Consider the following 288,358-nt stretch of genomic DNA (forward strand, 5'->3'; position numbering starts at 1 on the left):
AATGCTTCTCTGTGATATAAATAAAGACCAAAACAAAGGAGACTTTAGCTATAATGTTGGTTTTGTAAACAGATAATGCGTGTCAGTTATTTAGTGTTTATGAAAAATTTCTGTTTTTATTTTAGCAAACAAAAATGATTCACAATTCTAGTTTTCCTTTTTTTGGTTAGTGTTAGTCCACTATAATAACCTTGAGCCAGTCACCCTACTGTTAAGACGTATTCAGCCAAAAGCTTGTATTCTCATGAATAAAAACAAGTAGACAATTCTCAAGAATATTTGTATTGCCTCAGCTTGTAGAGAATTCCAGGTCACCAGGACAAATCACAAGTGATATTAAAAACCTGTACAACGGTATTCATTTTTAAAATTATAAACATCTTATAAAGTGCTCCAAGCGGAGCCTGTGCTCTAACATTATTTTCCCACAAGCTACAACAGTTACTTGCTACACACTGTCAATAACAGTTAGGTACTGGCACAGATGCACCGATGCGCATCAGGGATTGGGATTTGTCTTGATTTTAAAATCCCAGTTACAGTTAAAAGCATTACAGAGTACAGATTTCCCTCTTGTTAATCAGCAAAGAGACTAGTTAAACACACCAGCACGACACATGTGAGGACAGCGAGGTTGGGTGTGTGCAGCAGTGTCACAAACTATCAGCAAAAGACGTCAAATGTCGTAGGTCAGTAGTAGAATGTCACTCGTCGTGAAAGCAGCTCCTCAATCTGAGCAGAAAACAATATACACTCGCACAAAGTGGTGAAAGAAATGAAATGATATGGATTTTTAAACTGAAGAACGATGATGGTTCATGTTTGATAATCCTTCTGGCTCCACAAGGAACAGCAAAATGGGGGAGTCATATGGAGGACCACCCTTTCATGAGACGCCCAAAAAAAAGGACAATAACAGCGAACACAACAGTGATATTGCTCATCATTTTGTCACACTATTAGAAAAATCGGGTGAGAGATTGGACTAAATATTCCAGCCCCCCTCAATATCTGACTTTCCACACATTAGTTCCCTACTAGTCCAAGCTGGGGGGTGAACTCTGTCACAAGTCTGTCACTTTATTCTCAACGGATGCAGCAATTTGCTGCAGCCTGTAGCCAAGCTGCATCTTCTGGGCTGTGGAGTCTTCCTCAAGCGCTGTAATGATCTAGAGAAGAGGAACAGGGTGAAGATTAGACCGACGCTAGAAACAAGAAGATAACAAGAAGGAACCATACAAAATAACTCTAAGACACCAACTGCAATGGGTAGTCTTTGATTGAGCATATACATTCAAACAGCCAGGCCCAGAGTCGGACCACGTGGGGGCCTCAAAAGAACACACGCACACACAGCATGGTCACCTGACCCTTATAAAGCAGTCAATAACTAATGTTTTGAACAAGTTCTTGATGTGTGGCCCTATGTCTTCTCTGACTACATGGAATGGCTTGTGATTCCAATCTGTGAAGGAGAAATATCACAGTGATACAATTGTGCATTTATGGTACAATCTTTGAAACATCTGAGCCACTGCTGTTAATAGTTTTTCCATTTCTTCTTTCTGCTATACATAATGTATACATTCAACTTATAGTTGACCAAGTTGACCCCTAAGAGGTGGCAAATTAACTCTAAAGAACTGGCCTATTCAGATGTTCTTCAACTGGACTTGACTGACTGAAGTGTCTTTCACAGGGAGGAAAGTTTACAATGCTCCTTTGTGGATTTTATTTAAGCTTGTTTGGAAGAGGTGATGTTTGTTAGTTGGAGGTTTGCAGGAGCTAATTCTCCCCTCTCTGAACTTCCTTAAATTAAGCCGCTTTAGCTACAGCATCACTGAAAACTAACATAGACTCGTCCTGCAGCACAGTAGAATGCAGAGCCACGGTTGGGAAATAGCACAAGACGGTTGTTGACTGCAGATCCACGCACCTGGTCGTAGTATTTGTTAATGTACTTGTAGAGCTCGTGCAGTGCAACTAGGTAGTTCAGCTCTCCAGAGTAGTTCTGAAACAGAAAGGAAGTCAAAGTGCAGTTCTCTGACAGACACTGGAACTTTAGGTCACACAAACCCGTGACAGTTCAGCCAGAGCAGAGTTCATTTCCTGGTCACTGGCTGAGATGGTTTGTCGGATGTCAGCATAGTAACTGCAACAGATAGAGATGGAGTGAAATAGTTGGTCTCTGGGAACTTGCAGAAGTAGCAAGTAAACAAGTCTCCAAAGCCTTGCTATGACTCACCTCTCCACCATCTGCCGGTAACGTGGAATATCTCTTGCATACAACAACTTATTGATCGGTGAATCCTGCAGAGAAGGATTAGTCATGGAATACGTTGCTGAGGATGAACAAAACATACTCTCAGCAACAATGGTGTTCAATACTGGAGAAATGGAGGGCAAGAGAGAGCACTCTCGTGTCTCGCAGGTCTACACACGCACATTCAGTGACCATTTCGTCATTGCATATTTAGGATTATTAGTTGTGAAGCTGAGAATCTGTCTGCAGCGCTGTGAGAGTGTCTCGAGTCAGATGACCCTGTCTGCTTGATGCTTGATCAAATAAAACCATCTCTGACACTCAGACTCATGTCAAGATTTAGAGTTTCGTGTATTTAAATTAGGATGGCACTTTAATTACAGACAAAAATAACTAATCAAATTACAGATTCATGTCTTTACAATGAGAACATTTTTCATTGCACCAATTGCAGGTGGCCCTCATTACATCACATTAATGATGAAGGAGTCGAAATTGTGCTGATAGATGGAACATCTTAGTAGAGCTCGCTCGGAGGAGCGGTCAAAAAGGAAACGGTAGTTGAGTTTAAAGGCCTTCTTGAGGGAGCCTCGATGCAGTGATGCACGTCGCCACTATGGGGCGCCAAACATCCTTGTCCTGCTACTCATCTGCTCCTCTTCACCGGACAAAAAATACATCAGCATCTCCATTTAATGAACATGTTATACTGGGAGCAGCCCAGAAGAGGATAAGTAATCTGTATTACTGTGGTCCGGTGCTCGTGACCTATTTTTTCACTCGGTGGGATTAGGTGGTGAGCCTTGGAGCTGATTCATGTAGAAGGTAAATAAGACACCAGGGCTTGCTTCATCCAAATCGACAAAGTGAAAACCCGCTGGCTCTTGCAGCATGACTGAATAAAGACTTATTTGAATGGCAAGTCTTTTAAAATAAATGAAAAGTGCAGAGAGTGTCAGTGAATGACCGATTTAATGATTTAAAGTTAAGTGATGTCAGAGGACAAGTTGAAAAGTTCAATGTAGCTGATATTTTTGACGGAAAAGCTTTGTTCAATGAGACGCACCACTGTAAGGAAATCCATTCCATATTTGGTAGTCAACAAGCAGAGCAACTGCTTAAACTGAACTTAAACTGAAAACTACTGTAAGGCAGTAGTAATGAATCAATAAAATTAATAAAAAACACTTACTAAAAAACTAAAAAATTGTTCTCTGTGCACGATTCCCCATTTGTATTTTGTACTACTCTATGAATGCAGTTTTACTGTCAACAAGTTACATGTGGTTTAAGTCTGACAACACTCCCTAAAGCCATGATAACTCAAGGGATGAAGCTCAGGATCCAGATCCAATTTGATCAGCCGGAGATGAGTGTCCATGCACCTTCCTCTTACCCTCCCCAGCTTGTGCTCAGCAATGGTGCAGGAATCCATGAAGGTCTGGGCGATGACAGACAGCACAGCATCGACATGGTCTAACATCTGGACGTCAAATATGAACTGAGGGTTCTTCACCACGTTGATCCAAAAGCGCAAAGGAAGGCTGTCAAGACACATGTTCTTTACACAGTGCACAGTGAGATTCCAGACTGGAACCACGGTGCCATACAAACCTATTGGTTTTCCAAATGTGTATCGTCTCAGGGTCAGAGATGCCATGGTGAACTGCCTGCTCATCCAGTAAGTCAAAAAAGTACTTGACTGCTAGAGGCACAGGGCGACTGGTGCTGAGAATCACTGTAAATAGATCATCCACAAAGTTCTGCAGGGTTCCCTGAAAGCAATGAACGAGACAGAGACCAAGTCAAAACATTTTCTCAGAAACTGACAAATAATACTAACAATAATATAATAACATCCATGAAATCACGATGGAGAGGGTGTCTGATCCCTGCGTGCAGGAGTGCAGCATCACAAGGCCTGGAAATTCTGATGCTACCCTAAAATCTTGTGAATGGCCCGGTGAGATATCTTCACTTGGGACTAGGCCTGTCATGATAACAATTTTTGCTGGTCAATTAATTGCCCCAAAAATGATTGGCGATACACAATGTTATTGTCAACAATATTATGACACTAAAGTAATGTATCAATGATAACACAAGCACACTCTTTAAATGTAAGACTTGCATGCATTCTTTGCTGTTCACCAATATATCCACCAGAGGGAGCAGCCCACAGTCAAAAACTGGCAAACCAACATGGCGACTGTGGGAGATGCATTGATCATGTGCCTCTTGCACAAGAGACGAAACTGAGGCAGTGTTGTAAGAGGCAGCAGTCAGTGAGACCGTTAAATATATGGCAACTCAAGGACAAGTTGCTGCCACTGTTGTGTCGTCTTTGTGTCTCATGGTAGTAAAAGTAACCCATTATATTTTTAGCCCTTAGTCTCTGACCAACTGGAACAGTACCTTCACAGAGAGCAGACGGGTCAAGTAAATCTCAGGTATGGCCTTGGCCCGCTCTCTCTCCCTCAGGCTTCCTCGGCGATGCTTCGGCAGCTCAGGCTCTTCACTGGCCTTCACTAGATGCCAAAGCCTCACTCCACCTTCATCTGCATCCTCCAACATCGGTGTTTCTGTTGAGGAACATTAATATGATTCTGTTGACCTCAAACAGAACTTCACTGAAAGTCCTCTGTAGTTTCAATACCTTAACCTTTTCAACGCTGCAACCAGTGAAGATTCACAAAAATCCCCACTGTCGACTACTGTCAGAAAATGGCCTTTATTCTGGTTTGGTTGCTGCACTGACCTTTTTACTCTGACACGTTGGCCATGGCCTTGGAAGGGGTATAGAATTCTACACAAAGCTAGGAAAGTATGTTCCCAAAAGGTGTTCGAGGTGTGCGAGTACAAGAGCGCGTGAAGTGCTGGGATATATTACACCAAATCATGGTGCAATATATCAGATGCCCATGGCAACACAATGTCACTTGAGGACGGGAAACTCTTCTGTGGTTTTCTACAGTACACTGGCTAGCACACTTGTTTTTTGTCTAGGTGAGTTGTATCTGATCTTTTATTTATTATTTGAATGTACTTCACATGCTGATGGCTGCTGATGAGATTAGTGTATAAATTAATTCATTTAAGAACATGGAGTCTCTTTTGGTGTCATGAAAAAAGTTACCATGGAGATATATATATATATATATATATGTAAACTGATAAAACAAACTGATGAATCATAATTTGTCAGAAGAAAGATAGGAAAAACAGGTTAACCATGTTTCTGTGGCAAATTGTGAATGAATCAAAGACGAGATGAACTCACTTTCTCCTGCAGCGTAGTCATGGCTGTCATGGTGAATGTGCTTCGAGTGACGGGGGACCAAGGCCACTGTGGCCCCGTCTGGCACCTAAGCAACAGTAGAGAACTTAGATTTATTGAATTCAAATGGGGAGGAAAAACTTACCTTGTAGTGTTGCAGAGTGTTAAGGCGTTTCCAGTTGCCCTGGACTACTGACGTTAGGTCTTCATCTGACAGAACAAGATGTCCCGCCACACCGGATCTCCACTCTGGACATCACAAACCACAGAAAACTCAATTGAAGGGTGTCTCAGGGGTTGATTGGCGAGCCTTCATCTTCAAATGCTTTGGTCTTTGCACTGGGCCAGTTCATTGTACATGGCACAATGAACAGTTACGCTTCCTCACTCAAAGTGGAAATAATCCTTGTTTAATTTATAGCACACGTACATTGAAAGGAGCGGTGCCATTTAAAAATGTTAGCTTTTTAAAGCATAATTGAGTGAATGGATTAAGGTTTCATTTTTGCAGTATATTGGTTGGTATGACGAAACACCACAGTTTTCAGCTGAGAATAAAAGAGAATACAAAAAAACTGCTGCCTGTCATGTCAGTTATTTGTGCAATATTTCTCCTGCACCTCTTATGCTCTTATTTTGTCGATTTAAGCGATTTCAGACATTATATTGGAACCCTAGGGCACTGTTTTTCAAAATTTTAGAAAACCCCTTTTAATTCATATGTAAATTATATAGCACATATAATTTTAATTGAACATACATGTATAGTTTCCAGAATGTGACCTTGTCAACACATTCTATCATTCACAATCTAATGTTGTCACATCACATGCCACACTCATATCTCCAGACACATTTGGTGGAATTGGATCATTTCCCGTAGCACACCTGACACGGTCTCTCACGCCACACTTGTGTGCCCCATGGAACACTTCAGTAGTTTGTTTTTCATCAAAACTCTCAATCTCTCCGATAAGTTGGAAAGGCAGGAATAGTCCCCTTAACAATTACAAATTCAAATATCAAAATGTATAAAATTATTTACAATATTACACATGCTACTTTGGTTGACAGCGTGAAAACATTTCCAAAGAAAACTTTTTTAACAACTATCCTCTCACCAAGGTCCAGTGAGTCGGCGTGTGGTCTATGAGAGAAGGAGATGCTTTTGTACACCTGGTCCAGTAGCTTCTCTTTCACTTGGGTGATAGTGTCACAGTCCAGAACCTTAGCAGGCAGCGGATGAGACTCATTCAGAGGTCCTCCCTGGACCAGTACATTCAGATTCTACAGAGGAAAACATAAACAATGCTCAGAAAGCACAGTGTAGTGTCCATTTTTATTTTCTAAAGGCAAGTGAGCTCACCAGAGTCTTGTAGTCCACATCCTCTCTCAGCAGTCGGTTATCATTAAGAGTGTACTTAGCCTTTCCTGTCACAGCATCCACAGGTCCTTTATCCACTTGATGCTTAATGGCCCTGAACAGCATGTAGAGAGACTCGCCTGCAGAGTCCTACATACAGAAGTTGAGAGTTTAGAAATGGCATAGTTTACATCTATTTGTAAGCACTGATTCCAATTATTGTAACAAACGCATGTAATAGGCCCCATTTATGTGCAGAAAACTAAAATTATGGGATTTCGTATTTATGTAGTGCATATTGAAGACTGCGTTTATGAGGAGCAGAAGCTGACCTTGCACTGGAAGCTCAAGACAAACTTGCTTTTTTAGCGTTATTTGGATCCCACTTCAGTTCATTTTTATTGCCCTTTCCTGTCTTGTCTTGTTTTTGTATTTCACACACCAATATAACTTCTCACTATTGAATGAAAGACAATGATTCACTGCAATCTCTTCAGTGAGGAGGACAAGTATGATACACAAATATAAAAGCCATGCTGCAGTGTGTGATCTCTGTAATTGCAAACAAATGTTTCTGTGCAAAATATTAAGTTGAAATAAAACTTCATCATTTATAAGAGATAGAATGGGATTTTCTGGAGTTTTGTTTCCATCACTTACAGTTGAAGACCACCTTGGAGAAACATTACAGACCTCTGCATGCTTTGTAAGTGGGCAAACCTCAAAAACCAGCAGTGTGCCGCACTGTATACGGCAAACTGTGAAGAACGGGGTAGGAGCTAATGAGATGATAATCGTGACATTAAAATCTTATTCAATGGAGAAGAGACTGATATTAAACTTGCTCATCGACACTTGAGGGCCATCACACTTATTTCAATTTTATTTTTTAAACATTTTCAGAAACTATCAATCTAAAACAGAGTATTTAGAACAGCTGACCCTGAGGAAAGCATAAAGGCAAATGGACATCCAGTTGGTCAGCAGCTTCTCCACAACTGTCTCTGTTCTGAAGCACAAAAGCACACAGAGAAATATAAAGGTTAAACCTTTACAAAAACAAAAAAAAAAACGCACAATCCAGCTGTCTCTTACCGGCGTAGCATTAGTTTGGGGTTTTTGGCCACGTATTGCTCCACCAGATCACTTAAGAGAGTTTTTAGGATGTCCGTGAAATACTCTAATTTTCCGTGCAGAGCCACAGTCAGCAGGGAAGCCACATATGCTCTGTCTCTTGGAGAAAAGGTCCGCTGGCTTTCCAGAGTGTGAATGAACTATAAGAGAAAAACAAGATCCAAGTCATTACTGCACCACTCATTGCTGTTGCACCAACCTACCTTTATGAGGAAGAGCTTACTGTTGAGCAGGTTGGACAGCTGTATCAGCCCCTGCTCAACCGTTTGCCTGCGACACTCCTGAACCTCCAGGCCGCGTCTTAGTGGTGACACCCGATGGCCGGGGAAAAAAATGCGCTCCGCATACATGCGGTAATCCAGGAAGGGTATTCCGGAACCAACAAGATCGCTTGACATGTCCATCATCTCCGTCATAAGATCTGATTGAGAGGATAAGAATCCAAATAGAATGTAAGTAATCACTGGTTACATTTCAAAATTCTTATACAGTATGTTATTATCTGTCTAACAGGACAAAAGAACCAACTCATCGATAGCAGCATGCTGTTAAGTCAGTCATACACCGATCACGGAGAGAAGGCTGACAAGCATGACCATTTAGTTATTCAGAACAAATCTATTAATGCTATCCTAAGGGACTGTGTCAGTGCTGTAACAAGTCAAATAGACTAGTGTTCATTGCAAAATCTGACTGTGAGCACTGCAGCAGCTGGAAAACCTCCGGCCAAGTTGTGACATCTCCGGCTCACCCACGGGTTGGCAACCCTCAGCTCTACAGCCACGGTTCACTAGCACCCCCTTAGTGGCTCCTGTACTGAAGCTTTTTGAAATATGGACGAAATTAGAAAAATATGGGGAATTGTACATTTAGTTTTAATATGCTTTCTATAGGAGGACAAACATGACACAATCATTTTTAACATACAAAGAATGTGGCTGTTGTAAACAAACCGGCAAGTGTGTCATGGACCATGGATCGCAAAGGGGAAAAGAGATAGCTCGTGAATGAGAACAGAATCATTTTGGTACCCCGAAGGACGCTCTCAGGTCTCACCCATTCTGTGTGCGACATGCTTTTTCATGATTTTACACAAGACGAGGGAGTTCTCATGAAAATACCGCTCACTGAGTGATACTGCAGCATAAATGCAGCGGATCTGTAATTGAGTCTCTGGAGCCATTTCCTGTCTTTTTAGCTCTTTGTATTCCCTGTCAGAAGTCACATGCGGTTGGTCGAAATGCGCATCTACACTAAGCATTGTAAAAAGGGAGTGATGGGGTGACCGACACACGCGAGGAGGAAGAAACGTACTGCTGATGGGATGAGACTACACTGGTCAATATATTTGCTATAAATTATTGCACTTGACTGTCAGCAGTTATGTGAAATGCGACCCATGGCAGTGATTTCTGAGTTCTCTGAGCAGAACCAAAGAGGCTCCCTTAAGGTTGCCCTTAGCCATTCGCGCCCTGAATGAGCGTTGAGGTCAGCAGGGTGGATGACTGAGTAGTAATTTAGAAAAACCAGTTTGTGCAAGCTGCAATTTGAATGTCAAAATCCTACCACCTCTTTCAAATAGCCCTCCAAGCCCTGCCTCTAGTGCTGCAAGTCATGGATTCTCAAAGGTCATGTTTTCCAACCTTTTTAAACCCACATCACTTTTTGCTGTCGAAAAAAACCCCACTAAGGCACACCTAACCAAGGCAGAGTATATTATGAATTACTCTTTATAAATACATTACATTAAATAAAGACCTGTTCTTTATAAACTCAGTTTATCTCATTGTGCCTCAACCAGAACTACAATTATTCACTACAATATTTAAAACAATCCGTCAAAATTTACCTGTGAACTCTTTCTTGCAACGATCACGGACACTGGTTTCCAAGTTTTCAAGCTGAATCTGTACCTTCTTGTAGTCCCTCAGCGCCCGTTTGCTCTTCCTCCTATTGGACATGTGTACAGTGACAAGTTATACAAGGTTTACTTAAACTCATAGCAATAGTGTGGAGAGACGCGACTGACGCTATGACAAATATTGAGCGTGTTCTTATGTACTTAACCACAGCAAAATAATCATTGGTTTTCGAAACATCCCCAACAAGCAACTATATAAACTATAGTTTAGTATATAAGCTCTGCCACTGTTGCTGAGCAAACTCTGTGGGTACTGGAGCCCTAAAGCACGTTTGGAAAGAATATTGTTACCAATATTTAGTTTAATACATTTGCATCACCTTGTTTTAAAACATTACCCGCAGCAACGAATGGTTCTGTTAGTGGCATTTTTGCTCAGCAGCTGCACATCCTGCTTCTGCAGGCCCAGGTACCAAATGCAGAGCCAGTTGCCACAAGCAGAACTTCTGATAGTTTGGAATTGCATATACACTTCACTGACTGACCTGTAGATAAGCACAATGATGAGAACGATCAGGGCAACGATCGAAGCTCCAACCACAAGTCCAATTTGGGCTTCAATGGGGAATGTAGACAAACTTATGTTGTCATATTGGACTTTGCCAAGGGAGAAGTTCAGGTTACCCATTTGGACCTAGGTAGAAAAAAAAAACCATGAATATGATGATGTGTGCTTCAGTGGGCATCCCTCATGGGGAGTGTGCAAGTTTAGAAACTCACAGTGAACTCGGGCAGGTTGTCCAGACCTTCACGCTTCTTGCCATTAGTTTCTGCTGCTGGCTGTACTCGTGGGGGCTCGCAGTACAGATGGTTTCTTGTCAGTGTCTTCACAGCGCACACTCCCTTGCCCACAAGTACAACCACCTCTTCCTTAGTGATGGCAAGATCCAAGTTTTCTCCCTGAAGGCAGATTACACCCCTAATGATTACCGTACTAGACCAATCTTTCAATTTTAGGAAACAAAAATTCTGACCTCCAATTGAATGAAGCTGCCAGGGTTGTAGCGATACGGCTTCAGCAGATTCTGCTGGTTAAGGGGGCGCAACACAGGGTTGGGCTCATAACTGAAAGTATGGGCATTCACTGAGTTGAAATCAAAGCGAAGATTATCAAGAAGAAATTCCACTGTGACCGTAGATCCCCAAACAGAAGAGTCAACCACAGGTGAGCGGCATAAGATCAAGGAGGAGGATTTCACCTCACATTCTTCCATAAACTGTTGAGGTAGAAACAAAGATTGGGTGGTTTATTGAATGAACTGTAGCAAACCAGTTTGCATGCTGACATTTGCTTACACAAAGAAAGACCCACCATTTTCAGAGAGCAGCTTGGGTCACCAGGACACATAGACTCCAAAGGACTTTTTGTAAGCTTCAGTTCCGCACTTCTCTTCGTTCTATATCGGCGGACTGTCACAGTCATTTGTGGCTTTTGTACCACGTCCAGGTTGTTGCCTGAAACATAAATTAATCGGCCCCCACTGGGGGGACAAACATTTTCAAACTTGTCAATTCAAAACGGAATAATGATGACATCCAAGATGCGGTCTTACTCAAGGAAGCTCCGGTGGGGCTGGGCGTGGGTTATGTTCGGATTCTGAGTATAGTGGTAACTTGAAACATGGAGGTGGCGTTGGGTGCCTCCGTAGTGGAGTGTGACTTTGTGATTTCCTGTCTTATTGCTGCTCGTTGTCAAACACTGAACACTGGCACTCAGCACGTCCGACACACTAAGCAGAAAAATAATACAATAGTTAACAGAAATAAGGCACATAACTGAGCATACGTAAATACATGGTTCTTTCTTTCGAGCTCAATGAATTGTTCGGTTACAGGAAATCTAGAGGAAAACATCTTGCTTTTCTTAAAGCATTTCGCTGGTTGCTTCAGTCTCATCTACTTTCACCTGTTGTGCATTTTTTTTAAATGTAAAATAAAATAAAATAAGACAAAATAAAATAAAATAAAGCAATCATTATTGTTGATAGAGAAATTGGATATTTCATTGAAAAGACTCGAGGGCCTATAGGCTTAAAGTCTCTCCATTTTTAGAGCCAGAAGGCAGAGCTTTTTGGTTTTAAATAATGTGCTTTGACATAACAGTACAATGAGAGATCACTACTGGAGGTAGAATGATGCTAAGAAAAAGCGGGGGAAAAAAAAAAAAAAAAAAAAAAAAAAAAAAAATCACATTTAATGTGTCTTACATGGTGCACGGCAAACCTCCCACAGTGATGCGGAGGTCAGATGGATGTCCAGTTAGCAGGTTCCGTCCACTTATGGTAAGAAATGTACCTCCCGCTTTTGGACCCCTTTCAGGTGACAGTCCCACAACAAATGGGTCCTGTATAAGAGTAAGCAACTCATTAGTAAATGAATCACAAACCTTACACAAGCAAGTCGTTCGTCTGTTGAATTCCCACACTTGAGCATTTCAAAGAAAAAAGTGTAAAGCTAAATTCATGTTCAGTGCAGTGTTGCAGAGTAAACTCTACAGTAGATGCAGCTAAACAAGTTCTTCAGCTTCAGTGTCAGACAGGAGAACCGTGGAGGGGTGGCTAGTGTCGGATGGTGCCAATGTGAAAGATTCATGTTCATCTATTTGAGTCATTTATTTCTAAAAATAAGTCTGCACAATACATTACTCCCACGTGATCCGTTTGGAAAATCTTTTGAACCGCTGCAAATATATTGTTCTTGTGAATGTAAATCATAGTTCTGTAAGACACTAAGGTTAATTGATCATAGATTGTCAAAATCACTGTCACGCTAAGAGGAAGGTCATAAAAACCTCCACGCCTTGTAGGTGAAAAATCCAACAAAAAACAAATAAATGTTTGATGTCTCATGACTCCTTTAATCCTTTGTAGATAGTGGGTGAGATCAAAGGTTTCCTTTCCCAGGTCTAATCCTCATCGCTAGACCATCAGGGAGCATGAGGATCATGAAAGTGTGTGTGTGTGTGTTCTAAATGCCTGAATTGATGGCTAGATCATTCCGGATCACTGCCAAACTTGAATAATGTGTCATTCGTCCCATTTCACACACTTCCATCATTTTTGTTGAAAAAATAACCTCCTTGAGGAATTGAAATAGGAAAGAACTAGTCTCTGTGCAGTACTGAATGATTTTGACTCATTCTTGTTATTACCTGGTAGCTGAAGGTCTGAGCCGACAAACCATACTCTCCACTGCTGACTTTAACAGAGACTCGACCAACCTTCTCCTCCCTACTGGCTCTGGTCCTGCAAACAATTCTGAAAAACATGACACACACTTAAAAGCAGACAGTATTTCGGTGGGAAAAAAAAAAACACATAAAAATTTGGGAATTGTATATTTCAGTTGCTAGCCATTTTGTAGGTAAATGCAGGGGTCAACAACCCTAGAGGGATCCATAGTTACCAATAAAAAAATCCTCATATCCAGATGTTCCAAGTTTTGATCTCATCTCAGAGTGTAACATTTGGCTACAATGTGCAATTGGCTTGAACAAACAGGAAGATGCATGGTGCATGTACTTGTTTAATCTTGGAACAGGAAAATGGAAAGGTATAACAGAGCAGCTCTAAGTGAAATGAAATACATTGATGAGTAAATTCAATTCTATTTTTCAATCTATAAACTAACAAGGATCCCAATTGTGTTTTCTGTTTCATGTGTACATAATCGAACCAGATCTAGATTTAAACACCAATAAAGTTTTTGTAGAAGAATAAAACTGTGAACCTCTTGGTGTCTCTCACTAAAAACAGCAACATTTCCAAAAAGGACAAAGGCCCAAAGGTCAAGCTTGAGACTCTTGAGACTACGACTGATTTCCATATCAAGTTAGAGGAGCAGGGTGCTGTCAGGCTACACCACCTGGATGATGCGCGACATGAAGACAGTCTAATAATGTTATATAGCTGTGTGTGTGACTTGACGATGCAGTGGTCCTTGGTCTTTGTCAATGTCTGTGGTGAATGCATAACAAACCTGACATGTGCTGTGTTGTAAAAGAGGCTGATCTGAAGATGTGTAGATATGTATCTTAGCCAGGACCCTTATCCAAGCCAATTATAATGACCTGGTTATTTTGAAGTTTTAACCCTCAAATTTAGCCTTAACCTTCTTAGGACTGGCACTGTTACACACAACCACTGTTCGGAAAAGGAGGGATAGGAAGGAAAAAATAATGTCACCAAGGGATACGAATGTCATGTTATTTATCATGTAAGGACTGTACAATGTATTAGAGGAGATTGAACTAAACATTGATTCAATTTTCATTGCATATGTAGTGGTGTAATTTGGTGGATGTTTTTATATGTGAGAAATGCCCTTTCTGGGGCGTGAGCATGTGCAATGATTAAAAGTAAAGTTTCACACTATGAATGTGTGAGAATTGAGAGCAACATCTTAGATAGTCATTACCTTGAGGAGACTTCATAAAGACCGCTGATGACGGCACATGGCACACCAGCCACTGACACAGAGTTGAAGATGTCCTCAACCCTCTGACCCAAGTTGGACCCCAATATAGTTACCATAGTTCCACCCTCAAGCAGACCAGAGAGGGGCTCAATCTGAGAGATTAATGAGGAGTGAATATTGTCAGAGCATTATTAAATGAAAACGTTCATTCATTTTGGTGAACACAACAATTTAGAGCCAACTTCTATAGTGCATATTCTATATAACTGTACCAGTGTGTCAGACCAGAGTCAGACAAAATGTCTATTGTATAAAGGCCCTGTCCACAGAGAGATGAAGTCAAATCCGCACAAGTTCTGTCTTGGATCAGCGTTACAATCAATGCTTTCAGTCGCTGGAGCCCATACTTTTAGAAACCGGGCCCCAGAGTCAATGGATTTTAAAACACTGGATCTGTGTCTCCGTCATCACCTTTCTGAAAACAATGATGTCACTTGTCTGTCTCTTCTGTCTCTTGGAAAGTCATCACACAATAAAACAGCTGTTGAGCTGATTGGAAATATTTACCACAAAATATAGTGTTTCATTATGGCACCATCAAGCCTGGAATATGCACTACATTGTTTAAGATCATTTCCATTTGAGTCATGAAGATGACTGAAACGTCTTAATTTTTATGACTCACTGGAAACCAGACTAGAAAAAGATCAGAAAAGAAAATATGTGACTCCATGTGGAAACAGCGTAAATCTGAGTGTGAAAAAAAAGAATTTGGCCCAAAGCTGTGTTAAATGAGAACTTACAAAATGGATGACTGGAGGTGGACATGTCTCTTGCACTGGTTCATTGCAGGAGTCGGAAAACAAGCAGCTGGCCTTCACTCCACCGCACCACACGCAGCTGTATTTGGGGTCTGCAGTGTAGCAGCGACTGCAGTCTGAGCGACTCACTGAACAGTTGTAGAGGGTCACTAAGGGCAGAGGGAGAACACCAACATCACAACATAGGTTCTGATGAGCCAAAAAAATGTATTAATTCAAGACTCAATGTTATTGTCACCATAAAGATCAGCAGCACTGTCGACATGAAAGGTGTCTCTTCTTTTCACATACACCGTGGCAGGATATTCCTCCACTGGAGTCGAGTAAGTGTACTGTAGAAACATCAGACAGTATCATTCAGTAACTAGGTGAACATACATAAAGATACAGGTGCATACACTGTAGACAACAACATAAAAGTATGCAGTATTGGAGTTTGTGTAGACATGTGTACAGCTGTAGACATGCAGGTGTTAGGGCTCCCAGCAGATCTCTAACAACAAAAATATGCTTCCTTGTACATGACCAAATCAGATCAAGAGCACACAGATGGTATCTTGAGATGGGAAACAAATCAATTAGTAGCTCAGTGTCGGAAATCACACGCACATTATCATTGTGCAAAGTTGCTAAAGTAGGGTTTCCTGTCCCTCTTGCACAGCTGAATTACAGTTTTTCTTTTGTTTTGTATTATTTCATTTTATTTTATTTTTAAATAATAGCCAGCTCTGACTATGGGTCTACTCATCTCCAGATAGAAGAATAATCGACAGCATCATACCTTATGTAGTTGGCATGTGATATAAAAGCTAGAGTTGAGGTCAGCTTTCTCCACATAAGCATCTACAACCACGGTCTGATCTTCTATGACCAGGACACACACATAGTCCATTTCTTCATCCTGGAAAACAGAATAAATGGGTCCAAGAATCAAATAATTAGCCAAATCTTCTTACGCAGACTCACAGATGTTTTTTTTTTTTGCTGCATGTGTTGTTTGTACTGGATTTTGAGTGTGAAAGAGGGTACCTGGTACAGGTGTAAGTTGCGTGCCTGCAAAGTGATCTTCCTCTCTGCTCTCACTGGGATTAGTGAAGACCCCAGGACCTTTTCAACACATGGACAAGCAGAGGATCCCCAGATCACAAAGGACCCCTCGTCCCCCTGTGGTGGATATTCAAAATATTATTCCTCACACGTATAGACTTGTACTATATTCTGACAGGTTCTGTGATTGGTTTCTGCCAAAAGGGACCTTGCTGTGCTTTGACATCGACGTCCAGGTGTGTAACACAGCCTCTACATCCAACATATTCAGCAGTATTATTTTTCCAGTGTCTTCTGGTAAATATTGTGATTCACTCAGGAGCAGACAATAATGATATGGACGCCACTTCTGCCAACTCTCTTTCTCTTCCACCAGGCTGGCTTGGATCCCTGTGCATTCTCTGTACAATTGACACCTGCTCTCTTCCTGACGTCACTCATTGTACCTTTCCTCTGACTCACCGTTTCAGGTAACCATACAAATGTGACTCCTTTTGAAATATCTCCAGTCCTTGACTTCATTTTCTCCTCTCGTCTTTGGTCTCCATCGACTTTTGGTCCACAATCCCCAGATTTACATAACTCACATAATGGTCTCCTATTGAAGCATTTACTGTCATGCTGATTGTCTCAGATCTGGGATCCCAACAAGACAGGTGGACAGTCTGGTGGCTTTCCTAGGGTGACCGTCTGCTTTTGATCTGGTCACTTTGTTTAGGTATTACATACTTGGTGTGCTTTTTGACCCCTATGACCACTCAACCACCAGGTCTCACTGTCCTCATTCCTTTCTCTGATTATACACCAATCACTTTCTTTGCAGTTTCCCTTACCACTGTTGCTATACTTCCCCGGTGGATCTCAGTCCCATTTAGCATTAAATCCAGGGTGCACAAAAGTGTGCACACACAGCCCCTTCCTCAACCTCCTCAACGCTCCACTTCACTTGAGTTTTGGGGGTGAACATTGAAGAGACGTTCCTCGCTTTCTGATTGGACACGTAAACTGTCTCCTCTGTTCATCTCAGAGCAAATCCGAGGCAGAGAAGGGTGGATCACCAAAGCCGGCTGTCATGACACCATCCACTACAAACTACTACAATAATTCGGTGAATGACCTGGTCGACCCTGCCTTGCCTTGAGATTAGTAGACAGTTACAGTGACCAATCAGAAAGTGGGTGGGCCTCTTAAATCCCCTTCAGTAAAAAAACCCCTAAAATTTTAAGCAAAGTCGACTGGACAGGATGTTCAGGAAGTGGCGAAAACACAGTGCCAGAACTTCATAACATTGAGAGTGTAGAAGGCTCAGGATTTGACGCAATTCAACTGGTAGTTCGTCCTGACCACCAATACCACCAACTTTTCCCTGAACAACATTCTTCCAACCTTAACTTCCAGCACTTAATCTTGGGCTCTGCCTTCACTGTCTTCCTCTTCTTTGTCACAAGCATCATTCTACAAATCACTGGCCTATGCTGCCTAGTAACACACTGCCTGGGGCCCACCTTACACTCAACTAGATATTTCAGAATGTTGTAAAGGAATCCATCTCCACTGCCCATAGCCTTGCTTCCTTCCCACATAGTTTCCTGCGTACATGTCTACCTTTCTTTCGTATTCTCCTATTTTGTCCTGGTTAGAATGGTTATATTAGTATCATGAATTGTTGTTTACATGAACACAAAGAAAAAAACATAAAAACGAAGTTTACATATGAGAGTACATATGAGAACAGTTGGGAAATTAAGACACAAGGAAAAAGTGAGGAAGCTGCAGTCTTACATTTAGGAAAGTTTGGAATTTAAGGAAAAGGAATGGAATTAGTGCCTTTCAGAGAAAGAAGTGCTAGGAGTATGTGGAACAGCAGGAGTGCACAAGCGGCTGAACTCACCGAGACAAACATATCAGCTGGATCATATTGGTAGTCAAGCTCAGAGTCACTGTTCCGGAGTAGTGGATAATCATTTTGAGCATTTTTAACCTGGCCATCACCTGAAAGCACGACAGGCTCTAAAGAAGAGGCCACGTCACTTAATGGAGGATTAACGTCGGTAGGATTGTCTTCTTCCTGCTTCGACATTAGAACCGTAGACTCGTCTGTCCAGTGCTTTAATGACTCTGTCTGGGGAACTTGTTGGGGTAATGAGGGTAGGCCCAGCTGCTCACTCACTGAAGGTGATGGAAGGGAAAGGTATGAAGACGTTGGATTAAAGGGATCTGACACCACAATAGTTCCCTTGGTTTCATGGGTTTGGGGGGATGTTTTTTCCACTATAAACTCTTGTACGTAAAACCCTGAGTCAGCGGTTGAGATCATAACCGGAACATCAGCAGTATTCAACAGTGACTTTGTGGTTTCAGTGGGCGACATTGTCGGAGGCTTTGTTTCACTTTCCCTTTCATCAACTGCATCTTCTACACTGAGCTCTTTATTGGGCACATCTTGTAGTTGAAATGTGACGGGCACCATGGTGCTGGCCGTTGCAGTCACCCGAGAAGTTGGTGCTGCTGATTGAGTAGTTGCTGAAAATGAAGGTGTTGGCTCCTTGCTAGTCAATGGGACCAGTGGTACTGTAGTTTTTATCATTGGGGCAACTGTTGTTGGAATTGGAAGGGTTGTCCAGTGTGCAGACGAAGGCGAGGAAGTGACAGCAGACGAAAATGAATGAACTTTGGGTTTTGCTGTAGGATCTGCAGACGGGAATTTAAACTGTGGGGACATGTGGAGAAAATAAGATGGATAAAAATGAATGCACAAAGTTGTCAGGTTACATTGCACAAAAGTGAAAGCAAACTACAATTGATGAAACCATTTACACACGTGTATATTGTTTTGCTGGGACTTACATGCTGGTTGAAGATGATCACACCATCATCACATGTGGGCTTGTGGGTACATGAGTGCTGGTGCACACACCAGTTACAACCCCAGCGACTTGAAACGCATGCGCTGCATCTGCAGTCAGATAAATGGATAAAGAAAAGACAAAGGAAAAAAAATGTCAGGAAGCAGCAATGGTCACCCAACTAATGCACCCAGTATTGACACAAATGGAGCAGAGGTGAGTCGACACAAAGCAACAAAAAAGATCAACTATTTTGTCAACTGTCTCACACTATGCACTGTAAGGTAACCAACAAAACCGGCTTTCAAATAGGGGGCTTGCCTTGATCTTCCTCATTGCCACTTGCCTTTGTAGATCCTGTGCTAAGTCAAGTAAACTAATCCTTTGGCAGCATGACCTCAACCAAATGTTTCCTGCAGTTGCACACCAGACTGGAGCAACGGTTCAGAGGAAATTCTGGACCATACCTCTACACAAAAACTGTGTCAGTACAGCAATATTTTTGGTGAATCAGCCCCAAACCATGATGCCCATATTACGTAGTTAGGATGAGGTTTTGATGTCCTGTGCCTTTCTCCACACATAGCGTTGTGTGTTCCTTCCCAACAATTTGGTTTCATCTGTCCACAGAATACGTTGCCAGTAGTGCTGTGGAACATCCAGGTGCTCTTTTGCAAATGTGCAGCAATGTTTTTTTGGCAATGGCTTGATCCATGGTGTTCTGCCATGGACTCATTCTTGTTTAATGTTTTACTTTTATCTTGCTTAATGTTTTACTTTTATATAATGTTTGGTTAGCATGTACCAGAGATTTCTTTGAGTCTTTTTCAGACACACTGAGGCATGGTTCACATCAAGCAATGCCTCTTGAGAACAGCATCTCCAAACTGGTGTGTGATTTTTACAGCAGGGCAGCTCTTGGCAAAGTCATTAGCCTAGAACAGGGGTCACCAACACGGTGCACACGGGCACCAGGCAGGGACTAGCCCATGGGCCGCAGAAAAAAAAAATTAATGTAATGATTTGCTTCATTGTTTCTTTGTAGAATCCCTTCTCGATTTGCTACACTACACGACAATCGGTCATTGTTGTTCAAGAAGAAGCAACATTGGGACAAATACAGCGGTTTATTATATGACTGTTGGTATGCGTGTGGCACTCTTTACCCACTTTAAGAAGAAGGATGCCAAACCCCTAGTGGGAGGCCACAATGTCAATCATCACAGGAGGGAAAGGGCAAAGCAAGACTATTTCGGCGAAGACAACAGGACAAATTTGAACCAAATGAATCAATAAAGACCATGATTTCGTAGATGATAGGAAGCTTTACATGTAATTGATCATGAGCTTAGATGCTGATGAAGGCCATTTATATTACGCAGTGGGAATGCACGTACCTTGAATTGTCTACTTTGCTTCAAAGAAAGTTACATAAGTGTATCACGACTCCGTCCTCAGCACTCAAATGCACAATGTTTTTGTACAGCTCTCACTCAGTATTCAATAGAAAGAGGTTTGTGGTTAGGGGGAACCCTTAGATCTGCCTTGTTTGATCTTTGCACTGAACCATTTCAGTGCAGATTGCCAGGGATGATAGACAGAGTTGTGGTCATAGACAGAGAGCTCAACATATGTTTCTATTCTCCAGTGTTCTGTTGCTTGTTTGAACATCAAATACTACCATTGCCGTATGTCCTTACTCAAAATATTTACATCATATACAAGATATATAAAGATATCAGGAAAACAAAAATTTCTGAGCCAACCCCAGAAGAGAATTGCTCAAAGACAACAGTAGCTTAAGACATAATAGACAGTAAGTAAAATGTTTAACTTACGGCATGCTCCCAGACAACTGCTTCACAGCAGTACAGTCGTACAGGGTGAAATCCTTTGCTGTCACCAAGACATCTCCGAATCGTAGAGACAAGGTAACTGTGACAAAATCTGTTTGAATAAATAACAGTTAGGCATCCAGTACATTATTTCATGTGCGTACAAGGACATCAGAGGCGTGATACTGCAGATAGATCTTACTATAAGTTGTAGTTTAACCAGAAAAAACAGCACTAACACCAGCACTGAACACTCATGCATTTCCAACTTTCCTAACCTAGTCATATGTTTCAAAAGTTTATGTCTTCATCTACATCCAGAATTTGCAACTGTAGTGAAAGAGAAGGCCACAAAATATTTCAGCCCCAACGATTTTCACAAAATAATTTGTGAAATCCACAAGTTTAGTTATACAAGAACACACACACACAAAGCACCAAATTTGTAACGATAGTAGGCGCCATTGCCTGTTAATACTCCATCTCTGGGTTTCCCCAGACCCAAAATGAGTGACAAAATGGTTTCCAAGTGTCCATTAACGTCTCCCTCATGACTAAATATTTCCCATTAATCGGCTCATTGCAACCACAATGTTCCATGAGAAGAGCTAATGTCCACGTATGATGATCAAGCTCAACATGCAGTCAACCTTGTTCAATGTCACTTCCCGAGACACAGTAGATATAATGCACAGCTCTTAAATGGTCCTCATAAGCAGAGGACATAACTCAATAATTTGATTCACTTTACGCTGTATGTATATTGAAACACAGGCAGCAGTTAGACCAAGGATCTTTACTGAGCTTTTGCCTTTGACTGCTCTGTGTGAAAGTCCACCTGTGACCACTGATAGAGTGAGTGCAGGAGACTTATGTTAGCAGTTATAAAAGTGCAATGTTGGAATGTGTCCGTTATTCCAACTGGACAGTTTCTAACACTAACTCACACTAGGGCTCAAGTGTTTTCTAAATATAAATAAGGTTAGTCAAGTAGTTATATGACTCAGGTATAGTTGGACAAAATGAAACCTGGCGATTTTCTACGAGGATAAATTATAATGTACAGCGGAATTAGAGACGCAAGCGCAGTAATACCATCACTAGCCCTCCTTGTGCCCCATTCCACTCAGTGAGGTCATTGTTGTTTCTCACTGGTGCAGCACACTGGACTGGAGCGGGATCTAGAGCAAGGTGACACGCCGGCATGTTTTCACCTGACTGCCCATTGAACGGCCTAAAAGCTGGAAGCGGCACACACAGTCTATATCAATCGCATCCCTGGGTGTCAGAGATTGTGTTGGATGTAGCCTGAATGAATGACATAGCAGCTCGTCTTAGGGCTGCAGGCCTGGCTCTGCAAATTCCTAAACCAATCTGTGCTATGCTGGTGACACTAGTGTCAGAGCTGAGCAGTGATGAGTAAATTCAAACAATGTGAAAGGAGTCAATCGAGGCTCAGGACAGCAGGCTTCATTGTGAAGCCGTGATGAACCTGACGCACCTGCCTAGTTGAGACGCACAAACTAATGGGCGCAAGCATCTCTAATGCTGTGTTTACATGATATTGAAAAAAATGGACACCGTATACCAGAAAAGGTCAGTTTTGCACAATATGGTAACTATTTTTTCTCACCTTGTCCAGTAGGTACCATTGGGAGTTGACTGGTATCAGGAGATTGGCATGTGACCCCATAGGCTGTGACTGTGGCAGGACTGTGAGTGTTGTGGAAATAACAGGAATAGGAATCGCCCGTTTTTATTTCTGGGAGACCTGGCACAGTCAAAGAGATCTGTGTGGAGGGAAAAAAAAAAGTCATCCAAGTTACTTGGACAATAGCTTATCAACAGCTTAGCATTCCGAATGTCACGCTCAGACCGGCAAGTGTTGCTAAATGTCAGCTGAGCTAACAGCCTGATGCTGAGGAACCAGCGGTCTCACTTTCATGAGCCCAGAAAACTCTCCGCGCTCCGTAAAGTGCTGGCGCTTTAAATGGTATATTTAATTTTAACGCCCTTCCCTGCACGACATTTTCCCGTGCATGTGCTGCAGGATGCAAACTTTAAATGACAGATTGAAAGAATCTTCACAGCAGATAGTTCAATGACAGATCGGCATTCACTGGTCACGCTGAAATTGGCTGATCACGATCAGAGACCGATTGATCGGAGCATCCGATCACTACACAACACTATTAGGATAGTGTTGTAGACTTTAATATTAAACAAACAATCAAATAAATAAATCAGGAAGCCTTCCTCACCACGCACTGTTAAGTTTTAATTTTTCTCATGGCATTTTAACAACTGTCATACGGCATGACTGGGATGGTTTCTCTGGTTAAGAACCATCATGCACTCCTTTAAACATCTGTTAGGTGATATGAATCAATCACTGCAGACAGATATCTTGGTGTGTGCTGCATACTCACGGTTTTGCGTTCTGCTCTGCTGATATTGGATGGACTGAGGTTGTGTACGGTTGGACACTGCTGCTCCATGTCAAAGCTCCATAGCCACTGGCGATGCTGGTCACCACGAGAGCAAGCAGACTGGGAAACACACCTGTAGTTACAATATAAAAAAAAACCACATTAAATTATACAATCAATTAAATCCCGTGAATTAAATTTAAGCACCAAAAAGGCAACAACAATCAGTCTTTAACTGAAGCATGTGCTTTATAAGTGTTGTCTACCAAATAAAGCCCAGGTTGCTGTCAATGATAGGTAACTGTAGGTTCATTATATAAGTAATAGATGAAAGAATAAGATTCATGTGACTTATAATTCATTCATTTATTTATCTAATCTTGTCAACAATGATGTTGTATTGTAGATTTCTCATTAGTCTTCATGAGCAGAATCAATTTCTTTGGTAAAAATTGATCAGCCAGTTATGTCAGTGTGCTGCTCACCTTCCCTCGAGGACACACCACCCACAGTAAGGGTCATGATCCAGCAGACATGAGTGACAGTCTTGGTGCTGCTTGCATTCAGCAACTGGTATTTTCTGTAACTACAACCACAAAAACAACAATGACAACTCAGAAACAGCACAGTCTGGTCCTTAGTAGGGCTGCCGGATTAATTAAAATGTAATCTTAATCACAATTTCAAGTTGTGCGATTACAAAACACAACAGCTGAGCACCCCTCAGCTTCACCCAGTTCACAAAGTGTATGGGCCATAAAGTTGAAACGTTACGGTCCCACAGAAATTTCTACTGGCCAACCGGCTCCCCTCTGTGAGGACGTGCCGCTTTGCAACTTCTCAGTCAACTGAGAACATTTTTCAGCGTGTGTTGGCGGCTTCGCTGTCAAGTCACACTCAACTGCACAATCCACATTTCATGCAACTGTTCCACCCCACCACGTGGCACTGAGGATCATTCAGACACAAAATCAGGTGAAAAATCATGAAAAGTGGCATGACTCTTGAAAAATGTCAATATAAAACAACATGTGTTGATGTTATTTGCATTTTATGGTAAAAGTGCAACTGGATCATTACAACCCGGACTGCAGCCTGGCTCTGTGTGAAACCCGACACCGGGAGACCCTTAATTGTATTTTTGACACAAGAAAGCGAATAGTTCAACCTGTTGCTTGGATTAGATCCATAGTACTGATGTGCTTGTTTACCACAGTGGGAGTCATAATAAAGAGATGCTCCTCCTCCTTGTCAAGGATCAGGTCAGAACTAATCGGTCCGTTGCGTTGAATGGGTATGACAGCATACTCCTCCACTTCACCATTTGGACCGAGAAACACCTGGGGATTCCAACAAACATACATGTAGGCACACACACTTAAGCAAGGTTTACCAGAAGCCATATGAAATGCAGTCTTTTTTATAGTTGCAATGAAAACAGTCACATAACTAGTAACAGCAAGTATTACTTTTTTTTAAAACCATTTTCCTACACTGTGTATATCAATTGTTTATCATTACTTATCAACTTATCTACAGTAAGAGATAGCATTTTACCTTGTGCAAGTGTCCCTTGGAATCGCCCAAAAAAGCGATGGCGTGCTGTGCTCTCATGCTGACAGCCACAGCCGTTAGGCCGGCAGATGGACTATCTAGTAAGGTTTCTGCTTCAACAGGAATTCGACTGGCGATGGGGCTGGGTGTGTGGTCAGAGCCACAAGGGTAAGCATCAAGAGTGTTCTACGGGGTAAGGAAACAAAATGAATCCAGTGCAAGAAAGAAAAATGCAAATTTGTTCCATGTCCCTGTATGTTAAAGCAACATCATTTCTATCTTCCGACACAAGTCATCTGTCATTTTATAGTAGTGAAATTGAGGCTGGTCTCCATTGGATTTGGTGTATGTACAGTAAATACATGGTCATTTTACATGCATGTTAATAGTTGATAGAACTACAAAGCAGAGCTTTGATAGATCTGACATATCCATCAATGCGGGAGCGGATGAAGCATCTTTCATTGGTCAAGTCCATGACATAGCTCCTGTTCTCACCATGGCCCTCAAAAATAAAATAAGATGGCTTACAGCACCAGACCTCAGTAGGGATGTCCCAATACCACTTTTATGGTGACCAAGACTAACATTTGAGTATTGATACAAGTAACCACAGCCATTTTAAATTGTCATTTTGTTTTTTCAGCACGTTCCCTGAACATTCATGGCAACACTACTGTATAAACAATCCAAGTTTAACCTGGCCAATCTTTGGATTTGCTTGTATATAATCTCTAAGATCGTGGTGCCGCCTATTGCCTTGCAAATGCAGTGTTATCGTAAGTTATGTTCCGGCACCACACGCTAAATAAATAAATAAAAATCGTCGCACGATAAAGGAAACAAAAGCAAACAAATCATTTCAGACTTACCTCTGGAAGGTTAGCACAGTTGGATTTGACTTCATATTCGATGTAAGCTGCCTCCATTCTTGAATCTCTACCCATTTGTGTGTAGCACTGGTCCCTTGTGGAGTTAATCCTTTGGTCCACATCATTTAGGTAAAACATGCAAAGAGCAGAGTCCTCACTCGGTCGACTTGATGACGTCAATTGGGTGGAAAAAACTCCAAGAATAATTTCAGAGCCTTGACTGAAAACTCTTTCCTTAGAAATCCCAAGGTGGACGGCTTGAAGGAGATTGTAGCTTTTACCTCCCTTAGAATGGCAAGTCAAGGGCACTTCCACATAGGAATAGTAAGCTTGGTCATCCACACAAACTCTTGAGATATAGGACCGGTACTCACGGGACTGTGACTTGAGGTCCCGTCTATAAAAGAGGAAGTACACATGCTGTCGGTGGGAAAACGAGGAGATAAAATGGTGGTCATACTCAGAAAGACGGCCAGCCACAGCCAATTTAGCAGACTCCTCATAAGAAAAGATGGGTTCCTGAGCAAGGTTGCGTGTGGTTATGGGCGGATGACTGCTGGTATAGCCCCGGCCAACAAAGAGCACTGGGTGCCTTTCAGGAAGAGACTGAACCACTAGTCCAACAGTACTAACGTTTGGATGATTAGCAGCAACATATTGGGTGTCAACAGGCTTTTCTGCCGAAAACAGAACTTCAGCCAAAGAATCTAAACTGCGCTTTTGGCAAGTACCTTGATTTACACTCCCACAGGTAATAAGTTCCTTAGAGTACGGATCTACCACCAAAAGTTTATTGTGGTTGCTGGTAATCCGAGCCTGGGGGCAGTTGGCATCAGTGACAGGAGGTAGACACTCCCAACTGTCTTTAACAGGTCCAACCACCTCCTGGACTTCAAGCTGGAGGAACTGATCCAGCTGAAACAAATGATCTTGGGCACCAACATAGACCCGGCCAACAGCTGGGTCAGGGTGCAAGGCCAAGTGCTCAAATACAGTGATATTTTGCATAAAGGTGGGATAACGAAAAGGGGGGGAGAGGTCTTTGCCTTGGACGACTTGGTTGGACAGCAGGGTGAGAGCTACACTGGATGCCAGAAGCAGGACAGAAAGCATGGACTGGACCATCAACAATGGAATATGACACACCACCCCCTGACACATGGCAGCGGAGCTGAAAAAGAATGCAAATATCCTTCATGAAAAAAACGGGACAGTAATTACATCTTCACCATTTGTTTTTCTACTTCTACTTCAACACATTAAAAATGGCGCAACTCATGCAAGCAAGATTTCATACATCACGATAGTCACCAATATCACAATAATTGACCTCACAGTTACCATTGATATTTTACATGGGTAGCACATTTTTGGGCCAATTTAGAGATGTACAAGATGGAAATGCAACATTTTCCGAGCATATACAACATATGTACAATAACTTGTCATTTAATTGCAACATTCTGTAAAGAAAACACTTTCTCACCATTTATTTCTTGTAGAATATTGTCAAGTGCCCTGTAGCCATCCACGGGAAAAGCATCTTTGAAGAGCAGAAACACAAAAAGCACAAATCAGGTATCTCAATAACATTGAAAAACAAAAAAAACAAAACAAAAAAAACTCAGTACTTAAAAACATCACAAATGCCCAGAGTAACTCTGTTCTATTTAAACGTTTTAAACTTAAGTAACTTTATTGTGTTCGGATTTTAATTACTATTACACACTCTATGAGAAATGTCAAGACATAAAATGCCTAAATGTAAATATCTATAATACAAAAAATAACATGTTTGAAAAATCTCTCTCTCGCTCTCTCACACTCACATACACGTTCATATTGCTATCCCTCTGGGGACATTGTGAAGTTTCTCATTGCCATAACCCTTTCCCCAGCCTCTGCCCCTAAACCTAACCATTCAAAACACATGGCTAACCTTAACCAGGACGCTGAACCAAACTTAGACCTAATTATAATGACCCAGTTACTTTGAAGTGTTCAACCTCAAATTGAGGTTTGGACCTGTGGGGACTGGCTAAAGGTCCCCACGAAGACATAAGGTCCTCATGAGGACAGTGTCAGGAATTGGTCCCCACAAGGCAGTATAAACAACTCACACGGAGTCTGTGTTTTTATGTTTTGTGGGGACATTTCATTGACTTACATGCTTTCCCCAGCCTCTCACCCTTAACTTAACCATCCACAATCCACATCTTGATGAATGAATACTGAAAAAGGAAACAATCTGAATGTTGGTTAAAAAAAAAAGAAGTAAATATTGAAATATTATATGATCGTATGGGTTTTCTTCATCCTCCTGTTTAGTATGGCGCTTCTTCTGGCACAGAAGTTGTTTTCTCAAACAGCAGCCCTGGGCAATGAATCTCAAGTACTAGTAACTTTGCGTGTAATTATTAGTAAAAATGTACATGAAAAGTACAATGTGCGGGGAAACTTTAGGCATAATTCTTCAGTGATGGATAGTGGAGATGTTATTATTGTGGAGATACAACTAAGACGCAACCTTGCAGCAGCCGAGATGTGCACTGCATGTATTCCCATGCTCTGTATCTTCACAGGGATTTGTGGCAACATGTTGAAAAATGTCTGTCGAGGCCAGGGGAAGTCAGTGAACTGTCAGGCAGAACTAGGGTTTTGTCTTTGGCCACAATGTCTGGATCAACCATGTGGCAAAATATATCCAGCGGTGTTTGGAAGCTTTGAACAGCCATGAAAGATTACTCTCCAGATTATTGTCCAGATGGCCCAGTCATTTGTCAACCAGCACAGGCAGGATCCCACCAAAGATGACAACATTCGCCAGAGGACTTCAATAGCACACTCTGAAGAAGCCACAGAACACGCTAATTTTAATTTGGTCATCCAAGATGTCAAAATAGTTTCTGGGTTTGACCAAGAGACATTTAAAACTCCAAGCAAACCTGTGACCTTCTCCATTGCGGGAATTGATGGTTGAGGATAATCCCCAAATTCAGGCTACCCAGACCTTCAAAACACTATGCACCAAGAAAATGGCATGAACTTGTTTCACTCTCTCGCATTTATAACCTTGAATGAGGCGTGTTTCAACAAACCATCCACCCTGCCCTTCACTGAGGATGTTCAGAAACTTCACAGACACTTTCAAATGAGTGAAGATGTGGCTTCTCACAGAGTACTGTGATCTTTGCAGAGCGACTCCGGCCAAAGTCATTCTGTTTAGAGAGATTGCTTATTTCAGATGACACCTGATTGGTTAATGTGCTTGCTGGGTTGCACGCACACAGAGAGACACCTGTGGGTGAAAACATCATCATCAGAATGTGCGCATGTGCGGTAGTGACATTGCAGGGTAGTGCCATACCTTCCTGCTTTTTTTCCTCCTCAAAAGGAAATCAACGTCAGAAATCTGGAAGTATTTTGGAACTTTATTTAATCAGCTAGGTGACCCGTGTGCCGACCGAATGTCAGTTTTTTTCAATGTCATGCAGCCAATAACTCAACAGATGGCGTGGAGATGAAGTTGCAAAAATGTGACTGAAGGGCTTCCTAAACTAGAACGGGACAGAACATCTTTACGCAAGGATGCTGCCTGTGGCCTTGATAAGGCTATCAAGTTCAACAGCTGTGCAGCCACTTCAGTTGTTATTTCACAGTGCACAGTTTAGAATTTTGTTGTAGAAGCGACTGAATTTCAACCTTTTCTACACATTGTTGATAAATAAGATCCCTGGACTTTAGAATCTAACTTGCTCTTCTCTGCTTTGCTTACCTATTAGGACAGATTATGTGTGACAAGCTAGAGTTTGACTGAAGAGCTTTGTATATTGTCCTTCTGTCTTAAGAGGCAGGCATCCGCATTGATTTCGACTGTCGTGTTAGAACTGTTCCACTGAGCAGCCTTAAAGAGATTACACACAATCAATTAGAATTCACTGAACATATTAACCAAATGAAATCATAGAAATTGTAAATGTGTGTCACAAATTCTAGTTGTATACTGTTGGAAATCTGTTCAATGGCATGTGAACGCACACAGTTAAGTGTTTATTGGTTCAGCAATGTCACTTTAAAACCAGTAACATCCTCCTTCAAAGCTATCACAAAAGAATGCAATATGTCAATGAAACGAAAGAGAGTCAATACGCAGCATTAGTATCTGAAGGCGTGCCAACTTTTAACAATCCGACCACAGAGCTCAGTAGGTGGTGCTCCTGGTTTAAAAACTATGCAATGTTTGATAGAAATAGTCTTCAGAGCCTTAGGTTATATAGCAGAAAGTGTGATATAATATAATACCATACATAATAGTTTTTTTGTTGTTTCTGATTTTAGTTTTGTTTATCTCATTTTCAGTTTCGGTCTGGAACTTTCATTTTGCTGCATATCTACTGTTCAGGCAATGAGCGGACCCCACACAGATGGTGTAGCAAACCTGTGTGTGCCTGGAGCTTTTTAAGACTTTAAACTGACATTATTATTTTTAGAAGCTAAGGTCCATATTTCCCATTATGTTGTTCAACAACTGTAAATGAACAAATTCATTTCACCGCAATTTATTTATTTTAGATCTTCCTAAAAAAAAGATGAGACAGTTTTATTTTAAACCATTATCATGACGGGTTTCCCACAGTTAGTGACCACTGAGGGATAGGGCAGAAATGAGCCCAAGTGAGCCCAATATGATTTTTTAGGGCCTACACCGATATCAATATCTGGGGGCTTAGATAAGCCAATAACTACAATATTATATATTATATATCATTATCAGTTTCAGCTAAGGTATTAAGAAAATAACATTGTGGAGACATTCATTTGTTACCAGGTGGAAAAAAAACATTGTATACATATACAGTATGGCTTTAAAATTAACAGAAAATTAACAGAATTGATCTGTTGGCCTATTCGACAGATTACGGGAGAAAAGTTGAAATTCATTCATCACTGATGAAAACATGAATAAACATAAACATAAAAAGTAGTAGATTTGATTTGCACTTTGCCAAAGGCACAAATAAGCAGCAGGCTTCATTCAAGAGGAAGCAAATGGACAGTTATATTGGATCAATATATTCAGGCAGATAGCAAAGATCAAATATATTGGTCGACCTCTAATTTACTTTATTAATACTAGAGGTGTAAGAATCATATTGATACACTCGAGTATTTTCAAGTATTGCAATACTGAATCGATATTGAATAAATAAATCTTTACACGTCTGCGTTTTTGTACTCCCGACCACTAGTTTGCAGCGAGCATTCAACTATGTGACATCCCACTTCAGCTTGTGTGCTCCACTTTCACAGTGTAGCTCAGTTGAATTAATCTGATTTTGTTGAAGCACTTTGGACGCGGTCGAACAGCTGGACTAATCAAAGCATGCATCATTGGCTCGGCACACTGTCAGAGGGGAACATCATCATTGATTCCCCCGGCGACTGCTAATGCATATTTCAGGCATAACAGAACACAATGTCTACTGACCTGGTTACATATTATTCAAATTTTTTGTGATGTGGTTAGCACCGGTCAGCTTGGCTGGCGGCCATTCTACAAATGATATTCTTTAAATGTGACTGTTACCACACCAAACAGCTTGAACAGACATCACATCTGTAACTATGTCATGACTAACCGCAGGAGTCTCACTGCACTTTTCGATGTTTTAAGAGTTGCCTACAACTTTGCAAATGAAACTTTAACATTCAGTGGAGAGTGAGAGACTGATGATCCCTTTCTAAGCAATTTAGTTTTAAACTATGGTACCTACATCGCCTCCCCTTCCTCGCAGGATAGACAGACAGGCTGGCGGGAGCACCCTTATGGCTGCAGCCCTAATCCCAATATCTGCAATCCTTGAGTTCTCTTGTTGTGTCTTCGATGTTGCTCATGCGCTGAGGCGTTTTTTTTTGTGTTTTTATTTAATCCAAGAGAATGAAACACAAAAACCCAGAATGAAGCAACCTTTCTGTCAAAAGGACAAACAAAATACTAACAAAATTCAATGTGAGACAACATAGTACAAATTAGGCCTGCAGGATAAATCGTAAAAAAAAAAAAAGCGATTTCAATTCACCCTTCTGTCTGATTTAATTTTCAATTAAATTTGATTTGCATTTAATTTACAAACTGGCCGGATTTGCATCACAAACGCTACATTACTTAGGGAGTTTCACGCTCCTAAGAACTTGTCTGGAAAAAACGGACGGAGCACGGAGAGTTTTCAGGGCTCATGAAAGTGAGGCCGCTAGTTCCTCAACAGCTGCTTAGTGACATCCGCTGGTCCGAGCGTGACGTTCAGAGTGCTAAGCTAATTGCTCAAGAAATAATCATTCATTTCATGGAGCTAGATGAGCAGCCTTTCTCAGGTGTCGTTCATTTTGTGCAATGTTCATCAGCATCCTGTATCAGAAATTTTTTAAAACGGCCGGAGTGGAAACATTGATAAATGCAGAGCCCTGTCTCGGAGTCCCACTACAAGCGGCCAGTATGTAAATATTTCACAGACAAAGCAAAATCTCAACAGGCTCACCAAACTGCGACATCTCACATCGCTGTCCTTTTGACAGAGAAGTTGCCGCGTTCTACAAGTTTTTGTTTTTTTTTTTGCCTTCATGAAGAGGTATATTAAAACGTGTCTTAATAAAAATGATTTAATGGTTCATGTTTTCACATCATGTACACAGACGGTCTCTTCATTACAAATTCATTGTCAATCCATGTGATCGGTCTCAGTGGACCCTGATCAGAGCATCCCTACCACAGTTCTTTATCAGCACTTCAAACATCATATGCTTGGTGCTACAACTTTGTTTTGTCATGGCTGGTGCAATAAACTTCATATTTCATGAGAGAAAAAACGAATCGTGATATCAATCATGATTCATATTTTTCCCTGAATCATGCTGGTGGGTACAAGTGTACCTACTTGTGCCATGTATGGCTTGGCTTAAGCAGCTGTCTACCACCACTGCGTATACACAAAGTTCCCACTATGGACTCCATTTTCAAAAGCTCGCAACGTAAGATAGCAAGCGAACAGGCAAACTATGATACCTTTTTGAATACAGATTTTAAATGCGAACAACTAAAAAATGCTGAGTAATCCACAATGAATGTTGCTTGTTGCTTGTTAGAGATATTCCGAAAACTAATGATTATTTGGATGAGTATAAGTGCATCACAATAGCTCACGTGCAAGTTAAAATGCGGTGGATATACCAAACGTTCCTGGTGTCACTGAACACTCAACTGCAGTAAGAGCGCTGCAGTAGAGAGCTTTCATCATCCAACATGATTTTAAAACAAGCCTATGTGTCAGGTAAACTGTGTAACAGTAGATATCATAGAGTAACTAGTGTGACAGCTTTTAAAACTCAAGTTACTTACAATAGGCACGAGGGCCGCAAGATAATCGCAAAACACATCAGCATCGTGATGTGCACATGTGCCACAGTGACATCACAGGACAGTGTGATATGTCTTCGTTTTTTTATTTTATAGTATAATCCGATTTTATATCAGATTTGTTATGTTGCAATTCTGACCAACGAATTAGTCCCAAAAAGGAAATATACTTTAAAAATATGGAAATATTTCAGATTTTAAAAAAGATTATGTCGACCAAAAGACGTCGACTGTGCCTCGCCGTCATCGCCACAACCTGGGGTAACACAACAAACCTGTTCATCTGAATCATCACTACACACAATATGAGTGCAAGATAAACACTATAGTGAAAATTGTTGGAGATTGGACAATCGACGGAAATCCGCCCCAGTATTGGTGGTGTTGTCCTTGGTCCACTGATCATGGACAAAGTCTCTCGGGCAGCACTAATGCTACAACCCAGTCAGTTAGGGACCATCAACAAATTCTGATTTGGTCAATGTATTAGTGAAATCTTCAATTGTGCCAATGAAAAACAACCATTTTAGGAGAAAGAATTGTGAAAATATTTTAATTATACAAAACAATGTACAAACTGTTTGTATAATGATTTGGAGGATAATACTAAATGATAATTTATTCACATTATTTCTAATATTTCTTCAACCATGTCCCCCCCAATCGCATGTGTTGTTCTGGGTTGGAGCAACAACCTTCAGAACTGAGACACTGAAGAAGAAGGTATAGACAGATAGATTGAGACACTGAAGAAGAACAGACAGACAGACAGACAGACAGACAGATATTAACAGCGCAAAAATAAGTAACAAAATGTTCCATTCTCTGTTGAAACAGGTAAGTAAAAAAATATTATGTGCACGAGAGCAACCAAAACAAGAAGTTAGTCCGGAGCACTGAGTAGCATTTTGAATTGGTGCTTGTTGCCAAGTAGCAAGTGTTAAAAAAGTGTGAAGAACAATTGGCTCTCAGTTACCCCAGAAACGGCCTTTTCCCTGGACTGCTCTCACTAAATCCTTACCCCCTCCCCCTCTTAATCCCATTCAAACACATTGGGGGAGGGGGCATTGTGATCCTGGGAAAAGTTGGTTGTCTATGAAGCATTAAAGACCAATGTTCAGCACACATCTCAAAAGTTCAGGCTTTAAGATAGTATACGAAATGAAACTTTGCACCAAAAAACTGGTAAAAGGTAAAGTGGCTTACATTCATGTTGTGTTCCAGCAATGTGAACTTTTATATCTCAGTATTTAGGCCACAGTATCTAAAAACAACAAATATTTTCAACATCCTAACAACAGCAATAACTGTTTTGTAGTTTGAATATTGTAACTACTGTAACAAAATTCATGGAAGACTTTTATTGTGCACATCAGTATATGTTTTATGCGACAGCAAAATTACTGGGATAGGTAGGTCAATCTGATAATTTTGTGTATTAAGATTTAGGTTGCGCCAGGCAACATAGTCTTAAACTCATCTTAAATTCATTTACATAGCAAACACAAGAGTATGTTGTATCACAACCTATTCTACTAGGACACAATCATAATCTTACCTGAAAGAAAGAGGAGCAGTTGGAATAAATTCAAACATATCACAGAACTTGTCCACACATCATTCCTGTTGTATGTTTTCCTATTGTAGAGTTGTGTGAAAAATACCAGCCAGTTTGATGCAAAGTGTACTTGCCTCCAGTTTAACAGTGCCATGGGCCACGGTGACCTCAATGGAGTGATACAAGTTGCCAGTAACAGCCACTGTCAGCAGACAAAGCATCCTGTCACCAACATTCCAACATTCAATCGACACCAACTAATCACAAACACCTTTGTATAATATTGGGACCAGCACAGAAGATGACAAATGATCTGTATTACTGAGTCCAGGCTCTCATCTGACGGTGGCTTTCACTTGGTCAGGCCTGAGAGTGCATACTGCCAGATTGTGGTTCAGTGGTCTCTAGAAGAACTCAGATTGTTTAGCGCAGACTGCTGATGGCTACCCATTCTGTAGCACCTCCTTCGCCAGCCCTGGGAACCATTTGGACCTTGGTTTCTTGCTCAACTAGCCTTCTCCAGCATCACTGACGCAACACTCATCAGTGAATGGTCTTGTAACTAGTTTTGGAGTCAGGTGTGGCGTTCGTCAGCCACCAGAAGCTGTTGAAAACATCTGAAGTGGAAACTTTCATCAATGCAGTGCTCTCTGTCTCTGAGTCTCGCTACAGTATGTCAATATATCACGGATAGAGCGCAGTCCCTAGAGATTCACCTGTGACGTCTCACATCAAATTACATGTTTTTCAGTTGTGTCCTTTTGATATAACAGTTGCTGCATACCACAAGATTTATTTTTGGCTTCTAGGTGTAATAAAACCGAGGTATAATAAAACCTTAAAATGATTTAATGGTTCATATTCTCACATCTTCGACACTGAAGGTCTCAGCATTTTGATTACAAATTCATTGTCAATCCATGTGATCAGTATCCTGATCGGTAGCAAAAACGCTGATCGGAGCATCCCGACCACAAATCTTTATCAGCCCCTCAAACATCATGCGCCTAGTGATGCAACTTTGTTTTGTCATGGTTTATGTGTGCAATAAACTGCGGATATCATGAGAAAAAAAAAATTGTGACAGAGAATCGTGATATCAATTCTTAGCTAAAAAAATCGTGATTCATATTTTCCCCTGAATCGTGCAGGCCCACTTGTAACCAGGCTTTTAGCTAGATGGCGTCTTGGGAGTCGGGCAGGCGCCCTAAACTGCAAAATATGAGAAAAAACGCCTTCCAGCACTGAATACCGGACGCCCTGTTTCCTCAGCAGGACGCCCTAAATGTATTATTAGTGCCTGTATAATGCCCAACTCAAGTGTCATCTCACTGGTTTACATTAAATTGTGTTTCCACCCGGTCATTTTGCTGAATATGATCCAAATTTGCCGATTGGCTTCCCTTTCATAACCGTATTTTGGCCATCGCGGTGGCCATATTTGTTTACCGCTGTAATCTCGCACATCTTGCAGCATGGAAGCACGCTACTATTGATGGGATGTCTGACGCTGACGACAGGAGGAAACCGCAGATATGTCCCAAACTTTGAACAATCATTCACAAAATTAACTCATTGCTGTCTAATCTGAGGAATATTTGGCGCTCACATGTGTTCATCCCATCCTCAATACATAAGGTGCACTGTATACAGCAGGGGTCACCAACCTTTTAGCAACTACTCGCTACTCCAGGGGCACAGTGTGACCCAAAGGGATATAAGTTCAGCACACACTAATACGGTGAAGCTAGAAGATGGTCAGGGACCATAAAATTGATAAATAACCTCCATAAGGCGATGTCAGCAGCATCAGGTGAAAATGACTGGATGTGGGAATCATCACACTTAGTGAAACCTCATTTACACCACAACTGTGCCACTAATTGCCTTGGGCAGAATTGGGTGATGCCGTTGTTGTAACTACGCCTGGTTGCTGAGCGCATCCTGATGACTGGGGCCTATGATTTCCACAGTCACAGAATCACAGCCGGAATCACAGAATTGGCATAACTGTTTAACACAGAATATCGTGAAGTTTAACATAATGTGGTTGATAAACTGTGTGTGTAAGAGGGACGTGTGTTTAGCAGATTTGCACGGGGAGTGGCAACACTGGAAGGCACAGGGATCTCGATACCCAGAGGGGCTGCCATCAGTGAGAGGGCTCAACAGTCTGATTATTATCCTCCATTTAGTGCTGACACGGTCGAAAACAATACGCGAGTATGTTCAATATGACTTACATACTTGCAGCCACAAGAATATAAGTCACATGTGTTGTCTGCAAATGTTTTAGGGATTCTTTCTTCAAAACATGTCGGGAAGGTGTGACTTATCGGATGGTGATTCTTGAATAGCCAAGGGCCAGCTGAATAGAAACTAGAATGAGATCAAAGCTCAGCGTTAGAATCAAAGCTGAGCGTGCTACAGTTCAAGAGTGTAGCTTGGTACTTGTAAGATAAGAAGTACACACTGTTGATTTGATGAGATCCCCCCGTGCATCAGCCCCAATGAGATTATGGACACATCGTCTTTGAGCAACTGACTTACTCCAGCTCCTGCGAGAGAAACGGCTCAGATAGTGGAGGATTAATTTTCATGATCATAGTTTAAACTTAACTCAAGAAAACTCAATAATGACATCAGGGGTTACAGAGACTGTGATTTTTGTGTTTTTGTATGCTTGTGGAGGGGGGATCTAGCGATTGGTAAATGCTATGGTGACCACTCTAGTAGTTTATAAACAATGATGTCAATTTAGCATTTCATAATTCACATTGAGGAATAGAAAATGTGTGAAATTAAATAAAAGGCTTTTAATTATCTGAACTGTTCAGATTTCTTCAGTAAATGTTTAATGTATGATAATAATACATTGCACTCAAAAAATATGTTGAGAATCTTGCATAAGCTGACTCATTTTGATAGAGACAGACACAGTTGAAGACGCTGGACATCAAAGTACCTGAGGAAACTTTTACAACTATATCCATGCTATTGATTCTTTCTGAAACTGACTGACGGACCTCATAAATCAGTCTATGGCGAGACTTACATTTCGTCCACTTGAGGCCACCGTAACGCTTCCTGCCTGTGCTGCTGAGGCTAAAATGAAAGATGAATTTGTTTCTTTCTCAAACTACACTGTTAATTCTTTCACAATTTCTTCACTTGACCAGCGTGTAGTCTCTGAATCCAGTACCACCAGGGTCTGTCTCTCTCATTTCTCACTTTCTCCTGCGTACGCACATCTCCACCGCGTATATGTGTCATGCCTCCAACCCTTATTTTCTCAGTGTTTAGCACATTTTCCCATCAAATGTCCCATCGCTTATATAGCGGTGTCACTCTGTGGATGGCGATGTTGATGACATGGAGTAGTTAAAACGTGTATGTCACACGGTGAATGCGACAGGAAAGAGAAATGAAATTATGTGTAAATCGGAAATAAATGTGAATGTTTTTGAGCTGATTTAATAAAAGAACAAGTTAAAGAGCTACTCTCAGGAAAGGTAACTTTCTGCGAGGTCTGGTCAATTCATTGAATTTTAATCTGGATTAATTGTGATAATCGTCATGAAATGATTATTTAGCCCAACACCTGTTTCCCCAGCTGCCCTCGTGCTGTCCCGATGTACCTTGTCCCTGTAACGCTGCACCACGCCTTGTCCCTGTGAAAGCTGCCCGGTGGGAAGCTCCTCTGGGAGGCACAGTGAGCCCACTATACAGAGTGAGCCCCTCAGTATGAAGCTCTTCCTGTCAGCCAGAGAGCTCGAGCCTCTGTGTACATGACGTGGGGGTCGCTAATATTAGCCACCGCTTGGTCCAGAGTCAAGAGTCTGTACAACGGCAGCATGCTTTTCAGCATCAGAACCTCAGACGCTCATCCAGCTTTCTGAGGCACAACAGCAGTGATAGCTGCTTGTTGGAGATGTTACTAAAACCAATGGCTCACGTTCAACCTGAGACAAGTGATAGAACCAAGCGCTCCTTGTCATTTTTATAGTCAAAGGAGTGGCTCCTTCCCTCGTCATCTCATGAAAAATGACAAAATGAAACCACATCTTACAACATCAGAACTAGAGAAACATCTTTGCATCCCAGCCAAGTGACTGCTCAGCTCGAAATATTGTCTCCACGGTTCTCCAAAGCCAGACCATACAGATTGGTGTTTCAAGGAAGAAACATTTAACCTCCATGAAGTTTAACTAGGTTTGCATATTCGTGAGTATGATATGAATCAAAATACAGTGGTACCTCGGTTTTCGAACATCCTGGAATTCGAACAAGAGTTCGAACAAAAATTTCGAGATTTTTTTGCTTTAGATTTAGAAAATCCAGAACTCGAACGCCCCTGGACCGATCAGTGACCCACGACGCGCTTTGTTATTGTGTATAACGCAGCCTCTGTATGCAGACGTGTCCCGTTAGCTCCATTTACTGACTGTTTTTTCTTCATATTGAGGTGTAAAACCTCTCCTGTCTCCGCACTGGACCGTGGTAGAGTGTCACAGGGGAGGTGCTCGCTCTCCACACCTCCGAGGCTGGAGCGCTCACTCCAGGGTTTGATGTCCTGTTGTGGGCTGGAGCTGGGACTGGGATGAGGCGAGTCTGGGACAGAGCGTGACTTGGTTTATGACTTTGTCACAGCCAAACTGCACAGAAGCGCACATTCAGAGCTGGACACGCACCGGGCACCTCTTCACTTCTGGAGAGACGTCACTCACTCGGCAACCCCTCCCACATGCAGCGGCCACACACATAGAGGAACAGCGCACCTGCAGCAGACACTCTACATTCACTCCTACAAAAGACTATTTTAAGGCTTGGAACGCATTATTTCTTTTTCCATTCATTGTAATGGGAAAAATCGATTCAGATTTCAAACAGATCGCTTCTCGAACGGCCATCTGTAACGGATTGTGGTCGAGAACCGAGGTACCACTGTAATTGCGATTATCATTTTTGCCATAATCGTCCAGCCCTACTTTCTACTATGCCAGGGTTATGTGGTGCAATGTTTAAAATGAAAATGATGCGGCGATCCGGGGACCTGTGAAGCGCATATATATATATATATATATATATATATATATATATATATATATATATATATATATATATATATTGTCCAGGCTAAACTTCAAATGCTTAAATTGAAGTCTGTAGCAGTGGTGTCATGACTGTTCAGGGAACATGTGGTAAATTGGTATAGAGTAATGTTAATTACTCGTCAATACTGAGCATGTCAGTACTTGCAAAGAAGTGGTATCGGTGTTCAGCAAGTTCATGTCACTAAGAGAATCTGAATTAAACTATTTAGAATGGAATCACTGTCTCAGAATTACAGTGGGAACCAAATGAGGAGGCTGAAGACTCACTGCCCAACAGCACAAAACCCCAGTCACAGCTCTGCCTAACAACTTGACACTGGCCTCTCCACTGGGAGTTCTGTCGTGGCAATGCGTGTGTGTGTTTACTGCTGTGAGGACCAATTCTGGGAGGAACGCGTCCTTATGAGGACGCCTGGCTTGGTTAGGAATGTTTGGTCGTTTCACTTCAAAAGAAGTGGGTCATTATAATCGGGTGCAAGTTTGGTTCAGAGTCCTGGTTCAGCTTCGCCATTTGTTTTGGCTGGTTCAGTGTGAGAGTGAGACGCAGGGGAACGTCAACGAGAAACCGCACAGCGTTCTGACAAGGATAGAAATACCAACCTGCGCTGGTAACAACTACTTGTAAACTAAGGGAACTTAGCTTAGAACGCAAGAGAGAAACGTTATGTTTCAGCTGCGTGACTATCGCTTGCTAAGCAAAAGTCTTCAAGTCAAACGTGTTGAGCAGAACTCACCTCGCTCTCACCTTCAATCTCGACACTTTCACTCGGAGAAGACCAATCCACGTCGCGTTTTTGGCATCGTTCCTGGGGAGATATTCCTCTGAGCGAGTAGCAAAGCGCGGCTCCTGCCAAGACTTGCCAGACTCCTGCCTCAACATTTAACTTTCTCACCGAACTCAGCCGAAATAAAGCCAGTCCGCACAGACAATCTTCCTCGGCTCGTTCAAATCCATGGAGTACGCGACCGGGAAGACAGTGGGGATTGAGGGGGAGTCCTCTGCGATGCCTTCACAGGCGGCTCGTTTTTTTTCCGAAGCTGCGTGCACAGCTCAATTCCGCTGAAGTTCATTTGAATCCATGTTCTCGGGATTTTGTGAGAAATCGGTTCCTCATTCAGATGTTTCTTTCACTCGACAAAAGGGCTGTTTTTTCGCTCTGACGTCGGAATGTCTCAGAGCGGGAGAGGTATGGTTTGAGAGTAGCGGTTGGTAAGTTTCAGGTTAGGTTCTATGAAGTACAATAATCATAAAATGAAGTGTATAAGTGAATAAAAAGTATAATATCTGTCCTGACAAACGGAGTACGTTGAGAAGGTCCATTCGTTAAGTTAAGATGTTAGCACCCGTTAAATGAAAGCTCAACAATGTATAAGTCAGTGAAGGCAACACGGCCCAGGACCGTACCTCGCCACCTCACTGTGACTGTGAGATGGCGCCCCCTTCTGTATATGTGACCAAACTGTCATGGGAACCTGGTATTATTAGACATGGGGGGTTGAGAATTTTTGAAATACTTTTTCAGAAAACCGTATTTATTTGACCCGAAACAAAAATGTCTTTCAATAATACCAGTAATAAGCTCTGAAGTTGCAATGTTTTTGTTTTTTCTAGAGATGTAGTGTACAGAGAGAAGAAGCCTGGCCGCCAGTAAACAACACCTCGTCCCCAAAACAGGACAAAACACGCCCCACAAAAATGAAAACAAGAACATCTTTAAGCGCTGATTCCTATCAAGAAATCAACCCTCATCCAGTTCAGACTCATGAACATGAACAGCCTGCCCCCCAACTCATCTTGTCATGGAATATTTAAACCTATCCATATATAATCAAATTTAGAAGAATACTCATGCAATACGCCATTCATTTGACTCGACAGAGTCACTGCTTGAACACCGTCCGAAACTGAAGGCGCGACTCGCTGCTCCTCGTGTCGCCAGGTAAAAGAGAGAAATAATAAACATTCAATGCAAACGCCTAGAGTTTGAAATGCAAATAATCGATGTAATAACATTTTTATTTAAATGCTCCCTATGGCACGGCTTATTTTAACAAACAAACAAAAAGGATTTTAGGACCTTTTTGACAATATTCATTTGACGTTCAACATGAAGTGAGGGTGTTGTCTTGAAATATAGATAAATTACACTTACAACACTCTTGATTTTCAAAATTCTGTTTATGATAATCGATCGGTTTCACATTACTTCACCTCGTCGAAACTCATGCGACACGTGTTTTAAACATGGTGGTGCGTAATAAAGCGCGTCCTGCTCAGCCCTGCGCGTTCGCGAGTGGGGCTGCGGATTCAGGTCGACATAACATACGCCGTCTCTTACACAGTAGTCTGCCCCCGCTGTTCACCTGAGAGACCCGGAGGTGTGTGTTGGGAGAGCGACCCGTCACCGTGGCAGACTGAGTGGATGCAGGACAAGTGAAGTCTGAGCGCCATGGGAGCCGCGCTCGGTGCCCTCACCTTCCCTGGGTGGGTAAGTCAGACGCAATGCGATCAACATTTTACATCACACCCTGGGACAGCGCAGTGAAGCCCCGAACACTACGCGAAGATACACATAAAGAAAGTCTATTGAGGGTTTTGAAGTCGTGTTTGTGGCGCAAAGTTTGACGCTTGACGCACTGGCGACAGTGGCGTGTCAGTATTGGTGAGTTTGGGATTATGTCTTTCCAAATAATAGCATTAAACTCGTTTAACTACGACCGTCTGGTTTTATAATTAGAAATAAACGACTGAATTAGAACCAGGACTACACCGTTGCGCGCTTGGTGCTGTGCGCTCACGTGACAAATCGGATTAACCCTTAATTCCACAGCACAAACACAGTCGCAGTGGGTGATGTTTACGTGAGATTGCAGGAAGTTCGGACGTTGAAAAATGAAATTATTTTTGATATTTTATATATAAATCTCTCTCTCTCTGTCTCTCTCTCTCTCTCTCTCTCTCTCTCTCTCTCTCTCTCTCTCTCTCTCTCTCTCTCTCTCTCTCTCTCTATATATATATATATATATATATATATATGTATTACTAAGCAATATAGGATAGGTGTTTCCACTGAAACTAGTCGGAATGCCAGCCATATTTTTTTATATTTTCAGGCCAAATAGACGGGTTGTTTACGTGACCAAAAAATGTTTTGATTTTTTAAATGAATTATCAGCTGTGGACAAAAGTCAGTATTACACAATGATGTGTGAGACTGGGAGGTAGCAGATGTGACAAGCAAAAACAAATAAATTATCTTGGGACCAGAGTAATAAAATATAACATCAGACAGCTCTTACAATGGTTTGTGCACAGCACCTGCTGAATCACCACCGCCCTCCACATTACACCAGTAGTGTGGGTAAATCACCACCAGTGCCTCCGGCCACCGTGCAGCACAACGCTCCTGGAGAGTCGCAAATGACAGTTAGCCTGGCAAAAATGAAGAAACATAAACACAAAAACTGAACATGTCCACATAAGTTGGGAAAATAAACGTTCAAATAAACCAATCATGCAGCTGAAAAGGAAACAAATGAACTGTAAATCATTGTCTCAATGAAGGGATTGCTGTGTAAGAGCAGGCCCACATTCTGTGGCCAACAAAGCCACCCTAGAAACTAGAGGCCAACAGACACGCTGCTGGAGACAGAAGATAAAAAGGAGACAAAACAGCACTGACCTTTTCCGTTGCACTGTTTTGCTTTTAACCATGTTTGCAACATGAATCCTCACAGTATTGGTTATTTTTCTTTAAGAAGCATGTAAGCACTACCCTTATATTACATTATATTGTCTAGGAAAATAAACAGTTTTAATTCTTTGCGTCCATTTGAGGACAGGTTCCCCAACTGTGCAGTGGTGCAACCTGTTTGATATGCAGTTGCTGTCCAATGAGGAGGAACTCCACAGTGACCAGGATCAAATACGCCTTCACCTTGTTGCTGGGGACAATCCTGTCCTCCATCATGTTATCACCTGGTGTGGACCAGCAGCTGAAAAGAGTAAGCGTGACTGTAGAAATATATTTACCGACCTCTGAAATGACCCAGAACAGAGTATTTGGGAAAAAAAAAAACATTACAAGTGCAAGTCAGGGCTGTCAAAATGACTGTGTTTTTTGTTCTGAACGTTTCATTCCAGGTGACTTTTTATTTACTGTACTTACTTTGTTATTATTATCGTTATTATTATAATATTAAGTATTGATGACAAAATTACATAGTACATACTTGCAAGGAGCAGTGATCAGAGATGACAAATGGAGAATTTGAGGGAGGAATCGAGAGAAAAAAGCAACTCCAGCTCTTGTGAGGGGCACGGTGTGGAGTTAGGAAAAAAGAGTAAGGAACCGTACAAAGCTGAACCCACATACGTGTGGTATATGGAGCACAGATAAACTTGGACACTGAATTACAGGGAAGCACTTTAATGAACACAAATACACAAACAATAGAGTGAAGAAGAACACACCAACCAAGTCAAGGAACAGAATTTAAAATCACAAACAGGAGAATCAAGAACATGTCACAAATAAAACAGAAAGTGGTCAGCACTCACTCGACGACAGTGACATAAAATACACACGCCATACACAACAGCAACTATATATATATTTGTCCTGTTTGAGATGCCAGTTTTTTGGGTTGAGAGTGAAAAAAACGTACATGTTCTCCTTTCCTAATTCCACAATTTGTTCCAGATTCCAGGCTTCTGTGAAGATGGGGCTGTTGCCTACTTCCCGGGCATGCAAGCGGATCTCAACTGCCAAATCTTTGTTGGTTACAAGGCTGTGTACCGTGTCTGCTTTGGCATGAGTATGTGGTTCTTGGGATTTTCCTTCCTCTTGGTTAACATCAAGAACCGCAAAGATCCACGTGACGCTATCCACAATCGGTAAGCTTTATTATTCTGAAGACAGTAGTTCAAACCAGAACCTGAGTGAGCGAGTGAGTGAGTGAGTGAGTGAGCGAGTGAGTGATGAGTGAGTGAGTGAGTGAGTGAGTGAGTGATGAGTGAGTAAGTGAGAGAGTGAACGAGTGAGTGATGAGTGAGTGAATGAGTGAGTGAGAGAGTGAGTGAGTGAGTGAGTGAGTGGGAGAGTGAGTGATGAGTGAGTGAGTGAGAGAGTGAGCGAGTGAGTGATGAGTGAGTGAGTGAGTGAGTGAGTGGGAGAGTGAGTGATGAGTGACTGAGTGAGCGATGAGTGAGTGAGTGAGTGAATGATGAGTGAGTGAATGAGTGAGTGGGAGAGTGAGTGATGAGTGGGAGAGTGAGTGAATGATTGAGTGAGCGAATGAGTGAGTGAGTGGGAGAGTGAGTGATGAGTGAGTGAGTGAGTGGGAGAGTGAGTGATGATTGAGTGAGTGAGAGAGTGAGTGAGTGAGTGAACGAGTGAGTGATGAGTGAGTGAATGAGTGAGTGGGAGAGTGAGTGATGAGTGACTGAGTGAGTGAGAGAGTGAGCGAGTGAGTGAGTGAGTGGGAGAGTGAGTGATGAGTGAGTGAGTGAGTGAGAGAGTGAGCGAGTGAGTGAGTGAGTGAGTGAGTGAGTGAGTGAGTGAGTGAGTGAGTGAGCAATGAGTGAGTGAGTGAGTGATGAGTGAGGGAATGAGTGAGTGAGAGAGTGAGTGGGAGAGTGAGTGATGAGTGAGTGAGTGAGTGAGTGAGAGAGTGAGCGAGTGAGTGAGTGAGTGAGTGAGTGAGTGAGAGAGTGAGCGAGTGAGTGAATGAGTGAGTGAGAGAGTGAGAGAGTGAGTGAGTGAATGAGTGAGTGAGAGAGTGAGTGAGTGAGTGGGAGAGTGAGTGATGAGTGAGTGAGTGAGCGATGAGTGAGTGAGTGAGTGATGAGTGAGTGAGTGTGAGAAAAACAGTTTACCCAGGAAACGTGTGCAAGTGAACTTCAATGTGTCTCACTTAAATTATTTCTATTTGTGATTGTAAGTTGTGTAAATGGCTTCATGAGTGTTTTTCCTTTATTTGTGTTTCCAGATTTTGGCTTTTCAAATTTGCTCTGTTGGTGGGAATCACAGTGGGGGCATTCTACATTCCCAATGGGCCTTTTATCAACAGTAAGAATCGCAAGTAGCATGTTGACGTGTGGAATTCTCAGCGTCACCATGAGTAACTCAGCTCTTGTGCGCCAGCTTGGTTCATGGTGGGCTCCGGCGGTGCCTTCCTCTTCATTCTGATTCAACTGGTGCTGCTCTTGGACTTTGCCTACTCCTGGAATGAGTCCTGGGTGGACAGAATGGAAAGTGGGGATTCTCTGGGCTGGTATGCAGGTCGGTCTTATCAAGACGCTTCACAGTTTGAGACATAGCTCTTCTTAAGAAATGTTTAAATGTCTCAGTGTCATGTGACTATATGACAATAATTCATCAATAAACACATTATATTCAACACTAGAGTAACTGATGAGCTAAGTCCTCTACATAGCTCCTCTTCCACAGGTGGAAGTGGAGTCAGCTGATCCAGCAATACATTAAAATGCCAACGCTATGTCAAAAAGGCACTTTACTCATTGTCTGTCTGACATGTGCCAGAACAGAATTTCTCAGGTCTTCCTGTTGAAATTGGCTCAAGCAATTGTGTTTCATTATTGTCTTTTGGCTTCTTGTAGCATTGCTGAGTGTTACAGTCCTCAACTACATCCTGTCAATAGCTGCATTTGGGCTGCTCTTCATCTTCTATAGTCTGCCTGAAGCCTGCTCGATCAACAAGTTCTTCATCACCATTAACATGTCCGTCTGTTTGGTGGCCTCCTTCATCTCAGTTTTACCTAAAGTTCAGGTAATGGCAAACTCTCTGTCTTAGAAATGCTGTGGATAGATGAAGTGGGTTGCTTGCTCTTCAGCTCTGGCAACGTTTTCATGGACAGTTTCCACAGGCCGATGCAAGTATGGAGCCAGCTTTAGTCGTAAACCCGTGTACTATTCTTCACCAAGTGAGCTGGAACTGCAGCTTGAACACTTCAACACATCTCTGAGTTGCAGGATGATAAAATGATAATTTGATGGGTTGAGGTTCAGATTTTCGGGTGAAGGGATTTCACTTAGACTTGCAGGTCGGATCAGAGCCGACCATTCTCACCGTGGTTGTGGACTGTTTGTTCCTCTCCCCTCTGGCAGGAGGCTACGGTCCATCCAGACCAGAACCTCCCGTCACAGAAACAGTTTCTTCCCCTTTTTATTTTATTTTATTTCAAATTAAATATTTATTTTATTTTATTGACCGCACTTTATTCCGAGGCACTTTCCTATTTGGTGGGATCCCCACTGACCATGGCAATACATTTGATTCAGATTCTCATTCTGACTTGTAAATGGTGCGAATGGCCCTTTGGAGCAACGTTTGGGATCAATATGACAATATAATATAATCCACCTCCACAGCAGCTTTGACCCTGGCATACATTCGACAGCAGAAGGAAGAAATCAAAGAAAACGTGAAAGAGATACACACGAGTCAACAATATGTGTCTTGAAATTCATTCACATAAACAATAATGACATTCTCTGCGTTCCCAAACTGTGCTGCAACGTCGTACCCAGACACCTCACTGTTGATGATGGACCTGACTCGACCGCAGACACCTGCTTGTGCACTTTTTTGATCTATAATTGTTGCAAGACGATATTTAGCAGCGGTTAAAAAGTTCCTCCACTCCGCGTCCTATATGATTCTTTCCACCCATCCTCGCTCCCATGGCGCCATATATTATGCCATGGAACGCTCCTTCTACTGTCACCACTTGATCTGTGTGTATGACATAGTTTATATTTGCTGAGCTGTAGAAAATGTCCAGGTCTAAAAACATTTCCTGTACATTTGTTTTCCTTGGAGGAACTAGCTAATCCGCAGCCCACTATGTGAGACAATGAACTTGTAGATCTGCAGCTACATTTAGGATCATACTGAATGAACATACATGTTCACTCAAGAATCAGCACACCTGATGGCTCCATTGAGACACGTCGGCATTCACTTGCTTTTCTCTCATCTTTGTCCCCAGGAGTCTCAACCTCACTCTGGTCTGCTGCAGTCCTCCGTCATTACCCTCTACACCATGTATCTGACTTGGTCTGCTATGAGCAATGAGCCAGGTGACGTTTGTTCCATTTGAATTTGGGCACGTCTTTTTTTTTTTAACTTCTTGTTTCTACAGGTTTTAGGTGTTAATCCATACTTTTTTCCCCATAAAAGTCACCATTACTAAGAGAGAAACAACAGCAAATAATTGTTCTTTGACTAACTTGTCAAACTATGAAGTAATGGTGAGATAGTTGATCATGAGACGTGTTCAGTAAAACTCCAATTTGGTGGACTTGCTGAATGAAACTAGCAGGGTTTACAGCATCGCAAATCATATCATCTGTTGTCAGAAACACTGACTCTTCAGATTCCTGATGTAGGAGCCTAAATTTAAAAAGATGAATACATAATTTAAGTTAATTTAAAAACAGAAAACATTCATAACAATATAAGTTTATTATTTCGGAAGGAGGGATTGAAGGGCCTGCTTGCGGGTTTGTCATTTGAATGGCAGTCAGTTGAATGGTTTGAGGTGGAGGTGGATGGGAGCATGTGGTTTTGAGTTCCTGCGCAGCTTTTGTCACCTTGGGGCTTCCGTAAGGGCAGTGATACTTGCAGTCGGGAAAAAGTAAGAGAGGTGCCCCACGTTTTTTTGACCTCTCTCTCACTGTCTCTCAATATATTGTTGTTTGGATGCTACGGATACTTCGATGCCCTTTTTTGTATTACTGTTTGGCACCAGTAAGCTATTGAAACCTTTACAAATGATTCTATGTGGATTTTTTCAACAAGGCAACAAGAATATTGAGAGCGTCAAGCCGAGCTCCATTGTGTGGATACCTACACCTGATAATTTTTTTGGTGCTTTTACACAATATGGAATGATCATATGATTGCCTGTGGTATTAAAAATGTATTTGTATCATCGGTGGATCAAGTCAAGAAGTCATTCACTATGTGGGCCTGTGTCCTAGGTGTCTACTCTCCTTTGATGGTGCTGTGTTTTGTCCTCAGATGGAGAATGCAAGCCAAACCTCCTCAGCATCTTCCAGCGGATGACAGTTCCCACAATGGGCCCTCTGGAAATTGAGAATCAAACAGCTGTGGTGATTATTGGCACAGAGGAACCCATCCTGTCTTCACCATACCTGCAGTGGTGGGACGCTCAAAGTATCGTGGGACTGACCATTTACATCCTGTGCATCATTTACTCAAGGTACGTCCCATGTGTTTTCAGTGGCATGCCATTCTCTTTGTTCATGCCATGATGCAACTTCAATGCATCATGCAATACAGAATCAAAACGGCTTTGATGTAATGCAAAATGTGAAATAAACAAAAACAGGTGTTCAAATATCTGTTGTTTACTATTCATTAATCGAATCTATTTATCCTCAGCATTCGCTCATCCAGCACCAGCCAGGTGAACAAACTAACCATGGCCTCCAAAGACTCCATCATTCTAGCTGAGGGAGGCAGTAACTCTGAGGACAAGGAGCAGGCACTGGTCCCCTATAGCTACTCTTTCTTCCACTTCATGCTCTTCCTGGCTTCTCTCTACATCATGATGACTCTAACCAACTGGCACAGGTAGCCTACACATTTTACTTTTTTTTCTTTTATCAAGTTTTGATTTTACTCAGGCTCCATTTGCTTTCAACAGTCCCAATGCAGACTATACGATCACCAGCAAATGGCCAGCAGTGTGGGTCAAGATGATCTCGAGCTGGGTGTGTTTGGCCCTGTACATTTGGACTCTGGTTGGACCCATGATCCTCACCAGCCGGGACTTCAGTTGATGGATTTCAAGTGTTTGCAACACTTGAAACCATCTGAACAGGCAGATGACACATAAGACATCATGGAGGTGGAGCTGAACAGTTTTCAGCATGTTTTTCACGGAAGAATCCCGAAAGAACCATTCCAATGACTTATGTCTGCTACTCATGGAACTCAGGTCGAGCATTCCGGTCGTAGTGAAGTGAACAGATGGACAGCATGAGGACGGATGCAGACTGGAAACAGATATACTGAGCGTTTTATTGTCACCAATTACGTAAATTGTCAAAATGTTCCCTTTGCTTCATTTGGAAACATGCAGTCAAAATAAAGATATATTATCTGGGTCAGTCCATCTCCCAGCGCTTCAGCTTCTCGCTGGATCCTGGCTCTCCTGACTGAATGACAACGTTTGATTCCTCATGTTGAATGATGGAAAGATCTTTCTAGAGTTCCCTCTACAGTAAGTGTAAGCTCAACGGTCTTGTGTATATTGTCATATGTGACTACAGTCTTTCCTCATATACATAGAATGTGCAAGCTGCTTCCACAACTGGTCTTGTCAAGCCTGAACTCCAACCCAGCTCACTCGAACTAACAAAGAATTTACTGAGTGATGACCCGGGGAACTGAGCTCTCTCACAAACCAAACTAACTAAATGATAGGGACGCATCAGCGATCAGTGGATGCAGCATGCAGAGTGGCACGTTCCCTCTTAACTCATTACAATTCGGAAGCGAATCGGCTCTCCACGGACGCTCGATTTCTGGTCGTAAATATTGAAGATATTTAACATTTACAACCGTTTTCTGTATCAGGGCAAATTCACCCTTAACCCCAGACATGAGGATTTTATGAGGACAATATTGTAAGAGTTACAATAAGCAGCTGTTTACCATGGCCCTTGGTCATGACAGAGCAAAATTGGGGACGAAAACGTGTGTGAGTGTGGCCCCCATAGTACGTATCGACACAGTGAAATTTAAAATTTGAGTTCTATGAAAAGAGAAGAAACAGGAGACGAGTGGGCAAGTAGACAAATCTGCTTCTAAACGACACATATTTTCAATTCAACTGAAAAGACAAATGATGAGACAACTACCTTATTTGTATATATAGATAAAGATTTATTTTAAAGTTCAAATGACAGCAAATGAAAGACAAATTATTTGAGTGACTGCAATGTAGACTGGGTCACTGACGTGACAGTACTTCATTACAATACTACTATACTATATTATAGTATTCTATACTATATTATAGTATAGTAGTATTGTACTATAGCACAGTATATTGTAGTGTAGTCCAGAACTCTTGTCAAGTTCATAACCACCGGAAACGCCTGGAGTACTCCAAGCCAGGTTCCCACTTTCCACACCTTGAACAATCCACAGTCTAGGAATCCTTCCTTAGGTGATGTCCTTCTGCCTCGGAGGCCTGTGAATGTTTCTGACCACACACTTGACCATCCATTCGATGCCTTCGTTCACTCCTTCTCTGCAACGGATCAACATAAGCAACATATCTTGGTAAGGTCACATGGAGGTTAGCAGAAACAACCATCCTCCACTGAGCCATGCACCATCTTCACCACGCACAGCGCAACACCAACAGAAGCTGAAAACTACACCACGAATACAGACTCAACAATGCAAATCTGCTGCAGTACTTACCCAGTTAGGGCAGTACACGACTGCACCAAACAGTCCCTCTTCCCAATTTTGGGCGCAGAGTCACTGAAAGCTGTTTTGATGTCTGGTACTGATAGACAGTTCTGAAAATGAAAGTGACACGAGGGTTAACAGCAACTGGTTGTACTGGCAACAGTCCACAGACAGGTGGGAGATTACCGGAACATCCTGCTTGTTGACCAGCACCAGAAGAGGAACACTTTCCAGTACTTCGCTACTGATCATTTTTTCTGCAGAACAGAAAGTCAGATGATTCGAAGGGTCTCTCTTCTCAATACTCAATTCTTCAGATGAATACTTTTCCAGGCATTCGATAGATCGTTTTGGTGTCAGCAGTCATGTGACATGACGTCATGCCATTTACTGTCCTTCGTGACATCACATGCCAGCAGAGTACGAGAATGTTGTGTGCTTAAATTTATATCATTTATTGTGAGAGGTAAAATTCCCATTGTGTACACTGAGGAAATAAAGGGTGACAAACCATAGATGACAAATGGACCACCTTTGTAGAGAAAGAAGCAGCATTTGATGCAAGTGTTACTCACCAAAAGCTTCTTTTGACTCAGAAAGACGCTCCTCATCAGTGGAGTCGATCACATAGATGACTCCATGGGACTCGGCATAGTACTAAAGAAATATATATTTATTTATTCATGTGGTCTTGTCCAACCAAATAAACAGTTCATGAGTACAACAAAAGTTTTATTCCTTTGCATTGCTTCAATAACACACATTTGCTAATGTTCATGTCGGCAATACTGTTATTGAGAAGACCTTGAAAGACCCACAGCACAACGCACTTGTACATGATTTTCATGTGAAAATCAGATACATGAACTTGTTTAATTCAAGAAAACGCTCAATAAGCAAGGTTTCAATCTGATGACATTACTAGTTACAGACACTCTGTCTTCATTCCGATGATCTGTGTGGCCCTGGATTACATTATGATGCCCCAACTATCGTGTGTGTGTGGTATCGTGGAACGTAACCCCCGCAAAAATGAGGGAACACTGTACACGTAAAGTGAGTTGGCTGCCACTGAAAAACATAAATAAATATGTTATTACAGTTTAGTATGACTAGTATTTTCCTTAATATCAGTGGTAAGATTAAATTAGGTTGCCTTTATTCTTCCCATATTCAGATTGACATTAAGTGACTACAACCTATAACTTTTCTTTTCAAGATCTCAAGATGAAATTGTGGAGTAAAATAAGGTGACTTGACTTGCCTTGCCTTGAGACAACCTATTACTTGACATGGTTTGACTTGCCCAAGAAAAAATGACTTGAGACTTGACAGTTAAGACTTGAGACTTAAACATGAGTGACTTGGCTTTTACGGATGTGCAAAACCAATGTAGATATATTAAGCAATTCTCACAGGAACAGACACAGCAATATTCTGACTCACTTTGTCCCAAAGAGACTGCAGCTCCTCCTGTCCGCCAAGATCCCAGAACATGAGACGGGCCTTGCCTACATCAATGGTTCCAACTGGAAGGATCAACAAGGAAACAACCTAAGTGGCATACAAAACTTGAAAAAACCTTAACTGGTGAGCATGAATATATAATATCAATGTTCCAGCAATGAAATAAATCCACGTGCAAAACACTAAACCCTGCAGCTGTTGAGCAAAATTTTGTGTATGAAAAAAAAAGTACCACTGCCACCTTATGACTAAAACTGAAATTGTCAAAGAGACTTGAGAGATGAGGACGAATGTCACTGGTGAATCAGACAAACATCTGTAAAAGTTTTAAAGTGTAAATGACAATGTGAACAACTAGGTGACAATATTAATATGCTCAAATATTGCAATACTTGATTCACTGATATTGAATCAACAATCGTGCTGAGATATAGCAATACTTGAGTGTCCGATTTTGTCTTGATTTTTTAAGTCAGATATATCAATATTTAATCCATAGTTACTTGGAAATGCTGCCGCAATTGTGGCATGTTTAATGCTAACATTGACCTTTTATACGCTGGAGTTATTTCATTAAAGTGCCAAATTTAACTGAAAGTCTGACTGGACGGACGTCATAACAATAAACTCATTTTCATGTTCATCATATTGTACTATATTATCAGATTTTCTCCTTTAAATGATGGTTCTTATTACGATATACTGCTGAACTCACAGTATCACAATACATCGTATCAGCAGTCCTGTATCCAGATATGCATCATATCACAAAATACCAGCCAATACACAGCCCTACTGGTGATGTCATAATATACACATTAGATGAATTTACCCCCTTCTAAAAATTTGGGTCAGACACTCTTTTATAGTATACCACAACCTCTAACAGTTTCCAAGCTCCAACAACAACTAGAAAAATGCAAGTAGACATTTCTAGATTCAAAACATAGCAGTCAACCATGAGTTGAGAAATAAAAAAAACATCATTGCGACAAAGAAGGCAATCATTACTCACTGTTCAGACCAACTGTAGTTGTTATCTTTGACAAATTCATCCCCTTGTAGGTTTTACTGAACTTCGTTTTGGTTTGCTCCAGAAATGTCTACAAAGAAAACACCAAACAGTGGTCAACAAAGTCAGTTTGGGTAACATTGTGAAGTTTGTAAACTGCATGTATTTATGTTTCAAATCTGTGCCAATAAATAATCCTTTTTAAGAACTAAAGCTTGATTCCCTGAGCAGCAAATGAGCCCAGGCCAGTGTTGACAGTACCAGACCACCAGTAGGGGGACCTTGTAGGTGTATATCCCACGTATTGAACGCCTGAACTGACTGACTGAACTGGCAATAGGACATGTTTTTGATTTTATTAACAAACAGGCTCATTTTAGGTGCTATATATGCTGCTGTTATTGACATTTGTGATCAGTTGAGACCAGATGGGACTCACAGACACTGCACATTGCCCTGTTTGTAGTTCTCTATCGTCCTTGTTGGTCATTCAATCTAAACGGAGGCTTTTGAGTGATGCTGCCATTTCGCTTTAATTTCTTATAGCTGCGAAATGACAAACATTCATTTATTCTTTTATATTGCGGTGAAGCATCAGTGGTTGTCTTTAATGGCCCACTCACTGTTGCTGAGTACCAGCACACATCCAAACACCTCAAACTTCGATTTGTCCGTCCGTAACTCTTTTTTCCAATTCTCCTCTGTCCAATGAATGAGTTCTTTTGCCCATATTAATCTTTTTCTTTTGTTGGCTTTTTCTTTGCCACTCTGCCCTGAAGGCCAGCATCCCGGAGTCACCTCTTCACTGTGGATGTTGACACTGGCGTTTGGCAGGTACCATTTAATGAAGCTGCCAGTTGAGGACCTGTGAGGCGTCTATTTCTCAAACTGGAGACTCTCATGTACTTATCTTCTGGCTCAGTTGTTCAGCGGGGCCTCCCACTTCTCTTTCTACTCTGGTTAGAGCCTGTCTGTGCTGTTCGCTGAAAGGAGTAGTACACACCGTTGTAAGAAATCTTCAGTTTTTTTAGCCTTAATTTCTAAGAACAAGAATAGACTGTCGAGTTTCACATGGCAGTTCTCTTTTCTGGCCATTTTGAGCATCCACCCCGCAAATACCAGCACATAATGAAAACAAAGTAAATGTGTTTCTTGAGGACACATGTATCTTGGCATTATTGGCTCACATGACTTGTTTTGTCACCTAGCAGTGGGTCACATTCATTGTTAACCTAAGCAATTTAAATGGTACTCAGTACTTGAATGACTTTCATTGAAGGAAGCTAACAAATGAATTGTTTTTATAAGGTAATTACTAGATACACACACACAGCATCATGGTAAACAGGATCATTACCGTTCTAAAAACAAAACAAAAGACGTGATAAGAGGTGTCCGGGCCATTGACACAAGAGGAAGCATAAGGTGAACATTATGTCCACATGACTTACAGTCTTCCCAGCGTTATCCAAGCCCAGGATCAGAATGCAATACTCGTCCTTCTGGAACATGTACTTGTATAAACCAGACAGTAAAGTGTACATGATGGGGAAAGACAGCTCAGAGCAAATGACTTCCTGAGCTGAATACGCGTCGAAACAACAACACAACTGCGTACTTCCCCGACACAAACTAACTCTGGAAACACACCAAGCAACCTGGAATAAACGCTCCTTTCGGCAAATGCGGTCGCTTGTAAACATTCGACCACTGACCGGAAGACAGGAGAACTGCACTGCGCGTGCGCGGGGCGGAGCCCGGGCTAGTGACGATAAGGCGGCCTCTTTAAAGCGCATGTTGCAGTCAAATACAATAATTATTCTTTTTTATTATCATTGACACAATCATTATTATGATCTCAATACCAATTATTTTATTATGACAATAATGTTATATGTGAAATATTTTCTCGGCTTTCAAATTTCCTCGAGCCAATTTCCGTCGACGACCGATGACGTGTGTCGCAACTCACCGTTGACGTTCAGGGTGTAATAAATACAGATAAAATGGATAAAACATTTGGAAGTTTCATCACGTCGCGCTGCACCGGGAAAGTACGATTTAACAAAATACATAAATGTTTGTGTTTATTGTCAGCTTGGTATCTTTACAAATCATATACTCAATTATGTGCGTGCTATTTATTTAGATATAAATATATCTAAATAAAGATATATTTACCACTTGAATTCTACGTGACATGAACGTCTGAATTAGCCAACACACACACACACACACACATATATATATACCACTGTATGTATATATATATATATATATATATATATATATATATATATATATATATATATATATATATATATCGAGAACCGAGGTACCACTGTATATATATATATATGTATACCACTGTATATATATATATATATATATATATATATATATACTGTGGAGCTATTGTTGAACTGTGTGTCTTTCAGCTCTTAGTCAGTCTTTCACCTCCACGCTGCAAACATGTTGGCTGTACCCAGACACAATAGAATAAAGTTTATTCTTATTCTTAGTGGTGACCCATTCCCAATGGCTCTACAGTAGGTGTTTACTTTCAAGCATATTCTTAGGTGATATAGTGTCTGCAGTGATGTTTTGCTGCTGGTCCAGTGTCCAGTTTGCTAGATGCTCAAAGTAGTCAGCAGACAGGCAAGTATGGCAGACGACACTACACACGTGTATGATGATGTAGATGACTCTCCCTTGTTTGGATGTGCTCCCTCTGAGTGGCACCTTATCATGTATGTTTTTCTTTGCACACAGCTGTACAACTTCTTTGGCTTTTGAGACCAGATGTAAAGTCCGTCTTCTCTGCTTGTACAGAAGTGACTGACAGGATAGACCACAGTTATGTTCTGTTGGCAGTAGCTCCCAGGTCCCATCTCTGTGAAAGCCCCGTGTGTGGGAGGAGTCAGTTTCAGTAAGGATCCAGAGGACGTGGGAGGAGACACAGCAGCCGTGTAATGCGTTGAGCCTGGGAGACCAAAAAAAGTGTGATCAATGGTAATATTCATGCTTGGCTCCTCCCAGATTATTCCATTAAGGATAAATGGAGGATTCGGCTAAAATCTAAAAACAAGTGACTTAGCACTCTCCATATGAGGAGGTTAATGGTTCTTGATTCTATGAGAAATAGTCCTAGATCTTCTGTATGACACATTTCCAAATCCAATGGAAGTCAATAAAAGTATGGACACTTTTCAGATGAGTTTCTAGCGGGCAGTTCTGCCGCCAGCCAGCCATGTCACCCAGCCTCTGAACTTAAATCAGCTGAGGGTGCACTCACTGTCGTGGAGTCGACGCTTCAGATGAGAAATGAGCGGAAATGTCCCTTGACCACAGAATTTTCCTGAAAAATCATCCATATCCAAAGTCCACACAGTGGCGCCACCTAGCTGGTTCCTCTTGATATAATGGACCTGCACAACAGACCAGTCATTCAGTAACTGTGTGGTATGAAAACTGGTGGCTTGAGAAGAAGGGGCAGCCCATCCTCACTTCACTGAGAGAGCGGGACTTTTGTGTTTCCTATGCTGGGGCCCTAAAGTGAGGGTGGGTTGAGGAAGGCAATTACCTTTGCATTAACACTGTCCTGGTGGTCAAAGCTCACCCACTGATTGCCTTTCGCAGCAAAGGGAATTTTCTGCCTCTCTGACCACTGAACAGTGGCGCCACGCAGGAAAGTGCAGGTCTGGTAAACATACACAATAACACTGAAAACATTTGTTGTCACTCTGATGATACAGTCCTCACTGACGTCAAGAGAAGAGCTTCAATGGCTTGTACAGTCGCAACAAACGTTGGACTGAATTTTAAAAATAAATACAACCATTAAGGATGTTGCGATCACAAAGAACATGAGAAACCTATAGACACATGAGTCCGATCTTAACGCCTTTGGGCGCCATCATTGGAAAATTGCGACAGGAAGCATCGGTGCATGAATACAACCCCAGCTGCAAACATGTTGTAGTTACTATTTCACTCCAGCAGCTGGCGGACAGCTGTTACGTTCATCTGAGCTCAGGTGATGCAGAGCCAGTTGGGGTTTATGGGGAGACTTCGCTGGGTGGCCAAAGAGGAGGTACTGGCAACTACACGATGGAATTTCTTTAGCTGATGAACCTGGAATATTTGGCAACCATGAGTCACTGGATTGAATTATAGCACACTACTCCTGACTGATAGTTTCAGTCCAATTTCGAGTCCTTAACTTTATTATTTCCAATTGAATATTTGACATACTGTTTTGCTTTCACGGCTCAGCTAAAAGAAAAAGCTAGCTTTTGAAACACGCTGACATAACTGTAACTACTGTACTATAAACTCAGTCAGCTTCAAAACGTTTTTTTTTTCTGTCCGTGTAAGATATACTGTAATATTGAGGAGTTGATTCTACCTCATAGTACGACCAGAGGCCAATCTCCTGAGTGTAGGGCCCAGGAGTGGCGGGGCCTCTGACTGGAGATCCTAGGCCAGTTGCATTTGAAGAGAGAGTGAATGAGCGGGCATAAACGGGAAAGCCAAGCAGCAACTTGACTGCAGGAGCGCCTCGTTCTATCCAGGACTGCATCACATAATCCTAGTGTGAAGAAGCACAATGAGCAGAAAACGAATGAGGTTAAAAGAAAATGGCAATGTTCTGGTATTTTACGGTATACTAGGAGTGATTTCTCCCACCGATAGAAAGCACTGCTTCTACAGAGCGGTGGCCAAGGTATCTACCACCCCTGTCATTCCATTTTGTTCAATGATGCCATTCAGAAAAAGATTGAGGAGCATCAGCTGCAGGACCACCACATTTTAAAACAGCTTCTTGAACTGTGATGAATAAAAACTCTGTTGTGTTTAGTACACTTACTGCTCTCCTGCTCACCCAATCGGTGCTACCCTTCTCATGAAATTATTTATCTTTGCTATTCCATTTTAACCTTGCTTTAATAATTTTAGCGTATGGTATAGATTTCTGATGTTATGATTGTACACTGCTTTTAAATTACGGATAGAACATTTCATTTCTTTTGTACTTGTACCCAGGAAATGACAAAATAAAGAACCTTGAACTTTGAATTTTATGCATATAACATGGCCAAACATACATAGACAGTACTTAGCATACATTTTAAATAGTGGCTTTTGAGCGTTTCTAGAATAGTGTGATGAGGCCCCGTATTGCAGGCAGTCTTTCTCATCCCTGTGTCTGCAGCCAGATGTGACACCTCGAGCTCAAGCCTCACTGGACTAGTCCCAATGCAGTCTTTCCTTAAAAGGCCCGTAGGTCTACACTTGGAAGCCACTGGTTCATTTTAAATTTAGTAGTTTAAGGAACCTCCTTTGAACACAGACCGTGGATTCAAGTGGGGGGCAACCAAGCTACCTCATTGCTTGTGATGTTGACCCACATTAAGCCACCGATTATGCAAACAGTTGACAAATCTATAACTTGTTGTAGGTCCATATGAGCTCTGACTCATTTACTATCTGCTTGATTTTCTTTTTAAAAGTAGAAACAATTCTCTAAAGAACCGGAAATGTTGTAGAGGATGTATGCAGTCCAACTCTGACTCTGATGCAGGATTGTTGTTTCCATTCGATCTGAAATTTGACTCACAATATTGTCTTTGTTGTCCGTATACAGAGGGCTGTGGTGGGCCGTCACTCCATCTAGATGACCATGCAGGTCAGTTGTCTTCACACTCATGAAGTCTAAATACCTGTCAACAAACAATGTGGCTGCATCAGTGAAAGTCATATTACAATTGGACACAACAGTGAGTGTTGCTCTCACTTGGACACCTCAGAGATTTCATATCCACCATCAATAATTCTTGCTCTAGCTGGCACAGCTGCAGAAAGAATTAGTCGCCCTTGTCCAGAACTCTCTGATTTGTAAGCATTAAAAAGCTCCTGGAAACACAGCAAAACAATTTCATGTAAATGCAGAAATTAACTATCTTTTACCATTGTACACCAAATACCACATTACTTTTTTGACAGGGCACATTTTCCCTTTAACTGAAATGGGATAATGTTATCAGTTGGATTTGTAAAATAGTATAAGAGTATTGCCATTGGATAAGTAGAGATCCAGAACACACTACCAATGTTTACAATGTGTTTAAAACATTTTATCTTTTTGATTTTTTTCAGTGAGAAATGACGACAACACGATTGCTTTGTGGTTTACCCCTTGGTTAGTTGCTGAGCTCCATTGTTCTGCAGAGTCAGTTGGTGCTTGCTCACTATCTGATGTCTGGAAAACAATGTGCCTGGTTCTGCAGTGTCCATGATGCACACATGCCAACTCTGTCTGAGCAAAGAGGCGGCAGGGCCATCCCCGCTTTGATCCATTAGGGATGTCTTTCCGTGCTGCTCTTTCTAGTGCAACTCCATTATGTCAGGACCAGAAGTTCCTCAGTCCCAGGTAACCAAGAGTTCAACTGGGCTTGTTAGTAACTAATTATAATTCCTAATAAATGTCTTATAATCCAACTTGCAGCAGGGGGAAGGAGGGACAAGTCACCAGGTAAAGTGGACTGGTTAAGGGAGTGTGAGCTTTGAAGATGAGCCAGTCAGGTGCAGGGTCAGTCGTGATTTCAGTACCAAAGTCAGCAGAGCTTAGCAAACATCTACAGCTATTTTTTCTGCTCAAGCATCCATCCATCCTCATCCACTTATCCACTGCCAAGGAATGGGGGCAGCATCTTCAGAAGGTTGCACCAAACGTTCTTCTCCCGAGCAACATCCACCATGTCTGACGGGGGGATGCCGAGACACCCCCAGGCCGGTGAAGAGATCTCATCACTCCACCTGGTCCCGAGTGGTTTAGCGTCTATATAGCGTCTATAGCGGCACCCTTGTTTTATAGCAGGTTAAATAATGGCACCCCTGAAGATAGTGGTCCTAGACAATTGCCTGCCCCCTGCAGACAGGCACACTTGATGAACCACAATGAAATGAAAGTGCGTCAAACCAAAGCAGCAAACATTGTAGTCAAATGACACAAGATTTTTTTTTACCTTGCAGAGCAGAGTGAACCTCTTTTTGTCCTCAGGTGAACTATGAACCCCCAGCATCTCCCAGTCCAGATCCAAACCGTCAAAACCATGAGATCGCAAAAACGTAATGCTCGACTGGATGAATGTCTGTCTGCTGGCCAGAGTGGACACCATGCTGGAGAACCTGCTGAGAGCAATTGCCATAAAGCCTTTTACCCAAACATCACTTTCAACATCAGAATGTCATATGTGCTCCAGTCATCTGCGTGAGGGCTTTTTACCAACTGCCTCATCAAAATGAAAAGGCACTTTGCTGATGGAGACAGTGTTGCTGGGTGATCACCGGCCTTCAACTGTCTAAATGGTGTTAACCAATAGACTGTTCCACTTCTTTCACATCGGGAATGCCTTGGCTGCTGCTGAGACTTGCTTCAGACTTCCTACACTTGTGATGACTTGAAGTGATTGGTTGACACTGGACTGTTCAAAGAGATAGTCCCCAGTCTGACTCCAGCTTCACCTCCAGCTGTGAGCCTGCAGATCCTGCTCCTCCCACTCTGCTCAGCCTCCACTGTCACTGTCACCTGACGTCACGAGTCACTCTTCATGTTACTTATATCACATAGAGTGGGCTGTATATTAACCTGCGGCCAGTTAGCATTCCACAAAGAACTTTAGTTTCATGTCATATCATTACACATTGTTTTCTGCCTCGGTCCATTCTGATCCTTGGAATCTTTAATCAAGAATGCCAGTTACCTTTGAATTGCTTTGGTGCGTATTACAGTATAATCAATTCGACAGCTTCTGCTCTGTAAAAAAAACCCATCACATTCTGACAGTAGTGGCTTTAGAATTGAAAAAAAGTGAAAAAATTAGGTTAGAAAAATAAATCCTATGAGTAAATATAAACATTTTTTTTCATAGTTTCCTTTGGACCAAACCAAAGGAGATCTCATATTCCTGGAGTTAAATTCCTTAAAAAAGTCTTGTAATTGTGTCACATGACGCATGTGTCTCCGATATTCCTTCCCCCAAAGTCTGTACGTCCGACTGGACAGAAGTTTGGCTTGATCTAATAAAACAAAGTGACAATGTGTTTGGTCATTCGAACTTTGTATCACGAACCTTATTATCCTGGAAAGTTTGCTTTAGAAGGTGAAGGATGTATAACACAGAATTTCAAGTTACACTAGATGAAACTCAAGATTGCAACTAGCCAGCTCCAAATATGGAGCATGATGTCACTATCACTCTGCAGAAGCAGATGACGGACGCCTGGAACTCCAATCTCAAAAACATCTGTGGGCGTGTTTCCATCCAAGTTTTTGAGTAAAATGAGTTTGAAAACCGCCCTCTGACGGACTAACAATATTTACTCAGATGAAGATGAAACAGCGGGACACAAAGTGACGGCAGCTTTTATGCGTAGTGACACTTGTCCATTCACTGTGACAGTCCACAGTCAGCGCATACTAGAGTCGATTCATCACCGTGTGCAGGGACATGGTGGAGGCATGGACAAAAAATTGTAATGGAAGAAACGACAATGAAAAAACAATAAAAAAAAGAAGACAGAAATAGTAGCAGATGCAGGAGAAGTGGCGGGATACAATACAGCGTGAATAGTGGTTCAAGCAGCGCTGGTCTTCATGGTCCTTTCAGGGTGTCAACAGTGGATCAGAAAAACATCTGTTCTGTAACTCACGATGGTCGCGCCTGGGGACGTCATGCAATCTAGATGAGTGAATGTACTCCCAGGCCAAATTCGGCTGATACTGAAGAGCTTTTTTTCCTTCACATTAGGCCTTTATCTCTAACCATTTTCAAGGTACAACCATATGAAGCGATTCCAAAGAGCAATCCAAGGTAATAACAATTTACTTTTGGATATTAAAACAGTGGAAGCACTGAATCTACGGCAGCCATGCAACAGCAGTGTACTCACCGAGACCTGCTGTCTTCTCGCACTGACAGTAGAGTCTTCAGGCTAGAGCTGCATCTCCAAACACACAATTTATGATTCAGTTTCAACGCCTTCACTCAAGCCCCAGCACAATGAAGCATTAATAAAATTGGAGGAATCTAATTTAAGACATGTTTGACAACAGCTACACATATATTGACACGCTCCTCTTCATTTGTCGACGCACCTCATCTTCAGCTCCATGAAGGACTTGTACCGGCTTTTCTCATTCAGTTCACTCTCGGTGAGCTCATTGTTATGGTTGATGACGGCAAAAGAATATACCAGGTGAGTACAGAGGGACGGGTCCACGTTCTCAGGAAGGAATTTACCCACTCCACTCCTGTACCGAGACCAGTTGGTAAAATAACACACCAACTTTGTTGTAGTGGCTGCTTTAAAAGAGGTAAAAAAAAAAAGAAAATCAACCTTAGGAGTAATTCCACTTTAGTTATCTTTAAATGCATCAGCTTACCCATCTGCAAGTATAGCTGCAGAGCAACTGCAAGAAAGTTACAACAGCATCCTAGTTACAAGTGTCAGAGGTGAGCGACCTCAAAAGCAAGGAAAGGAGAGTCTCACCAGTAGCAGGTACAATCCCAGGATTCATCTCCCTGTCTAGTCTGCTGCCTCCCAGTGAATGAAAAACCGAGGAAATGTAACCATGAGCTCATGCCTGCCCTGCTCTGACTCCTGTTACTATACATCACAATGCTTTGGTGACGCAAATAGATGTTTCCAAAAATATGCTCTGGAGTGGTTTAGAATGATGAATAGCTGCTGGGACTTTCGCTGCTTTCAGGATTTAGAAGTGACCCACTTGCACTTTCCCACCTTCCAACACGAAAACCCCTGGCATGAAATCAAATACCAAACCAAGCCTGCATCTACTAATATCCCTTGGTGTCATGCTGATATTCTCTTGCCTGGGCGTTATTCAGGTAGAGGCTTGGAAGACAAAGGCTATGTCATGCTGAAGTACTGTGTTTTAGCCAGCAGGGCAAAGTGGGTGGACAAGCCTCAAGGACAAAACCTGAGACCACAGAGGGATCCACAATTCAGTTTCAATGTCAGGTATGCCTGAGGTCCCTGCAGAACCAACACATTCTCACTCCCATGGTGTAACACGAACAAAGGTGCGTGCACCTCTAGCAGCCAGCTCTTTTGGAACACTGTTTTTTTTACTCACTTTGCATTTGTGTTCCTGTTTTGTTGTAGATATGCTGGATCCTGATATGGACATTGACACCTTTGTGTCTGGAGACCTGCCATCATACCGTTGTCCGCACACAGATGGTGTTTCCCCGGATCTGAGGTGGGGAGGAACAGACGGAGGAGTCGCACCAGGGCTGGGCTTCCAGAGTGGAGGGAGGGACAAAGCGGACTCTTATTGTAGGGAATGCCTTGTCAGATGGACAAGCTAGTGGCACTAGTCAAGTCACACAGGTGTGAAGCATAGTCACACAGCCATGGCTAGTGTCTTTGTTCCCACAGTGTCACGTCGAGTTGTGTGTGTCTAAAATTGTCATGATTCCGCTTTTATTTTGGTCCCTTGAGTCCTGTTTTGTTTTCTCCTTCCTTCCTGTTCCTGTGGCACACGGCTGGAGCCTATCAACCCCTGATCACCTGTGTAATAAGAACACCTGGACTCCAGCAACGTGTGCCAGATCGACTCCTATTGTTCCTGTGGTAAATAGTCTCTTTCTCTGCGTTTGCTATCTTATTTTGATTATTTTGTCTGAAACCCTGGTGCCTGAGTTAGTGTTGTTTTGTCCTGTTTCCGTGTGTTTCCTGGTTTATTTTGTGACTGACTATATCTGTTCATTGTGCTTTTGTCTCTCTGTTTCCAGAGTTTATGGACTTCTGCCAGTTTGGTGACTCTGGACATTCAGACTTTGCTTTGATTCTCCCGGTTTGGTGATGCTTTATGTTGGACTCTTATTCATGTTTATGGAATTCAGCCAGTTTGGTGACTGTGTTTGGACATTCAGACTTTGCTTTGATTCTCCCGGTTTGGTGATGCTTTGTTATTGTAAGATTAAAATATTGTATTTGACTCGCTCCTGCCTGCTGTGTACTTTTACCACTGCACTTGGGTCCCGCTCCACATCTTGACCCATAACAAAAATGTTCGTCTTTAAGGTCTTCAATGCTACTGAGCTACCTTGCAAGCAAAATGTCCCTATTGTGGCAGAATGGGTGTCATAAATATGCGCTCAGTGAGCAACTAGAAGACCCACAGTATGAAGAAGCAAAAATTTGGAAAAGGCGTTCTCGTTGTTAGTCGAATTTCTTTGACTGGATGTTTGGGGCAGCCATGTTGGATGACATATGCAGGGGGTCTGACATCCTCAGTCTGGGAGCTTAGCTTCGAGAACAACTGGATAGCACCGTAGGTCTGTGCAAAGGTCCTGCCTCTGACTCTCTCCTGATATAAATCACTTTCTGTCAGACAAGATCATGAGACTTGTGCCACGCTCTATAGAAAGGCTCACAGTCAAGAGAGGCTGCTCACGCTACAGAAAGTCTTTTCAAGCTGCCATGAAGTTGTCTGTGAATGCTATGAATCATTTCCTCCAATATAAGTTTCGTGATTTCCAGTAAACTTCTAACAAGGGCCCACTTTGCTGCTGTCCAGCTGCAGATTCCCGCTCTTGGTTGTGCAGGAAAGCAGTTGAAGAAAACAATCTAATAGAGTCACGTTGGCCTCCATATTTTGACATTTGGTTTTTTGAATAGAATAAACAGCAGTGTGAGAAGTGGCATACCTGTGTGTGAGCCCAAACAGACTTAGAAATAGACTTATTTTCTTGTTTTTAATGTGCCAAATTTAACAATGTTCAGTCACCGGCTTATTGCCAAGGCTCAGCCCATACTCAGACATACAGACACAGATGGGAGGTGAGCATGAACATACCCCACTTGCACGCTCAGCTGCAGTGTGGCGCGAGGATCCTTCTGCAGGTGCGAACAACAAACTCAATATGTACATGAATTACTCTTTCCACAGTAGCTGACTAGTGAGCGGCCAGGCAGATGACCTTGCAACAGCCCTAAATGAAATATGGAATTGAAACGTCTGTCCCTGTATAATGCTGCAAACTTGCATCCAAAGCATGTCCCAGTCGGCTGAGTGGAAACTCTCCAACACCCTGTGCACCAGCAGCCATCGACTCCACCCAGCTGCTGCAGTCAGAATGGCAGGTTAGTGAAAGTCATTGCCAAATACAGTCATGCACTCGTACTTGTTGCTTATAAAAGACATTCTTGTCTCCACCTACCTGGTAGTGTCATTGTGCATCCCCTGTGAAAGGGGTTTGTGAAGGCGTCTCTCAGTCTCTGTCAATGCTGTCGAGCAAAATCACAAAACAAGCTGCTAAGTGATGAGCAGTCAGAGAGTGCGAACCTCCAGCAAGCCGCTTCAGTCCACCCCAACACAGTCTAACATTGACAAAAGAAAATTCCTGGATTCAGGACATGAATCACAGCCAAAATGGAATCATTTGTTCCTTGCCCCAGTTTACACATGTCATGAAAATCCCCCAATTGTTTTTCACAAACTAATGCTGGCCGGAGTATAACCTCCTTAGCTATTTGTGAAGAGCAATTTGGCTTAATAAAGGTACATTTTCTGACGTTGATGAGTGAATTCATATGAAATATTCATATGAATATGCAGCTACATTTCTGACCACAAGATGGTAGCACAGCATCTGCAGCCACAGTCAGTCGTCATATTAATAGTTTCTATTTTGGAATTGAAACTTGTTTTGGAGAGAGGAAACCAGATTTGATTCACAGTGTTTCTGTTTTTGGAAAATACTCATGTCCTGAGGGGGAGTGGACCCCAAATTACTGCAGGTTGATCTCTCCAAAATGTATGTGCAGGAATGTAAATACCCCACATTTGAAACAAAGGGGCCATTTTATAGAAAGAATGTGACCAGAACAGATTAACTTGGAGAAACTACAAATAAGTGGAAGCAGTTCCTAAATCAGCTCAAGGGTTCACAGAGTTCCTGCTTGTTCTTTGCTCCAGGGAGAGTAATGAAAACGTGTGTAACATATGTGTAATATGGATTTCTATAACAGCTTTTTCATTCAAGTGCATTCAAGTAACACAAAGCTGAAATAGGCACTCATTTGTTCCGGACTGAATTTGTTTATTTCAATCTTGGCTAATACATTACCAATGTTATATGACAAGATATATGGCATTTGTGCAGTCTGTTTGCTTTTGTTCAGGGATGTTTTTCGCTACACAATGGCCAGGGTTTCCACTACTCTGAATGTATCTGAAATTCTTACAAAATTGAAATTCTTATACAAATATTTTCAAGACATTAAAAGAGCTTTAGTTTAAATAAGGTGATATAAAAAGGTGAATATAGTCATTTATGTTATATGATATATATATGATATATATGACATATATATGTCATATATATATATATATATATATATATATATATATATATATATATATATATATATAAAATTACATGATACAGAGATTGAAAAGGGGCAGAGTGAAGGACAGAATGTCTGCAGTATTTTGGAAAATTGATAGCGATACTAGTTTGCATTTACTCACCTTCTTTGTGAAGGGGGCAACCTTCACTCTCACGTGTTGTGATTTTCTGTGGGATTCACTTGAAGAGGTCATTGCAGTCAAACTGAATTTGCTCTGCTCTGTTTGAGGCAGGAAATACATGTAAAATGGAGAGACAGAAAACAGATGGCTTGCACTATCAACAGGCAGAAAGGACGGTCATATACTGGTGAAAGAAACGGACATTGCTTTAAAGGAGGACTGTGTCTGACGCCCCTGTACTCAGTCTCACAATGCATTTGTGTCGCGGGAAACTGAGAGGAAAATGTGCAGCCCTTGCCGTAAGATCGTGATATGGGAAGTAAACGCATGAGTTGAAAACTTGTATTGAAAAATGAAGTAGACTAATGCAAAAGCATGGTCAAAGTGTTGCCATGGCGCGAGTAAACACAGCTCTACACATTGAAAGTAGAGGTATTACACACTAATAGAAATAAAATGTACTGGCAGGGGGTCTGTCATCCGTTCTTCAGACACACGGGGTGACTAAGTTGCCCAGGGACAGGGATGGTTTGAGGTGACGAGGCGAGGACAGGCAGGTGGTGACATCCTTTGCTGAGGCAAACGAGGTACAACCTCAAACTAACAGACGGGGGCAGTATAGTCACGAGGTCACACGTCACTCCAGCTGCAGACTCAGACATTAAACTGCTTCCAAGCCAATATGTCTGGGAGTTGATTTAAACACTGCGTTGTTGGCGGGACCCTCGGAGGCTGGTGACCCGAGACTTCCCGGGGTCATGAGCACACATGCGCTCATTAGAAGCATTGTTCGGGGAGCGGCACCAGTCAAGCCCTGGCGGCTGACCTCTTGACCACTCCATCAGCTGTTGGCTCGCCAGGGGGACCGCAGCGCAGCCTGGACCCGCTCCTCCCAAGAGCCTGCGAAACGTCGGATCTTCTGCTCCGTTATGACTGATGGGACGAGAAGTGATATGCGCCAAATATGCGCACGCGAACTCGTCTTATCTCATGAGTAGCGATCGGCTCACTGCGCGTCTTGCTCGAGAAGCAGGCAGTGCGCCGGACCCCCGCCTCCCCCCACTCCCACCCCCTAGCCATCATTATCAAATCAATGGTGGGACACAGAAAGAGCTCAGCCTCCAACACTTTTTGTCAGTCACTCAAACATCTGTGCGCTCGAAGCTTCGGCGCTCTTGCGCACAGACTCCGTTGGAAACCTGAGCTCACCTTTGCGCGTCGCGTTCGCTTTTGTCCTCCTCGCCATCCGCGAACCTTTGATATATATATATATTTATTTGGCTTTTGTTCAGAAGCAATGGTGCTCGTGAGCAAGCCATTCTCGTGTTAAAAATCGAATGAAGACCACTGGAAAATGGACATCCTGGTGTTTTCTCTTCTCTTGCTGTTTGTCAAAGAGGCGCACGGATTCCGTTATGGCATCGGCACCAGTCTGCAGTCATATATGTAAGTCGTTTCTATCTTACCTTGAAAGGCGCTTTTACGGCGTCTTTGAATTTCAAGAATGAGAACACCGCTGCACAAGCATGAACTTGTGTCAAACTCTTCCTGAGCCTCCTTCCAGATGTAGCTTCCCAAATCTTGTTGTTGAAGGCGCTGAAGAAAAGCACTTACTCACTAGTGAGTCCATGATGCTGCTGCCAGTAAATGTCATTCATATCGCCACTGTCATTTCCACGCAAAATGTTTCCGTTGAAGCCCTCATTCATCAGCAGTGTGGCTGCATCAATGAAGTTCTTTATGTGTACAGCTGGAGGTGACGGTGATTACTACTGTTTACAAGTGGAGCAGCTGGAACCTGTCTGATAAAACCACCGTCCTTACTATGTCACGCTCCACTGGCTGTGTTAGAGCTTCTTTAGAGAGAAAATAGACTGCCACTGGCTTTGTTTACCTGTGACCTGAAGCATCCTGCTTTCCTGTTGAACCTATGAATCCTAGTTGAATCTGTGTACTAGTTTGGAATATTTCTCTTCTCTCTGTCCCACTGCATCAGAACCAAGATGGTGAATGCAGTGTTGAAGTTTTTCCTGTGTTCAAAAGTGAGGAAAATTCTGTCTGTGTTAAATGTAACAAGGAGAAGGGGACCTTGTTCCACATGTATGTGGGAGTGTGAAGAATTACAAAAATTCTGGAAGGATGTAATGGATTTGACCTCAAAAATAAAGATGACTTTGGATCCTCAATTGGCTATTCTACACGTTTCCCATAAATCTTTCTATTAATGCACATAAGAAGAAATTGATAGTTTTCTAGTTTGCTACAGGCCAGACATGTTGTTGCACTGAATTGGAAAAATGTTTCAGCTCCTACAGTTGGTCAATGGCTCAGGCAATCTGGCTCTCGAAAAACTGACCTAAATATCAAAAGGGACAGTGCATGACTTCTATGATATTTGGATGCCTTTTATGCAGTTTCTATGAGAGAAGCCGTTGTTTTCTTTGCTGTGATTGTGACTTTATGTGACTGACACTTATAGTTGATTTTAAACCCTGAGAGTAAGTTGGTATTGAGGGTCGAGGGTGGGTGGGGAAATGTGTATTGGTTGTTTTTTTCTTTGTCTTTGTATTTGTTTGCCATTTGTAATTGTGAAAATTAATAAATATATGTATGAAAAAAAGTGAGGAAAATTCAGACGCTGAATGTAGACACAGGACTTCTGTGTACAACTCCTGCTGTTTCTCTGGCTTGATGCTTCATGTTTACTCCATGGCAAACCTGCAGTCAATGGTTGTAGGTAGCTGGCGTTCAAGGCATGAGTGTGTGTGCAGGGAGTCAAACTGATGTTCTTTAAAGAAGATTGTTTAAGAATGATTGTTTCATGTGCCATGGTGTGAAGCACTCGCTTTCAGCCAAAGATCAGCACCAGGCACCTAGCCTACACTTGGGGATTTGAGCGTGCTAGTAGAGCAGGTAGAGCAGTTCTGAGGCTCCATGTCTGACTGGTTATCACGTACAGTAGTAAAGCAATTCTGGTTTCATCGTTCACACTCCTATGAGTCTATGAGAGCTCTCTTGAACACCTCACTGGTATGTCAGAGAGTTGATATGCTGCTCAGGTATTCAGGAGAGAAGCTTGGACTTAATACATGGACAGGTCAGTTTACAAACCCTCTTCTCGCCAACCACAGGCTGAAACAGTTTTATTTACCTCTGTAATTTGTTTGTTCAGTCACTCCAGCGCTGAGTCGTCACAGGCACCTTCTTACTCAAACAGATTTTGTGTCAGAAGGAGCAAAGCGCCCCAGTTGGAGGGTTAAGTGACTTCACCTGGGGCTGAGAGACAGCTGACCCCTCGCTGGTTGTTGACAGACAAACTGTCCCGAACACAAGTGGAAGCTTGTTTGCTCCTTAGCACTGGGTTATATAACTGGGATTGGGATATTTTCAGTCATCACTGCGAGAGTTGAAGAAAATGCACATTTGCGTTGACATTTCTTTTTATGGAGAACCTTGATGGGGGAAGGCTGGCGCACATGCTTCCTGTGATTCTTTTGAGTTCCATCTCTTCTGTGAACGCACATCACATATGCCATGCCTGACTGTAACCCAGGATCAGGATTCTCAGGTCAGAGCTGGAATGTTGGGCAGTTTCAGTACCAGGATTCAGCAAACGGACACTGTTCGGGTCATTTCATGTGAGATGCCGGTACTTCTCTAGTTCTGAAATGGTTTATATTTTGAACGAGGGACATCATTCGTTCAGATGAAACCCACATTTCTTCGTCTCCTGAACCTCTCATTGTCGGCCATTAAATGACGTCTAAAGAAGAACTATATCTTGTGTGTGAACTGACTGTTTTATTGCTGTTTCCATGAGACTTTGATATGGCTTTTATAAGCAGCCAAGTCATGCAGCTGACATGAAGCAAGTGCCTCATGCAAGACTTGACCTTCAGTCTCCATTCTGCCCTCAAAGATTGCCCTACTGCTCTCTGGACATGGGCTAAATACCACAGAGCATTTGGACACGATAAGTATTTTCACCATTTTTCTCGCTGCAGGCCAAACGTGTGCATGGAGAGGGAGGTGACGTTGGTAGCCCAGAGGCAGCCGTGTGTGCAGGCCTTCACACGTATGGTTAAAGTGTGGAAGCAAGGCTGTGTTGGACAGTCGTGGTGCACTGGCTACGAGAGAAGGTGAGTAATGCAATGTGCCGCCTTCGTCTCCTGCTGCAGTGCTCAGACAAACACGCCCATCTCGGTGCCTGCAGGGAGAGAAGCGTTATCCCGCGAGAATCGACTTTTATCAGTGACAACCTTTTGTTCCTTCATCTTCTCTTTCTCCTTATCTCCACCTCTCCCCCGGTTTTGTGCCATAATGACAGCTTTCAGCCACTTGTCCAGTTAAGTGTAAGGTGTAGCCTCACTAGCCATTTAACAGACTGGCATCTGAGCAGCCCGCATTCCTTTGAAGTCCAGTCTGAACTCCCAGGTCCTAGGCAGCGTCCAAGAGCCAGCGTTTCCCACTCGTATGCTTTCCCTGCGACATTCGCCGTGGAATCAAAGGCAGCTTTGAAGCAGAGCAAGGCCTCAATTAGTTGTTGTAAACAAAACATGTATCCACGCTGCGTAATGACTGTGGTGGTGTGGGAATGAGAGGGATCCAAAAGTGCAGGGAATGGCCCTAGACTGCGAAACAATCTCCCAGACTCACACGTTTGAAAGACGAGGAAATGCTTGCTCAAAATGTTTTCTTGACCGATATGTGTTGTAGAACACATCGGTCGACAACCTTTGACCAATATAGGGATGTTAAGTCTTTTTCTGATCAATAAAATCAGTCCTCTGTTTCATCCGTACTCTTCCATGTTGAGGAAGTGAAGCCCAATGTTTGTCATTGTTTCAGGACGGCGTATTACACAGCGTACAGACAAGTGTACCGGCAGGATTATCAGACTGTGTACAAGTGCTGCCCAGGATGGTCGCAACTCAACGGAGAAGCTGGCTGTCTTTATCGTAAGTGTCATGTTTCTCTCGCTCTGTGTCAACAAGGAAATTGTCTTCAGAGCTGTTGTCCCACAGCCCAGTGACATGTTGGCCTGTCATTTACACACGCATAATCACAGGTTTGAGTGCGGAGGTCAAAGGGTTCAATAGGTCCCTCAGGCATTCCACTCTGGAGAAGACACATTTTCATCCATTTCACATTTATGAAGCTATTCAATAGGTGAAGGGAACATTCAACTCAGACGTCGCCTCTGACTGAAGCCATTTATCCACACGCGATAATTTGATTGGAACTTGAACAATTGACAGTTATGTTCGAGACGCGGAGCAGTAATGGAAGAGTCACAGGAGGTAGATAGCGGGTTGAATACTATAGTTTATAATATATAATATATATCACTGAATGGGGAGAAATAAACTAAAGACCAAAATCCAAAACGTCACCGAACTGGGATGAGTCCACAACAGAATAAAGTCCAACAAAAAGCGTCACCGAACCAGGGGAATGAATGCAAGCGTAGTCTGTAAATAGAGAGAACAAATACAAACTAACTACAGTGTTTGTCAAAACGAACGCACGAGCAAGGAAAGGCAACAACAAAGAGAACACCAGGAAGCAACACAGAGCAAATAGACAAAGGGAAGAACAACACAAAACTCACAGTAAGTCAACGAACGGATAAGAGAACGATGGAATGAGATCAAACGAACAAATCTCAGCTTTGCGCCCCAAAACAGGAAGGAAAGAAGGAAGGAAGGAAACACAAAAGGGGAACTACTGAAACCAAAATAAAAGCGAATCATGACAATCTGTCAAATGTCAAACTTGAAGTCATTATTTGCTTTTGAAACAGTTCAATATTCACTTGAATTCTAATTGAAACAAGTCATCTGCAGTGCATGACGACTGCATGGTTTAAGCTTAGCTGTTTGACTGACTGCTGTCCAGCTGGAAACTTTGAAAATGTCCGAAATACAGCGAGAAATCAATGAACGAGAGGAACAGACATGTATGTTTGAATGTCTACGTACGACAAAAACACTGTTGGAGCTGCTGGTGAGACACAGCGAACATTAAGGCCACATCCACAAAGAGTCGTACATTTTCCTATGTGCACATTTTCTGGTGCTGGTTTCCAAAAAGTGCTCGATGAAAATGAATCAGTTTTTACCGTCCAAACGTATTCACGCGAAACGATTCGAAACAATGTAAAACTCATGCCAGGACTGTAGAGGCGCTGCAATGCTGTAGCAACAAAGACAAAACAAAGACAATGTTGGGCATGCGCGAATGACACTTGTGTGCAAAGTATTAGTGCTGCTTTGCAAAAACAAATCGATCGATATGAGACGTTGGTGTCAACAGTCATTCGTCAGAAGCATGAGAACTGTTCTTGTTTGGTGATGGTTTGAGAAAATAAACGCTCAAAACATTCCACTTGTGTTGAGGCGTTTAGCTAGGATTTTTAAACTGGGCGTCGCAAAGCCGCACCCATTGTTCGCTGGTCTGAGTGTGAGGTGGCGACTTTTGTGGAGAGAGCCAAGGCAGATGGGGCGTTGATGTATCCAGAGCCACTGTCCACACAGAGAAGCGTTTCCGTATCCGTATTGTATTATTCACCCTCAAACCCGGTTTCCAAAAGTATCTGATACGGTGGATGAAAAGGCTGGATTTGTGTGGATGGAAGGCCTGTGCGACACAGAACGTGTGTCTGTACGACCAATTTTGTCTCCGTCTGGGTGGGATCTGGAGCTAGCCTCTGTTGATGAGTGGATACACTGATATTGCTTTACTTTACTGAGTGAAGGATTTACTTTCTTTGGCCTGTGACTGAGAGCGTGATTCATATTTTGGTCTCTAGCTGAGAGGTTCTCATGACTCAGGTCAGGAAATATGACCTTGTCTGATGTTCAAATCTGAAGACCAAATGAGCTACAGAACAGAGATGCCAAAGTTTGTGGGCATCATCAAGGATATGAGTCCGAACATTGGTGAAGCGGCGTGTCGGTGCGAAAACACAGAGGTGATCAGACCTGCGGACGAGTCATGCTCGCCGATGAGCCATCCATGACTCAGCCAAAGCCCATTATGGACAGATAATGGTGGAGGAACATTGTCTAAAAGAAAAACTCTGAATCCTCTGAACAGGAACAGCCTGGTTGAGTCAAGTCATAAAACAGAATTTGAGTCTAAAAGCACATATAACTGTGAGGTGAAACCCTGCTGCGGTGGTAGGAGGACCACCTGCTACACTCTGATAGGCCATGACAACACAACTGTAAATGTGCTCAGCCAAATCCTGAGTGATGGAGCCATGGTTGGAACTTTTGGTCACACAGCAGCTCGTCTCCTCGTGGATAAGCTTTGCCCCACACTGTAGAGGCCAAGATGACTCCTTTGAAGGGATTTGACAGTCAGTGATCCAGATCGCATAGCCTGCATGCCATTAACAGAGCTGTTTTCCTGTAGATGGGTTGGTCACTTTCACAGGTGCTGCTCTTTGTTTCCTTCCCTGCTTCATTCATGCCTCTCCCTGTACCTGCCCAACAGATGAGACCTTGTTGTGACTCCATTTTCAGCCACTTTACAGTTCTGGAGTGACGGGTCTCTCAGCAGTTTTTAGCTTCACTTCACACAGTTTATTTTACAAACAATGCATATTTTATGTACCAAATCACGATCCCTACTTGCTATCGCTTTTGCTTCGCCTTGTCTGAGATATTGGACCAACTTTGGTACTTGAACCCAGGGAAAAACGGCTGCCAAGTGCTCTCTCTCTCTCCCTGGCCAACTTGTTGCTGTTCATTTTTTTTATTTGCAGGAAAGAAATGTAAAGACGCTGAGGAAGAATAGGCATTATGCAGGCCTCCCCTCGCTGTTTGGTGGGGGTGGGGGTGTTCTGTTTTTCTGTATGACAATGACGGCTCTTTTCAACATCAGACATGGCCTTTTATCTTTGTAACTGAAGACGGGACAAGCTAATCACCCTTTTCTCCGAGCCATTGAAGCGGGATAAAAGCAGACTCACACCGCCATCCTCCCTCTGCCCGACTCCCGCCGCACACATTGCTCTGCCGTATCTGCACTGTTCCTCATTCAGCAGAATGTAATCTGTGGCCCTGTTTTCAGCAGCAACATCCAAGGGGGAAAATATGCTTTGTAAAATGCGCCGCTTTATCAAATCCTACAGAAATACCCACAAGCTGGACGTTTGCGATGCTCTGAGTGGAGATAGAGATTCACCGTCTGGCAATTTGGAACCTTCCCTTTGGCTTTTCATGGTTGTACAGGCCTCTGTCTGTCTGTGCCGGTGTTTGTTTACACTGTGAATGGTTATTAGGGAGACAGTTGAGAATCCAATTACCTTGTTCCCAAAGCTAATTGGACACTTACACACTTAAACACTTATGGGTGGAATTTTAAAGTCAGTTGTTTTGTAAGGACCACTAACACCTCATGATGGTGGGATTGCTTTATCCGTTCTTGTGAGGACCCATCCTGGGAGAAACACCTTCTTGTGAGGGCCGAGTTCGGACATTAATTCACCAAATGAACTTTACTACCATAACATGAGCATCATCCTGCCAATAACTCGCCTCTCCATTCTTTGAAGCCCAAACTCAAATTTTCAGAACAAAGGATTTTGGTTTGTTAATATGTTTTTGTGTTTTAAATTGTATTATTCTGAGCATGCCATTGTTGTGTCTCTGACCTTTCGGGGGAAAAGTGTCCCAGTCAAAGGGCCAAACTTGGCCCCATGCTCTCATTATGTCAAAAGCGACTTTTGTGTTCAACTTCCCCACTTAAATATTAAGAAGTTAAGCGCCACTCAGTCAAGGAGTTAAACCTTTGAGCTCACCATGCAGCCACGGGCCGGACCAGGGCGGACGGGGTCAGCCGGGAGGGGATACCAGCAGTTCCGATGATTGATGGCAACAATAAGCTCTGTAGCACAGACTGAGGCCCTGGACAATAGCTCCTCCAGTTTCTCCTCCTGGATTGTTGCTGAATGGGAACTGGCCTCCTTTTGTCGTGGGACCAGGCCAACAGAGGAGCCGCAGCTAGAAGAAAGTGAGGTGGAAAGTAAACGGAAATGGTCTGGTGTCTTCTCACGGGTGGTCTTTATCTGTTTATGGGACGCAGCCATGAAGCCTTCAACACTTAAGACTTTTCAGCTTGTGAGCTTCTTATAAATCACCAAGTCATAATGATCTTCTCATTTATTTGTAAATCTATTAAGTATTGTCTCTCTATAGCAGGCTCTTCAATTTGATAAAAAATACTGAACATATCAGACAAATAAATTGTCATTAAACTTAGACTATTTCTCTCTAATGATGACACAAGACATTTCTTCGTGTAACTCTTCCAACACAGATGGCTGCATGGTTGCAGTTGACGACTGTATGAATCCATATTACTCAATGCAAATATGCTAGTTGGTCTTTAAGCTGCAGGTGCAGCGGTGCAGTCGAGGCCGTAGGAAGGTCAGTGATTTCTATCTTATAAAGGAGTGGGGATTTATGTCATCACTTCTGAACTAGCATCTTAAACGGGGTCCATCATTGATACTGAATTTTGACAAAAACTACTGGGTTACTTTTCCCGTGTGTGAATGTTAAATTGTTTGGTTTACTGTTTTCCCATGGGTGAAAACAGTAAACCAAACAATTAATTCTTTTTTCGATTTCTTTGGTCTGATGTCAAGGAGCTTAATCTTGGCGGCTTTTGCGTTTTGCAGTGACCAACCACTGTGATTGGTTGACTGGGCTGCAGAGCCTCATGGCAAGTGTTCAGGTTCATTTCAAGTCACCGTAACTGAGTTTATCTTTGAGAGGAATCCGTTTCATGGTGCCTTGTGTATCTCCTCTTTGCCTTTTACTTTTGCTTGTGGCAAATAAGAAAATACATCCCACGTATTCCATATCTGTGGAGATACAGCACCAGACTATATGAAGTGTGTGAAGGTGAACTAAATATGTGTGGCAGAAACCTTGGAAGAGCAAGAAAAAGAGCCTTGGTGTCCACCATTGAACTAGTTATAGGTGAAGAAAGTACTTATTTACAACAGCAAATCTTGGTGAACCATGAGGTTGGTGCGGTTAAAAGCCACTCGAGGGCCATTTCATCCGCACCGTGCTACAAGAAACAGAAGCTGTCGGATGCATGAAGGTGAACGTGTCATCGTGAGAACTGTGAAGAGGAAAACGGTTGATTTTAGAGGACGACCAGACTATTCATTCATCATTGAGATGTCTGGCTCTGTATTTCACTGATGGAGAAACGGTTTGTTAGTGGAAGATTTTCTACTGTGCCCGTCACTATCTCTTTCTTCAACTTCGACAAAAGTCCATAGTATGAGCTGTGCCTGCTATTTTCTCGGATGACAAAAATGAAAACGCTCTCTCAAGTTTGCTTTCTGCTTTGAATCATGTGTAACACCACATTCTGTGAGAGCTTTGGTGGAGGTCTGTCATGACTTCAAGCCTGACTTGATTTCAGGCTGATGATGACTCGTGTTTTGTACCAACAGAAAAATAAAACTTGGGCATGGATGCAGTTTTCTGCCCAAATCTAGAGCAACCTCCTCATCAGTCCAACGTGAAACCCTTAGCGTTGAGTTGTTGTTTTTGTGACTGGGACGCACTTTACATTTCCTGCATTGAGTGCATGACATCCCTAGCATGAGTCACTCTTCATCTGCTGCTGGCCAAGACAATGTCAAAACTAGGAACGATGTTCTGAAGTGAGGCCCATGTTTCAAATCATAAAAGTGGCCCTCACAATATGAGAAGAAATGTGTGGAACCGGAGCTGTATTCTAATAAGTGTCTTCTGCATTCCTCTGCAGCATTGTCGGGCATCATTCACAAACCTTGTGTTTGGCTGGAGCAGCATTTAAGGTCTTTCAAAGAAACCTTTCAGGGATCATCTGACAGAGCTGGCCCTGCTTATGACAGGAGCTCTTTGAAATGACACATTCCTCTGCGCAGCATACATGATTTGTTAGCTCAAAATACAGTGCTTAGCTCTGTGCGTAGCAATTACGGCACCAAACGGAGCCCTGTGCGCCGGCCTTTGTGTCTGTGGATTGGCCTTCATGTGCTCCCCCTGCGGGGCTCTCTCCAGGGGTCAAACAGATTGATGGGGCCTAAACAAACACCGCGCTGCCTCTGAATTGATGTGGTCATCCCCTTCAGAAGCTGAAAGTGAGACACCTGCTCGCTGGTTTTCAGCTTCCCTTCGTGAGCGGCTGACCCTGCTCCCACTGTTTCTTCTTCTTGTCAAGAGTGCTAATCCTCCCCCCGAGAGAAAGTGTCTTTGTAGCTGAGGGCAAACACCGATGGGAGTGAGTTTCATGCCACGCCGCATGCCACATTAAGGAGTAACTTGAGGGGAGATTAACAAGGGCTCAGGATGGGGGCAAAGCCAAAAATGCCCTGGTCGGTTGCCAGGCGTCTGAGAGGGAGGGGCCGACATTCCCTCCTTTGACACTAACTCTGATGTGACACTGTGAGCCACCTGACCTTTTGTTCTGTTTCAAGTGATTTTGTTCATTTCACTTTTTAAAGAATGTCCCCTGAACGTGATCCCTCACAGCCGGCGCTAATATCAGTGGACTGAGGAATGTGGTGCTGTTTAAACTCTGGAATTAACCTCCCAGTCAGTCGGTGTCCATGATGGTGTCGTATCATATCACTCCCAACTGGGCTGCCCTGAACCTGAGTGGCCGTGTTGGTAGATGGTCTTGATCATGACTGAGGTTTTCCTCCTGGGGCTGGCTTTCAAGCCAACACAGGCACAAGGATGTGCTGCCTAACAGGCACAGTTTAGTACAAGACCTGGACATTTGTTGGGTCCTGTTCAGTGGGGCAACAGAAAGGAAGTCCAGGAGTGGCTTCTGTGTGGTAGACTGGCGAGTGGCATAGATGTTCTGTCGTCCAGGATCAGTGCCAGATGATAACAAGATGTTCAGGCAAGGTCTTATAAATCTTTAATTTATTCAAGGAATATATGATCAATTTTATGAATGGAACGTTTCCAATTCCAAATCTGTGTCACACGTTCACAAACAGATCTTATCTTTTTTTTTTAAAGCATCGATTCCCACTATTCCTACTGGCTTGGAATCTTACTTTTGTATATGTATGAACTGGGGTCGACATTTTCTTCCAAATCCACATTTCAGGAGCCGGATTTAGAGAACAGGAATCTCATTTCAATGTTACAACCATATTTCTCAGGATTTAATGGCATTTATAAGCAGAAAGAGATGACGAAAAACACATAAAAATACATTGTTGAATGCATGCCATGAACCAGAGATTGAAAAAATACTGAAGAGATGCGGTCTACTTTGCCGCATGCTAAGCTAATTCGGACTCCACTGGCCCAACCGTTTCTAGTTCCTGGTTAGAAAGCATTTGAACACCCTCTCTGGACCCAGGATGCTCTCTGACCACAGCCAACCTTCTGCAGTCTTTATTTGAATGAGCAGATCTCGATCCAACACAAGACCCTCTCAAGACTGCGTTGGAAACACGGCATGACACTGCCATAAATGTCTGCTCTTCAAAGACTTATAATCCCACCGAGCATGTGAACTCATAATCTCAGATAATCGTCCCATCGCTTGTTCAACACCTTGTTGTGATGTCCGATCCCATTCGAGCCGCGTCAGATACGATGACCTCACATGCACAGCTCTTGATCAACATGAGTGTGAGGAATGCTGCTCGGAGGTGTGTTCCCATGCTCCCACTTACCTAGTTTCTAACTGTTACGGGTTGCGCGCAGCAGATTCTTCGAATTTCACGTCTTAACAGGTGAAAGCACTTTGGGATTTATGGGCACAGACCCTCTGGCTCCAAGAGATGGATGAGCCGAATTAGCTCAGTGACTCTGCGCTTTTTCCGCCCCATGACTCACTTCACGTTCGACATTAGCCTTTATTCAACGTGCTGTCGTACCAGGTATCGCTTTCAAACTAGAAATGCAAAACAATGTATGATAGCATGTAAGCTAGCATTTTGTGCCAACACTGGCATATGTTCTGTTAACAGATAACAATATGGTTATTTCATTATTCGCCATTCTTTATAAAAGATTAAAGCAGCAATTTAATGAAGTATTAAAATAAAATATTTAGATTTAAATTTGCTGTGAACTGATGGTTGCAGTGACATATTTCTTAGCTCACTGGAATCAGCCCTTTTGAGCTAAAATGTTTTTTTTTTTTCAATGAGCAGAGCTTAATTTCAACATTTGAATGCCTTTAATGCCCCGATATTTGAAAGCGTGACACCAGCTCATCCTGTTTCCCCTCCTTTTCTCTTTCAGCTGTCTGCAGCTATGGAGTTTGCTTCAATGGCGGTCAGTGTCGAGCGGGATCGAGCCAATTATGTGACTGTCCTGCTGGATTCAATGGTCCGAGCTGTCAGTACGGTGAGTAAAAAAACACACCTCATCTTCTGGAGAACATCTTTCCCCCCTCCGTGACCCTACCCTGGTGTGGGGATGATACCGAGGAGCCTCATCGGTAAATTTATCTTGTGATCGATGGTGAACGATTGAAGATCTTAACCTACATTTGCCGTCTGTCCTGGAATAGAATCTCCTTACGTAAGCATTTGGCTCATTCCCCAACGCTCGCCAGCCAGTTTATCTCCGTACCCATTGTTACATTTGAGCTGGGTCAGTAAAACTCTGTTGCTTTTGTCTGATAAGGCCACACGACAAGAACTTCCTGTTGGTGTCACATTTTTGACTCTTTGTCTCGAGTGAAGCACTTCTTGACCCTCAGTGCGTGTTGTTGTTCATTCATTTGGCCAATTCACTTTTGGCTCTTGACTGGATTCTTTTTCTGTCAGTTGTTCTAAGCTTCGTAGCGAAACACTGGCGGATCATCAGCATGATTTGAGCTCTCTGTGGACTCTGCCCCCTTTTTTAATGGTACATTCTTCTGGCGTAGTAATCACTACTGAGGATGGAGGAATCTCCATCAAACAGCTGCTCTTCAAGCCCCGCAGTGGTTCACTGAAGCGTTTGTCTTGATGGAAACTCTTTGGCTGTATTGATGCCGCGCCTCACTACACACTGATGCACTGCAAAGATCTAGCATCTGCTAGCACTTCATTTGTCCGATCCATAATCTACAGTTTAGCTGAGGGCAGGTCGTGGGGGCAGCAGCCGAAGCAAAGAGACCCAGGCATCCCTCTCAGAGACAGTGTTTCCCTGCCAAGCGAAAGCATGGTGTCTCCAAGGTTTTCTTGGTTGGACCCGAAGTTTCCTCCCAGTTAGATCCGTCCCGGGAGGATTCCAGGAGGCCACCATTAGAAGGAGAAGGAGAACCACCTCAGCTGGCTTCTCTTGGAGGAGCATTGGTTCTGGCCTGAGAGTCTCCCGGATGGCTGAGCTCCTTACCTGTCTCGTGGAGAGAGTCCACCCACTGGAGAAAACTCATTTCAGCTGCCCCAGCTCTTCCTACCCAGGACTGACCACCCTGCCAGATCTTCTCACCGGTCGTTTTGTGAGGTGGTTCAGGCAGCAAGCTAGTGGAACTTAGTTGAATGGATAAAAATGGTGAGCCGTGATGCGAATGACGTCGTGATTCTTGGTGATGAACCAGGAATATTTATGATGAACTACCTGCTTTGCTATGCAAAACTGAAGTGAAGTGAAAAGTATGCTGGGGACATAACTGAAATACTTCTGCAATAATGTGTGATTTATGGCGACAGAGCATAAACCCGTGTGTTTTTAGAGGTTCTCTGTTAAAATGGAGTCACATCTGATTTCAATGTTGTGACCAGGCCTCTTCAACTATCTCAATAAATGAATACAACACAAGATACGTTTTCAACACACCTGGAATATAATGTGGACAACGACTGCCGAAAACTCAATCTCTGTTTTTGACTGAACACCACTGAAGTATTCAAAGGTCGGAGTTCAAAGGTCAGTGTTATCGAGTCGACTATGTGCTAAGTGGTTTATTTGAAGACTTTAACACTTTGCAGATCAGGAACTCTGGTGGTAACTCTGTCACGCTCCAGAGGTGGGAACAAATAACTTGGGCGACTGCTGCGGTCCACAGCTGTCACTCACATCCTCACGTGGATTTGGAGCTTGTTTACCTGAAAGTAAAGGAGGCAGGAGTGCAGGGATGAGGAGCAGATGTGAACACGCACTTATTCACTCATCATTTGTTTCCTCTGCAGTCACATGTGGTGATGTCAGTGCCGAGCTGGTTTGATGTGGCTCGTCCCCGTCTGTGCCGGCTCTGGTTGACGGGGCAAAGTAGCCCCCTGCTCTCTGTCGCGGTCTCATGCTGTCAGCTGTCCTGCTTTTTAATGGAGCCTCGGCTCTGTGTCGCAGCGGTTCCGCCATAAATCAACTCCACCGTCGATGTTTATGTGTGAGCACATGACCATTTCATGTTTTCCTCATTACTGTCTGCTCACATCAACTGCCCTGAGGGACAGTCGCTTTCAGAGAGAGGATTGGCTTCCGTGATATTTTCAGAAATGTTGATCGCAGGACGAAGAAGAGGTGATCGCACTTGCTGTGTTTCTCAGAATCTGCTTTACTGCCAAGGCCAGTAGAGGATCCCACCAACTAGGAAAGAGCTTTGGAACAACGTGCAATAATGAACAAAAATAAATAAATAAATAAAAATAAATGAACAAAAATAAAGAATATATAGAATAGAATGTCTGCTGAGCTTCCACTAATCTCCCTGACTTACTGCGTGGCATCATTTTGCAAGCAGAGTGTTGCATATTTTGCCTATACATTTTCACTTTACATGAAACTACCGGGAAACGAAATCTCACGTCGTCTCTTCCAACCATCGTCCTGCTTCTTGAGACGCAGGTCCAGCCATTCTAACTGAAGCCCCTCTATAAATCTGTCCGCTCGTATCCTCGACCTGCCGTCAGCTGGCAGGGGTGTCTTCTGAGAGGAACCACTCTCCAGGCTGTTAGACCTGGCAGGCCTCTAGTCACTGTTGGAGCTCAGTGCTGGCTTCCTTTGCAGTCGGACTAACGGAGGGCTGATGTGCTTTTAGTGTGCTCAGGCCACTGCATGTGACAGGAGGGTTACAGTCTCAGAATCTTTTTGCTGGTCTTGTTCTTGACCGTCAGCCACGCCTTTATATCACAAGGCTTTTATGTGGTAGTGACTCTTAACATGTAGCTAACAGCGCCGTTCACAAGTGGAAGAAGGTCCTAACAGCTGAGAGTTGAACTGCGCCTTTAAACACTGAAACAAAAAATGGAGCCTTGATGACTTGCTGCGATTGTTTTGCCCACATTTTAGTACGTGCAAACTGCAACTCCTCTTCATCTTATTGATATATATATATATATATATATATATATTATTGATATATTGAACAGCAGGTTTGAGAACGAATGAGCTGCTCACAATTTCAGTCTAAAATGATCAGTGTGTTGCAGGTGTTAAGCAACATTCTTTGAGAAATGTTACTTTCCTCGTGAATGGTTCAAATTCTTTGCAATGACTTAGCAAAACCCGCATTGTTGTTGGCCTTGTAATTTTTCCAGGGAAACCACTGGGTCATGTTTGCTTGTATAACTCTGTTCAGTTTGGGTCGGTGTCAGATGTTGCCTCCAACCCTCTGCAGCTCTCTAATTGGTGTCTCACTCTGCTATTTTGTCAAGTTCAACAGTGGTCTCTTCTCAGACTAGAGGACCATCAAACCTGCTGGAACCTGCCTGTGAGTCATGCAGCGTTGACACTGTAATGTTGTGTTGTGTTCAGGCTCCAAAGCTGAATTATGTCGAGTCATCAGACGCCCTCTCTCTTATCGCTGAGGAATGGTCATGTCTCGTGTGTTCTTTATGTATGTTCCTATCAGGACCATTTGAAAGTTAAACTCACATCATATAGCGGCACCTTTGTCTTGTGTGTGCAGACGTCTGAGGTTGTTCACTGCAGAGTTTGAAAGAGGGATTTGTTCTTCAGAGACGCTGGCCATGTCTATAGGTTGTGTGTGTTGGGTTACCACGGCTGACTGACCCCAGGTTCTTCATGGCTGATTTAATAAGTCTGTGTTACGTTCAGAAGTGACCCACAGAGTCGGCATTAAAACAAGCGGCAGCTGCGGAACAACCAAAACATCCTCGGCATTGTCTCTTAGTGACTGATTTAGGAGCGTCAGCTGTCCACTGTCTGGACAAGACGCTGTCATGGTAAATTTGAAAGTGCTGAAGCGTGTTGGCTCCGACAGACAGAATCTTCTCTCAAAGACATTTTTCAAATCAGTGTAACAGTCTTCGTTGGTTGTTTATGTCATCAGTTATTTATGTAATTGTTGTTACGAACAAATCACTATGTCCATTGCGAGTTAACCATTCATACTAACTCGACCAATGTTCACTGCTCCAAGTAGATTGAAGGGAATGCTGTGGAAATGAATGATTCCCGTGTTGACAATGTTCATTGAGAACTATTTCTGTATTTTCAGAATCTGAATTTATTGCCCATGTCATTGAGGATCCCACCAACTAGGAAAGCGCTTCAGTGCAACAATGAAACAACAAATAAAATAATAATAATAAATAAAATAAAATAAAATAAAATACACAGATGCACTGCCAAAACATAAAAACAAGCAAACTAACACGCACGATAACGCCAGACTAAGGTATTTTTTACTGTCTTGTTTCAGTTATTGCAGCTGTTCTACTGTGAAACACTTGCTGACGACTCATTCAAAGTCACTGCTCCTCCAACACTAAGTAACACAGTTGTACAATGGGCAGAACTGAAAGATGAAAGTTCTACAGCTAATTCCAAATATGTTTTTTGAGATGATGTGTAACCCACTTCACTCATGATGACTTTTCTCTTTTGTTTAGAATCGCAGCTTCCTTAGCGCCATACTGCAGGAGAATGTCTAACAGAACAAATGCATCTAGAAGATTTCACTGTGACCTTGTCTCTGAAAGGAACTAGCTTGACCACCAATACAAATTGTTAGAAGAGACAACACATACTGTAGCTGTTGTGCTCCAACTCACACAGTGGGTATGGTCAGCACACTTCACAGTGCCTTTTTATGACAATGACCTGCTTTTGACGTTCACCTTTCAAACATTGGAGCCTATTACTACATCAGATTTGGATGCTTTCATCCAAATGGACTCATTTACAAGGACGTGTTTACGTTCATGACCTCTACCAAGAATGTCTTCAGTGATAAGGATTAGAAAATTGGACTGTAAGATGCTTTTATGAAGTTGACAAATTTTCTATTCGCTCAACAAATAACACACAGTCCAAACACAGTCACATCTTCCCTTTGGCTGACAGAAGGTGACGGGACCAAACAGCAGGGACCGAGGAGTCAGACCCCCACAGGGTGGACTTTTAAGACCCTCACCGTGTGGTGATGCCATTTCCAGCTACCCTGCCATGCAGTTCCATTCTGGACTCGCGGTGGAGCCGCTCCTCTTCATGCTCACCACCACTGGAATGTAGCAGGCCTTCAGCGTGGCGTCCTTCAGACCCTTCCCACTGTAAAAACAAACCCCTCAATTCTGAATCCCACTGAAGAGTATTTGCACGGGATCAAGAACAACATTGTAAGACCTCCATGCTGCCGTTGCACATCACTTAAGTGGGATTCGAATTGAACTCACATGTTTGCAGGGATTCTTGTTGTCTCATCGAGATGATTTCATTCGACCTTGTGTGAGGAGCCACGCTTAGTTATTGTCCAACTTTGCTTCCATGCTTATTTGTATCTAATGCACTTGTAAGGTTGTTTCTTGTTGTACTATACTTAAAAATACTTAATAATTATAAATAAACGGGACGGTTTTCATGCTCCAAAATGGGAAGACTCCCTCTATTGGCCTGAAAATGCATTGTAAAAATAAGACGTGAATAAAGTAGCGAAGAAAACTGAAAGATTAGGAGCCAAAAGAGCCATTTCTCATGTAGTCATATGGATGAAACTACTCCGAGCTCCTTGCTTTAGTTGTCCGACCACATAGAAGTTCCAGCTGCTGTGTTTGTCAGGCTGTTGTAGCTTGTATATTTGCTCTTCCATTGTCAAACCAGTGATGGATCAGATGCGACAGCGAGGCTGTACATCACAGCTGCGAATGCAGGAGGGAAATTGCTTCAAACTTTGACCAGCACTTCCTGAGCGCCATAAATTTGAATTGCAAAGTTGTCAATTGCTCGGCTGCAATAGTCTGTCCCACATGATGAAGTCCACCTGGAGGTAAGAAAGTCATTGAGGGGCTGGGCCACTGCTGTATGTGGAGCCGGATGGAAGCTGGGGTGAGCAGACAGCATTAAAATGTGTCATAACACAATATCGGGATGGGCATCTTGTAAGTTGGTGAGGTGTGCAGTTGATTTCAGAACCAACAAGACGTATCAGTTGGAAGGGGCGGTCAAATGATGCATGGAGTGTCAGGTCCGACTCATCCTCAGCTTCCCTCACCAATGATCTGCAGACAGATTAAAGTCTGTTTTTTCACAGACAGAGTTATGACGCTTCAGGATTCTCACCTCAAAACAAAAACCGGAGGTGGAATTGGAACTCACAGACGGTTTTCACGGACAGTGAGTAAGGTCAGGTGGTCGTGTCACCCCGTCTCATCAGTCTTTTTTACGGCTCAATCTATTCCACAGGCCGTAAATTGGGGGTGTAAATGACCAATTTGCGCAGCTCGCTGACATGTTTTCTCTCTTGGTCAAAGGGGTTGGAGCCTTTTCTCTGACTTTTGTCAGAATGCAGCAAAGCATGACTTTGAGAACAAGCAGTGGAGATTAAAGGGGAATGGAGGTGCCAGACAAGTGTCACACGGCCTCCTTTTGTTCAGCCCTGACTCTCCCATCCTTGTCCCAGTTCTGTTGAGATTCCTCTGGCTTTGAAGCTGTCGCTCCGTGATTTGGCTTCACCTATCTCAACCGTCTTTTGAAAGATAGGTGCATCCGTTGCTATGGCGACATGTTGAATTTCCCCATGATGGGACAAATAAAATATATCTCATCTAATCTAAACTCTGAGTCCACCGTAACCGTTCTTTATTGGTCGACCTTATGATGCCATATAAGGTTGATGGCTAGCAGTGCATTTGCATGTTTCCTGTTCTAGTCCGGTATTGTTCTGGAAGCCGAACACCACCACGACCTGATCTGTCAACCTTTATCCATTAGCTTTACAGAAGCTTTGGAGCCTTTTTTAATGCGTTAATGGTGGAATATGTTATTTCCGTTGTATATATAAATGTAATAAATCATAATGAAATGTAACTCCTCAGCTCTATTCTAATGAATTCAACACAAGTCAGTCGTGCCAGGTCTGTTTTGTCTTTCTCGCTGCTTTCTGTTTGATTTGTCTGTCATTTGCTCTGTGTGCTCATGTGTGCATGTGGGTGCGGGACTGTGTTGATCTGCACTAGTTTATCCTGCCTTGTGGGGACCAGTTTTTAACAAAACGCTGACCTTGTGGGGACCAGTTGGTCAGAACCCACCAGGTTAAGCCTCAGTATGTGGATGAAAACCTCATTCTAATTGTGTTTCAGTGTGGCGGTTAAGGTTCGCCGTGTGTTTTGGATGGACAGGTTTAGGATCAGAGGCTGGCGAGAGCGTTACGGCAATGAGAGGTCCTCATAAAAATAGCGTGTTTCAGAATAGTTATCCTACTGAGGACCAATTGTGGAGAAAGCACCCCCACTGTGGGACCCTTATTTCTTTGTGGAGCCCTTTTGCTGGTCCCCACGAACTCAAGCCTGAATTTGAGGATTAAAACTTAATATACGTTTGGTTTAGTTCCTGGTTGTGGTTAGCTGTTTTATTTGGATGGTTAGGTTTAGGGTGAGAGGCTTAACTTCCATTATATTGTATGCAAACTGCATTGTCAATAAAGGTTGATTGTTTGAATGGATACAGAATTCATGTAGAATTTAAGTGGACTTGTAGTATTCTGTGTACTAGCTGAGTTGACTGTTCAACAGTGTTGAAACTTTTCAGAACTTGGTTTGTCCACGAAGGTTTTCTGCTGATGTCTTTTGTGTCTTACTTATGTGGCATATGCTGTAACCATGTGAGGGAACCGCTCTGTGTAGCTGGAGAGACTGACTCTAATAAGAGGGACATGAGTGCAGTCACAGGGTGGGGTACCCCATTAGCTGCCACTGCATCCTGCAGCGCACCATAATCTGCCGTAATTGTGTGAGAGCCGTTCGCCTGCCCTTTCTCATTAGGCTTTTTACAGCATTCCTGATGAAAGGTCGCTGCTGGCAGAGCCAGGGCATCAGGTTTGTGCAAATCACCGGTGACTGGAGTTTGCAAAACACAGCAACAGGAATGGGGAGCTTGAATGAAGCGTTTCACTTTCAGCTCACTTTTTCTACATGCAGAACCCCAACCAGGTCAAAAAATGCCGGGTCAGAAATGGGGCTCCTGCCCTCACACTAGCAAGTGAAAATCTGTGTAACGTCACTCAGGAGCCACGAAGGAGCAGCCTGATTCTAAATGCTTATTCCCCTCTTGAGCATGACGGCCCGTCATGTACCTGCCACTTCGTGCCCCGCGGCTAGATAGGAAACTTTCCGTCCTCAGGACCTCGGCACATACCGATCACAGCGTATCCTCATGCATGTGACTGAGAGGGAGACAGGTTGGAAATCACAACAAGTAATTTTGGAATTCTTGCTGGTCTCCATGCCTTGTCCCAGGCGCTCAAAACACCTCAGTCAGACGAGCGGCAGGTCCCAACAGGTAGAGCAGAGATGCAGCGCACGCAAAAGGTCAAAGAGCAGCCCCTACGGTCCAAAAGCCATTTCTCCTCCTGTGTAGATCATATAATGGCATCTTGGTGACATGACCCATTTGTTTTTCTGTTTTGTCTGGAAGGTTTAAAGCATAAAAAACGATGGTGAAAGTTGGAAGCATTCCACTCACCAAGTGGGGACTGACAACTTCTGTTGTTGTTGTCAGCCTCTAAAGACCCGAGCCTTTTTTTCCAGTTCTGATTTTTGCAATTTGAGGTAGGAATGACTTGACAATGGGTGTCAGAGGCACATCGGGAAGGTTGGCAACAACTTCATACAAGCAGTGTGCTGCATTTCTCTCCACTGAAGGCTCTACACCAAAGAGAAGTTCTTATTTGTGACCAGAGTGACAAAATAGTGGCGATGCTGGCGTCAGCTCCTCCCGTTTCTTCTCTGTCGCTTCACCAAACCGAGGAGGATTAAGAGCACCGCTGTCAGAGGTTCCCGAACTTGATGTACAGTAAACAAAACACTCCATGGAAGCCACCTTCGCCTTCTAAGGGTCACATCTCACTTTGTCGTCGGAGGGCACTTTATAGAGGAGGGCACCCAGAACCAAGTGTTGAGGGAGAGAAATTGGGCCTACGTCCTAAAATTGAAATCCAAACATAGATAAACTGGATACTCTCTGGTATTTGAGGAAAAAAAAGAGGAAAGGCCAAGTGTCTTCAAACTAAAGGAGCTACCTTAACAACCTTCCTTTCACTTGAATGCAGTGTCGCAGCTGACGTTCAGTAAAATAGATGCAGCTTGTTCTCACTGTTGTGTCACTGGCATTGTCCCAATGATGGTCACTGACAGCTGCCACTGCTGTGACTGCATCTGTGAGGTTATTGAAGGAAGTATAACTTGTTATTAACATTGTAAACCACTGTGGTCTATGGAATGGCCCAAAGTCGTCTGGTCTGCTCTGGTCTTCTTCATCTTCTGCAGTGAGTCAGCCTCCTCCACCCTCAGCTGTCCCGCACACCACACACCGGCTTTATGTCCTCTGTCACTGCTGCAATAGCTTTTTATTTTTACATGTAATCCCTTGCTTTTAAAGAACCCTGTTAAGATTCCTAGCACAGCTACAGCTGGGATGTCCTGAGTCACCCTCTGTTTTTGGTAGCCTGGTGTCCTGGCGTGTTTGGAGCCAGCTCTGTGGCTTGTTGGGGAGAAAATGAAAGATTAGAGCAGTCAAAAGTAGCAGCTTTCACAAGCACTGTTGAATGAACTCGTGATAACGGTTGTTAGAGCGTGTGCGATGGAATGCATCATCAGAGTAGCAGGACCGAGGACTCAGTCGAGCAGAGGCTTCACCAAACATTGTCCCACCTTGAAGTGAAGCACCGCTCCTGAACCGTTTCACGAGTTCACCCTCAGTTCTTGTACTCCATTCAAAGGTCTACGAATTGAAAAGTATGTAGCGAAACCAAAAAAAAAAAATGTACTCCAAAAAAAAAACAAAACGTGACTTATTCTGCCACCAGTAAAGCAGTGCGCTGGCTGACCACAAGGTGGCAGAAATTACAGACAGGTCAGCTGTCTACTGTCCCATGTTCCCAAGTTGGGACCCTGAATGAATGCAGTCATTTTCCGGCCCATGACCCGTCTAGATACTATCGACAGCTTCGCCTTCAGCCCCCAAATCGTGGACTGAGACATAAAGTCCGTCATGCAGGGAGCAGTGGCGTTGGTTCTTATCACAGGAAGTCACGCAGCGCAGCAGCGGAATGTAAACATTCCACTGGCAGTTTCTTTAAAATAGCCTTTTATTCTTCCCTCCACCTGAGGTGCTCTGTGACATCTGCACATTTACAACCGCGTGGCACATGCGTCTTCACCTGGAAGATGACAGAACACTTTGGCCCTCGACCGTAATGATGTAGTCAGATTTTCCTCTCAGAATCACAAGCAGTTCAGGCCCAACCGAGGCACGATTTGTTTACGTGATGTCGAGGACCATTAAGTTGCTTTATTGCCAAGTCCTTAAGTCCTTTAATCTCTCGCTGTCTGTTTACAAAACAACATGAAAAGTTGGGAGGATTTTCACTGGGCTGATCCAGTGTGGTGATGTTCCATGTTGGCATCTGGATCCTGTAGACTCAGCAGGGCCACCGTTGCCCGTGTTTTTACTGGGTTGTGCGAGCATTATTCAGGAAATGAGCTGCTGCGCCGTCTTTTTTTTCCATTTTTTTTTTCATTGAGAGAAAAAAATCGAATGAAATATTGGACAATTGTTGGATTGGCAGCTTGAAAACTCTTTAAAAGTGCATCGTGTTCCTGTGAAAACAACTGGTGGCTTCCTCCCTCTGAGCAGCCTTTCCTCCACAGGTGCAACCTGCCATGCATCCAAATGACCAGCACATGGCCAAACACTCTGCATCTGCCTGAGTGTGGCCCTGAACTTTTGGCTCTTGACTTGTTGCAATGGCTTGAATTAGGCATCAGACGAGTTTTTTTATCTGCACACCTCCCCACCCAGAGCCCCCCATTGGCCCGGGTCAGTGAGGGCAGCCGCATGTGGTCAGATGAAGAAGTCGATCTTGTTTCTCCTCCTTTGCTGTGTCCTCCGTGAGAGGTTGGGTCTGGTGACGTGTTGATTGATTTAGGGGAAATAACTTCCCTCATGGCCCCAGGAATCAAGTCTGAGTTCAGCCTGTTCTGACCCTCAGGCTCCCCCATACCTTCAGAGGTCACCAAGTTTGACTTCAGACCGCCATGACTTACGAGGCTTTTGTTCCTATTTTTACATTGAAATTCTCAATGCGGAATGAACATATAATCTATCAGGCCCTAAAACCATCTGAACGGCCCAGTTCACGGAACATTACTGTCGCATAAAAAGCATTTCATCAGTCCGGTCCGTTGACGGAGAGAAGAAGTCTTTTCTCTCCTTCCAAAGCAGACATTCATCCGCCACCATTACGTATTCTTCCACTGACCTGTGGCAGTTCAACATTCCTGCTTCCACATTGGGCTGAGAGTGATGAGTGTGACAGTGACCCGGCGGAGACCCCAGCTCGGCCTGCCTCACAGGTGTGTGGCCTCAGGCGGGATAGGGGCTAATGAACCTCCTCGCACTCACATTCAATACAAACATGAGATCTGAGCTCAGGATCCCCGGGGTCTCCCTGCCCTTGACTCCAGGTCATGTTTGGCTCAGTGGCTGTCTTCTGTCTGCTGCTGCTGCGCTTCGTTGATGGATCTTTCTCAGGCTGACAGATGGAATACTGTCCAACGTGAGCTGATGAGGGTTCATCTGGGGTTGGGTTCCGACATGGAACACGCGGGGTCATCGCTGCTCTCGCTTTGTGTGGCCAAGGCACGTGCGCGCCACGCACTTCAGTCTCGCCGCTTCTTGTCATCATCTGTCACTTGCCATCTAATGAGTCATTTCTAATGTTTTTAAATGGATTCGTTTTTCATCAGTTCTTCCAGTTAGATTTGTGAGTATCTGAACAAGCGGTTTTGTTTGACGAAAATCTTTGCATCGCTGATGCAATGAGAACTGGGGGAGAGTCCAACTGAAACAATAACAGGGAATCTTTTCTGAGGTTGACACGTTTTCACTGAACGCTGGAATTTACTGGTCATAATATAAGTTGTTTTTCCTCCATCTCCCTCAGTTGTCTGATGCTCCAGACTTCCACAACAACCCAACTCTATAAAAGGATCCAGGTGAAGTCAGCTGAGAGTGATATCATTTCATTCTGTGGCTTTAATGTGGTTTTGTTTCCCTCCGTGCTGCACTTTTTAATGGACCGCTGGAGATTTAAGAGCTTATTAGTGGCAGGTGAACTCCTCCTACTAATGTTCCACAGGTCTCTGTCCCAGACCACGGTGTTGGGAAACTTGGGCTGATGCAGGTTGAACAGCAGCAGGGTGCGTTGATGTCTCACTGTAGGAACTGCAGGCTGTATTCAGAACGGTTTGCCCCCTGAACATGGTCTGTGTTGTTGGGATACTGGAGGGAAAGTTCACTATGAAGAGGCCTGGAAAAATCTTAAGGCTTGAGCTGGAAGGTTTGTTCAAATGTTAACAACTTGAAAAACCTGCACTGGTCAGGACCTTGCAGATTTTTCAAGTTAACATTATATTTTATCCCATTAACCTCATGATATTATTTTCTTTAGAGGCAAGGTAGTGTTCAGTCCTGATCCTTTTATAATGCTTTGACTCTCTCACCACCTCCTGGAGAGGGCAGCATAGAACCTCACTCCTTATGTTTGACTGTTAGTCTTTGTGCTTCCTTCTGCCAGATGTGAACGAGTGTGAGGAGACCAACGGAGGATGTGAAGCTCTGTGCTGCAACACCATCGGAAGCTTCTACTGCCGCTGTACCGCTGGACTAAATCTGAAGGAGGACGGGAAAACTTGTGAAGGTGAGCTTTGTCTCCAGGCTGACCTTTCTCCAACATGAACACGTTGCAACAGTTGATCCACATGAAAACAGTAGAGTTCCACCACAGGTTTGAAGGCAGCTGACAATAGAGCCTGATTCCAGAAGCGCTCCAACGCTCCATTCATGGTGCGGGATGAACATGTTCATCAGAATAATGAATGCTCTGTGCAGCAGCCAGCACTGCTGGAGGAGCCGGTGAGAGATCTCATACGTGTCACGTTTATTAGAAGTGCTGATGGAGTATTATCACAGCTGGGACTGCGGCCCGCCAGTGTATATTCAGAGACATTCATTAATGTGCTATCTGTCCCTGTTTGTTGAGTCGGAGGTGAAGGATGAGGTCTGGAGGCTGAAGTTCGGCTCGGCAGGAAGAGACTTTTTGTTTCTATTCCTTTTGTCACGTGACAGTGTGCATCATCACCCACATTTCTTTATGACTCCCTGTAGGATTTCTCCATTCTGTCTGAGTTTGCTCTTCCTCACATATGTTTTAATTCCTCGACTTCTTGCCACCATGTACGTATCATTTCTCTAGGTCCCACTTGGTCCCCCAACTTCCAAGGGCCACAGTCCAAGTCACGTGATGACCTTTAACTTTAGAATCTTCGCATGTCAAAGGTCAACCATCAGGAGCCGCAACACTGGAGGGGATCGAAGTTACTGTTGGATTTAAGGTTTTGTCTATTTAAAGCACACCACTCACACCAGCTCAAGGACAGCCACCTAGAGGAGGAAAAGCTCCGGTGAGGGTAGAAGGACAGAGTGACTGGTGACTTGTGAATGGTGTGAGTTAGAGACAGACCAGTACTGCGCCTTGATGCTGAACAGTCCCCAAGGCAGGAAACCACCACCAGTGAAAGGATGAGCCGGTGTGTGTATTCCACCAGGTTCGTACTCACTTTGTCACCACCATCCATCTGTGTTTCCTTCTGTGGCCCTCACAAAGCCATTAAATTTGGCTCAGATCAGGGAAGAGTGCGGACTCTCTGCTCTCTAAAGTGGCTCTGGTGTTCAAGGCTAATGTGCCTGTGAGTTTGAGTTGGCGTGTGATGAAAGTTTAGGGCTGAATGGAACATTTCACTGCAAGCTCTTTTCCTCTCACAGATGTTTGGATTACAATGTTGAATTTCATTCCTGGCTCTTATCGGACGCGGCGCTGGGTAGCGGCAGCGGGGCCTGATGTCTTCACATTCCTGAGGAATGTAACTTCACAAAAGAAGTACTTTAGTTTTATCGGATGCCACAGTGGGTTGGCTGAATTCCTGCTTCAGACTTAAATGTGACGGGCTGAGAAAAGAGGGAGGAGCCTGAGTAGAGCAAGAGAGAGATAGAAGGCTGCGCGCTCACGAGGAATGAAGACTCCAGGTGTTTTATAGCATCAGTAGATTTCACAGCCAAGGTAGGAACAACCGAGGAAATGCAACAGGCCGATATACTTCAGTTTTGTCAACTTTCTCACTGCAGGTTGTGAAGTCTTTCTGTTGACTTGGTGGAGCGTGAAACATTATTATTTACAACAACCGTCATTATTCAGCCTTTTCTAAAGTTGTTGAAATGCTTGCGCATCACACCGTGCTCACACCACTCTGGACCTCCAGCGGAGTCAGTCAGAGTTTCCCAGGGTGGAATGCTCCGTGACTGACCCTTCAAATGAGTGTTTGTGAAGCCGGAAATTTGGATCTCGCACCCACAGGCGTCATGTTTCACCCGTCTGTTTGTTTGTTCCACGCGCTTGCTTGACTCAGGGGACGGCGACAAGCAACGGAGGAATTTAAATCTGCAGTGAAATGTTCAGTAGTTGCTTCCACATGGGTGCTGTGTTTGTTTGAGCTGCAGCTTTCCCTCCTCATCCATCACCTCATGTCCTGTGGTCGGCAGCTCCTCTGGGTCAAGCCCCCCCCCATTGGTCTGATAATGAGAGGGTTTGGTTAAATTGCTCCTGTTTCTGCCCCCCTCCCCTCCTGTACTGTCACAGATATTGACGAATGCCAGGTCCACAATGGAGGCTGCCAACACAGATGCATCAACACCAGAGGCTCCTACTACTGTGAATGCCACCCGGGCTCGCGCCTGCACGTGGACGGACGCACCTGCCTCGGTGAGATGGGTTCTTCCTCCATGGTGTATGTATTAAAGGCAGAAAACTTTTATGAAATACAACGAGAATAACATGGATATCTTTATCCCGATTGTGTGACAAAAGGGTGTCGGCAAGGATGAAAGGGAAGGTCAGGCCAGCAATGTTGTATGGTTTGGAAACAGTGGCACTGAGACAGGAGGCAGAGCTGGAGGATGATCCACTGTGGCTACCTCTGAAGGGAGAAGCCGAAAGAAAAAGAAGAAGTAGTCTTTATCCCGATTAAGATGTGTCGAATGGCAATGACAAAAATGGCCTCATTCGTGTTTGTTTTTGGTTCGGTTTGCTCATAGACTTGCAGGTGAGACCAGAAGTGTCTCAGATAACTCTTCACCTTTTCAGTGGTCAGTGAGGACCACCACAACCATGAAGGCTCACACCAGAGTTTCCTGGTTGGTGGTTGGGTGTTGTCAGTTGTTGAAAGGAGAAGAAAGAACTCTTAGTATGATGGCTTCTTTCCTTCAAGCACTTGAAGAGTAGCTCTTAGAAATCGGAGCTGAATGTTTAGTCCAAAGTCCTGGGCAGCAGAACAAGAGCAGACAAACCTGCATCAGTCCCGACCCAGCCAGGGGAGGTCAGACAGATCCCACACACTCAAGTATTGTGCGAGCTGGAAGCGTCTCTAGGGCTTGACAAGTGATGAATCAGCCTCCCGGCAGCTGGACTCGTACCTGTTGCTGGTCCAGACTGGTGACAGAGGCTCCAGAGTTGCTGTGTAGAAGAGGAAGCTTAGCAAAAAAACAGACCGTCACAGAGCAGTTGTGTCCGCCACAGAGACTCCTTGTTCCAGAGATCGAACCATCTCTCATTAAAGTATTTTTTCATGGTAATTGTTTCTATATAGAGCCTGACTGTGACTGACTCTTTGTCCTCCTTCCTTCTCTTTTTTTTCTCTGGGATTCAGCCGTCCATTCTTGTGCCATCAGTAACGGCGGATGTGAGCACTACTGCGTGCAGCAGTCAGCCGCTCATTTCCGCTGCTGCTGCAAACCCAATTACGTCCTGGTGGAGGATGGCAAGCATTGCAAACGTGAGTGCCTGCCAGGGAAAATGGTTGACATTCTGAGGTCCAGTGAGTGACGCTCCTCTGTTTGAAAGTGCTGACTCATGGGGAACAGATTTAATGTTCGAGGTGGAGGAGTGGGGAGGTCTGACATGAGCGGTGCTTTGTGAAGAGCCTGGTGTGAAACCTGAGTTTTCAGGAGTAAGAGCTGCAAAGGTTGTGAAAGGATTGGCTGCAACTTTCACCGTAACAAATGGGTGTGAAGTGCGGCTGACAGCGGGGTTGAACTCTTTGAAGGTGTGGGGACATGAAAGCAACTTTAAGCCTCATCGACGGCTCCTTTCAAATTTACATTCAATAAATAAGACTACAGTAAGTACATAGGTGCAGTTGGCAGCTCCAAGAAAAACCAATTTAGGAGCCCTGTAATCGCAGCTGTCAGAGAGGCTCAGCCTCGCTGTGCCGAAGGTGTTTTTCACTTCAGCTCCTCTCACCTCTTCATCAAATTGTTTGCCCCGTAAAGAAAAGAGGAGTAGTCACTCTCGAAGAATTCTTGGTTTTACCGACACCAGGTGGTGAATCTTTTGTGCTTCAGTGCAGGATCCCTGTGGAGAGCAGAACGGCGGCTGTATGCACCAATGTCACGCCGACGGAGGAAGGGCTCACTGCGACTGCAGGCCTGGCTACATCCTGGCGGAGGACGGACGAACCTGTGAAGGTAGCGTGGCGACCGGCTGAGGACATTGAAGAAGGTGGACTGAAATCCAAGGGTTTGACTGGCAGATATCGACGAGTGTCTGGCAGATGAGGCCCCCTGCGCTCACGGCTGCCACAACACTCTGGGCTCGTTCGCCTGCGTCTGTAACGCCGCCTATGAGCTGGGATCCGATGGGAAGCAGTGTTACAGTGAGTGAGTGTTTCACACCGGGAATAGACACTGTCAAACCTCCGGCGTCGCTGTGTGGCAGGAATCGAGATGGAGATCGTCAACAGCTGCGAGAGCAACAACGGCGGCTGCTCGCATCACTGCGAGCATTCGTCCAGTGGCCCGGTTTGCTCCTGTAAGCAGGGTTTCCGGCTGGAGGAGGATTTTAAAACCTGCACTGGTAAGAGGTGGTGAACTGAACTGTGACCTGACAAGGCCAGCACAAATGTTAGAGCCTGCCTTTAAACCCATCAGGCTCACCCCCTATTCAGACTGCAGTTTTCCTTTAGCATCACTCCAAGCCAAGAGGGCATTTCTTCCTCTGGAGTCGTGCCGGCATTATGAGAAATTCCACTGCGGACTAACAAAGGAAACAGTTGTTGTGTATTTCTTGGGCCCTGAATGGTCCAATTTTCAACTCAGAACTGTGTTGTTGCACCGGCTTCATACTTTCCAACTGACTGATAGGTCAGGCTTTAATGGGTCCAGATGAAAACCTTCTCCAGCTGAAGTGCCCAGAGGTTTGTTCTGCTGAAAACACAAGACATCTGTTATGATCTTCGATTGGTGAAGCTGATGACAGCACTGGCAACTGCACCTCAGTCGGAACGTCTGTCCGTCCGTCTGTCTGTTCTGTACTGAACTTTTGAAGTTTCTCAAAGTTCTATTGATTTGTAGGGATGCTGTGTTTTCTGAAGTCATGTGACGGGAGGCGGAGGTCTGCGCTCTCTCAGTGCTCTTGTGGCTACAAGAGTGATTCAAGTCTGCAGCAGGCTGTGATGTCTGGCAGGCGGCGTGATGAAGTCCCTCTTGTTGTGTTGCAGACGTGGATGAGTGCGGCGAGCGGAGCTCCTGCTGTGAGCAAGACTGCACCAACTACCCCGGCGGGTACGAGTGCTACTGCTCAGCTGGCTACAGACTGAACTCAGATGGATGCAGCTGTGACGGTGTGTTGACATCTCCTGCTCTTCTCTTTCATGGCTCAGCTCTGATTGACCTGAGAGTTGCTTCTGTTTGGTCCAATGCCTGCAGCTTTTCTCTCCATCCCCTCGAAGGTTCCTGAATAGATCTTCAACCTTTAACTTCTCTGTGCCGTTTAGATGTTGATGAGTGTCTGGCAGCAAATGGCGGCTGCGACCACTCGTGTCAGAACAGCGCTGGCTCTTTCCAGTGTTTCTGCCGACGGGGTTTCCGCCTGGAAGATGATCGGCAGTCCTGCATCCGTGAGTACCAGCTATCAGGAGTATTGGCAAGTCATGTGCTGTGGATGATGGGAAACCAAGACCAGAAAGAATGAGGGGAAACTGTTGCTCAAGTTGCCAGTGCACCTCTATTTTTTTTGTCAGTCTCCAACTGAGTTTATCAAATAAGGATGACTCTTTGTGGATCATTTAGCTAATGTGCATTTCTCTGGAGAAGGATAATGAAAGAGCAATCCATTCAAGACACAGCTCCATCCAAAGTGCCTGATAATGCAACTCATCCTCACTTCCAATGGCCTCATATGTTGACGTTGGGAAAGTGGACTTTTGTGTCCTATACTGACGAAAAAGGCAGCTTCTAGCGTGGAATGTTACGCGAAGGTGTTTCAATGGACTGAAGGAACGTTTTCCTTCTGTACGGTGCGGATCATGCATTGTGCTGAGCGAGTGGCCGCATGGAGCATCATGCATGGGGCACAAGCGCGGGTGTGGCTCATGTGTTGCATAGCACATCTTCTCTAAACTGTTTATCAGCCCTTATGTGGCTCTCCTCCTGAGCGACGGTACTGTAAAGTGCGGATGACCTTGGACATGTTACCAAATGTAGAATGAATGGAGCGCCATCCCATAGCTCATCCTAACCCCAATCTGCCTGTCTTTTATGACGCGTTGTGCTGTCAACATGAAGGCCGCCCTTGGCGTCAGTAAGGAAGGCAAATGGCAGCTTTACCAACGTCAATATATGATGCCATGGGAGTGTTGCTGATCCGGTTAAAACATAGCAAAACAAGCTGGTTGAAGACCAAATGAAGACGTCATGTGAGTGTGCTGCTCAGATTTGAACCAGTCTGCAGATACTCACTCACTCCAGGTCAAGATGTTGCACCAGTGCCCAGCGCTGTTCTTCCCTACGTGATCGTGTGTGCTTGTGATCGCAGCTCTGGAAGAGGCCGTGGAAGCTCTCTCTGGGGGGAGTGCTTACGAGCTGCCCCTCATTCAGCCTCAGCTCACGCTGCTGCAGGACTACAGTCAGCCTCTGGAGCGCTTCGACGACTACGAGGACGACGAGGGGGAGCTGAGGGCGGAGAGTAACCTGGCGGAAAAGTTCGGTACGTCTCTCCTCATGAAAGCGTGTATGTGTAAGACTGTATGTGTGAGTAGACAGACCACACGCTGAGACTGTTTGTACAGTAACACAACAGAATTCCTTCTCAGGAATGTACTGTTGCAGCTGAGGGTCACAGTCTGAAGGTTGAAGGTTGAATTGGTGTTGCAGCGACCTTGACACACAACTGCACTGAAAGAAAAAAGAAACAAATGTTTGGGCAGAAATGTAACGGACTGATGGGCCCATCCTCACCCTGGGTCTGGTTCTCCTCGGGAGAGTTAAGGTGTTCAGTTTGTCTGTTTTATCCCAGTGTGCTTGGACGACACTTTTGGAAACGACTGCAGTCTGACGTGTGACGACTGCTCAAACGGCGGCAAGTGTAACCAGTGGAGCAATGGCTGCGACTGCCCCGATGGATGGACCGACATCCTCTGCAACCAGAGTGAGACCCTCCCAGTTCTGCCACAATTCAATGACATGCAACACGAAGCCTGAGCGTTTCCCTCCCTTCTTTTCCTAAAGCATGCCGTGAGGGGTATTTTGGTAAAAACTGCTCTTTCCCCTGTAAGTGTAAGAATGGGGCCACCTGTGATCCGGTCACTGGGAGCTGTCGCTGCCCCCCCGGGGTCAGTGGGGAGCTGTGCCAAGATGGTGGGTGACACGCTGCAGTCATGTTGACTCGGTGGACTCTCCTCTGAGGACGTGCGGTTTTGTCCTAACACACAGGTTGTCCAAAGGGCTTTTATGGGAAACAGTGCAACAAGAAGTGCAACTGTGCCAACAACGGACGCTGCCACAGGACGTACGGGGCGTGTCTTTGTGACCCGGGACTCTATGGCCGTTTCTGCCACCTACGTGAGGACGCACACACACACTTACATCACACACTTATCTTTTCAGGCCTCCTGCATGTTTTTAAATCACACATTTCACCAACACAACTGAAAACTGTATAATGAATATATACATATATATATATATATATATATATATATATATATATATATACCCATATGCAAAAAATAGGTTCTTTTGAAACCAATAGACTGTTATTTTATACGTTTGGCAATGATTATTTTATATATATATATATATATATATATATATATATATATATATATATATATATATATATATATTTATATATATATATATATATATACACCACTCATGAACAGCGAAGGTGTTGATAAGTTCCTTCAGTGATTTAATTTTCCCCAGAAAACAAGTAGCTTTTCAAAAATATAAATCGTAATTAATGTTCGCTCATCAAAACGCTTCTCTACTTTGTAGCAGAGCCGCAAATGACAAAAGTCTTTGGGTAGAAAAGGATCGTGTGTCTCAAACCATTTAAAAAACAAAGTTGAAAAGGTCTTTTTCATGGTTGAAACATCAACCTCTCTCTCTTCAGCGTGTCCAAAGTGGACCTACGGGCCGGGCTGCTCAGAGGAGTGTCGCTGTGTTCAGAGGAACACGCTGGAGTGTCACCGACGTCACGGCACCTGCACCTGCAAACCCGGTTACCACGGCAACACTTGTAAGGAGGGTGAGTTGTGCAACGATGTTGTCTTTAAATGACAACTGCAGGTTGTTTACAAGTGGGACTCTGCCTCCAGAGTGTAACCCGGGTCGCTTCGGGCCGGGCTGTGAGAAGAAGTGTGCTTGTCCGGACGGCGTGTCATGTGACCATGTGACCGGGGAGTGTCAGCCAAAGTGCCCCGCTGGCCGCCACGGCAGTCGCTGTGATCAAGGTAGGTGGCCCCGGCCGAGACGCGCCGTCACACGCTGTTTTGCTCTCATGGTTCTCAGAACAAATCCTGTTTGTCCAGACTGTCCAGACGGGACGTTCGGACTGAGCTGCGTCCACGCCTGCAACTGCACCGGTGCACCATGTGACCCTGTCAGTGGGCGCTGCCAGTGTCCGGCTGGAACGTCTGGGAAGCACTGTGAGAGCTGTGAGTGCTCTTCAGGCCTGTCTCTAGGAGGTGGTTTCTGAGTCGGACTTGACCGGGCTGTTCTCCTGCAGTGTGCCCGGATGGCTTCTGGGGTCTCGGCTGCACGGAGGTCTGTCCACTCTGTGAAAACGCTGGCGTCTGTGACAAACACAACGGCTCCTGCCGCTGCCCCCCGGGGCTTCTGGGGACCCTGTGCCAGCACCGTGAGTCCGAACACTTCTCCCATCAAACCGCTGAAGAGTGAGCCGTCCACAGACTCTCCTCACGCTCTCTTGTGTCGCTGCAGCGTGCCCGAGTGGCCGCTTCGGCCAAGGGTGCCACATGAAGTGTGTGTGTGAGAACAATGCTCGCTGCGACGCAGTGACTGGACGCTGCACCTGCGCCCCGGGCTGGACTGGACACAACTGCAGGAAAGGTACGAGGAAATGCTCTCTAACGCATTCGTGTCGAGGCCGCTGACCTCCTCACGTGAGACTGACTTCAAAAGGCCTTTATTTTGAAATGACACTTGAGATTGACTTCAAAGTTCCTGGGTGGCTTCCAGATATGCTCTAGTTCGAGTCTAGACCAGTGGCATAGTGGTCAATCTAAGGGATTCTCCAAAATATTATTATAAATATGTATTTCCGTGCCTTTTACTTTCAAATCAACCTCGTTTTGCCGTATTACTCGTATTACACGAGCACTGTGGAATTGCGGCGTTTGGTCTTGGTGCGGCCTTGACTCCGGTTCAAGGGTCATCGTTGCAGGAGCAGAAAACGGTGAAGGACCACTGGATCCTGTGGAGAGTTTACTGAGTTGGTTCTACTTTAGTTTGAAGACGGGCAGTTTCACACATTTGAGCTTCAGTGTAGTTTGACCACTAGCACCTGTCAGAGGAACTGAAGCATGAAGGAGTCAGTTGCTGCAGACTTCCATCAGTCCTGTCATTTTGTGAGATGAATTTGGAAATGTATTTACATTTTAACTGTTATCATGGTGGAAACTTTTGGTCATGTTGAAGGGTCTGCAGCTTGTCTTTCATCTGCTCCATGACACTGACACTAACCCACCTGTGTGTGTGGTCACTGAAGGGTTAAGAGCAGGACACAGATGTGCACTGATGTGATGTGACGTGTGTGTGTGTGTGTCTCAGCGTGTGATTCAGGACACTGGGGAGTCGACTGCGTGGAAGCCTGCGACTGCAGAAACGGCGCCGGCAGCTGTGACGCGGTGACGGGCCAGTGCAACTGTGAGGCGGGCTACACGGGCCATCGCTGCCACCACAGTGGGTTCCACTCATGCACCGAGCCGAGCTTGTTATGTTCGGCTCTGCCGTTCACGTCTGTGATGAATCCTGCAACACAGTGCTTTTTGTAGTTTCCCATCACACCACTAGATGATCTTAGTTCCCTGCAAATTGGATCTGAAATAGTTGATGGCTGGTGTCTCCTGCAGAGTGCCAGGAGGGGACCTTTGGTCTGGGCTGTCGTCACAGGTGTCAGTGTGACAACCAGGCCTTGTGTGACCACGTGAGTGGCGCCTGCACCTGCCAGGTGGGCTGGACCGGAACCTTCTGTGAAAAAGGTGTGTGAGAAATGGCGGTTGGACGTGTAGCGCTGTCTCACGCTCGGGTTTGTGCGGCAGCGTGTCCCCAGGGCTTCTTCGGCCTGGACTGTCAGGAGAAGTGTCTCTGCCACAACGGCGCCACCTGCAACCCGGTCAGCGGCGCCTGCTCCTGCCCGGCAGGCTGGATCGGCCCCTACTGCGACCTGAGTGAGTCCGGGTCACGACCCTGGGTCACGTCCACCTTTGGTGAGCTGAGTTCACCAAGCGTTTCTGACTCTGTTCATCCGTCCCCTGGCAGCCTGCCCGCCGGGCTCCTACGGGGAGGCTTGTAACCAGACCTGTAGCTGCCATCACGGCGGCCTCTGCCACCCAGCCAGCGGCCTGTGCGCGTGCACACCCGGCTGGACCGGAGCTGACTGCACAGAAGGTGAGTGGAGCCGACGCAGGGCTGCAGGGCTGCAGGGCTCACCAGGGCTGACTGGCCGCACTCTTCTCCCAGAATGCCCCGCTGGGTTTCACGGTGCCGACTGCCGGCACCGCTGCCTGTGTCAGAATGGAGCCACCTGCGACCGACAAAGTGGAGCCTGCTCCTGCGCCAGAGGGTGGACTGGAGTCGCCTGTGAGACTGGTGAGTCACCAGAACCTGGGTCCTCACCTGGGCACCTGGGATTCCTGTTGCAGGACTGAGAAACACTGACAATGAAAAGTGAAAGAAAGTAAAGCTTGTGACCTCTGGAGAGGCTGTGTACAAACACAGCGGGTGTCAAACAATGCAGATGCAGAAACGTGTCTGAGCCGGGAATGTGTTTGTGCCTCCTGGAGGACCAGGAACGAAGCAGTTTCTGGATTACAGTTGGACTTGGCGCAGTGTTTATACACGTTTGTTGGGGCGATGACTCTGAATCGGGAGGGTGTGAGTGGTGTGGGACAGCTTTTCTTCTTCTCTGGAGCAACTACCAACTTCTCTCAAACATTGAACAAGGAAAGCACAGTGCAGAGCCCCACAAAGTCCTTCCACCTGGGGGTGACCTCTTCACGCCTTTGTGCTGAATCCACTTTATAGCTGTGACTCAGTGGGACAGCAGGTGGCAGCAGTGCTCCAGAGCTGGTTCTCCTTCTGTTCCACCTGTTCTTCAAAAGGTTCCTGGAACCATGTGACCGTCAGCTCCTCATCACATGATCAACATCTTTCTTGAGTGTTTGCTCAGAGACAGCTGAGCCACCTGACCTGAGATGTCCCAAGTCTGAGCTGTGTTTGTCAGGAGTCAGACCTCACGTCATCAGACTTCAGACCCAGAACTGAGTTGGCGGATACTTGTTCCTCTCACCTTCTCTCTGGCGCTGTGTGTCTCACAGAGTGTGAACCGGGGAAGTTCGGGAGCGACTGCCAGCAGCTGTGTGAGTGTGAGAACGGCGGCCAGTGCGACAAAGAGACGGGCCGCTGCAGCTGCGGCGCCGGCTGGACCGGAGCACGCTGCGAGAAAGGTGAGTCTTCTGGAGGAGGGACGTTCAGGGGATGAGACTGAGCCCCGCAGGGACACCGAGACTTCAGGCTAACCACAGCCGTCACCTGTGCGCATAGCATGTGACCCAGGCCTGTTCGGTGCCGGCTGTGAGGAGAGCTGCCAGTGTGTCCGGGGCGCCACCTGCCACCACGTGACCGGCGAGTGTCAGTGTCCTCCAGGCTGGAGGGGGAAGCTCTGTGACAAAGGTTGGTGAGCAATGACGTCATGTGGATGTGGTGTAACTAGTGGTGGGACTGACTGACCCCTGCACTCCAGACTCACAAGCTACAAAGGTTTGTCATAGACAGATTTTATTCTTATGATCAGCATCACGAGTTGCAGTGCCGTGGTTAGTGTGTTGCCCTTTCGTGTAATGGAGGTGGTTATTGGTGCGATCGACAGGGCAGCAGTTATGGGTTTAACCTCTGCCCTTTCATCTGCCCCTCAGCCTGTCTGCCAGGTTCCTTTGGCCAAAGTTGCCAGCAGCAGTGCACCTGCTCTCCGGGAGTCTCCTGCCATCACGTCAGCGGGCAGTGCGGCTGCCCTGCAGGGGCGACCGGGTCCGGCTGTGAGCAGAGTGAGTGACCCTCTGAGACTCAGCTCAGGAGCCGAGCCCTTCCACTCAAGTCCATCTCCTGTCTCAGCATGTCTTCCAGGAACCTATGGCCAGAACTGCAACCAAGTGTGTCAGTGTTCAGAGACCAACCAACTGTGCCACCCGGTGTCCGGGCTCTGTTATTGCGCTCCAGGATTTCATGGCCCCAGATGCTCCCAGAGTAGGTTGGCTCTGAAGAGCCCCGCGTTCCCGGAGTGCTAACCCCTGTCTCGCCCTCAGTCTGTGGCGCCGGTCAATATGGTCCCAACTGTGAGCGAGAGTGTGCCTGTGAGAACGGAGGTGGGTGTGTTGCCGCCAGCGGCGTCTGCCAGTGTCCGGCAGGATTCATCGGCGCTCGCTGCAACATCAGTAAGTCATGGCGAGGCAGTGGGGGCTTTGGTGGCTGAGCGTCATTGACACCAGTGTGTGGTCCATGGCAGCATGTCCTCGGGGGCGCTATGGAGCCGACTGTGCTCAGGTGGCCCGGTGTGGAGACGGAGGGAACCACCCTGTGACGGGACAGTGCGTGTGTCCACCTGGACGCCGAGGGGACCACTGTGGACAAAGTGAGTCTCAGACTCAGACCCCCTTTGGTCTGGACTTTATATTAAAAGTCCTTAATATAATAGTAATAGTAATTTTTTTTAACTTTCTCAGCATCAAGTCCTTCAACTTCTTCTGTCCCTGCTTTTTTGAAGATTGAATTATTAGTGATTAACGTTTTTTCACCACTAAGTGCAGAGAGGAGGCCGGTCACTTGTACTTGACTCGCTTGTCCAAACTGCTGAGCGGTCGTCTTGAGAAGGTCTCATCTGTGGCACGTGTGTTCTCAGGCTGCCCTCCGGGGTGGTTCGGTCCAGACTGTGCGCAGCGCTGCAACTGCAGCAACGGAGGCATGTGTGAGTCTGTGAACGGTACCTGCAGCTGCACTCTGGGCTGGACGGGTCAGCACTGCGACACAGGTACCGACTCCACACACCAGTGTTGTCCCAACTGCATGTGCATCACTGAGTCTTGTCCACATTGCAGAGTGTCCCGCCGGCAGGTTCGGTGCCGACTGTCAGCTGAGCTGCGAGTGTCGGAACAATGGCACCTGCGACCGAGTGACGGGGGCCTGTCAGTGTGGGCCCGGATATTACGGCCACATGTGTCAACATGGTGAGACGGCGACATGGGAAACCAGTCATACACTCCCTGCTCCTCCTGTGTCAAGTGTGACCAGCCAGGGTCACCGACCCGCCCTCCATTGGTGTCTCTGTAGTGCAACTATGTATGTTATCAAACTGGGAACCTGACACACAACATTTCCTCTATCGACACCTTGCGTCCTTGTGTCTTGCAGCAGCCTCTTACTTCCATTTCAGACAAAAAATGTTCCTTTCTACTCAAAAAACATCACTTTTACCATCAAAACATTGAACTTAAAATGAAATTCAAAACATTCTTTTTGTCATGGTGAATCAATGTTCTGCTGATGTGAGTCCTGGCTCCAGTTCTAAGGAAATGGATGTCTCCCCAGATTATCAGCTAATACTGACTCATCTGTGGCGCAGTTGTGGTCATGCTAGTGAACTACTGAGGTCCCACTTGCTCATGGGGCTGCCACCCCTGTGTGTGTCATGTGCCCTCACAGCGTGTCCCCCTGGTTTCCACGGGCCGCAGTGTCAGCTGCCGTGCGACTGCATGAACGGCGCCTCCTGTCATCCGGGGACGGGCCAGTGCGTGTGTCCCGCCGGGCTCACTGGGTCTCGCTGCCAGAGAGGTCAGTCGCAGCTGGATGATGTCACCGTTTGGCTGGGTTTTGAACTTCGGTCTGTCTGGTCCCACAGTGTGTGACCACGGCAGCTTCGGCCTCGGCTGTGAGAGGCTCTGCAACTGCCAGGACGACTCGCCATGTGACCCGGTGACTGGGCGGTGCGTCTGCCCAGCAGGGAAGACCGGACCCCGCTGTGAGTTTGGTAAGTCGACTTGAAAAGCTCTCATACTATGAGAAAGGAGAAGGGCTCCCGACGATCTCTTCACTCATCTGGTCCGTCTGTCCACATCTGGTCCAGACTGCAGAGTGAATCGCTTTGGACCCGACTGCTCCCTGAGCTGCGAGTGTGAGAACGGCGGGCAGTGTGACCGCAGGAACGGCCGATGCAGCTGCCGGCCGGGTTGGACCGGACACTCCTGTGAAGAAGGTGCAGCCCCGCCTGTGTGACAGGTGTCTGAATGCTGTGGACGTGCAGAACCGCTGACCGTCTCACATCTGCTCAGGTGGATCTCCAGAACTCAGCAGCAGCAGGGGCGGCCCAGATGACAACTCATTATAGCACCCGCCCCCTCCTCGCCGGAGAGAAGCTTTCTTTGAACCGCTGCTGGGAGGATGCAGCCACAGCGTCTTCCACAGACTGAGGAGATCATGGATGCCACATTCGGAAACAACCTTCGAGACAAAGTGCCTTGAACTGTCTCCGCCTCACTTTCGGCCTCTGACCTCTCGTGGTGGTCCTGTAAATAACTAGTGCACAGTTTTGTACCAAAAGTCATGCATTACTTGGAGGTATATTTTGAGTCAAACCTGGACCTGTGTGAACCTGCATCCATGGCTTGTGTATAGATGGCTTGATATTTATATTTTTTACTGTCGAACGTTTGAAACAGCGATGGTGTGTGAATCATTAAAGCAACAGCGCTGACGTCCCTGTGGTAAATGTGCTGACATGGCAGGTCTGTTTACCCTCACTTGAGTGAGTCATTCTGGGTCCGATGGATGTCAGTTGTGGTCTGCTCCGGTGTCAGTCTTGCTCCTTGTGGAAGATCCCGGACCAAATACAGTACAAACTAGGATCTTCATCAGCAACAAGGGGGGAACCTCATGGTGTGTCTGAGGGTCCTCTAGACTCTGTTTGGGTCTGGGGGAAGTTTGTGGAGTGTCGTGGGCGTCCAGTTCTCATCTGTCTTTTCTATCTAGCAAGACATGAACAGCGTACATACACTGAGTTGCCATCGCCGGGGTCAGGGTCAAGGGTCGGGGCTAAGGGTCAGGGTCCAGGAAGGACTCAGGATGCGAGTAGGTAGCATTCCCACCATTCTTCTGATGATTCTGCTGGACTCCGGACAAACCCCTGAGGAAGTTGGTCAGCTCCGCACCTGCAGGGGGAGCCAGAGTCAGCTCTTCGGCAGGACCCCCCCACACTACCTCCCACAGGGAAGAAATGGAGCCAGGCAGAGTTGTCGTTCTTATTTTAATCATGATTCTGGTCAAGATCGAAGCTGTACATCCTAAACTTGAGTCAAGCACAGTGCCGAACGATGCCTGCTGAAGAAACAACATAAAAAGGCCGAGGTGATCACAACTGGAAACGTTTCTGTACAAAGGTAAGAGTATATACACCAGGTCATGGATGAAGTCCACCGGTGCAGCACGCGTGGAGGAACTAAGCTTTCGCAGAACATAAAAATAGATTCTCTTCTGTGGCTCCAGAGCCGACCCGTTACTAAGCCATGAGACCGAACCAGAACCTCTGGCAGCCTCCACCTCTGTTTTTCCTTCAGGCATCGGGACACTGAGTCACGACGGCGAACCTGGGACCGATGTTGTGTCGTCACCGGCGTGGAAACGTCGGACACAGTGACACTCCAGTCTCGGCCCAAACCCCGAAACCAAAAGACACAGACTCGAGGTTCTTGGCTCGGAGGACAGTTTCAACACTTTGGATCACCCGGAAATACCAACACAGCAAACGCAAGAAGACTGTCTCTCTCTCTCACTCACACACACACTTGAAGTCATCTGTGCGACAACACGAGGGCCGCGAACTGAGGGAGCTGGACGTGTGTTGAGATTTGGATCAAAAAACAAATCAAGCAATATTTCAGTAATGATCAAGGCGTGGAGTTGTACAGTAGGAGATTCAGACACGAATCCTCAGAGGAGCTGCTGACATCTGTTCCAAGAGAATGGTGGAATGCGCAGTGAACCTTTGCAGGTTTGTTCTGAAAAGATCTCTGTGGTTTTTCTTTAGAGTTGGAAACGCTCATTCTGCAGAAACTTGACCTTCACAAATGTAAACTCCAAACTCAACAGCTCAAGGTCATGAAGTTGTAGAGGGGCTTCTGTGTGTGTGTGTGTTCATGAGTGGAGCTTGAGGCCAGTGATACGTGTTGCTGCTGCTGCGGGGCAGATGACGTAGCAGCCTCCACTGAGGGCTTCCAAAGTGGGGGTTGGAACTAGGGTTAGTATCCCATCATTGAACCTTCAAGACCGTCTTCTTCTCGACAGCTTCCTCACTTCAGCGGCCCAACACGTCGCCGGACAAACAACCAGTCACTCACGAGTCTCCCAGTCGGTAAAGACTTGTCATCCACACGGGTCTCAGAAAGCGTTGGATGAAACGGGACGTCACATGCACTTGTGCTTTTGTCACAGTTAGAGAAGCACCTGAAGCGGCACGAATGAGAGGCGTCTGTAATACGTGTGTCATGTAAAGCGCACAACACTGCTCCTAAGCTGCTAACACGCATCCTGGTATACGACGTTTGTCTGGGTGCGGAGATATAAATACGGATGCTGGACTGGACACATGCGTGGAGATCCCCAGGATCTCGGGGGGGTTGGGATACACTTGCGTGTGACAAAGATCTTTGGCTCAAGCCACGCAGATTTGCACCTCAAAGTTGGGGGGTTGAACACGGTTGCTGCGCACAGTTATGGGGCAGGGAAGAGAGCAGCAACTGTAAATAAGGCAGAAGTTCTGACGGAGGGAAACTGAAGACTGGTGGGGATTCTAACGCGTCCTCGCTGGCAGCTCCAGCGGGGACAGACACCAGAGAGGATCCTCCGGAGCGCTGCGGGCCGTCAAACCAACAACCCTGGAACACGGACGGACACTAAAGTGCTGATCGTTGAAGCTGGGACTGAGGACACAGACGGAAGGGTCGACTTCCAGACGACAGAACAAACATGACTATGTTACATGTGCAGCGCAGGCCTTCTCCACTTCGTCCTCAAGCTAAGTCTGGCTGCCAAGCAAGCATGTGCTTGTCATTTCTGACTCTATGGTTTAAAGTGTGACTGAAGTATGAGCGCTATGTCGCTAACCTCTTTCCCGCCCACACTCGTCGCCACTTCCCTCCTCTTGCGGCGGCGGCGATTGGATGGTCCTTCTTTTTTTCTTGTCGTTTCCCTTTAACTCTAAATGAGGTCCCCTGGGTGGCCGTGGGGGCCAGACTCATGCGCCAGGGTCTCACTCAGTAAAAGCTCAAGCAAACAGAGGATCAGGCAAAGGTGAGGCGCTGCGGTAGCAGGCGGCCCTGCCGGGCGAGGCGGCGCGGCGCGTTAGGAGCGGTAGTCCTTTTTACTGTACGGCTTGTTGCCCAGGATGCTGTCCACCTCGTGTGTGATGGAGGACGACAACTTTGGAAGAACCTGCCGGAGAGAACAGACTGCTGTGACACCAGGGAGAGAAGGAGAAGACACACGTCTCCTCTAAAATGGACGCTGCTTAAGAAGCACAGAACTTCTCTGGCGACTTGAAACACTTTGCCACCACATCAGGAGCGACAAGTTGAACAATCCAGCCAAAGACACTCACGACCGCACGAGAGATCTGCTGATACAGATGTCCGCAGTGGCCTGGGTCTGCCCTCGGACCTCCTCCCAGTTGGACACCTTCATCCTTCAATGACATCAGGGCATAGTTCCAAGTGATGCCCCTCCTCCATGCTATCCTTCCTCGCTCGCAGCTTTTCATCAGCCTTTCTTTACATTATGCTTTCTTGGATTTCCTTCTCGGATAAAGGACACGCTTCTATTTCCGGACTTCTCTGTAGTAACACGGAAAGTGCCGAGCCCTGGGGAAATGTGACCATAGCATTTGGAAATGGAAATATCAGCGGAGGAGGGGGTGGGGCGCACACTGGCTAACACACAGACGACACTGGATGTAAGTCCCAGAGTTCTGCGAGGTACTCAAACCCCCACTGGCTTTAGAATCCCATTAACCAGTTAGGTCTTATCGGGAGAGCGGTGCTGGAAGCTGGACTCCCCTGGCAGCCCATACTCGGCTGACCTTATTAAGCGGGTACGGCAGAGCGGCCGAGCGTTACGCCCGAGATGTTCCAGGGAGTTGACGTGACACAGCAAAGGCCAAGTCACATCCCTGCAAGTCAGCACAACTCACCTGTATGGCTCCTATGTTCTCCATCAGCTGGTCAGTGCTGGACGCGCCTAAGAGGACCGAGCTCACCCCCTCATTCCGTAGACACCACGCTGAAAGAAGGGACCAGTGCAGAGCAATGACACAAACGATGATGGCTGCCACACATAAACACACGCTTGTCGAAAAATATCTGCTGCTATCCCACTTTTACTGAAGGTTTGGAGACACCAGGGTCACAGTTCTTCACCAACAGACACCTAGTTATGTTGACAGTCTGGCACTTCACTGTTGTCAGACAGGAGCCACAGCATCTTACCACTCTGGGTCAGCTCCGTTTGATCCAACCAATCTAAAATCCAAAAGTCAACCCATCAGGTTCAGGGAGAAGGAGCATCTTCAGGGCTCTCTTTGGATGTAGGATCGTGCCGAAGCCTGTGGGCCTTTATTGTCATCCACCACGTCTGACATGGCAAGTCTGATGTTGTAGATGGTCCTGACTTGGAGCTGATGTGAGACCTCTTAGTGTCCACTCAGGGTTCCCTACAAACACTGTGGATCGCCGAGTCAATAGACAGACAACCAAATGCAGCTCAGGTGGAGACCGACTAACAGGGCTGAGAAGGAACAACACAGGTATCAGGGAAATGTGTCTTTGTTTCTCCACAAATAACCAGGACCCAGAACCCACACATGCCTGGTCTCAGTCGACTGCAAAACACTGATATTAAAACAATGTGACCAAACTGCTCCGTAACTCGTTCCTGTGCTGCACCTGCGGCAAACATCTTGCTTCTTCCTGAGGCAGTAACACGCAGCCGTGACATTAGGACTCGGCCATGGTGGAGAAAGAGCTTTTGAATAGCTGTCGCTGCATGAAAGGAACGAAGGCATGAGTGAGTGGACCCACTGTCCAGTCGCGGCCACTCTGCTCGGCACAAACACACTTGTTTGTCCCGCTGCTATCACCACGGGCTGCATCACATAATGGAACCCACTGAGGAGATGACAAGACCAATGTTGGGATTATGATGCGCCACATGTCTTTGGCGTACCCCGGGAGCCTTTCTGATTCAGCCGTCTCAGTGATGCGACGAAAATCCTTCATTTGTCATCGCATCTTCACCTGCAGGTGCATCAATACGGAGTCACGGGCAGCCCAGCGTCTACTCCGTCACCGTCATGCATGTATTCAGTCCCGAGGCCTCACTGTGACGCAGTGGATGGGATGCCAGACATAAGTCGCGCGTGTTGCTTTCAGGATTTATGACAATTGGGAGAGATGAGGGGATCCGCTAAGGGGCCATGAAACCTCATCGACAGCACCATGTTACTGCAAAGGTGAAGGATGTGATCGGAGATCGACGCTCCAGATTTTGTTCCTGTTTGTGCAGTTGAACCCAAAATCAATATGTTGGTTGCAGGATGAATGTCTGGGGTTGCACGTTTGTTGCTGACACAGCGCAGAAGTGCAACAATGCAGAGATGCAGTCCAGCACAGTTACACGGCAGGTGATCCAGCTGCTGAGGCCTCACTCCATTATTCTCAAGAGGTTTCTCAAACCAAGTCGTTGTTTTTGAGAATGTGCCTAGTTGTTTTTCCTCCAAATCCATCATGAAAATCATGCACTTAAATTTGCTTCTACATTAAAGTTAAATAAATATTTATTATTCATTTGTTGAAGGGAAGTGGGATTTTAAAAAGTTTTTCTTTATTTCTAGCCAATTCATTTGGATCTCTTATTAAGAAAACAGTTATATTTTGAGAATTATTGGAAACACGATTTAAAAAAAAGAAAATAATATGCAGTATGTATGATTATATAGTAATAAAATTCCACATATTTTATGATTAAAGAAGCAAAAACAATTGTCTGATTGGTTGGTGGGTAGCACACCCCCTTCGCAGCAAGGTTGTGGGTTCGATTCCCAGATGGAGTTTACATCCCTGTGTGCGCGTGGGTTTCTCCAGTTTCCTCCAACAGCCCAAAGACACATGACATAATTGGACACTCTAAAATTGCCCCAGGTGTGTGTGAATGGTGTGTGTGCCCTGCGATGGACTGGTGACCTGTCCAGGGTGATAAAATAAAATAAAATAAAATAAAATAAAATAAAATGTCCTGCCTACAATTATTGTGATTCAAATAAACTAATGAAATATTTCTTGTATTTAGTCTGCCATTTTTTCTATTTCTTTAAGTGGAAATTAAAACAGATGAATGAAGGATCACTGCAGAAGCTTGAGGTATAAACGTCGATAACATGTAACATGACCCAACAAATCAGTGCTTATGACTGAAGCAAGTGAAAAGTCTGAAACTCTTTGAGGGCCTGTTAGGAGCCGGCCTCACACGTGTGCACGTTTTCACACCGCCCCCTAGTAGAACCAGACACCCAGCGGAAGGTTGTTGAGCCCGGCTTGACCCCAGAGGGACGGACAGACAGACAGAAAGAGAGAGAGCAGCAGAAAGTCTCTGCGTACCGATGGCGAGTTGGGGCAGAGTGCAGCCCAGCCGCTCCGCGATCGCCTGCAGCTCTTTCAACTTCGCCTGCTGACGCCGGCCCTCCTCGCTCAAGATCTTGTCCTTCAACCACTGGTACCCCTGTGGAAAACACAGCACACCTGCTCAAAAACCCGGCCCTGGTCACACCGCTGCCTTCAGCTCCGGTGTCAGCGGGGCCCGTTTTTAAACATGTGACTCTGTCTCCTGCTACACTCCGCCGCCTCCACAGACACCACAGATTCCTGGGCTGCACAACATTCTGTCACCAGCCACACGTTTGTTTCAAAAGTCTGTTCGTCATTTGAAGAGGACAGACAAAAGAACCTGTAGTGCTCTTGGTTTCAGGTTAATTCATGTTTGAATTGCATACATCAAGTGTTCATTTCATACAAATAACCTACAGATGGGTGGCAGGGTCTCTTATAGCGCCATCATCAGATCGAGCTTAAACAGTAAACCTGAACCCACATGCCACACAGAAATGCACCAACTGATCAGTCCAATCTGCACTTATTTAGTAATAACTGAAGTCACACACACAGAGGTGGCAGTTCAGGAAAAGGAAATGAAGATCCATACTCATGCACTTGTGGTCAAATACTTTGGGATTATTGCTGACTTCAAGATGGCCATCACATTGGCAGAAGTTTGGTGGCTCAGAAACTGCAGGAATGGTGAAGGTGCATAAATATATTGGGACATTTTTAGTATTTATTACTTGGTGTTCTAGTTGTGCTTCAGTTGCGCAACGGTACATAGAATGTACCAGTTAACAATATCATTTAAATCAAAGGTGTATTTCATAATAATTTGATGAGAAGGAATGTTGAACGTGAAGTAGCACAGCAGCCACAATTCAGCATTTGATAAACAACTTAGAATTTTAGTGTTTTCTTTGCCACAATTTCACCACGTGATGTGACAAGAATCCTAAAACTGAAAGTAATAGTAAGAATGTTTCTGTTTTGCAGTTTGGTCCTATTTGTACCTATTTCAAATCAAACATAGTTGGTCTCTCCTATCGACATTGGGATCAGTGGAGACATCACCAAGTAACAGAACCAACAGACATCCACGAGACCAATCAGGTGGTCGAGCATAACGCACCACAACAACATGGAGGCGGAACCAGCTCACAGTCAGACAACATGCCACGACAGCAGCACGGACAGCGACAGTGAGAGCAAGCAGGTGAGACTAAGAGAAGCCTGGTGCTTTCCTTCTAACTCTGGGAGGTTACTGGTTGATCGTGGGGAGAACTGCAGGTGTGGAGGGAACACCTTCAGTGCACCACTGGACACAAGAGCGGAGCGACGCAACAAACATCCACGTGTGATGGACGAGGGGGGGTGGAGGTGGGGTGGCAGACAACAGCTCTACCTTCAGTGAGGCTCGAGAGTACGGAGGCACCCTGCCGTCGTATTTTCCTGAGATGATCCCGCAGGCCAGGGGCGACCAGGTCATGGCCCCCACCCCTGTGTCACAGAGAAGATTGTCAGCACACAGTTCTTTTGCGCCTGCAGCCACGGATTGGTTCAGTTTGGCAGCTAACCACAGCACTAATACTAGTACATTTTAACTCACAACTACTAGGACAGTCTATAGCTCCTGGAAGCGCACCTATCTTGTGGAAGAGCTCGGGCAGCTGCACCTCCACTTTCTCCCTCTGGAACATGTGATACTCGGCCTGCTCACAGATGGGAGGGATCTGGTTGAACTGCCGTGCCACAGAGTAGGCTTCCTGAAAGAGCACAGGATGTGATCATGACCAGAGCGAGCAGAAATCATTAGTCAGCACATCGCCAATAACCCGCGCTGCTATTCTCGTTCCCGGGCGCCATGTCCTGGGTGACACTGATGTTTTCTGACGGTCGTCTTCACAGGAACCCACCATTATCTCCATCGGGCTCCAGCGGGACGTTCCCCAGTACATGGCCATGCCTTGATTTATCACATGAGTCATCGCTCGCACCGTCTCTGCACATGAAAACACAGGGAGAAATGCAGCCGCTGTCAAATCCTTGTGTTTGCAGCATTTCACTCTGCGGCCCCATCGGCACTATTGATGTGGCCTCTCATTGCCCACGGAATGAATGTGATATTTCCTGTCCAAGTGGGTGCTGGGGACGGAGGCAGGAAGGAAGGGAGAGTGAAAGCGCCATGAGTGAGGTCAGTGATGGAACGATCCCGAGTCAGACCAGAGGGTGAGTGAACCGCAGACTAAACTCCTCCACTGGGGTTCTCCTAAGATGAACACAAAACAAGCTGAAGTTGGTGCCAGTCTTCTGCTGCCTTCCAGATTAACCCCGAGACTTGAGGGAGGACGTGCAGCCACAACTGTCACCATCAATTCTGACTGATAACTAGCTGCACAATCATTCTTAACTGTGAAGCCCAGTCATACTGACACTGGCAGGAGACTCGGTTCGGTACTGAGCTACAGAAACAAGCTGGACGAGCTTTCAGATGCTGACAAGCCTCCGAGCAGTCGGGGTCATTTGAAAAGTCATATCCAGTCAGCAGAGACAGGACCGTCAGCGAAGGGTGAGAGGACCATATTTGGAACCTTCATTTCAAGTGAACCCTCATTTCATTCATTTCCTGAATCCGCTTATTAATAATAACCACATGTGGGTCTTCACACACAACTCACACTGAACCACTGAACGGTGTGGGGATGAAGACAGGAATTTAAATTCTCTAAAGTACTGCACAGGGGCGAAGGGACTTATTGGGTTGAGATTGGCGAGTGGGGACGTTTGCTGATATGTTTGTGAATATCAGGCGCCTGAATTAAGAGGATTTCCCTGAATACTGACAGAACAGCACTTCTGCTTCCTCAGACTGTTTACTGCCCTTCAGCAACACGGAGAATGAAACACTCCAGATGGAGAAACCATGTCAGAAAACTCAGGGATCTCCATGAAGTTTCACTGCAACATGGACTACTGGCAAAGTGACCACATGAAAGAGCCAGTCGGCCATGGAGCCGGAGGTGGACGGGCGACCTCCGACCCTGACCTAGCCAAAAGAGAAACTCGGAGACTGGAGCAGATGGATACTGAAAGAGCAGCTGAGCCCACACACAGGCGAGAACTCAGCCATTTGAAGGTCTCAGAATCCATCCTCGCTGCAGCTGTGGAGGTGGAAACACCAAGACAACATTTTAAAAATAGACGTTTCACTTCACGCCGGAGGATTGTACATAACTACAGTCGTCATAGAGACGGATCGCAGCTCGAGGAGAAGCAGGAGGAGGTGGGAAAGTTCATCAGACGACAACTTACCTTCCATGGGTGTGTTCGGGTCGGGTCTGTTGGCGAACACTACATCCACATAATCCAACTGGAGTCTTTCTAAAGAGGCTTTTAAACCTGACCAAGACAGGAGAGTGACGGAACGCGTGAGAGTGAACCACGGAGACCAACTCAGCCATGTTTTTATTTCTGAGCTGAACTTGATAAATATGTAGTAAAAGTGTGCGTCAAAGTACAGTATCACCATAGATCATTATTATGATCTATGATCACCGTTGATGCCATAGAAACTAATCACGAATCATCTTGTCTGGCTGAAAATGATTCCATCCAGACCCATCTGCCTGCTTACCTTCTATAATGTGTTTTCGGGATAAACCTCTCTCCGTCTCTGCTCTGCAACAATAACATGAAAAACAGAAGGTGTTTCAAACTGTTGGTCTAAGTACAAGAGGCCACAAATGAATGAACTTTGGTGGAAGTATCTGACACCAGATCAGTACGGGGGGGGGCGCGTCATTCTGCCTTTATCGGCTGCATCAGAAACAAATTACACGGCAGAATCGTTTCTCATTTGAACAGCCAGAGTGGAGGAAACTTACTTTCCGCCCCAGAAGATCTTGGTTGTTATCACCAGACTTGAGCGTCTGCGAATGGAAAAGAGAAGCAGGTTTAGTAACATGCTACTTAACTCAGAGGAATCATGCTCTTATCCGTGAGCAGGAACATACAGGTGAGACTGTGGGAAACTGCAGGAGTTTGAAATACATGTTCAGGTGACATATTCTTTATTGGTCCCACAGCGGGGTTTCACAACACGAACCCAAGGATGAGCAAGAGCAAACAAAAAAAAGATGTCTAACTAAGTTAGTGTGCCGTTGTACACAGACACTACACCAGGACAGAGCGAGTCAAAGTTCATTTATTATTGAGCTCTTTCAAGGGGAGTGTGGGCGCGACCCATTTTAATCTTTCATCTCTCCACTTTCCAGTTCATAAAACACAGACTCCCAGTACGCGAGGACACAATCTCAGAGCGACGGGACGGAAATTAAAAAAACAATTGTGTCTCATACCTCCATCCTTTCTTCTTTATGATGCTCCCGAGCACCACCTCTGCCCTGTAGCAGACGGAGAGAAGCAGCGGTGAGGAGATGGCTGGGTAGATAGGAGTGTTTACACAGACAGATAGCATTTCAAATTAAAGTATTTGGACTCGGCACATTTGCTGCATAATGCATGTGGGAGCTTTCAGAGGAACATGTTCAGGAGCGAGCAAGGAGTCTGCGAGTTTCGACTTAGTCAGGATCAGATCCCAGCTGCGCTGCAGGGACACTGCCATGTCACTCATTAGCAACCACGGGGTGCGAACGTATGACACGTTAGGGACGGGACGAAACCTGCCACAGCAGCCGTATCACTCATCCGCAGCATAATGACGTCTCTGAGCAACAGGACACCTCCTCAACTGTCTCCGCAGGTTTGAGGGAGTCCAGGATTTGTCAGGCGGTGCACCATAGAAACGGACTCAGCAAGTCCACAAGATAAAACAGAAACCGAAAGGGATTAAAATCAAACACTTCCTGGACGACACACTTGTCACTACGAGTAGATTGTTCAACCACTGGTATATGAGAACCAGAAGGACATAGACTCATAGATGAGCTCTGAACAGATTTACAGCCAGACGCACACGGAGCTTCATAGCTTACAAGGGGAGTGACATGTTCATAAAGTCCCAGACCGTCATCCACTACCTATCATCGAGTCACACCTGCACATCTTCATTCATCCTCAACATCATTGGTAAATGCTGGACTGCCACCACTGATGTTCTGCCATGTGCTTTACAAAGAAGGGATTCATTGACACTACTAGACCCTCTGTAATGGCTGTGTGTCGCTGTTTGGCTTTCTGTTTGTATGTGTAAGTCACCTTTCATTTCGATCACCTTATGAACGTTTTTCATCATCAGTGGTCCAGCTTTCTTCCTGACATCTGCACTCAAAAGCTTAATGGTATGAGAAGACAGGCTCCACCAACTTCCAGTGAGAGCACCAAAGAGACGATGGACTTAGCTGCCACTTGGCATGAGATGACCTCTCCGATCCTCCAGGTTAACAGCGTGCTGAGCCAAGAGCCGGCAGGGCTACAGTAGGTGCTGCATCACTCATTCAAGCAGATGGACACGCTCTTACGGACCCTGGGAGGGGAGCGGGAAACACGAGATTCTCTGTGTGGTTCCTTCCTGAATCGTGAGTAACTCTGGAATCCAAACAGAAGGTACAGTGCGCCGCCAGCATCATGACCTCATCGGTACAGTCCTTAATTGGGTCTTTATTCAACTGGATGGGCCACGACTGGACTAGTAGCATAAGTTGTGACATAATGCGGCGTTATTAATAACTCATGTCATGTTTACTTCCACAGTCCTGCCTCATTATGCTGCCTGTGTGCAGCTGCTTTAATACAATATTTTCCAATTAATGGACCACGAGCAGAAATCTCTACGCCTGCAAGTCAATAAAGGAAGGTCCGTTCTGCCAGCTGAGCGGCTTACTTTCTGGAGCCAGTGCTGCATATGTGTTTGCTGATAGCAGCCGGCACGCCTGATAACAGCGTCAGCCTTATTGAATGGACATATACATATGTACTGTATATCCACAACACACACAGTGAGGAGAACAAGAATTTGATACACTCCTGATTTTTGACGTTTTCCCACTTACATGTAGCATGTAGAGGTCTGTCATTTTTATCGAAAGTACTCTTCAATTGTGAGTGACGGAATATAGAACTAAAATCCTGAAATTTTTTTTTTAATTTAGATTTTTTGATTTGATTTTGATTTATTTTCTGCATTTCATCGCATACAATTACACTTTCTCATATATATATATATATATATATATATATATATATATATATTAAGAGAAAGTGTAATTTCATGCGATGAAATGCAGAAAATCTACTATATATATATATATATATATATATATATATATATATAGAGAGAGAGAGAGAGATAAATTGTCGACATGTGGTTAAGAATCACAATGTTGTCTGCTGTTTAAACAACTGTCGTGTTCTGAGAACAAATAGCCAGCAGTAAACAGATGCGCAGAGAAGAAGGAACACATTCAGTGAAGCACCAGACAGAAAAGTCAGAATGTGGAACCTGAAATCTGCCGCCGTGTTGCTTTGAGTGTGTGATTTGTTCTAGTCCTGTGGATGCGTAATGTAATCTGCTCGGCGGTGGAAGCTGCCAGGATTAACACCTGTCTAACACCACTTACTGAGACAAGTGATACACCGCCACAAATGTTTGCACCTGCTGAACAGATTTATGCTCGCCACCTCTAAAAGGAACTAAACCTTGGAAAGTCAGGCCCAAGCATGATTTCCAAAACCAAAAACCAACCCCAGAATGGCGTGAAAACAGAGACTCCAAAGTCTCATAAGCGCGTCATCCCAAACATTCAGGTCAAACATCTCATCTTCAGCTGGGTCATGGGGCAGTTGCACAAGAATCCTCGAACCTTGCTGCAACCTCAGTCACCTCTCTTCAGACATTCCCACAGTAAAGGCATGTTTCCATCTGGATCACCTCTCCTTCCAGCCTGTGCTTTCTGCGAATGCAGAATTTTCCTGTAGTGACAAACTTGTTTTTGAAACGGTTGGGAAAAAAAGATTAGACAGGAAAAGTCGTGGCATGTGTGAACCAGGCTTTAGTCCTTCAATACGGCATGCTTGCGATTTAAAGTGCAGATAATTTATTAAACTTCCTGCCACTGAAGCCGGATGAGATTCAACAAGGATCTCTCAAAACCTGTCGCCCAGCAGTGAAATCCATCGGACACAGTTGGACTTTTCGTTCAGCAGTTCTGGACCTGTCTTGTGCAACTGCGCCGAGATGGAAATGGATGCCTCTTTCTTTCACAAGTTCTTCGGAGCTTTGTGTTCACCACACTGCACTCTTCTCTCTGGGAACCTGGCTATCAAGGTTGTTTATGAAACATCACTCCCAGGATGACCGCTCCCAACATGGGCGCACTGAAAGCATGGAACTCTGGACGATAATAACCAACTAGAATACACTCAGTGGGATAAAAGCACCGACTTGGTGCTGTTAATCACAGACACTGTTGCTGAAGGATAATCCTATAGATTATTTCAAAGCATCCAAGTTAGTGTAAAGCTGGATTAATTCACATTCAAGTCAAGTCCATTTCTTTACAAAGCTCTCACAGGTTAAAAATACCGCGAGTCCCAGCTCTTTGAATTTAGATGGTGGACACGCTCAGATGTTCTGAAGCCTCTGAATGCCAGTGCAAGTGGCCATGTGTCAACAAGAGCAATCTACTTGGACATCACACAACATATGGCACAAAGAGGGGCAACAGTGTCTGAACAGTGATCAAATGTGGAGTGGAGACAGAAAACAAACAAACAAAAAACAGGTTGCATTTAGGAACCACCACTATGGAGGAAAGCAAGTCAATGTGTGAATGCAAATGATGACATTTGTGCCAGATGATTCTAGCTGGAGTCTTGACCAATACCACAAAGGTCTGAGTTGAGGACACCTCACAGAACCTGCAGCTCCCTGCTTTTATTATTGTCAAGTTTGTTCAAGCTGTGTTACGCTCATCATGTAAATGGAACATGTTACTGGCAGTCGTAATACATACACCCAAAATGAGAGTCTCAATGGGGAGACATTAGTTTTGTTATACTTTAGTGTTTTCAGCAGACAGACAGCGATGGGCCTCCACTGTTATTACCTCTGCAACAAAGAAGCCCTGAAAAGATTGGGGTAATAACAGATGGAAGAGTCACATGACCTCGATGGAGACAACACGTTGAAGTAACAAAATGACCCACAGACTGAGTGGTTAAGCGTGGAACTTCACTATTAAGCACGAGACACCAGCTGGTAAGGCAGACATGGGAGTTGTTTATAAATATGACTAGAGACTCAAACTGTCAGAAGCTCGCAGGCCATGAACATGGCAGCAAATTGTCCTCAACTAGAGTTTGCTCTTATTGCTCTTAAATTATTGCTGGGTCTTGTGTTACGGCAGTGTGTATCAGAAGAGCCACGCCATTGATGCCCTTTATTTTAGGGCTAATAACCTGCTTATAATGACACTTACTCACCCAGCAGACTTTTCACACTGCTGCTTTAAGTAAATACCAGAAGAGTGAAACACAAAAGTTTCATTAGTGAGGGACTTTGTGGCTGATGTTTTTTTAAAAGGTCAGCAACTATTCCTGCGTCGTGCGACAACAACATTTCTGCTAAAACCCCTGATATTTTATGGAGTAACTGAAAATATGACTCCCATAACAGCACAACTTCATAACACCCGTTTTTTTAAACACCTTTTAAAAGAGTGAGTTGTGTCAGCGTGGGTTGAGAGAACAATGTCAATCTAAACATAACAAAATAAAAAGAAAAATATGTCTGACTAGACCCACAACAAGTGTGATCCCTGGCTCCGTCAGTGAATCAGAAAACCTTTGCAGCAGCAAAACTTTGACTCCTCTCGCCTCCACTCTGAAACTGCATGATCGATCACGCAAACAAAAGTCGCTCCATCTTTGTGGCAGGATCTATACTCACTTCCCGGCAGCGTAGACCTCCGCTGTGTCAAACAGATTGATGCCATTTTCATAGGCCAGAGTCATCAGCTGCTCGGCCATCTGTTGAGAGGAGAGGCAAGAGCGGAGGGACGGGCGGTTATTCGAATATTCCTCTCTTCGTTATTGTCAACTTTATGCAGCAGCGGCTCTGAGAGTCGCTTTCAGGTAAAAATAGGAGTCTGAGGCAATCAGGGATCATGTTGAGGGGTTCTATTCCCAAACCATGATTGATGGAGGATGACAACATCCATATGTCCTCACCTCATCCGTTATCTGTCCTCCAAATGTCACCCATGTTCCTGTAGAGAGCGAGAAGGATGGGGATCAGTATTTAGGTACACAAACACGCAAACATCTTCCACAGCAATTTCAACTGGAGCACATGGAAGAACAACTTTATAAACAGCTTTGAACCAGAGCAGTAGAGATGTGGCCCGTTGTGCTTGGGGACTGTTTACAGTTCATTGATTCTAGGCTAAAAAATGAACTTGCTGATGTTGGTTTGCAGTATGGTTGTAATCACGATAAATGAAATTTCAACAATAATAATAATTATCACGATCAATACATTTTCATTCTATTCCATGTGTTGGACACTACGTCTCTCTTGAAACTGTTTTATGATGAAACTTATTAGTGGATATTGTCTCCAACATCATCATTTCTTTATGTTTAAATATAATAGTTAACTAAGCGTAGAGTCATATAGTGAGTCATTTAGTCATATTCTATTCTACAAATCATTATACAAACTGTCAGTCCTCTGTATTGTGTGATGAAAAACCTTTTCTCAATTCTCTCTCCTAAAATGGTGGTTTTCCATTGCCTTACTGAAGATTTCACTAATACTTTGACCGCTTTAGAATTTGTTGATGGTCCCTAACTGATGCAGGGCTGTAGTATTAGCGCTGCCTATGAGAGTGTGTCCGCCATCAGTGACGGATGGTCGCGTCATGTTCATGTATACAGCGAATGAGCCATGTGTTTATCAAATTTATTGTGCGATGCAGAACTGTCATCGTGGCGATTGTATTTGGCGGTATATCGTGCACTATAAGTTACCTCGGCTGACAGTGTGTGACGTGGAGAAAAGTCCTTCTGTGGTGCTTTATGGGTTACTGCCAGTTGTTGACACCAAAAACAAGCTTGCAGCCTTAAGACCATAGAAGTGCTCTGTTAGTAACAAGAGTCGTTCATTGAGCTCATGAGGCCTTCGGCTCTGTGTTTGTCTGAGACTGCGCTGAAGTTTTGGCTGCACGTACATGGTGCTGACCAATCCTTCATACATAATGCAGCACAAGGTCGCCTCAAATAGCGAGAACAAAGCGGATGAACTACAATACATTTAATGTTTAAACAGAAACAGAAGAGGAGCGCACTCGGATTGAGGGGGGAATTAAAAAAGCTGTTTCATTTACAACACACGCACACATTATGATCAGAAGGAGTCTCGCTGGCCACAGAGTCAGCAGCTCTGGTGTTTCCCCAGTCTGCAGAGGTCAGTTGCTGTGAGAAGTGCACAGTGTTGGAAACAGTGAGATGAAATGGTGACGGGGTCGATGGTGGCCAAGTCAGACCATGTGCTCTGGTTTCAGGGATGAATTGAGAGAGCCAATCTCACACAGTCTGTTTTCAAAAGACCCGCACCGGTCTAGTTTATTTTCCATCAAGTGCCCACTGATGGAACTTTGGAGGTCAGCGTCCTCGGACAATTATCTGTCAGAACCCTCATTCACTTTTCCAGCTATTAGAGCAACAAAGGCTCGCCTGCTGGAACGTGATCACACCTCCATCAGCGGCCCTTGACCCAGGCTCTGGCTCGCCGCCTCTATATACTACTAAGGAGATGAGCACTGCTGGTCTACAGCATACGAGAGCCACAGTATTGGTACCAACACGAGGACCTCTGTGGTCGTCGACGTGGCTAACTGCAGAGAAGATGTGGATGCAGAGCATGTGGATGAGGAGAGGCTGCATGCGGCTTTAAGATCCAAACCAACACACAGCAAAACAATCTTACCTAAGCCCAGACACGACACCCGGAGGCCCGACTTCCCGAGGTTTCTGTCAAAATAAAGACAAACATTTACCTTTGGAATCCAGCGAGGCTATAACTTTTGCTGGTTCTATGTCCAGACACAGCCAAGGAAACGGCTGTCTGTTGTCCTCCATTTGTCTTGAGAACAAACAAAGGAGTGCAAACAGCCATGTTCTGTCTCACAGCGAGTCTCCTCGCTGCAGAGGAAGATTACACTCCAGGTTGCTGAGGAAAACAGGCTTTAGGTTGAACAGTGGCAGCGACTTGTTAACTGCTGTGACACGCGCTCACTGGCTCAGTCAGAAAAGGCAGTATCTCAGTCGCACATACACTGTATACTGTGAGTGCTCTCGCAATCGTCTGAAGTGAGACAGAGGCGGGGGTTTAAGCAGACCCACCACGACATCCAAAGAAACGTCTCAGAGCGCACCAGGATCATTCAGCCGCCATCTGACTGAAATCCCCCTCCTCCACTCAGAGCTTGACTGCTCGCTACGACTCGCTGCTAAAGCTGGCGTCCCTGAGCCCATCACCACGCACGCACGCACGCACTCGCCGCTGACAAACAACACTTGTAGTCAGGTCTCCTAGCAGTTAGGAATTATAAGCACTTTGATCATAAGATGTTTCATTCATGCATGGTTTAGACCTGATGTAGACACACAACTTCATTCATGGGCTCAGGAAAAATAAACCTGTAAAAAACTGTTATGTTATTGAATTTGCTTTACTTTGTGTTACTTATAAAATAGACCTTATTTTCTAATCGAACCCTTCTTTTTATGCTCATGAACATCTTCACACGTCCACAGCACTGGCGGCTTCTAACTACTCCACGTCTCAAATCACTGAGCCTAACTTACTTATGGATCAGTCACAGTCCAAGATACATGTGAGGATAGGTTTTGGTTTTCATTCTTCTGGTCAACAGTGAAGCAGCAATGAAGTGATGAACAGCATTTGATATGAAAACCACAGGAGCTGATGTTTTATGTGCAACAGTCATTCAGAAATTGACTCAAACAGGACACCAAAAGACCTCCACAACAACATAAGGCATGGACAAGACCTCTGCCACAATGACAAGGCAGTCATTCATTCTTTCATGTGAGGTGTATGCGGTGAGAGGGAGGCACACCCTGGACAGCTCACCAGTCATCAATTAACCTTTGCATCTTCGGAGAGTGTAGAGACGTCTGATGTTCACGCAGAGACGTACAGGGTATAAGGTCAACCACTGTACCCAACCTCCCCTCAGAAAATCCTGCACTTGTTTGGTAAAGACAGCAAGCTCACATCCATCAGAGAAGAAACAAAAGAATTAAAGGATGAGGTTTACAGAAGACGGATCTGTCATTCCCTCGCTCACTCACTCATATGGCATCTTTAAAGCCACAATTTGCACTTCCTCTTTTAATCTGGTATAATTCATCTCATTTTGTCAGCATTCTAAGAATCCTACTGTACTTTCTGTCATTGTAAGCAGCGGGATCTTTAATCTCTATGGGGAATCCTTTAAAAGACTACTATGTCAGTGACCACTCATCACGAAATACAGCATCTTTATCTGGTCACCCTCAAATATATCAGCAGGCGAGGGGAAAATATTTTAAAAAAGTGCCATCAGAGATGATGATGTAACATGTGCAGGAGTCAAATCCAGAGTGTGGGAGGAAAACCACTACATCCATACAAGAGCACAGCTATAGAAACACAACACCGCCGTGTGCGTGAGGAGAGTTTGGTACGGCTGTACGTGTGTGTGTGTGTGCGTTTGTGTGGGACTGTGTTCGGAGGAGTTCTGATGGTGCCCGACTGCAGCAATGAGTAACAGATTTATTCTATTGTGATCTGAGGAAAACATCCCAAAATACGGTGGAGGATGAATATAGCAATCTGGCTGTTGTCATACCCGCCATGGGGGCTAAATTTGAGTTATTGTTCGACAAAAACATTGCCTTGAGTTAATCCGCTTACATATACATTCTTCAGAGAACCTTTATCTAATGATGTTTTTAGCTACAATTTCAGACACAAAAGTGTGAATGGAATGGAAGGCTGAGTGAGACAACGCACATTTCAGTGATGAGGAAAAGACGCATTAATAGTTCTTGAGGCCGATTTCTCTCGACAACATTGTTATAGAGATGTGATCTGGTCAGCGAGGAGGGCGGTTTGATTCAGAGAGCAGGATGACGTCACACATGAAGCGCCGGTGACAAGAATGAAGCCAGACCACGGAGACCACAGACTCTTCCGAGGCTCTGCGGTGACAAGGTTAACACAAGCCCCCCGCGGCAACAACACTGGAGCTAATCTATGATTAACAGCCATTAATTTGTTTGTGCAGAATCGCTCCCTGCGGGCGCCGTAGCACAGCATCGTGAGCACTGTCAGTCACAGACGAAATCAGCCACGGACCAAAATCATGACCCAGCTTCAGTGATTTCAACAATCACTGATAACAGTTGAACAGTCTTCAACTAGTATAAATAGTTAGTAAAATAAATAAAAGAAATAGTTAGTGAGAGAGGTGTGGACCTCAAGTCCACACTTCTCTCACTAACTATTTCGTCCACTGAAGCAGAGTCTTAATGCGTCCACTGATTTCACACTTGAGAATAATGCTCGCTCACTCAGGCATCTTTGTTGGTTTCGGTACAGCCCATCAGGGGTTGGTACAACAAGTCAGCCTCCTCTATCTAAACCAGGGGTGTGATCAAAGATCATGTCTCGAAACACTGTAATCTGTTGGCTGTCCATCAGGTGGTGCTTGTTTCAGATGACTGGTTGGTTAAACAGAGTGAGCTTGACTGCTGGGAACCAAAATGTGCAGTGCCCTGGCCCTTGGAGGACCAGTTTGGACACCCCTGGTCTAAACCTTCCTCCAGTCCCATCATCCATCCTCAAAACAATCGCTTTAGAATCTATGTATGATCCGCTTTGGAAGAACATATTTCATTATCGTCGGAGTGTCGGAGAGGTAGCCTGTTTGATTCCTGACGTGTTTGTGGTGTTGTGTCCCTGAGCAAGTGACTTAACCCTGGTTTGCTCCTGATGGTTCAGATGGCCCGCTGCGTCACAGCCTACTGCCATCAGCGTGTGAATGGGTGACTTAGTGTAAAGAGCTATGGTTACTGGATAAGCATGGAAAGCACTATATAAATAAGAGTCATTTACCATTTTTACCATTTCATTGTGGAATAGCGGAGGCGTGTTCCTTTGGGAGGTTATATTTGACACATTTCTTCTGAGACTGTACAGAAGACAACAGTACTCATATCACACCTCACAGTGCTCATTCACTCAAGTTCCATGATCCCTGGATTCACTTCTCCAAAATAAGGACATTCATCCCTCATCTCACCACAATTTCTTTCATCCCATCAAGGCTGCACCGACTCATTCTTTCCTCCGCCATACACCGACTCCAAATTCACACGCGGTTAGATATCATCCACCAAACCACCATCATTAAAGTCAAATTTACCATCATCTTAAATGCCCTTCTGGGAATTAGACCACAGAATAGGATGCAAAGCAAAACAATGTGGTTTCAACCAGATTTCTCATTTCCTTAAAAAGAGACAGAAGCAGAGTGGGAAAGAACTCAGGAGGGAAAGCTACAGCTGAATTACTTTTGCCTTCAGTCCAGGCTGTGTCTTCCCAACAGATAAATACCAGCTTTTACAACAACCTTGCCATTGTCCTGCTTCATCTTTCAGCAGGCTGTTGTGGTCAATAATTTACTGGACCGATCGGCGCTATTGTTCATGGCCGTATTGACCCTTTTCTGGGGACCAATGAGCAGGTGAGTTTCAGGTTTCTGCTGAGGCTCAGCAGACATGAAACCCAACAGTCACCCTCCTCTTTAATTATGAAGAAGGAATTCACAGTGGCATTGGGGTCCTCAATACGAGATTTAACAGAATACTCAAGAACAAATCTTAACAAAATAACAGGTCAAGACTCAGTTCATCATCTGATTTCCAAACAGTAAACTGGAAAAGTGAAGTCATCGAGGCTCAGGGTCAACCAAATATTTTATGTTCACCAATCAATTGCATCTGAACCGACAACCTTTTGAAGGCAGAAATTGCAAGTGACATGTGTTTACCCTCCGAAAAAGGTCACTCAAATGGTCGGTTAACAGAAGTCACCAAGAAAGTCTCAGTAATTTATTATTGATTATTTGAAGGATGGCTATTGAATTACTGGACCTGATGAAAAACACGCAGCGTGTGAGAGACAGACTTTATAGTCATCCATCAGGGTGGAAACTGAGCTCCTGCAGTGGACGTCAGATATTATCAGAGGGAACTGGACCTAATTCTGGGATTGAACAAGAACATGTCCTGTCATCGTGCAGCAGGGTTTGTGGTGAACCTGCTGAGAACCCGCTTTAAAGCATGAGTCTGACCATTTCTGCTTATATGAGAATCCCATGAGGCATTGCAGGTCAAAAATTAGGGTCACCACAAGAGGTCAGATCACGTTTCTACCTCGAAGCATGACAATCAAGCTCCAATGAGACTGCTGACCTGTTTTTTTCATTTTAAGAAAAAGAGGCTGACTGAGCACTGTACAAACAAACGACAACTCTGATCTGAAAAAAAATGAGGGTCGTTGGAAGACAGGTGCAGCTGTCGACACAACCAAAGAACAAGTCGCTACGCCTGGTCGGTGCATGGCTCAACAGTGCTGTCAAGATGTCATTTCATTAAAAACAATACGAAGCTTCAAGCAAGCAAATGAAAGTGAAAAAAAATATTGTTGACTCTTGCAATGGTGCATCCAGCAAACCTCTTCCTGTGGTAAGCCTGTGATGTCAAGTTTGTCCCGAAAATATACTGAATAATTCATGTACATGTGCCCAACATTAATATGTCATGATTAAAAGGAGATCTGGGTCTTCACTTGGTAGTTTGGTCAAGAGCATCAAATGTGGCCTTCCTGAAAACACCCGCGGGACAACGCAGTAGAAACTCCTCTCTAGATCAGCTGATGACTTGGTGCGTGTCAGGAGACGCGCTGCGAGAGGGAATGAATGTCAAAAACCCGGCTGAAGTCGGATGTGATGAATGAGAAAACAAGGTCATGAGGCTGTAAAGAGGGACGTGTTGAGTGCTATGTTCACTCAGCAGACTATTAATACAACCCCGACGGTGCCTTCCACTGGAAAACACACACAAACTCACACTGGGTGCCACCAGCTCCTGCTGGCTGCAGGTGGTTTCTTCCTGCGCTTCGCTTTATGTAACATCCACTGCACTGAAAGGATTCCAGGGGCAACGTGATGGAGTTTCCAACTCTCTTGGTCAGACAAAAGAAAGCCTGCGGACGAGGGTGAACCACTTTGTCCTGAAAAAAGCTACTCGAGCACAAATGCACTGATGAAATACATTTTTCCCAGCTCCACACACTCACTCGTCGATCCCACCCACAATTTTCAAAGAGAACGGGATGTTCTGTGTGTTCCAAAGAACCATCATGCATTTTCAAAGGTTCCTGTACCGTAGAAAAACAATTCCAAATTCTGCCAGAGATTACACAAAAGAAGGTACTCAAAGTGCAGATCTTGTTGGAGGAGGAGAATTGGTTTTCTGACACATCATAACACATGTTGGACCAAGAATGACCACAGTCGCATGCACACATTTGTCGGAGGAAGGCGATAACTGGATTATGACTGTCATGGAACCATTAGAATGTAAAACTCATCCAAATATTAAGCATTCTATGCTATGTCCTTTATTTGTACCACAGTGGGGGAATTTAACGTGTCACAGCAGTCAATGACAAGAAAAGCATAAAAGACGTTAAAGATACACAACAAGATGCACAAGACCTTCACAACGCACCAGCATACACAAAAAGAGAAAGCTACAAAAAACAAACCCATATATAATACAATACCCATATCATATTCGAAAATAAAATAGAACAATACAAAAATACAAAAGGAATAACAGTCTTTGGGAAAATGTACAATGAGTCCTCTCAAAGTTTACTATTATACAACTTATATATAATCTATGACCGTTCGAGCCCAAATGTTTGAGCATAATCAAACTATGAAGTGCATTATATGGAGCGCTCAGCTCGATTGTAGCCCACTAGAATGGTGGTTTCTAAGGCAACAATTCTGTTTTCTCTGCTGCCATGAAAACAATGTCAGTGAAGTGATGAAGGCAGCAAGAATAAGATGAATACGAAGCTCATCAATGATGTAGATAGACATGGAAAATGAAGACATGACAAGGAGGTACAGGTGGAGGAGTCTGACTTGCTGCGGCAATAGCAGACAGGAACTGACCCAAGAAGAAGCAATAAAAGCAAAAATAAATCCAGAGAGATGTGTGGAACTATGCACACAGACATAGTCGGACATCAGTCAGGGAACTTCAACTCAATATTGTCTCAAAAGTTCAGCTTAACTTTAGACAAATGGCTTCTATTATTCATCCAAAGGCATTTCAGAGGAAAGTGAAAATTGGTTTTCTGGACCATTCTTTTCACTTCAAGGCTACGCTGCAAAAGAAAATGACTTTATAAAAACGATGTTCTCGCAGCTTAGGTGAGGCGAGGCTCATTCACCACTGAAGGCTGATGTACAAAGCAACCATTGAAAGCAGGAAAGATGCTGGGAACATGACCACAAGAGACTCTACAGCAAAATAAAATCAGTCAAGCCTGATTAATGAAGAAATGTGGTGAATGTGAAGCAAACACTGTCAAGTGGTGTGTTTGTGTTTGGACTCTTATTACTTAAACGTTAACCCAGAATGGACGGGTTTGAATTTGAGATCCTATCTGTTCAGGCGATCAAAGACGGTACCAGACGATGAAACCATTGATACACATGGCAGGAAAATTATTTAACTTCAGGATTTAAACCAAGAGGCAAAGAAGAGAAGATGAAGTTCCGGGTGAAGAGAGAAGCTCATGCATAACAGAAGCTAACATCTGCCTGCAGTTACGCAGTTCATGAGGGCAGTAAACGTTGTTTTCTATAGAGCCTGAACAGATTGTCAGCGCCGAGGGTTTGTCCTCAGGGTGAGTTTGTTTTCCTGCTAACTGGCATTTTCAGACACTCTTCTCCAGGATCAATCTGCCAGTGCCCACGGGAGGCAAGTCGCTATGCTATGTTCTGAAATAAACCACTTGTGAAATCCCATGAGGGAAACACGCAAGGTTTGAAACGCTGCATACAGAAGTCAGTGGAAAACAAGCCGTACACAAAATTGATTTACCAACGTGGAAATAAAACTGCTTCAACCACTATGGACGGCAATACAGTTCGTATAGAAAGCAGGTAGTTATTTGTTATAAAATGAAGAAGAAATTGAATGGCATCACACCAAGCAAGACTCAAATTCATTTGGGTCAATTTCCACTCATTGCTCATTAGATTTTTTTTCAAACCATCGAGGCGTCGCCACAGCAAGCCAGCCACCTTCATCTATCATCATCATCATCATCATCATCCTCACACCCGTCCTCTCCACTGCCTCATTCATATGCTCTCCTGGCTTTAGTGACCATTCAACAATAATTCCAACCGGCTCCAATGTTACTCAGCAGAACAACATGATCTAACTAGTTCTATGAGAAATTGCATCCACAGAGGTTTTATAAACACGGTGCCATGTGAGACGAGTGACTGAAACACACACGGCTACTGCTAATTAAACTATCAGAGCGGCAGCTGTCTTCCATCGCTCCCTCAACATAGCACAAGTGTTTGGACCATGTGGTCAACCACTATTTTAAAACACCGCCCTCATCCTTGCTCAACACAGGCTGCACCTCAAATGTGTACAGTGAGGTCTGCATCCATGAATGACGCGACCCACTGCTAGGTAATTTCCCTCCACACGCCCCGGGCAAACAGATGGCGAGAACTCCACGCACGGTTAAAGCTTAACAGCTAAAGTAACTGAGGCTGGAGCCTAGTTTGGCCTACATGTTGGGCTGTGGATGTTCTGTTCCACTACCACAGTTTATTCATGATTCATTTTTCAGGAGGGTGTACGACACGCTGGCTCGCTGATGAAGAGGCCTCACAACGCAGGGAAATCATCCAGGCATGCGCCCACACTCCCAACGCCCTGTCGTTCGCTCCCACTGCTTTCTGTCACCCACTGATGCATCCCAAAAGAAAAAATACTGGAGCCTCTTTATTTCGTCACAACATTGTCTCCGAAAACAAGTCCAACACTTCTACATTTTGCTGCAGCTAAATGACGTGTTACAATTATGAAGTGAAGTAAAGATAAAGTGAATCATAACGTCAAGGTAAAGGTGAATCCTGTGACCACATGCTGGGGTCAAATGCTCATGACTGCTCACTGACATTCATGTGATCTAACCTCACGTTTCAGAAGGACGTCCCCGTGAATGGGGAGCCACAAGTGGACTGGTACTGTTTCATCACATGAAGAGAACTGGAGATAGCGTCGGCTAACTATGGCACAATAAAAATCAGAATGAATTGAACCTTCTGGTTAATGCATGATAAGCTCAACACGGTTTATTCTCAAAATATTTACTCTTTATGAAAACACAAAGCTGTTCAGGTGTACACTATTCATAAATGAAATTATGAATAAAATAAATATAATAAAACAAAATCTAAATGTCATAAAATATTTTTCTTTTTCATAAACAAAGCCCAAAGAAGACAAGTGAAGTGTAAATGAAAGTATCGCCATAAAAATGGATTTTAAAAACAGTTGGGGCCGCAATCACACTCTTAATCATTTTTTTCTTTTCAAGAACTTCTCCATAGTTGGTCAATTCAATGACGCACTGATGGCACCATATGTGGCAAGTGTATTAAAACCGAGCATCTCCCACACGGAGCAGAGGTGTAAAACAAAAAACTTTCAGCGGCCCTCTAGGGGGCGCTGGTGGCCCAACTATCGGCCTCAGCCTATATTAGTTATATCAGAATCACTAATATAGATAAAAGTTTCGAGTAAAGAACCAACACCAGACTGTCACTGCAGTTCTCCACCTCAGGATGACCGTCCATCAAACTGATGGTGTTAATCCAGTGTCTACTCACTGTCACTTCAGAGGAGCCATAGTGAGCAGCTCTGTTTTAGCTAGCAGAGCGCGGCAAGATTAGCACAGACATGGATCCAGCAACAACGCCTCGTCCTGTATACATTCGCTTCGAAACCAGGCACATGATGGAGCAGAGAGGCGCAGGCGTGAAATAGATGCTGACTTAGCTTAGGACTGCGTTTTAAATGTGATGCAGAGAAATAAATCTTCAGCCAAAATGAACACACACAAACACGTGACCCATTAGCAGCGGTGGATCCGGCTGCATTCCCAGCTCCGGGTCAATACCCGGAGTCATTTTCTGGAGAGCAGCGAAGCTATGAAATGATAGTAAACATTTAAAAATTACGCATTCTCCAGCATGAGAAGAGCACACAAACGCCATCCTCTTACACAACACTGCCTGTAGTGATTTACTGTGGCCGTGACTCACCATCAACTGCACAACCCTAAAAACCAAGACAGAGCATAAAGGTGAGGAATTCTACTGACAGTCTGGTCCTAGGCGAGTCGCTTCCGGGGAGGGGGGTGAAGGTGAGTCACATGTAATTTGGAAGGTGGCTGCAGTAAATGACACACAGTGCGACTTAGCTGAATTGTTCCGTGCAACTCTGGACACTAAAAATTCAAATAGCTGCCTAGCTGACCTCAGCTGAGCAGTGTCTTCGGGGAAACACTTCTGATCACTGAAGTCTCCTGGCAGACACTCACTGACCAACACAAAGCTCCATGGTCATTGGCTGGTGTGGAATTGATTCGCCCAAATGAAGACCGAGCACAAGCCTGCTCCTCGAGGCACAAGGACAGAAGCAATGTCACGTAAGAGTGAGCTTGTTTGTGGTGAGGCAGCACAGTCAGCTACTACCTAGAGAGATGTTCACTTTGATGGTTTCAGCAACCTTGCGGGGGAGGTCACTGGTCCCCAAGCCTCCGTCTTCACCCACGTATGTTGTCATCAAGCTCTATTCAAGCTCCAGGCTGCCATTTATGGAGAGGAATTTTATGCAAATGGCATTATTTGGGATATTACAGGGCTCAAAGAGTGTCAAGAAAAGTTATTTTGGGTGGATTAGAGGTGACGGCAAAGGGTCTCAGCTAGATTTTACATATTTTACTCATCGTTTGACACTGAGTAATGTGAGGCTTCGGATCTCGAGTGATGCAAAACCACCTTCCAATGAAGCCTCTTCAGAGAGGTGGGGTTGATGGGACTACAGTGTTCTGATGAGGCTCCGGAACAATGCATAAATCTGCAGCAAAAATATATTGTCTACAAAAGGTACAATGCTAAATAAGTGTAAATCTAGGTCTCAGTGAATCAAAGCCAGAACCGAAACCAAGCCTTGGTGACGTCACTGGAGGTACAGTAGATCATATAGAGTAGGTACAGTAGATGTTGTCACGCCATTAGAATGCATGTAAAAAAGTTCCTCAGTTTCAGCATCAGAGGAAAATGCCGAACCGTTTCATGACAGCTGGATGTTTCACCGCTGCCATTGAGCATGGAAGCCTATTCTAACCAAAATATACATCTGTGTTTCGCTCTTTTGCTGGATTATAATCCCCTTAAAGTTTGGCTCAAATGGGTTTTGAAACCAACAGCCCATGGTTTTCGAACATAAACAAATGCTGTGATGCCAGTAACGTATTGCTTAGTAACATGTTAGTAATTTTTGTCATCTGGAAGTATTTATATTTAGTATCTCCGACTGTGTCTTTGGCCATGACCTGTCATGTCAGTCGTGTTTTAAATATCATGGCTAGACACATAATGTGCAGAAACAACGATTAAACCATTAAAGAAAGGGAAGAAGGCATCGCAAAATGTGTGGGAAGTGTGGAGATGTAGCGTTTTGTACTGCTGACCCTTCATAAAGGTGCAGTTTGCAGAAATATTTTTACAAAATTCCAAAATAATTTATCATAATGTTGATGCATGAGTCCTGGGCTCTGCTACCAAGGTTTGAAAAAAAACAGAGAATGTGGTTTTTCTGGTCAGGGAGTGTGGTTTGGAGTCTTGACATTGATATGCTCCTGTCCCGAGTATGGAAATTTGCTGGAAGCACGCCATGGATCGGAAAGTTGCAATACCCACTTTTGCTACAACGGCTTACACAGCAAAGCAGCCAAAGAAAAGGAAAAGCGAATTGGTCAAGAGATTAACAAACCAGAAACAAAACATGGTTAAAAATGGGCGGTTTGTTTGAGAGAGCATGGACTTTGGGATGGCCACGGAATAAAGCCGGAATCTGAGCTGGCAGCTGTCCTCCTGGACGGGCAAGCTAATAAATTAATGTGTTTCTAACGCGTACTGTTGCTTCTAAAGCATATTATGCTGACTTTTGTGGACACATATGCGGTGCTAACAAGTAGCAATCTACTGATGTAATTCAACCGCAGCTGCGGAGAAGTTATTTGTGTTTAGAAGTTTAAGACGAACATAACTTCGAACGCATTTTTTTGTATATGTATGTGTATTGTATATGTATGTATATGTCTGTGTTTGTTAGTGTCCCAGAACTGATGTGGAAAAATTCCAATCATGTTTGTGTTGCCAAAGAGCACCGAAACGAAATTAAAGCATTCGGCTGCCTACAAAAAGAAACTCGCGCTTCACCGAAATTTCCTGTGAAAATATACCTGTGTGGTGTCTTGTGATCAAATGACTCTTGACTCGGCCGTTGAACCGCAGCTGAAATAAAAGGACAGCTGGTTGGTTCAGAGGTGTCAGGATGCTGAGCTGCAGCTACCTGTCAGTGGCAGGCTTCCAGATCACAGTCATATGCAGGTGTGAAGTTTGGTTTCAGATACTATTTGGACATATTTTATAAAACCATATTCAGGTTATTGTCAGTTAATTCCATTGAAAATCCACAAGCACCAGGTTGAGGATACCACGGTGTTGATCTGAACATGGTGGAAAATAGAGGTCAAGCAGCCAGGGTCTTTTTCGTGAAGGAGGACCACGTACTAGATTGACACTTGGACAGGTGCAGCATCTTCAGCTATGGAGTAGACAGATCGCTCTGTCTATATGAGGCCAGCGCAGAGCCAAGCGACCAAGCTCCCAACACACAAGAAGATATGCAACATCCAGACATCCCCTTGGAGAAACGGTGAGGAGACATTTCACAGTTCTGAAGGGAGTAAGGTGGAGGAGGAATCCTTGGTAAAGAAAGTCAGGGTCTGAGCTGAACTGCTGGCCCCATGAAATTGCATTGGGCAAGTGGAGCATGAACCCTTTGAGGATGACGTCAAAAAATTACTGCTTAGTAAGGTGATTGACCTAAAAGAAAAACTCAATTCTTTGCTTTGATTTGTTGCTCCATCAAGAGCTGCATGTTTGACATATAAGCGTTGACATGAATTTGGCTCACTGTAGCCCACTGGAACATCACCCAGGCCTACTGACAAACATAAACCTGACTTTGTCCAAGCCTCTCCTTCCAAACATTTGACCCTATAGAAGCGTCTCAGAGCCTCCCGCTCCTGTGTTACCTCCAGTTTTCATCAGACACACAAGCCTGCCCCACAAACGCAGCCCTTGCTGTACTTCAGACGAGACCGCAGAGAAGAGGAACACAAACAGCCGCTGGCCCCCGAGCTGAGAATGTTTTCACTCATTCAATATCATTAGCCTCAATAATGTGGCAGCATGGCGAGGCTGCCGACAGCAAATCGCAGATAAAAAGAACATGATAGTTCTGAGACGATCACTGATGACTGATGTGCTGCCTGAGACGAACAGAAAACGCAATGCACATTTTATGTCTTGTTAATTAAATAAGTGACAGAAGCTCCACCACAAGGTCCAGAATCACTCAATTCCCGGCGTGTCGGTGCTTTGGTGTGGCACGGAGCTATGATTTTGTGTGATGTAAAACATGCGGCACACATTTAGACCATGCTCAGGTATTTTGTCAAACACCTCCATATGCATTTCTTCTAATAACTGCTCCCCTCGCTGTCAAGCTGTGAGCTTAAATCATTTGCCACGCAAAGGCGTTTCTGTTTTGCATGAAACGCTTGCATGCACAGAAACCCTCAACTGCCTGAGTGTTAAATATGCAGTGAAGTAGATAAAACACAGTCATTAATCTTCTCCCCCTCCCCCCCGACCCAGGGATTTCAGCACTCTCTATGGAGAAATAATTTCACTTTAAATTAAACCGTTTTATTCAACGGATTTTTAACATATCTCGTATGTGAGCAACACGGTGAACCGGAAAGATGAAATGCAACGTTTTTACAGCACAGTGAGACGTAAACAAGAAAATCATACAGGATGCTGCTGTTGTACAGAGATGAATTATTATTATTTTTTAAGTTGTTACACTTCCTGTTTTCATCTTTAACACAATGAGTAAAGTGCAGGTCCAAAAAAAGAAAAAATATATGTTGTTGACAAAAATATGGAGCATTTTTGTCCTCACAATAAATTAAGTAAACACTGGCATTTATATGAATATGCTTTATAAATATAGTAAAACATAATTTCAAAACTTCATTTAGCCACTTTCACCAAATTGCTAAAATATAACATAATAATAATAAATAAATTAATATGTAATACATTTTAGGTGAAACACTAACCTTGATAATATTGATAAATGAAATATATTTAGGATTTATAAGCTTTGTCTTTGAAAGTTCCAGGAAGTCTGATAATTCATAGTATTTCTGAATATGAATTAGCAGCTCTTCAAAGGAGGAGATCATCAGAAATCCCATACCTATACTTCATGCCAGTCTTCATGCTTTGCTCACTGGACGATGGAACACTCTGAACCGACAGCTGCCCGAGACTGCGAGCCACCATGGCCACGGCACGGAACTTGCTGCGGGTCCCGGTTCCAGGGCTGTTGGCGTTTTGTCGGTTCAACCGGTCCTCAGTGTTGCGGCTCACCCCACCACGGTGGTCCGTGCACACCAAGGAAACCTGCATCTTGGGTCTTTGGCGCTTGCACGAAGTGCACAAGTTCTAGTTAGCACACCTACAGATTGTGAGGACCTTCCGGCGCTTCAGTCTATAGATGGCGGTGACCCAAAATCAAGCCTCACGCTCTCCTGTTACAAATCACTGCCAGTTGATACAGTAACAAGCTGTGAGTGTCCAGGGAGGAACGGAAGGGCAGAGGGTCGGAGAGGTGTGGGGAAATGAAAGCACCCACTGAAGGACTGCTGATCAGGTGAAAACAAAGAAGGTCCCAAAGGCAACATGACTTCCATTAAGGAGGCGTGTGAACCCCAACTCTCCTTGAATCATCTGGATGTTGCTTGTTTTAAATGGTGTGCCTCAGAGATGGAGAAAACACCTCCAGCTGTCAGATCTGCAGGAGTAAAAACACATATCCAACCAGAGTATGACGGAAAAAAATCCAAAGAGAAGCCTGTGGGTTCAACCTCCAGATCTTCTGTGAGAGACAAATGCCTGACCCCCTGACAAAGGCTTCCCTGCGTTGACCATTGCCTGGATTAAACTTCCATCTGCATGCCTCAGCGAAGAGCGGCGTGGTGCACGCAGGCGGGCGACGGGGGAGAGAGAGAGAGAGGGAGGGAGGGAGGGAATGTAGTGGGAGGGATATAAGAGAAGCTCTGAGGAGGAACGCTCTGAGTGAGAGAGCCGGGCATTAAAATCTGCTGAGAAGAACACGCGCTACCCAAATCTTGTAATGCATCTTTCTCGCCTCTCTCTCAGTCATTTCCCCTGGAGTGAGGTGTGCAGTGGCTCAGGATGTCAGGATGTCAAAGGAGGGAGAGGAAGGAAGGGAAACTGGTCAGGACTCAGAAACAGCCCACAGTCCAGAGAAAAGGGTTCTCACTTTGGTCTGCTTAACTAACCATGAAATCATTGTTACATAACTTTGGTATCTCAGAAAAAAGACAGTGTAGTGTCACAGATAAACCAACAGTGTGTGTTGTTAGTCTCCTTCAGTCCAGCTGTTCTTCTTGGTCTTGAACAATCAGGATTCATTGTAACTAAGATTGAACTCTGAGGAAAATAAACAGTCGTCAGCTGTGAATATTTACGTAGGGGATGACACTCACAATCTGACCAGTGGTTATGGGCGGGGTAAAGCCTTACCATCCCAGTCTGCAGATCTCAAAACAACTCTGAAGGTGCCATTGACCTAACTGTATGTGCAACATTGGATGGGTGAAGCACCTGTCACAATGATGCATGGCCAAGTTGGGTCAAAAGGAAGTAGCAACCTCAAGAGATTCCGATGCTACAACTATTGCTTTTATGTGAAAAGTGTCACTGATAAGTCAGAAACAGCAGCTGCTTCAAAGTCGATCTCAAACACGCAAGTCGCAACCCTTACTTCGTGTTGCAGGTATTTTTGGTAAAGGGCAGGGCATTATTGACCTGCACCAAAGCAGGATGGATGGGTCAAGAAGGTCACCCATAACAATAACTAAAAGGCTGTAGACAGTCATTCAGGTGAAAATGGATCAGTGGAACAATGAAGGCACGTCCTGCGGGTATGATAATGCGTGATAGCTGAAAGTAAACACCGTGATAATTAGACTCAACACAACAGTGGCTGGAGAATGAAGAGACACACCCACAGACTGTAACACAATCCTGGCGCTTATCTGAGCAGACCAGCTAGTGTGGCAAGGAGATAATTAAAAGAGATGTCACCAGGAGATGATGGGACGGTACAAGCCCATCACTGGATTCCAGCACGCACGCCTATTCTTGAAACTGTGACCTTTTGCTCCCTGTAATTCAAAATAGAGCCTTGACAGAAAAGGGTCTTTAATTCAGCTGAAATCTGATTTCAATTTCACCAAGTGTCCAGGGAGCAGACGAGCGAGACAACGGAGCGGCAAGCTGCGCTTGTCGGCCAATGTTCCACCATGAAAGCAATCTCAACACCCAGACAGCTCCTGGGTTAAAGTCACAGCCGTTAGGTGTCGCGGACAGATCATAGGTTGGAGCCGGTCAATATGGGTTTATTTGGAAGCATTTTCTTGAGAAGAAAAACAACATTGGACTGGTTGGTCTTTCGACATAGAGAGCCCAACTGTCTGCACTGAGCGAACTGTCATCAGGGAGAATCTGGGCGTGATAGGAAGCTGTGACCGCTGCGAGTGTTTTAGGTTTAACATTTAAACCAAGACACAATATTGGCAGACAAAAAGCAGTCTCAGTACTTCTGGGTTCAGGACTAAGATGCACCAAAAGCGTGACGCCACTTTTGCTGCGGACCCCTGCAGCCATCACATGGAAAGGACACACATAATTATATGTAATTATCAAGCAATCTGGAACATTCACCAGGGCTATGCAGTAACATTTGAGCCAGTTACACAAGAACATCTCAGCAGTGATAATGCTGCAGCTGAATGCCTGTGTCTGCCTGTGTACTAAAGATTCCAGAGGAGGGGTGGACGGCACTTTACTGCGGCACTACGTTTATGACGCACAAAACTAACTTCCTTTTCTAACACCACCTGTATGGTGGCTCCTCACCCTCCTCTAGTTCTTTTTGCAGGAGTCATCTCAACATCATCAATCCGGTCATGAGAGAGCCTCAGTGGGAGCAGATTTCTGTCAGCTGAAACAAGCAGCACCTGACTGACAGTCTTCAGGCACCTGTTTGGTAAAAAGCATCCTCTTTATTATTTGGAATGAAAACCGGTACCCACTGTGGCCCTTTGTGGATCAGCTTGAGACACCTGGGCTAATCCGTCAGTCCTGCTTCCCTCACTCATGAACAAGATACTTGAACTGCAGGAATCACTGTGCTGCAGTCAATGACAACCTTTTAGCGCTTCAAATAGCCACCAGTGTCCAGAAGGTTGATAATCATTAATCTACATAAACAAAAATCTCACAAAAACCATTCTACATCAGTGACTATAGCTCCCATAATAACAGGTGGAACGCCTCACATTCACTGACAGTAGGATGTAAAATAAAGTGTGAGAGTGGTGACTGGTTTCTTGTAATCACAAGCTGATACAATGTTCGTTGTCAAGCTACTGATTTATGTGAGTCTGAAAACCTACGCATTTATGGATCAATGAGCAATGGCCAGTCCAGTAATCAATACAGGGACACATCAGCCCAAAGACTCCATCACTCTGCCGCTCTGACATCACAGACGTCTCCACTGTAATAAACAATAGACAGAGAAGAAATGATCACATGCACCGTCAACATGAATCAGAAAAAAAGTTTAAAAAAATCTCATTTAACAATCCCATTTGACTGGTTGATGCACTAACAAAAACAAAAATAATCGCATGTATCTGTAGAATGACTTGTGACATCATTTGTTGTTCAAAAAAAATAATGACAAAACCCCAGCGTAGGACACTCCCCCATCGTGTAATACGTTGGCATTGGGAGAGTGGACTTTTGTGTCTTTGCTGACGAAAAAGGCAGCTTTCAGTCTTGCATGTTGACGCAGTACATTTTCTACTGAAGCACATGTTCCGAGGCATGTCACTTAAAAGAAAGACAGAGGTAGGGGTTCGGTAAGTCGCAGGATGGTGCTTTTGTTCTCCACTTACCGTGTCAATTGGTATTTAAAGCCCCTCAAAGGAGGAGAGCCACGTAATGCTAATGGTTTTCAGTCCATTGAAACACCAATGTGTCAACATGCACTGCTCAAGGCTACGTTTGGCATCTGTATAGGACGCAAAAGCCCACTTTCCCAGCCTCAATGTACAACGCCCGCCGTGGTAGTGAGGATGGGTTGGGGAGAACACGGAGAATTATGCGCCAACATGTCCTAGGTAAAGTCGTGAGAGCAATATCACATTGACGATTACGATGACTAATACAATACTGCAGAGGCTGGAAGCTGAACCCAAATATGGCAGCAGAGATGAATAAATAATCCAAATCCAATAAACCATACCGTCACACTTCCGCTGACTTAATATGAAACAACAGCCATATTCTCCGTCTTCATTTTGGGTTGAATATAGAAAACATTGGCGACAGGACGAATGCCACTTGTATGTGTCAAGCATAAAGATGAGAAATCCCATTGATCAACAATGAAGGGAGGCACTAGCATGCGCATGTTCCTGGGTGTGCTTGTTCATCCTTGTGGGGCCATTTGGCTAGACTCCACAAGGTTAAGACTGAATTTGATGATGAAGTCTTCCAAACAGCTAGGTCATTATAATAAGGTTTCAGTTGGGTTCAGAGTCTTAGTACGTGAGGCTGAGGAAAGGATTATGTCAGTGAGCGGACCCCACAAAGATGGAGCGCAATCCCGTTGTCTATGACAAGGTGCTGAATGGACCACTCGCTGCCAACCAGTGGTCGATGCTTCAATGAACTCGCATTGAACTCTGGGTAAAATAACATGTCCAAGCATTTACTTCATGCATCCTCGCACCATTAAGTATCATGACTTTAAGTGCATTGATGAAGTGAATCAATATTGTCTTAAACATAGGTGATCATTTAATTTGGTGTCAGTGAGAATTGGATTTTACTGTATCATGAAAAACATGGTTAAAATGTAGTAGACATGTGTCCACGTTCTAATCCCGCTGCACTGCAGACATTTCCCTTCCAGCCCTCAAACAAACTCAGAGCCCCAGTCCGACTTCACAAATGGTTTCACTTCCATCATGATGCTCTTTGAAGTTCACTTTTATCTGGACTTCTGTTCTCAGCGCTACCGTAGTAGAAACATTTTGTCCCGGATCACATGACTCCTTCGTGGAGTTAATTTGAGCGGACTGATGGACGAGCATTCAAAGAACGAAGTAAGTAAGTGGCGAAAATAGCCAACGTTTATGTAAGGTGTGAACAGCAGGGCTGTTTGATAAAACAAACAATAAATACAGCAAAAGTCAGAATACCTCTTATTGATTCTAATGAAAGCAACTAGTCATTAAAATTTTCCACGGTTACCAATTTCTTTATTCGAAAAGCAAGAGACTTTAGAAACCCTACGTGTTTGCTTGCCCGCAGACTAACAAAACTGAGTCCTCTTCTGAGAGATTTTCAAAATGAAGTCAAAACTTTTTGAATCCAAAACCTGCTCCAACTCAAAACCTGAGCTCAGAGACAAGCCTCACGCTCACTGGGTGACAGTGGTAATTCATTGTTTCACCTGGTGCAGTTTCACAGTATGAATGTCAAACTAAGTGATGTGAGTCTAAAGGTTTTTGGCTACAGGCAGAGGTGAACAAATCCATCTCATGTAGGAGCCATGACCTCCTCCATTTGATTAAGCTTCTGATTTGCAGTTATCCGAAAATCTAGTGTGCTGCTGTTCCCCCTCTCAGACACTCAATCACGGTGAATGAATGCAGATTGCTGAGCTGATACTTCAGTGTGTGGGGGAGGAGGGAGAAGACTGTACATATACAGCAGCATGAGAGTGTTTGATCACGACTGCAGCTGACATGACGCAAAAACAGTGGTGTAACAACAGCATGAGTGCTTTTTCTTGCTGTCCTCACAAAAGAACTAGAGCAGTTGGGCCCTCGACCAGTCCAAATGTCCACAGTTGAGGTCACTCTTGCAGATCTCCCTAATGCTTCACGGGGGAAGAAAATGAGTGAAATGTCAAGTTGAGGATGAAGACCAGCAGTTTCCTTTCCTTCCGTACAACACCAGGCGGTGAGTTTTTAATAAAGCTGCTCCAAGAATCCAGGTTAGGATCGGTGCAGCTCAGACTGTTCCCATCCCGCCGACACAGGATGCAACAGCAAACTTGTGACCGCGGAGGTACGATGCCACTGTCGTGAGCAGAGATTCCGCCCCGCAGCAGCAGCAGCGCTGGCGCTAAAAATAGATGCTGGAGCTTTGAATCAATTCTACTTAGCCGGTCTGGACTGAACACAAAGAACGGTCTGGGCTTTCTAAAAAGAAGAGAGGAGGAAGGCTAAATTCCCTTTCAGAAGCAACAGTCAAAATGTCCCACACAGTCCCTTCAGTCAGTCGCCCTGGGGCAAAGTCTGGGGTAAACCATCCATCTTGCATTGGCACATGAACTGCAGAGCTAAAGCGCTGCAAGGTACTCAGCCAGATCTGAGTGCAAGTGTCTGAAGTGTACACTCTCAGCAGTCCTCAGAGGGATCTGTTGGACCCTTTCATAGACGCTCACTTAGATGACAGACTTGACTGTATAATTCAGCATTAACCACAGACGTTACGCAGAATTTCAATACGGGACAACTACGGTCCTTTTGACAATAGCATCTTCGTGCTTAGTACATGCATCGTGGTGGCCTCAGATCAAACAAATGTTCGCTATCAGACAGACAAAAATAACTGCATGATGATAGAAATATATTGGATCTGATCCATTCAGTTGAACAGATCACATGAGAAGTAACCAAATTCCAAGAGAAAATTTTCAATTTCTTATTTTGATATTATCACGTTGCTTCAGGTCGCAGGAGCTGGAGGATGGAGGTGGGGGTGGGGACTCCCTGGGAGGAAATCAGAGTGCCCAGAGGAAAGCCATGCAGTTGAGCTGAGTGCAAGAGCCTTCTTCGTGGACCAGGAAGGCCTCTGTCATATCTTGTATCTTGCTGTTTACGATGACTAAAATGGCGAGCATGGTCTTCTGCTGGTGAAGTGAAAGACTTAATGTAAAGTGATTTGAGGTCAGACAGATTGACAGCATTGATTGACAGTTGAAGTAATGCATTTCCAGCAGCTTAAGGTGACCCGGGGCTAAAACTTTTCACCCCCCGACCCGCTCTTGAGAGTGCCGGGATCCAATTAAAACACATTTCCTCAATTGTTTCTTTTTCCATTCAGAGCATACATTCACATCGCTGTATGAAAGGACCATCATTATCCTCGAGATTCCAGTAGTGCCCAAGGACACGCAGGCGTGAGAGATGTCACATCTGTGTAGAGAAAACGCAGGAATTCATAATTCTCCAGTGAACATGGCAGAGTCCCAACGGACGGGGCTCAGCAGGAGCAGCCAGCCAGTTGTCCATAATGCTGTCTAACGAACAGAACACTGGACAGGGAACCCCATATCTAGCCGATGATCACTGGCTTTTTACTTCTGCTTCCATCACAGATCTTCCTCCCCAGCATCACTCGCAGCAAGAAGGTGAGCTCAACGTGGATGGAGCTCAGATAATAGGGTCGGGTCAGACAATGAGCAGAAAGTGTAAGATTACACAGCGCTGAATGAATGTGCTCCTTAATTTTGTCTCCTGTCCTGGGAAGCCACACCGATCCCCACCATGGGAGGCGGTGTGAGGAAAAAAGCCACGCCCCCATCTTCATCACTCCCTCAGACGACCACCATATTCTGGATACCGCTAAATGCCGGTGGAACCATGACTGAAGCCAAAAAAATCAATCCTTCTAATGAAGTTGTTTCCAAACTTGTGTATCTCCAACATGCAGTTCTTGCTCAGGAAGGACTCAACATTTCCAGAGTACTTCAATATATGATAAACTTTTTTTCTTTGTATTAAGTTGTCTTGTTGCATCATTAAAAATATACAAAATGTGTTTTCGTTTTTTTAAGCACACAGTCAGAATTATGCTTTGCTCTTTGGTTTTTCTTAAATGGGAAAGGGAACAAAAAGGCTCTTTTGATTGTAAAAGTTGCTGATCCTGGCCGAGGTGATGCTGAAACCACTGGGACTGAATCACGGCACCAGCTGAAGTGGTGAGCAGTTGAAGAAATATGGAATAAGTCTCCATTTTTACGCTACATTCCCTTCAAAAGCAGCTTGAGGTCACTAAATCTCATTTGCAAACCCAACAAATGTAAATCCTCCCACGAGCCTGCGAGGTCAGGTCCAAACCACTGTGGTATGGTGTTCTCGCCCAGGGTGTATACTCGCGCTCAGACCGGACACAGTGGAATCACAAAAAGAGCGAGGAACATTAACCCACTCACAATATGCACAGAAATAAAACTGACACACTAATGCATGCTGGTGCAGCAGGCAGTCTGACTTGATCCTCGGGGTCAGCCACGAAGCTCGATGATGACCAATGCCAACTGAAATGGAATGCATAATCCCAAATTAACAGAAAGGTCAATCACATTTCTGAATGCCATTGACACACACTGAGTGATGAAAACTGACAGAAAGAGGAGCACGGGCTGGGCGCTGTTAAGCCGAGGCCATGCAGAAAGTTAGTGTCTGAAAGCACCTCAGACAGGAAAACTAGCCTCCTACCCGCTGTCACCGCAGCGATTCTCATGCGCAGACCCCAACCCCCTGCAGCTCCTCCAACCAAACACACCCCCGACACAACCAGGCACGATGACACAACTGTATCGGCAGCACACACAAACTAGTAACCCTGATGTGAGAGCAGACAAACCAGACACTCTAAGGTGAAATAACTTCTCCTTTAGATATGAGGGCCGTTTCAATGAACTTCAAATTGAAAGCATATTGAATTAATAATAGAGCATCGTGTAAGAGGAAATACTGGCAGAATTGTATGCGATGCGTCAATCAAGAAGCCAAAGAAGATAATATTTACAAAATATTTATACAGCATGTTAAGTTACACGTATTGTATGTTAAGTTGTTATGTTAAGTATGTTAAGTAACACGTTTTAAAAGGACATGTGGAAAACTAAATACAGGAAACAAGATTAAGCACTAAAAATATTAGGTTAAAATGTATTATCAATTATTCTGTGAAAAGAAAGAAACAAAAGTATCAATTTATGGACTGGACAAAGTAAGGTTTTATACGCTCAGTTTTCACACAGGGGCCGATAATCACACACAACTGGTTGTGCGTGGCCCCTGGGCCTTTTCCTATCTTGTTCAATATATAAAAACATCCGAGCTACAATTACCATAGCAACACAACAATGAGTCATGTCGCAAAAAACAAGGCAAATAGTACAGTTAATGATATGCGTCATATATATACTGGCAGTATCCAGAGATCACAACAAAATTTGATGGTTTCCCAGCACCAGGCGTACAATAAATATGGTGACTCAGCACTATCTCCCAAAAACAAACCATTAACGATCCAAATAATGTCCTATATTCCACATTAAAGTTCATTCAGCAGGACATATGTGACCCTGCGGGGCCATCAAACTCACTTGTCACTTGTTTTGAAACCCCATCATCATACAAAGGGGAACACTGCATGCGAATCAACCTTCACCTGGAACCAAATGGTGTTTCTCGACAAGAGGCGACTGCCACCTCAGCCGCACGACCATCCAACCCGTCCACTCTGACAAGCTGCCACACGAGTCCAGACAGAGATAGCTCACCCAAGGAAACCCAATCTATAGCTGCACATCATCTGTCACTCCTCAGAGGGGAAACGCAGATTTACCGCCGCCGCATGACAAACTGGAGGCGGATCACCGCTGAAAAACAGGATACAAACCTCACACTATGGGTCGGGTTTAAAAGAAACACATCACCACGTAGACACACTCACACACGTCGCTCCATTCAGTGTATCTGATGCTGAGCATTGTACCAGATGCTGAGGAGGTGAGTGTCAGAGGAGAAACTAAACACTACGAATCACACTGATAATACAACTACAACACTTTTACCTAGTGAACTACACGCTTTCTACGTCATAGGCACCTGTGAGAGCGTACCGCCATCTAGTGGCAGACCGTCCATTTACAGCTGGCCATCGAGGTAAAGCGACGTCATCAGATACTGGCGTTAAAGCGAGACCACGTGACTTCAAGCCATTCATTCACCTATAGTGAGCCAGAGTCTAATAATTTCTAGTGTGGCCCAGAGTTTAAATAGCCTCATAAATGTATCAGTTGTCACAGAATTAATAAAATAATAATTCATAGAAGAGGACTGACTCAATGTTGTGATTCGTAATGGAGGTTATTTCAAACAAAAACGCTTTGATTTATGAGGTTCAACAACAACAAGGTAACAACTTTACATGTCTTTCGATCCGATCCTCTGCCGCGTGTAAATTGGCAGCAGAAAACTAAATATCTAAGTGAATAGGCAAAAGAGTTTATGGATCATTATCATCTTCATCCTGCCAACTTCATTGACGAGGCAGCGTTCCAACTTCTGTCACTCGATCAGCGTGAAATACCAAGCGTCACTGACGTACAACCGCGTATTTACCGCCATCTAGTGGGCAAACAGTCGAAACGTCGAAACTGTTCTAAATTTACAGCAACTCGACTCGATCCCAATACAGTATTCCAAAGGACTACAATGAGAGTGAGCAACACGCAGTAGCCAGGACATATTTTCTGAACATCTGCAGGTTGTTTTGTCCTTGAATTGTTGGCTCAGATGAAAAATAACCTTCTGTTGGCCTCAAACAAAAATGTCACCGGATGTGACTGTCTTGCTGCCAAATGATGCATGGTTATTTAATTTTCAAAGCTGTTCAAACCAAATAACAAAGTGGGTTTTTTAGCCCATCCAAATCATTTAAAAGGATGAAGATGAAGACAGCTGTATTCAGCCTCACAGATGCCAGGACAACAACACCTTAGAAAGATGAAAGTAAACATTTATCCCTGAAATAAAACAAATGAAGTATAACTATTATTCTATTATTTATCTCAATGGGTTCAGCATCCTCACACGAAGATGAACAGATGGATGTTGCTTTCTTTTACATGAAATTACATGAAACCTGGACCTGGTGAACCTAAAATGTGACTTACTCAAGACACACTTAAAGCCATTGAATTGAACAAGAAATACCAAAGGGAGCAAAGAGAAACCTGGTCAAGCTCCGCACGGCAGCGGAGCGTGCGAGTGGCTGAGCAGAGGTCATTACCACGTCCATTAGAGTCGTGCCATTATAGAAATCTATACAGCAGGAGAGGCACCACTTCCTGTCTCTCATCCTTGACCTTCCCAGCTCAGAGAAGTTTGCTCCTGTGAGTGGTGTTTCAACACCGGCGGCCCGTCTCACGTCATGTATGTGCTCATTCATTGTGTGGTGTTTTAATGTTAAGTTGGTGTTTGGCTGGAGCTGCACTGCTGACAGCGTGATCTTCTGCTGTAACACCAGCCCCTCTCTCTCCACACACACCTGAAATAAAGATGAGTGTACGTGGCAGTGTACTTCAAGGACTGACCCGAAAGGAACCCACTCTAATGACAGCACTGCAGGAAACGGCGATCCATGCGTGGGCTGACGGTGGCAGTGAGACAGGCCAACACTGGAGCGGTAAACCGACACCAGTTAATTATCTTAATCACACTTGAGTGAGGAAACGTTCAGAGTCCTCATGCAGTTCAGCCACCTGCAATCAATCTATATGTTGTCATGATGACGCCTCGGGACTCTCAACATGATGTTCCTGCAGGAGAACAAATATGTTGGGCTTCTTTTAATGGTGGCACTAATCATCTCCGGTGGTGTGTGTCACACTCTTATCCAATCACTGAGGGGCCAAAAACCTAAAGTTGTGAGTAGGGCCGCAACGATCAGTTGACGTCATCGATAACGTAGATAACGAAAATTTGTCGACGTCAAAATCTGTGTTATTCAGAAGCAGAGAGAAAACATCACATTCTCTGGGCTCATTAAGATATGTTCATTTCTGTTCCTTTAATTGGTTGCAGACTGAGGTCCGACTCCAACTGGCCACCGTCGCTGTGCGCCTATTGCTCCGCATCACCACCTCCGACTGACCGCCTCAGTCACAGTCACGGAGGAGTTTAAGCGGCGACGGGTCGTAGTGTTCAAAAGTGTGGCTTTGTTTTGTTTGTGAAGATAACACGTCTCAAGGACGAGCAAACCCCTATGACACCATGGGAGAATGATGGAAGAGAGTTCCGTGTTTGGTCTGTGACGCCACACACCCTCCAGCGAACAGCTAGCATGTTGGTTGGTAACCAGAACTGAAGTAGGGTGCTTCACTGAACACATCATTTTCTCTTTTGATGTAGATGTTGATCACATATTTTATATTAGATACATATATGATTATTGATGATTTTAAATTCTTCTCAAGGACCAATAAAGACCTCCATTTTAAAGAACTGGAGCTCTCTGTCAACAGGGTTAATACATGTTCCTGGATTATGTGTCATTATTTTAATATACTTGCTTAATAATCTATAGTGTCTGACTATCACAGCAAGATGATTTAAGCAACTTTAGGTTGAACATAAATTCGAAATAGGTCCAAACAAAGGTAATTGCAATTAGTCGACTGATCAAAAAAGTAATGAATAGATTAGTCGACCACGAAAATAATGGTTAGTTGCATCCCTAGTTGTGACTCAAACAGGTTGAATGCTTTTGTATTGTAGTCATAATGTGAACTTGGGAGTGCTTTTCCCTCAAGGGCCGTGATCATAAACAAATGAGGTCACCAAATGACCCACATATTGTCGCACTACCTGCTGGGTGTGGCAGCCGAATCCGAACTCTCAACTCCAAGCCACGCTTCTCCGCACCACACAGACAGACCCAGTCCCTACGGTACGGGTATCCTGGGGTGTGGAACAAGAAATGAAGCCTTTCAACCTTCAACTGAGACTGCAACAGCTTAAGATAAAGGATCTGCTAACGTTCAGCAGAAACATGAGGGAGGCAAAAGTCCTATCAATGCTGGGAAGCCCACTCCTGAATCTCTGACAGCATTTCACTTGGGCAAGTGTGTCAGTAAAGTCTTCTCTCCAGTCAGTTATATTCAGGATTCCCTAACACAAGCCTATTGTGTTGCTAGTACATACACTTCCAGTAGCATCAGACTTAAATACCATTTTAGACATGATCATGCCATGTCATCTAGTCATGAAAGCCTTTTATTACCAGGCCTGCCAGATGGATGCATGGCTGGATGGATGGACAAGGCTTCTTTGAGCAAATTAATTTTAACATTGAGAAAGTGTCTCACTATATTTCTCATTCAGTTAGAGCTCTGACCCACAGATGCTGTGCAACACGACGCTCAGAGTCTCACAACGACCCCTCGCCCTGTCATGGTCCAGTCGCTGAGCTTTGGCCAACACTCAGGTAACCATGTGCGAAGAGAGATGACACACAACACTGCGTCCAGGTGACAGTTCAGCTCTATAGAGGTGGTAACCGCAGACGTGCAGCTGCATTACAGTCACTGATCTTTGACAAGACAAAAGCCACTGTGTCACAATGAAAGACTAACCCTCTGATAACACGCAGACCACAGAGGTCAAGACAGTCCTCAAAATAACAAGAGAAATAGTAGAAATAGTTTCAAATTTGACATTCCCTGGTATATAACCATAATCTCATAAATTGTTAATTCAGAGATGGTAGGAAAAGACAAAAAAACGTATCTTAAAAATAGTCCTGCGATTCAGTCTAACAGAATTCACTGGCAAAAAAGAGAAGAAGGAAACTGGACAATACTCTGACTTCTTCATATTTTCCCAGGAAAATGTTTTACTGTTGCTCATACCAAGTTATGAGGCCCACAACACCACATCAAGTACACTGAGTCTGTTAATTCAAGACAAAAACATGGCTCGAACAAAACACTGGGGTGCCAAGACACTGATGGGAGCTGGCTTCACTCTCTGAGTGTGAACAGAAAACGAGTGACTCCTCAAATAGGAGCATGAGAATCCTCCAGTGTTGGGACTTGGCTCCATTCTGGTCCCCGTCTTACCTGTACTTCATGCCTGTCTTAAAGGAGACACACTCCTCCAGAGCCAGGCCGTTCATCTTCAGGAAATCTTCCATGTTCTTAATCTGAGCTGCCACTCTCTGCTCCCGGAGCCTCTGCAGCTCAGTCTGGTCGGTCGGCCTTGCCGGGGGCTGATTGAGTCCTTGGTCCGAATGGTAGCGGTTGATCCCGCTCCGGATGCTCTCACTGTACGTCATAGACAACATCTTGCTGCTCCCACTGCTGCTACTCTTCCGAACCCCACTGCTTGGCGCTGGAGGTTTGGGGATCTGCAGGGTTTCAGGAGGACAGTAACTGGATTTGCGCCTGCCCGGAGGCCCAGCTGGGCCCCCGGCATACCCACCCGCGAACATGCCACCTGCCCCAGTAGTCTTCCAAGTGTTCTACCAAAGAAAAGGGAGTGAGGAGGGGACGGGACAGGAGCAAGGAGGTGGCGAGACAGGCCCTTAAATAGCATCTGCTCCGCTCAAGCTCTGGGCAGCACATGGCCATGCGTCCTGTAACAAGAGTCGCACACCCGCCCCTGACAGGTACACAACGGCAGGGTTACACCGATCGGGAGCATTCAGGTGATTAAGGAGCAGCATCAAATGGGACACATGCTCGCTACTCAAGGAGGCATTCACACATGCACCAAAACAAGGGCAGCCACTCTGGGCCAAAGAACCAAGGGCTCCTCAGACAACACACCAGGTGCACCGGAGAGAGGAGCAGCTCTCTTGGGACTGGGACCTTAAATGACAATGTATTGCATTCACTTGATTAACAGGCTACGTTGTGTCGCACGTGATGTCCGGAAAATACAACTTGACCTGGAAGTCAATGATCCTCAGCCAACTAAATGACCAGGGCGTCACCTTAGTAGGGTGAAATTAGATTTGGAAATATTTTGGAAAAGAAAAGTATAAAACGTCAAACAAGAAACTACGACTTCACTTCACACAGGTTTGGGAACGAGGAACTGAATATGAACAAGTTTTTTGTTTCACAAGGTTGTTAAACGTTTGTCTGCGTCACACAGGACAAAACATTAATATTAGCACAAAAGCGAACAGGACACTGCTTGACTTACTGTTAGTGTGACAGCACTGAAGATTGTCTGCAGGAGAGGATTTCTCAGCTTCAGCCGACATGTTTTCATTTCAGGTAATAGAAACAATACCTTATACTTGTGAGAACCCTGGTAACTACATCATGCAAGACCAGTGTCGTCTACATCAATAATTATCAAGAATTCCTTTAACATCAACATAACAAAACAAGTTTGTAATAGATAAAAGAGTGGGCCTAAATTATTATTTTTCATTTCTCCTATTAACACAAAAGATTTTTTTTTACAATAATTGCAAAAAAAAAATGGCTAATTGTTGGGGAGGCACCGAGCTTTTGGAGGCCAAAAATATTCAGCCGAACAGAGGCAAAAAAGCAAGATAGTGGCGTGTGAGGGGATCAAACACCTTGCAGCGTAGGCGCAAGGATGATTTTTGCTTTAGAGTGAGAGCACAGATTCCCCGCTGGCCAGTCAGCTAGAGACACAACAGGAGAGGTTCAACACGAGTCATGATTATTTTGACTTTCCGCCCCATGTATGACACGTTTGTTTCCTCTTAATTGATTGTTTCTTTGTTGTCCATGCTGTCCAGTATCAAGCATGGCGTAAGGCAACACTTGAGTGCTGAGTGTGATACAAGTCTGCATGCAGTGTTTGGAGTTTTTGGTTCTTTTAAAGTGTTGGAGCGGGAGAATTGAATTGTAGTTTGGAATGATTGTTCAACCAAACTATCTAGAGCCTTCTGTTTACATTATCAGCCTATTATATAATGAGAAAGTGTTTTTTTTTAAATTATTATTATTGTTGTTGTTGTTATTACATTTAAAAGGCAAAGTCTGAAACATTGAAAAAAAACTCAAAATATTCAATCATCTAAACATTAGCTCTCTCTGACAAATGTATGTAAATGTGTCGTACTAGTTGTAAAAAGTAACAAAACCACATTTGCAAGCATTTTAAATGTATTTGGCTTCAGCTACAAATTCGGCGCATCCCTACCAACTGCACAATTATGTGAAGCTCACACTATGAGTTGAAGTCTAAATCTGACTGTCTATCTTATACATAAACAAATTTCAAGTTCACTGTCATTAAGGACAGTCAGGGAAAGTGCGAGTGAGCCCAACATGACGGTCCAAAAACTATTGATTTATAAAGCAGTGAAATGCTTGAACAGCACTTTCTGCTCCTCAGAAAACACAGTCAGCAGCTCGCGGCATCAGCTGAGTGCAATCAGGAAAAGTTGAGATCCAAGTTTAAAAAAACAAAAACAACAAAAACTTCAGACAAACTTCTACATTTGAAACGTCAACAAACGGCAGGTGAGGAACAGCACTGAGGTCAGCTGCATGCTACTTCAAACACCCGCCACATGCCGACACGCACACACACACACAGCATCATATGCTCGTTCATCCGACATTCCTTCTCAAACTCACCCGATTTCTTGGGGGTCGGCTCATGAGCAAGGCAGATGGGTCTCACTCAGCTCTTATAAACACACACTGCAGACACTGATGGAGCAGGTCCACCCAAACTGGGAGTGTCTTACGAGGAAACATCTAAACCAATTAGTGCATCCCTTCCCTCCCTCGCTACAAAGTCTACCGCCACAACCGACACCTCTCATCCTCCCCTCCCCACCAGTTCTTGGAGAGAAATCCATTTATGTTGTCCAGTGGCCCGACGTGTTTCTGCCGACCACAGCAAATAATATCAGCCCTGAATTATTCACCAAAGCTTTTGCACTAAAAGCCTCTCATTGTTGTTCCACAGGAAAGAATACTAAGAGCTAGAGAGTAATGAGGTTCCCAGTGCGTGTCTGAGTGTGTGTGTGTCCACCCAGCAGCAGCACACAATATCAATGGAGTACATAAGTGTCCACAAAAAGGATAAGCCACTGAGCTGCTAACCTAAGTGTAACAGAACCACACTGGTTAAGAATGCTCTCACAGTGTGAAGGTCAACCCTGGAACATCCATTTCTGCTAAAGAACCATAGAAAGTGGACCACTACGTATCAGTTTTATGTTCCTGGGAAATTGCCATACTATGTCTGAAATATAGGAGGGAAAACACAGTGATGCTGACCACCGGGAGCAGATGTTAAATGAGCCTCTGAAAACGTTCATTGTCTGCCACTTGGTCCCTTATGGAGGTTGAGTGGGGGGTCAGACCTGTCCCATCTACAGAGGACAAGAGGTGGAGAACTCCCTGGACAGATCTCCAGGCTATGACGTGAGACATAAAGCCCAGACGCATCCCTCAGTGTCTTTTTGACTCACCCACACCACACCTCGACTTCTTCCCCACCATCTTTAATATAGTGTAACTCCTCATGTAGCCATGTGACATCACAAACTTTTTTATTTTATTGCTTATAACAATGACTTCATTATGCTTATGAGCAACAGTCATTGACTGCAGTTGTGATTTCAACTCACTACAGTTGGAGTGTTGTCAACTGTTGTGCTTACTGTTTGTGATGGAAGAGCCCAGTGCCACAGCATGGCCTGGTATGTGGTAACCCACCAGACCTTCGGTGCCGTATCTCAGTAGATGAAGCTGAAGAGGAAAGCACGTTTTGCCGGTGCTAGCCCCATTTTTGGAGAGTCAACTTGGACTATTGACCGCTAACTTGGAGGGGAAAACATCCGATTCCACCAGCTTTCATTTAGGAAAACCCTAAAAAACCCTGCTGATGTGTTCAGCTTGAACACTGCGTTCGTGAAGTTGCCAAAGCAGATATGAGGTGGAAGCCATCAATCACTTCTACACCCATAAAGCCTCCACTAAAACCATTTTACGCACCATAACAACTTCACTTCACTCTAAGCACAGAGAGAACATCCTGGTATTGATCTGCCATTTAAGTCAGCAACAAGGACAAACAAAACGCATAAAAATGACAAGAATTTATACAAAACAATACCAAACGTGCAGAATAAACTTTGTCAAATCAAACAACCGATGGCTGCCAGTGCTGGCTATTATGCTGTGATAGACAAAGATGTATGACATATTGATCCACGTCCTCCAGGGATGAAGCCAGTTTGCACTTTAAAGCTGGAGAAATGTGCACGGCGCCACAATAAATCAGGGGTATATTACCAGCAGATCCACCAACTCAGGGTTTTTATGACTAGATCAGCAAAATAAAGTGTCAAGAGAGCGAATAAAATCAGACACTACCACAAACATGCAAAAGAGAATCCACACTGAGAGCCAGGCTGGACATTAAGGGAAAAACACTTTCAAAGACAGTAAGGATGGATCAGAGTGTTCTCTCATCTGGGGCTCCCTACCACCACCTGCTGTATGAGTGCGATCAATGCACCGGAATTTAACAAACTTGTACGAGTGGTTGGGTGGGGGTCTCCACTCTGAGAGCTTTGTTTGCTGCGTTTTGATGGAATTTTGAACGGAATATTGAACAGAGGAAGCTCCACACATCCCCACGACACACAAAACAAAAATTGCAAATTAGTACAATTTCAGCAATTTGATCCCCTCCTGGGGCAAACATGAAACTACAGTATCCAATTCTGCACTCGGGTTTAACTCTGCTAGAGCCACGCCAGCTAAATACTATATGGTTGTCTGCTGCAGACACTTCATAATGGATCTGCAGCTTTCAACGACAGGACAGCGAGTATCTGCAACTCCAGCAATGAAGGGGAGTCAAGTGAAGTGTAGCTATCAAATGTCCATATTGGCATTCACCTTTTCAGCTCACAATCTCATCAGGAGGAGGCAAATCTGACCTCTCCTCGATTGTTCTGTGAAATCAGGTTCATCAAAATATCAACACGATGTTCAAAAAATACATGACAAATGCATTTACTTTTGTTTGTCAAAGGACTTTTCAAAACACTAACATACAGTAAATACACAGATGTTAAACATTCCAAGCAACAGGACACCAGTCCTTATCTCCAGTAACAATCCCCGCTCAGCGACGACAGGGAAACCTCTATAATCCTGATCTCGCTCTGCCACTGGGCACCTGCCATGCTGCTACGGAGGAAAGAAGGACAAAGACGAAACAAGCAGTTACCTGTAGAACTGCAGTTGTCGTTTTGGGCTCCCATAGCGAGCACTGAAGAAACAGTGGAAAAGAAGGAAGAGGACAGGGTTAAAGAGTCTGGAAAGGAAATCAATGACAGACAGTTCACAGATACATGAGATGAGAAACAAAGAACGAATATTGAGAAACGGAACATCATTCACAACCTTTGACCATTTTACTGAAACTTTCTGAAAATGACTCTAGTTTAGTCCATGTGAAGTGAAAGAAAAATTTTGCATCAATAGGGAGGCAACTACACAGAGATGAAGGCACACTTTCGTTTGCAGGGCTTATGGTGATGTCAGACATATGACACTAGGATTATTGCTAATGGGGAATCGACCCACAATCATCCTTTTGATAGCAGAACCTGGAGACCCAGCAAGAGACTGGTCGGCAGCAAAATATTCCTAATATTCCTCCGATTAGAAAGCAATGAGTTAGTTTTGTGAACGATTGTTCAAAGTTTGGAACACATCTGTGGTTTCCTACTGTCAGATCAGCATTAGACATCCCATCAATAGCAACGCGTGTCTATGCCGCGAGTGCCCCAACTCGAGAGATGTGGATCACCGCGAGATTACAGCGGTAAACAAATATGATGACCGTGATGTCCAAAATATGGTCGCAAAAAGTTCGAGAACCTGTAAATTTCAGGTTTACATATTCGGCGAAATTACTGGGCGGAAACACAATTTAGTGTAAACCAGTAAGATGACACTACAAGTTGGGCATTATATTGGCACTAATAATATATTGAGGGCGTCCTGTTGAGGAAAGTGGGTGTCCGGTTTTGAGTGTTGGAGGGCGTCCATTTTTTCATGTTTTGAGGTTAAGGGCACCCTCTAGCTAAAAGCCTGCTCGCTCTACTTCACCGCTGCCATCTCAGTCCATCACTTTGATGTCTGACCAAAAACACTGTTTTACACTCCCTGACTCCCCTGATGACGATTGCTATAACAGATTCAATAAAACTTAATAATTCATTTGATCTCAACATTCAATATGGTGGCAGACTTAAAGACGATTCCAATTGACCCACGGTGACACTCCTCCTCTCCAACAGAGCAACATCATAGCAACACTGATCTTTCACAGAGTGGACATTACCTGCTTGCAATGCAACACCTGCACGGAGGGTAATCGGCAAGGTTTACCAGGAAAGAGACCTGGTCCCGCACATGCAGTAAACACACGCTGAAGGTTGCTCATAAGCTCCTCAGCTGAGGCATGTGTTGGATACATGCGGGTACAAAACACAACAGCTGCATGGACATGCCTGCAGGCACTGGTTCATTTAAACGTCCCTTCTCATGCGCGTCCTCACCAGTAGAATAACTCAGTTGCACCCGGCCAATTGAACATGGCGGACAGCTGAACTGAACTAGCACCTACGTCTATCAGGAAGCTGTTGCTCTGTATGAAGATGACTAACAAAACTTATCAATGATGATGATTAAATCTGTCCGTTTGCTCAGAAGCCAGGGGATGATAAGAAGTTGTACTGGGAAAAACCAACATCAATGTGGTGTATGAGGAGAAAGAAATGGTTTTGCATTAAATGCCATGAAGGGAGATCAACAACAGCTGAACTGAGAGATGACCCAAAAGACAACTCTGGCACCATCTTCAGGTTGGAAGTGATACTACAATATATCTGATCGTGTATAAATTAATATTAGATGGACTCTATTACAGACGCCTGAATGTACATTGAACCAAAGACAGAGTGCAAATCAATAAACCAAGAAGCAAAAAGTTGGAAATGAAACACTGTCAATCATTCCAAAATTGCTGTTTTCTAAGGGTGAGTTTATCTCCATTGGGAACAAGAACTTAGTGACACACATTTACAGAATGTGTTGTCACTTTTGTCTTCTATAATCCCAGTCATTGAAGCAGAATAAAATACATCTGGACCACAGAGTAAAACCCCATGATAAATCACTGCACAAACTCAACATCCGCTGGTCACATGATAGGTCCATGTGGTAACTCAACATTGAGCGACACAGTTGCTAGTATGTAAAAGCAGGAGTTTAAGAAGGTTCAGCTGTGCGTCTGTGAAGGACTGACCTGTAGATCATGCCGGGCGAGCCGGTCTGTCGGAGGGAGAGGCGAGCAGGGGAGTCTGTGGTAGATTCAGGATACATGAAGACAGGACGAGGAGGGTGTGGCCAGCCTGCCGAGGATGGTCGTCTTACACCAGGACCAGAGCTTCGAGTGGGTCACCAGGCTGGGCCTGCGCAGGACCAAGGAGAAGCGTCAGTGAGCAGGCGCGGAAGGATTTACAGCCTCTCTATTTCCAGTTACTCTCCACATAACTCGACAGTTCTCTCAATTACTTCCACAACTTAGAAATCCATTTTTAATACACTGTCAGTAAGCTTCACAGCGCAGCTGCTTCATCTACACCACTTAACATCAGTGGGCATGCTGCATCCCAAATGAAGGTCAGAGGAAACTACTTCCAGCCAACCAGCTCAACTCAATTACATGCTGAAATGAGAGTTTCAGACGGATGTTTCAGGGATTATGTCTTCACCCCGGCAGGCCGGCTCCTGCGCCTGACGCCGCTGTTGCAGTGATAAATAGATTTTACACCCTGCCCACAAAACAGATGCAAACTTCCGTCACGGGGGGGAGACACTGTGATCACAGCTTAATTAAACAGTTGTTACCAATCTGAACTCAAGTAATTACACACAAGTAATTACACCAGGTTCCAAAGAGTTGAAAGTGAATTGCTATACATGAGGTTTGCTCTGAGCTTGGAGCTCAAACCGGATTCAAGCCCAGGACCTTAGGGCTGTGACGCTGCAGCACTTAACACTGACTCACTGTGCTGCCTATCTTTGATACCTTCTTCTTTGTTTTTACAGTTTCTTCCATCCAGTCGTGACCTAAGTCTTTCCTCTCCCAAACACGCCCCAACACCAACTCTTCTGTGTTCCATGGTGCCAAGAGAGATGGTATCACCAACATGTTCCAGGTCTGCCTCCCAGTCAGATATTCCAGAGGTGACCCAGGTGCAGTGGTTCTGGTGGTTGAAAGAGTTCCCACACCATCTCTCCGGGAGAATCCATTCAGCCTCACTGAAGTGAAAAACCATCTCAGCCACAACAGTCACTGTCCAAAGTCAATTGGTAAACCAGGAAAGTTGTATTATAACAGTACAGCTCCAGGGATGTCCCAATGCTGACACCACCATCGGCTACTCGCACTGATACTGGCCTACTTCGCTGTACTGTACTGTACTGTACAAATACTCGCTCATTACAGCACCCAACACCTACTACAGTGATTCCTCTCTATACTCCGCGGGCCCAGGCTAAACTTCAAATGTTCAAAAACATCTCTGGTGTAATGTTTGTTCAGGGAACATATGCTGAAAAAAATTCATATTTTAAAATGGTATTATGATATTGGTATTATTAATGACTCTGTGCCTGGTTTTAGCAAGTGCTCAAATGTCAGTAGGAGTGATACATCCAAAATGGAGAGCAGTTGGCTGGCGTCACCATTGAGAGCTTAGCAGTCCACCAGAGAATTGGAGTACATCTGCTTCCCCTTATGAAAATGCGTTTGTCAAGAGAGAATTTGGGAGGAAGCCACCTGCTCCCTGTGGAGGGTTTTTTTTTTTCCTTCTGGGCATGACATCAATGCAGCACAATTTAGGAGGGCTGTAATTCCATCATTGCTCAGTCATACCTGGGATATCTGGGTGAGGGAGCAACTGAAGAAGGAATGACAAGTGCTAGTGAAGAGGTAAACCTCTTTACATCGCAGAGCAGCGACTAGATGGGAGAGCAGCCGGAGGTGATGCAAGCAAACTGCCAAACTTGGTCGTCCAAGCCAAGCTGATGTTTGATTATAATTATATATATATCACAGTTACTTACAGAAGTGAAAGAGATTTAATCTAAAATCAAGTCACCAACAAAGAGAGCAGTGATGCAACTGATAACAGCAAACATATTGAATCCTGTGGGCAGAGATTATTTTCAAACCTCATTGAAAAGGGACCTTAAAATCACTTTTTACAAGTGCAAATGAAATGTTGTCTAAATAGGAAGCTTTTATGACCATATCAACACTGGGTACTATTTAGTCCGGAATAAATGTTTGACATTGCTTGCGCGTGTCACATCTCTCTGCCACTGGGTGGCGGTAGATCCCCGCAGCAGCACAGTGGACCAAACCTGTGAGGAGTGGAAGCATATCTGCAAAATGTCACTGGTCTTGCGGGTTTTTTTTTTACGCTTTGAGTTTTAGGCGATGTTCCTGACAAAAACACGGTGTTCTTAATGCTCTCAAATCCGGTTTAAATCTCAAGAGAAAACTACATAACTCTGAAAAGGTCAGTGTCTTGTCTCTGAATTATTTCTTTAACTGAACATCAGGATAACTAAAACTATAAAATTAATCAAAGAGATTTGTTTCACATCTTTAATGAATGATGTGCAAGATGACTACTGATAATCACAGGTTAGGTTTCTGGCCAGAATAACGTGGATATCTGCAACATTTACCTGCCAAAATTCGATGAAAAAAGAAAAAAAAAAAATGGTGCGCAACATGGTGGGCAACAAAACAAACACAAGCCTGAGTGCTGCTTTAATCAGATAACTGACTGACATGCGAAATTAACTTAATGAATATTTGATGCTTTTTGCCAGAGTAGTCGCTAAACCAAGACAACTGGGCATCTGAGGCCAGAAAACTGCCTTGACGGTTCTCCAGCAGTCGACAGCGCATCAGATGAAGACGGCAGAGTGATGTTGCGGAGCTTTTGACCTGAAAGTGACTTCCTGCTATCGACAGAGAACCAGGAGTGGTCTCACTTCTCCAGCAGGTCACGGCTCATCACCGACATCATAATGAAAACATGAAGGTGACTTTGTCCTGCCATGAATTTCACAGGCCCAAGGACCCATCCGTCATTCCCTTTCGCCAGTCGCCTCAATCAAGCCGAAAAGGAACCCTGCTCATCCCTGCAATAGGTGATGATGATGACGGCGTGACCCTGAAACAATAAAGGGAGCGGCAGATTTACTGCAGCGTACAGCCGCCTTCTGGAAAACACAGGCGCTGAGCAGAGACTGAGGCAGTAAGGGCACTCTCCTGGCTGGTGAGGCATACAACAAAAACTTGCTGAAGGACTTGCCACGATCCTTGATACTGAACCTGCTTTAGGTGTCCCAGCGTGATATACCTCATCTCCACAAGAGAGAAACCAATTTGTGGTAGGGATGGGACCGATCCGATCCAGTATAGATATCGGGCTCCGATACCAATGTCTGACGGACTGGGAATTGCCGATCCATCCAAAAAATATGACTAATCCATAGGAGTCAGTTGGAACCCAAATTACAGGTAAATAAAGTGGAGCGGCGTGTTCGCTGAGTGAGTATATGATGTTTTTCTGATCAAATGAAGCAGTGCCTTGTATCCATTCACTTTCTACATATATCTGTCTTGGATTTAATCAATATAAAATGCGATGTGAAACCTTCAGAGTAGCTAATTTATTTTCAGGATAATATTTTCATTGTGACATCTATTTGCTGTTTCCCTTTCACCATAATAATGGTGATTTGCAGTACACGTCTCAACATACAATGATGGAGCAGACCTCAAGTTTTACAACAAAACAACTTAAGCAAAACTTGCTAATTCACCAGTGAGGAATAGAGCACGACAAACTCAAATATAAGGGATTCAGTGATGCCAACAAGTTAACAATGGAATTGTACTTATAGTCAGTGTACAACACACATCACACATCTTGTTGAGTAGCACAAATACAGATGAGAAAAATCAACATCAGCATTCACTTGTACTGGTGTTGCCATTGCTAACACATGTGTTTATTTGCAGTGAAGACCTTAAATCCAGCACAAAGCTGTTGGCAAGGTTGGAGCCCAGTATTGGTCATAGTGAATCATGACTCTGTAAATTTACCTCAAGCTTCCCAGAGCAGCAGCGCTCCGCTTTACAGCATGACAGCGTGCAAACATCTCAACTTGAACGTGTCAGGAAACATTCTGGTGTGATCGTGAAACTGCTATTTGAACGGACAAGTGCGACGGCAGGGACAAAAAAGGAAGCCATTCCGTTGTGTGAATTGAAAATGCAACGTATCATTTTGAATCCCATTATAACGTGAAATCAAGGGTCCATGGGATGCAGCAGCAACACGCAGTTTGATCGATCCACAAATGTATGGGGCTACAACAGGGACAGTTTCCATTGGCTATAAATATAGAAATATATTCTTATTTTTAATTTTAATACCATTCTAGTTTTCAACTCCAATACAAAAATGCTTCTGCCAGTATTCCGTTTATTTCTTTATATTCTTTTTTTCAGCCAATATTAGTTTTTTTCAACGCCATCGTCCATCTTTCGAGTTCTCTTCAAGGTGGCACTGTTTTAACGTGGCGGGTGGGGAGGGGCCACAGGAGATGATAGGGGAGTGGGAAGGGGCGGGGTTTGTGCTGCGTCTTCATGTCATTTGCATATTTGTGCAAGGTTCAGCATAGTGATCCAACGTCACGAGTGGTAATGGCACTGTTCAGGGCCCCCACGTCCATCTCTGATTCCTTGGGCGCTGGCCACTCTCGAACGCTGTGCTTCATGGCGTGCATTCTGGATTCAGCAACATCCAAGGTGACTGTCTAAGCGTGCCTCAGTGGCATACACTCAGATAAAACTCAGGTATGGTATGTTTCCTCCAAAAACGTATCTCTAACCCTGCACTGCATCCCCTCTGCTCCCTCCGCGCCCTCCACGCTAAAATAGTGCCACCTTTAAGACGAACACTGAAAGACGAACATTGGAAAAACATTGGAAAATAGAATATAGGAATTGAAAAACAGAATATTAGCATTTTTGTATTGAGGTTGAAAACTATAATGGTATTATAATAAAAAAAAATATATATATATATTTATATATTTATTTTTTAAATTCTTTTGTATTCTTTTTTTCCACCAATATTCTTTTTTTTCAATGCTCTGTAAGCTGCCCCTGTTCTAGGCTCATACAAATGGCCCCTGGACTCTTTCATGGATGCGATAAACTTGGCTTGGTGACTGAAGAACGTCTTGCTCCAATGTTGCCCCATTATTATGGAACTCAGTCCTTGAAATCAAACTTATTCACATAAAAGAAATAATCAAATCACCATACATTATTAGACATTTACTGCTAAATACCCAAATACTATCCTAATTGAATACGTTGCAAAAAGTACATATAGATGAAAGCAAGGACACTAGAAACAGCACGTGCTTTGTCACAACCCAAATGAATCAAATGCTGCAGAGATGAACTAAAAATATACCTTAACCCATGTGAAACAGTTGGGGCTAGCTTAGTTAGCTTTGACATCCTCTGCGCTACATTATAGAGTAATGCAGCAATCTGTGCTTGGCCTGGAGTGAGCTGCAGTTGAACGTTGTAGCTGCTGATGACTGCAGCAATGCGGTACACTCCACACTCTGCTTGGCTCAAGTTCTCAGGCTCAGATTTACTGCGCTAATGGGCCAGCGTGCACTTTGCAGATTAAAATCATCAGATATAGATTTTGGAGAAGAAGAGAGACTTAAAGAAGCAGCCAGAGTCAGAGATCAATTGTCTAAATATTTTACAGCGATCTTAAATCAAAGAGACGGCAGAAACAACCGAGTGAACAACTTCCAGGCAGACAGCACGACTGACACCAAACGAAGAAGGAAGTTGTTTAAAATCCCTCTGGATTAGCATCAGTGTCACCTGTCGCCTGCTAACAAAGGTGAGAATCAAACAGTCACACCTGATGAGCCTTCAAACAGTCTCGCTTGACTGTTCCAGCAAAATCGCCGCAGTGGAGAACCAAGGGCCTATTCCTTTATTGTCTCGTACACATTCTCACACACAGAAGTGCTATCGGGTTTGGTGCTAGCAGTAACAGAAGTACAAATAAATCGAGGACCAAATAATTCCACAGACAAAAGCTGATGTTCACAATGAATTATGACCCAAACGTAGAATCTGATTCTGCCACAACTCTGATGGAACAGCTTCATGTGGACTTGTTTAGAACGGATCACAAGTACGCTGCATTTTCACCATGGATTTATTCATGTCATCCAAATGGAGCAGCTGATCAATTGCTCAATTCAGTGGTTTTCCTACACCTAATTGATGCCAGATGTGCAGACATTAGCTTTATTTCAAAGCTATTTAAGTGACGTTGTGATTTCCTTTCATGAAAAAACGTTGATCAATGCTGTAAAATAAAAATCTAATTTAAAATATCCACCCCTTATTTGCATCCTCAATGGGTGGTATGAGTCAGGAGCATGTCCCAGCTACCTAAGGAAAGAGGTGAGGGACGTGCTGGACAGCTCTCCATTCCGTCACCCGGAAGATACTGCCAGCCAACCACTCATACACACGCTCACGCCTACAAACAACATGTAAGCCACTGATTTTCTTTTCAGACTGTGGGAGGAGTACCCTGAGGAAACTCATGGACCCACGAGGAACACACCACGCTGTATTCAAACTGGCATCAGTTCTGCATTGAGGCTGCATGTGTTTCTGTCTGAAGAGCTACAGTTGAACAGTAAAAGCACCAGGACTTCATCATGATGACAGAGCATGGATACACAGATCTACCCAACAGCAGCCCAACCATTCAGCATCGAGGATTTCTCAGGAACACACCTTTGATCACCAGAGATTGTATTGTTCACATGAACCTAAGGCAAATTAATGGCGCTAACCACCATCCCAGAAAGCAAATACAGAGGTACCTTGGTTTTTGAACTTCCCGGAATTCGAACAAATCAGAGTTCGAACAAAAATTTCGAGATTTTTTTGCTTCGGATTTCGAAAGAAAATCCAGAACTCGAACGCCCCTGAAAAACGCAGGAAAAACCATAACGTGCGCGGACCGATCAGATGACCCACGACACGCTTTGTTATTGTATATAACGCAGCCTCTGTATGCAGACGTGTCCCGATAGCTACATTTATTGACTGTTTTTTCTTCATATTGAGGTGTAAAACCTTTCCTCCGCACTGGACCGTGGTAGAGTGTCACAGGGGAGGTGCTCGCTCTCCGCACCTCCGAGGCTGGAGCGCTCACTCCAGGGTTTGATGTCCTGTTGTGGGCTGGAGCTGGGACAGGGATGAGGCGAGTCTGGGACAGAGCGTTACTTGGTTTATGACTTTGTCACAGCCAAACTGCACAGAAGCGCACATTCAGAGCTGGACACGCACCGGGCACCTCTTCACTTCTGGAGAGACGTCACTCACTCGGCAACCCCTCCCACATGCAGCGGCCACACACATAGAGGAACAGCGCACCTGCAGCAGACACTCTACATTCACTCCTACCAAAGCCTATTTTAAGGCTTGGAACGAATTATTTCTTTTTCCATTCATTGTAATGGGAAAACTCGATTCAGATTCTGAACAAATCGCTTCTCGAACGGCCGTCTGGAACGGATTGTGTCTACTGTCTTCTGCAAGCAACATCAGCATTCATCACATATTTTCAAGCGCAACAGACAATGGTTTGTATTAACTCTCTACCTTTGCATCACTTGAGGACATGACAGGAAGGGGTAATCCTGAGGAGTGGGAAAAAGTGCTTCCACCAGAGCTGTGGGACACAGATAATTATAGATGCTGCCGTGCTAGTCGTGGTCGTGAAGTCATGCTATCATAAACATGAGTCAAGGGCCTCATCAGCTCGTCAAAAACGAAATTGAAAGACAAAAGGCAGGCCTTCGTGCTTTTCATCCATAAATACACCTACACGCAGCTCCAGTGAATTCCCTCCTGGGACGAGGCTTACGTGAGCGAGGCAGGCCGTGCTGGCCTGGTTGTTTAGTATGTTGGCAGCTGCAGGAAACACACACAGGCCCAACCAGATGGCTGCGGAAGAAGGAGACGGGCTAACAGACCAGAACTGGCAGGGATATCCTAAATGGGAGTTCAGTCGGGCGCGGAGAGAGAGAGTCTCACCTTCATTGATTCTGGGAGGCAAACACACTCAGAGTCGTGTACATTGGGGTTGGAAATCTGAATCATGAGGAGATCCATGCCAAAATAACAGCCTAGCTCAGTTCCACAGCCGGACTGATTTAAAAACGCCTATAACGCTAGACTAGCGGCCAACATGAAGAGTGCACCGCAGAAAAGCGCGTACTCCCTCCTGTTGTCAAGGAAAACGAAATAAAGAGATGAGAGAACGGCTTCGGGGGCATTGAGAAATGTGCATTTAGAAAACATCTGCAGCTGTTTTTCTGAGGTTAATTATGTACAAACTAATTTTCACTCATGGCCTGAAAGCCGCTCTTACAACCCTGAACACACCACAATGGGCGGAAAATAGGGCAGGGTGATTAATCGTTCATGATTAATTATTGGGGAAAATGATGTCGATTGATGTCGATTATCGGCCACCACCCTGTTTATCGATGTGTTCTGAATCCAGCAGATGACGATGATGTGCCACGTAACGCCATAGAACATGTTTTTTTAAAAACAAGAATGCGCCATGGAGGTGAAACAAGCTCTGCGAGACCACGGATGAAATTCCGGAAAACCCTCTCCACCATTCACAGAGGCGCACACAATCCAGGTGGCAACACAATCCTCCACTTAAGCAGTGACAGCGCTGATTCCCCGACTCGGTCAGCTGGTGATCGAACAGGAGTGGTTCAACACAAGTGGAAATGATTTTGACTTTACAAATCATGTATCACATGTCTCCTCTTTTTTGATATTTCTTTGTGTGGTGTTGAGTACATAGCCAGGCCTGTTCGGACTGTCATCATGGTAACGCTTCAGGGCAACATGTGATCCAAAGTTTGCAAACAAGTGTGAATTTATGGTTCTTTTGTTTACATTATCAGCCTATTGTATGTTGGACAATTTCGTCATGTCTTTATTATTATTATTATTGGAAAAGAACATTCTTGAATAATTTAAAAAATGTCCAAAATATTCAGTCCTCTTAATAATAGGTTTCTTTGACAAACATGTAAATGTGTTCTCCACTATTAATGTGATATAAAAAAAACAGTAAAAGACACATTGGATATTCTGTATTATTCATTATTTGGCCAAGCATTTTTTTTTCCATACATTTACCTGGGATAAGTCACTGAAAGTTCACTCTGAACAAAGACGATAACAGAGTATTAACCGAAACTTTTCTCTGGTTGGTCTGGAAGTCATTTAGATCATTTAACCTGATGGCTATGAGCAGATTAAGATAGGCGCAGCAGGGCCTAGCGTAATCTGTAAAATTGACCCGACGAGATTCTTCCTTCAGTCCTTGTTTCCAATACGAAGGGAAGAAGTCCTCAGTGATCCAACAGCTAAACCTCTGCCTCGCCACGATCACAGTGATGAATCACGGGTCAGTAAATGTGGCAACTAACGTCCCATTTTTGACATGAGCAAGGTTGAGCACCTGCCATCATATCTCCGGATGTCCATCTAATAATACCAGCACCACACATTCACCAGCATCACCAGGTAATAAGCAACGGCCTGAAATATTCAAATGCTGGACTCTCACTAAAAGGATTCAGAATGACAAGTTTACAGTTCATTCCAGGCAGAAAAGACCATCAGATATGTAGCTTCAGACGGATAGTGGAGCATGATGAGCTGTGAAACACCCCCTGATGCTGAGAACATACGTCAGTGGTTATTATACATTAGAAGACATATGGTCCCAGGTTGCTTGTATCACTTGACAGAAGAGGATGAATCAGCACTCTGCACGTCCTTGCTCAACACTGCCGTTCTGCAGAGTCAGAATCAATTCCCAAACATAAAGCCACATTGTTGAAGTGTCTTCCACACATCATCCATCACAGGCTACATGTGAAAGCAGAGCATCAATGACCGAAAAATATAAATAAGTGTGACCTGAGCGAAGCCTCTGCTAACACTGCAGGAAAGAACCATACTGCAGTGGACCCAGAGCAGAACACTGCTCACTGCAGTAGAAATATGAAACCATCTTCAGTCATATCTTAGCACAAGCCAAAGACAAAAGGACGACGGATATAACTGCAAGGCATAGTCATCTTTGACCTGAAAGAAAGAAACTCGATCCATTGGATTTCAAAATCAAAATGTTGAAGTTGTATACCGGCTCAAACTTTTACAGCATTTGTTTATTCTGCACAAACAGAACTGCAGAAAAGGAAGATTTGGAGCATCTCTGGCCCAGTGTCCTTCCAGTAGTTATGGTATGCATCACCTGTACCCACAGACAAAACCTTTCAGACACTTTCTCACACACTTTTTGTGCTATCGTTTTTCCCTCCCCTCTCCTGCCCTGTCTGACCTATGGATGTTGGGAACTCATTCAGTACTTAGAGTTCCAATTAAAAGACAGGGAGATGTACTACAGACAAAAAAGGACTCACTGCATGGAAGTATTAAAGTTGATGCCTACAGGTTGAAGTTTACAACCGGAGGAAAGCAACTCTCTGGCACTGTTTCTGCTGCTTGTCAAAGATCGTAGGGCATCGCCAAGGCAAGTATGTAAGCACTCATGGCTGCAGAACTGCAGTCTTTTTTTGAAGTTGAAATTTCACTTGTTCACACTTGAACAACATTGAAACATCCGCCACTGTTTCAAAAACTTGTGGTGGAAACACTGTAAACTGATGAAGGACCCATTTCCCTTCAAAGTGCTTCTATACCACTGAAATCAGAAGGAGGACTCGACTGGTTCAAGTCCTCCATCAGACTCTACAGATGGTCTTAGGTCTGCCAACTTACTTTGAGACAGTCCTGGATTGTTGTCAGAGCACACATCAATTGCAAAGAGGCTTTAAACTCAAAAGACTATTTTTTCCCTGCAGCTACCCTTGAAATGGCGCATCTGAGGTCAGTGCGACCATCGCACTCGGGTACATGCTTGTAATGTTATACGACTGCAGGAATGAGGTGAAAATGCTGCATATGAAACCGATCGTGTCCGTAAAGAGAGAAGAAAGCCCAAGCGGTGATCGAAAGCTCAGATATCTTGCGATGGCAGCAGAAAAGGCAGGAAAAGGATGACCCTTTCACACCGAGCAGAGGAACTTCCCTAAATTTTATGCAGCTCATCTCAAACAAGAACATGTTGAGAAATTCATGATTTTTAAAATAATCATTCCCAGTAAAACACATGCTTCTGCATGTCCACTCGTGGGACACGTGCTCACAGTGTTCAAGGGACTGCTCAGAGTTGGTGTGTTGAAACATTAGAGGAAACATTGGTTAACATTGCTCATTAAGTATGAAAACGTTAATGTATCCTAAAGGAGCTTGAACTTTTTTCACTTCAATTCAAACTTCGGCAAGTGTCACTTAACAACTCCATTTAGAATTGATATAATTTGCACACTTCTCACTGAGGACTAATACTTTCCTAAGCTCTCCCCATGAAACTTTAAACATACTAAATTTTAGATCAGCCTGGGAAGTGATTGATACACTTAGTGGCCACTTTGCACTTTGATCTTCCGAGGTGCCGAGTAAATCACGGAGCAGCTGGGTGTTGATGGAGATTCATAGCTCAGTTGTTCATCAGAAAGGACCATCATTTTCAATATTTGTTGGGGATTATTTATTCAGCCACGAAATTAGATAGACCTTTGACATAGCAATTCTGGTAAGTGACAATCGAATGGAAAATAAGAAAGACATATTCATTTTAGCAAATTTTAATAATCTTGATGCGAAAACTGAAAGGTCTGTGGCCATGTTGCTGTAGTTACACTGCATTAACTATGAACCATACAGCAGTGAAAGGCATAACATGCTGCAACAGTTCATGTTCTTACAAAAGGGAATATCATACAAGCCCAGATTGAAACCAGCCAGTTTCAGAAGTCTAGCAAATCACGTTTGGCCTGGGACTGAGATTTAATCTTCTTAGATTGGTGTGATACATTAAAGGTATTGTAAAGACTCCTCTTAAACTAAGTTGTCTTGCCGTAGCGGAGCTTGTCAGCACAGTGCAATGAAAAAAAAATACTGCTGCTCAGATTCCCAGAGCCACTGCACATCCCATCACACGTTGACGCCACTTCCTCAGGTGGAGACAATAAAGGACATTTTGACAAATAGCTGGGGCAATACAGAAATGGTAGTGGTTCTGTGGAAACACACTCTAAAAAGAACAACTTCCACAATGTTTTCAATAAGAGTCACGATTAAAAAAACCTGAATTAATTCATTTTTGTTTGGCACTTGGTGAAATAGCAAGAAAACTAAAGAACTCCATTTCTTAATTTCAATTCATTCTTCAGGAGGACAATGACAGGCATGAGACTGGCACATCACTGCCTTCCATTGCTGTTTGCCTAAACTGTTCAGCTGGAGCAGCCATCAGTCTGAACAAGTGTTGTGTAGTGACCTTCCGCTTTCCTTATCACACGCACGACAGCAACAAACACGTCAGCTCTGCGAAATTTTCATGAAACACTGAGTAAAACAGAGCAATAATATTGGGTAAAAAAAGCATGGGTGAATATTAATTTCAATCCTACCGCTACTTTCATACAAGATCAATTATTTCATCGTCAACCTGATCAAAAAAAAAAAAACTAAATAAATTGGTCTTTGCTCTTTAGATGCATTTCTAAAGTCACAATCTACCTCACTGAAGTTTCCATTCAAAAAACAGATTCCATGATATATAATGTGACACCAAATGAACCTCCCTCAGCGATGACACTACTGCCACACCACTCTCACAACAGATGCACTTCCTCCTCTCAACAGTGTGAACAGAACCTGCAAACGGGTCAGCAAATGTGTGTGTGCAAGCAGAAACCATTTCTGGCCCTCAGATGCATGATGTATTGAAGCACAAATCCTTCTCCAGTGATTCACAGGGGGACTTCTCTTCAGCGCGATGAATCACAAAGAACAGTGGCTGCATTCGAATGTCAAACTCAGTAAACCCAGGCTGACAAAACCTGCAAGGCGTGTTCAAGCAAATAAAACAACTTCTCTATTCAAAGGGCCGCATCACAGGTAAAAAGGTGCAACCAGAAGGCATGTTAGAGAGCGAGAGACAGACACAGTCAAAACAAACCATGGTCAACAGCATTTTGCTCCTGTTATCAAACACAACTCAACCAACGAAGGAGATTGTGCTTTGACTTTTACAGAGCATTTTTGAAAAATACACATACATACGACCGTCAGTTAACCAGTGCTTAGTTCTATCCAGGGTTGCAGGGACCGCTGGAGCCTATCTCAGCAGTCATTGGGCAGGCATACACCCTGGACAGGTCGCCAATCCATCACAGGGCACACACACAGATTAACCTAGTGAGCATGTCTTTGGACTGTGGGAGGAAACCAGAGAACCCGGAGAAAGCCCACAAGTACACGGGGAGAACATGCAAACTCCATGCAGAAAGGCCACCGGTCAGACCGGGAATCGAATCTGCAACCTTCTTGCAGCAAGGACATTCATGCTGTCCTGCTATTGATATTTCCACCATCTTTTCCAACATTAAACTACTAAAGCTCGAATTTGTTTGTATTTTTTAATATAGGTCACGTAAAAGTTTTGAACAGTCATTTTATTGAAGCTTCTGATACTGTCTTTGTAGTTTATCTTCATGAATCATTTCCGTCATTTTCCTCCCCACAGTCATCACATCTAGCAAAACCAATGTCTTTAATTTTACAGTAAAATTATTACTGAATACTATATGGATATTTATTTACCTCTCTGATCGCGTTAAAAATAAATATATAAAATATACGTTTGTTTCATTGTTAATTTTATTTTGAAGTGAAAGAGCATCTGAGGTGAGTAAGTGGATATTTTTGTTTTTATGTAAATTTATTCCACATTTTTATAATTATCAAAAGAGTCTTTCACATTCACATGAAAACACATTTTCAAAGCAGACAGCTGAGTCCATTAGACTCATCCTAGGAATAATTTATTATTTCTCGTGGGAATTTTTTTCAGTTCAAACTCGAACATCCGGGAATTCAAACAGAATTCGGTGCGAACGCACACTGCAATGTGAAAGGACCAAACCGCTACGACAGAAATGGCTGTTCTCCAGAGTGAACTAATTCAACTAGAAAATGAAACATTGCACCTCAGATATCATAAATACCAGACCACTGCCTACAGTAATGAATATGAGATTGAGGACAGGACTGTAGAAATGCTTGAGTGGTTCCATCCTCGAATGGAGCTGACCTCTCATGCAGTTATGACCCCGGAAAACATGTAAAGCGCTAGACAGCAAAGACATTTTATACGGCTTCATGTGAACTGCCAAGGATGGATTACAGATTACAATTCTCGAGAATGACCATGCAAGTCAATCACTGCTGACGTCGGAGTGGAATGAAAAGTGTTGCTGTCTGACAGATTGTGAGAGTCACAGCCTGGCAGGACCTCTGGAGCCTCTTGAGCCGTGTCGCCATGATGTTTTGCAGCTTTACGATGGCTCTTGAGCTGATCCTTAACGACAGCTTAAAAGAGACTGTGAACGAACGACACGCTGATAGGAGATAAAATCCTCCTGTACATAAACACAACTGCACACGCTTCCATCCCTCTGAACACCATCTACATGTGTGCAGATCTGACTCACTCACGGTTGACTTGGCAGGGTCACTATTCACACACCACTCCAGGAAACTGAAGCAGCTGCTCTTTTAAACAAAATGAGGCTTCTTGCACTGGCCTCACCGCTGAAACACGTCCTGGAGGAAAAACAACTCATCACATCAGAAACATACTTCACGGTTTTGCTATTGATCCGTGCGTATTTGAACCATTTCTGCTCGTCTCATTTTTCTAACAATCTTTCTCGGAGGCAACAAGGAGCAGGAGTGCATTCGACCTGTTCGTCAAATGTAGGACGACCCTCATGGCTGAAGGCAAAGGCCCACACAATAACTGGGTGATGAAGTGGATGAACCCATCCATGCAACATGTAAGGAGCGCAAAGGTAGATTGACAGTCGGCATCTTCCGCTTTTGTTCTGCAGAAACACAAAAGATGACATCAGACTACCTTCACAAGCCCTCAGTGTTTGGCCAGTGGAGTGTGCGAATGTGGTTGAGTTTTCTTGCCTGAGGCACAAGGGGTTAACGTGTTTATTCATGTCCACATAAGTGCCGTTGGCCAGCCCAGAGACTGTGTCACAGACCATCACTGTGAACATTCAAGTGATTAACTTGGGCTTCTGTGTGTCAACTGGCCCTTCAAGACAAGAGGCTCGGAACACAGCTGCAAATGAAAGCACTCATCTGAGTGTTAGACAAGACTTGATCATACTGACCTGAGTTGAACATCAGACAGAGTTGATGCACTGCTCAGCACGAACTTGAACCGGGACAAGTACATAAATAAATCATTTGATTTTTTAAAAAACATTATATTGGTTTTACCATCCAGACATGGTACTTTTTTTTCTAATTACAACCATCCCTCCAGTGTGTAGTCTCTGTATCTTTAGCACAGCGTTCTCACTATGACTGTCTCTCATGTTCATGTTTGTCAGTAACCCAACACTCCACTGCTCGGTGTCGGCACACAATTTGACCTATTATGGGCAATTTTGACATTCAAAAACTAGAAAGAGCCCGGTCTGTGGTTCCTGTCATTCACTTCAGCAGGATCATGTCCTTCACTTTGAGAGCCACTCTCAGCTCAAATCTCTACAAGGCAGGTGCATGCTGCATGATTGTACTGGGCAAAACCTCTGTTAAATCTTGTAAACATCAACACAATAATACTTACATGTTTACTGCCATGATGTAACTTTTAACTTTTTCAGTAACAAATAAGTAACGCGCGTTACTTACTCGTTCTACTCTATCAAAAACAGATCAGATTATCATCCAAGTCATGTGCGTTGCTTTTTTGTTGTTTTCTGGAAGCAAAATATTTACATTTGCTTTCTTCTGCTGCGTCCTCAGACACCATGTGTGCAGCTTGTGTCAAGCTGCCAGCGACATGGACGGAGCTGTAGGAAAAACTACATGCCAGGTTTGAAATCACCTTGACAGGTGAAACGACAGTCAAGATAACACATTCGTGACAACACTGGCGTCTCTGTGCTACGGACACCCCAGCAATTAAACAGGAGATGAAACACACTGAAGCTTTGAACAGCTGTGTCTTCTAGTGGACAGGGAGTTAGTTCTTCAAAAACACTTCCCACATTTCGATATAAATTGTGATAAATATCACTTGGTTTTGTAAATTTGTGGATGTTCCTGAAGATGTATGCGCATCTATTTAATGCGATGGCTCAGTCTGTGTAAATCTTGTTAGCAACAGCTGTGTTAGCACTGCCACACTATAAAAAAGCGGAGAGACTGAGGTATCTATGGATGCCCTCCGAGGGCAACTGGCATGCCATTAGCAAGCGGAGTAAAAAATATATATATTTCGAAAATCTGTCAACAAAAACTCATATTAACCGAGAAAATCAATGTCACCCAGGCCTAGTGGTTAGATTGGGCATGTTTTTTTTAATATAAAGTTGCCAAACTTTGGTTTAGCTTAGCTTACTGTTAGCCAGTATGACAGCACACGAGCTGTCTTTTACATGGTAAATGAGTGATTATTTATTGAGTGTGGTGTATGTTGTTTCACTTTCCATTATGGCAGATAAAATGTCATATAGCCTGCAGTCACTTCAGTCAGCTAACTGACAGTCAGTAAAACGTGCCGTCTTTTGTCAATGCTAGCATTAGATTTTGTTGCTGCTTTTTTGATGCATCAGGGAAATCCTCATCCGAGACGGCAAGTGTTCCTCCGAGGTGAAGACAGTCCAATAATATAACAATAACATGACGCGATTTGTCTTATGAGTAACTTGATGCAGCAGTGATCCTCGGTCTGAACACATAACCTGTTCAGCCACAATGGCGATGGCCAGCAGATATGTAAATTAGACTACAACCACCTTCAGCCAGGCCGTTTTGATCGTTCATTCTCACAGGAAGATTAGGGGATAAGTTGTTTAAGGAGATGACTTTACCGGACTCTTAACTAGCGTGCGGTTGCCATGCTAGTTAAGAGTCAGGGCACCGGCACACTGATGGTCTAAAGCGCATTTTTGAGCTTTCAGTCCAATACATAAATCATTCTTCCAAAACAAAGGAAACACAGTCTCTTAAATATTTTACTTTATTCAGAAACGTGCAACTTTAATCCAGCCAGAGGACGTGTGTTGACAGCTCCATAATAATAACGGCCCTGAAACGCTGATTCTGGCTCAGAGCTTAAATTAGTTGGTCAGTCAGCCAGTGTACAGCGTTCAGTATTACACTCCGAAATGCCGCAAGTCTCCTTTTTGGTCACCTCTGTGGCGTCTCATTCTGTGGTGAGATGAACCGGAAACGCTAAAGAGCTCACGGCGCCCCTGAAGTCATAGAGGTGACATTAATGAAGAGTAGTTTTGCTCTCCTGCATGTAAACCTGGACTAGTGATGCAAACAGACTGTGCTTAATCAAGCTACGAAGCCTGGCTACTGCCTGCATGATGATCCTAAAACAGATATTCAAATAAACAAAAGCTTCATTCATGTTAACCTATTTTTTTATTCCGGATTTTTGCTGCCTTTTACGACGCCGATTAACCAGTTTTTATATACCTCTTCAAGGAGGCAAAAAAATGTTGAAAAACCTTATCGCAAATATTCTGTCAAAAGGACAACTAAGAAACATTGAAACATTGCAGTTTGGTGAACCTCTAGAGACTTTACTATGTTCGTGAAATATTTGCATACTGGCCGTGGGACTCCGAGAGAGAGAGCACTGCATTTATGAAAGTTTCCACTCTGGACGTTTTCAAACGTTTCACATTCAGGTGGCTGACGAACGCCGCACCCAACTCCAAAACGGCGTCAGATCCGGTCATTTCCGTCTCCACGTAAACAACACCTGACAACTATTCATAGTTATTTCTTGGGCAATTTGCTTAGCGTTCACGCTCGGACCGGTGGGTGTTGCTAAGCTGCACTAACAGCCTGCAACAGAGGAACTAGCGGTCTCACTTTCACGAGCCCCTAAAACTCTCTGCGCTCCATCAAGGGCTGGCGCTTTGAATGGCGTAATTAATTCTATTTTTTCCGTACATGTGCTGCAGGATGCAAACTTTACATGACAGACTGAAAAGCCACTGAACACCAAACATTCTGCTGCCGAGTGAGCAGCGAGTAGGGAGGAGTGGACGCATGACAACCAGCGGGGCTTCATCAAAGCATGTGATGGATTGTTGTGATCACCATTCACCGATCAAGCTGAAATCGGCCAATCACGATCAGTGACCGGAGCATCCCTAGTCTGAACATTAAAGTGGACTGAAAAGTGCGTTTTGGGAGAACAATGCCCAGGAACCAGGTTGTGCAAAGTTTGTGACAATTCTGTGAAGCTTGGCTGTGAAACATCAAAAAACAAAAAATAATGCGGTCGCATCAAAAGGTTCATCATGCCAGTCTCCATCATGCAGCACTAGCTAAACAAAGGGGGGCATCCTCACCTCATAAAACTGGTCCTCAACCAGCTCTTACGCAGCTGTGTGAGCAACATTTAAAGTGGAATGATACAGATAAAAGGTCAAAGACTCTTGACAAGGTCATTGCCGAAATGACTGCCATTGACAATCAGTCTTCCACCATATGAGGGACCTTGGATTTCGACAGCTTTTGGATGTTGCTGAACCATGTCACCAGTTAAAGAGTGAGACATTTTATCGCACTGAAGAAATGCCATCCATCTATAGTCAGGTGAAAGAAAATGACAAATCCATGATCCGTCCACAGTTTGCTTGCCTTTCACTACTGCCTGCTGGACACGCTCAACCGCATCATTGAGCCATTTTATCAATGCCAAATGGAACCAGCAGCAAGTTGTTGAATACAAAAGCTATGGATGGTCCTCACACAGAATACATCAGTAAGGTGTTCTCGGACCTAATAGAGGAAGTGACTCTTCAAATGAGTCACTATGAGAGTTCAATATCTTGTGTGATCCCCAGTGTTCAGGTCCTGCTTCTCAAGAATATTGGGCCGTCCACACAAAGTGGAGGATGTTCCAGGAGAAATACTGGAGGAACATGGAGATCCAGCAACACCAAGTTGTGCAAAACGATGAAGAGTGGCTCAGCCACCACAAGGAGGGCTTATTGATCAGATGTATGACGCACTACTTGGAAAACACACAGCAACAAGCAACATCAACCCCTGGCACACTAACACCTCCTACATCAGTCCCCAGTGAACGAGTTTTCAGTGCAGTGGGTGCCATCTATGGAAAAAAAAAAAAAAAAAAAACAAAGCCAGCTTTAGGGAGAAAATGCAGTCTCTGCTTGCTTCATTATAACTTGGTCCTCCTGAACTGGGATTATTAAATACAAACATGCTCACACATGCACACAAAATAGGGTACCCTCCAACCCCCGAAACACACACAGACAGAACGTGTGTCCTCTCAGTGTCTCTGAGGTTGTTTATTGTATGTTTTTGTTAATTCATGTTTTCATTATTCATCGATTCATTTCTACTTTGCTTTGTTAATATGTTGGCTAGGCCACTGACTGCATTCCATATTGTTTGTAAGGTTTATTGAACCATTTTTTTCAAGATAGTCAACAATTGTCCGTTCAACTGAACCAATAAAACCATTCTGTATAAGAATGTATACTGTCTTTATCCCCATAATAGGTTTGTAAACAAATTGATATCGCTACAATGTAATTTTGTTAATAGAGAAGCCAAATCAGAGAGACAAACTTCAGCCCAGAATATCGGTTATCGGCCTTCCTAAGCCACCACTTATCAGTCCACTACTACAAGGAGCTGCTCCTCTGAGGTTGTAGACGCTGGACTAACACCACCAGTGAGATCGAGGAACCGCAGTTGAACCACAGTGATATTAGTTGGATGCTGGTGATTTTCATCTGCTGGTTTGACTGTATATGAGCAGAAGTCTCTATGTGACATACGCTCACAATCACTGAAACAATTTAGCTCCAGCGACAGACTGTGCTTGCACCGTTTTATTGCAAATACGCAACTGTGTGAAGAGAAAATAATACTTTTTTACAATTATGCATGATTGAACAACCTTTAGTTGAGACTGGTCGAATTATGGCACTGTAAAATCCATTTCTCTTATGAATCACATATTTTTTGTTTGTTTTTAACTGTAATCACTTATGTCAATGCCAAATGAATTTGAACTTTAATTTCTTGAGGTTAGAATACAAACTTATTTTTTCTCAATACCATTTCATGCACTACATTAAATGCCAAACATTTTAGATATCGGTACTTGCAACGACATTGGCCTCTTTTGCAGTATTCCCACTCGTCACAGCACCTGATGCCCACTGCAATAACGATACTCCCCAGTGCACATTACGGTGGCAGACCACTTAAAATCGGCGAGGGTTCTATTTTTAACAGAGCTCTGCACCTCAGAGGATCGTTCAGCCCATGAAAAGTGACTCTTTGATCAGATGATCTATGACCCACTCCAGGTGCTGTCACAGACCCCAAAACTGGAGGACGTATTTTCATGATCATAGTTTTAAAAGTGTTTACTTCATGAAAACGCTCAATAATGACATTAGTAGTTACAGAGACTCTACTGATGATCTGTGCCAACTTGCGCTAACCTTTGTGACACCACCATCACCATCATCACCATCTGGATCATTGATCATTACAGCCATTTCAGTGAGAAAAAAAGATTGAAGGAACACAAGCACATGCAAAGACACAAATGCGTCTGCAAAAAAACTGAACAGGATAAAAAATTCTATTTAGATTTAGATGATCAGTGCACCCCCTATCACAAAGGCAAGTTTCAGGCTACAACGGTATCACAACAAAAGAAAAAGAAGAATAAAAAAAAAACCAAGGATTGACAGGACCAGTATCGGTGTTAGGCTCCGATACGGTTTTTGACCAATCCATCAGCCAAGTTTTAGCTTCATGTTTTCAGCGGAAATCTCTTCCCTGTCACCTGCTCTACGAGCTCACTGCAAACTGTAGAATGGATTGTTTGTACATCAGTTAGGAAATCCATTCCACAATTGGCACTAGCTTGCACAGCAAGTGAACGGGAAGAGATTTCTGTTGAAAACATGTAGCCATTTAGCAATTGAGTGTTAGCAAAAAAGCACCTGTAGCTAAAACTGGTCTTTCTTTCCTCCTGGGATTGCGTTTTTTATGGAATCAATAACACGATAAATTGACTTGTTTACCTCCATAACTGCATAATAATTCCTCCTCTCCGTGTCGTACATATAGGGAAGCAAGGTTTACAAACAACATGATGGTGTGGTGTACGAGAGATACACCACACCCTTCAACCTTGGTTTCAGTTAATGCATCAATCCCAATATCAAAATGGTTGGCCAGTGCTTTAGCTCCATGGTGAAGTGATGTTGATCACTGCCGCCGCATGACGAGCAGGGTGAATTATATTGTTCATTTTGTGACGTTAATATCTTGAATGTTCCCCTCTAACACTGACTGGATGGCTGAAGTCGAGTGACTACACACACACTACCCTGTCTTAAAGGGGAATGAACATCGGCTACAAGAACACTTTTATTTTTGTTTTTATTAAAATACAGAATTTACAGACACCAGTAAAATGACATTTGTCATTGTTGTAAGTTTCGGTAACAGTATAATTTCTGTAAATCGTCCAGCTCTACCCGCAGGACACGTAAATAAAGTGGAGTGCTGGTGTTCACTGATGGTCCAGCGAAGCTTTGCTGCATGTAAACCAACAGCGCAACAAAACATCATGTCGGATGTTTCCACCTCTCCATATCGGTATCTGTTGATATCCAAATTCAAGTAGCAGTATCGGATGACAAGTCAGAAGTAAAAAAAAACATGGATCAGTGCATCCCTACTAAACGCATTGTCAGATGGTCTGTTGCATAAATATTAAGATCTTAAATTTCCATGTCAGTTTTTTTTTCCTGACTTCCTTTTCTGTTTTGACTGTTTGCTTAAGTTGCCTTTTTTGATACACAGTCGTCAACCATGATGATTACGACAACAGAGCAGATCGATATAGGCATCTATCCATATTCAAGTATCAGATCGGAATGAGGATTGGTGCATCCCTAATCATAACTTTATCAAAGTTCTTCAAAGAACGCACGACTTACACACCAATGGGCATTTCCATTAAACTCATCAGGTCGTGAGATGTTTTTATTAACCGGAAAATGAATTATGAGCACTGCATATACTGTAATGAATGACTCTTTATGACTTTATTTTTCAATTACAGTGATTTATGAAGATCCAAGAGGCTCCATAAAGCCACGGCGTCATAATCAAGACTATCAGGAGTGGCCACCAACCGAAAGTGAATTTCACAGTGCCAAATGTGGCCACGGCTGAAACTCATTCTTGTGGAAAGCCAGATAGAATTTTCCATTTTCTGAGAAAGGACTACATGACAAGGTGGGGGGTGCCTCCACGGGTAATCACATTAAGGGTTTTCCAGCACAAGTGGAACTAAGCTACAGCTGTCCGTCTTATCTTTGACATTAAGAGCAGGCCTGTTAATGACAGCGGTCCCGCAGCTGCCAGGAAAATGGTCCGATATGCAGAGAGCGTCTCGCTGAAACTAATAGGCTTCAATGACTTTAATAATGTTGCCCACAGAAGCTCAGACAACAGGCATGACAAACTAAACACCCTCCATGGTAGTTACTCGACTTGGCTCCAAGAAAAAAAGTGTTCACCAGAAAAGAAATGTCAAAACAGAAACATGAGAGTTCCAAATGACTTTTGTAGGCTAATATCCAAAAGAAAGACTCCACCAAAATGTCATTAACAACCAATTTTAAAGGAAAAGAAAATATCCTGCCATGCCATTCTGTCACCAACAAGCAGTCCACTATCCAGGTAAGAGCTATGATTTACCTGAATAAAGACTACTTCATTTAATGTCACCTAAACCATCGACAACAAACAATGTAATTTTCCTTCAGCATAAAAAGGTTTTTAATGAGATTACATTCTCCAGGTATTTTTTCATTTGTGAACCAAATCAGTCTCTCCAGGATTTAGCAGACTTCATTATTGCTGAGGCCAAAAACCACAGATTGCAGTGAAAGTTGCGATCATTTATGGTTCTAGAAAACATGATGGAAAATAAGGACCTTTGTAAATTAATTTGTAAAAAACTAGTGAACAAATACATGTATATATCAAATTGAAAATGATAAAATAAGAACATCTTTTTATTATGGGCTGACACCATGTAGTGTGTGCTCATTTTGTTATGGAGCCAGAGAGTGATGGACATTTGAGAGGTAAAGGTGGAGAATGTGTGTGTGTCTGTGTGTATGCTTTGCCATACTTGTGGGTACCAAGTCTTGACAAACCACCTCCTCGTGAGGACACAAGGAGGAGGCCATTGTGGCCTGTCCTCACAAGGTTTAGCTGTGAATTTGGTTCAGAGTCCTGGTTAAGGTTAGCTATTTTTCTGTTTTGGGTGAGAGTTGATGGAAAGCCTTATGTCCACAAGATTTCAAACAGTGTTTACCAAATATTGCCTGCGCTATTGCACGCTACTGAAGCGCTGCAGCACCGATTCAAATTGGCAAGGATTTTATGCCTTGTGCGGCTACACAAAGCATCGCTTCAAGTTGGAGTGGAGTGGAATGTATAGACAGACACAACATACCTTTGTTAGTTCAGCATTTCACATGACTGTATTATTAATTATATATAATTATATATAATTATAATTATTTTATTTTTCAGTTTTTATAATCGATGGCTCAATGTAGCATTCATTATAAATATATATATATATATATATATATATATATATATATATATATATATATATATATATATGGGAGTCAGCATAACACTAGGCCAAAATCCGATTTCAATGTGACCTGATTGGAAGTAAACTGGTACCATTTGTAGGTCTGAGCTGGATAAAGCTGGTTCTTGGATGTGCAAGAAAGTGGGCCTACGTATGAGTGGAATCACGCTGCCGCTTGGGAACTTAAAACCTGGCTAATGAAGCTACAAACACTTAATCTGAAATGCAGAGTGATTACTGAACTCCGTTTAGGAAACAACCCCACTGGAACATCCCACAGTAATGTAGAGTGTCAGGACGTCTGCCAGTGATCAAGCTGGGAGAGAAATGATGCCAGTGGCCCACAACGTCCCGTGATGTTGGATATTCAGTATTAAGCCTCAGCTGATGCATTTCTATTGATAGTATTCTGGTGGAATCTGCTAAGTACAGCCCAAGTGGACTGTCAAGTGTAATGGCTAAATGGATGCCTGTCATGTCAGTGATGTGCCCCCCAGTCAGGGAAACAAATCAGCATTAGTGTTTAATAATGTTGCCCTCTTAACAAATAAGCACACATTTGAAAGGGAAAGGGGTGCCAAACTTGCGGCCCAATGCTTGACAATACGCCTTACAAATGATATGAGTCCCAGTGTAGATAAAGTACTGGAAAGAACCCAGGTGCATAAATGTAACCGACAGTGATTTGAATCCAAATGGAACTGAATCGATCGAAACCGTTGAAACTTTAGGGCTCAGATTTCTGGCTGATGCAGCTAAGATTTGAATCGAGGCAACCAGACCAGGTACCAGTAATAGTCATAGAAAATAACCATGGGTCCCTACCCCTCGTCGATGGTGGGTATCAATGGGCCATCATTGCAAATGCTGATCATAACCCAGGAGGCAGTGGTGCTAGTCCGATGTTGACATCACAGTGTACGGGTGTGAAGAACCTGTCATTGCTCAAATTTGCTCACAGCAGAAGCTGATCTGCCCAGGGCGGGTGCTAAGGACAGGATTGTATGAGGGAGAAATGCGGTGCCTGCGCCATCCTCCCCTGTTCCGACAAAAACAACTTCTTTTACTGGCTGATTGTTTATCACAATGACCCGGTGGTGCTGCTGCGAAACATCTGGTGTAAGCCTCAGAAGACTGAAAGTGCGGCACAGTTGGGTGAACTGTGTTAAAAATTATGATCAGATTAACCGGCATCCTAGTTTCTGACGATGGCAACAACATAAACCAGGCACAAGACATGTATTAAATTCAGGTCTTTATGAATTAAAACCTATGGGACATTCACCAAAGGCTGGTCAAATTTAGGTCATGGTGCCCTCTGTAAACTTGAATGTCAAAACAGTGTCTCAGTTGGGACTACAATCTCAAAATGATTGACTCCACATAAAGGTCTAATGGCCCAAGAGATAATGGGCATGTGAAGTTAAAGTTCACTGTCACTCTCACACTTCTAAGTTACTCTCACATGATCACCTTATGGCTTCAAGCACACGAAGGACGGCTGTTGCATGACCAATCCGTGATACAAAGCTGGATAAAGTAAATTTGGCCATCAGAGTAAAACACAAACGACTGACTGCCAATGGTGACATTATGCAGAACATTCAACAGCTTACTGCACCAAATTGAACCCCTGCAGCAAGTCTCTCTTGTGCTCTCTCTTTTGGAACAGAGCCCATGGGCAGGCAAACGTACACACTGTATACAGCACAAAAAGCGTGCCTGCCCAGCTCACCAGGGGAACCCGATGCAATTATGTTGGCTGTTTCAAGGGTACGTACGAGCTGCGGCAGCAGATGTAGGGCACGTGAGGTGAGATGGATGAATCGGACCTCAGATGTGACTGCGATTGGTCCTTTATTATTAAGCTATTTTTGTTGTCTTCTCCAGTCCGCAGCATGGCCATGTCTCTGACAGAGCATGCATTAAACATAGCAGACGTTCAGACAACAGGGGAGTGATGGAGACATAAGGTAAAGTACCTCGCTGCATGGAGACGCTCTCCAAAAATGTGTTTAGATCAGAAGCATCTCACGTTGACATCTTCAGACAGCTCTAAATTCTCGTTAGCACAGAGTACTTATGATACTGCAAGCGCTCCCCTGTATGCAGCCTGTTCACACACATTCTCACTGATGGAGAAGGCACGAGGAGTGAGGGAGGGCAAGCGAAGCCAGAGACACTTAGCTTTAGACCGAGTGACGATGCTCCGAAAAAACACCCACCTCAGTCTGCGGCTGATTCCTGACGCAGCGTGCAGAGCTGGCGAGTAAATGTGGGAAAACAGAAGCGGTGCTAGAGAAGCAGCAGATCCATGAGCCGAGCAGCAGTCTGCAGTACCAAGCACGCAGCAGTGACAGAGGAGGATACAATTCTGCTGAAAAGTGTGTGTGTGTGAGAGAGAGAAGAGGATGTGCGTGTGACACGGGGAGATGGACAGAGACGCAGACTGAAGAAGACAAACAGAGGGGAGAGAGGAGGAAGACAGAGAAGAGAGACAGAAGAAATGTGGGAGATTGAGTGATTGAGTGTAGAAGCATTAGAGAACCAAATGCCCCTCCCTCTTTGTGCACGCGCACATACATACGCACGCCTCACTCAGTCAGCACAGTCAGCATTTAAGTAAGCATGCGTTCTGTGAATGCAAGTGAGCTGTGAACACTCCGAGGCAAGAAGAGTGGCCAAGGATCACAGGAAGTATGTTCAGTCTCAAGTGTGAGCAGTGCGGCTGGATCCAAACTTTCACTTTCAATCAGAGTCAAATACCTTTGTCTCAAGCTCATCCATAGAATACATCATGAATGTTCATAATCATGTATGGTAACTTGTCAGGATGGGACGATACGCATTTGGCCTAATTTAATATTTTCCTGACACTTGCCAATTCGATTAACATCATGATTCAGGTTCGCATTGCAATTCTTTATATGCTTTGATTTATATCACGAGTGTGTTTTTTTTTAATTTAAAGACAAATGACAATAAAAATGCACATTACTGTTTCCCAGACATATGGTGACCGTGGATGTATTTATGATTTATGATCTCTATAATTATACAAAGCAGTTGATGTACACTAACAAACAGAGTGCTAACATGTTAACACTGGGCTGCCACTTCTCTTGTAACAATTGTAAAAATGAGAGGCTTGCTTGGCTCGTAGATATATTATGAATGCAGTCCGAAATGGCATTGTAGAGTGACAGTTGGCTGAGCGATGCTAGCATCAGCCAGGTGAATCCAATGAGTCCCTGGTCTACATTCCACCAACAGTTGTAGTTAAATAAAATCTTGTTACGAGTATGAAACCTGTGTTTGATTGGCTGCTCTGTTGAACAGGAGACACACTTCAGCTAAGCTTCCCTACTGTTTACCAGGATATGAACATCATTACCATCAAATTATTTATTTATCGTATACAATATATAGTGGTACCTCGGTTCTCAATCACAATCTGTTCCAGACGGCCGTTTGAGAAGCGATATGTTCGAAATCCGAATCGATTTTTCCCATTACAATGAATGGAAAAAGAAATAATGCGTTCCAAGCCTTAATATAGTCTTTTGTAGGAGTGAATGTAGAGTGTCTGCTGCAGGTGCGCTGTTCCTCTATGTGTGTGGCCGCTGCATGTGGGAGGGGTTGCCGAGTGAGTGACGTCTCTCCAGAAGTGAAGAGGTGCCCGGTGCGTGTCCAGCTCTGAATGTGCGCTTCTGTGCAGTTTGGCTGTGACAAAGTCATAAACCAAGTAACGCTCTGTCCCAGACTCGCCTCATCCCTGTCCCAGCTCCAGCCCACAACAGGACATCAAACCCTGGAGTGTGCTCCAGCCTTGGTGGTGTGGAGAGCGAGCACCTCCCCTGTGACACTCTACCACGGTCCAGTGCGGAGACAGGAAAGGTTTTACACCTCAATATGAAGAAACAAAAGTCAGTAAATGTAGCTAACGGGACACGTCTGCATACAGAGGCTGCGTTATACACAATAACAAAGCGCATCGTGGGTCAGCTGATCAGTCTGCGCATGTTATGTTTTCTCCGGCTTTTTCCGGAGGCGTTCAAGTTTTGGATTTTCGTTCGAAATCCGAAGCAAAAAAAATCTCAAATTTTTTGTTCGAACTCAGATTTGTTCGAATTCCGGGACGTTCGAAAACCGAGGTACCACTGTACAGCCAAAAGCAATTTCCATTATGAGAATTCTGAATATCACGCTAAATTCAATAAACACACAGCACTTGTTGCATTGGAGTAGCATACATGAATAAAAAGTATTAGTGAAATCTTCAATAAGGCGATGAAAAACAACCATTTCAGGAAGGAGAATTGTGAGGTTTTTCATCACACTAAACAAAGGACTGACAGTTTCTTTAATGATTTCAAGAATACAATATGACTAAATGATAATTTATTCACGTTTTTTTATATTTCCTCAATAGCCTTAAAATCAACATGCGATACAGCAGACAGATGGCTCAATTTAACCTGTAAATTAAGCTGTACATTATCATGATCATTATCATGCTGAATTTAGCTGCCACAATTCACGACTAATAATGAGAAGTTAATGTGAAGTGTAATCACATTTCCTGATACGCAATCAGCAACAATGATAAAAACAATACGTTCTGGTATGAGATCGGAATAACATTGAATCTGACTGAAGTGAAAAACTGGACCAGTGCTTCCCTCCTGTCTGTACGGATTCTAACTTCAACTGTCTTTGGTTAGCTGGATTTTTGGTTTCAACTCGGGCACAATGTCGTCTATTAGAGTAGGGGTTGCATCGCAGGACAGTCCAGCATGGACGCGAAGCCATGGTGCTGTGGTCGAAGCAGAATGTGGTTTGTCTTCTTTAAATATGCAAAACCTTGACACATTTTAACCACTGCATACGCGTGCACGCAAGACATTTGAGATTGCTGTTCGCCGAGTGAAACCACTATATAGACAACTGGACCTGCAGCCAGTAATTGTATATGTATTGGAGCTGGTGAAAGTTTAAGAGCTGATTTGTGGATTTCTTTGATTTTAGTGCTCCGCTGAAGTTCAGCACTGAGCGGTTTCCAACAGCAAACATGGTATTTAGAGTATTAGGTCAGTCAGATATATGTTGTTCGTGCGAGACAAATATCACGTTAAGCCAGGACGGTGCACCACGATTGTTTACATGTAGCAGAAACACCAAGGTTACGTCCCTACTTCTGGATGATGTTCACATGTCAGGTCCAGATCTTAACATGCACTGCGTTCGATGCTTCCCTGGGGCTGGGAGATCACTCAACCATCCTCACTCCCATGTCGCTGAAGGCAGCCTTCTGTGTTTCACATTGACACATAAGCGTTTCATTGGAGTCAAAAAGGGTTTCATTTCGGTGTAGTGTTCCAGGCAGGGAGGGGGGTTTGGGTGCATTACATTACTTACAGTGCCTAACCCCAACCTCTGTCTTTCTTTTAAATGATGTACTGCCCAAAGCGCCTGGATATGCCATGCGAGGTTAAACATGCTTCAATTGAATGCCTAATGCGTCAACATGAAATAACATGAAATGTGGAAGGCAGCCTTCGACATCAGCATAGGACGCAAATAGGGGTCCACGGATCTTTTCCACGGATTTTTCACTCAATACAGATTGATGCTTTTTTGAAAGTCGCAACAGGCTGATCCCGTTTTTTTTTTCCCCCACAAAACTAAATCACACACACCATTTTTTTAAATTAATTACATTAAGCTAGTAAATAACGATAATACGGAACAGCAGTGCAAAACACCAGAGTGTGTCAGAAAATTTCCTGAACTGGTGCCAATTTTTTTTTATTTCAAACCCATAGTACAAACAAAGAGGCTTCCAGTTCTGGTACGGTTGGGGAGAAATGCATCAGAAGCATTGGGATTGGTGCAGCAAGTGGATGAATTATGTCATGGTCACATGTTTTTGACTGCAACTCCAGAGTGTATTGTCAAATTACAAAGGACTCTCATACGTTTATGAGTAGCCAGACACAGATTAAGGACTAGTTAATATCTGAAAGGGTTTCAGCAGCACTATGTTTCTGTTAGGGGACATCACCGACTCTAGTTTAGATAACAATGTGAAACCCTGAACTAACTAACTTTAAATCATGTCATTGCTGATCCAAGTCCGACTATGACAACAGAAATGTCTCATTGGCACATTTCAATCTAGCAAAGCAGCTGAGCTGGTTGTGGTTACTAAGGCTCGAAAAAAAAAAAAAAAAAAACATCAGAGCCTTTGTAACCACCACCAGAGTTGTGTGTGTTATAAATATGTTTAAAACCATGATCACAATCCCTAGTTTACTGGTGGCGTGCGGCTTCCCTCCAAATCACACGCAGTGAGCCCCTACTGTTCAGGGGGTGAATTGATTCAGGGTATTTCTTGAATCAACAATGAATTTGGAGAAGGTAGAATAGCAATATATTGCTGAATCCATTTTTTTTTACCCACCCCTACCATAAATCGTGACAAAACTTCTCAACTGTGGATGCTGCCGGTTTGATGTTGGGATGGATTTTCTTCAGATTTGAGCTAATGGATGATTCGCCCCGCATGTGTTTGTGTGAGAGACCCGGAGCCCGAGGGGGGCAGCTGAAGCTTCACTGTTGCGCACCAATGTCCCTGGCCTTTCTCTCAGATCTGAAGCCCAGTCGCGAAATCCTCCATGTCTGCTTCCAGCCTGAGACACAACAACTCGCCCTTTTCCAATGAGGACACTTAGCATGGTGTGATACCACTCATGAGGTCAACAGCAGGTGAACACCCAACTGGAAAACATTTGTTTTGGCTTGAAACAGAGAACATATAGAAACTACCTTTCAACTGCACATGGCAAAGAGGGAATGAGAACAAAGCAAGGTTAGTCTGTGTTGTACTCATGAGGCGAGTGCATGTACATTATGTACATAACTGCCCTTTTACAGAACCACAACCAATCAGGGTCAAAACATCTAGACACGTTTCCACTTTGGTGGTAATAATATAAGTCTGATCAAGAAGACGGAATGGCCTGACATTTAGCAAGCGGTGGATTCAAACTGGTGACAAAGTGTAGCAACTATGAAAGGAACAACTGCCTGCTACAATAATGTCTTTCACACCTCTTGCGAGATGCAGACGCTGCTGTGCCATACAGAATGTCATTGGAAGTTAAGACTTGTCACCTGGTTGTGACTTCATATACGCTTAAACACAATATAGACAAACAAGACAGCCATCTGCCCACACAGTCTTTCCCACATTGTCTATGTTATAGTTAACCATAAAGTTCAATAAAACATACATAAACACTTTCAAATGTCTAGAAACTCAATGTCTACATATTAATACACCCCTGGTCTTTCCCACATTTATAGCCTCTGCCCTGCATCGAACTGACTCAGGAGGCCATAGGGAATTCCTCGAGGAGTAGCCATTAGGTTTTCAGTCCGTCTGTCTCTGATGGTTAACTGGAATGGCCACATGAAAAAACAGAGACGACATAGATTAAACCAATAAAAATAGCAGGCTTCTGGGAACAGGGCTACCTTTGTCTACCAGATAATGCGATAGATTCATTCATCACATAAAAGTCTCCCACAAGGACACGCATTAAATTGAGAGAGATCCAGATCCAGCTGTTCTCGGATTTAAAAAAACAAAACAAACTATTCCTCTTTGTCTTTCGGCATTTCTCATTAGGTATTTTCAGAGCAAGTCAGCCTCCTCTACCTATCCTCAACAGCCTCCCTGGTCACACCAATCCTCTTCACATCCATGACCCTCAATGGTTCTCTCCAGCTTTAACCTGGTACCTCCACCTTGATCCAATATGTTCCCTGTCTCTCCTTCCCATGTGTCCAAACCACCTGAGTCTGGCCTTCCTGACTTGGTCAGCAAACTTATCCACACGTCCCTCTGCTATAGTGGTTTCTAATCTTGTCCATCCAGATAAAAAAAAAAAAACATATGGAAAGAAAAACTAGTGCTAAATTCTTGACAACTTCAATATGTCAATTCTCAACATTGTGAGTATCAAAGTCAACAATTAACAGAGAATGTGTCCAAATCTGAACAAAAAGAAACTAAACCATCCCATCATTACATTCATATTAAGCAGTCTTGCCATAAGCACTTTTTTTCGACCAATATCGGTGGTACACAGCTGTGTGTGTAGATTTTGGTGGTTGACAAAAGTGTACTTCAGTAAATATTCATTGGATCACAGTATCAGAGTGAAAGAGGTCACATGTTTCTTTTTTTATATTGTAATATGACTGTTAAAAAGGAACTCTTTTATCATGCTGGGAACAGGAAGGCAGTGTTTCTTTGTTGACACACTGTTCACATGACAGTGTTCTGGAGTGATACAACAGACTGGCACTCAGAAAATCAGTTGGCCACACCATCACTGTCACTTGTTCACAGCAAAGCCATCTCTACATTATGTTAACTTCATCAGAATTCTCATATTTGAAGGCCAAATAAGCATTTACTTGGAAGAAGAGTGAAGTAGAACGTTGGTTTCATGATGAACAAAAACATTTTTTCATTCAAGACATTTGCAACTAATGTAGAAGAAAGTAACATGGATCTGCGTAGACTGTAATTCATGTAAATGTATTGCCAGTTACATAAAACTACCACATCATTCTGATCTACACACGTGACAGCAGAAATAAACGTTTGAGCAGGGTTCTGTTCCAACTTCAAACTAGCTTGGAACGAATTACCACATTGTATGGGAAATACTCTTCTGGCTTCTCAAAAGGACTTGTTAAAAAAATACGAGGTTCGATCCCTTCTCCCGCATATTAGTCATTTTAGATTAGGAGTCAAAGTTACTCTGTACATTAGATCTCTGTATTACACACCAAGTAGTGGTGAAAGTCTGGACTTCTTTGCTCCAGCCGCTGCCCTCTCAACCTTACAATGTATTTTATCTTCAGATGGTCAAATGGAGCTACAAGTGAGCAATCCTGCGCCATGTTTTGGATATTGTATCACCCCGTAATTCCTATCCTCGTGTGACATAATATAACTCGGATCGTGTTGTGCATCGCTGCTAGCAACTTACAGCGTTCAACTGTCTCGCACAGGCGATGCAGATTTCTCTCAAATCTGGTCGGTCCAAACAAGAGATGCAAAGTGCTGCTCTCTCTAATTGCATCATTAGCTAAACCAAATGACTCAGTGACTTCATCCCCCCCCCATCCCCCTTCTTCTCTCTCAACCCTGCCCCGTCCAGAAATAGGGAGTCGAGCCTCCAGCTCTTTACTGTACAGCTGCTCAAGCAGAATAATGCTAACATGTTATGTGCAACAGCGCAAAATGTTAACGTTCCAGAAATATCCAAGTGAATAACAGCGATAATGAGAGTGTGGTAGCAAACAGCCACTGAGGCGCTTGTGTTTTCCTTCAAGAAAGTGGCTATCAATTATTCATTTCAAGACAAAACAACATAAGGTGACCACAATCACGGTAATGATGATCACGTGACTTGACATCACGTCACCACGGCAGGTGCATTCCCTCATCTGACAGAAGACACCGGCAGGCCGACGACCAACAAGAACTACCGTATTCCAGAACACATTCATGACTGTGATCGTGTGGATTTTTATTTGAAGTGAAAAGACACACAAGCATCTCTGCCTTGTCTCCTGAGGGGAAGCAAAGGATTTATTTTCCATTTGGGAGAGAATGTTCGGTAAATAAGGTCAGTAGATTTCTCCTCCCTTCGACAACTCTGGCGTCTGCGGTTCGGCATGCTTTAAGGAGAATGAGTAATGGGGTGACTTCTGAGCAAGTGAAGCGTTGCACAAGATAACGCACACTTACTTCCTGTCACTGTAAATGAAACAGCAAATGAACGGCTGGCTCTTCCTCTTCCGAAGACGACATGCAAAATTTGTCATCTTGGCTTCAGTCAAATCGAACCTTTCACTTGTCTGCTAGTTTTTCTTCGTAGCGCAAGTGCACATCAGATCACAACCTCATTTACTTCCTCTTATAGCTCAACATGACCAGGGATCTTGAAAGGGCAGAAGTACAGCTGCCCAGTGTTTCTGTTCTCACAAGTGAACTGTGCAGTCATCTAACTGAAACCCAAGTCTGTACCTCATCTGAAGAGACCACTGCAAGTCTCGAGCGGTGGCCAAAGCCTTTCACAATGTATCCATTTCATTGAACAGCAGTCATTCCAAATCAGCTACCTGTCCATACCCACCTCAAATGACCACTGTAGTTTTGACGGGCATGCTGAAACAACAGTTCCAACGCATCGGTTTCAAATAATCCTGGTGGAATCTCTGGGTCATAACACAAACTGTCTGACCCAGCATAGACGCACAACACAGCAGGTAGTGAGGATTTCTTCTGCAAGCACATAGATCTGCTTTACCAGCATCCATTCTTGATATAGAGAAAAATGCAACGGGACAGGTAACATAGGTAAAAGAAGAACAAGTAACAGAAAAAGTAACCTTCATAAAGTTGTGATGGCGATTTGTACAAGAGGTTTGGCTTTTTGCGTCATTCAACACTCTAGGTGCAAATGGGCAACGACCTAAAGTGCAGCTACAGGAGACTTGCAGGGTCTCCAGCCAGCAGCGAGTCTAGTGAGGACACCGCGGCTTCACGTCGTCAGGCTGGTGAGCGGCAGAGGAGGAGGCGACCTGGCCTCTGCCGTGATGTGTTAGCAGCGCTGCTGCCGCCGCTGAGGACCTGTCCACCCACCCTGCCTTCCTTCCATCCATCCATCCATCCATCCTGAGAACAAGTCAGCAGCATCTCTGAACGGAGAAGCTAACATTACTCCCGCCTGGTCGCTCCTCACCAGCCGAGAGGAAGCACGAACGCGTTTAGCAAGCTAGTCACGGAGGGGACTCCTCGCGTCGACCGCACATTAGGTTCGTGAATAACCACAACCTGATGTAGTTGTTGATAGTTCTGACGAGCATCGGGAGCCATGAACGCTGCAGTCAACAGTGACCACTGAGCTGGAACAACGAGACAAGAGTTCCCGCCGAGACAACACGGTCGCAGGTGAACACACAACACTGGCAGTCGCCGGACACACTGTGGGGTCGAGCCTACCTTCAGAGGAAAGCCTCTCTCAGTCCCTCTGTCAGATGACCGTCTCGGTTCTGCTGCTCTGGCTCCACCACCACGCGCTGCACCGCAACTCCGCCCCCTTGCTGTTGACGACCTGCCATTGGCCCGCTGAATGACAACTGCAGCCAGACCGGAGCTCCTCATTTGACGCGCGGCCCGTCAATCTCGTTTGGATCCTGCTTCCCGCGTTCAGAGCAGTGCCCACTTCATTACATAGCGCAGCCTATTTTTAGGTGTCAACTGTCCGCTGCAGGCCAGAGTCTCACTTGACCCCCAGCAGTGTTACACAATAGGGTTAATGTTAGGTTTGGTCCACTATAAACGTCCGTGATTACATGTAACATGAATAGCGTAGTAAGATTTAAGTGTGTGTCCAAGTGTAGATAAAGCTTAAGTTGAGCTCCAAAGTAGACTTGTTTTATTTTATGTTCATTAAAAACAAACCAATATCACTAACACAGGTCTCATTCATTTACTCTACATTTCACTTCACCCATAACTGAAGTGGGTTTGGTTGGACATAGCCATCTGCTTGTTTACAAAGTAGCTGACTTGACTTACCACTCGATCCACATTCCCATTCTCAACAATGGTTCCCTGCTGTGGAGAGACAGAAATAAACTGCTCCTGAGTGTTTTCTGGAGAGACTGGACGCTCGCTCAGAGATGTGGCAAGGTGCTTGGTCATCCAGAAGAGGCTGGACTTAGAGCAGCTGAGGTGGTCGTATTTTTTCAAGTCACATAGGGAGGCTCCGGAGCATACCAAGGGTACACCTCATTGACCCCAAGAAGAGCAGTGGAAGACTTGTGGCAGAGAGGAGCTCTATGCTTGATACCGCAGCCTTCATGACAAACCTCAGATAAGCAGAACAACATGGATGGATTGATAGAAGGTGGAGTGACTAACCCTTGAACAAAATGCTTTCACAGAAACCTCACCAATTAGAAAGAAACTATCAATGGAGCACAGATTTACATTTCTTTTTATTTCTGCTAACGTCTGAGGCAAGTACTCTTTATTCGTAATTATTCAGGGGCCGAACACACCAGAGATGTGAATCAGCTTCCTGAAATACATGCAACTGTAAGTGCTGTAGAGTTGAAGAATGGTGCCACCAGCATCACCAATATCCTATTGAACGTGCTCACCACATTTTGCTTGGCTGTGACACGGATGAATACGTCAGTCTTTCATAATAAGTGGAGCCCTGACTTGAGCTGCCGTCTCAGCCCCCATAAGTTCCTCTACAATAGTCAGGGCAAACTCGAAGCTGGTTCCTGGCCCACGGCTGGTGATGTAATGTCCATCCTTTTGTACGCGGGCCTCTGAATATTTATAGTGATCTAAAAAAAGACAAAGAGCAGTAAGGACGATCACAATAAGAGCGCCTCAAGCTACAGGCTGAAAGACACAGATTTTAAAGCACACATCATACAACGTTTCCTCACTGCTGAATGATCTATCACTGTTGTGACTGACCCACTTCTGGTAAGTTCCATCAAAATCATTTCAGAATAACGTTTTCCTTCATTTTGGCGGTGAGACGTGAGCAGGAAAAAGCTGCAACATTACCACCTACCGTCCATTATAGGTAATTACAAAGCCACCCATATTGCAACATCACATCACATTTGAACTCGGTATAATCCACAGGGACAGCATCTCAGTGTGTTTACCTCCAGCCATCATCTTCTCCTTCATGGCAGGATGTGTGGTAACTGTGCTGCCAAACCCGATGCCATGTGCCAGGAGAGCAGTGGGGCCTGAAGAGAGGGGGGAAAGAGAATACGATTGAGCAAGTCTTCAGGGGGTTTTCGTCCGAGAGTATTTGCCTTGTCATCGAACAGTTCTGTCAGATCATATAGCAACATCAGAGCTGGCTTCATGACAAAGCACTGCCCTTAAGATGTCCTCAATTGACCACTGTTTCTAAGAATACACGCATGCAGCATATGGCTTCAGTCTCCCGAGTCTGCACCACACTGCATACTGCCACAGCACCAACTTCACCAACTAAGCTCATCCAGAAATCTGTTGACAAATTGAGAAATTTACTGATTAGCTCCTTGGCTGTCTTCCCATGTTGTCTAAAGAATACACGTTCGCCCGGCAGGACATTTGGCTCCAGCCAAGCTACTCCTACACAGTAAAAACCCATCGCAGAGGGCGGCAGTCTTAAAAGGAGAAGGCCGATCACAGAGACACAACCATCGATCCACAGAAACTCAATCAATACTCAAGCAGCCACCAGAACTTAAGATGATCTTATAACATTTCTATCATTTAAGTTTATCCATTGGGCGCCATTTTTTTGAATGAGACATTCCACTATGACATTAGTCATTCAAAAGGCCACAGTGTGAAAACTGTAAAGCCTCCTGTAAAAAGGAAGCATCCTCAAAATGAACCAGATTTTTTGCATCATCATAGTCTTTAACGTCATTCTCAAAGCACCAGTATGTATGCTTGTGGACTGTAACGGCAAACAGACTCGCTCTAACTTCATGCCGATGCAGTGCCGCTCCCGCAAGACACTTTCTGTCTCATGGCATGGTCATCGTCAGAGGGTGAATACACCTCTTAGTGAAATCTGAGTTAGTGAAATCCGCTCTCCAGGTCTCTGTTCTGGGCCTATTACAAAACTACAACCTCCCCCTTCTCCTCGACTGGGAAACTTTGGAAGAAATGCGTCCAGTTACATATATCTATCATCTGCTGATGTCACGTAGTAACTGCATCAGGCTGCATATTTGAAGGTGGGCTTGTTCAAACACTGCAATGCTACCCATCACAATGTTGCGACAATGGTGCCCAATAGGTTAAATGGCAACTTTCAGGCCCTCAAGGTTACCAAGAGACATAAATACAAAAGACCGCACCTACGTGGATTCATACAGGGTTCAAATAAGACTGAGCTGAGGCAGCAACAAGTTCCAGAGCTGGGTAGCAGAGTGGGTGAGACGAGGTGAATTTTCTTTTTTTAATTTTAGACTAATTGATGCACTGTACGTCTTTTCTGGAGTACAATGTTATGCTCAGGTGTACTTATAATAATTGTATAGACAAATCATATTATTTATTGAGGTGGAGGAGAGTTGGGGGGCACAAAACGTTTACTTCTTCCTGAGGGGGGGGCGCAACAGAAAATAATTGAGAAGCACTGGTTTCAGGGACTTCACATTCGACACACCTCATAATAGTAAACAAAATTCCCTGGCACCATCCTTTTTATCTACATAAATGCTGTCAAAGAAAACATCTAATTTAAGCATCACTTTCTAAAATGTTTCTGTCATATCAGTTCAATTCCAAGTTTAGTCCACATCATCAGTTTTTACAAACCGTGCTACATCATTTCAATCCTCAAAAGTTTCACTATAACACAAAAAATAGATGTCACTTGTGACGAATGGAGGAATGTTTTTAATCTATACAACACTTGTGTAAATAGTCTCTTCTTAAATCTCACTCAAACATTTTACCCTCAAAAGCACAACACACATCAAGTAAAAGTGCGTATTTCTGTCTCTTTTACCTGGTCATTTTATTTTGTCTTGTTTGGAAGGGTTCATTTTAAATAAGAAGCTGCACAACTACGCTGCAGGGAGAGTTTACTTCCACTAGGAGGCGGTAAAGCCAAGAAAAGCTGAACATATACGTGTGGTAGCGTCTTAAAGTTGTGTTTGAAACATGAAAGTTTCAGGAAATGACTGAATAACAACGATTGCTCATTTGTTTGAGCTCATATAATTTTCAACTTAGTCTCGTACCTGCACAGATAGCTGCGATCAGGCCCTTTCTGCCGTCCTGAGCTTTCAGCACCTCCTTCACAGCAGAAGACTATAGTAAAACAAGAAGTGAGTCCACCATGCACACATATAGCAAGTACCACGACACACGACTATTGATTGAATTGTTCTTGTAGCCTGATAAAGTTTTACTAAATAAACTATTAATATTAAACAAAAACATTAATAAGAATAAATGTGCTAACAAATGTAATTTCTTTAAATCATTGTAATATTTTTCAGTGTCAGTTCCACTGTAACTACAACAAGAAACCAGACAAGGAAAATAGCAGTGCATACTGTATGTAATTCTGAGGTGTTGTATGGACAAACTGATGGCATACACTGATGCCATCAGTTTCAATAGAAAATGAAATGTTCAACAACAGTGATTCAAACAAAAACATGTTGAACGGGTCTGTGGGCACGTCTCATGCCAGCAGAAGACACAATGGAACTGTGTTAGAGATGAAAATTCTGATCAGTTTAACGCCAAATGACTCTCACCTCTGCCAGATTCTGGGCCCCCGGCATCCCTCCTGGCAGCACCACCACATCATAGGGGCCCTGGAAAGCAGACTCTGATCAGATCAACTGGCAAGGACTCGCACTGCAGCATGCTTCCCTTCACCACCCACACTGCCATCTCCTCACCTTAAAGTCAAATCAATAGACAAGACTCACCTGTTTACTGGCCTCTTCCAGACTCTCGTCAGGACAGATGACCACGTTTCTGCTGCACTGGACCGGATCCTTGCCAGTCAGCCCGGCGACAGTCACTGATATCTGAGTGGAGGAATGGCTCAAAATAAGAAGTATTATTATGCACAGGTCGACTCAAGGTCAGGGCTTCAGAGTGACTTGGCACTTTTGACATTTCCACTTGAACTTTGAAGCCATGACCTCAAACAGTCACAGTGAAACTACGTGAAATAAAATATATAAAAATCACTGCATAAACTGCATCATTATTATTATTATCATCAATAATATCTCCCAAAAAGCGAGCACGAAGATGACTTGGATTTGAATGACGTGTGTCTGTTGTTTTTCGCAGAGCAGCCAGCTAATTGCTAACATTCTCTCTTATGGGGGTCGCAACAGTTACACACCCCGGCTCTCCGCATGATGTCCACTGGGATTACAGTCTCCATCTCCTCTGCACCTTTGGACAGGATCACCAGCGCTCTTTTTCCAGCCATGGTTTCGCGACGGTGAGCCACAGACGCGCTACTGCTGCTAACTGCGACTGGCAGCTAAAGAGCTACTTCACTAGCAGCAACAGTCAGGCGCGAGGTTGCCAGGCAGTGACACTACATCCCCCCTTTCAAGTTCTTCTTCGTGTTATTATTGTTATTATTATTAATTTATTTATTTGACTTTTTTGTTCGGTGAATCTTCCTAAATTAATGAATGAATGCTTATTTCAATCTCCTCTAGTACATGACAAGCGTTACATGTTGAATGGTGTTTCCAAATGGTACAGTGACATTTTTATTTCAATGCAGAGAGTGAAAATTGATGCTAGCAAAACAAGGAACAACAGTCCAAGTGACAGCTCTGAAAACAAATCTAAAGAGAGCAAATTTTATTTTTAGCCAGTAGAAATACAAGTAAGTACTTCAACTATCGGTCAGAGACTTGCCACCTTCAGAAGTTCTCTGATGACTCTGCCATCGTTGGATGTATCAGCAAGGTTGAGGAGACTGAGTGCAGGGCTGGACTTTATTGCTTGGTGTGAGCCGAACCATCTGCGGCTCAATGTGGCAACGTCCAAAGAACTGGTGGTGGACCTACTTAGGACCAAGTCTCCTGTGACCCCAGTTTCCATCCGGGGGGGTCAATGTGGATATGGTTGAGGACTATAAATATCTTGGGGTTCTCATAGACAATAAACTGGACTGGGCTCGGAACACTGAGGCCCTTTACAAAAAAGGACAGAGTCGTCTCTATTTCATGAGGAGGCTCAGGTCCTTCAACGTATGCGGGACAATGCGGTGGATGTTTTATGAGTTGGTGGTGTCCAGTGCAATTCTGTTTGCTGTGGTTTGCTGGGGCACGGTGGTGAACACTAACAGACTCAATAGACTCATCCGCAAAGCTGGTGATGTTGTGGGGGTGAAACTGGACTCCTAGGAGATGGTTATGGAGAGAAAGATGCTCCTGAAACTAAGGAGCATCCTGAACAACATCACCCACCCCCTCCATGAGCTCCTGGTCCAACACAGTAGCACACGTACCAACAGACTGAGACTACCCAACTCAAAGACTGAGCGCCACAGGAGGTCCTTTCTCCCTGTGGCAATAAAAATGTACAATTCATCTCTGAAAAAATCACGATGAAGGATTCTTCTTTAACATTGCATTTTCTTGCACATTGTTCACATGGTTCCACGTGGCTTTATAATATAATTTCTTTTTAATTTATTGTGATATGTTGAGTACAGAGCATGTTACAAACATAATTTCCCTTGGGATTAATAAAGTTTTTCTGATTTTTTTGTGTATAATAGTGGCAGAACCTAACATTGCAAAGCCACTTCAAATAATGTTCAAATAATCAATCAATTATTATAACGGAGTTCCCATTAGGAGCAACCAGGTCAGCCTCCTCCACCTTCATCTGTTTTGAACATCCTTCCTTGCTGAGCCTCTCCTCTCCATGACCTCTCACCCATGATCCCCAGGTTGTCTTTCTATGCTCCGCTTGTCACGGTACTTCCACCGCACATGTTCCCTGCCTCTCCACTCCACGTGTACACACCACACCACTTGAGCCTGGTCCTAACTCTGTCTCCAAACCACTCCAAAAGCTCTATTAACACACATAATAACGCATGACAATGTCGGAAACACATTCAGGCAATTCAAGTTTCTCCCAGTAGATGGCGACAGATACCAAAGTAAAGCCGGAGACGCAACCGTCCCAGTGAAACTTGACGCACGATTTTTTTTTTTACATCGATGCGTTCTTTTTGTTGCCTTTGATCGAAAATGTCTTTTAAAAACTATTTAACGTGTTCAAAAAAAGTCAGGTTAACTTCCCCGTGAAACTTGCGGAAGCCTCTTGCAGTGTAAATCCTGGATGGAAGGGCTTGAGTGCGCTGGCATGTGTCCTAGTCCATGCGCCTGCGTGTTTTCTGCCGCTCAGGCGCTTTTCCTTATTTGTACCACTAACTAGAGCCCAGTGAAACGGCTGATTAGACACAAGCGGACCGGCTGCTGGCGGCAGGTTGGCTGCTTCGTGCCTGCGAGTGAATCCAGGAGCCTGATGAATAGCAACACACGCAGCTGGGGATCAAGCCGCAGTGGCACTCGAACTCATTTCCATTCATTAATTCACTTATGTACATTTACTAATTCCTTTCAGAATGTAATCACCGAACGCATAATTACAAGGAGAATATGTTTCAAAGTGATTTGTAAGACAGAAAGGGGAGTTTGAGAGCGTCTTGGTTTTTATTGTCTCAGTTCTTGCCACAGAAACTAAAAGTTGAAGTGAATCTCGCAGACACACGTGCAGCGAGTGGGGCATCCTTCCGCTCTCATGCATTCACCAGCTGATGCTGTTGTGCTCTCATTTCCAAGTGGACAAAGGCTACACATGAGTCAGGGATGTGTGGCCCTTGATCGGATTTCATGTGGCCCTAACCCAAATCCAAAAATGGAATGTTTACATAAAAAATACACCAAAATATAAATCACATTTTTGACACAAATTTGAGCAACAGTGACAACATTACAGCTACAAATTGCACGGGCTGCTGAGTCAAGAGGCAATGGTTTTCCAATTTTGCTTTCAAAACCAGTGTAAGAAACATCCACTTTATCAGTTACCCTTCAGAATGAGCTCCTGGTATGATGTCCCTGGTGGCTTATAAACACACAAGTAATCCTTTAGTAGCTCATGATCAACTGACACTGACAGCTTGTTCCTCGTGTTAAACATTCTTCACATATTAAAGTATGTTTTGGTTTAGTTTGTCTTTAAATGAAATGTGTTTCACTAAAATATGCGTTAAATAGTTCTGTAGTTTATATGGCTAAAATGAAATAAGATGGCAAATGGGCTGAAGAACCAGGTGAAGTGATGGCAGGAGAACACTACAGCAGACCACCACCAAGTGGCTTGGATGGAGAGAATTCTTGTGACCCGGTGTATGATGTTTGGCTAATCCCCATCTCCAAGGCAAAGATTCAAAAACAGCCTTGTTGGAGAAGATGTGAACAGCTCCACTTAAATCATGCCGACATCTTCCAGGCCGTCCTAGAATTCAGTTATTTTGGAAATGTTTTCATTGAACTGTATGTGAAGCTCTGGCGCACCAAAAGCCCCTCTTAAGCAAGGAGGCTTCAACACCTACCTGTACACCCAGAGATTGGCTCCTCCTACTGCACCGGACATAAGGCACCACCAACATCATTGGAAAGGGTTCATGCTCCAGAAGCTCAGCAGCAAACTGAAATGAAAAGAAAATAAAACTTTGACAGGGACTGGGAACGCGGTTGAAATATCAGGAGATACATGTAATGTCATGCAAAATGTCATGAGCCTCCCAAAGGCCTCATTTGATTGTGTGTGAGCGTGTGTGTTTCTATGTTTGTGTATATCCACCTTGGGATTCATGGATATATGCAATGAAAGTTATTACGTTGTGTTTCACTAGAGTGTCCCTTTCATATTGAGGTCTGTCATGCTATGAGCGATCAAAACCAGAGCAGCTACTCTTCCTTTTAACATCAAAGTCAGTATGGCTCCAATTGTATCTTGGATTGCATTTATTTTTCACTATTTTTTTAATATATGTTTTCTTCTTCTTTTGTTTTTTTTTCTAGTCATAAGGGTGAGGATTGACAGGTCTACTTTGGTAGTCCAGGTTTTTATTTTTATCTCCCTCAATAAAGAGTTCAGTAAAGTACATTTACTAGTCACAGGTCATGAAATCTCATTGTTCCTGTCATCACTGTTTTCCTGAGGAGTCCATTTGTTTGTAACCCTTTCTCAGAATCACACTGCTCTGGAGTAACATCCTAGTATGACGCAGGGGTCAGAAAGCAGGTGAATATTTGGGTGGATTTAAATCCCCATCTGTGCACACCTTGTGTCTTTCACATATTGTAAACTAATGAGAGCACGGATTGAGTGACAAGCATATAATCTGGATTACATCTGGATGCTAATTCCTCACAGCACTCAGGTGACAGCTGTGCGACAGCCAGCAGATCTCACAGAAAAGGTGACATTGAATTGGACGCACCTGATGTTGCCTTTGGAGACATGCGATGGCACCGGCCCGGCGGGTTCCAGTGTGGTCAGTTAGCTGAAGAATCAACCTGTGTGGCGCAGGTGCACGGTCATGAAGGTGAGGGCAGCGAATTACACTAAAATGGCTGGTGATTACCAAACTCAGATGAGGTGATGAAGACCAAGACTTCCTTTCTTCAACCTTGCAAAGTAAAATGTCGTGGTCCAGTTTCTGGAATCAAACGTGTCTTGAAAGGCTTCAAATAAACTGTTACATGACTTTGACCTCCGCCTGCCTATGTTTGCTTTGTTTTGTTACACCTGCACATGAACACATTACTATATGGGACCTGTACGAACTGTGGTGTCCTCCTCCTGCAACACAACAAACATGTCTCCAATTGTGCTGTTTCAGAGATATTAGACATCAGACGAGTCTTGTCAATTGCCTAACAACGTCACAACTTTACACGGAACAAGCAAACGTGGCTGAGAAGTGAACAAGGTGGGATGATGAACACTGAGACTGTGATGCTGTGAGTTCATGACAGTCCTTATTCACAAGTGATCTCAGGCCTGAGCAAGCTGTCTGCAGCCCAGCGAAAGTTATGTAGTTAACATTTCATCTCAATGTGTCTGAGAAGAGAAAGATGTGTAGAAGAGAGAACGTTTTGTGAGGTGATGAATGTGTGACGCTTAAATGTTGACATGGACATATGTTCATGTTAGTCTCCAAGAAAGTCAAAAGAATGAGAATCACATCATGAGTTGTTTCTCTCGTTCGAGAGTGGCTTGGAGTTCAGTTCACCAGTCTGCTACCATCTTGTGCTGTTGCCCATGTTGTGGAGAAAAACCTCAAGGAGTGGAATAAACGTTTGCACCCAAAATTTATCATGAAGCTTGTCATGATTCCACAGAAGAGCAACATGAACGGAGCTCCTTTCAAACAAACGTCAGACACTGTAGCAACACCATAATCTATCTTCCCTCAAATGAAGCCCCCCACTCTTATTTATTTAACAGCGAGGCTTCCATTCTGTGCATTAATGCTGCACCGCGTGGCCTATCTTCAAACATGAGTGTGGTGTTCAGGCCCTGCAGCGGTGCTCCCCCGGTCCCCGGCCTGCTCCTCTACATAGAGGGCAATAAAGACACAAGGAGGATTAGTGTTGTGTTCCTAACAAAGTGGTTGCCAGAGAGCGAGAGGGCCATGCCCATGGGCTCATCCGCAGCCCTGCTCAGCTTCACTCTTCTCCCCCTCACTTCACCCCACAACTCGGGTTTCCCTAAGGTCCGCTCTCTCGCAGGGAGCTCTGCGGATGTGTGATAGACTGTGAGTGGGTGAGTTCGTGTTGATGCTAAAGAGGCAGAGGACGCAGACAGATAATCCCGGGCTTAAGCAGGTCTGTCGTAACTTTCCCCCTTAAACAAGAGAACATGTGAAAAACCCTTCAATTTAATTCAGTCACATACTCGGCTCCCGCAGTATTTGCCAAAAAAACACTTTTCCGCTGAGAGAAAGTTTCTTCACTTGTCACTTGACAACCCAGGGTTATTAAAACAGCATCAAAGAAGCATGTAATTCTCCAGATTCATTGAAAAACTCATGTTTACATCACTCCAACCAGAATTGATTGAAAGTCCTGAGTTGATTCGCTGGCTGGAAGGTTGTCGTTCTCTCAGTGACAATCTCTTACCATCGTCTCCAATCTTCTTATCATGCTTCCTCCAGCGTCATGTTTTCATGTGCAGGCAGTTGGTACTGGGTGAACTTGAAACTCAAAAAGCAAAGTTGTCTTGACGACAGTTCAAGAAGAGATATAGTCTCTTGAAATGCTTTTTTATGATGTTATGGTGGTCCTGAGGGCAGCACCACTCGTGTATTCCTGTTGACCCACACGTACCCCGGGTCACATGATTCGCCTGTCTGTCTGCCATATACCTCATCATTACATTTTGAAGGGAGCCAGGAATCTTATAAAGAACTCCTCCCTTTTGGTGGGGAGAGCTGCAGGGCAAGCTCCTGTTCCTCCTGACTCACCCGGTGTGTGTTGTGAGAGCAAGCTCTGGATCTCATGGAGCTTCTTGTTCACAGAGAAATATCAATGGCTGAAAAAACATCTGCTCATGAAGAGGAAATAATATTGGGGAACTCAAAGGCTTGGAGAATTCTGAGGGCTTCTGAGGTTCACTGGACACCATCATGGTCATAGACAGCTATTGCTTTAAGCTTGACATAAAATATTATATTTCAAAGCACATTGTTCATTTTTGTTTTGGCATAGAAATGGCGACATCCTCCAAGCACTTGATATCGTGGTGCAGTAGTTGGTCTTGTATTTTCAACAATTCCCCATAAAGACCTGAATCTTTGATTTAATGCTTCAATAATTTGACTTTTTCTCCATACACCCATTCAATTACAAGTTGTGATATATTTTCATTAGTTCATGGACATACTGAAGTTGTCATTAGGAGAAAGGAGGAGATCAGAGGAACATGTGGAGAAGACAAAGTTAGAGAGGGAAATGGTTTGGACACGTGGACAGGAGAGTTGGACCAAGGATGTTGGAGATGAAGAATGAGTAGAATGGAAGCCATCCATTGTAAAGTTAATTCATTCAACCAAGTGTTGATCCTTGACCACAAGCTGGGAGGGCATTGTGTTAATATACTGCACAGTTGTGTGGTTTACATGAACTCTACAGGCTTGTTCAGGATCCAGCAGAAAGCATGCTGCTGCGGCGTCCGAGACTAAGCAGCGTAGATTCCGACTGTGGCCTGTGTCGCATTAAATGGGAGTGTCTGAGACGGCTGTGAAGAAACACGTATAGGTCGCAGAGGACAGTGGCTGTGGTGTGATGGAAAGCCGTGTACAGGACAGGACAGGTGAACCAAACAGCTGCTACACCATTTTTCCTTTAAAAGACCTGAGCGTGACAGATCAGGCCATGGCTCTCACATAGAACGGCCAGCTTTTCACACGGTAGCTGCCACGTTACACTCGTCCTGTGGACGCTTCATTTTCTATGTCGGGTAATGAAATTTACGCCGGAGACACCAGTGTATGCAGACATATGGAGACCATTAATACTGCCAAGTCACTGTCCGTTTTGGCGGCTCTTCACCGCACATGCTGTTTGCCTTTTTACTAGCCGCGACTCACACAGCAGCAGGAATGGACAGCCAGGGTCTGCTAATACTTGGCTAAGTTTACATGTTCATTCACACTTGATTATAGCCGGCGTTCTGCTGGGATGTCAAAGAGGCCCATGAGGAGATGACTGTCTATTTATCAACAGAAAACAAAACCAGAATCTATGTTCCGCTATGTTCATTGGAAAGCTAAATAATTTCACATGAAAGATTGAAATCTTGTTGTTTTCTGTATTAACATCCTGAAAATATGCTCAAGTATGTTCTTCTATGCATCTCAACACTGTTCCGACATCATGGTGCTGCAGCAAGAAGGTCATAGGTTTGAATCCAGCTGGAGGTAACTGGGTTTGTTTGTTTCCTTCCATGTTCCACAGTTGCACAGAGGTTGATGGGTGACTCTAAACTGTGGACCTGTGACCATCATACCTTATTCAAACTAGAGTTGTGACGTACACAAACAAGCCAAATCTTTTGAATGGCTCTTAACATGAAAGATGTAAACCAAGTCGCATTTGGTGAAACGCTGATCTGATGAGGAATCTGTAGACTGGAAACTGTTAATCTTGAATAAATGCAACACTATTCAGAGTCTCTGACACTTCTACGGTCATTATTGAGAGTGTCTTTAAAAATGTGTTTCAAACAGCGATTATGAACGACGGTTTGTTTCTCGTCTTTCTGCAAAACCAACCAAAGAAAGAGAGGCAATATTTACATGCGCTTTTCACTTGAGGCAGACAGTATGGCAATATTAGCCATAAGATGAATTGGTTTAAGTCTAGCTCCATAAACAATTTGCACAGACATTTAAAAACTCAACGCCCCACAGTTGGAATCCCAGGTGAGGAGAGAGACTGAAAAAATGAAAATGAATTGGAGAGTGCCAGTACTGCTGCCTCCATCAGACAGACGTCATGCCAGTGCCGCAGTCACTAAAGCCACAGCTACAGCAGCAGCTGAATGTGGACTGGAACAATTCAAACTCAAATAGTGGTAGGACATCATCTGAGTTCAAAATTATTAGGATTCAAATTTTACCTCAATATTCCTCCCAGTGATCATTTAAAATGAGTTATCTGAAGCCTGACTTCTTAAAAGTGAATAAAAATAAAGGAGCCTTTCAAATGGCTTTTTTGGTATGAACGCAGCCATAAATCCCATCAGTAATTCAAACTTCATTTATTCATACCTTTTGTCAATGGAATGGTTTTGATAACCTTCTTGCAGTCGAGCCTGGAAAGGCAGCGTGACAACATGGCGTGAAGGAGTCTGTGAAGCAGTAGATCAAAACACATACCGAGGGTTTGAAGCTATACAAATGGCACACGCAACTCACACACCAGCAACACAATAAAGAGCACATGACCACAGCTGCAGGGCTAAAACTGTCCCCACGCTCTCATGCAACACACACACAACTTTGTATAAAATAAAGAGGAAAACACGAGTGAAACCCAAGTCTGAACATTCACGGCAGCACTCGTGTAGCCATCATCATCAGGACCGAAAATAGTCTCCATATGGACAAATGTCTTGGAATTGTTTGAGGAAATTTGGGTTTTATGATAACGTTGGGTTATTCTACGAGATTGTTGCCAATTTCCTGTCAAGAAATGGTTGGAACGTTGATGCCAGTCAGCAGAGGTTGGTGAGCCTGAATCCTGCTTCAAACTTTGCCCACTGTCATGTCCGGGTCGGGTGTCTGCCCCGCTCTGACTTGTCGCGCTCATTTTTACAGCGAGAGAAATGCTTTAGTCCTCGGCAAGGACAGATAAAACCAAAGCTGAATGTGAAATGATTTCGAAGTGATCACCTCCTTCCATTAGCCCAGAATAATTGTGCTTGAAATGAAAAACATTTCCCTTCTCTCCGTGAGCGCGGCGCTCTGAAAAACGACAGAAAAATGGGGTAAAATATCAGTTTTCCACTCCCTGGTAATGGAGTCGGGAGCTCAATGCCTCCCCTCTGCAAACTATTATGGCGTTAAAAAAGCATGCAGGTGTTGTCTATTTTTACCTGCCTAAGCCTTTTGCAGATTAGCACAGTTTAGCGGTCCTCTCCCAGCTCTGGGTACACCATCCCAACTCCCAAATTAACCGGATTGCTCCGGCTTAATCCCCTACTTTTTATATAAATGCATTATCTGACTTAATGTCTGAGAAAGTGTTTCTTTAAGGAAATGAAAACGTTCCCGTGAAAATGTGGGAGCTTTATTGTTGTGGAGGGTGCACCCACCACTCGGCAGCATGTTCACACTAACTAGCTATAAATAAACTCCGGAATCAGAATGGTGTCTGTTTCTGCTCACGATTCCCACTCTTTTGATTTGCACTTTAAAAGTAGAGTGATGTTTCCTGATGATTGAAGGAGCACCTCGCTTCTGCAGGCTGGAGCACTGTCCTGAGCAGATAAGGTTGCCAAAGTGGGATCTGGCCCTCTGAAATGGAGACTTGACAAACAGTGCCGTCTCTCCCGGACTCAGTGGGGGACCAGTGTGCTTCGCATGGGAGGCTTTGAGAGCAGCCTTTTTAATATCGCAGCCGCTGTAACATCAGTAAGGTGACATTTGGGCTGCACCATCAAGATCCAACGGTGGCCATGCTGCTCGGACAATCAATTATCCATGCGTAACATCCGACCAGCGTCTGCAACATGAATCAGTCCTGGACCAGCTTCTCCTCTGCCTTGATTCTCAAGAAAAGACAGACCTTTCATTCCAGCCTTAAGAAATGCTGGGAGCTGATAAGAGAGAGAAAAAAAACAGTGCTGATATTTATTTGCATTATCTTAAAAGGAGCTCAAATTGGTTTCATTACAAAGATGCAGAGAAGCAGTGATCATCTGCGAGCAAAGCAGAGCTCCGCTGAGACATATCTGCTTCAAAGACTTCCAGATATATGATATGATGACGACCGACCTGGTCCTATACTGACGCTGAAGACAGACTTCAGCGTGGCATTTTGCCGCATTTGTTTGTTCCACCTTCCGCAGCATGTCAGGACAACATTACATTACGTCATCACATTAAGTTTGACTGCCACATTTGCTGATGTCCTGTCCTGGTTAAGGTTGGCTCGACCACTTGTTTCTCGGAAATGCGTCTGAGAAGAGGGTAAAATGTTGACCTGACTAAATGATGACCGACCCCAGCTTGTACCCATTTTCATGTCATCCCGAGTTGTATGTTCTAAGCTTTTAATCCAGACTTGTATACTCGAGGCTTTTAAAAGTGAATGTCAGAGACTGCATCAAGTTTTGTGAGTAGAGAAGATGGTCAGTAGTTTGGTTAGTGGAGATGTTGCACGACTATATAACTGAGCTAGTTTCACCAGTCAATGCTGAATCTGATTTTATTTCTTAACATTATTCTGATTTTTTTGACCCAATATTCGTGTACTGATGTAGACACGCTGTTTTATAGTATCACTGGTGTCATTGCAAGTGGGGCTCATCCATTCATCCACGTCTGCTAACAGACAGAAAGACAAAAGCTAACAGTCACATAACCTCCTTGGCATGAGTTTGACTTATGCTACGTTCAAAATGAACAACAAAGAGTGACTTTTTTGAAACTAACTCAAACGGACAGCAGGCCACACAGCTCAGTTTTTCTGACTTTGTTTACTGAACACTGAAACCTTGTTGGAACGAGACAAAATGAATAAAGAAAGTGTGAAGCAATGACATGCTGAAATGGAAATAAAATATTACACAGAATATAATGAGTGAGTGGAGCAGTTTGGCCAGAACATGTCACTCTGACGGATGGTGGTTATAAACAGAGGATGGCGATGGCCACTAGACGGCGCTGCATCATTTTCAGACTTATATTAAGTGCTTGAACATCAGTGAGTGACTTTTGAATAACCAGGAGGAATCCACTCCTCGGACAAAAGCGAGGGACTTCGTGGGTTTGGTCAGGACACGGCAGCTGTACTGCATTTGAAGTTTTGGGAGGTCGACAACTGACAGTTCCAGATGAAACGAGAGCTTTCCTCCGACCTCTCAGTGAAGCAGAACTCAGTGACAGTCCGCTGTTATTGCCTCCAGTGGTCAAGCACACAGGCAGAAGACATTCTTTGTATGCCTCGCTACACCACAGGGAAGAATTTGTTGTCGAAGAAAGAGGAAATAGATTTCACAGCACATATTGTTCATATCAGTCTTTGAGGCTGGTTGTGTTGTTCTATGATTGTTATCAACATTGCAGCTGTTGTAGTTTTTCTCCACAAATAACTGACATGTATGGCATGTCCTCAGCAGACCCAGAGTCCGCCCTGCTGAGCTCAGAATAGCTTGAGATGATTCGACGGCGAGAATATAAATCAGAGGACGTGAATTTGGAGGCCAGCATCTGGGAAATAAAAATACAGTCGATTTACCCTGCAGCTACAGAGAAAGGTCCACACAAGCCTCCCCAGTAGACTACACACGTTGTGTTTTGATTGTGTCGCTTCAGTTGGCAACACACTGCGTTGCTGCTGTTGAAATGAAGATCTCCCGCATGTTCACATTCCCTCATGAGTGATCCTGTTTGAGAATCGAACCAATTTGTTTCCATTTGGATACAGATTTGATCGATGGATCGGTGAGCCACAGGAGGTTCGTCCTCCGACACACACTCCTATTATATATTTTATTCACGAGCATGGGCCACGGTCATTTACAAGCTATTATCACGCAGACATCCGCAGCTAGTGGTGACCCAGCACATTTGCATTAGCAACTGCAAGTCTGCCCTCATGTCATCCAGTTGGCATCAGCTACATGGCCTGTCTTTGTTGAGTATTCCAACTCTCCTCTCAATGGATTCTGACCAAACACCGTCCACCTCTTGCGTTTGTTCAGGTGGGCTCTGTTCAGTAACATCCTATTGAAGTGAGACTGAATTTCTCCTGCCAGCCCAGTGGTGTGGTGCCGCTGGACTTATACAGTGGTCTGGAGAATCAATGCGCATGCTGGCTGATATACTCAAGCAGAGAGCAATTTCATGGGTGCTATGTCTCTTTTTTGCAGGTTTGTCGGTCTAGCCGGTGTGTACCTGTAACACTGCATGCATGAGTCACAGTAGGACACTGAGGGGCGCTTTTCATCCTTGTTTAACATTATTTATTAATGTTTCACACATTGGTTGAACGTGCCTTTGAATCCATCATTTCAAGTGTCATATACGTATTTTATTAAAAAGAACAAGAAGAAACATCTGATCGTGACTGCCGGACGTGACGTCATCGCCAGGCGAACACATTTCGTACCTACACCAGTTGATCATCCGGATCCGATTCCACAAAAACACGGATTGTTGCATGGTTTCTGGTGAGTTATGGAACGCTGCCGCCACCTGCGATCCCTCTGAGCTGACTTGAATTGGACTATTAATGACATCAGTGATATCAATAGTGGTATGGAAATACAGAGACAGAATAAATGCAGAAAATCACATTACGGGTAGAAATGAGCTGCTGGGCAGTGGTCTGCACTCTACAGTAGTTTAGTTTTCCTGTGTATTTGTTGAGACTTTAGTCATTTGTCTAAAGAATTACTCGCAGCACTTTTGAAAAAGATCCCACTTTAAAGTGGGTCCTTCCTGACTGTTAAAGAGTTACATCTGTAGTAGCTATTGAGAGAAAATTAACAGCTGGGATTCGAACCTTTCATCCAGATGGTGCGAGAAAGTGTTTAACAAGGTCCAAAAACTCCAAGTACAACTAAACTTCATGATAAATACGACAACTGTAGCTGCTCCGAGGCCAAGGTGGTGAAGTTTCCTCTGAAACAGCACAGCGATGAATATGCCCACAGATGATCAGAATATGAATGCAGCACTGAGTAGGTGAGTGCCAGAGGATGCGGGTCTGTGCCAAAGAGACTGAACCAGGCCGGTCTCTCGGCGTCTGTCAGACGACAGCATTCCCCTGCTCTTCTTCATTTCCATCTGTATGCTATCACCGGGCTGTCAGCGGCGGGATTGGCCTGTAGTTCGCCAGGATGAAAGGAAGAGAGATCCTGTTGAGTGAATAATCTTGCCAGTTTACAGAAGAGTGGATGTCAACTTGACAGACTGTGAGTCACACAAAGATTGGGAATTCACGGGCAATCCCATAGTCCCGCTAAGTCCGGACGTGTGAATGTGAAATCAATAGTACATCCATACAACAGTTTGTTTGCTGGACCCTGGAATGCTTTGTTATGAAAATACAAGTGGAGGATCCTCACCTCGCGGATTGAGGACACAGAGAAGGGACTTTAAAACACAGGATTTTCAGCATGAAAATCCTAATCTGTCCAACTCTGAATACGAGCCCACACTGCAGCGACGCACTTATTTCTGCCATTTGAGGACGATAAACAATCAGGCGAAATTTCAATTACCGCCCAAGTGGGTTTGTTTTTCCTGAATTCACCTGTGATGAATGTAAAGCCGAGCGTTGGTCCTGAGATTGTGTCACTTTGATCAGGATCACCGAGGCTGTTCAATAGAATTAAGCAGCAGCCCTGTGGACACACGCAGGTGTATCTTCATGTAAATATAACATAGCTGTCTGAGTTGGCAGCGCCACCGTGCCCTGCTGTTTATTTGATATGCAAAGGAGGCACAGCTCCACGCTCGCTGCTAAACTACTTTGCTCCTCACATAACCCAAAGTGGCAGCAGCAGCATCAGGATGAGCTCCAAGAGCGAGGTGGCTCTCTCTCCCTCATTTATAATGCCCTTAACTCCTCTACCCTGTTGATTGTCTGCATTACCAGGAATCAAAACACGAGGCAAAACAAATAGAAATGCCACTTTTTATTGTGCTTTAATGCCGTCTAAGGCGCGAGTCTTTCATTACCTTCCCGCTTGTTCACATCAGGGTCTGCGTTGAGGAGGAACAAGGGATTATGGAAAATCACTTCAAAACAATTCCATAAAAGCAGCCTAAAAAGCCTGTGTGAGGAGGGAGAAATGAACAGAGGAAAAGTGTCCGGCTGAACTTCTTGAAGAGGCACAACAGATGCTGCCATGTGGTCGCGAACCTGCTTTGTTCACATGCTCTGTCGCATTGAACACGACAAGATGGAGGTTATTCTTTTATCACCGCCTTGTTCACAGCTGCAGCAAGTCTTCTTCTGGCATGGATGTATCAAACCTAAGGCCCAAAGTCCAAATCCAGCCACTCATGATGGCAAGAACGTAAATTAAATTCAACAGCTCAGCTCACCTCAAAGGTCATTATGTTGAAGCCTTGACGCCTGACTGGCTCGACTTTCTAGTGACCTGTCTTAAGTGTAAAAATCACAAAGGACACATTGACTTAAATGGAGTCTTTAATTTGTATTTGTTTAATATTACATAGTAAACATGAGACCTAGGGGCAGAAGTAGACCCCAGACCACAGAACACAAATTCAAAATACTATTTTATTTCAAAGTCAGTGTTCAGAAATTTAAAACAAAACAAAAGAAATGTCCTTGTCCAACGAGACACGTGAACTGAGGTGTGGGGGACCATGAAGCATGGTCAAGACAGTAAGTAGAAAAATAAGTGGAAAACATAACAAAAAGGGGCATGAGGACATGCCATTACAAAGAAATAAACAAAGAAATATACAACTTTGTTGTTCAGTTTGTATTAAATATCATGTTGATCCCTCGGAGCACCTCATCTGGCTCCAGGGCCTCACATCTTTCTGGGCCTGGAAGGTTAAAAAGAGGATCGCATCTGAAAAGCAGAATCAGGGCTGTTTGAATAGTGTGAAGAGAAGATTAAATAAAGAAACCAAAAAGAATTCCAAAAGCGTGGAAGCACTGACATGAGTGGGTGACGCACGGGCCGAGACCCCGTCCAACTCCACCACCCTGGTGCTGATATGAAACCCCCTCTGTGGAGGGCCTGCAGGTAGCTCCCAGGATCAGACACAGGAGAGGGGGCTGTTTGGCTTAAGTGTTTTTTATTAGGATAGATGGAGACTTAAGCTCCATAACAGAGCTTCAGCCCTCTCTCCCAGACAGGGGCCCACTTTCCCTTCGCTCTCTGTGCATATCAAAACAGCAGCCTCTCACCACGGCCTGCTCTCCTTTTCCACTTGGCTCAGCTTTCTCCCTGTCCAAATACAAACGCAACAAGATGGAATTCAGCAATTTCCTTTATCATCGACAGAAAAGCCCAAATCCTGCACCGTTGGAGCAGCAATTATTGTCGAAAGAAAACGAGTCAACACAAAGACTGACCGGAGAGACCTGTGGAACACCTATTCAGCACAACCTGTAGGGCTCTTTTTGGGGGTTCGGCCACGCCCCCGTTGTGCATTCTGCAGTGTACAGTTCAAAACATATTTGAGCCAGCTGCCTGGATGACATAACTTCCTGCTCCAGTTGTTACGATGGTGACATGAACACATGTACGCTAGCTTTTACACTGCTCAACAACAGCAGGAACATCTGCTCTGAACCGAGTTAGCGTGGGGGGGTGATGCTTTCATCATCAAGTAGAAAAACTTTGTCAATCTCCACACAGATACATTCATTTGTGTGTCCAACAGTGCCAACAGATCTTACCTCCTTGCGACCCCGCTGGTGTCATCAGTGGAATGTTGTGAAGTCAGTAACAAGAGGGGAAAAATTCCCATCTGGTTTACCATCAGTGGTGTGTGTGGGAAGTCCAGCTCTGGGCACTGACGCGAAGCAGCGGCGGCAGATCCAGTTGTACGGTCCAGCTGTCAGGCTATCCAACCCTGGGAAAGTATGATTCTGTTTTAAATGTCCGAAAGATCACCTCGCCAACACTTTAGCCCGACTTATCCCGCCTAGGAAAATGTTGGGAACAGGTGGAAGGGGGCGGAATCTGGCACGGGCTGCGAAAGGGGCTGAAAGCCAGGTCAGATCTCAGTGCCAATGTTAGGCGCTGCTTTGAACACCATTTTAAAGCTCGTGTAAGGCATCAATCATTGACTTTCTGAACTGTTCAGCATGTTTTGCGGCTGGGTCGAGTGCCCCTTTGTGTTTATAAAACAGTCTTTACAAGACCAGAGTGGACTGAGACCACATGTTTCTGTTCACTTTACAAACTCTTGATTTGCTCGAATGGGACATTTTAAATTATGTTCCAAAGTGGGGACGATAAAAGTCAATATTACAATTGTTTCTTAGTTATACGGGCACATTTTAGACAGCCACAGTCAATGTGATGCAACATCATGCCGACTGACGTAGGCTTCACACCAGTCGGACGCAGAATTATGGACGCTACATGAGCTAGGTGGCATGTTCTGTTTAGTGTATGCTTTTGATTTGTTGTTGTATTTCCTGTGTTTGTTCTCTCTCTGGTTTCTTTGACAGGTAATGACAGCCAGCTGGAACCAGTGACTAATCAGTGCTTAGTCTTCTCCCCAGATCGGACACCACAGACTGGAACTCTGGAACTGGGCGGACTTAAGACCAGACAAGACCAACAGAGAAAATGGTCACACCTGTTATGCATTGTTGGCAAAAGAACGATTCTGGCTTTTTTTCCTTGTTGGTCAGACTGGTCCTGCTTGTCTCAGCTGATACTTGATTGGTTAACCAATGTGTGCCTGCACCGACTGGGGCTCCTTTGTGGATCAGTTTCAGACTCCCTATATATAATGTTTTGGTCTTGTCTTGGTCTCGACCTCCAAAGGTCTTGAGTCTTGATCTTCAAATACCACAGTCTTGACTCTGTCTCGATACCCTCCATGTCCATGTCTTGGTCTTGGTTGGTGTGGTCTTGACTACAACACTATAACACTGCCGTTTGTTTTTTCCTTATTCTGTGACTGTGATTCCTACGGCAGGTTTGGATGTTGTGACCATCCCGTTAACTCCTGCTTGCTATTCCTACTGTACCAGTGTGTTTTGTCCGGCTGGGCTTTCTGTTCTCTTCACCTCCGTGTTCATCTCTAACTTCTTCTAATGTAAGTGTGCATTTCAGTTGTCTGTCTGACTGGTGGAGGTCAGAAGATGAATGTGTGAGTGAGTTCTGTGTTGATGTGACACACCAAACGTCTACTTTTCTGAGTGAGGGGTGAAGGACATTTGAACAGGAATAACCTGAAGAATGTAAACAAACCATGTTAAAACGCACAAATCTAGAGCCAATTCAATCAACAATCCACACGCGTGAGTTCAAAAACATTAGATTAAAAAGTACCACTGAAGGTCAGTCGCGTTGCCATGCTGAGAGGATTGGCAGAGGAGATGAAGATTTCCTGCTGCTCTGTGGAAGGAGTGCAGATTGTTGGAGACATGCCGAACAGGAAGTATGAATGGAAGTAGCCGGCAGCACCTGATACATGTCTTCTTCCATCATGATCACAGCAGGGACATTTTGGTGTAGCTTATTAGAAATCCGAACAACGTAACAACAAACTCTTAAATCGTTGCCGCTCTTCTTTGAGATGCATTTGCCTCTCCCTCATCATGAACCTCCTCTCCATCTTTTGCCCAGTATGTCCATCCCCAACATCCTTTGCCCAGCTCTGTCCGCATGTCCGGACCACTTGAGTCTGTCCTCCCTCACTTGGTCTTCACATGCCCCTCTGATGTAGTGGCATCTGATCGAGTCTCTCCCCATTAAAACCTGAGCATCTTTAACTCCGACTCTTCTGTTTCCTGTCTCTGTGTCAGAGCCAAGCATCATGGCCTTTCCTTCAATCTTCACTCTAGCTCCCACCCATCAGTCACAGATCACACCTGCCACACCTGTTCCTGCATGTGGATGTCATTAAAAGAGAGATGAATTCAAGCCTTGTTGTTTGCAGAGTTTGCTTCACCTGAATATAACGAAAGCGCGATCTGCCAAAGTGAGTCCGCCTTTCGTAAGCATCTTTGCCACTGCAAAAGATTCACAAAATGTATGTAAACAACTTGTTAACCAGAGCATGTGTGCTTCACTGGTTTTGTGTCATTATATTTTGGCAATATTTTCAAAGATCTAACGTTGGAGTGTGAACGAGGACTGTTCACCTTTGTGTTTATTGACTTCTGTGTTTGTGTAATGTTTATTTGAAAACAAACAGCGGCCCCTCGATCCAGATTCATCCATAACCTCTGAAATGAGACTTTATGTTTCATACAAACAGCATCTCGGTAACATCAATAATCCTGCAAATGAAATTGATTTTTCCTCCCGCTCTTCCAATTCTGATCACAGCTGGGTTCCCCATATGGAGTATTAATGGGGTGGAGCACCCGGCGTCTGATCTAAGGCAGGAGAATTCTGGGCACACCACAACATCAAATCCCGCTGTAATTACCTTCATGCAAACACTGGCACCCTTGCTAACACAATGCAGGTTGTAGAAATGGGATTTGTGCTCATTGTTTTCGATGCTGGAATTGATCTTGAAAATTGTTTGCAGCAATTTACCGAGATGCTACAGAAAATTGAAGAGCCCTGGCGTCATACAAATGAGCAGAGGACACCAGCTTTAGGTTGCTAATCTGAACCCTCTGACTTTGGGCTCCTCATTGTGTCCCCCGGTAGATTCCGCCATCGTGGATCTCTGCGATTTTGCGTCAGCCGCTCGTCATCATCTTAACACTCACAAAAAAAATTTCCTCAAATGGAAGATGAAACAATTTCTAGCCGCGCTCACGGCTCCTTCCCAATTAGCTTACACGTGTATTTTGGCACGGAGGGGCCATTTCTTCTCACTAGATTATGCTATCTGACATAAGGCTATTGTCTTAATTCCCTTGGGCCATGGCGCGGAGAAATCACCCAACATACAGAGGGCCCGGCTGTATCCCGTCTCACAGACGTCCCTATCCCATCATGCACACCGCGGCGCTGCCTCTCCAGCAGGTGGGGGTGGTCATGCACCATGCAACACGGTTATGGGTTTAAGTCAGAAATCTACATACTGAAATGACTTCAGCTCTCTTGCACAATGCCAAACTTGCTGGAAGTCTGATGAGTTTATTTCATCAATTCCAGGAATGCAGCAGAGAGAGAGAGAGGTGAGAGTGGATTTCTGCTCACAATAGCATGTCCGTCATCCGCCGCGCGTGCACAGGCGCACGCGCGCTCATATTACCCCTGCGCACAAATGGATAAGAGGCAGTTTTGATGTGGATCCTCTCCGTGCTGTGTGACGGCCGCTGTCCGTCTGCTGCGGGGTCTCAGGTGTGTGTTATCTCCTGCGCTGCCCCCCGGAAACTCTCCACACATCTGCCAGTCAACCTGTGCTCAAGCGTTCTTGTAAATGACTCGCTAAACAGCCCTGCCCTGGATTCCGCATTCGGGGAGAAATCAATTATTTGACCCCCCTTCGTACATTTTACACTCTATTCCGGCATGCTGGGGCCAATTACAGCCAGCAGAAAGAGCGCTCTTTATGTCACTCCCACGATGACCTCCATCTCGCAGGCCCACACCGAGCACTGTTAATGCACCAACTAACCAGCGCTTGTGCCAAGAAGGAGCGTGTCAATGCACAGGTTACCCACACTTTAGCCACACTGTGCACACAAATACAGCAGCAGAGTCGGCGCTGGAACGTGCCTGTGGACCGGGAGGCGGACGGCTCGGTGTCCGGCGCTGAGAGTGAGCACCGCTGACAGGCTAATGAAAGCTGATTACCAGGAGGCATCTATTAATTTGTCCTTAATCATGACAAAGAGACTGTGTGGCTAACAGCTGTGAAATGGCAGCCGCCGCGCGGAAATGAGGCTCGGGAAAGGCCGAGGACACGGGGTTAGGCCCTGCACTGTCATTAAGCGCTCGCCATTGTGCGCGCTCACTCAGAGCTTAGCTACAGGTAACTCAATAAGATAACACTGAGCGGCTCGACCCGGCGCTTTGTGCGCTGAATCCTGGACGGCTGAGCGCTGAATAGAGGGATATTGGTTTGCATGCTCTGAGCGGGAGTTCTTATGATCCAGGTGAGAAGCTGACAGTAACAGGTTTAAGCTCTGTACCTTCATCTGCTGCAGGGCCTTCCAGGAAAAAAGTCAATCACAGACGGAGGAGCGACGGGGATAGAGGAGGACGGGCTGCGGGAGATGAGCGTCGCATGCTAATGCTCGAACGGAACTATTCCACATATGTGTTTTCCGATGGAGACAAAAGCTCGATCTCCCAAAGTGATACGTTTAGACTAAATTCACAAGCATCTGCGTTCCAATTCATCTGTGTCGATCTTCAGGGAGTCAAAGACATCGCTTCTCATCAAAACAATGACTCACTAACTGCTAGCTTGCGAGCTTGTACATGTTAAAGCTAAACTGAACGGAACACTGCAGTCTAGGGGCTGGACAACTCTCACGAAGTGTCAATGTAAAGTCACGATTCTGCCGTGACTGGCTTGTGGATTCTGTTTATGTCAACACTTGGAATCCTTATAAGATTGAGACCACCCTAATAATAATCATTGCCAAACTTATACAATAACAGTCTATTGGTTTCAAAAGAATTGTCATGCTTTGACAATCCGCCTTAGATTACATTTGAAATGGTAATGGCCATTATTGGGGGGATGTAGTGGATGTATCATGAATGAAACCTGTTGGTCTGGAATTGCCAACATGTCTGACATGTTTGTCCATCGTGATGTGGCGGAATATAGGATGCAGATATTTCTCTCATATGAATCTGAAAACTGATATACAGTGGTACCTCGGTTTTGAATGTCCCGGACTTCGAACAAATCGGAGTTCGAACAAAAATGTCGAGATTTTTTTGCTTCGGAATTCGAACGAAAATTAAGAACTCGATCGCCCCTGAAAAAAGCCGGAAAAACCATAACGTGCGCGGACCGATCAGCCAACATGACGCGCTTTGTTATTGTGTATAACGCAGCCTCTGTATGCAGACGTGTCCCACTGGACCGTGGTAGAGTGTCACAGGGGAGGTGCTCGCTCTCCACACCTCCACTCCAGGGTTTGATGTCCTGTTGTGGGCTGGAGCTGGGACAGGGATGAGGCGAGTCTGGGACAGAGCGTTACTTGGTTTATGACTTTGTCACAGCCAAACTGCACAGAAGCGCACATTCAGAGCTGGACACGCACCGGGCACCTCTTCACTTCTGGAGAGACGTCACTCACTCGGCAACCCCTCCCACATGCAGCGGCCACACACATAGAGGAACAGCGCACCTGCAGCAGACACTCTACATTCACTCCTACAAAAGACTATTTTAAGGCTTGGAACGCATTATTTCTTTTTCCATTCATTGTAATGGGACAAATCGATTCAGATTTTGAACAATTTGCCTTCGAATGGCCATCTGGAACGGATTGTGGTCGAGAACTGTGGAGGTACCACTGTATTTTGTTAGTTGGAAGGCCCGATAGAGGGATGATCTTGGGCCTGACATGGGTTAGGGTTGGTTGGTGAGGGATTCAGATTAGAATTGGGAACCGACTCCCATTTCAAAATACTGTAGTAGTGGAGCAAAATGAATGATAAGAAATTACCAGCAAACACTTGTGTTCACCTGATGTGACAAACTCAAAACTGTGGGATGGTTATTATGTAGATTATTACTTTATTTTTCTCTCCAAACCAAGCAGCTGTGATGCCTCGATTGTCCCGGCACTGGTCGCTCCTCACCTAAAAAGACCTGGGAGCCCCATTTTTTTTTTCCATTAAAAACTATTTCTCCACAAAAAAACTGAGCCAACAAGTCGAGGCAGCACATTCTGTTGCATAACTGTCTTGTCTTTAAGTGGAAATAACTTCAGCCAGCAGCCAGGCTCATTATAACGACACATGAATATTTAGAGTCAAATCCAGGATGTTCAGAGGACCCCCACCCCCCTCGTGTAAGTTGAAATGATGTGCCTGCTAGAGTGGCTAATGTGGTTTATAGGACCCCGGGGACGCATCAGGGGGAAGATAATTACTGTGGCTGTCACGAGGTCTGCAGCTCTACAACACCACTGCTCCTCTGAGTTTAGTCAACTTAAACATTTATCATCAGGCTAATGACCTGAGCCCCTCACACACACTCACACAGGTTTGTATCTCTATCTTTGTGGGGACCGCGCACTGCCATAGTGCATTCCCCAGCCTCTCTCTCGAAACCTAACCATCCAAAACACATGGCTCAACTTAACCAGGACTCAACCTGAAACCCAGTTATAATGACATAATGATTTTGACGTCCTCATCCTCAAATTGAGGCTTTGTGGGTTCCAGCCAAATGGTCCCCATAAAGGCATAAGGTCCTCACAAGGAGGTGTTTTGTCAGGAATCGGTCCCCACAAGTGAGGAAAAAGCGGGTATTCACACACACACAGGAGGCACCCACACTCAGTTCAGTAATGGGAGTTCAGCTCCTGGACTCTGCTGTGTCTCCACCTCTTATGTAGGTCAGCAGACTTGGCTCAGGTTTCCACGAAATAGATATCAAAATCGACACTTCCACCCACTTTGAAAGTTCGTACCTTTCCAAAGTTGGTGATGGAGAATCAAAGAGCCAACTTGGAGCTCTTGCTGGCACAAGGTTTTAACGGAGCAAGAACATCACGAGGTGATTTCTATAAATCTAGTTTGGAATTTAGGCTGCAAGTTTGACTTTCAACCGCTGTCTTCACTCACAGCCTACTTTCGATCTTGGTTTTCATTGGTGCCAGCCAATTTCATGGGGTCGGTATGTCATCAGACACTGATTCAAAAGTCCACTGATCTCTGACAATAGCAGACAGTTTAATGAACTTTCAGGTGAGGGGTGACCTTTGACCAACAAGCTTTCTCCCAACAAGAGCTCGCAAATCTCAACAATGAATACCAAATATCCAAGAACAGAAGGTACGATGCCGAGTTATTGGAGGACAAGTTATTACAAGTTAGACAACAAAAAAACAGAGATCATTTTGATAAATTTACCCCCCAAGAAAGCAAAACGAATTATAAGAACATTTCACATCACTTCAGTTGCACATTTGTTCCTAAAAGATTGCTTCAGTATTTTTCTACTACTTGCTACATGGCTGGTGACGCCAACCAATAGCAAGCAGCGTCTCTGGTTTAGTCAGTCATCAAAGAACACACCACCACAGGAAGCTCAACAGCCTTTTTTAATATAGTGACTTCTTAAGCGTTGTCAAGGCTGTCAAAGTGTCATGTGACCTTCGAGTGCCCTCCATTGGTCAGAATCAAATCATTCTTCACGTGGTGTCGTGAATTCCTTCTGGTTTTCTGAATGCTTTTGTGAGACTGCGACTGTAAACTGGTGTGTCTATCAAACCTTGCAGAACCCTTTGTCATTGATTGTGTGTTCAAACACAGCAGCACTCATACGCTGTTGTCCTTCAGTAGGCTTTCTGGTGTCAGCCAATCACACGGCAGCAGGCTTTAAAAATGGGGGCTTTTAAAAGATAGGAACTAAATCGGCTTGTTTCAGGGAGAGGATGAACTTAGGGGCTGGCATCGAGGGGCAGTGGAAGATAAAGAAATAAATAAATATTTTATAAATTCTGATTCATGTAAAGCCTCTCCCATGGAGTCCCAGAAAAATATATAGATGGAACGCTCGCTCCTTAAATCTGCTCCACTGCAGCACTGCTCTGGTCTTGTTGTTCCCCACACTGTGCACCGACAGCAAGTCAAGTCTGACACCAGGCTCCAGCTACTGTTCTAATAAAGCCTTTTGGAAAATAAAACTAGTTGATGCTCCACCCACGCGTAGAGCCGGAGGAGAACAAGGAGGAAGACGCTTGAATGAATTATATTGTTCTGCATCCGACCAGGCAGGTGTGATCCCTCATGTTGACAGACACCTGGACACTTACTACATGGAGACTTTCCATCCTCTGACTGAAACACCATTAACTCTCACACCGATGAGACGTGAAAACCGAACTAGCTTTTACTTTCACAGAATATCGCAGAGACATTTAAACAATCATATGACACTAAAGAAAACAGTTGTTTCTCTGGTGCTGATGTCAGTATATTTTGTGACACAATTTAGGTTGCACTTCACTGACTCATGAGTCAAAGACAACATTGGATTTTCGGTCTCTGCCTTAATGTATCCGTCCACCATGTTCACTAGGGCCTCGGAGCTAAGATCTCTCCACAAGTGTACACATTTCATGTCACTTTGCAGCTCCTGCAGTTGAAATACATAAACATGACTTAGTCACATCCCAAACTATTTGTCTTCCGGTCACTCCATGTTTGGTGGGAGGTCACAGTGATGTCCTTAAATTAAAATCTATCTATCTCATTATTCGATTGTATTGGGAGTGCAGCAGAAAAAATGGTGGGTGGCATCAGGTCCCAACCTTGACATTGACAGTGGCGCTACAGGGGGTCAATAAAAGAGTCTCATTTTTAGATGAGATTCCTCTAAAATACTCAGACAATTAAAGCTTCCTGGTGAATTCTCTGAGAGGATATGGGTTTTTGCTCAGTTTGGCTGATGGAAGTGGCAATGGAGTTTTTTTTAGATGTAAGCTGACGGCGGTATTTGCGGTCAGTTGTTGTTCAGTTACTTCACAGGACAGAAACGGAGGCAGCGCACTGGATCAGTCACCTCATAGGATTTCTGCTGACTCAGCATTTTGTGAAAAATTGTTTGGCACTTTGACATGAGCGACAGCCTCACAGTGAGTTTGCATGTTGAAAACATGGCAGTTGAGGACATTTTTAAAGAAATATCTATATATGTTGGACTGGGTGGAATTAGATGAAGAACATGGACTGGAATTGTATTGCAGCAGCTCTATCCCCATCAAAGCGCATGAAAGATTGACCGATAAAATGCCCTTTTTCTTTCGGTATCTGGGGCGTGTTGCCGTTCAAAGGTCGATCCATCGGCGGTAGCTGCCCCACGCTGCATCACCTGGAGCATTACCCTGTCATCCGAGAGCGGAGCCCCTTCTCTCCTGCTAACTTTGCCAAGTCCAATTTTCAGCTAATATGGAGGTCGCTTCAGCGGGCGCGGAGGGCGTCGTAGGACATAATGGCCGCCCGACTGTAAATATTGGTTTTAGAGAGACACAATTGGAGGGCAAGGGGAGAGAAATTTCCATAGTGTCTGTGCCTGCGCCATTGGAGGCCTCGCCGCCACGGAATAGATTTTCCATTCTGGTGTGTCACATTAGATTTTCGGAGGTGCTCAGTGGCAGGTACATGTCATTAGTAACACGTTAGCACGGTAATGAACCTTTTTATTTATCCGGTGCTTCTCTCATGAATGAATAAGGAGCTGCTCCCCGACTGTGCCCAGCCGTGAGGAGCAGACCGAGAGAGAAAGAGCCGCCCGGAGCGCCGGAGTCAGAGGGGGGACGTGGAAGCCCGGGGGAATGCTGAGGAGGGTTAAATGATCATTATGAGACGCTCACATCCACACATACTATCACACACGTATGCAGGGCCAACAAAAGAGCACGCACATGTGCAAACACACACTCCCACCTCTGCTCCCTGGGGTCCTGATCTGACACTCTATTTACACACATTTACACAGTCGACTCCCTCCTTTCTAAAGCTGACAGGTACTTAAGAGCTACATTACTCAAAGGAGCTGGAGCTGCACAGGGATCCAACCACAGCGTCCTCTCACCAAAGACTTGTCTTAGCCTCCATCTGATGAAGACTAAGATATATATATATATATATATATATATATATATATATATATATACATATATATTCGTCACATTTCTAGACATTTAAGGCAGTTTTGCCAGACGTAAACATTGAATTTAAAATGAATAAAGCGAGTGTAAGGCAGGCTAAACTGGGGCCTGTTCATTTCAGAAAGTGAGTGTCCTTCAGTAACTCCATCAGGATGCAATTTTGTTTTACGCTTTTCTTAAGCAGGCAAAGAACAATGTGAGTCAAAGTACTTCGGCTGATGTCCAGTGTCAGCAGCAGTGATGTATTAGATGATATCAGTCCTCCTGATCCCCTGTGTTGGCCTCTATCAGCCATCAAGAGAAAACCAATCACTCCATATCCGTCTTGGGTCAGCAACTGACCACACAGGTGTCAGGACTCGGCTTGTGCCTAACCTGGTGCAGTGAGGCGGTGAGAGCGGCGCTGGCTGCTGTGGTCCGGGCCCCATGTCACCCCCAGCGTCCACAGTGTTCATTTCCCTTTCATCTTGAGTGTGAAATCGCTGCCGGTGCAGCGCTGACCTCAGCATTAAGAGGTCAACTATTGAAATCTGATGTGCGCCTCTTTGGCTGAGGGCCTTCAACAGATGGAGGGAAGGAGAGGTGAAAAAGTAGAAAAGGCGAGAGAGAAAGGAATCGCCTTGTTATGTCGCCGACTTCTGGTTTTAAGCAGCACGACTTGAACGTTTCATTGGTGCTACATCTGCGGAGCTTCCGCTGGCACTGAGCTTCAACTGACTCAATCACCGACCAATGAAAGAGCGAGAGGCTCAGTCAAGCGCTTGATGTCCAGTGAGTTGCTTACGGTTCAGGTAGTTGTACTCCAGCGAATAAAAATGAATAAATAAAATAAAGTTTGTCAAATTAAATGAGAAAATATTGAACATTGAAGGTGGTGTCGTGTCTGTTCGCAGGTTTGCTCCTTCACAGAGAGGAAGGGACACACTGTTCGCATTGTTGAAACAGCGAAGAAGAAAACTGTACCGGCCGTATGTGAGAATCACAGTTTTGTCTGTCACTGCCATGGTTCCTTGTTTTTTTTTTTAATGTTGATCAACTATCCACCATCATCTTGTACACATCAACAACATCAGAGGCATTTTTCTCAGGCATTCATTATTACTACTTGTGGTACAATGACAATAAAGTATTCATCATCATTTCAGTGAGAAAAAAGAAGGAAGAAACAGGAATAAAGCTTTGCATGACATGGAAATCTGACATATATTAGTTATAATACAATTATTTTTGATAACAGCACTGTGAATAATCATTGTCAACAAACATAGTTATTCCTCTTTACAAACACAACTTTCTTTGTAAGACAAGTTTATTTGTCGCCAACAGTTATAATGATTTTGAGTTTCTTCTTCGTTTTAGAGGTTTTTAGTTTTTAATTATAGTCTCTAATTCAGTTTGTTTTTAGAGTGGATTGGCAAGTTTCAACTGTTTTTTTGAAAAATGTGTTTGATAAATTTCAGTGTTAGCTCTTGTTTTTGGGATGATTGTTTTTTCCTTCAATATGGATGAATATAAAGATTGAAATAATACTCAAATTACTCAATATTAACTCAACTATAGACACCATTTAAAAATGTTGGTTGGGAACCAGGAGACTCTAGAACCTCTATCAGAAACAAACCATGAACCAAATGAGAGATTCAACGATTCAACTACAGGTTCTTCCCTTTGAGGAGTGACATCACAGACTCAACATGTCGCACCTGTTCCACAGCTGTCGTCAAACCTGCCAAGCCAAAATAAATAGATTTTAAATCGTCACAATGCTTCTTTATGAAGTACATGAACAAAGACGAAAACAAAGGAGAATTCTCTTATGACTCATTTGATTTTGTAAACAGACAATTCATTTTAATTAGTTTTTGACAAACGTTTTTATTTTTATTTCAGTCACCAGAAATGTGTAGCACTTTTAGTTTTTTTTTGTTAGTTTTTGTTTACTGTAATGACCTTGGTCGTCCCGCCCGACTTGTCCTGACTTGTAAAACAGGGAAGCATTTCACATCCAACTTCTGGGTCAGTTTTTCTGACACAAGTTAAGGTCTATCATTTGCTGAATTACAGTATATATGAAAGTTGAACATCAGTTGTGATTGTTTACCTTGGATGGAGGGATCTCATTTTGAGCTGTTGGCACCACAGTTGAAACATGAAGTGGTGCATTTAAAGTGGACTCCACTCCGCTCCAGAGAACTGGTCTCACACTTCCCATGGGCTACACTTTCATCCTTCCTCTGTCGACTGCAGACCACCGAGAGTCAGCCCTGCCCAAATAAGGTGTTCTGCCTGCTGTCCGAGGAATCGGACGCCCCTCAGAATGTGCCCAGACACACAAACATCTTTCTCATTCAGAGGGCGAGTCTGTGATCACAAATAAAGAGCATTTCTGGTGACGAGGCGGCCGAGAGCGGCTGCCTATCTCAGGAGCAGATAACTAGGAGATACGATTCTTTCGATAAGGAACCATAATTTGGCTTTTAGAGATAGCTGCGGGGGCTTCAGTGCTGAGCCGCGCTTATTTGCTCTGTGTATGGGAGGTTGTTTTTTTTTTCTTTTTTTATCTCTGGTGTTGAAGGGCTTTTCATCTCCGATGATATTCACTCCTTTTCTATTTCGCCAGAAGGTGAGATCACAAACTAACAGGAGGCAGAGTGGCATGTTTAAAGCGATGGACAAAATACAAATATTTGAAACTGTATTTCACGGTCATTATGTCAGGTTTCATGGCCGTAGCCCAGAACTGAGGCGCCGCCTGGATGCCTTAATTTGTATAGAAATTGTAATCATTTGTTCATTTCAAGGTGAAAATTGCATTTTTTAATTTAAATTGTATCCTGCGTGATAGGCTATTATCTAGAAAAATTGTCTGTGTGTATGGCGCTCTCTGCCCCGCAGTCACGCTTGTTTACAGCCCACTTCTCCTGAGAAAGGCTTTATATATGTGAATCTCCTGACTGAATGCACCCAGCTTGTTCTTCACTCGGGCCGCGGCTGCGCTCATTTCCATTTCTGTTATTAATATTAATTAGCTTGAGAGCGCAGATTTTAAATGTAAATGGATCCCGGCTTCACCGAGATTCATATCTGATGGTGATTTCTCAGATTTACAACTTGACTCTCTTCTCTTCCTGTGTATGTTTTATATTCTCATGAGCCGTTTTACAAAGTATCGCTGACTAAATGCAACGGCGAGTTCTGTAAGTTAGATGACATTAAGCCAGTACAATACTTGACTTGAGCTCCAGCTACTTACTTATACATGACAGATTATATCGAAGAGTAATACCTGAGAGGGTGAGCTCGCTCTGTCGTTCCGAAAATGTCCTCTCTATGCAAGAACACAGAGCCAGGGAGCAGACGTATGCAGACGGAGCGGCGCGGCGGATGTGTCAGTGTGATCCTGGAGGTGACGAGCACAAAGCTGAGGCTCAGGTACATGGCATACGCTGGCATAATTACAGGATTTGGGGGATTATTATACTGTAAGTGCTTTCATGGCGACAGCTGGGAGCTTTTTACTCCCTGTGACACATAATCTCGAAGAATAAAACCAAGACCCCCGGAGCATCTCTTAATCATTTCTTAGCATACCTGCACACGACTCCCAACTCTCTGTCTCAGACAGATTGGAAAAATTACAATGTCATTATCATATCCGGCGAAAATCATTCTCAACTTAACACAAACACATGTTTTCTTAAATATGAAAATCCCCAGAAATCTGCAGTCGCAAAGTTTTAACTCACGGCAGAATGGCATTTTTGGAAAATGGGCTTTCTTTGTTTGAAGTCCACAATACAAACACACTGCGAACGTGAAGATTAATGCTCATGCAGTAATATATATATATATATATATATATATATATATATATATATATATATATATATATATATATATATATATATATAGACATATACATGTGTTTTAGTTTTAGTTCAGCTTTCCAAATGCCACCAGGTGGCAGTAGAGTTTAGAACTGGCTCAGATGGCGCCACAGTGACCAATCCTTCCCAAGATTCACGGATCCAGACGGCAGTGCAACACAAAAATTGTTCCCGCCTCAAAATATTTTCTTCCATTTTGGAGTTACTTGCCGATATATAGACTGACAGATAAATGGCGGCCATCACCTCACTTCCTTGGCAGAGTAACAAAACGATAAATTGTTAATAAAGAGCAAATTAAATAAAGGTGGCAATGACAATAGACGATGGCTACTGTCCAGTCGGCATTCTCTAAAACAAGTGACTCTAAATTTACATTGCAATTTCTCTCAGCTAGGTGAGCGATGTCGGCCACCTGCCTTCTGAGAATCTGTTCTGGGCGGAAAATGACAATAAACATCGCCTCCTGAACTCAAACGAAAAGAGGACCTCACTTCGTGTTTGTGCTCCACCTACTTCTCCGTCATGGCTCTTCAACGGCAGGTTAAATATCGGGTCCCAGCCAGGTCTGGCGCTAAATGAGATCGGAATCACTGCTTCCATTCCACACTAAAGTGAGTATGACCGCTCCCAGGCTGCCACTTTCCACCACTGACTCCACAGCGATAGGGCCTCCTGGTCTCGACGCCGCGGCTCAGGAGTTTTCATTTCCATCCCTGTGATCTAAACAAACCCATTACCGCCAGGCATTTAGGCACAGGGGCAGTATGCAGGCACCCGGGCCTGAGGACGCGGCCCGGAGCTAAGCTACCGTGGCGCCGAGCCACCTTCAATGGTCGTATGTCCATGCAGAGAGGCGAGAGGAGGAGGAACGGAGAGCTGTGCACTTTATCTAAACCACTCCAGAAAGGCAAATGGAATCGGCTCTTGTGGGCTCTGTTTATCCCCTGCTCCTGTAGTCAATCAATTAGGGGATCAAAGCAGGAGATGAGGGAAGTGTCACAAAGCTCTCCCACACACCAGCGCCTGAGCCGCCACCTCGTCCAGTCTGAGTGACAGCAGACCGGGGAGAGACAAAACTCCCGGGCCAGCACCTCAGGAGACAAGCTGGAGCAGAGGGGACAACCATAGCACACGCCAAGGTCTAATCTGGACAACCAGAACACAAACTTTGGGGGGAATTTATGAGGGTTGACACAAGCGGGCAGAGAGCCACCCAACAATGTGAACTAAATATTCTGAGGTGAAGCACCACAAGTCTGTCACTTGAAGTCATTATTCACTACTGGATGCTGAATACACAGTTGGAAGATTGGAAGGTTGTTGCAGGGATTATGATCATTATCGCGAATGTTCATTCACGCAGGCTTTTATAATGTTTTTTTTTTCGTTGCTTGAACAATCATTCAAGTTGTTGTTAAAGTATTCTTATATTGGAATCCATTTCTTACTCAGTCAATAACAATACAATAAGAAATGACTGTTAGTTCTAACTGGGAGACCGTCAGTGCAGTCAGACTTCATCATGCAGCCTGTGATGATTTCCCTCTGGTTTCCTCCCACTGTCCATCGAGTGTCTCAGTCAAGTCAAGTCTGTCTATAAGTGTGCACACTGCAAAGCAGATTGAAAATAACAGCTGGCATTGATCAGGCTCTGAAAAAACTCAACTATCAAAAGGAAAACACTGAGAGAGTGCAGACCTCCGACAGACAGGTCATTTCAGTTCATCATTTGAAATGTTTTTAGGCATAAAAAAAATGAATAGTCTTAAATACTTGCTGGCGGTAGTGCTCAGGAACTATACCGTCAAGTGCTACAATAGAAATGTTCAACTGTGGGGTGTGGCTAATGATCCCTAGCTTCCTGAAGACTGAAGCTAGAAGGCAGTTTTCTCAGACTCAAACTCTCAAATCAAATGCATCTCCTGCTGGAATTGTGGATGCTAATGATGCTATTACTGGTGATAAGCAATGCCTTTAGCGTGTTTCATTTAGTTGCAAATCTCAGTCCTGCGAACCGTCTTCATGTAAGCCACTCTAAACAAATCATTCACTTGGCAGTCTACACTCATTTACATGGGATTATGTGCAGAAAGTTGGTGGGTTTAAATCAGCAGGTCCTGCACGAACGTACCTGAGGCGTGTCTGAGGCGCTTCCGGTGACGGCAGTAGTAGCCGCGAGAGCTTGGTGTGGAGATAAAAAAAAAAAAAACAAGAGCAGTGGAGGGTTTTCGAAGCGCACGGGTCAGTCTCCCTGCATTCACACCATTCCAGTGAGATTTGAAGGTGGCATTCCGCGGATCGGTGCGAGTGTGGTGACGGTCGGTCAGGATGAATGGCTTCCTACAGCTGCACCCAGAGACTCAGCGTGTGCGTCCCATGTGGGACGGTGTTGTAATACCACTGCAGTCTTCTTCAGTGTCCATTAGAAGGTGTCAGTGTCTGTGGTGACGACTCAAACCTGAGCCAAGACTCATACTCTTTGACATGGTTCTGACCGACTCATCTCTGTCCCAGAACTGAAATGTTGTTCACCTTTCTTTTCCGGACATTTCTAGGTCCTCGCAGCCTGAGCTCCACACTTGCTGCAGACCCTGGACAATAGTGGTGTGTCTCAAACGTCCTCCTGTGGCCCCCTCTTCCCATTCTATGTATTTTAACTTCCAAAATATGTCAGATTCCAATCATACATGACGCTGGAGATTTATTTGACATGTTGTATGTACACTAAATTCATTCTCAAAATCAGAATAGGATTTTTGATGCTGTTCGGTTTTCATTCTGTAGTTGTCGCAGGGTTTGTGTCATTGAATGCGTTTGTGTTCCTTCCATCTTTTTTCTCACTGAAATGGCTCTAATATTGGTGTATCACTACAAAATGGAGCGGGAAATATAGGTGTGGAATCATGGTGCAGTTTGGGTTTGACACTCACATGAACACATGAATAAACGTTTACTCAGGCAGATGCATGCTCAGCTGAAGTGCAGCATAAATAAAGAATGTTCCTTTTGTCTAGTCTTAAATGTCTTATTAAGTCACATATGTTTACTGTATTTGCCATGATCTACATGTTCGTCTGTTTCAAGCTACATGAAATTTATTCTACCGTCATTGTTGATTTATTCCCACAGAAATTGAGTAGAGTGCACACATGGACTGCTCTGGAACCGAGTTGCTCACTCGATGTCAAGTAGGTGTCCAGGTTTCTTTGCAGTAGAGCTGTTCCCTGTGACCCGTGTGCTGAGTTTCTGTCTGAGAGTTAGTGGGTTACTGGAGAGGGAATATGGACCTTCCAGTCTTATCTGTGGAGACAAACCGTGTGTGGCGACAGAGGAACTGAATAAAAAATATTCATGAAAAAAGGAGAGTAGCTTTTGTTGCACATCTGTCGAAGTTTTGGTCTTGGACCCTCGCAATGGTTTAATTTCATACAGGTCTCATCCATTCATTGGACGGGTGTCCATCCTAGCTAGTTAGGGTGAGAAGACGGGGACTACCTGGACCATCACAGGAATATTCGCCGTGAATAAAAGCACGTGTGGTGGTTTTCCGAGTCAGAGCCACTGAGGAGCTTCTTGTAGAAGCCAGTTGAAAGTCCTTTGGTCTCTCAGGGATACCAGCTCACTGCTCTCGGCCGACCTTGTTGCTCCAGAGCAGCAGTTTTCCCAGGAGAGGAAAGTCACAGTCGCAGATATGGAAATATTGGTTGGCTATCCCGATCAGTGATATGAGCTACACGAGGATGGGCCCATCATCTAAAGCTTGTCATGAAGACAGATGAACCTGAGGTGCAGCTGGAAGAACAAACAAGTCAACGTCTCAGCATCAATTTTGGATCTTTAATTGATAACAGTTACGCCAGTGTTACAGTAAACACACCAACAGGCTGAAGGTAGTAATTACCAATACAAGTTTCCCACTACTCTAATACTTCATACAGCAGAATAAATTATACCATGATAATATACACACATGCGGAACCCAAATAGGTGGAAAGCAAAGCACAGGTGTCAGAAAAGCAACTAAACGGTTTAGGGGGAGGAGGGGAGGGGCAAGAAGTTGTATGCTTTAAATATCCAAATGTTTATTGATGCAAGTGTTAGAAATGGGCTTGATACACTAAAGACAATTCTAAAATCTTCTTTTCAAAATATACACGAGTGCGTCAGAGCAGAGCTCGGCGGCCAAGGTTCAGAGCTGAGTCAGCATTATTTTGAGAAGAGGGTTTTTTTTCTTCTTCTTCTCAAGTCGCGTTGGTCCACAAATGGTTCATCAGAGAGACGGTCGTCAGCCTCGCCGTCGCGCTGAATCGTTGAGTCCCGCTTTAAAAGGCATGTAAAAGGTCCGCAGCCCAAACTGCAATTTCTGAGACACTCATGAAGGTGGCGTCACCAGCCGCTCATATCGAGCTCCTGCTGTCAGTCCGGGAGTTTATCTGCCTCGCTGAGCTCGGTCTCGCTCAAATTCAAAAGCTAGTTTATACAAAGGTTTCTCTGTTCATACCTGGGCCCAAAACCGGAAACACAACGTTTGGTCAGAACAGAAAACTCAATTAAATATCAACAAAAAAACATAAAAAAAGAAGCCTGTTAAGGAAACTTGGATCAATTCTTTACATCCACTGATCCCTGAAGTCATCGTCCACTCAACATAGTTCTGTTTTAGTATAAAACATACTCTTTATAAACAAATGATACACATACTCCTCCTGCTACTGTACAGATTTGAAAGGCCAACGAAACCAGATCCTGTCTGAGGATAACACTTCTGTTGACACCAGAACTCCGATGCCAGTGGGAAGAAAACCGCAGATATCCCAGCAACAGCTGGTCCCGGATCATGTCAGGAGGCAACAATGTTCTCTGTCCACTGTTCTTCTCTTCTTTTTTTTTGTGCATTTCAGTACGAACGTCAAAGCAGGGGATTAAACTTGACCCTGGTTAACTCCGGAGAGGGAGGTCGAATGTTGCTCTGGACTTTTCACGACTGATCGGATTATATGATTTTTCCAAAGTGCATGTGAACGGCACATCTTGTGCACTTCTTCACCTCACCAGAGGAAGCATTGGAATGTTTACAAAGAATGTTTCAAGGAATGGTCTTTGATTTCAACACCAACTGAAGGTGCATTTGTCAAGTGCTACTTTCACTGCTACGTTTGGGGTAAGGGTCATTGTGGATTAGCGGTGACATTTTATTTCCTAGATTTAATCTTCCAGTTAATTTGCATTGGATTTCCAGCCAGATGGGATTTAGAGACAGTTAGTCCTCCGTATTTCCAAACAAAACACTGCTTTTACAAACAATAGCGCCTCCCAAAGGGCCACGGCTAAGGATGGGATAGAGGTTAGCTGGGGAAAGCTCGGGCCGCCAAGACAACTGCTGATATTCCCTGCAGCCAGACTTCCCAGCGAGCGGTTCAGGAATGTCATGATAACTACCAAAGTGGGAAGGTCGAATCACTCGCCATCGGCGGAGCTGAGGGACCCCTCGGAGGAACAGCACTCGAGAACCAATCCTCTTCTTGGTGTGACCGCGCCGACACGCAAACATGCACAATCACACACAACAGGCTCCGGGGATCTGTCAGTCATCCTCAGTGTCTTTACACATTTAAACGCAGGGAAAAAAGATACGAGTCAAATCATAAAATAACATAAATCACATCGACAATAATAACAGCAACGTTAATGTAACAATATCAAAAAGGAAGGAGCGGAAGAGTCAGTTCATTCGAGTCGTTCAGTCAGTGTACATGTTTTCAACAGCACAAGACATGTACTGGAATGACGCCCGCTCCACTGGGGCCACCACAGGGCTTCTCTCCAAGTGTAAGTATAAAGAGTTTTGTCCTCCTTGCGCATGAGCACTGTCAAGGGTTTCCTGCTGAGATCCAGACTTGATGAAGCAAAGATGGAGGCGGTCAGCAGAAGACTTCAGTAGGCCTGCCCTGTCTCCACCTGCAGGAGTCCAAGCACAGCCGAGTGGTCTCCCAGCTTCATCCTCCTCTGGGTGGACAAGCTGACGTTCTTCGCCAGGTAGTCGACAGCAGCTGAACAGGCAGAAGACAGAAGCAGTCAATAGAGAGACAGGTGGTTGTTAACTGAGACGCAAGTTCTTTCACCGCCAATCCATCCTGCTGATGAAGGCTGAAACAAATTGTGGCAGAAGTCAAAGTGAAACAATTCCCGCAGAGAGACTGATAGATAGAACCCCTCCCTCGGCGGAGGCTGGCACAGCGCTGGCACGGAGCGAGTGCATCCTGGTAGAGTCTCCGTGCTGTCAGTCAGAGAGGTCCCTGCGTGTGTTCAACGTGCCAGTCATCATTACTCCTGGCATCTGCGATTTCATGCCCTCCATACTCCACATGGCCGATCATTTCCAGCCTCAGACAGCAGCTCGCTCCTCTCTCTTCCATTCATTACCAAGCCACTGTGCTCAATCACCTTCCTAATTAACCCCACATCAGCTCACATCCGCGCCGCCATCACTTCATAGCTGCTGACAAAACGCCGAGCGCCGGTGTACACCATCACCTCTACGGACGGAAAACAAAGAACGGCGAGCAGATGGACGGCTCGTCGGGAAGTGTGCTTCATTTTGCCTCCTGTGAACGGTTGTGACAGCATCAGTCAATTATCCTAATCTAATAAAGCAAACTCTTTCCTGCCCCCGGGGGCGAGTGTGCGATGGGGACGAGCGAAAGAGGGAAGAGAGAGGTGGGCTGGAGGACACTGTGGCCCCTGAGGGTGTGTGGCTCTTTGAAGTGGCCTTCCACTCTTTCCCATCCAAGAGAAGAGGGGCGTGACCAAGCGGAGCTCTGAGAGGATGCTTCTGTTGGAGGGGTTTGAAGATGGTGGGGGTCTTTATCAACAGCACGTGTCCACTGACTACTATGAGGGACGCTGCAAAGGTCAGTAGTGCACCACCTCCATCAAGGCTCTTGGTTTCCGAGGGGAAATAAATGAAATCAGCGAGCTCAGAATCCTTCATCAAATGCTTTGCACGTGGTGGGATCCAAGTTCAGCTGTTGACAAATCGTGGCCTCATAGGTGAGAAAAGTTTCACACTCCTTCTCAGGTCATCTCGCTGGCCAGTCCATTCCAAGACAGAAAATATTCAGAAAAAACAAAGGCTTGTTGTCATAAAACCCCCCGTGCAGGACATGTCTTACTGATGCAACCTCAGTGAGCTCAGAGCACATTTGCATTCGCATTATTAAAATAACTCCAATGTCAGAGGAAACTACGCTTGAAACAGTGTTACTCTAGATTGTCACGTAAAATCATCCTGCAGTTATTTTATCAATATCAGTGGATACCATCAGCTATGACCACAATGGGACAGGAGGCAGCACTAACTCTTCAGAACACGCTTGCACAACACACACACTCTCGCCACCACAGAAATCCTGGATCATGATGGTAAGTCCACCTAAATCAATTGCTCCTTGTTTCCTCTTCTCCAATACCAGTACTTCACTGAAGTTTGTTTTCCCAGAGACAGATGGCAACAACTGCATCACACATGACACCTGATTTGTTGCGTTCACCGGAATTTGTTGCACTGTTGATGTTTTCTTTCTTGAGCTACAAGTCAGATGCGGACTTACTCTGGCCGTACTGGCTGTATTGGTAGCCGGCAGCAACGGGGTCCACGCTGTAGCTGGTGGCGCTGTACGTGGGGGGGCAGTAAGACTGGGAGGACGCCAGGCTGTCCACGCTCTTGATGGTGTCTGTGCGCTGACTACAGCTGGCAGAGATGGGGTTGGAGCTGTCCAGGCTGCTGTGTAGGGGGGAGATGGAGAAGTCGTGCTGGGGCTGGGAGGGTACGGCGCTGGGGTTGCTCAGGATGCTCATCACCTGAGGAGAAGAGGAATGGAGGAGGTTAGACGTTTGTAAAATTGAGGATCAAAGCTAGACACAAGGTAGAGGAGTAGCGCATTTTCCCCGGCAAATATGCTTCATGGTGAAGATAGCAATAAAAACGCACCGTTTCAACTCTGAAATGGAGAAAGAGAAAAAGTTCCTTCCAAGGGGAAGGATACCAGGAGGGCAACGGGGTTAAAAAAAAAAAAAAAAAAGGGAACAAGAGAGTCTGTTTCTATTAGCTGGCACAGCCAGTAAATGTTCTTCAGTGGGACGAAGGGTCCCAGGGTGATAATAGACCCCACCATCCGTGCCAGACAGCCCCTGTCCCTGAGCCTGAGGCCTGAGCCTACAGCACAACAAGCACCAAGGGAGTCCCTAATCCCTTGCCCCTAGCCTACCCATCTCATGAATAGTAATAGAGTTGGAACTGGTAAATGATCCCCTCAGATCCGCACACAAAGTAGGCTCCACAAACCTTTACCGAGAGGCCCGCTGATACTGCAGGTCGGGGATCGCCTGAATATTACAGTGTGTGTATTATTCATGCAGCATAAAACCTTCCAATTCAATAATCTGGATGAATGTAATAGCATGTGACATTCGCCAGAGCATGCTCTCAAAATAAGTTAAAATGGAAGAGATTACCCCGCGTCGGAGTCCGGGTGGAAGCGCGTCGCCCCGAGACTCCAGACTTCTGCCTCTTTCTTCGCTAAGTTCCTTTATAAGGTGAAAAAGTGCAAGAGTGCGCCCAGAGGTGGGATGTGGGAGCGGGGGTGGTGTGTGGTGAAGACGAAAGTGACCCACGCATGCTTCCTCCTTTGAGCGGAGAACACCAGGTTCATGTCAAGTTCCGCTACGCTGCACCGGCCTTTGGCCTCTCGGCTGCTAAACCAATTAGCCCATCGCGGAGGTGGATAGAGGGCGGTGATATGCGCAGGCGTTCATTAGCTCGCACGCCCCCGTGGATGTACACGCGCACAAGTGTGGTGACTGAACGGAGCTGTGCGGAACACGCCACTTTCAAGCTAGAAATGAAGGGTCACTTCCACACGCTGACTCTGTCGGGATGGAAAGACATCTGCGGCCAAAGTGCGAGACAGGAAGTGCGAAGGGGAGATTCATGGCCTTGTGATGGCAGGCATGTGCGAGGAGGATGGGAGAGGAATCCTGCAGGACGGCACCGAGGAGCCTCTGCCGCAGGACAGCAGCCCATTTTAGTCATTGGTTAATTGGAGCTGATTCCATCGTGCCCCTCGGAAGAGCCAAATATTGCTCCAATTATTATTATCCATGCCTATAAAAGTTCTTCAAAAGAAAATGGCTCCTTATCGTAGAAATTGATGCAGTTTTGCTATTTTAGCAACTTTATGATTTACGCTATTTAAGAATATGAAGTAGCCTTAATTCTGGGCAACTTTTACTGGTGGGACTCAAATGCTCATCGGATTTGTGAACAATGCTATTGAAGCAAAGGAAAGCGTGCTCGATCTGGAGCGGAAGTGGTCAGCGCTTTAAGTCAGAGGGGTCGCAGGAGTGAACTTTCATCTTTCCCTTTTCTACGAAGCTCCCAAGTCAGCATTCCTCACTCAGTCGAGTCTTGCTGTGCTCCAATAGGCTGTCTCCTTCTTGTACTTGATTATCCACCCACAACCAATAAACGCGCTGGTATATTCTCTATACCCCTCCAGAGTAAACTCCTCCCCCTCCTCCACCACTCTTCTGCCCCTCATATACGTCGCTCTTTGCAACCCCAGAGTTTCGTTTGTTGTTCGACGTTGTGTGAGTGCTGCTTCGAGAGATAATGTGAGCCAGGACCCAGTTTAAAGGACAATGCTCGAGGGCCTTTCCCTGCACCCCCTCCATACCCCCCCCCCCCCCCCTCACCCGCTCCCACTCCAAGATAGATTACTTTATAAATAATAATAAAAAAGTAATTAATTCTTTCAACTTCTGAGCCCCGCAGCCTGTGGCGAAGTGAATGGGAATTGTAAATTGATACAATGTGCATCCTTTCAGATAAATAAATAGCATTCTTGAAACAAAAACAGAGGTTCTTTCAAACGCGTTCCTTCGGCAGTCAAATCACAGTTTTGTTTGTTTGAGAGAGTGTTTGACGGCTTGCTCTTTGTTTTCCTCAAGTCTTGACAGGGAAGGGACGGCAGACGATTCTCAAAGGAAATATTCCATCTACTAATCGTACACTCAAGTTGGAGGATTGTTTAAGGTCAGTTCCTCCATCAAGGCACGAAGACAATAATCATGCGTGAGTGTGAAGGGAGGAAATGGAGAATGAAGCTGTGATAGCCTTTAGATAGCGAGGGCGAGGGCAGAGAAAGTGAGATTGAGAGTGAAAGTGGAGGCTTTACAAAGTACAAAGACTCCTGCAGGACTGCGCTGGCCTGAGGGCTAGTCTGCCTGGAGAGCTGATAGGAGCCCCCTTCTACCCCGTACCCGGCGCCAGCTCCAACACACCCCGCTCAACAAATACTCTTAATCTGCGCAAGACTGGATTAGTTCCTCTGTCACCGATAGCTCCACGTTCGGCCCAAATGAAATGCCCCCGAGATGTACCTTTAAGTTAGGCAGAGGTCACCGGGGCAGACGGGGGGAAATAAGCACTCCAAATGTCTGAAAGTTATCTGAATGGCGCAGGGAAGCATCTTGCACCTTAGCAGATCTGCTGGGCGATAGTGGCCGCGGCAGGGACTTACGATAGATCCGCAGTGTCCACACTGAGATCAATATTTGCAGGCTGCTTCCTGAGGGGCTGATTACAGGCAGAGAATATCCTTTTCACGCAGGTCACTTTGGGAACTTTCAAATAAATTATGGACCAGATTTAAAAGTGACGCTTTGCTAGTTGCTGTGCACGCTAACGTGTTTGCTTGCAAATAGATGAGATGTTTATTTGATTTTATTAGTCTTTCAATAATTATTTTTTGTTTTAAACGTCTAGTTATTCTGTTTGTTACTTGAATTGAATTCTATTCATAGTGACTCATGTACTCATATATCTCCGGTCATTCTAACAAGAGAAAAGCTAAAGTGGAAACAAAAGAATTTCAATGGAATAAAATCATATAACATTCAAAAGAATTGGTCGGGAGTTGTGACCAGCTTTGTACTGAGTAAACAAAGTATGATAAGGCTGTGCGGGAGTGTTGATGGTCACACACAAAGCGTGTCTGAGAAGCAGGTTAATAATTTCAGGGGAACTAGAGACTGACTTTAGTTAGAAAAACTGACTGGTTCAAAACCTTAAACTTTGATTCGACTGGTTAATAAAATGCATCTGTTGACCCGTAGCTTCACGCCGAGTAGCTTGGAGTTCAATGAGGGTTATAGTCAGAGCCAGTGGTGAAGGATGTCAATAAGACTTAAAGGGGGACTTTCCCCCAAAGTCAGTCCGCTTCTGCTCCAGCCCATCCCCCGTCCAGCACATGAGAAGGGCCGGCCCAGCGGGCAGCGAGGCCCCTCATCTGAGCAGACAAAATGACTATTTAAAAATAACAGTGATTGCATAAATTGAATTAAAGCGTTTTGGTCACGGTGGAGGTGAGGCAAGGGGCGGCGCGGGCGGGGCCCCCAGCCGACAGCCGGGGCGGTGGCAGGCAGCAGATGACGGCTCTGGCCTGCGTGCCACCTCTTTAATTGGCCGCGGCACATTAATAAAAAGTGAAAAGTGTCTTCCACCAGCACGGCGGGATGAACAGCCAAGTGGAATGGGAGGACGGGTGCGAGGGGGAGGGCTCGCCGACAGAGCAAGGGGCCTTTGAAGAAAGCGGCGGGGCTGGGGTGGGGAGCTAATTGTGTTCAATTAAGTGGCTGATTGGCACTGACAGGATCTGGGCATTGACAAGTGAGGCACAGATGAGGCTGGTTAGCGGGCGCTGGAACAAGCTGTCACTCCTCACAACATGTTAGCCGTCCACTCTGTCTTCCCCTGCTGCCCTCTGGATGGAGCCAGTGCCACCCCAGCTCAGCGAACCTTGTTATTTTACCATGCTTTTATTTTGTTGTTGTCGCTACTGAGGGTTGATTTGCATTCTTTTTTTTCTTTGAAAATAAAAAAAGAACCACAGCTCTACCACGGCGTGTCTACACCTCCTCAGTTCTGAAGCCGATAACTGGCAGCATCTTTGCTTCATGGCCTAATTCTACATCCATCCTCAAGAAGTTTGTGTGATTTCTGTGCGATCTGGTGAAGCAGACTATAACCTCCCAAAGCAAGTGGAAATAAACACATTTTTGAGAGGCTGCCCGAACCTTATCTCGCCTCCTTTTCAGACGTAATGAAGTGAAATCCTCGCAAGCCCATTTGTACTAATGCCGGGCCATTCAAGAAAGCACAGCTGTTCAGGCTGTAGGAAGCCCCCTCCTCTTTAAGATCCAACTGTATAAGCTATAAACTTGGCCCTGCGCTAACCAAAGGTTAATATGCCGTCTATTGGGCTGCAATTGGAGAACGTGTGGGGAGCGATCCTCTATTCTTTGCTAGTGATATGCTTGAGTAACTGTGGGATGGATTCAGCCACTGGGAACAAGAGAGGCCCCCTTTAAAGCGCACACACACACACACACACACGCAGAGACTCCAACCTTTCGCACATCGCACCAACGCCTCTTCTAAATTAAACGGCAGATTTTCTGATTCCAGGAGAGTGCTTTCCACAGCGAGGTGTGTGTGTGTGCGCGAGGGAGAAAGCGAGGCGGATTGCTGGTGTGAGAGAGAGAAAAAAAAAAAAGAGGAAGAGGCGGCGGAGGAGAGGAGCGGTGGAGGGGGTTTGTTTGCAGAAAACAGCAGGGGCCAGGTCTGGTGAAAAATGTCAGGTCAAATTGTTCTTGACAGTGTTAATATCTGCACCTCATAGCCATAATTACATGTAAATAAATAGTGAAATAGCTCTCAGCTGGAGGCAGAGAGGGGAAAGCTGCTGCAGGAGACAACCAGCTGAGGACCAGTGGTCTCATCCTCCCGTCAGGAGGAGCTAACCAAGCGTGCCGCATATTCCCAGCAAAAGGTTAGATAAAGTTTGCAGAAGGCACAACAGGGCTTTCCACGAGAGACTGTCATGGAAAGGTGAGGGGAATCGGAACTGAGGAGACAGTGAGGGACATCAGCTGGGGGAGTGCGGTGGGTGAGAGAAGCAGTCAGAGGGAGTATTAATCACAGCGATGCACCTGTCAGAGTGGCATCTGGAACCAAGCGAAACCACATGCAGCCAGACAACATCGCTAACCTCCGGTTAGCGGGGCAGGTTCACAGCAAACCAGACGACCTCCTTCCCCCGGCCACCGCGGAAACCTGTGCACCCTGACCCCGGTGTGAGGTCAGCAAGCAGACGCTCGGCTTTCCCCGCCGGCTGCTATCATTTCAAGTCACCTTGTTCAGGGTGGAAATCTGATGAGAACGTGACACAATGTGTAATAGCTACTTTAGATAGAATCAATGCGCCCGCCTCTACTTTAATAAAGGCACCGGCACTCTTCACCTTATAGGCATTTGGGCTGCGTGGGACTCGCCGCGTGTGAATCAGTCTCAGTCATTTTCTCCTTAAATCCCCATCTTCTAGGATTTACTGAAATTCATATTGGCTGCCTCTGCAAGATAAATGTAAATCATATTCCCTTATATTTACTATTTATCAGGATGCAGCAGCTCACTTTCAGCAGGAAATATCTCTCACCCGCACACAAACACCCTTGCATTTAAATAGCATTTTTATTGTCCGCCGTAGCCTTTCATCTGGGCGTAGGGAGAGGAGCTGCCTCTCCAGGGGAGAGAGTCGGAGCAGGAGAGGAAGGTGTGGAGTGAAAAGAGAGGGAGTGAGCAAAGCACCATTGGCAAGGCATCATGGGATGACAAAAAGCCAAATGGAGGGGGAAAAAAAAAAGGTTGGTAGGTGAAAAAATAGATTATAAATGCATAAAGGCTCAACCAAAATATTTAGGATTTAAAAGAAACCGGCTGCAGAGACAGAAGGGGTGAGCAACTCAGTGCTCAGGTGAGGAGGAGAGCGACGTCATCTGCTATCATCAGGATTACTGCAGATGCATTTCAGCCCTGTTTTGGAGCGTCACTGTGGAAGGTGTGGCGCAGTGTTGTACGCTCACCACAATTGACTTATCTGACTCCTGACAAGGAAATAAAACAAGAGCATTAAGGCGCACACCTTCATCAGCTCAGGCCTGAGATAGAAACACGTCGATATTCACTGTTTTGCTTGGTCAGTGAAGGTTTTATTGAGCTTGCTTCAGCAAGCCGCGGAGCTAAAAATGTAAAATGGTATTTCTTTTTATTTAGCATGGATGGATACCTGCCAGTCTGCGCGACGACAGGAACGCAGAACCACCGCTCATCTGTGGATTGATTTTTCAACAATCATTTTGTAAAGATATCGTTGATGTGTGTGACATTTTTGTCAAGCGTCACAAACGGCTCACCGCTTCCACAACCAGAGAGAACCTCGGCCGCCACCACGCTGGTATGTGCTGTGCCGAATATCTTCCCTCCCGGTGCAGAAGTGTTGCAAAACAACACTAATAATCTGTGCAGAAACAGTATCGCCAGTGGATATGATTTACAGTCCCTGGGTTTTCTTGGCAGCTGCCATCCGCAGGTCTCCTTTTTCCGAAAGCTACTTACATGTTTTTTTTAAATACTTGCCAAATTGAAACAGTATCTGTTTTAATGGGAGTTCTAATTAACCAGTATGTATTCCCCCTCTTGCTCCACGAGTGGCTGAGCTGTGAATGCAGGCGATGTGCTCATCCCCTTTGATTTGTTGTCAGTGGAGGCTGCCAGCTGACACGGTGCCCGGCGAGAGGCTTAATGCCCAAGTTTTAATAATGTGGGGGACTACATGAATCTCCCCCTCTCATTGGTATTCAGGTGCAGAATGTCTTGTTAGAAGTCAGGGAAGGAGGCGGAATGAAGCCAGGGCTCCAGATTGTTCCGTACATTTACCCCTCTCCGTTTTTTTTTTGGCAGCGGCAGAGCTTGCTTCTTAAAAATAATTCATCCAGTCTTTTAAAAGAAGCGTCTGCGCGAGCTAATGGAAGAGCAGCAGCACAGTTTGGAGTCTCCCCTGGCTTATCTCTCTCAGACAGTTGTGGGGAGTCGCTGGTGAGCATGGTGTCAGTGTGCGTGGTACGGTGCAGCGCTGCGCGGGCAGGCAGGCCTGGGGACACAGATCAAAGAGAGGCAGGGGTGAGAGCCGCTCTGCCTCTGATCCCGTGTACGTGTGTGTGCGCGCGTGTATGTGAGAGAGGAGGCCCGGCCCACTCACACAGCCCAGAGGCCCTCCACAGATACACACACATCCTTGTCATTCCAAAACACTTTCAGAAAACGGCAAAACACAGAAGAAGAAGTTCCCAGAAAAACTTTGTCAACTTCGTCAACTGCTCCATTTGACCGGAAGTCCGCGGACTCCTGCTCTCCTGGCCCACGGGGCCGTGGAGCAGCACTTTCTGGTGTTTTTTTTTTGTTTGTTTTTTCCCGTTGGTACTTCAGGAAAAGTCGGTGAAACTGAAGCCACACATGCTGCTGGCTCTACTGGCTCTTCTCTGGCTACCAGCAGGGGGCCCTGTCATGTGTCATGTGTCATGTGTCATGTGTCATGTGTCATGTGTCATGCATCATGTGCGGTGAGGAAGGTCACTATGCTATCTCCTCCGACGCCCATGAGGGTGATACACAGAGTGACTCAGAATGGACGATGAACCCTTCTGTCACAGACAAAGTGACTCTGTTGTGTTGGCCATGATGCCAAAAGAACACAAATCGGTCAATCTTCACTGGCTTAACAGCTCATCCGTCCAATCAGCAACAAGTACAAATAGCCTGCTTCCTCCAATCGGCACAGACTCTTGTCACTCTTAAGTTTCAAAGTGAACTTCCGCTGTCTGTTCAGCAAAACGCAGTTGTGTATAGTTTAGTGTTGTCGCCCTGTATTGCCCTTCCAGGCCACTGCATTACATCCTTCATGGTGGGTGATAAAACTGTGGAGCAGAACACGGCGACCCGAGTGATGTCACTCGGACTCACATCACTGAGTCAAACCTGAGGCCTGTAACAACATAAAGATTTCATCACGTTTCATTGCTGTCCCACCAAGAACTCTTGCTACGTTCTCTATGTTCTATATTGTACTACCACAGTTAAAGTGTCAGTACAGTTTATGGTTGGTTGTCAGTATCAGCCATTATAGGTATCAGGTCCAGTGCATGCTGGATCATGTATTTTTTTTCCACGGAGCCACCCGATCCGTAAACCCACCTCAATTTGACTTTGTGCGACATGCTGTAATGTATTTTCTATGTCATGATGGTGCAGCAAACCAGGTGCATCAGCTAGCGTTTTTGTTTATTTATTTATTTTCATATTTTGTCATGTTGCAAAGCTTCACATTTTAATAAAGCCTGAGCAGTTGTGCACAACTTCAGCGGTGTGGTGTTTTTAGGCGTCTGCATGAAGCAGTTCGGAAGAATAAACATTACGAACGTGACATTACATGACGAACAGTGACAAGGAGAAGGTATGGGATTGGTTCAATATTGACAGATCCTCAAGGCTGCAGCATTGGTGAAAGAAGTGTAACCAATCCGTCCCTAATAACAGTTATCATCAACAGCAATCAAAATCCAAATTCTATTCCCAACTAAACTTTCCATTTCAGGAAACCCTACAGTTCTGAAAGATCGTATCAATCCTGCTGACATAGTCTGCACCTTTGTGTTTACAGAGCACAGCAACACAGTCATGACTGTATCAGTGGCAATTGAGTTTAACGCACTGATTTCAATTCATGTTATCGTTCACTGGTTGTTGAAAATGTTTGTTATTGTCGGGTGTTTCTGGAGCTATTTTTGTGGTCATGAATATTAGTTTAATTTTAAACTCAGTGTGAGTAAACTGGAGAGGTTGAGGTTGATGTAAAGGCACCCGAACCTTTAACTGTGTGAAATCTGAGGTCAGTTGCCAAACATAAGTACAATGTTCTCACTGTCATGGTGAATTGTTAGTTCAGAGGTTGTTGAGTTCACCAGCAAATCTAACCCCACCATCTTGAGAGGACCACTCCTGGACGCTCATCTGTAATCATGACGAATAAGCACTTTTTACAATGTTGCTGTCTGAAAAGTTCAATCACAGAAAACCACTACATCTTCCAGGCTAAAGTGAACATGTGTGTGAGGTGAATTAAGAATTCTAAACAGAGTCAGAGCTGGCAAAGCTGCTATCAAGCTAGTAAATCATGCTTCACTGGCAGCAGCTCATTGTTGGCAGGAGCGAGCTCCGTGTAAAGATCTTTAATGCTCTTTGAATGTTTTGGGAAAGATGTGAGGCAGATTCTACACCTCAGCAACCAGAAAACTCACACCACTGTCCAAAAAGACAGGTATTAGCACACAAGCCACGGTTCTTGCTCTGTCTTTGGAGCCCAACGCCTGCTGGGCGTCTCAATGAATACGGTGATACCTTCACCCAGCCAAGCATTCAGAGCATGGCTCTCACCTCCCATCACTCTCTGCTTCACTCAGCCAGCGCCGAATGTTGTCAGTGACAGCACCCACTATCAGAGTGGATGCCTTTCCCACCAGTCGTAATGGGAAAATGTCGGGATTGAGCAAGGGATCGGGACGGACACAAGCTCGTGTCGGGACCACTGAGCGCCGTAGGATTCCATTACAGACTTGGCCTCTCGCCACTGCAGCAGCCCATTTACTGGGAATCAGAGAATTTCTGTCAATCTTTGCAGCGACAGTTCGCCTGTCAATGCCAGACACTCGGAGCAATAGCTTGCACACACACCAGCGCGCGAGCATATCTCACGCAAACAGATGCTGTCTGCAACTTACAATATCAAATTCTCATTTCCATTCCGACGGAGAGTCTCTTTGTGTGCCTTTTTCATTTCAGTCCAGAGGGTTGGAGGGTGCGAACACGCCGTGTATCTTGAGAAATAAACCGGCGGTGTGTGTGTATGTGTGTGCTGTTGTCATCAGACGGAACTTCAGAGTTGGAGGAAACGTGGATGGAAAGTTCTGCGTCGGACTATTCTGGGTGAGACAGGAAGCAGCAGAGAGGCCGACCAGCTCAGCAGGAAGCAGCATCATTGAGTGAACTCTGATTCCACTGTCAGTAGCGAGAAATGTTTTCATGCTGCGAGTCTGATAGAAATGGTGAAGTGCATCCAGTCCTGCTTCAGAGCCAGCACTGTCGCTGCTCGCGCTGGAAAACTCATTCAACACTCTGGAAACAGGTTTCACAGCCGCATCTTCAGAGTCAGCTGCCAACAGTTTGAACAGCTTGTAGTTTGATTCTGAGATCATTAGCTAACTAGCGTACAGACTGCATTTTGCTCTGTAGACTGGCTGACCGCATCTGGAGCAGTTCGATTCTGCCTGTGACTTTTGGACATCAGAACATTCCGTATTTGAGCTGATGTTTGAGCTAGATCCTTGCTGGTAAAACTTGTGGACCGCGGGCCATGTTATGGTCGACATGACTGTTAATGGGTCTATGCGTAACCAGAACCAGAAAGTTCCATAATGCACTGCAACAGTGGAAGCTCTTATAACAACTTTAGGAGCCAAGTATATGGATATGGATGGATGGAAGGAGAGAAGTTGGGTAAGACAACTTTACACTGGAGAGGTTTTTTGACTGACTGCATGCTGCGGCCGAATAGAGGTTGAAGTTGTGGTTCTCATGTGTGTGACGGTGTTGAACTGGACCCAATGTGAGAAGGTAGTGACCTGAAGTGATGACAGACAACACTTGCCGGCCACTAAAGAACGACTGGCCGAGGTGCCGTCTGTAAAGGACTTCCATCACTTGAGTAATTGAATATTGAAAATCCGAGTTGTGCACTTGCCCAAAGGCTGCGGTTCTAATCCTCGCTCTGACAGGAAATGTTTAATATCCCAACACGTTCTTCAGTTCCTACAGAAAGCCTGCGCCCCATGCCAGCATTAGTGAGAGCCGTTAATGAAAGAGTGGAAAAAAAGCAGCCCATGTTCCTGGTGTTTTTCTGCAGGTTTGCAGGGAGAGCATTAGCAGTTAAAGCCCCTGTGCCACGATTAACAATCAAACACGCTGTGAGCCTCTGTGTTATCCGCCGTCGCTGCGGCAGGAGAGAAAATCTCTTTTTTGTCACAAAATCCTTAATTCTTTCTTCTTTGAAAAAAGGGGTAATACGGAGAATGTTTCCAATCTGCTGTGAGAAATATTTGAAGGGAGGCAGAAGAAACACTCCCAATAAAACACATGTGAACGACGGGGTAATTGTGGACAAATGCGGCATTGAAATTCATTTTCAACTCTTTACACACCATTTCAATCTTATTTTCTGCCTGTTAGCCACATCTTGTTGGCGAGGCTGGGCAAGACTGGCCAGTGTTGCTGGGTAATTGTGTATAATTTGCTATGTACACACAATTTGCATCAAACTGTAGCCTTCACCTCTACACAACCAGCGGCATCACCGAGCGACAGGATGCAACAGTGAGACATTTATTTTGACTTTTTTTTTTTCACATTTTCTGTTGAGTTCCTAGTTTGGCTACATCTAAATTTATCGCGTGTCTATATTAAATTGCATATTGTGTGGTTCTATTGTGCAAGAAATCCCTTTGTCCTGACTGTAATGTGGCCAATTCCCTTTCTTATTCATTTTTCAGACTTTTGCTTTGTCTGTTCTTCAGTCAGATTTGGTGCAGAGGTTGGATGTAAGTTTCACAATTTAATTTGATATTTTCAATGGATCAATTCAATATTTATTGTCTTTTGAAATGTATTGTATCTAATTGTGCTGTTTTTGTAGTATTTAGTTTTTAATATTTTGTTTGTCGTGCCATAATTTCTAAATATATATTAAATGTGCTAAATATTTGAATGTTAAATCAGTATTTTCTTCAATAAAAATGTACACTGAAATGAATGTATCCCTTTGAAGTTTACCCTATGTGGTACATAGTTTTGAATTATTTTGATTCGCATTTTTCAAAACACTTTCTTTTATTCTAGATGTTTACATTGAAACAGGTTATTAGCTTCTCAGGCTGAAAGAGTCAGAGATGATGCGGAGAGGTACATTTCCACATCACAACTATTGAACAAAACCAAATGGAGGAGCATTTAATTCCACACTGTCAATCCAGCCGTCTGAGGACGGGAAGGGAAGAAATTGACACGTAAAGCTGAAGTCATCCAGCTCCAGACAATTACAGCAAGAAGATTACGGGTCTACATTTATAAGCTTTAGCTAATTATTTCATCTGCATGTGTTCTCTGTGTGCTGCAGGATTTAGACGTCCCAGGAAAGTCGAAGAGCGCTGTTTGGAGCAGCCCGACTTCTCTCCGTTTACTATCAAGATGAATTTTAATTTGTTGATGATAATCCAATTGTTTTACCAATGTAGCTCATTTCCAGAGTCTAAAATAAATCCAGGGCTTTGGACGGCAAACATAAAAGCTCTCACTGGTAGTTATTTTGCAGAACATGATTTTTTTTTTTTTCCTTGAGTTTTAATTTCAGGCAAATTACATGTGACAGGGGATGAGAGGAGGATGAACTTGCAGGAGGGGGAAGCCGTGCGGAGACAGACTGACCTGCGGGGAAAGGCCGTTGCCCACCGCGTTCATGTGGTTGCTGGACGCCGAGGGGCTCATGAAGGTCTCAGAGTAGCTGGAGAAGCTGTGGCGGTTGGACGACAGGCCGTAAGCCGAGCTGGTGTCAGCACTCAGACCTCCCTGGTGCATGGAGGACGGAGGAAGAGGCTGGGGTCTGTGCAGTGTACTGCTGCCCTCTGCAACACCGACAAAAACACCATCACAGAGCGAAATACAAGCACATATGGACATTTAACTCAATAATATTGCTTATTAAGTTTCCTGAATTCTTCTCTGGTAAACATAAAATACACAAAAATAGCCTGAGCTCAGTAGCTGTGCGTCAATGTCGCAGTTGTGAGGGTGAATAACAACTTCATGTTGCACATGATCGCTCCATTTCATGTCACATGAACTACGGAGGGCTTACCAGCAACCTAAATAGAACTATAATGCAATCTCCAGGGAAATTTGATAAAGGAGCCTATAGAACACATTTTACTCCTCAGAAGAAAATGAGGCAAGACACAGGACCGGACAAAATATGTAGATAATTCAATCAACACACAAAAACGCAATTATATGGAGAGAAAAAAAAAAGTTTCGCCGTTAAAAAGTTCCTGTTAAACTTTGAAAGATGCCGAAACACAGGGAAACATCAGAGTAAACAGCAAGAACTGAAGGCTACATTAAGACAAATAAGAAAAGTTTTGTGGATGTTGTTGATCATGTGAATTAAAAGTAGCCTCATGATATTAAAACTGAAAATAATACAGCGATGAGAATAACATTTTGAAAACAGTGGGATTGTTCTGAGAAGAAAGAGGTAAAAACAATTCAGAGAAGTATCAAGCATGATTTTGACGCTTTTGTTTGTGACTCAAGCGGAGCCTTGTTTTCTCCCTGGCAGCTTGAAACAAAAGCCGTCATCTTGTGTGTGGTGCGACGCCCTCACCCTGCGATAGCGTGGTGCTGGGATAGCTGGACTCTGGTAGCTGGTAGGTGGGAAGAGTGGGCATCCCAGTGGGCGGGAATCCTCCGGGAAGCAGGTGGTTGAAGGCAGCGAGCTGGTTGGCTCCGGCTTGTTTGCGCCAGCGAGCCCGTCGGTTGCTGAACCACACCTGCAGGAGGAAGTCACACGTTAAACAACTCGCCCAAGACTCGGAAACAAAGCAGTTTGTGATCACTCTCTCATGTCTGCTTCCTCCCGCCACCTGTGATTAATCTAGTGATGAGGCTGTTCAGACTGACGGGGGTCCGTGGGGACCTCCCTTACCAGCTCACTGGTCCGTCGCTCCTGAGTGATCTCTGCTAGCAGCCGGCCCCCGAGCTCCCTTCGCTGGGAACGATTCATTTAGAGGTCAAAGGTGGAGCCGCATCTTCCACGTCAACACAGCTCAGGTATGAGGCTGGTGTGAAACTCACATCAGCTACTGCGGCTGGTTTCTGGCGGATGCTTTATGCTTCCACCCTGCCAGAGCTTGCACGTGTTTTCAATCTCAACGTCTGTTTGGACAAGATTGTATTCAGGATTCTGGGGGTAACCTTCACGAGAATCCACAGAGGATGGACCAAACTGACTTTGGACCCCCACAAATGTGGCTATATAGTGGCAGGAGTGCAGTTGAGATCACTCAGCGTTAGTTTGGTTCACCACAGAAAACACCAAGTATCTCTTCAGTACTTCATCATACTTCAACATTCTCCTCCAATATCAAACATCACAATAGTTTTGTCTTGAACGCCAGACTCGGGTTTAGAGTCAGGAGTGAAATTGAGCTAGCAAACGTTGGAGGCCAGAGTTTCCGGAGATCTTGAAGGAAGAGGTCTGAAGCTTCATGCTCAGAAAATGAGCAGCGCCAAAGCGTCGCAACTTTGTGAATGAATGAGATAAAAGAGCTCTCTTTTGAGACGTCAAGATTTACACTTTTTAAAAAGACTCCTGCCTCAACAAAACATGAATATAGTCGGGGAGCTTTTGAAAAGAGCCAGCAACCTGTTCCATTTAAGCAAGACAAGGCCCAGCTTGGCTGTGCGCGGAGGGTTGAAGGACATTGATCTATGCCTCGCACAGGCAATTCATCAGAGTTTAATACACTGTCAGCGCAGTTCATCTACTGTTGTGTTTCAAACGGGCCGGGCTATTGTGAGGGCACATGAAAGAGGGGGACAAAAGCCCCTCCATACGCCAGCGAGAACAGTGAACACAAAGAGGGGGCGTCCCTTTTAAACAGGTCTTAGAGAGGGACACTTTCAAGGGGACTTACAAAGTGACATACTCGCTGCTTTTTTTGGGAGCAGCCTCTTTTCGGACACACAAACATACATAAACTCGTATAGGCCTACAAGGGATCTTGGCTGGTTGGAGATCTTAATCTGAATGTGACTCTCTTCTCAAAGTCTTACAGAGCTGATTTTTGCCAGTTCTGCTAAGCTTCCTCCAAAGAGAGACAGTGTCAGGACTGTGGAAAACCAACAGGAAATCTTCATCTCCATCCCAATCGCCTTTATAAACTTTGTCTGAGCAGCTATTACCGAACAAATGTGGTGTGTGGCTTGAGTGGAAATTCTCCTATTGGGATGTAGTGGAGCGTGCTCCGAGGTCTGAACTCAGCTCCCACTGGGCCAGACAAACAGCTGCCCGACTCAGGCACACCCCTTCTCTTCCACACACTCCCCAACACCCCACCCCGCGGTGCCACTTCACCTCCGACCTCATCCACTCACCCCGACACTCTTTTATGTCCACTTTAACTTCCTTCCCCCTTTTGTCACCGAGGTTGAGGAAGGAGGCGTTTCATCACGGCAGACACAAGGCTCTCTCGCTGTGTTGTTCCTAGAGAACCCTGCTCTTGGCCATCTCGTGCTGACATCTTTCCCACTCACACAACTTTACACCATCACATTGCCCGTCTTCTGTGAACTGGCTAGACAGGAATTATAGACAGGAATTCTCTTCAAAATAGACTTCCACTCTGGGGACTCAGGCCTGGATCATAGTCAGTAAACACGAACTTTGTTTGCCTCGGTGAGGTGGATTTTGTCCTGGACTAAAACATACAGCAGTAGGTGCCGAAAACAATTAGCGGCAAAGAAGCAAGTTGCTGCTTTATCAAAAAAAAAAACAAAAAAAAACAGCACAACAAAACATGGTTATGTTGTGGTCTTCAGTGGGCGTTTCATCTCTGTCTCAGACTGTCGAGGATGGCATCTTCTTTGTGGTGCAGATAGTGGACCAGAAAGAACACTTGTGAGCATTCTATACTCCCCCATCTATTGTGTCGTGACTTCTACAATTGAACTGCCTCGGTGCGTCACGCGCCTCCCTGCTACACATCTATTGACACCGCCATCCACACTGAAGGTGTGGCAGTGAGGAGCCTCCTGAAGTAGGGCAGCAGAGCCCCACAGAGCCGGGGATGTTGTGACACTGCTGGGCCCTCATCACAGGCTTGGACAAACATTTGTGAGAGGTGAGGCTCGACTTGTGCACAAGTGCACATGCAGCAGCACGTTACACAGACTCACACTCAAACAAACAATCCCACAGCCTGAAGCTGAGGATTTGAGACTGCGCTCTGGAACCTGATCACAAAGTCACCTTGGACCACATTTTCTCCTCTCTGCTCTCCCCAATCCGGTTTAATTCTCTGCAGCAGAGAGAGGGATGCTCTTCTCCTCCGTGTCTCTATCTACCTACAAGTGAGCAGCTGAATGCATGTGGCTCACTTCTGTTTCATTTTCACGGACTAAAAGGTTTGCCTGAATTGAGTCTGCTCGGACAAGCCAACGCTACGTTGTGTGAGTTGGAGGAGGGGGATGGGCAGAGCGGGACTTATAAGCCCATACGAGTGGAGCTCTTCGGGAAAATGACAATTGGAAGGACAAATGGTGAAGGGTGCTGCATGCCATGACCGGAGGAGGGACTCGGCGACGGAGCACAAACGTAATCTTTCCATTCACTCTCAGCCCAAAGGATCAACTCAGTCAAGTGCCATTTTGCATTTTAACATCAGTGATCAAAGATAATTCACACTTTGCTCCGGGAGAAGCGTGACACTGCAGCGCTGCCTTGTTTCTCTTAAATAGGATCACTCCCGTTTCACCGTTCCTTCAATGCCCCGCGAATTCGGTCCTCCTCAATGGCAAGTAGCGAATGTGTGTCGCCTTTCAGGCGCCGATTTGCAACATTTGGTAGATGAATACCACGGCGCGAGATAATGACAAAACAAAATGTGCTGCTGACTTCATATCCACAAAAACACAGAGGGGTGATGCAAGCAGCCTCAACATACAAACGCTCATCTTTCTCACGCAATCCGGCCCCCGCCCCCTCTGCATGCCTCGCTTTCTCTCGTCTTCCCTCCCTGCTTGCCTTCCAGACTGGCACTATGCTAATTAAAGTAGCTAGGAGTGAGAATTTGAGAGGAGAGTGGGATTAGCTCGATAAGTATCAGCAGTACAGAAGCACTGTACCAAAGTCATTTAAATTCTAATAATAAGAAAACTGTTAGAACATTCTCCTTATGCTTTGCAACAATTTCTCCTCAACAATCTACACGAATCCTATTTATGCCTTTATGATACGTAAACCCACACTGGCGGGAATACAGCTGCCTGTTGGCTTTCTCCCGCTCTTTTTTTCTCTCTTCTGCTGCTGCGACTCCACTGATATTGTATCAGAAAATAGTGTATTGCTTTCCCCCCCGTACATCCCCGCTGGATTAAATGTTTACTTCATGAAAAAAAAAAGTTTCTGCAAAAGTGTGATTAGAGCCGTTTGGTTTACCGACTCACCAAAGCTTTGATGATAGTGGACAAGGATTCCCGAGAGGAGCAATACCGCTCTAATCAATCCATCTGCCGGCCGGCACAAGCCCCAGATAAAGAGAGAGACTTTCACCAAATTGATTTGCACGCTTCATAAAATGCAATACTTATGCCTTATTAGATTCCAACTAAGTATAATAGCGACATGCCGAATGTTTATTGGCAGTGAAAGAGGATCTATGTGACAGAGTGGGTGAGATGAGCTGCAGGCAGCGTGCTGGGTTGATGAGCCTCAGTCCAGACGCCGGAGACTCCGGAAAACTTCAGTCTAAGTGAAGGAATTCGCATCATCTGTGCGCTGATTTAGAGCCTGACCCCCGCAGTCCTCGCCTCTCCAGTGGTCTCTAGTTGAACTCCTGACCACCCGCCACTGCAGGTCGACCACACCCTCACCCTCTCACCGACGGAGCAAGCAGCTAACTGCAGGGAGATATGGGCACCAGTTTGTCAGTGGAGGTGATAAAACCACGGCTGAGAAAAGATGGATGAGGACAGCGCGTTGAAATGGCACACACAAGGGAGCGTGTTCCAGACTTCCAGAAGCTTCATTCACACTGTACTTTGGTGGTGAATTGGCGGCCATGTTTGTAGTTCATCCATTGTCAAGGACACTGAGTGTTGCGTTGTTAAGCTCGGTGATACACCAGGATGACGTGTCAGAGAAGCAGTCCTGAGGAAACACCAGGCCCTCACTCGGCTTTCTTCCCAACATGAAGTGACTGAACACCTTCATGCTGCCGTGGCTGCTGGACTGTAGAGATCCGACTCAAGTTATTAGGACAAAAGTACCTGTTTTGAGGAACCAAGGTATGTTTCAGTTCTTAGGGGAGTGTGAGCACCGCTGTCCAAGAAACATGGGGCACTGAAGCAGCTGAAACAACACCAAGCTTCTCCGCTGCACCTGCTCATGCCTTGCTGGAATTGAAAGATATAGTCTCCTATTTTGGCTTTTGCCTGACCTCATATAAGCGCTTAAGTGTCTTCCTCAGCACATTTGTGATGCTCAGATCTTGTAAGAACAAAGTCAGAGGAACACATTTAAAGGGTTCAATCCCTGGACGTCTGAGGTTTACAACAGCTTCACTGTCCTTAAATTGAAGCCTCCATCTTGCCTCATATCCTGATGGTATTATTTATATTGCCAAGAAGAGCATTGGTCTTTGTGGCCGTTTAAGAAAATTAGGTTTGTCTTGACCTTCTAAGCCTTTCAAAGCCTTCCCCAATTAGATTACGAGGAAAACAGCATTAACAAATTACAGCCAAGACTCACATTCCTCAGGTTTTCACATGAGATCATTTAAAAGTAATCGAGTACAGCAGACTCGACAACAGACTCTTTCCAGCCCTGGTGACTTCTGTCTCACTTTGGTATCACGAATGAGTCATTGTTGTTATTGTTGCTTATCGGTATTACATGACAAGTGGCACCATTTTTACGTGACAAAGATTTTTTTGCCACTAACTGGAATCTTCACAAGACACTCAGACAAGACCCAAGCCCTGTGACCGTCCTTTACAGTCATGATTCATCCCCAATCCTCTTGCTCAAACCTTACAAACCTGCGCACTCTTACACCTGCACACACAAGCAGATAAATATATAGTCTCATAAAAGCCGCACGATGATTTCCCTGTCCCTTGAGTGAGGCATTAAACACCCGGACATCTTGGACATCCACGCATGCTGGGGGGTTTCAGATGGACAAAGACATGTGTGGAATCAGTTACTGCATGTTTTCAGTGTGATGAACACTTAGCATGAGGAGCTGAGCGGCTTCAGAGGGAGTGTGAATGGCTGCGGTAAAAGGAGAGGGGTGCCCCACACCGCCTTCTCTGCTCGCGGTTGATTGATTAATGTTGTTGTCGGGGCACTGGGTCCCTGGAGAGGATGAGGAACCCTGTGTGATATGTGAAGGGTTTTACAAGCCGCGGCGAGCTTGAAAGTGATGGGAAGAGAGCCTGGCCAAAGGCCGAAATGAGAAATCCATCAGGAATGTGTTCGCTTTCTCGCCGTTTTTCTTGCCGAGCAGCTGCTGCTATAACTCTACTGTACAGATTTTCCTTTCCTCGACATGCAACTGCAGGCGGTCAGGAAGGTTCATGGGTTTGAGGAGCGTCTCTGGAAACTAATCCCAAAGTCCTGAAGTTCTCTTCTGGTGTACTCTGGACTGTACTTTGGATATATTACTGTTGTTGGAAAGTCCACAAACAGTCACTCCTAAGATGGTCCACACCATTGGAGGCTCCATTGGATAATAGCAGTGTTGACTGGGAAAGAGGAGGAAGTGACATGGGAAGTAGGAGTCCTCAAAAGAATTCTGACGAACGTTAGGGCTTCATTTTTCTGGATTAATTATACATGCAGTTTACGAATGCCCAGAATGAAACAAATGACTCTTTGCATTGAAAGGTATTTTGCCACCAAACTCCCAATACAATGGTAACTGTATGCTTGAGCTGGAGCAGCAGCATCATGCAAAATCAGGCTTTTATATTGGAAGTAGAAATTGTGTAAACCACGACACACCCGTCAGTTATTCAGTGACAACAAGGAAGGTATCAGAAGTTAGCATGGCTTAACTCCAGATTTAAACCAACCATGCTCTCAAGTTCCAATAAAACATATTCCCTCACTCACCTTCCGCCGCGTCTCACTGTTCAGCCTGTTTTGGGAATCATTGTTCGTCTAAGAAACATTCTGAGATTTCAGCTTATGCTGTAATCCTAATACAATGGTGGTGAGTGGAATTATGTTTAAGATGCTCACGGGAAAAAAATATCAATGGAGTCCATAATTCTCCAAGTGAACCTTTTGTTGGTGTCTATTCAAAGTCGTCTGAAAGACACAATGCCTCGAAAGGGAAGTTTATGTTCCATTGAGAGGATGCGTCCCTCACATGGTGGACATCACGGAACACTGCCATGAAATTTTTGGCCTTTAAATTCACATGTGGATCAATAGAAAGCTGAAGAACTACTGAGAAAAAGACCTTTTAGGGAGCATTTTTCTTACCTCACATGTCTGTAAAAATCTTTAAGGTCCAAGATTGGCGCAGAAATACGTCTGTTTTCCATTATATTTTGGATATTGACCTTCACACTGGGAAATACTCAACTGACTGGACCATAAATATTGTTACCTATAAAGCAAGACAGCACTCTTTGGAAACTGCCCATTGCCTCATTCGTTTTTAGGCTTTTATTTTTGGGAGCACAAGTTCACCAAGATCAGGTCAATTTGTCATCTTTGAGTTGGGGTTATTATGTCCACAATTTTAAGACAGCAACATGATTCATCTTGTCCAGCAGTAAATTGAGGCAAAACAAAGAAAGCTTGGGCTTTGCCTTGTTGGTGCTTAAAAAGGACTGTGGAACACTGTGGGCTCATAAACCAACAAATATGGATGTAACAAACGTGTCATCCATGTGACCGTCAGAATTTTGATCGGTAAGGTGGAACTTCAGGAGTTATTGCGGGGAGAAAACGTTTGTTGTACTTGGAGTGTCGGGAAGTATGTGGTGTTTGTTTGACCAATATGGAATCTGACCTGCACCCTGGCCTCTGTGAGCTTGGTCCTCTGAGCCAGCTCCTCTCTGGTGTAGATGTCGGGGTAGTGCGTCCTCTCGAAGGCCTTCTCCAGCTCCTCCAGCTGCTCTGCAGTGAACGTGGTGCGACTGCGTCTCTGCTTCCTCTTCAGCGGCAGGTCGGGCTCCGAATCTACGTCTGAGCCGTCATCGGTGCGGTTACCTGAGGGCCAATAAAAACAGGGACAGGGCGAGGACACGAGGCCATCTGTGAGATCACAGAATTGAAAAAAAAAAAACAACTTCAGAGAGCAAAACTGTGTTTATATGTGAGGCGAAACGGCTTTATCTGCATTATCAACAGAGGACAGGCAACGCTGGGACTCAGATGACAGCCTCTCCTCTCTGAATATACAACTGTAAGAATATTATCTTAATCTGTGGATATTTATTTAATATAAAAAGAGGCCCTGCTACACAATCCTGCCTCTCGGAGGGGCCCTGAAGGAAGGCAGCGGGGCTGAGCGCGAGTGGGGGAGTCGGTGGGTAGAAGGGTTAATCTGCATGGGCCACCTTGCTGCTCTTCTGCCTGCCTCTCTCTCTCTCTCTCTCTCATTGGCCCAGGGCTCACTGTGAGTACACAACACAGCACAGTGTATAAAATAGAACACAATATCACGGCGAACCCATTCACGCCAGACCGTTTCCATCTGCTGTCATTAAATGAATTAGGACATATTTTACATGACTTTTTAGGCATTGAAGCGAGCAGAGTTTTCGCTCGAGGAACAGAGATAGCGCACAAAGCTGCACAATCCAGGCCGACAGGGAAATTTCTGACAGCAAATACGCATTACCATTGCACATTACCATTATAACTGAATTTAGAAAATTGCATCATTTTCACCTCCTCTGCATGTCTATTCAAACTACATGGCCCTTTTCATTTCATGTCATAAAATTTATACTTTCATAATTTCCTTTTTTGAGACATTGACAAGACGGCGTGATGTGCCAGCGTTGCTGCGGGCCTAGTGGGATTGCATCACGCTCAGTCCAGAAAGTGTGGGAGAGGGAAAATAAAGGAGGATATTGGAGACGAGCGGCGTTTGAGGAGATTTCTGCCGCTGACAGAGTGGCTTCACTCTGCAGGCTCACCTGCCTGCTTTGTTCCCACTCCCTGTTTACGGCTCGCTCCGGTGCCATCGTCGAGTGGACAAAAGGCGACGCTCGCATCCCAATAACAAGTGTGAGAACAAAAGAGCAACAGAGCTGGCGGAGACTCAAGGCCAGCTCGAGAGTTTAATTAAACAAGGCATTATGGGATTATATGGAGACTATCATTACAGGCCACTCCACCAGTCGTCTTCCAACATTTTCCGTCCCCCCTGAGCTCGCGCTCGGCGATTCTCGGTGGATTACACGTGGCCGCAGGACATGAGGCCGCATTCATTACATCAATTCTTCAGTCTGATCCTTGATAATAAAGATTGATTCTTGAAGCGCCGAACGAGTCGCAGGACACCCTTGAACATACAAAGTTGGATATGTACATACACCACATATCCCTTTGTTGGTTTTCATGAGGATGCGTAGATCCATTTGCCGGCTAAGTTGCCGTGACGACACTTGAGACCAGCGCAGGCAGATCACTTTCCAAAGTCACCCCTGCGTCCTACTGGGAGCCGAGGGGCCATTGTGGACCAGCACTCGAGGGGCTCCGAGAAAGACACCAAAGTCCTCGACTCACCCACGGAGCCATTGTTTGTTCTCTCGTAGCCTTAGCGAATAAACTCCTTCAGCAATCTGTGTCACATTTAGCATGCTATCAGGCTAATGAGTGCTAAACCTCTACAGACAATAGCTTATAGTGATGCGGCAGCGCTAAGCCCACCCAAGCTAACACATCTGCTCTTGTACATGAACCGCGAGCGCAAGGTCAGTCGGTAATGAAGGCGCACGGCTGCAGCTGAGAAACTCTCCAACTGGATTCCACTTGATCACTTCATAAGATGCTAGATCACAAGACGTCTCGTCGACATTCATGCAGCGGGGCCACCGCTTCTTCAGTCCAGCTGGAGTCCAGACGGACTCTGGAGAAGTGACTTTCCCGTTGGCAGGAAGCCACATCAGTCTGTCTTGCATGAGAAACGGCCACACTTCTCTGCTAGAGATTCAACCAAACGCACAAAGAAATCAAACTGGGGCTGTGAAAAGTGCTGCCTAGCTGTCTCTGATGCTGCTATTCTCAGCGCCATGCTAAGCTAAAGTCTAGCTAGTGCAGAATCACACCACTAAGCTAACCTTTAAACTGCTTTCTTTTTCATTACAACCACAACTTTGCTCTCAAACTAAAGGAAACATTTGAGTGTTTCTGTCCTGAAGCTCAACCCTTCAAAGGACAATAGCAAACACAATCGCTAACTGCACAAGTTTGCTGAGCTAAGTTACGTCACTTTTGTACCTTTTTATCTACATGTGGACCTTTTTAAACGTAGCTAGTGCTCAAGTGTCGATATGAGGGGAAGGACCTGAATCACCTACGATGTCAGCTGGAACGTTTGTAGGTCCAAAGTGACTTGAATCACTTCCTAGTCTCCAGCAAAACATCTAGTGCCATCACACAACCGCAGCCAGTTCAAGCGCAACATCAGCGGCGAGGCATCGACTGTGCCAGCAATGAAAAGTTTCCCTCCAGGGTGTTGAGTTCAATCACTTAACAGTTGCCTGTGCACAAATAGGTTCATTCTGATTAGACGTTTGTATAATACCAGCGCGCTAATTCAGCTCAGGAGGTGCAGGCGCTCAGATAAACCTCTCAGCTCTCATTATTCCTCGTCCAATTACGATCTAATTACGTGGCGTGATTGCAGCAGCGCGCTCTCCTTCGAGGGCCCTCTCAGGTATTGATTCAAATTCAGATCCCGCACGGGGAGAGAATTAATTCGCTTACGGCTTTGTTTGTTCGCTTGTTTGACTCAGATGGAACACAAGACCAGGTCGGCAAATGACACCTTCATTTAGAGTGTTCATTTGTCGGTGGGTGAAAGAGGACGTGTGTGAGTTTATCGCACTTGCTCAGTAGAGACTCTTCCTTTAGAAGGAGTCCCCATACTTTGGGTTCTTTATAGTATTGTCACGGTGAGCATGGAAACCGTGAATGCAATTTCAAAATACCAACAGATGTACGGGAGTGTAAAGCAATGCTACATTTGAAACCAGTGACGCTGCAAGTGAGCATCTCTACACTGCTTTCAGGAGGAACGTTGATGAACTAACTGTCCCTCTGTGAGCTGGTCTCAGGTGGCAGCAAGGGCTGCCCTCTTCCCTGGTGCTCTACTGCTGACCTACTGACTCCTCCAGCTCCAGATGGAATCATCATCTCCAAACCTTTGTCTTGCTCTCCTCAGTCTGTACCACCCGCTCAGAACCAGAAATGCTGATGTCATGCTGCTAAACAATGCAGCCATCAATCACCAAATATAACCAAAACAATCCAATCCAAGCAGAATCTCTGAACTGGTGTTCGACATGAAAGACGAGCAGGAAAGACAATCAAAGGCAAGCTACAGTAGCAAACAATTTTTCCCCAGAAAACCTCTGTAATGAGTTTGAAAAGTAACAATGTTACAGTGTTGGAGGACCTGCTGCACGTCTTCTCCCTCAGGAATGTGTTTTTAGATGCCAAATAATGCGGACAGTCAAAAGTGTGGATGTCATGGGGTATTGAAGCCTCAACGTAAAGCCTCTGCTTTATCATTGAAAAGGTGTTTCTTAGACATGAAAGATGGACTGTGTTGGAGATGCAGTAGATGCAGTGAAATGCATAGAGATCAACAGCGCAGGATGAATGTGATCCAACCCCTGGTGCAGAGGAAGCGTTGCGACGGGGTGGAAATCATTTCCGATCGATGCCGCTCACCTGTCGGAGTGGGAAAAGCCCCATCATCACCCATGGCCTCAATATCAGTCATACCTTTGCACACTGAGCGAGACGGAGGGACAAAAACAGACGGGGCTTTGGCACTGCAGCATTAGCTCATAATGGCTCATTTTGAAAAGCATATTAGTTCCAGCATAATTACAATCAGGCCTCGCGCTCTGTGTTTTGCAGGCATTCACAGGACCAGCCTCTGAGCAGCGAGTCACACCAGTTGACTGTGACTGACAGCAGATTTAGTCGAAAATGCTGTTTCTTCTCCCCTCCTTCTGTTTTTTTTTGTTTTTTTTTTCTCCCACGGGACAAAAATAACACGACGTCTTTTCTCCCTTTTTATGTTGACTTGTTTATTTTGTGCCTACCTTTTGTGGTAGTGGATGCTGCAATTATACTTTTTGTCAGTCAGAGGGGGAGAATATCAAAAGGCCTAATTATGCAAACAGGCCAGTGATAAGAGGCATCTGCCTGAGATGGGATCTGCTATCTCTGACATGCATCTGTCTCCGCGCTGCCTCTGCTGCTCCAGGCCTGCATATAAACACCGCTGCCTGTCCTCGGGTCTGCATGGAACTCAACCCACCAACACTGGAGCGAAGGGGATGTTTCGGGGGCGGGGGGGATCGTGCTGCAACATCAAATAACTATCAACTTCACAATTTGCATTTCTGGGAGAATGGCGCCGCGGCGCTGCGCCGCTCGCATGCTTGTTCACCCCAAAGGGCTCGCCAAGTTAAAGGAGACGGCGTTTACCGACGGATGTGTCTGCGATATGAACCCTGTGTGAATACAAGATAGACCAAGGCGATAACTGAAGACAGATCCTCTATGAATAATCTTCTCCCGTAGTTATCGCCTCGCAAGAAGAAAAACAAAAACAAACTCTAAAAGTGGGCATCGCCGCACTTCATATATTAGCACTCAGATAAGCATATTAAACAATTTGCAAAAAGGCTGCATATGTTAACTTGGTGTTCTCTTCCCTCTGGTTCTAGATTCCAGTCTCCAGACATGCACAGCTTCGCTGAGAAAAGCTTGCTGTTGAATCACTCTTCTCTTTTTTTCTAAATGACCTCGACTAGAAACAGTGAGAAAACGAAGGATCAGGATAGAAGACCGAAGCAGCGTCAGTTACAATACAAGATGCAGGATGACAAGGTGGAGAGAGTGTCCGGCCTCCAGTAGGGCATTTGAATGGAAGTCACAGATATTTCAGGGTCATATGTGACTGGGACCTACATCAGGGGCTGCAGAGTATCTTGTCATTCGGAAGCACATCAGCTTCTTAATCTGATGTCATGCAATCATTAGTTCAGAAAGATATTCTTAGTCAGTTTCATGGCAACATATGTGAGCTGATGCACTCAAACACACATATCTGAAGACATGGCTGGACACCAGGCGTCAGAGAAAAAAGACGATTTTCATCCCTGAATATGTTCACAGATGAGATCTAAAGGAACAGGTCAGGTCAAAGAAGGAGGTGAGGAGGAAGTAAAGAAAGATGCCTGGCTCTCACAACAAACAATTAGCCCTCTTTTTCTGTGGGAAGTGGGGAGAAAGTGTGTGTATGGAGGGGTGGGGGCAGAGGGCAGGTTGAGGGAGATTCAACTTAAATCAGAGGAGACAGAAGCAGCGAGAGCGATGCTCTTTTCTAGCTGCTGTCATATGGATGAAGGCGCGGCGCGTCCATGAGAGCGCACGCTCACCTTCAACAACAGGGTGTTCACTGGGCCTCCCGGCCTTTTCAGCCTGGAGAGAGGAGCTCCTCAGGGGGCCATTAGAGCATGAATAGGGCCCTGACAGGCCTGTGCAGCTCCGCGGGGCATCCATAAACGCTGACATATTGACTCCCCATGCCTAAGCACTGCCCAAGTGTGAAAACACGCAGCGGAGCGATGGAGCTTCAATAGAACCAGGGTAATACTGAAATGATGTATGTCTGTTTTCATGCCGCGGAGTTTGCAACACTTAAATAATAGGAATTATTATTGGTACTTTTGCCAGTCTTCCTCAAATACAAGCAAGGCAAGTGGGTAAAGCCTTCACACATTCCTTCACATCGTGTGGCTCACAACTTTTGACTTTCACTTTACGCCTGTGCCCAAAACTTTCCCATCTATATCGTGAGAGTTTTCTTCGAAAGAGTTTTGACACATTTAACTTACCGCCTCGACGGTAAGTCTTTGAGTCTTTGCTAATTGAGGTCACAGTTAAAGTAATGAAATTAACAAAGAGCGAGCAAAAAGCAGCCTATGGGGGTCTTTGCCAAATGGCACTGGAGCCAGAGTCCTGGTCCCCCAGCTAAGAAAAGAGGGGAAGAAAAAAAAAACCAACGCAGGAAATCAAACAGTAACGTCTCAGGGCTATGAGCCGAGGTCTCCTGAAGGAACAAATCATTTTCTCAACAAAGCCAAAGAGAGATTACTGGGAACAGTATAGGATTGCACAGCCGACCATTTTATGCGCCCGAGGGTGGTTTTGTAATTTTCTGGATGAGGCCGGGCAGCAAATATTGCAGAAAAGTTTATGATAGAAGGGACAGTGAGGAGCAGTTGTGGAAACTTTGGAGAAATAATGAGGTAACTGCATCATTAGTCAGGAAGGAAGGTTCAAAGCAAACAGTCTGACGGTCCTCACACCGTCGGAGTGGAGGGAAGAGCAATAAATGATTAGGAAACATCCGAGGAGCGGCGTGGTAATCTCCACACTGTGGCCTCACTCAACACATTTGAAGATATTAAACCCTGCTCACTTTTCACGCCATTGTCAGTACACAAACTGTTCAGATCCAGCGGCTCCATGTATATAATTTAATGAATATTTCTCTAAAGAGCTTTTTCACAGTGCTTTGCCGTGCTTGGCATTAATTTGTGCACGTCGCCGGCTGCAGTGTGGCACAGTCGCAAAGCTTTTTACACTGCGACGACATATTCCCCAAGGAGAGAATGACTGACGATGCAGAAATAAGCCCATTAGTTGAAAATGGGCGACGACATTGGTAAGTTGTTATTTTGTCGGCGCGGACAGGAGCTCCGCCCCACTGTTTGGACAAACCGCTTTCACATTTCCACTCGGTGAGGGGGGGGGACAAAAATACACAGCTCTGATTTGCAACACTCCGGGAACATGTTTGTTGTCTTTGTGGCGGAGGAGAGAAAGAAAACACGGCCAATTAAAACAAATGAATATTCGAGTGCGACGCAGATCAAGAGCATATAATGTGAAATGTTCTGGCCCCGAGTAGCACCGGCTAATGGCGATTTTTAAACTGGCAGACCACGGTCAACGTCTCTCATTCATCAGCAGGGAGGGAGCGTTTGGCCACGCTGCGCTAAACGTAATTACTGTTGCACATTATGGCAGCCATTGCGGTATTGTAATAAAATTAGCCAGAAATGCTTTTTTGTCTTTGCTAACGCAGCGCCATGGTAACCAGCTGACATCACGCCACGCTCCGTGCCAGCTGTCAGACTCAGTGTCTTCCCCTGACCCGCTCGTCTGCTGCGCCATTTAACGTGGACGTGACGGAGCGTCCGGCGCCGATTCATGCGCTTTTATTGTTGCCCGGGCAACAATGGCTTAATCACCAAGACAATTCTGACAGAGGATCTGTTGTTATTACACAGATCCCACCAAATTATTCCGACAGGCGGGATGGATTGTCGCTGTTTTTATTTCAAAAGGAATCCTGTAATATCCTCCGAGCCAATCTTGAATTTGATAGTGTAAAAAATGCATTCATCCCAAACAGGATTCTCATTAAGGCACACGGAACACAAGGCATTTGTTAATTCAATCGGACGAGCATTTTCTGCCCATTAAGCGCCTGTTATAGTTTAGTTTTCGAGCGCAACCGTGCTCTTGCTGGTTAAACAAACGCTCCCACCTGGGGGCTCCACCCTCTCCTACAGTCACGTTTGCTTCTGTTATACATGAACTTAGACTTCGGCCTGTAGGGGCCGCTCACATAACCCATAAGGCGCCGCAACAGTTCCTACCACAGCTAGCAGTTAGAACAGCGGTGACCAACCAGTCAGAGGCTAAGAGCCACATTGTTTTACTTTGTTGCTGAAAAGAGCCACATCCTACAAATACGTAAGGTCGTAACGCTCAACCTGAACAGCTGGTCATGTGACTGAGCGTCAGTATAGCGGTTAAAGCACATCCCTGTGTGTCACAAGGTTGATGGTTCTCGTCCAGCATATGTCTCTTGTGCATGTATTTTTAAAATTCATACTTTTTACCGTGATCCTCCTTGAAATATCAAGCGACATAGATAGAAATGTGTGCACAATTTATTTTACTTATATATTTTTTTTACATGGCTCATGCCACCAATAACATGACGGCCCGGTCTGTGGGTGTGAGTGACGCTGCAGACTGGAGCGTCTCATCTTCGCTTCACTGAATTACACAACAATGAATAACAGGTGAAACACATGCCATACGTTTAGTTTAGGGAATGACAAAGTTTGGTGAAGAGCCGCATGACACTGGGAAAAGAGCCGCATGTGGCTCGGGTGCCATGGGTTGGCCAGGCCTGAGTTAGAAGTCAATCACAAATTTAGAACATAAAGCTCCACTGGACAGCGCCGACCACCGCCCTCTGCTCAGGCCTGGAGCACCGGGTCACCAATCTAAGCAGGACCGGACTTTACTGAAACTCCTCCCTACTTTCTGTGTCATCAACAGGGTTTACTCAGTAACTGAGCCTTTAACACAACTAACTATCACACAACCGTCAGACTCTAACTCAGAGTCAGCCAAAACAAAAACAATGGGCCATGAACCATAACTGTTGCAGTGCATTATGAGGGAAGGTCAGTCAGGAATGTGATTCAAAATATTGCGATGTTCTAGAGTATTCTAGTCTAGTAGGGAACCACATGTACTGTATGTATATTGGGGGTCAGCTGAGGCCCACTTGCCTCAACTTTGACTTGGACAAAACTGACAAGAGTCGAACTCTCAACACATTTCAGCGGTGAATAGGTTGAACAACTGGTTGATTTTCTTGTCATGAAATGTTAGCGCTTTTTTGATATTCTGTCTTTAGTCCAGTGAACTGCAGGTCTTTTTGCTCACGAGCGAGTTTATGTGTCGTCCTGACAATCCGTGTCAGCGGGGGTCACTTATTTACTTGTTTATTGCCTTGTTAATGAGGCGCAGGGAGCGGCAGGTTCCGCTCTCCCCCACTGCAGCGATGCACCTCTATAGAAATGTCTAATCACGACAAAGGGCTTCCCATTAAAAACCCCGACACTCGTCGTCCCGCTGAGGACACTTGTCTCTCCTCGTGGCGTGACTGTGAATCAACAGTGAGAGCTGAATAAATGGCCTTTAAAGAAAGGGAATTGCTGCTCTGGCGGTGACACTTGAGACCAGCAAGGATCCACCTGTCATCTGGTTCTCTCCCATTTCCTCCGCTCGCTGTCGGACACTTGTGTCTAATGAAGTTGAGGGTCTGCAATCCCAGGGGGGTGAGTGTCGTTTCCCCGCCGGATCCTCGGCTCTGCGTCCACCGTGGACGCTGATATTGGCCAATCAGGATCCATTACGGCGCAGGATGAAGTGGCCACTGGCAGAGAGCGAGCGCGCGCGCGAGAGAGAGAGAGGCGGCCATCGTGGGGACCCCCCTCGGAACTAAATTGGATTGCCAATGTGGCCCACAGATGTTTGAGAAGTGAAGCAAAACAATGGAGCAGAAAATAAATACTCCAAAGCCACAATAATGACTCCACTTGGTAAACTAACACAGTATTGATCGTCTTCTTCTTCTTGTTTGTTTAGAAAAGCCTCATCCCGGCTAATAGCTGTCTGAGAGTGTAATCTCTCCCTTGTCCTCCCCCTCCTCTCCTCCCCTTCACAGTCCCCATTATGTGGCTCCTTTCACTGCGTCTCAAATAGTTTAGGTTCAGTGTCGCGCTGGGGTACGGGGCATGGGACCGAGGGCCAATTGTTTGCTAATGTTGACACCTGCCAGAGCAGGCTTGGTCTATTTGAGGCCCGCCAAGCTGAAAAAGTGGATGCTCCCCCTCTTTAGCCAGATTAAGTGTGGGTTGCTGGGGTCACAAATCACTGGACTCCCTCTGATGTTGAGAGGCGCAGAGCCAGAGACAGAGAGGACTAAAGGGAGCGCTGCTGAGGGAGGGACAGAGGGATGAAGAGTGGCAGGCCATTGTTTACCATGAAGGAGGGGAATAGCGCTTCTTCTTGGGGAAGCCGCGTCAGAAAAAATAGAAAATCAACACGTTGCTTTGTATAAACAGATTTCAAACTGGTTTTCTGAGCGATTAGAGCTACTTGGAAAGCTTCTGCTTTTTAAAATTCAGAGTGTGCGTTGCGCTCACACTCGCTGGAGAGGAATGAAGCAATGACTGGATTCATCTCCATTCAGTGTTCAAGTGTCCTAACTTTGTTCTCTTCTCATGTGAAGATGGCAACAAGTTCTCTGCTCTGATCTGGAACCCAAATACTTCATTCACTTCTGCTGTGTACATGATGATGTTACCGTCGCTGTGATGTCAGGAAAATGAATCAACTTAAAGAGGTCCTGAGATCCAGCCAAGATTGTTGCCCTACTTATAGTTTAAAAAGCATTTGAAATGTTATTGAGCGCAGTAAGCTCAATCAGGCAGCAGGTGTCTGAAAATGAAATTAAATGTTCCCTAACACAGAGCTCAGGTAAACATATGGCTCAGAAGCTTTGGTACAAGTGCAGCGAGTCACACTATACTACAAGTACACAAGGTCCCATCGCTTGAGGGTGGGGGGCTTCAGCTTTGAAGACAAGCGTGGAACACACCTGAGATCATGTGATGCTACAAATAAAAACTCACAGCTATAGTGAGTGTCAGGTCCCACAAAGATTGACAGGGCAGTTTTGGGGGAAGCATCGCGAGTGTCGCCTGGACGTGGGTGAGTTTGAGTGAAACTCAAGTGAAGGTATCAGGTGAACCTCAGATCGTCGTTTTCAGCGTGGCCCCGGGGCCCTGACAAGAGGTGCCCCCGGCGACCCCCTCCGCTGCTCTGCAGATGTACATTCATGCAGCGGGAGCAGCGATGTGAGCAGCAGAAGCTCCCTCTCTCTCTTTAAGTGCTGCTGTCCAGCCTTATCGTGTCAGTTTGAAGGCCCCATTCAAAAGTATTCATGCATCTGCCTTTGAGGCACAATAGCAGCTAGTTTATAAACTGTCTGCCCCGGCAGCCAAAGGCTTTAGTTCACATTGTTTTCATCCCCTTAATAAACTTTTTGGAGGAGTTCATCAACTGGCCTGAATAGACTCCGCTGCAAGTCTCCGAGACAGAGAGTAACAGAAAAGACCTTTTCTCCTCCCTTTTCTTTCTCTCGTCCCTTTCTAGTGGCTGTTCATCCAACAATTGCGAGGGGGGGCTGTCAGACATCACAGAGCTGCTTTTCTGAGGCAACACAACCCACAGAAAAAGGCCTTTAATAAAGGGAGAATGTGGCCGTACGAAAAAAAGGAAGAGAAACAATTGTTTGGTTTCCTTTGTTTCGTTTGAGCAGACACACAACTTCAGCTGCACAAAGGTGTGAGATGAATTTCACTGGCTACTGTTCAACGGCCCGGCGTCGTGTCAGGGTACCTGTTGCAGGGTTTAAGTCAAATTCCAGTCGATGATTTAGTGCAGCAGTGGCGCTCCATAGCTCCTCACCGAACCAGCAACATCTCGATTTTGTCTCCTGATGTCAAAAGAACATCACTGCTTCCTGAACTGTTCCCTGTCAGATTTGTTTTCTTTGCTGACGCCTGTTAATTTTGGGCCGTAAACGGTTAATCCGCTGTGCTACCTTTAAACTCTGGGGGTGAGAAAATGAGTCAAACTTGAAGAGTCCCTAATAGATGTCGGTTGTAATTCATTTCATACCTCATTAGGACGAGGCTGCGGCTCACACTTTTGTTTGTTTAGCTGGACGACCGTCGTTGCAGCTATGGAAGAGAGAAAAAAACACACTCCCTGGAAATAAAAGCTCACAGCGGTCCAATTCAGCGGCAGCTCCCACCCCCCCAGCCCTCGCTGCCCCACCACCATCTGACCCAAAAAGGCCTTATTGGCTGCCCCGGACCAACCACCTACTGTTTCCCACCGATGCACCCGCTGCATTTCAACACCCTAATTAGATGTGACAAGTTCAACGAGCTGTTCCAGGGGAGGAAAAGCTGCTCAGGTTATGATTTCCGAGTCAGACTCTGAAGGGAATCGGAGGACAGCTGATTCCTGTCACACCCATTCATCCTCTTCCAGTCAATTAAGCATCAGTGCTCACAAAACGCTGGCAATTTAGGCAGCGGTTCGCCGCCGCCAGGCGACGTGTCAAAGCTGCGACAAGGTCAGGAAGCAGTGTCTTCAGGATGGAGCCGAACAACGACAGCATCGTTGTAACAATAATAATAATAATAATAATAACAATAATAATAATAACAATATGTCCATGAATTTAAAGAATATTCTACAAAAAGATTAGCACAGGAATATGTGATATATTCTGTATTTATTTTCTCAGATTGTATTTTACTGGATTGAAAAAGTCTCAGTTTTCAGGTTCATAAAACAAACAGTTCACGTTTACTCTGGTAAATTATTCCTGTCCATCAGTCAAGGCCATTTTCACCCAAAATCAAAACCAAAAAAGACAGACATGTTGATTCTGAGTGTGAATGAATCAGTGAAGTTGTTTTTGTGCCGCTGCATTTAATATCAATGTATTTTTAAGTCGGATTTTTCTTTTTTAACTTGTAATGTATTTCATAACGATTCTAAATGATCTAACTGAGGTAACTTAAATGTGGTGTGATTTTTGTGCCTGAAAAAACACTTTTTTTTTCTTAAAATGAAGGAAATATATTTGAACAAATACGTCAGTTATTATCATGAAATGTATTACACATCAACATTGTACGTGTTAAAATGACATGCCCTACATAAAGGAGCGCTCGGTTCAGAAGCCCCCGACCAGGAAACCTCCTCCCGATAATGAAGGAGGTCCGAGCTGTCTGACCTGCGACGGCCGAGACGTGAGCGCGACTCAAAGGGAAGGAGGAAGTTGGATAATTGAGATTCTCTCTTTATTTTGGAGCCCGTGGGCCTTGGGGCGCCGCACCCAGCTCCGTATAGTGAAAATTGGCGGAATAAAAGACAGACAGAAATGAGAGACACCCCACTGTTGTGACAGGATACCTGGAGGGCAGCGCTTCCTCTTTAATTTGTCTCGTATGGTGCGGAGACCCCCAACCAGACGCCAGATCCCCCGAGTCAGCCTTTAATTCTCGGTGGTGAAACCATGCCGTTATTAAATATGGAATCAGAAGTGCTGCATCTGACCGTCACCTGAGGAGCTGCAACACCTGAGTCGGACCGTGAGCCGGCCAAACAAAGGCCCACTGAGGGGCTTACAGCTTATTGCAGATATTTGGGTGCAGGAAATGTTAACCTTGAAATGCTACTATCAGCCTCTAACAATGTGTGATCATAACCCCATAAATGAGGGGAGAAATTGAATCCTTTTAAGTTATTAAGCAGGAAAGGATTATAAACTGCTCTTTATAAATGAGCTAGAAATCCCCATGTCTTCCTCTGTACACTCACTAAATTCCCCACCAGAAGCTGCAGAGGGAAGATTGCCCCCTTTCAAGAGCCCCACCAGAGATGGAAAAACCATTTTTGTGCCCAGATAGGGAGTCGTCCCACATGGTAAGCGCCACTTTAATTAATAGACAGCCCTGAGAGGTATCACTGTCAGCAGGGATAATGGCAGTGTTTGTGCTTCCATGAATATTTCAGATGTGATCAAAGTCAGATGCCAGCACAGAATGAGTTTAAGCCTACTTGGGTTTTTTTTTTTTTTTTAATGCTGTGGAAACTTAAGCTCCTGACAGAGAGGCGTCTCGGGTGTGGTAGGCCTACCAGCCCCAGTCAGCCGCTCTCGGAGCATCACTCAGCAGGTGCTGTCGCAGCCTCACCTGGGCTGACAACCATCCTCACCTCATTTCTCATACGTACATACATACATAAACATCCGTGTGCATTTTTATCACTTAGAGAACGCATGACTTCATTAATACGTTCAAAAGGAAATACATCAAAATGTAGGAATCATTTTTATTTGAGCGTATTTGATGACAATGTGTGGTGTATTTTAACCATTATTCCAGTATTGCTTCAACATATTTTATTACATCCTCTGGTGTTTTAAAATGCAGACACCCAGATATTTTCCAAAAAATATGACATAATTTCAAAATAGTATTTCCCCCAATTTGATGCACTGAAGAATGAATTAATTATCAGATATATAAATATTTGTTAAAATCTCTAACAGTAAGAGCAATGAGTGAACAGTATTTCTGTTTTACCATAAAAAATATTATCATAATTTGAAGTGCACATCATATATTTTTTTTCTCTTGGTTTCAGTGAAAGTGAATTTCTTACATCAAGTTATTTGTCTGTTTCATGTTCTATTTTATTGGTGATAAAAACAATTTTAAAAAATCAAGTCACCATTACACATTACATTTAAAATGTACTTCATGCGTATGTGTTTACACTATTTGTATTTTGCTGTGACTGTTATAAGGTTTATTGTGGGGACTTTGTGTGGCACGATCCTACGTGTGACTCCTTGGCCTCCGTATTCACGCAGCAGCGTGCTGATTGTGATTCCCTACACTTCTGATAAAGCTCCTGAAAATAAAGGCGACAGGAAGCTGAGGTTACATATTCCACATAAGTCAGAGTTTCTTTGCTGCTGCAGATTAGACTGCAGGCCTTAAGCTGCAGGATGCTCCATTCACTTGGCTCCACTGACATCTTTCTCTATTTTCCCCATGAAAATGTCTAAATTTAGCGCTGGGAGACTGGGTTGGTTTGCTGCGTCTGTGCCAGTGAATTTCTAAAATATGGGTTAACAGCAACACCCAGGAGAAAATTGAAGTATGATATTAAAACAAACAAAAACAATAGAGTAAAGCCTGAGCATGGAGATGCAGACATCAGCACCGCCCTCCACCTTATTTCCTTATAGAACATGGAATCAGTGAAAATTCAAAAGATGAAAGAAGGATTTCCTGCAGGGCTGTTAACACCACATTCTTGCTCCTGCTTCTCAACAACAACGCCACCCACACCAGCATGACCTTTGCTCCCTTACTCTCCGTGTTTATGTGAAATTGATGTTGTTCATTAGTTATTGTGAGATTCTTCACACGTCTGTCTCTGCGGTTGTTCCATATGTACTACAATCGACTCACAAAAATATCAAAATAGATCACGTCCACCATGAGCTGGCACAGTAAATATTTAGCGGCTTCACTTCCAAAACTGCAAAACAGATGGCAATAAGATTTGGGAGCATATTTTTTGCGCACAATGAAGGTGCAGCTGATGCTAGTGCTAACATTTAAATAAAGATACTAGGGAGAGGGAACTGTTTGCTGCCCCCTTGACACCACCACTGCAAAGGATGGCAGATGGACAGACATTTTTTTAGTTGGGGAGTTTACCTCTGTACTCACAGTTTTATTATCATAAAAGCATAAAGACTTGAAAAATAAAACAAATGAAATCTAATATTGATCTCGCATGACCACTATCTGTTATGGGTCTAAATCGATTTTCAAAAGAGAGGAAAGGCTTGTTTTGTTGGTGTTAGTCTTGGAAAATGCAATATTGTCAAGTGAAGTCACATTAGAATACAAATAAATAATTAATAAATCACATTTTCGTGTGGTGAAATGTGAATCCTTCGTTAGTAATATTTTTCAAATGCGTTGACATACTATTATTATTGTTATTATTATGAATATTATTATGATGCTTATTTCTGCTCCTGGAGAGCCGCAGCTCGCTCCAGAGGCTCAGGCCCACCGATGTAAACTCCAGTGGCTGCGGGGACGGGGGAGGTTAATCCGAGTTTAATGCAGTGAAGCGCAGCGCAGGGTCTGGGCTATGATGGGTATGTTATCTCTGCCCAACATTTGGGTCTCCCTCAATTTCCAGCCAGCCAAATAGCTGCGAGAAAGTGCAGATGGAGTCACTCTCAATGCCTGAGGAAAGAGCGTTATTAATAGCTAAATAACTTCGCCATACTTTCAGTGAATCTCTCTCTCTCTCTCTCTCTCTCACACACACACACACACACACACTGTTCCAGATGGATTTGTTTGAAGTGGTCTCCCGCTTCATTCCCCTGTCCTTCCTCATTCAGCACGGCTTTACACCCGAAATATAACTACATTATATTACCATACACTTAGTGGGGGAGAGGAAGAGGAGGGTGTCTCGGCACTGAAGGCCAGCGAGCGCCCTTCTCCGTGAGAGGAGTCCCGCTCCATGCCTGTGAAACACGGCGGGAATTTGTCAATAACGCGCAAATAACGCGCAGAATTAAAGCGGGGAGGGGGGGGACGACACGTGACACCGCCTCTGCAGCGGCCTCGCCCCGCTCTCCGACACCTCTGTCACTGAAATAATCCCAGCTGGCATCTGGTTAATTAGATAGAGGAGTTCAGGTAATCCCGTCCGTCTCCTGTCGCTCAAGTGCGCTCGCTGCGTCAATGGAAACAGCAGGATTTGGAGCAACGCGCGCGTCAATGGGTCCCATTTCTGACACTTCTCTGATGGACTTTTCAAATCAAGTGATGCCTCTATGAATTCTCCAGTCTGGTGCCGGTGTTTTGCTTCCCGTCGTTAGTTTGCGACACAATAATCTGAATAATCTGAAGCCTCCGTGTCACCGCTAATAAACAAATAAGTACATTCTCTAATCTGGATAACATATATTTATTTATATATATAAATATATATGTGTGTATCTCATGAATTTTGCGCCCAGGGCGAGCCACTGTGAGCTGAGATGAAAGTGAAAAGAAATAAAAGGCTCCATTTAATCTGCTTTAAAAGCTGCTCTCTCTCTCTCTCTCAGCACATCGTCGCGGAGTGAGAGGCTGATTGGGGATAAATACATTTCCTAACATGCCTGCGAGCTGTTACAAGCCGCCACGAACACACTCACCTATTCAGCGATCGTGCTTTTCCCCTGCTCCGACTCTAATAAGTATTAACGTTATTAAGCGCCATCCGGGTGCCGCCAATCTCCCGCGCTTCACGCACGAGGGCGCGCTTCTTTTTATAGCGCCGTAATTCTCTTCCAATTAAAAAATAACAGCAACGCATATTTTTGCATTAAAACAATGATATTCAAGGAGTTAAAAACCCCATCGAGTTGTTGCGCGTCCAAAACATTCGGAACGAAAGGGCGACATTTTTCTCCGGTGCGACAGAAAAAGCGAACGCGTTCACGCTACCGACCGATTCCACTCCAGCGGGCCATTATATTAGATTATATTACCAAACTATCTAGCAGCGGGGCGCACTGAATTATTCATCTCCTTTTATGTGTCTCCTCGGCCTTTGTGCCCAAAACTTTTCTCTCTCTCTGTGCAGCAGATTTTTTTGAAAGAAAGAAAAAGGACGTGTCCACGCCGCGCCGCACTCCAGGATTTGCTTTCTTCGCTGGAGAAAGGCTTCAATGGAGAAGGTTTGGCCTGCGAGCTTTAAGTTCGGACTGGGTTTTTTTTAAAGTGGGGGACTGTGTCTCTTTTAAAGTGGGACTTTTTTTTTAAAGGCTGCTGCAACCAAAATGAAGACTAATGACGCGTTTGGTGACTCGGACCTCAGTTTTGAGGTCAATATATCAGGCTTGACGTCATCAACATAATAATCCCGCGTTAGTTTAATGACTCTCCGGATATTATCCACAGCTCAAAGTCGTAAAATTGAAGCAATACTGACCCAAAAAAAAGCAAACTGATAAATGTATAATAATGTACTGCCTTATGTATTGCCTGTAAATGAGATTCAACAACAGAGATTCAACAAGCAAATATAAAAAAGGTGTAAAGCTACAACATTAAAGTCCATCACTGGGCGCCAGCGTGACATATATCCTCAAATATGGAAGCAGCCAATCCCTGACGTCCGTGGTTCCAGGGATGAGAACAGCAACAGACCACCGTGCAGCCGAAGCAGGCTCCAATTTACTGACCAAATATTGTCGCGACTGCTGAGCGTGTTGTGCTGCTGTGATCAGTGTTCCATCTACATTCCGACGGTTTGGCCTGTGGCCTCCGTCGTCGCCCAGCAATATTCATAAACATGAGCAAAAGTGAATGAGATTATTTTCATATTAGGTTGCGGTGGTGAAAGACAGCGATCGTGTGCTCAACAGATAGTTTGTATTTTATAATGCAAACGATAACAAAATGGTGTTTGCTGGTGAAAACGGCCCAACGATGTTGTTGATTATTGATGTGTAATTGTGGATATCATTTAATGACAGAAATAAAATCAAATAATGCAATAGTGCCTAAAATGCATATAGATGGCGAAGATGATGATGATGAGGACAATTTTCCTTAAATGTACAATACAAATACCTCAACAGCTACAGTACTGATGCTGCTAATGCTAACATATACCATTAGATAAATAAATAAATACAATAAATAAACGCAGTCATAAGACTTATTATTATTATTATTATTATTATTATTATTGATAATTTTATGCCATGCGTATTATTTATAGTTCACACCTATAATTGTTATTAAAATACTAGTCGCAGCTGTAGCAGTACATTACCAGCACAATACAGTCTTGGAATAATACATTATTTGAATTATATTTTAATGATTACCATTTAAAAGCAATAGCAATACACCACAGGTGCTACAATATTAGCTCAAAGTTGTGTACAGATTTACGGCAGCCAAAAGCATCACACTCATTTCATTTCATTTCTTTTTTTTTATTTTTTATTTTTATGGTATTATTTTTTTTTTTTTTAATCTGTGTTTGGATTGAAATTTAATCGCGACCAAATGTGGACTATAGCGTGTTTGCAGTGAACCAGCATGGCTCAGCAAATCTCTCCAGTGCATCGCAGGTGTGGAGGCTGAAGGCACCAGAGTGAAGGATGGAAACGCGAGCGGCGCTTCGCTCTCGCGGAGACAAGCTCGGTGACATCGATTGTTAAATGGGTCATCTGTCGTTTAGAGCCAGTTAGAGCGCTGAATGGGGGGAATTTGCTACACAAATTAATTTGGTGCCGTCGAACAGCCCTCTGCCAAACCTCTCATAAATAATGAAACAAGTGCTGGCTCCCACTGAGGAGGGACGGGAGCCATTTCCCGGGAGGCCGCCGCAGCATTCGCCGCATTCCAAGTCGAGTCTGAAGCGTGTGTGAGCAGATCTGCTGCTGTTCACTTACATTTATCACCGAGGATGCCATCGATGCTATGCTTTGTTTTCCTCTCTCCATCTTCATCCTTCTTATCACAGTCATCCTCGTCATCTTTTTTGCCAAATCGGGCCCTCAACACGCGGCTGATGGAGCTCACTAATGGCGACAGAAAGGTAGACGGTGATTAGCCCCGAGAGCGCAGCACAAGCATCCGCTCAAGCAGCGCGCACACACTCGCCCACAGTCTAGTTTGTGGCTGGAATTAAGGAGAGAAAGAGAAAAATCAGCAGCTTACCAGATGAAGCCTCACCTGAAGGAACCGTGCTTCTGTCACACACCCCGTCCTTCAGCAGCTTGTCCCGGATCTCCCAGCTGAACATGCCCGGGTTCTCTCGCTTGTACTCCTCGATCCGCTTCTCCACGTCCGGAGTGGCCACCTGCTGTGAGTGCGAGCACAGACCCCGTCACCTTTGCCATCACTTTTCTATTATTGAGTTAGAAAGCTGTGAAAAATCACTCTGAAATATAGACTCCCCTCATGTAAACATAAAATTCCTCCAAATGTGAGACGAGCTTCACTCAAGCACATTCAGATTTTACGCAGCATATTTTTTCTTATTTTATCATATAACTCCTCTAAATGGTGCATCGATTGAATCACTGATTAACTGGGAGAGAAAGAAAAAAAAAGTCAAGATTTAGAGTACATGAAAAATAACGTGCCAAAAATGATTTCAACGCTTTTCAAATTTATTTTCCACGTATACTACATGCAAAATAAAGAAGAGTCACTATGATTCCGATGAAGTGCGCTCTGTAGTCAACATGACTATGATAATAAAATCATACTGTAAATCGTATTGTCATATACTGTAAGTCATATTTTTACTAACTACCGAAAAAGTAAAGCTAAATATCAATATATATTTATTTTTTTATTTTTTTTTTGTATTGACTTGTCATCGATGATGAATAATAACGACGGTGTGCTGTTGGCGGGTGATGACATCTGTCCTCTTACTCTGGGCTTGCTGCCTCCGATGGCACCGGGGCGGATGGAGCCGGTCTCCTGGTACCGACAGAGGATCTTGGACACGCAGCCGTGAGAGACCCGGAGCTGGCGCGAGATGACGCAGGGTCGGATGCCGTGGTGCGCCATCTCCACGATCTTGTGGCGGATGTGGTTCGGCAGCGGCCTCCCGTTGATGAACACGCCGCCGAGCTGGTTGACCCTCCCCTGACCCAGCGGGGTGGACACTGCACCGCAACAACGACACAGACGTCAGCAACAACGACAACAACAACGGCAACACACTTGGTGGCGCACGAGTCCTCATTCCCCACATGCTGGTGGCTCCAAGGAGCGCCGCGGTGCGAGAGAGACGCACTTCCCGCCCTGATTATTCCCCGTCATGTTGTCCAAATATTGGCGTGATCCTTCCAGCCGTGAGTCTCATTGCCATCTCCAGCAGCAGGACTCTCCAGCTAATCCTGCGCGGTTCCGCTGCGGCCCACTTGAGCACGAAGCGGCCGGAATGGGAAAACGGTTTCCATAAATGCATGCAAATAGAAAGCGGTTGTTCGCTCCCCTCCATATGCTCCAGACGAATGAGTTAGATTGCTTTTTTTTTGTCTCTTTGTCATGAGTGCTTTCAAAGTCAAGGCCGAGGTCTGCAATTCTATTTCTGTATTTAAATCATCTGCTAAAACTAGCACACAAGGGCCAACCAAAAATCTCACTAAAATACGGTTGAGTCATCAAAATGTACGCATCATTGAAACAGTCAAAAAACTGTCACACATTTATTTACTATATTTAATATATTGGTTTTAAAATGTTAACATTTTCATTTCGAATATATATATATATATATATATATATATATATATATATATATATATATATATATATATATATATATATATATATATATATATATATATATATATATATGATGGTTAATAATATATCACACGTGATCCCAATATGTCACACTAAAACGGTGCGGTGAAAATCCAATAATAAAAATTGTTAACATGGGAGAAAACATCCGTCCTAACATCAATATTACTAAACGGGAAAAAAATGTGTTTAATACACATAAATAATGGAAGTATCCTGTTGAAACATTTTATTGAAATCACATCAAACGAGCAGAAAATAACGATGCCTTCAATTTGAATTTAGGCCTGGGTGACTTGATGTTCCTGACCTGTTATTTTAATGTTAGACTTTTCTCTTGTGATTTAGCGCACCAACTTGAACTGGTCCGAGCTTTGCTGTCCAGAAACTGACGTCGACGCGGCTCTTACCTTCCAGAGGGAAGCCGGTTCGGGGGTAGTTCTGGCCCGGCGCAGGGCGCACCATCCGAGGCACTGTTCCTGGTAAAGTAGCCATCCTGCAGCTACTCGATCTGCACCCCACAACCTGCTCGATGCTGTTGCTACCGTCCAAGTCTGCTCCCACAATGCGGTCCAATCCAGCACTGGGCTCTCTGGACTCAGTCCCCAGAACCAGCGGTGATGCTGCTGCGGAGGTGACCCAGAATACAGCAGGAGGAAGTTTGATTAGTAATGTCTGGGAGGAATGTTCCCTCTGGTGAGGAGTGGGCTCAGTGGCTCTAATGTCGACCGGCTGCGTGGAACTAGTTTAAGTGGCCAACTTTGCTGCTCGTCGTGGGAGGAGACAGCAGATCGCTCCCATAGGCTGCTGCGCGCTTCTCTTCTGGATGAAAGAGAGTGGGTTTATCCTGGAGCCCGCGGACCAATCGGAGCCGCACATTCCTCCTCTAATTCACTGTCGAGCTCCCCATCACACCTCCCCCCCGCGACCCAAGGAGACCCACCAGAACCAGCCTAAAACGTTCAATGTTATTTCTGACTCCAGCCTGTGTTGCTCAAAGGCACCCAGCTGCTCAACCTGCAGCCTTCTGTCTGTCTCCCTGATGGCAGAGATGAGTTCCACTGCTCTCGCTGATTCCCTCTGTGTAGACTGAAGCCCTCAAAACACACCCAGTTATTCTTCTCCTTTTAAACTATTTCGGTTTAGAACGAAAGTCAGTTTTTTTTAAATACATTTTTTTTAAATCAAGACAAGAGCCTTAATCACACAAACACACACGTTATGTTACTTAAATATATCCCTGTTATTTTTGAAGTTTTTGTCCTCAAATTGAGGCATAACCTCGTGGGGACCGGAAAAAAAGGTAACCACAAACAGCAAATGGTCCCCACAAGGAGGTGTGTTTCAAAGAATTGGTCCCCACAAGTAGAGCTATGCAAGTTCGCGCATGACACTCTTACACACACACACACACTCACGAATATGAATTGTTGTTTTTCAGGCAGGTTCGTTCTCACGCTACTCACACTTCATTGTTGCGCAGTTTAAATTCACTGAATTGTTTCATGCATTATTTGGTTGATTTCATTTTTCCTCTGGTAAATTATGACGCAGCTTCACACCGCCTACCACGTTGATTGTTTATTAAAATATCACATCGCGAGGTTCACAACAAGCTGCGTTGGAGAGTTACACACATGGGACGGAACAAGCAGTTTCTTTGGTCACAACAGAACATCAGATGTTGTACTATGCCGTCATGAGATGCACAGGATGGAAAATATTCAGCTTTCATTTTGGGTCACATCAGTTCTAACTGAAGGACCTTTGATGAGTGACGTGTTACTGTTTTGTTAAATAGTCTTCTTGATCCAAAACCATTGACTAAAATACTAAATATGGATATGAGCGTCAGTGTGTGACGCCACTTGTGTGAGTCTGTAAAATAAAGTCTAGTGAAACAATGTGTGAGTTGAGTTTATAAGATAAGTTTTTCTGCCAAATTTAATCAAATATATTATTCAAATAAAGTGTATGTCCAAGCTCCACGAATCAGCTTTTCAAACGTTGTAAATTCGAGACGCAAACGTGCGCAAAAGCCGCAGGAGGCGCGTATCTGGTTGACCTTCCAATGACGCTGAGGAGCGCGCGTGTTAACCTCCGCGGCTCCAACAGGTCGCCTTGGCCTGCAGCGCGCGCAAGCGCAGGAGAGACTGTATAAAATAGTATAAAGGGTCCTAGAACCAGAGGAGCGCAGTGGGCGCAGAGGAGCCAGTGACAATTGGCGTGGAAAACACTCCTGGTGCAGGCAATTTCACAAATCATTTTAGCAACAATTAGGGAGTGTGGAGGGGTGAAATGGCGATTTCACATGGAGACATGTGCCGGTGGTGGTGGTGGAGGTGCCCTGCCGAATGGCGCTGACCCGGACTCGCCCGCTTGGCTCCGCTTCACATGAGACTGAGGGACACAAAGAGCCTCCTGGGAGGATCAAATCAAACATCAATCATCCGGGACCCGAAACTAAAGAGAGGGCCACTCGAGGAGAGGTGACAAAACACCTGGTTGACGCAGTCAGCGCGTCTCCTTCCAGATCGGCGCACAGGCACTTTAATAACCAACAGGAAACTTCGTGGTCGGTAAAGCCATTGTTTTTCACTTGTTCGTTGTCAAATAAAAACAACAAAAGTCGATCCTTAAGTTGACGAATCTTTAATGTATTATTATTATTATTATTATTATTATTATTATTATTATTATTATTATTATTATTATTATTATTCAGAAATAATTTTTTTGCCAATGTCAGTGAGGATCCCACCAACTACAAAAGTATCGGTACATTGTGCAGTAATGAACAAAATAAACAAACAATTATAGTAATAGAAAATAAAATAAAACAATGAACAAATAATAAAACAATAATAATAGAAGTAATAAATAAACAACAAACAAGGGCTGTCCTCAAATTGATCAATTATTATTATTATTTCCTCACTTTAGTTCACCTCCGACCATGTTTTGGGATGTTTACTAAAACTAAAATATTGTGACTTTCCCAACACGACTTGGTAAGGTTCACATCAGACAGAAGAACAAGAGAAGGGAAGAAGCATGGAGTGAAGCAGGCTGGTTCAACACAAGGCCCGAGGGCCACAGCGGGCCCACTGTGAGATTACATGGGGCCCTCATTGTTAAAATACGTTCATAACCCATGATGCACTGCAACAACTGACACTTTAATAAGGCCCAAGGCTGACATTCAATCACTATTGTGATGAAAGATTTCACAAAATATGACAATATGAGCTTCATCCTGCTGGCCACTGTGGAGTGAACTAACTGAAGGTGAGAACATGTTCAACAAGAGACCTGTCAGACGATCGCAGACATGTGTCACTTACTGCATTTGCAGCTACGAGCATGCAGTTTAGGATGCTCGCATGTCGTTTTCTGGGAGGAGTAAGTGCAAATTTTTGCATTCAGCACATGGAGACTGCGTTATGGATGCAGACATTCAATAAAACCTCTTTAGTGGTGAATGTAAACACAATGGTGCTGACATGAACAAACGGCTCAGTGACTGGCCTCAGCAAGAGACACAGAAACATCTCACCCTGAGACAGTCAGGACAATGACTGAGATGGAGAGAATCTTTCCAGACGCATTTCCTGATCTTTATGACCCTGCTGCTGCTTCCTAACAGACGGACAGACAGACAGACTGATGGAAATTTCTGATGAAAAGAAGCCAGATACTTCCAGAGCGTCCCTCCCAGAGTGGACGCCATGGAGTCAGCCGACACCGGCACACGCCCACGGTAAAGGCCCAGAGTTTTAACTGTTGCCTCCAGAGTGGAAGTGGTGTTGGTGGCAGCCTCAGTGTTTATCTGTTTTAGCTGATATACGGCAGTGGATTTGCCTCTCAGACAGAGAAACCCGTCCTCTCTGGCGATAGTGTCTCCAATCTTATCTTGATCACAGCGCTCTTCAAACACTTCCTATATCGCCTCTAGTTTTTTTAAGTTATGCCCATTACCAAAGTTTCTTTTCTGTTTGTAGGTGCCGCGTGTGTGCGCTCGCCGCCGAGTCGCTTCTGCTGGTAAACAACGCTGAGAATCAAGAGCACAAAGGAAATAACAGCTTTGAAGAGGAGCATCGCCAATTTGGTCTTTATCTCGTTCAGAGACGCACAAAGGCGAGAGGAGGAGACGTGAAGAGGAGCTCAGCCTGACTGTGGCTCTGTCTGAGGAAGCACGCTGGTTTCACGGACGTGTATGTGGATAGCAATACTCACTTGACTCAACTGTAGTGCAGATTTACCTGCGACACTTGTCTCTGTAGGGCTAGCAATGCTAGCCACTAGCAAACAACAGATGGTCAGAAACCGGAGTTAAACAGTTCCAACTTCTTTGGAGCTCATGTTCTTGTTGGTCACCACAACAGCTTTATGTGCTGGGTTGACCATGCTAAATATAAGCAGTAATCCTGGTTTGGTCCTCACTACATCTCTTCTGAACTTTTATTTGCATTTTAATTTGCGAGTAAAATCTATTGAAGTGCTATTAATGCTAACCATTATTGACGGTCGGTTTGTTACGATGCTAACCATAAGCAATCCGTTCATTTTCATGCTAGCAACCGTCGTTTCTGTACAGCCTGACTGGGACCTTTTTTTTTATCACCTTCTCTTTTCATATGGTTCAGTTCAACCCACTGCTATGGATGCTAGCGATTAGCATAACACTAAAATGGCTGCTAATGGTGAAGCTAGTGGAACTTTTCAGTTGTTTTTTCGTTGGCGTCTGACTTGTCCATAGTTATTCTTAACCCTGGTCGGTTTCACTGGCCTGCGTCCTCTCCAGGCCGCGGCTGCTGCGCTGTGACGGGCGCGGCGCCTTCACTGCAGCCTTGTTAACATGTTCAGACAGTTCCACATCTGCTCGCCGTTTCCCAGATGTGTAATCACTTCCTGATGGGAATTATTCGAGAGCGATGAGGGTGTCTGAAATCTGCTCGCTGAATAGTGCTGAAGCGCTTGGTCCCTGTTGTAAGTGGAATTGAAGAAAGCTGATTGGAGATACCTACACCCTTCACTCTCCGCCCCTCATGTTTCAGACGTCCCAGCAATGAAGCTGCTCCACAGGATGGATCAAACCACAACTGGACCAGTCCAGGATTCTGGGGGTTTTAAAGACCTCAGAGCGAGTCGAGTCGTGTAGGCTCCCGCAGATGGTGACACGATTGAGAGTCGAGGGGAGCCACCAATCTTTTTGCATTTCGTTTAATGGAGTATTTTTTTGCATAAAAGATTGAATTTGTCTTTTTTTTCTCACTGTTTAGTTATATGAAATCATGTTTGCATGACTGAAGAAATGACATCTCTGCTTTGGTGTTCAAGTCATCTTCGTTTCTCAGTCAACAGTTCATGTTTTTTAAGGTGGACTTCTGACAGTTGAAACGCTGGTCTCAGTCTGATGTTGCGTCAGGAGGACGACAGGTTCCGTGGGCGGCTTCAGCACGATGGGAGCAGGTGGATTCGAGGCAGGCAGGGCGACATGCTGCCACTGCCTGTCAAAACGTGCCTTCCGCTGACAATGAGCAGAAATGATGCAACACTCATGGATTAAGACCTGAACAAACGTCAAATATTTCATGTGTCTCTGTGTTTTGGCAAAAACATCAATTAGAACAACACAATTAAACATCAACACCATCATCTCTGTTAGTGTTTCAGTCCACACTGACTGAAAATGATGTAGTGCACATGCCAGTCCAGCATGTGGCGCTGTAGCGGAAAGGAGGGTGTGTTGCATGTGGGAAAAAAGCTTAGCACTGTGTCCTAGCCACAGATGAGCAAAAAAAAAAACATCCCTCCAACAGACTCCACCATTGTTACAGAGCACATGCTATTCTGCGTGCGCTGATGTTTGGGGTGACAGGGTTTCAGAGCATTTCAGAGCGTTTCAGAGCGTTTCAGGCGACGTCAGTGCCATCAAACACAGACAAGTTTGAAATAGGGCGGCAAGTGGCGGCTCATTAACCATTGACAGCCCAGATTTCAAGGTGACGCGCAGAGAGGGAAAATCTTCAACTAGAAGAAGTCAAATGGAAGATAGTGGGTGATGATGGGTTACAGAGCTCCCTCACTAATCCACTATGTTCACTCTCCAAGCTGACCACTTTGAGAGGTGGAGGAGTCGACCAGCACAGGTTGCAACCCATCCTCACTCCCACGGCGTCATATATTGACACTGGGGACGTTACCTTTTGCGTCCTATACTGACGACAAAGGCAGCATTCAGCATTGCATGTTGATGCATTGGCAGCGCAACACATAAGAAAGATGGAGGTTTTGGTTAGGTAATGGTATCGTGCGTCCACACCCGACTTTCGACCTGCTCGATTTACGTCCACCCATACTCATGACCACAGCCAGCAGATGCTTTTTTTTTTTTTTTAATTCAATGTCTGGCACCGCAGCACGTAGCAGCCCGGCAACACGTACGTCAGTTACGGCAGCACATTATCCCAGCATCAACTACAATAGTACCTATTACCCTCGTGTCAGCTATTTTGAATGGCTTTCGACTTACGTTTAGTCCGACTTCCGGTCATAAGTCGGATTTTACTTGTACATGTAACTGCATGTCAATTGCTATTTACAGCCAGTCTAACGGCTGTGCATTTAGGTACCATCACTTAAGGTTCTTGCGCATCAGTAGCATATTTTTCTTGCAAATATTAGTTGTTTTTTTTAACCTACTGTATTGCAATGTTTAGTTTTTCGGACCGAGGTCAATTTTCCAAAGTTTCGCGGTGAGAGCACATCAGATCAATGGAGCCGCTTACGAACCAAAAACATTCAACATGGCAGAGCACTTGATCGTGTTCATATCACAGCAGCCGGTTTTTTACAACAAAACACATGAAAACTAACTAACAACGTTTAGCAAGAAGAGATGAGGAGATTGATGACGGTGTGTGTAAAATCAAGCTCATGTAAATTGCTTGTATAGTACAGAGAACCAAGTCGTCATTGAAAGGTAGATAAATACAAGCATCCGCTGACATCATGTAAACAATGGGAGGAGCCCTCTGGTTAACAGGAAGAGCTCTGCGCAGCCGTCAATGTTCGCATCCAAATTTCTCGCAATTTCATGCCATTTATTTGCGTTGCCGTCGTTGTGCAAGGACCTTAAGGAGGAGCGCCACATAAGGGGTTTTAAATAGCAATGACATCCAATATGATTCAGTGAAGAGAGCTTCCGTATGTCTCCCTGTCCCTCGCAATACCCTGCAAACCCCTGTCTCATCCGCAATCCTTGGCAACAGGCAATCCAGACCTCCGCACAGAGCACTATTCAGAAATGAAAATGTTCTTTTAGTACACTGCAGTACTAATTATTTAGTACTGATGAACATCACTTTGTCAGGGGAGTCATAGATGGAGATACTGAGGCTGTCATTGGGAGAAAGGACCAGATCAGAAATGAGTCTATCAGAGGGACATGTGGAGAAGTTTGGAGACAAAGTTAGGGAGGACAGAGGTTGGACACGTGGAGAAGAGAGACAGAGTTGGACGAAGGATGGCGGACTTTGGGATATGGTTGGGATTGAAATGCCTTAGCAAATATGTCCACATGCAACACTGAAGGCTGGCTTTGTCGTCAATATAGAACGTCCACTTTCCCAACGTTATCATCTCGTACGCCACAGGAGTGAGAATGTGTAGTCCAGCAACCACTCAGGCGCCATCTCCAGCTGATGACAGAACATGAGACCAGATGATGATGATGTCAGAAACCCATGTACGTCTGGGTCGATTTAGAAGATTCTGTCTGACCCGCCAAGTCGCTGCAGTGGCGTGACTGTGTGTGACTTCACTGCATTCCTCCTTCCGTTGGGGGGGGGGGTTTCTGTCCACCTATCTACTCAGGAGAGATGATCTGGACCACAGCACGCCGTCACACAAGTTCAGACAAGCAAAACAACTTCATTTCAAAGTCAGAAGATGGTGGATTTTTGGCGAGGGTTATGTAATGCTCAGATGAAATCAGTGTAGAGCGGATCACTACAGAAGAAGATGGATGAGACGGAAGTCAGCAGATGAGACTGTTCTCACCCTAAGCAAAAGGAACTGGGAACTAATCGGCCGAAAATACAAGGCACATGACAAGATCCTGATGGCAGCTGTTGTCTCCAGCAAAGAGCCCTTTATGCACCTCCAACAATATGCTCTGCCCCAAGTCGCCAGTCACTTAACACCTTCCTGACTGGCCACTCTGCTCCACCTTAGCATAACCTCAGTGTTGGGGCGCAGTGTCACCTCAAATCTTTCATATTTGTTTATGTAACGCCATCGTGAGACGCTAATGGCTTCAACTCTGCCTCACAAAGTAGCATGTCAGCATCAAACCGTGGATCTCGTGTCTTTGATGATTCGCTTCAGACCAGCACTACCGCGTCACATGTAAAATGGTGCGTAACACAGCCGCCTACTATGTCCTCAAGATAAGACGCTTCCTTGCTTTAGCGTCCTCAGAAAAAGGGCCAGTGGAGACATCCAAGTGTTGCTACTGGGTGTGCAATAAAAACTCATTAGGAAGATGAAAGTTTGGAGCGTGAAGAGGCATGTGGTGGACCAGATTCACCAGCCAGTACCTGCAAGCCAGTGTTCGTAGGCCTGCGACATCCAAAATATTTGACTAGAGAACAGTCGCTTGACTCTGTCATCCCCACAACATTCTCAACACAATAATCACATCAAAGAGTTCTATTTTTTCAAGCTTTGGCTCTTCAACATGAGCAGTTGCAAGAGCTTCTGCTCTTGCCATGCATTATGTGACTATGCCATTATATCCTCAAACAGTAATTTTGTTTATCGTGTGTGGTATTATTTGCAAT

At 44.5% G+C, this 288,358-nt stretch overlaps 8 protein-coding genes across 20 annotated transcripts; 2 read left to right on the forward strand and 6 right to left on the reverse strand.

Moving 5' to 3' along the window:
* Positions 1-276: 276 nt before the first annotated feature.
* On the reverse strand, positions 277-40,865 carry plxnb1b (plexin b1b). 2 transcript variants are annotated; one of them, XM_053868218.1, is made up of 38 exons: positions 40,596-40,864; positions 27,265-27,321; positions 25,779-26,949; positions 24,910-25,092; positions 24,564-24,692; positions 23,838-23,938; positions 23,353-23,485; positions 22,557-22,713; positions 20,927-21,035; positions 19,090-19,198; positions 18,134-18,952; positions 16,225-16,359; positions 15,977-16,096; positions 15,434-15,527; positions 15,178-15,344; positions 14,375-14,526; positions 13,110-13,215; positions 12,166-12,302; positions 11,512-11,688; positions 11,271-11,439; positions 10,933-11,175; positions 10,679-10,858; positions 10,444-10,592; positions 9,887-9,987; positions 8,241-8,458; positions 7,999-8,177; positions 7,846-7,912; positions 6,907-7,053; positions 6,662-6,827; positions 5,686-5,789; positions 5,544-5,628; positions 4,679-4,845; positions 3,878-4,038; positions 3,660-3,807; positions 2,246-2,310; positions 2,077-2,152; positions 1,937-2,011; positions 277-1,169 (listed from the first exon to the last, which is right to left on the reverse strand). In XM_053868218.1, the coding sequence occupies exons 3-38, from the start codon at positions 26,937-26,939 to the stop codon at positions 1,065-1,067; spliced, it is 6,594 nt and encodes a 2,197-aa protein (XP_053724193.1). In that variant the 5' UTR covers positions 26,940-26,949; positions 27,265-27,321; positions 40,596-40,864; the 3' UTR covers positions 277-1,064. The 2 variants fall into 2 exon arrangements, 1 of the variants encoding a protein (XP_053724193.1); XR_008414854.1 differs by having other exon boundaries at positions 1,097-1,169; positions 3,649-3,807; positions 40,596-40,865.
* A 1,274-nt stretch (positions 40,866-42,139) lies between these two features.
* On the forward strand, positions 42,140-50,015 carry si:ch73-267c23.10 (serine incorporator 3). Of its 2 annotated transcripts, none has more exons than XM_053867953.1 (10): positions 42,140-42,350; positions 43,705-43,866; positions 44,565-44,758; positions 45,853-45,932; positions 46,008-46,145; positions 46,484-46,653; positions 47,876-47,966; positions 48,910-49,111; positions 49,294-49,485; positions 49,559-50,015. In XM_053867953.1, the coding sequence occupies exons 1-10, from the start codon at positions 42,312-42,314 to the stop codon at positions 49,692-49,694; spliced, it is 1,404 nt and encodes a 467-aa protein (XP_053723928.1). In that variant the 5' UTR covers positions 42,140-42,311; the 3' UTR covers positions 49,695-50,015. The 2 variants fall into 2 exon arrangements, with proteins under 2 accessions (XP_053723928.1, XP_053723929.1); XM_053867954.1 differs by having other exon boundaries at positions 42,140-42,346.
* Positions 50,016-50,795: 780 nt separating this feature from the next.
* arfrp1 (ADP-ribosylation factor related protein 1) lies at positions 50,796-55,540 on the reverse strand. Of its 4 annotated transcripts, none has more exons than XM_053868226.1 (8): positions 55,270-55,540; positions 54,657-54,801; positions 53,822-53,909; positions 52,786-52,868; positions 51,915-51,996; positions 51,526-51,596; positions 51,349-51,449; positions 50,796-51,172 (listed from the first exon to the last, which is right to left on the reverse strand). In XM_053868226.1, the coding sequence occupies exons 2-8, from the start codon at positions 54,657-54,659 to the stop codon at positions 51,085-51,087; spliced, it is 516 nt and encodes a 171-aa protein (XP_053724201.1). In that variant the 5' UTR covers positions 54,660-54,801; positions 55,270-55,540; the 3' UTR covers positions 50,796-51,084. The 4 variants fall into 4 exon arrangements, with proteins under 4 accessions (XP_053724201.1, XP_053724203.1, XP_053724200.1 ...); XM_053868228.1 differs by having other exon boundaries at positions 54,617-54,801; XM_053868225.1 differs by lacking the exon at positions 54,657-54,801.
* A 908-nt stretch (positions 55,541-56,448) lies between these two features.
* LOC128760438 (acidic mammalian chitinase-like) lies at positions 56,449-61,014 on the reverse strand. The gene is made up of 7 exons (XM_053867853.1): positions 60,847-61,014; positions 59,616-59,734; positions 59,439-59,541; positions 58,227-58,409; positions 57,402-57,518; positions 57,114-57,246; positions 56,449-56,801 (listed from the first exon to the last, which is right to left on the reverse strand). Exons 1-7 carry the CDS (start codon positions 60,997-60,999, stop codon positions 56,449-56,451), a joined length of 1,161 nt encoding a protein of 386 aa, XP_053723828.1. The 5' UTR covers positions 61,000-61,014.
* Positions 61,015-68,532: 7,518 nt separating this feature from the next.
* On the forward strand, positions 68,533-108,203 carry megf6b (multiple EGF-like-domains 6b). Of its 2 annotated transcripts, XM_053868987.1 has the most exons (38): positions 68,533-68,831; positions 71,390-71,524; positions 72,234-72,343; positions 80,675-80,779; positions 93,399-93,521; positions 95,517-95,639; positions 96,583-96,708; positions 97,277-97,399; positions 97,465-97,587; positions 97,650-97,787; positions 98,431-98,553; positions 98,707-98,829; positions 99,747-99,917; positions 100,227-100,358; positions 100,439-100,567; positions 100,643-100,771; positions 101,328-101,462; positions 101,533-101,667; positions 101,746-101,871; positions 101,943-102,074; positions 102,158-102,286; positions 103,007-103,138; positions 103,309-103,437; positions 103,498-103,626; positions 103,718-103,846; positions 103,919-104,047; positions 104,776-104,904; positions 105,002-105,130; positions 105,373-105,501; positions 105,569-105,700; positions 105,760-105,888; positions 105,960-106,085; positions 106,353-106,481; positions 106,549-106,677; positions 107,153-107,281; positions 107,349-107,477; positions 107,574-107,702; positions 107,779-108,203. In XM_053868987.1, exons 1-38 carry the CDS (start codon positions 68,740-68,742, stop codon positions 107,832-107,834), a joined length of 4,785 nt encoding a protein of 1,594 aa, XP_053724962.1. In that variant the 5' UTR covers positions 68,533-68,739; the 3' UTR covers positions 107,835-108,203. The 2 variants fall into 2 exon arrangements, with proteins under 2 accessions (XP_053724962.1, XP_053724963.1); XM_053868988.1 differs by lacking the exons at positions 68,533-68,831; positions 71,390-71,524; positions 72,234-72,343; positions 80,675-80,779 and having other exon boundaries at positions 97,282-97,399.
* kcnab2a (potassium voltage-gated channel subfamily A regulatory beta subunit 2a) lies at positions 107,742-186,325 on the reverse strand. Of its 5 annotated transcripts, XM_053868991.1 has the most exons (16): positions 186,005-186,322; positions 159,965-160,130; positions 157,877-157,918; positions 125,093-125,136; positions 123,334-123,371; positions 123,053-123,132; positions 118,503-118,547; positions 118,029-118,073; positions 117,779-117,822; positions 117,457-117,543; positions 116,061-116,146; positions 115,790-115,910; positions 115,550-115,644; positions 114,148-114,268; positions 111,687-111,775; positions 107,746-110,932 (listed from the first exon to the last, which is right to left on the reverse strand). In XM_053868991.1, the coding sequence occupies exons 2-16, from the start codon at positions 160,039-160,041 to the stop codon at positions 110,843-110,845; spliced, it is 1,104 nt and encodes a 367-aa protein (XP_053724966.1). In that variant the 5' UTR covers positions 160,042-160,130; positions 186,005-186,322; the 3' UTR covers positions 107,746-110,842. The 5 variants fall into 5 exon arrangements, with proteins under 5 accessions (XP_053724964.1, XP_053724968.1, XP_053724965.1 ...); XM_053868993.1 differs by lacking the exon at positions 157,877-157,918 and having other exon boundaries at positions 107,745-110,932; positions 186,005-186,325; XM_053868989.1 differs by lacking the exons at positions 157,877-157,918; positions 159,965-160,130; positions 186,005-186,322 and adding an exon at positions 152,752-153,122 and having other exon boundaries at positions 107,742-110,932.
* A 9,011-nt stretch (positions 186,326-195,336) lies between these two features.
* Positions 195,337-199,964, reverse strand: park7 (parkinson protein 7). The gene is made up of 6 exons (XM_053868439.1): positions 199,787-199,964; positions 199,359-199,460; positions 199,182-199,241; positions 198,657-198,726; positions 196,563-196,649; positions 195,337-196,229 (listed from the first exon to the last, which is right to left on the reverse strand). The coding sequence occupies exons 1-6, from the start codon at positions 199,874-199,876 to the stop codon at positions 196,069-196,071; spliced, it is 570 nt and encodes a 189-aa protein (XP_053724414.1). The 5' UTR covers positions 199,877-199,964; the 3' UTR covers positions 195,337-196,068.
* Positions 199,965-233,402: 33,438 nt separating this feature from the next.
* pax7a (paired box 7a) lies at positions 233,403-280,240 on the reverse strand. 3 transcript variants are annotated; one of them, XM_053867640.1, is made up of 9 exons: positions 279,923-280,240; positions 278,631-278,866; positions 277,920-278,049; positions 277,637-277,765; positions 258,428-258,627; positions 251,005-251,170; positions 250,050-250,246; positions 237,172-237,421; positions 233,403-235,611 (listed from the first exon to the last, which is right to left on the reverse strand). In XM_053867640.1, exons 1-9 carry the CDS (start codon positions 280,005-280,007, stop codon positions 235,496-235,498), a joined length of 1,509 nt encoding a protein of 502 aa, XP_053723615.1. In that variant the 5' UTR covers positions 280,008-280,240; the 3' UTR covers positions 233,403-235,495. The 3 variants fall into 3 exon arrangements, with proteins under 3 accessions (XP_053723615.1, XP_053723614.1, XP_053723617.1); XM_053867639.1 differs by having other exon boundaries at positions 277,905-278,049; XM_053867642.1 differs by lacking the exon at positions 277,637-277,765 and having other exon boundaries at positions 277,905-278,049.
* Between the last annotated feature and the right edge of the window lie 8,118 nt (positions 280,241-288,358).

This window comes from Synchiropus splendidus, chromosome 6, assembly GCF_027744825.2.
Source record: "Synchiropus splendidus isolate RoL2022-P1 chromosome 6, RoL_Sspl_1.0, whole genome shotgun sequence".
NCBI lineage: Eukaryota > Metazoa > Chordata > Actinopteri > Syngnathiformes > Callionymidae > Synchiropus > Synchiropus splendidus.

Bases quoted from the DNA above. Each gene is read 5' to 3' on its own strand.
- plxnb1b (XM_053868218.1), bottom strand. From the start codon at position 26,939: ATGTGTCAGGGGGTGGTGTGTCATATTCCATTGTTGATGGTCCAGTCC. The intron at 11,689-12,165 runs GTAAGACACATT...TTTTCTGCTTAG, and splicing joins GGAGGTTTGCCGTGCACCAT to TGTGTCGGACGTGCTGAGTG. The intron at 10,593-10,678 runs GTGAGTTTCTAA...TTTTCTACCTAG, and splicing joins ACAACCTGCCCGAGTTCACT to GTCCAAATGGGTAACCTGAA.
- si:ch73-267c23.10 (XM_053867953.1), top strand. From the start codon at position 42,312: ATGGGAGCCGCGCTCGGTGCCCTCACCTTCCCTGGGTGG. The intron at 42,351-43,704 runs GTAAGTCAGACG...ATTTGAGGACAG, and splicing joins CCCTCACCTTCCCTGGGTGG to GTTCCCCAACTGTGCAGTGG. The intron at 49,112-49,293 runs GTACGTCCCATG...ATTTATCCTCAG, and splicing joins CTGTGCATCATTTACTCAAG to CATTCGCTCATCCAGCACCA.
- arfrp1 (XM_053868225.1), bottom strand. From the start codon at position 55,521: ATGTTTACAAGCGACCGCATTTGCCGAAAGGAGCGTTTATTCCAGGTT. The intron at 51,597-51,914 runs GTGAGTAACACT...TCTGTTCTGCAG, and splicing joins TGAGTCAAAAGAAGCTTTTG to AAAAAATGATCAGTAGCGAA. The intron at 51,450-51,525 runs GTAATCTCCCAC...TTTCATTTTCAG, and splicing joins TCAACAAGCAGGATGTTCCG to AACTGTCTATCAGTACCAGA.
- LOC128760438 (XM_053867853.1), bottom strand. From the start codon at position 60,999: ATGGTGTCCACTCTGGCCAGCAGACAGACATTCATCCAGTCGAGCATT. The intron at 57,519-58,226 runs GTAGAATCAACT...TATGTTTACCAG, and splicing joins GCCTCTGGTCGTACTATGAG to ACCTGCACTTTCCTGCGTGG. The intron at 57,247-57,401 runs GTAATTGCCTTC...TCTGTTGTGCAG, and splicing joins AGGACAGTGTTAATGCAAAG to GTCCATTATATCAAGAGGAA.
- megf6b (XM_053868987.1), top strand. From the start codon at position 68,740: ATGGACATCCTGGTGTTTTCTCTTCTCTTGCTGTTTGTCAAAGAGGCG. The intron at 97,788-98,430 runs GTAAGAGGTGGT...GTTGTGTTGCAG, and splicing joins GGATTTTAAAACCTGCACTG to ACGTGGATGAGTGCGGCGAG. The intron at 106,678-107,152 runs GTGAGACGGCGA...GTGCCCTCACAG, and splicing joins CGGCCACATGTGTCAACATG to CGTGTCCCCCTGGTTTCCAC.
- kcnab2a (XM_053868989.1), bottom strand. From the start codon at position 153,122: ATGTTCGCGGGTGGGTATGCCGGGGGCCCAGCTGGGCCTCCGGGCAGG. The intron at 123,133-123,333 runs GTGAGGACATAT...TCCTCTCAACAG, and splicing joins GAGGACAGATAACGGATGAG to ATGGCCGAGCAGCTGATGAC. The intron at 116,147-117,456 runs GTAAGTTGTCGT...TTTCATGTGCAG, and splicing joins CCCGAACACACCCATGGAAG to AGACGGTGCGAGCGATGACT.
- park7 (XM_053868439.1), bottom strand. From the start codon at position 199,876: ATGGCTGGAAAAAGAGCGCTGGTGATCCTGTCCAAAGGTGCAGAGGAG. The intron at 196,650-198,656 runs GTACGAGACTAA...CCCTCTCTTCAG, and splicing joins GATCGCAGCTATCTGTGCAG to GCCCCACTGCTCTCCTGGCA. The intron at 196,230-196,562 runs GTAAACACACTG...GTCTTTTTTTAG, and splicing joins GGAGAAGATGATGGCTGGAG to ATCACTATAAATATTCAGAG.
- pax7a (XM_053867639.1), bottom strand. From the start codon at position 280,007: ATGGCTACTTTACCAGGAACAGTGCCTCGGATGGTGCGCCCTGCGCCG. The intron at 278,867-279,922 runs GTAAGAGCCGCG...GTTGCGGTGCAG, and splicing joins AACCGGCTTCCCTCTGGAAG to TGTCCACCCCGCTGGGTCAG. The intron at 250,247-251,004 runs GTGAGGGCGTCG...TCGGTGTTGCAG, and splicing joins CAGCACCACGCTATCGCAGG to AGGGCAGCAGTACACTGCAC.